At 52.0% G+C, this 287,495-nt stretch overlaps 8 protein-coding genes across 18 annotated transcripts; 2 read left to right on the forward strand and 6 right to left on the reverse strand.

Annotated features, from left to right (window-relative positions):
- Nucleotides 1-60,291: 60,291 nt before the first annotated feature.
- On the reverse strand, nucleotides 60,292-67,022 carry LOC144732928 (myc proto-oncogene protein-like). Of its 2 annotated transcripts, none has more exons than XM_078614615.1 (3): nucleotides 66,790-67,022; nucleotides 63,798-64,528; nucleotides 60,292-62,569 (listed from the first exon to the last, which is right to left on the reverse strand). In XM_078614615.1, the coding sequence occupies exons 2-3, from the start codon at nucleotides 64,465-64,467 to the stop codon at nucleotides 61,941-61,943; spliced, it is 1,299 nt and encodes a 432-aa protein (XP_078470741.1). In that variant the 5' UTR covers nucleotides 64,468-64,528; nucleotides 66,790-67,022; the 3' UTR covers nucleotides 60,292-61,940. The 2 variants fall into 2 exon arrangements, with proteins under 2 accessions (XP_078470741.1, XP_078470733.1); XM_078614607.1 differs by having other exon boundaries at nucleotides 60,292-62,635.
- Nucleotides 67,023-77,219: 10,197 nt separating this feature from the next.
- LOC144732943 (CYFIP-related Rac1 interactor A-like) lies at nucleotides 77,220-137,942 on the reverse strand. Of its 8 annotated transcripts, none has more exons than XM_078614635.1 (12): nucleotides 137,573-137,942; nucleotides 117,045-117,113; nucleotides 100,048-100,128; nucleotides 97,045-97,166; nucleotides 95,964-96,069; nucleotides 95,049-95,185; nucleotides 88,260-88,337; nucleotides 87,061-87,177; nucleotides 86,220-86,299; nucleotides 85,548-85,674; nucleotides 84,974-85,044; nucleotides 77,220-83,569 (listed from the first exon to the last, which is right to left on the reverse strand). In XM_078614635.1, exons 3-12 carry the CDS (start codon nucleotides 100,115-100,117, stop codon nucleotides 83,506-83,508), a joined length of 972 nt encoding a protein of 323 aa, XP_078470761.1. In that variant the 5' UTR covers nucleotides 100,118-100,128; nucleotides 117,045-117,113; nucleotides 137,573-137,942; the 3' UTR covers nucleotides 77,220-83,505. The 8 variants fall into 8 exon arrangements, with proteins under 8 accessions (XP_078470761.1, XP_078470746.1, XP_078470769.1 ...); XM_078614620.1 differs by having other exon boundaries at nucleotides 117,024-117,113; XM_078614643.1 differs by lacking the exons at nucleotides 117,045-117,113; nucleotides 137,573-137,942 and adding exons at nucleotides 108,504-108,585; nucleotides 108,905-109,160.
- A 3,428-nt stretch (nucleotides 137,943-141,370) lies between these two features.
- On the forward strand, nucleotides 141,371-171,877 carry SMC6 (structural maintenance of chromosomes 6). Of its 2 annotated transcripts, none has more exons than XM_078614711.1 (27): nucleotides 141,371-141,484; nucleotides 143,249-143,422; nucleotides 145,137-145,254; nucleotides 146,482-146,587; nucleotides 147,807-147,940; nucleotides 148,552-148,613; nucleotides 148,833-148,913; nucleotides 149,097-149,198; nucleotides 150,105-150,224; nucleotides 150,431-150,529; nucleotides 150,827-150,973; nucleotides 151,694-151,782; nucleotides 153,002-153,169; nucleotides 154,532-154,710; nucleotides 155,766-155,964; nucleotides 156,659-156,773; nucleotides 158,930-159,090; nucleotides 160,486-160,621; nucleotides 161,030-161,110; nucleotides 162,011-162,181; nucleotides 162,678-162,815; nucleotides 163,248-163,393; nucleotides 164,144-164,269; nucleotides 167,802-167,907; nucleotides 168,759-168,914; nucleotides 169,689-169,786; nucleotides 171,626-171,877. In XM_078614711.1, the coding sequence occupies exons 2-27, from the start codon at nucleotides 143,261-143,263 to the stop codon at nucleotides 171,741-171,743; spliced, it is 3,318 nt and encodes a 1,105-aa protein (XP_078470837.1). In that variant the 5' UTR covers nucleotides 141,371-141,484; nucleotides 143,249-143,260; the 3' UTR covers nucleotides 171,744-171,877. The 2 variants fall into 2 exon arrangements, with proteins under 2 accessions (XP_078470837.1, XP_078470829.1); XM_078614703.1 differs by lacking the exon at nucleotides 141,371-141,484 and adding an exon at nucleotides 141,979-142,203.
- A 1,831-nt stretch (nucleotides 171,878-173,708) lies between these two features.
- Nucleotides 173,709-193,930, reverse strand: SDCBP (syndecan binding protein). The gene is made up of 10 exons (XM_078614724.1): nucleotides 193,843-193,930; nucleotides 191,824-192,024; nucleotides 187,574-187,657; nucleotides 181,969-182,047; nucleotides 180,107-180,225; nucleotides 178,087-178,248; nucleotides 177,259-177,434; nucleotides 176,612-176,783; nucleotides 175,695-175,786; nucleotides 173,709-174,416 (listed from the first exon to the last, which is right to left on the reverse strand). The coding sequence occupies exons 3-10, from the start codon at nucleotides 187,622-187,624 to the stop codon at nucleotides 174,362-174,364; spliced, it is 906 nt and encodes a 301-aa protein (XP_078470850.1). The 5' UTR covers nucleotides 187,625-187,657; nucleotides 191,824-192,024; nucleotides 193,843-193,930; the 3' UTR covers nucleotides 173,709-174,361.
- Nucleotides 193,931-194,300: 370 nt separating this feature from the next.
- LOC144733031 (peptidyl-prolyl cis-trans isomerase FKBP1A) lies at nucleotides 194,301-202,933 on the forward strand. Its single transcript, XM_078614759.1, has 5 exons — nucleotides 194,301-194,461; nucleotides 194,589-194,636; nucleotides 199,261-199,373; nucleotides 200,052-200,199; nucleotides 200,732-202,933. Exons 1-4 carry the CDS (start codon nucleotides 194,425-194,427, stop codon nucleotides 200,178-200,180), a joined length of 327 nt encoding a protein of 108 aa, XP_078470885.1. The 5' UTR covers nucleotides 194,301-194,424; the 3' UTR covers nucleotides 200,181-200,199; nucleotides 200,732-202,933.
- A 65-nt stretch (nucleotides 202,934-202,998) lies between these two features.
- SMPDL3B (sphingomyelin phosphodiesterase acid like 3B) lies at nucleotides 202,999-215,548 on the reverse strand. Its single transcript, XM_078614736.1, has 8 exons — nucleotides 215,314-215,548; nucleotides 214,573-214,786; nucleotides 212,270-212,367; nucleotides 210,764-210,907; nucleotides 209,967-210,136; nucleotides 207,014-207,194; nucleotides 206,007-206,140; nucleotides 202,999-204,573 (listed from the first exon to the last, which is right to left on the reverse strand). The coding sequence occupies exons 1-8, from the start codon at nucleotides 215,381-215,383 to the stop codon at nucleotides 204,205-204,207; spliced, it is 1,380 nt and encodes a 459-aa protein (XP_078470862.1). The 5' UTR covers nucleotides 215,384-215,548; the 3' UTR covers nucleotides 202,999-204,204.
- Nucleotides 215,549-218,426: 2,878 nt separating this feature from the next.
- Nucleotides 218,427-225,520, reverse strand: ECHDC1 (ethylmalonyl-CoA decarboxylase 1). Its single transcript, XM_078614749.1, has 6 exons — nucleotides 225,302-225,520; nucleotides 223,701-223,943; nucleotides 222,347-222,489; nucleotides 221,031-221,083; nucleotides 219,863-219,943; nucleotides 218,427-219,175 (listed from the first exon to the last, which is right to left on the reverse strand). Exons 2-6 carry the CDS (start codon nucleotides 223,915-223,917, stop codon nucleotides 218,737-218,739), a joined length of 933 nt encoding a protein of 310 aa, XP_078470875.1. The 5' UTR covers nucleotides 223,918-223,943; nucleotides 225,302-225,520; the 3' UTR covers nucleotides 218,427-218,736.
- Nucleotides 225,521-227,230: 1,710 nt separating this feature from the next.
- THEMIS (thymocyte selection associated) lies at nucleotides 227,231-239,057 on the reverse strand. Of its 2 annotated transcripts, none has more exons than XM_078614688.1 (9): nucleotides 238,982-239,057; nucleotides 237,223-237,404; nucleotides 234,824-234,991; nucleotides 233,495-233,992; nucleotides 231,498-232,537; nucleotides 230,912-231,011; nucleotides 230,583-230,651; nucleotides 230,380-230,481; nucleotides 227,231-228,205 (listed from the first exon to the last, which is right to left on the reverse strand). In XM_078614688.1, the coding sequence occupies exons 1-9, from the start codon at nucleotides 239,050-239,052 to the stop codon at nucleotides 228,132-228,134; spliced, it is 2,304 nt and encodes a 767-aa protein (XP_078470814.1). In that variant the 5' UTR covers nucleotides 239,053-239,057; the 3' UTR covers nucleotides 227,231-228,131. The 2 variants fall into 2 exon arrangements, with proteins under 2 accessions (XP_078470814.1, XP_078470803.1); XM_078614677.1 differs by having other exon boundaries at nucleotides 230,583-230,654.
- Between the last annotated feature and the right edge of the window lie 48,438 nt (nucleotides 239,058-287,495).

Genomic DNA, 287,495 nt, shown 5'->3' on the forward strand with positions numbered 1-287,495 from the left:
TTTGAGAAACCAGCCTCGGTCCCCCGAGCATGAAAAACTAATTTAAAACATTGGACTCATCGTCGTCATCATACTATAATGGAGCAAGTGTGAGTTTGTTACTCCGTCCAGATCTTTTTTAAAGCCCCTTTTTCTTTTAAGCACGTAACATTTGTGAAGCAGTTATATTCAATTCGGTATTGATTTTATTTATTTTTAAATGTCAGTAAAATTTTGATTTAGTGTTTAGGAAACATTAACGCTCAGATTTACGACAGTGAGATTTGCGACACCCATTTTATAACATCACCACGGTTCGATTTACGACGCAGGTTTTTTCGTAATTTACGGCCCATCTTCCAGCACGGCGACGTCTGTACCGTGACACGTGAACGGAGCTCGCCGGCGCGGTTTTACATTTAAAAGGCCAAGCCTCTCAAGCAGAGGAAGGAAGACAGCATAAGAACATTTTTGTTACATTCATAACACTCATTTGGACAGTACGACAGCGTGTACAACCTCACACTCTTGGTCTATCAATGTTATAGCAATAGGGGACTTTTCTTCCATGGGGGCCGTCCATAAATGACGTCACGCGATTTTGTCCGATTTTTTACCCCCCTCCCCTTCTCGTCACACGGCGTCACAAAGCTCTGCCCCCCCCCCCAAACCATTTTCCATTTTGAAAATAAAACACGCTTCAAATCGCTTTAAACATTGTCATTGTAGTACGTATTTAATGTGGCGCTGCACTCTATGTTGTAGGAGAAAACATTTATTAAAAAGGAGGCATTGGAAAGATGAAATTTAGCATACAATTCACTTGAAAATATTCAACGTCTAACTACAACTGCAGATGTTCAGAATATTATATTGAAATTCTCTTATAATTATAAAATATTAAAAGTAATTATAACTACTAAAAAACACTTGTAATTTTGTAGAAGAACGAAGCAAAATGTAGAGTGCAATAATAACAATCACGTATTCATTCCACAGAATAAAAAGCCCTGGTAGAATCATTAGAATCTAAATGTTTAATAACAATCATTGAAACAAATTACAAAATGTTTGCTTCTCCATTCTCCCATGGAGAAGCAAAATTCTCCTTCATGGAATAAATAAAAGGTGACCTTCGTAAATTTAAATAATCAAATAGTTAATAATGAAAATTAATCAAAATTTGTGTTGTTATAACAATTCTATTTAATTTATATTTAATTAAAGTTGCGCATTTTTATGTGACGTCTCATTTCTCAAATCCCCCTCCCCCCCTCGTCACACATCGTCACAAATGTCTGACCCCCCTCCCCCCCCCCCCAAGGTGCGTGACGTCATTTATGGACGGCCCCATGGCACAGCGTTAAGAATGGTTTATACGGTGTTTTGTAAATAATAAAGCATTCCTTGACATGATGGTCTATTGATGGGACTAATTCTAGACTTCCGAGGCTGCAGATAAAGCCCGGAGGGCCCCCAAGAGCCGTCGAGGGTCCCCCGAGCTCGACATCCCAAGGGAATCGCCACCTTCTAGAAGAACGCACGAAGAGCGACGGGTCGCAATGGGATCGTCACTCGTCCTCTTGAGCATCGAACATTTGTTTCAATTTCGTCTGAATCGACTTTGGCCGTTTCGTGCTCGCGCCCTAAGTGTGTGTGCGGGGAGCGGTGGTGCAGCGGTTAGCATGCTGCGCTGCGAACTCGGCACCGAGTTCGATTCCCGATCACGGTCAACACCAGTGACAATTATCTCAACCGGTCCCGGGCCTCGCCTAGGTCTGCTCAGCCTCAATTGAGTACCTGGTGCGGTATGTACACATCGCCACCAGGGAGGCAAAGGCTGCCGGGCGGGGTGCTGGCCACCCACCCCCTCGTGTACGGTTCCAGCCTTCAAAGGTGCTCGCTAACAGCACTTCCCCCAACAATCTGGTAAGGTTACGGGGGAGGGGGGGGAAATCTTTGTCTGCTCAGGTAAACAACGCCACCGCGACGCGGCTGGCGGGCAGCACGCCGGCGGCGGCGCGTGAAGTGGAAACGGCGTGGCCACCCGAGGTGCCGTGCGTGGCCGTAACGCCACGGCACCTCCTTCGGAACCTGTAGGGGGACGCGATTCGGCGCGTTATTTCCGTGTGGTCGTGACAGGTTTCCACTCTCAGTGACGTGAGCGGCCACACTCGTCCAGGGGAAGAGGAAGCCTGGGGCCATGCCTCGCAATGTTCCTGCCCGGGTCAACGTGGCTCCCGATGGAGCAGTGGTCACCTACAATTTGTGGTTGTGGGTCAGTGGTGGAAATCCCACACGGTAGGAGGGAGCTAAGACCGCCCTTGCAAAGATCACTGACGCTCTGTCCTACTAAGTGGCATTCGAGAGAGTAGCCAAGGGGTTGTCATCATCATCATCAGCCATGATCAGTGCACTGCTGGATGAAGGCCCCCTCAACCTGCCGAATTACCTCAGAGACCTACAATGCAGCATCTGCACATGATTTCATTTCATGGCTCCATCTCCACACTGCGCATCTCATCGGACGCATCATTTACTCTTTTTGAGGAAGGATCCTGCCAAGTTTTGCTATGTATACTCCTAATTGAGAAATGTTTCAACAGTGACATGTTTTGCCATTGCCAGTTACACTAAATGGGGGGGGAGGGTTTAGTTATGGGAAGAAAGCAGAGAACCCGGAGGAAATCGATGCAGAACAGGGGGGGGGGGGGGGGACATGCAGACGACACTGAGGAAGACGCCCGCGTAAGGGATGAACGTCGGGCCCCTGTGGCCGCGAGGCCCTCGTGTCGCGCTGTGCGGCCCTGCCCCCCACGTGCCCCCCACGTGCCCCCCACGTGCCCCCCACGTGCCCCCCACGTGCCCCCCACGAGCCCCCCACGAGCCCTGCCGCCCACGTGCCCCCCACGTGCCCCCCACGAGCCCTGCCGCCCACGTGCTCGGCCTTGGCTGCCACTCGTGTCGCTATTCTCCACCACCATTAACCCCTCCTCGCGATGTGTCGTGCCGATTTTTTCATATCACTCGGTAACGTCTCACGCAAACTCGCTCATCCGTGTACTCATCTGTCTGTCCCTCGATGTAATTGAAGGGCTTACAGGGACTTTGTTTGTACAATCTGTTGTGTCTTGTTAAATTGCAAAATACCAATTTGTTACAATAAGCAGCTCACCTGGTCATACAGGTTTCTGACATATCTAAAGCTCATTTATTAAGTGATTAATGGTGCTGGAATGCATTTATTTACCGGAATGGAGGTGGCGGCACAGTGGTGAGCATGTTGCGCCATACACCTGGAGACTCGAGTTCAAAACACGTTCCATGACCGAAACAGTATGGGAAGGGTTTTACCCAGTAGCGGATTGACAAAGAGCTGTAATTATATAATGCACGTATTTGTTTACCTGTCTGACAGTAATTTCTCCTTTTAGTTAAGTCCTGCATTTAATATTGCATTAGAAAATTACACAGGGTAAAGCCCACTGAGCTATATAGATATTTTTCAGAAGCGACCTGGCCACAAATGACAACTCAACGAGATGGAATATCGCGTGGAACTTTTAGCAGCAAAAACTCTAAACGCGTGTTCCTAAATGTGGATGCAATAACTGGAGGACTCGAAGAGAAACAAATCCACTGAGCAGTCAAGACAGCAGTCGGTCACATATTCACTTTAAGATGTTTTTTTGTTCATGTTTTTGTGTGTTGCGGTTGCACCCGATCCAAGAGCCGAATGGCTCACAGGGCTAAACCTAATAAATGAACTTGAACTTGATGGGCAGGACACGTGGCGGTGTCACAAAGCGCGGCTCATCGGGCAACCACGACCACGACGCGTAGCCAAGTGACCCTCCCAGAGAGAATCTCTCGAGGTCCCGCTACGGGACGCCCTTGTGCCAGCATCTTGTTTTACTTTCATTGTTTTCTTGAGTTCATTGAGTCAATGCTTGGCTGATGTTTAGCAGCTCCCTTGTAAACAACATCTATTCGAATATAAAATAGTCTGAAACCAAAAACAATGTGTATTTTAACAGCTCTCCTTGCAAAAAATATGAAACCTCTCTGCACGGCGGTGTTTTTCCACCTTTTCCTCCCTCTGTTTAACCATTAAAGCTGCCCCGCACCTCAAATGTGGCTATTTTTATCCACATCCTTTCAGTCTGCTTTGTCCTTTCCAATGCAGAAGCAATTTACAGTCGCGCCCACGACTAAGCCCGTCTGGCCAAGTAACTTGAACATAAATAACCTGCCGTGGTACAGCATCTCTGCCTCAGCCTCGGTGGCAGCGATCCAGCACGGTGGAGCTCAAACAACGCTCGTCCCAGGGGTCTCTGTCGCGAGAGGCGCGCACTTAGCAGGCAGGCCTGGTCAGAGATCACATCAGCCCAAGGTGAGGGACGCGCTAATGCTGCGTGGGCGTTTTCGGCTGTGCCGTCCAGCTCACGGACCTGTGTATTTTTGGCTCGTGTTGTTGTTCGCCGCACGTGACGGGGAGCGTTTTCAGGAACTGAGTTCAGTTCCTGAGTTATCAATACATTTTCCGAATGAAGGGTCCAGCGCGTGGAGCGGAACACCGGACGTCGTGTTGAACAACACGCAGCCCGGCCCGAAGTGCTTTGTGTGTTTAGTTTGTTGTCGTTTGTTGTCGTTCACCCCACATCTGCGATTAGCGTGGTTGGATACGTATGGTGCGAAAGAAGTTCAACATACATACAAAACACATCGGAGAGAGAGACATGGTCATGAGATTTGAACATATTTTTATTACACAGGACAACCAGTTTTATGATCTACACTCTTTGTCTGGCCTTGTTGGTGAATGTATTAATGCCACTATCTGCACATTCTTCCATTGTGGGGCGAGCAGACTGAATGCTATGGTGGGTAGGATCGACACAAAGTGCTTCTTCAGTACTGTAATGGAAAAAGGTAAAGGTGCGGCCCTGAAATGCCCTGCTCATGCCACTGCCGGTGAAAGTGCCTCCAACTAGAAGTGCCTCTCGAGGGCTCTCCAAGAGGTTACTTCACAGACTCTTTGACGACGTCCAGGCGTCTCGGGAGAAGTGGGAGTGCCCGCACTTTATCCCACTAGGCCCGTCTTGCTGATGGACCAGCTGTTGCGTGCCCATTCGTACTCCTGCGTGGACAGAGGGCATTTAAGGACCTACCATTGCTTCAGCTGCCGCTCCGGGAGATTGAACGAGCGGCCTTTGGATTTCAAGTCCAGCGCGCTGCTCACCGTCACACAGTTTCCTGCCTCCTGGACGCTGGGAGAAGTCGCGGGTTCTCCGGATCAATTCTAAAAGTTTCTCATGGAACCACGCAGGAATGTGTTACTCTTGCTGAGCAGCAGCCGCTGCGGGGTCCTTTCTCGCGGTGGAACTGAAATGGTCCAAAATTTGTGTTTTAAGGGCCGAGCGCTGCCTGAGCAGCGTTCCGTGAGTCGTGTGTCAACCCACGGTTGGAAAAACCCCACTCACACGTTACTCAGGCTTCTTGTAACTGCAACATTTGTGATGCGCTGCGAATTTTTATCCAATTACTCACCACCGCTTAGGTGAGTAATAGAAAATTAAAATCATCAAAATTTGGAAGGCACGTGACCAATAATTTCACTGCGCTGGTCGGTACGGGTTGACAAAGATGTTCACCTGACATGGGGACGGCACGCGAATTGCGTTGACGTGGCGCCGGCCACGTGACCCTTAGCCAGGTACACGGTGAGCACCCTGCATGGAACACAGCCTACCTCGTTATGGTTATGCAATAATATGTAATATTTTTGTTAACTAAATGTACATAGGAAAAACTGTCTTTTGCCTTAAGACCATTATCAATCAAGTTGCATTGGCTTAAACGAGCAATCCCTGAACCATTTTCGACATTCTGAGTCTCATCAGCAGAGTGAGGCTTGTTAACATGCCACTGCCACTTATTTACATACATGTAAATGGCAGCACCATGTTCGAGTTTGGCAGCACAGACTCGCATGCTCTGACATGATCAGGATTTGTACAATGTGGAGTGATATGTAATAAACTTACGTAAAACAATAACTCGTGCCAACAGGTTTCTAACGGCAACATATACACGGACCCTCCAAAATAAGCATATAATTCCTGGTATAGATTGCATAGTTTTTGCGGCAAACCGTACATTACAGATTCATGCAGACTGTGAAAATAGATTATCTTCACTCATATACAGTGTACAAAAATGTGACGTACATTTGTGTGTCTATTCCAAACACTTTTTTTAAATAATTATCATTGCTGCATATGTGCATCGCATCAGATGTCGATTATTAAATAGTAAAAAAGAAAAAATGCAATAATCTGCAACATAGTTAATTTAAAAAGTATCTCACCACATCGACCGACCATGAACGAAGGTAAAGGGGCAGCCCTGCAATCGCTCTCTCGCACCACGAATGGCGGGAAGGCCTCCACTAGAGGGCGCTTTGCAGAGCCCCTCCAGGCGGTAGTTGGTCAGACGACTTGGAGGAGGTGGGAGTGCCGACACTTTACCCCGACACACGCTACCCACAGACCCACTGGCCGTGGTGAACCCGTGTATGTGGCGTACACAAATAGCGTGCCACTCACTGCTGGGTGGACATCGGCGACAGTGGGATTACAAAATAACGTGCCCATTACATTACAGCGCAAAGTACGTTTATTACAGACACCAGTAAATGCACTTTTCTTCCAGAAATGTCATTGTATGTCTATATTGTGAGTGCAATTCGCCTTCTTAGCTAAGCCTCGTCCAAATGCGTATTTAATCATTGTAAAATCTAGTATAGATTTGTTGAATCCTAAACGTCATTAAATATTTCGTGGGTTCAAAATAACTCGATGTAACCGAGGTCATCCTTGCACAAAAGGCACGCGTCTTATGTCTCAGTGGGCCAGTGTTTCATATCCTGGTTCAATAAAGGACACGGTGACGACGGAGCAAACTGCAGCCTGGCTCAGGAGGAACACGTGATCTCCAGTCCCGGTGGCACAGGGGCGCAGAACTCATCTCGGCGTTCTTGTGATCAATTCGGCGACGCGTCACTTTATTGTCCCGCGCACGCGATGATCAATGGTGATCGATCGTGGAGCGAGGCAACCCCTTGCTCATCGCGTCCCGGCCAGGAAACATCTCGACTCCCGGGGGCTCCAACTGGAAGATTTCTGCCCCACGCGCTCAGAAAGGGGCCCCATTGTCCCCACATGCACGCAGCTGTTTCCAGCGGTCATGGATGTTACGCCAGCTCCCCTTCGCACCAAGCCAGTGTTACGCAATCGCGCATTACACCATCGCTCAAGGCACTTGCATTGTAAATGGAATGTGTACAGAGCTCCCCTTTTATTCGTGGCGGCATGGCGAATCCATAAGCGGATCCGACTGTTTTCCAGTTATCAGTAACTCAATTTGTTCTGCCTCTTGGCTTCTTTCCCAACATACTTCCAGAACTTCATTCATCGAGAGCTTTCACCTCTCAGAATGTGCTCACGTCATATCCTTTGCTGGATTATTCTAATTAGACATCTCTCCCCGCAGACGTAGGAAGAATAGGGCCCCGGATAATGGGAGATTTCATGATCCCAATGGTGCCTGCGGATTATAATACGGGCATTAGGGTGGTGGATAAGATACATTTGCCTGTAACTCTTTTCATTATCTAGTTATTCAGAAGAATACTTAATCACAACTAGTTGCTGAACATAATTATATAACTAAATTGTGTCATGATACCTATTAAAATAAATTATGTCTCGAGTTTCCTGGCTGTTTGCTGGCTGGACTCTTCACGTCAACCTTGACTCGATTGTGAGTGGCCGCTGCGGGCTGTTGCCACCGAAGCTAGCTGGGTAACTGGCTGCACGGGAATTTCCGTGTGACAAACATTGCGCTGGAAAGACGGCAGAAGTTTGGAAGACAGACAACAACAACAAAGAGGTAGGAGTAACAACTACAAAAGGCTGGCACGGTTCATGTTAAATTGCTCTGACTTTTCAATTTGTGCAGAATATTCTTTAAATCCTGGAGAATAAAAAAAACACTATACATATCTTAGCATTTCATTTTATTATTACATAAAGCGGATTACTTGTAGTGCTCCGGGTACAGGAGGCTTGTGAGAACAGCTTGAAAGATGACAGCTGCTGAGCCTTGCTTTACAGTGCAGAGCAATGGCTTCTCGACTCGTTATGATAACAATAATAATTGTTATCCTTTGCCAATCTTCTGGATGAAGGCTTCCCCAACCTCGGTCAGACATGGGGGTTGTTTTGACCATACTTCACCCACGCTGGTTGCTGATGATGATGTTGAGCGATTGTTGTTCAATTGCATCGCGTTAAATATGCGTTTGTAAACGGTCCCCCAGCGAAAGGTTCCCAGCCGTTGTTCGTGGCATCGATTGTCCCCGAGCGAGTACCCTTTTTGTCGCCTCTACCATTTCCCTTTCCTGTGGCTTAACTGTTGCACCCAAAAAAAACCCTACACAGTCTGAACCCATGTATACATGTCTCGTTTTCTGAAAGCCGTTTCACCAAATGAGTCAGCAACACACACACACACATTTTCTAGAAGTGTGAATATCCTCCAATGGGCAAATCACACAGCGCGTGTATTTGGAGGCCATCGGGGCAATAAAAAATATAATCTTTGCACAACGGGAGCCACCCCTGGAATTTGGGGGCATTGATCCATTTTTATTGCATTTCCGTTCCAGAGTACGTTTATTGCATCCTCACCGCCAGCGTAAGCTAAGTGATGTTTAACCCCCGACTCCCCGTGATAAACCAGCTTCATTCATAATCGCGCACTTTGCCCTATCCCATGCCGACAGCCGTTGTGGAAGGGCACAGGTGCGGGAGATTGGCTGTGAACGGGCGCACTTGTGCAAGGAGAGGACCCTGTGCCACTTACCCACTTACGGCCAGAGTCAGTTTTTGTGTAAACAAAATAAAAAAACGACATTAAGGTTTGTCATGTAAAAAAAACATCCCTCCAATACGTTTAATTTTAATTGTAATGCAATTTCAATGGATGCAAGCATTATATTCAAACACATTTGGTGATGCTACTGCTGCTACTGCTGCTACTGCTGCTGCTGCGTTGGCATTGGTGCACAAGGACAGATAACAAAACTCAACACGCTCGTCAATAACACTGTGCCCTTAAGATGACGTTTCAGGCAATGGCCCTTCTTCATTGCACGTAAATCGAAAGGCTAAATGAGAGATAAAATGGATAAGAGTTGGAGGCAGTGTTTACATCATGGGACCTGATAAGAATGTTTTTATACGTTTAACAATTCAGTTTTTTTTATTTGCACGTGAATAGTTACCTATAGACGTCTATTGTTCACTCTCTTAGGGTTTCTTTGATAATCAATGTGTAGAAATTGTGAACCACGTATAAACAAAGGGACAGCCCCGTCATCCCTTGCACTGCTGCTCGAAAGGCCTCCACTGGAGGGAAATCTCGAGGCTTTTTGATGGTAACTGACCTCTTTCACGCTGGCCAGATATTTCACTAGGTGGGTATAACCACACTTTACCCCACTACTTGTGACTTGCCGATCGAATAACTTTGGTTGCACCGATTTATCCTGCTGGGTAGACAGAGGTGGCAGTGGGTGGGAGGGGGAGAGACTTCATAAACTTGCTCCAGTTTCAACTGTCGCACTGGCAGATCGAACCGGCCACGTCTGGAATGCAAGTGAAGTGATCATTATTACACTAGGGCAGCATCACAGGTGGCATGAAACATTGCATGAAACGTTCCACCTGTTCTCAATTCGAACCGGAACAGTCCAGTGATGATACAAGTAGGAAGTAAAGTATTGATCGTTTACTTGTTCCATTATTACACCTCAGATTAGCACGGTTGGCTACGTGCGGTGCGAGAGAAGTTCAACATACATACACCGCGTGTATTTAGGGTATTTATGTGTTTTTAAACCCTTCACCCCAATCAGCCTTGCACGCATATCCCGTGTTGTCCGGATTCCAAGACGCTCCTGAAAGTAAGACGAATCCAAAACCTGGGCATCGAAGTCAGACAAATCCGGCCACGCACGCACGCAACTACCAGATTATAAGACGCACCTCCAACTTCATCTTTAAAATATATTTCGTGGAAAAAAAGCGTGTCGTCTAATCCGGATAAGATGGTAAAATGTAATATTCCCAACAACACAAAGCCCCAATGCACCACAACCATCCCCACCGCGCTGCTCAAAGGCACTGCGCCTCCCGCGGGAGGCTCTTCAATGCGTCTCTGTGACCGAGTCCACGCGCGGCGTGTTCGCGAGCGCGATGGCGCCGAGCGCGAGAGCGCATGGGGCCCGCCCGTCGCTCTCTAACGAGCATCTCGCGCGGCAATGCTGGACAACGCCTGGAGCCGCCGCGACCCCAGCGACAGGCAAAAGGGCCACAGGGAAGGGCCAGAGGAAGTTGGCGGAGACTTCCAGACGACGCTGCCGCGGTGTAACGCTGAGCACGCTGGGCTTGCAGTGCGGAGACCGCCAGTTGGATTCGATCTCCCGACGTGGCAGTTGAAACGACTGTGCACGCTTCTCAAATATACCCATCGGTGTCCAACCGGCCGTAAGAATGGGCACACCGCAGTTGGTCAATGGGCAGATCGTGTGCGGTGGGGTAAAGTGTGGGTAAACCAACCTCTCCTGAGACATCCGCCCCAGCGTGGTGGGGTTGTCCAGCATGGCCTGCCTAGAAGGGCTCTCTAAAGCTGCCTTGAGTGGAGGCCCTTCCGCCAGCAGTAGCGCGAGCGAGCAATTGCAGGGCTGCACCTTTACCGTTACGTAGTTTTTCTTCCACCGTCTCGGTGGCGTCTGCGACCGAGTGACCGCAACGAGACGGCGCCTGATAACGCGACGGCGAGACGAGCGGACGGGAGCTACCGCAGCGCTCTTGATCACGTGCGCCGACCAACAAAGTCTCAGGTCAAAAACTCACATTTGGTTTTCAGTATTTGCATCGCGAGGTCTGGATACAATTTGTACGAAAACAAATATATCAACCCGTCGAACGCGATAAACAATTCAGTTGGCCGCATGTCATCTAACCCGGTGTCTAGGGTTCAAATACGAAAATGTTTTTTCGGTGAATTATTTTTTTGCCTTCAACAAATTTGATCGCGCTTGTGCTGTCGGTATCGCGACGTCACGAGAGGAAGGATCCATTGGGCTCCCTCGCAGACACATTTGTACCTTCATGTTAAGGAACGGCCCAGGGAAGCGGATATTGTAGAGCTACCTTTGAGATTGCCTTCAAGGGACGTCTAGTCTGCACAGTGGAGCACAGCACTTTTATACAGAGTGTAATAAAACAATGTATTAACATTATTAACTACTTTACCGTCTTCTTTGGATAACATAACGCACCTTTTCCCTGTGTGTGAAAGCAGAGGTTGGGGGTGGGGGGTGCATCTTATATTCTGACATGCGTGCGTGTGCGCGGGACCAGATTGGTATCACATTGACACCGGGCGCAAGTTTTGGGTGCGTTTTATAGTCCAGAGAATACGGTAAAAGCTGTGGCTTTAAATTCCTGTCATGAGACCTTGAGGGTTTTTCCTCACCCACGCAGCAGAGGCCCACGTCGCATTGTGTGCCGAGCCCCAACTCTAGACCTCAGCAGTTTGGTTTCCACGAATGCACCGTGATGCAAAATCCAGAAAAATACAAAATTATTCGTGAGTTAATCCATTTTCATTTTTGTGCGGGAGAGCAAATAATGAATAAATAAATATAGGCTACGACTCAACCAGCAGCCGTGACAAGCAGCCACCGTGGCTCATGGGACAGGACAGGCTGCAGAGTCAACGGGAGCTGTGTGACTGGGGAGAGGCACGGGGGGTGAGGGGAGAGACACGGGGGTGAGGGGAGAGACACGGGGGTGAGGGGAGAGGCACGGGGGGTGAGGGGAGAGACACGGGGGGTGAGGGGAGAGACACGGGGGGTGAGGGGAGAGACACGGAGGTGAGGGGAGAGGCACGGGGGTGAGGGGAGAGACACGGGGGTGAGGGCAGAGACACGGGGGTGAGGGGAGAGACACGGGGGTGAGGGGAGAGACACGGGGGTGAGGGGAGAGACACGGGGGGTGAGGGGAGAGACACGGGGGTGAGGGGAGAGGCACGGGGGGTGAGGGGAGAGACACGGGGGTGAGGGGAGAGACACGGGGGTGAGGGGAGAGGCACGGGGGTGAGGGGAGAGGCACGGGGGGTGAGGGGAGAGACACGGGGGGTGAGGGGAGAGACACGGGGGTGAGGGGAGAGGCACGGGGGGTGAGGGGAGAGACACGGGGGTGAGGGGAGAGACACGGGGGTGAGGGGAGAGACACGCGGGGTGAGGGGAGAGGCACGGGGGGTGAGGGGAGAGACACGAGGTGTGAGGGGAGAGACACGGGGGTGAGGGGAGAGGCACGGGGGGTGAGGGGAGAGACACGGGGGTGAGGGGAGAGACACGGGGGGTGAGGGGAGAGGCACGGGTGGTGAGGGGAGAGACACGGGGGGTAAGGGGAGAGACACGGGGGTGAGGAGAGAGACACGGGGGGTGAGGGGAGAGGCACGGGGGGGCGTGAGGGGAGAGACACGGGGGTGAGGGGAGAGGCACGGGGGGTGAGGGGAGAGACACGGGGGGTGAGGGGAGAGACACGGGGGTGAGGGGAGAGGCACGGGGGGTGAGAGGAGAGACACGGGGGGTGAGGGGAGAGACACGGGGGGTGAGGGGAGAGACACGGGGGTGAGGGGAGAGGCACGGGGGGTGAGGGGAGAGACACGGGGGGTGAGGGGAGAGACACGGGGGTGAGGGGAGAGGCACGGGGGGTGAGGGGAAAGACACGGGGGTGAGGGGAGAGGCACGGGGGGTGAGGGGAGAGGCACGGGGGGTGAGGGGAGAGACACGGGGGGTGAGGGGAGAGACACGGGGGGTGAGGGGAGAGACACGGGGGGTGAGGGGAGAGACACGGGGGGTGAGGGGAGAGACACGGGGGTGAGGGGAGAGACACGGGGAGTGAGGGGAGAGACACGGGGATGAGGGGAGAGACACGGGGGTGAGGGGAGAGACACGGGGATGAGGGGAGAGACACGGGAGTGAGGAGAGAGACACGGGGGGTAAGAGGAGAGACACGGGGGTGAGGGGAGAGACACGGGGGGGGGGGTGAGGGGAGAGACACGGGGGTGAGGGGAGAGACAAGGGGGGGGCGGTGAGGGGAGAGACACGGGGGTGAGGGGAGAGCCACGGGGGGGGGGGGGTGAGGGGGAGAGACACGGGAGTGAGGGGAGAGACACGGGGGGGGGGGGGGTGAGGGGAGAGACACGGGGGTGAGGGGAGAGACACGGGGGTGAGGGGAGAGGCACGGGGGGTGAGGGGAGAGACACGGGGGTGAGGGGAGAGGCACGGGGGGTGAGGGGAGAGGCACGGGGGGTAAGGGGAGAGACACGGGAGTGAGGGGAGAGACACGGGAGTGAGGGGAGAGACACGGGGAAGAGGGTGAGGGGAGAGACACGGTGGTGAGGGGAGAGACACGGGGGGGAGGGTGAGGGGAGAGACACGGTGGTGAGGGGAGAGACACGGGGGGTGAGGGGAGAGGCACGGGGGGTGAGGGGAGAGACACGGGGGGGAGGGGTGAGGGGAGAGACACGGTGGTGAGGGGAGAGACACGGGGGGGAGGGTGAGGGGAGAGACACGGTGGTGAGGGGAGAGACACGGGGGGCAGGGTGAGGGGAGAGACACGGTGGTGAGGGGAGAGACACGGGGGGTAAGGGGAGAGACACGGGAGTGAGGGGAGAGACACGGGAGTGAGGGGAGAGACACGGGGGGGAGGGTGAGGGGAGAGACACGGTGGTGAGGGGAGAGACACGGGGGGGAGGGTGAGGGGAGAGACACGGGGGTGAGGGGAGAGGCACGGGGGGTGAGGGGAGAGACACGGGGGTGAGGGGAGAGACACGGGGGTGAGGGGAGAGGCACGGGGGTGAGGGGAGAGGCACGGGGGGTGAGGGGAGAGACACGGGGGGTGAGGGGAGAGACACGGGGATGAGGGGAGAGGCACGGGGGGTGAGGGGAGAGACACGGGGGTGAGGGGAGAGACACGGGGGTGAGGGGAGAGACACGCGGGGTGAGGGGAGAGGCACGGGGGGTGAGGGGAGAGACTTGGGGGTGAGGGGAGAGACACGGGGGGTGAGGGGAGAGGCACGGGTGGTGAGGGGAGAGACACGGGGGGTAAGGGGAGAGACACGGGGGTGAGGGGAGAGACACGGGGGTGAGGGGAGAGGCACGGGGGGTGAGGGGAGAGACACGGGGGGTGAGGGGAGAGGCACGGGGGGTGAGGGGAGAGACACGGGGTTGAGGGGAGAGACACGGGGGTGAGGGGAGAGGCACGGGGGGTGAGGGGAGAGACACGGGGGGTGAGGGGAGAGACACGGGGGTGAGGGGAGAGGCACGGGGGTGAGGGGAGAGACACGGGGGTGAGGGGAGAGACACGGGGGTGAGGGGAGAGGCACGGGGGGTGAGGGAAAAGACACGGGGGTGAGGGGAGAGGCACGGGGGGTGAGGGGAGAGGCACGGGGGGTGAGGGGAGAGACACGGGGGGTGAGGGGAGAGACACGGGGGGTGAGGGGAGAGACACGGGGGGTGAGGGGAGAGACACGGGGGGTGAGGGGAGAGACACGGGGGTGAGGGGAGAGACACGGGGAGTGAGGGGAGAGACACGGGGATGAGGGGAGAGACACGGGGGTGAGGGGAGAGACACGGGGATGAGGGGAGAGACACGGGGGGTGAGGGGAGAGACACGGGGGGTAAGGGGAGAGACACGGGGGTGAGGGGAGAGACACGGGGGGGGGGGGTGAGGGGAGAGACACGGGGGTGAGGGGAGAGACAAGGGGGGGCGGTGAGGGGAGAGACACGGGGGTGAGGGGAGAGACACGGGGGGGGGGGGGTGAGGGGAGAGACACGGGAGTGAGGGGAGAGACACGGGGGGGGGGGTGAGGGGAGAGACACGGGGGTGAGGGGAGAGACACGGGGGTGAGGGGAGAGGCACTGGGGGTGAGGGGAGAGGCACGGGGGGTGAGGGGAGAGACACGGGGGTGAGGGGAGAAGCACGGGGGGGTAAGGGGAGAGACACGGGAGTGAGGGGAGAGACACGGGAGTGAGGGGAGAGACACGGGGGGGAGGGTGAGGGGAGAGACACGGTGGTGAGGGGAGAGACACGGGGGGGAGGGTGAGGGGAGAGACACGGTGGTGAGGGGGAGAGACACGGGGGGTGAGGGGAGAGGCACGGGAGTGAGGGGAGAGACACGGGAGTGAGGGGAGAGACACGGGGGGGAGGGTGAGGGGAGAGGCACGGGGGGTAAGGGGAGAGACACGGGAGTGAGGGGAGAGACACGGGAGTGAGGGGAGAGACACGGGGGGGAGGGTGAGGGGAGAGACACGGTGGTGAGGGGAGAGACACTGGGGGGAGGGTGAGGGGAGAGACACGGTGGTGAGGGGAGAGACACGGGGGGTGAGGGGAGAGGCACGGGGGGTGAGGGGAGAGACACGGGGGGGAGGGTGAGGGGAGAGACACGGTGGTGAGGGGAGAGACACGGGGGGGAGGGTGAGGGGAGAGACACGGTGGTGAGGGGAGAGACACGGGGGGGTGAGGGGAGAGGCACGGGGGGTGAGGGGAGAGACACGGGGGGGAGGGTGAGGGGAGAGACACGGTGGTGAGGAAAGAGACACGGGGGGGAGGGTGAGGGGAGAGACACGGTGGTGAGGGGAGAGACACGGGGGGTAAGGGGAGAGACACGGGAGTGAGGGGAGAGACACGGGAGTGAGGGGAGAGACACGGGGGGGAGGGTGAGGGGAGAGACACGGTGGTGAGGGGAGAGACACGGGGGGGAGGGTGAGGGGAGAGACACGGTGGTGAGGGGAGAGACACGGGGGTGAGGGGAGAGACACGGGGGGTGAGGGGAGAGGCACGGGGGTGAGGGGAGAGACACGGGGGGAGGGTGAGGGGAGAGACACGGTGGTGAGGGGAGAGACACGGGGGGGAGGGTGAGGGGAGAGACACGGTGGTGAGGGGAGAGACACGGGGGGTAAGGGGAGAGACACGGGAGTGAGGGGAGAGACACGGGAGTGAGGGGAGAGACACGGGGGGGAGGGTGAGGGGAGAGACACGGTGGTGAGGGGAGAGACACGGAGGGTGAGGGTGAGGGGAGAGACACGGTGGTGAGGGGAGAGACACGGGGGGGAGGGTGAGGGGAGAGACACGGTGGTGAGGGGAGAGACACGGGGGGGAGGGTGAGGGGAGAGACACGGTGGTGAGGGGAGAGACACGGGGGGTGAGGGGAGAGACACGGTGGTGAGGGGAGAGATACGGGGGGTGAGGGGAGAGACACGGTGGTGAGGGGAGAGACACCGGGGGTGAGGGGAGAGACACGGGGGTAAGGGGAGAGACACGGGGGGTGAGGGGAGAGACACGGGGGTGAGGGGAGAGACACGGGGGGTAAGGGGAGAGACACGGGAGTGAGGGGAGAGACACGGGGGGGAGGGTGAGGGGAGAGACACGGTGGTGAGGGGAGAGACACGGGGGGTGAGGGGAGAGACACGGTGGTGAGGGGAGAGACACGGGGGGTGAGGGGAGAGACACGGTGGTGAGGGGAGAGACACGGGGGTTGAGGGGAGAGACACGGGGGTAAGGGGAGAGACACGGGGGGTGAGGGGAGAGACACGGGGGTGAGGGGAGAGGCACGGGGGTGAAGGGAGAGACACGGAGGGTGAAGAGAGAGACACGGGGGTGAGGGGAGAGATACGGGGGTGAGGGGAGAGACACGGGGGTGAGGGGAGAGACACGGGGGTGAAGGGAGAGACAAGTGGGGTGAAGAGAGAGACACGGGGGTGAGGGGAGAGACACGCGGGTGAGGGGAGAGACACGGGGGGTGAAGGGAGAGACACGGGGGGTGAAGAGAGAGACACGGGGGTGAGGGGAGAGACACGGGGGTGAGGGGAGAGACACGGGGGTGAGACACGGGGGTGAGGGGAGAGACACGGGGATGAGGGGAGAGACACGGGGATGAGGGGAGAGACACGGGGGTGAGGGAAGAGACACGGGGATGAGGGGAGAGACACGGGGGGTGAGGGAAGAGACACGGGGGGTGAGGGGAGAGACACGGGGGGTGAGGGGAGAGACACGGGGGGTGAGGGGAGAGACACGGGGATGAGGGGAGAGACACGGGGGTGAGGGGAGAGACACGGGGATGAGGGGAGAGACACGGGGGGTGAGGGGAGAGACACGGGGGGTGAGGGGAGAGACACGGGGGGTGAGGGGAGAGACACGGGGGGTGAGGGGAGAGACACGGGGGGTGAGGGGAGAGACACGGGGGTGAGGAGAGAGACACGGGGGGGGGGGTGAGGGGAGAGACTTGGGGTGAGGGGAGAGACACGGGGGTGAGGGGAGAGACACGGGGGGTGAGGGGAGAGACACGGGGATGAGGGGAGAGACACGGGGGGTGAGGGGAGAGACACGGGGGGTGAGGGGAGAGACACGGGGGGTGAGGGGAGAGACACGGGGGTGAGGGGAGAGACACGGGGGTGAGGGGAGAGACACGGGGGGTGAGGGGAGAGACACGGGGGGTGAGGGGAGAGACACGGGGGGTGAGGGGAGAGACACGGGGGGTGAGGGGAGAGACACGGGGGGTGAGGGGAGAGACACGGGGGGTGAGGGGAGAGACACGGGGGGTGAGGGGAGAGACACGGGGGTGAGGGGAGAGACACGGGAGTGAGGGGAGAGGCACGGGGGGCTAAGGGGACCCCGTTTTTCTCAAAGATGGACCCTCCCTTTCCATCCCCGTCACTAACGACCACACGACTCCCTATCATCGGCCGTTGTGCAATACATTAACCACTCCTATCGAGTTTTACGAACAATATTTGTATCTTTGTGTTCTTTTACATTTTATTGCAAACATTGATTAATCCCGAGTGTGCTAACCCCTCTGATCTGTCGCAGACCAAAGCCCCGTGGTCGCCACGTCAAGGGGCAAGCACCCCCCCCCCCCACCGACCTTGCCACCGAGTTCATCTCATGATGTTGATAATTCAAGTGCAGTGTTCATCTTTTATCTTGGAAAGCAAACCCTACACGTCTCCAAATACGCTTTATCTATAGGACCCTGCTTGCTGTGTGCGTGGTTAATTCCTTTAATTTATAGACTATTTAAAAGTACCAATAAAAACACAAGCCAGTATTATTCAGCCCTTATTTATTCTTAGGCTTTTTTTCACGGTTTAAAGGAGCTTTGGGCTTAGCCTGGAATAAACGAAGCCAGCGAGCCGGCTTTAGTGGAGACAGTGAAAGCATTTCTAGTAAACAGTCGGCGCCCTTCTCTCACGGCAGACTGGTAGAACATTTCAAAATAAATCAACTCATTTGCCGTGGCTCACGGGCCTGATTCGCCTAATTGGTGACTCATGTTTCCATTGGAAGGCAGAAGGCCACGCACGTCGCTCCTGCTGGGAAACTCTGACATGCTGGGTGGAAAAATGGGGCACGTTACCTCGGCCCTCATACAGTCACGTGATATGTTACCCCGGCCCTCACACAGCCACGTGACAGGTTACCCCACACTCAAGAGGCCCCACAACGGGTATGGCCTCTTCCCGTCGCTCACGAACACCGTGCCTCGGGCCTGCAGGCACCTGCGGGCAGCCCGGCCGACTCCACCACGCGAACAAATATCACTTCGCTCTGCGAAGGCAATCGGCTGATGGACTAAACATAATGTATTTGTAGAAACACCGCAGTCCTGCTTATATATGAGTGCGTCCATAATGTCCACGGCAATGCGTAATGAGTTGTTTTGAGTATTGTTTTTTGCGTTTCATGTGTTCCCATTTTTTTAATGGAGTGCTCTTGCCAATGAAATCAGCTAAACCAGCGGAATTTGTTTCACAAGCCTGACTGCCGACGACAACCACACCACACGCGTGCGCCGTGCTGGCCTTCATAGGTGCTCAATAACATCACTTTCCCCAGCAGCTTGAAGAGGCTATGGGGAGGATCTTTTTCTGTATATATTAATATCTACTCACTCAAGTAACTATAAGTCAAGCACTTAAGGGCATGATGACTTTTTATGAAGGTTATGTAATCAGAGAAAATAAATTCATCCCATCACTTCACGCCGCTTAGAATCATAAAAGTGGATTCACCTACCTCATTCCCTACGACACTAAAATTGGCACGCAACTCATCAGTAAACATATCTCCCTCTACGCAGAGCAAACGCACCGACACACAACCTCTCCCCAGCGTCTCAACTGTACTCTCGCTATGCCCACATTGACCGCTGCATTCAATGGCTAATACTGCACCGCCACGCTTTTACATAATCGCCTGCATGCATTACAAACTGCGATACGATTTCCAGCCGGTCGCAGAATGTAATGTTCGTAAGCCATAAATAAATAAAAATCAATTAAACTGCTGCATAATTTAATGAGAAGAGTTATCGTAGCACGGTAACATATTCCGCACGATATTAAATTAGAGGGGAAAATACCCCCACGTAGAATTCTGTCTCTCCACGGGAATATGAGCAGGCTTCAGTCTCTTGTCGGGCGATTACCTTCCCAGACCAATACCATCCAGCAGCATTTGGTTAAACGAGCAAACGCCGGAACCGGATTCGACCTTCTGGGTCTCATCAGCAAGAGTCGGACTTGTCAAACAAATGCTGCTGGGCTACCAGATGGTATTGGCAAGAGCACTCCATCTAAACAAGCGTTCACTCGGCCACCCATCCCCCCTCCCCTCCCCCTCCCCTCCCCCACCGCGTTCATTGATTCACATGGGAACGGAGACAGGTTGGTGAGCCACGCCAAACCTGACTAAGATTTACGAGCAATGCGTCTCGGGCGCTCTGCACCAACAGGAGGTGGGGGGGAGAAAACCCCGAGAGCGTTCCTGGAGGCGGCGGCCGCAGCCCGCGGCACCCCCCCCCGGCCCCCGCCCACTCCACGCGGACGCCGACTGCGAATCGGCCTCCTGCGCCGCCACGCCCGCGCCGTGCCCGCCACGCCGCGGGAAATTCCACAGTCGCACGCTCCTCGGGATCGTTCCCACCGGTGGCTTTGTGTAACGCCGGTGGCTGGCATTGAGTCATTTTTTTTTTACAATTAAAGCATTCAAGGAAATGCTATTTCAGCCGGCAAGGCTAATTAATAAACATTCATTATTTATTACCAACATTGTGGTTTAGGATTTTTCATTGAGACTGCAAGGGGTGGAACGGTGGCAAAGTGGTTAGCAGATTGCGCTATGAGCCCGGTCACACGAGTTCAATTCCCGGCCACGGCGAACAACAATTAGTGGGCGAGCGATATCTGAATTGGCCGCCCCCGCTTCACAAACCCCGGCTTATCGGTGTGGTGAAGTACGTGGATGGTAAAAATAATAACTCGCGCACCCAGCCTTCATCAAACAGTGGATGGACACAGTTCTATAAATACTACTTATTGTTACGTAATTGATCTACACAATATGACTGTTGTTATATATCATTGCTGCTGCTTGTAAATAATACAAGTTTTAATTACTAATTACTACAAGAGCATTGACAGCAAATGCATAAATCAAACGAAGATTGCTTATTGACGACAACACTCCGTCAAAACTGTAACGGGTCACCAGGTGCTTGCCTCCGATCATTGGATTAGGAGAGGCGGGGGTAGAGGGAGGCAGCGATGAGATTGGGAAGAGCGAGCGTTAAAATGCATGAGCGAGGCAGCGATGAGATTGTGCAGTTCCCGTGGGGAAGGAGGGGATGGCGCTGATGGGGCGACTCTCGCTTGGCATGAGCTCACGATGTGGAAATGCGCAACGGCACGAGACACAAAAGGGCTCGTGCATTGCACACCCAGGGCCTCACTCGTTATTGATTGGTAAAGGTAATGAGCGAATACGATCTCCATTCCCCCATTGGAAGGAAGCGCCTGTGGGGCGTCTCGAGTGGTCTTGAAAGTCCCGTCACTTAGATCGCAGCTGCTTTGTCCACGTCTGAGCGAGCAGTTGCGCGACAGCGGGAATTAAACAGCGCAACCCAATCACAGTCCTCAAACGTGCATCCCGTGGTGATTAAACGCGTCGCGATGCTTGAGAGCAGTCCGTTCTCGACTGATCGCAACCGCTTGCGCAACTGGTTGGAGAGACGTCAACATAGAAATAATTCAGTTGCATGCAACCGTATCGCCGCATGCAACCTCTATTCTCCGGTGCGGAGCCGCCTTCGCAGGCTCCATCCAATTCCTGCCCCCCCCCCCCCCCCCGCAAGGTCACAGCGGTGTAATTAACTCGTGCACGGACTCCCAGTGACAGCTACCCCCACCCCTCAACAGAGAAGTAATCTGCCCTCTCGCTGGGGATTCTAATCCTTCTGCTAATCTGTCATGAAGTGAAACGGAGAACGTTGAAGAGCCAATCGGCGCTAAACACGCACGGTGCCTCCGAATCGATGTGCGGCCACTTGCCAGCGCCGGGCTCGCGGTGTGGCAGAGACGGAAGCCGTCGACCAGCGGAGCTTCGCCCACGATGTCGCCTGCTGCTGCTGCTGATGATGATGATGAGAGCTGTCATCTTGATCAACGTTCAAGGCTGCCCCCCTCCCCCCGTGTAATCGTCAACCCGCAGTTGGTGCGGATGCACCGATCGTGAATCCAGCGCGTTGTACGAATGCGTTCACGGAGGAAATTTATTTATTTAACACCGACCGCAATCAGATGCAACCAGTCAAACAGTTGGCAAAGGGATGAAAAATAACAATCAAAATAATAGTTCTGCAATAATGAACAAGCAGTGAGCTTTTGAAAGAGGGTCAAAAAATACCAAAGCTCCTAACAGCCTTGGTTGTTTGCTTAGCCGTTAACAAATCTACTAGATGTGTGCAGTCCCAGCATGCAACTCTTCGTGCATCTTGTGCACTCTTCAGATGTCGTTCCATGTGCTCTGTCAACCATTGTGTTTCCGCTCCATATGCCTCTCATGCATTAGAGAACAAACGCAAGTGAGGCACATCCCGTCGGCTCTCAAGACAAGCACAGTGCGCCTGTGCAGCACACGGCGCCCGAGACGACATCCACCATGCAGCCTGCGAGCGGTGGTGACGCCGTTCATTGATCACGACTGATGATGATGATGAGGAATATATATACGCTGTCTTGCTATGTTCTAATTTCCATTCGCTTTAATTTGCATAACATTTCCGACCTATCGGGCTACATTCCTCCAGAGGCGAGAGTGCGGAATGTGCGCACAGCTCACAGCTAAGGCTCGCAGAGCGAACAGAGAGATGTTAATCATCGAGCTGGGTTGGGCACGAGGCTTTCGTGCAGCGCGAGAGATGAGTTGCACAATCGCGGGAACATTTTTTATTGTTGTTGCCACTTTTATTGGCCGTGGCACGCATCGCACATCCGCTTCGCAGGCCCCACGTGCGGCACGGCCGCCGAGAAGTGTGCGTGACGGGGCGACACACTGTGAGGGCTACAATAGAAGCCCGCTGCAGATAATACAACAACGCCGCTGTTGTTGAAACGGCAACATTTTCTTTAGTGAGGCCACCGAAGAAAAAACAAGAAGCAAAAGAGAATGTATCTCTGTTTGTAGGGAACTGCAGCAGCAACAGCGACGCAAAGGGCCCCTCTAATCTCAGCAAAGGGCACCGCTAATCCACGGTGCCTCGCGTGGATCGTGATGTCGCCCGGCAGTGCAGAGAGGGAGCGCTGGGAGGGAGCCGGCGTGTGAACGCAAGTCGGTATCTTGCCATGGATGCAGTTACACGCTACAGCGCACGCGGAATTGTGACATTTCGCAATGGATATGTTTCCGACTCTAGAAAAACACAACTAATCGTCCTCTTTATCGGCAGTACTCATGACTGAGAGGATGTTTAAGTTTAGTCGTAATCTTAGTGAGCTCCACTGCCGAGCCTGTGAATTCCACAAAGCCATTCTCTACGTGAGCAGCGGACATTATAGAGCAGTGGACCGTGGACTTCATAGACATTGTAGTCCACTCCTTTGTTAAATGTTTGTGTGAGTGGCACGCAATTTTGCACCCCTGCCAACCCAAAAAAAACATGATCGGCCCAGCCAGTGAATGGACTCAGTGAATCTCTACACAACATTTGCACGTCGAACCAATTCCCATGTCCGGTCTCCCACGCTGCACTGCGGTCTCTAATGACGCGTCTTCGTTTAGACTCCGTCGCCTCGTCACGGTCACGCTCGGCTCTCTGGAGTAGCAAGGAGAGCCTTCGTCGCCCGCGAGGATTGTCATCCTCTCAGTCATTGTGGGCTAAAATAAAAACGCTGTGTTCATGAACAGTTTTCGAAGCTGATTTCAATAACAATATGAACACCCCGCTAGCAGGGATTCTTATTTATGCTCTATATTATGGGTTTTACAGTCCCATTACCTCCTCTGCTCCCTATCGCTCTTGCTCTAGTGGTAGATGGGAAGGCTTGGTCGCACCTTTTATATTCGTAGATGATCAGACTCCTTACTCGTCACGTCTAGTTCTTCCTCTCTTTTCTCATCTTCCTACATCACCTCTGGTGAACACGCTGCAGTTCTAACAGTACTTGGGTCATTATGATAACCGTTCCATACTGTTTTGTTAATCTCTGTATTGTTTAAAATCAGAAACGAATCCTACATGTTCAAATCTATCTCTGTCTCTCCCTTGCCCAATCTGGCAAATGCACTTAACACCCACCCCAGACCTCCCCAGCACGCTGTCCATTTGCCTCAACACGTGACCTCTAATTGGTGACCCGCGCCGTCACGGCGTAGCAGCGTGTCCTCTCGCCGCCGGGGAGGGACGCAGAGAGAGAGAGAGCGGCAAACACAACACAAAACAAACACGAGGAGCAGCACCTGCTGTTTTCAACCCTCTACACGACACTGCGTGGTTGGAGGAGGAGGGGGGGTGGCGGTAGTGACTGACGACATAATAATTCTACTCTCCCTGGCCGTCACTCCCCCGATAGTGCGGAGCCGCAATGCGCCTGCAGCTGAGCGCGTGCGCGCAGCACGCAGAGCGTGGCTGCCGGTGCTGCCACTGCGCACCCAGCAGCAGCAGCAGCCGCAGCAGCAGCCGCAGCAGCAACAGCCGCAGCGGCAGCAACAGCCGCAGCGGCAGCAGCAGCAGCAGCCGCAGCCGCAGCAGCAGCAGCCGCAGCAGCAGCAGCAGCCGCAGCAGCCGCAGCAGCCGCAGCAGCAGCAGCCGCAGCAGCCGCAGCAGCCGCAGCAGCAGCAGCCGCAGCAGCCGCAGCAGCAGCAGCAGCCGCAGCAGCAGCAGCCGCAGCAGCCGCAGCAGCAGCCGCAGCAGCAGCAGCAGCCGCAGCAGCAGCAGCAGCCGCAGCAGCAGCAGCCGCAGCAGCCGCAGCAGCAGCCGCAGCAGCAGCCGCAGCAGCAGCAGCAGCCGCAGCAGCAGCCGCAGCAGCAGCAGCCGCAGCAGCCGCAGCAGCAGCAGCACGCGCGAGAGGCGCGCAGCTCTTATCAAGGCTGCGTGGCGCGCTCCCAGTCACGCGCTTCGTCAAACACAGGCCTCCGGGTGACGGCTGAAGCAAATGTTCCAACGTTTTAAACACAGGGGGAAAATAACCGTCCGATGCTATGGAGGAGAGATGCTGCCACGGTGGTGTGTAATGGTCAGCACGCTGGACTTTGAATCCAGAGGTCCGGTTCAATTCCATCTCCAGCACCTCAGTTGTAACGACGGTGCAGGTTGTTCCCCCCCCCCCCCCCCCACCATCGCCTCCGTCCACCCCAGTTGTATAAATGGGTGCAGCACATTTAGTCGATTGACAGGTCGTGTGTGGTGGGGTAGAGTGTGGGTATTAACGCCTCTTCCAAGATGACTGGCCAGCATGGAAGAGTAGGCCACATACCCTCTGGAAGGGATATAGAGCCCTCTCCAGTTCCACATGCAGTGGCGCGAGTGAGCAATTGCAGGGCTGCACCTTTGCCTTTTTTCCGTTTATTGACGCGGGCAGTTGGAGGCTCGTTGCTCGTGTCCACCCGCAGAAGAGCGCGAGCAGCAGCAACGGGTTGGCTTTCGGGGACCTGTTTGTCAATTCCCATGAGCCGCGCCATATTCACACAGCAGGTTGTGGTCGTCCCAGAATTGCTCGCGCAGGGCAGGGAGCCAGCCCTCTTCACGTGGCCACCACAAACCAGCTTTGATGAGCAATAAGAGACTGGGACATCACATTAATGCACAGCGGCAGTTGAAACGAGTTCGGAACGTGTGCGAGTGTTCAGCCGCAGGGGCTATAAGAAAGCTCATTGAACGGTGAATACATTAACTGGTCCTGGCCACCCCCTCCCCTTAGGTAGACTCAGCCTTAAATGAGTACCTGATGGTGTTTGTAAACATCAGCACGGGGTGGAGGCGTCCAGGCATGGTGCGAGCGTTACATTGTCCCCGCCACAGGAATGTGGAATGTCCTCCACGTGATCTGCACCACCACTACTCGGAGGTGATCACTGCTCCAGTCCCATCGGAATCGAGTGGCACGCTGACCTTTCTTTCCGTTCGTCCAGTGAAATGAAAATTGCAAAGCTCCCAGCTGCTTTGTAACACTCGCCTAACACTGTGTTGTGACAATGTCCACGACTGAATAGGGAACGGGACATTCCTCCATATGAAAGCTGTGTCCTTTACAAAGGCAGCAATGTAGAATGCCCTTGTTATTCAGTGGCTACAGTGGCCGTGATTGCTCACAGAGAAAGAGCGAGTGATTATTATGGCCTCACATGAGAAAAACTCAACGGACAAAGGCTGCAGCATAACTTCCCACCTCTCACGCAGTACAACGCCCCGCGCATTCCAAAAGTAAATCATCAACAGGGGAACCGAGTTACACTTTTTTTTATTTAAACAAAATAAATATGCAAAATGTGCCATGGCAATCCTATCCCAAGCACAGTCACACACGTCCCTAGGGCACGGTGAACCGGGGCGATTGCCCCGGGCTCCGCGATTTGGGGGGCCCCGCGCTTAGACGTCACGGTGTCCGATGTAATACTTGCGGTGTCGTTTGAAGCTGTCGGGGGGCCCACGCGGCGTGATATTATCCGGGCCCCACCCCCTATGGACGGCCCTGAACACAGTACACAATACAATGTCACATATCGGCCCGTCGCATATCTGCCCCGACCAATTAACCTTTCACACCCAGTGCAGCATTTGTGCATGATGGCAAAACTGACATTTTACGTATTTCTTGTTCACATATCCGACCATTTCAAATATCCGCCTATGTCTCACAAGGAACAATCACGGAGCGTGGAGCTTCGATTTCAAGTCAATCGTGCACCACGTGGACGGTGCCGGGCGATAGAGCAGGACAGGTGAGATGTCACGTGGCCCTCGTGGCCTCTGTGAGGTGCAGCGAGAGAGGAATTACCCCTCAAGCCCCAACACCCCACCACGCGCTCTGGAACCGGCGAAGTTCCGCATTGGATGACCACATCAGCGCCATCAGAAGCCAAGGTCTCAGCCATTAGGTATTTTCTACTTCCACATGTGGAAAAAATTTGTCCAGAAAGTATCATCAGATCACGTTCTTTTAAATCACCGGGATGTGAGTCTCTTGCAACGGGCGGACAATGTCTGGATGCTCCAGACCCTCACGCACAGCAAGTGTTCTCGGCTCCTCTGTGAAGGCATGAAGTGTGCGTAATTCAGAGTGGGATGCATCGATCACAGGCCCGAGTCACGTCCAATCCCAGTCCAATATTGTTTCCAAATTGGACGCCTTCTGCAAATAAAACTGCCAACATATTGTGGAGGACGGTGTGGACGTGATGAGGCCACACTCATCAGATGTGTTGATGCTGCTGCCTATTCGTAGCTGCATCCGTGTTTTTCTCGCTCATATTAATCCCTATTATTGTTCCTCAATGTTGACATTTTAATGAATCAGCCCCTGGGGCCATGAGGGCCACGTGATATATCACCAGTCCCGTTCTATCACCGCGTACCGTCCAGTGCACACATTGAAGGTGAAATCGGAAAGTCACTTTCAGTGGATGTTCCTCGCCAATCGCCAGCGAGCCGGACGTGTGACGACACGCTTTCTTCTTCATTCATCCCACGCAAAACAAAACAACCGCCACCACCTGCTTGGCTGAGCTTCGGTGCCAATCTTAAATAAACAGCCCGTGTCTCTGGGTATCCGGAGCCATCGATGATGTCAGAGAATGTTGCCAATGGCAGGAGGCCAGGACCAGCCTTTTGCAATGCATGTAAGATGAGAGCTCCAGGGACTCATCACCTCCTATGCAATCTCACTTCACAATTCCACAGGTTAGAGTTGAGGTGATTGGGAGGGGGGGGGGCGATTTTCATAAAAATATATCAGAAATTGCATTTGCAAATGTCCTCGCCATTGGAACACCCTAATCACCATCACCATCGTCATCAGGCCTCGCTGCCTGCATCGTGTTGGATTAGAGGCCACACGTACAGAGCCACCCACGCCCGGCTGCAAAGTGCGCGCTCGCGTAAATGCGCAGACGCGTAGGCACGCCGTGGCGCGGCTCACGCGTTGGCGTCACCTGACCGTGAGGTCCCAACCCACCCGTCGCCTCTTCAGCGCGACGGCGTCGACGCCGCGTTCAGCAGCTGATGCCGATGCGCGCTGCTGCGGCGACCGCAAGCGTCACTACCGGGCGCGTGCGACAAAAAAAACCACAACAACCCTTTGTTCACCGATGAATATTTGCGTCGATTACGGGAGCAGCTGCGAATATATCGGCGCACCGCAAAGACGTGGGTCGCCAGGGCGCACACCTGCTGCCGGATCGCAGCCAAGTTTCAGCGGCGCGATCGCGCGTGCGGACGCGCGACGCAGATTTTCGCGGCCGTTCTCGGCCAAGTGCTCTCTTGTTTACGGTGCCGCGCGCCAAGCTGCTGCGCGTGTGGCCCCGGATAGGAATGAGTTTATCCTCTGATTTGAATGAATTAACCACCGTGCACAATGGCGGCAGAATTCTGCGTCGGGTACATCTTTGAATTTTTATATCTTCTCCAAAATATGCCCCCCCCCCCACTCTGTTCGACAGGGGCAGGTTGCGTGTTCATGACATGGAAATACAGACCCCCCCCAGCTGGCCGCTCCATCTACATCGTCGCCACATCGGCCCGAAGGAAACTGAATTTTCCCACTGGGCAGTTCCACGATTTGGGACGTCGGTTTCAGACACGATCGACGTGTGGGCGACTGCCGGTGAAGGTGACCACGAAGCGGTGTTTCTGCACCTTGGCATCTACTTATGCATTCAAGCCCCCCCCCCTGCCCCGGTTAGCAGAAGACACACGCGCACGACCGCGTGTGTCTTCTGCTAAAAGAGTGATAAAAGTAGCTCGTGTGCAGGTGCGAGTGGAGAACTGTGCTACAGCGCAGGGTCGTGAAAGGTGGTGATTTGTGGAGGCCTTCATGATGATGAAGATGGGGCAACCTCATTGATGCATTCCCTGAATGAGCGTCCTTCGTTCGAAGCCGCCCACACACGCTGAGCCGCCCCACCTAAACCTACCCACCCCACCACCCCACCAACATTTTGAGCAGAAAGTGAGTCACTCAGTGCTATTATCCGTACATGCGAAAGTGTCAAATTCCAACAGTAATAGTTCACTGCGCAAGAGTGATTCTATTCGCGTGTGCAGTCGTGCTCGCACCGGGACTCGCCTGCATTAATTATCACAAGGAGGGTGATGGGCTTCACAGACGAGTATAGACTTCCAGCAAGGGGTCGATGTTGCTATGTGGGTTTTACTTAATGATATAATTTGCTATCAATATAAAAATGTTGACAATTGTACCCGTGATGTCAGCACGCGTGGTCTACTCTTTCGAATCGATGTGGTAAACGAGAGCTGTAACGTCCGCCGTGAAAATGTCGGCTCGTAGTAGCTTACGGTTGACGCGTCCGTACGCAGCATTAACCAGGGCGGCCGCGGGACTCGCATCCCGCAAAACTCCGGTAACGAGCGACGGAGCGAGGCGTCGATTAGCCGCTACGATGCCCCGGTAACGACTCGCGTAATCTCGACACCTTCGCGGCATCGCTCCCCGTTTCACGGAAATTCGTTCCTCCGTGTGGATCGAAAAACAAAAAAATGGCAACAGGCCTGCGAGTGCAGAGAGCGGGCACCCGGCACGCCCGGTATGTCGGGGTGCCGTGCCAAGGTTGAATTCAGCAGTTGGCGTCGCGGTGTGGAACTTTGTGCTTGTGTGGCGAGTCCACTTGCACTGCCAAGGGCTCTGCTCCGTCAAGTCCAAAGTTTTAGTCAACATCAGTGGAAATGAAAGTGAATTGAAAAAAAGCAAATCTAATGGCCCTTTGTTGCGTAATTCAAGCCCAGCGTGCAGCCTTCACTGAATAGCAGCCATCGCGATTAAACGCAGCGGCTTGTAACGTCCACCGATTTTTCCTAAAACAGTGGAAGCGAGAATGATCACACCTTGTAAAAGCACAGTTCTGGTATAAGCAACACGTGCTCGATGGCACTGGTGGAGAAAGCAAATAACAGATCTCATCGAAGCACGCGACTACTTCAGAAAATAACACAGCAGAGCCTGTTGCCAAGGGCTCTGCTCGGCTTCTGCTGCACCAAGACTATGAGCAGTCTTGGTTTAAAAAAACACAGCCATTCAACAACAATGGTGGTGATAATGAGTGGCGGTCTGTCCATCAATCATGACATCAGTGACGATTTGTCCCTTGCGTGACTCTTTCACGCCAGTCAAACATCTTGGAAGAGGCGGGCGTACCCACACTTGACCCCACCACACGCCACCTGCCCATTGGCTCACTGCGGTGAACTCGATGTGGACGGCTCGGTGGGCAGAGGCGGCTGGGGGAGATCTTAGCAATGCCCCCCCCACCCCCCCATCGTCTTAACGAGTATTGCCCAACCATTACGCAACGGCACCACACTGTTACCATTGGCCTCGCAGTAAAACACACACGTGCTGCATGTGATAGGCGAATGCACTGAACGGCAACCCCGTGACACAACAAGCAAGAGAGCAGCGAGGATTGACCGACAGACGTTTCGACCGTCACGCCGGGGTGGTCGGATCGAGCCCGGCGCCCTCGACATCGCAGGTCCGGCTGCTGCGCCGACTTGGCTGCTGCGCCGACTTGGCTGCTGCGCCGTTCGTCTCGCGCCGCGGCTCAGGGAGCGGCCGCGCTCGTCGGATCCGACACGCGGCTCAGGGAGGGCGGCTCAAGTCGTCGCACGCCGCCACGGCGTGGGAAGCCGCTCCCAGCTCCCTGCCAGATTTTGCGGAATGCCACAGCCCCGCAGGGGTCGGAGGGGGGGTAGAGAGGTCCCTGCCACCCCTGTTGAAAGCTCAACCCCCCCCCCTCCTGAATGTGATGCTGTAGTGGTCACAAGCGTTTGAAAACGTTGATGGGGGAGGGATTGGGGGTGCGTGGGGGCTCTTCTTTCGAACCGCTAGTGGTGGGAGGGGGGAGTGTTGGCTGTTTCACGATCCTTGTGGAACCTGACGCCGGCTTGAGTTCACCTCGTGTCACACTTTCCGGAGCGTTCTACAATCTAGAGACCGCCGAGCATCAGATGTGAGCGATCTTCACAATATGTGTGGAGCAGTAATTTTTCGTCTGTTCCATCTCATCCACACGGTTGCATCACCACACTGCAGGTCACAATGCAGTACTTGATTTTTTGTTTCTTTCCTCGCACTGCTCCGCTTTGGAATTCCCTGCCATCACAGTCTCTTTTTGAAAGTTCGTTTAACCTTGCTCAATTTAAGAAACGTACAATCTATGATAACTTGGATGAAGTAGTGCTGTCTATTTCTGCCCGCTTGACGCTTTAGGCATCTGGGGCTGTGCTCAGCAAGAGCGGTGAAATAAAAGAAGAAAAAAGAGTCAGGCTGCAGGGCTTGCCGGGTCCCACGACAGCAGAATTGGAGCGGCAGGCTTCAATGAAAAAGCACGTGGGTGGGACTGGCAGAGTTTCATTACACGTCGTCGACGTTTGCGGTGGCGGGTGCGTTCTTTGCGACCGTTTCGCACGTCGCACAGATAATTGCGCACCCAATTGAGGGATTTTCATTCTTATTATTTTATGAACTTCTCGAATTACCGCGCGACATCGTTGCGCCATGCCAAGTGAAGTGGCGGTGGCAATCACGCGCGCCCACCGCACACGCGGCGCGCAGGAAACACCTCCCACCGCCCCCGCCCCACTCGGCACCGAGGCCACCGAGCGATCGCGCTGCCCCCCCCCACCCCCGGCTCTCGTTCCCAGGCGCCGATCCCCCCCCCCTCTTCCCTCCATCCCCCCCTCCCCTCTTCACCCTCCCCCGAGGTCGCAGCGAACACGGTTCACGTTCGCTCCACCAAATTGCGCCGACTTATCTTTACCAACCGCACGGCTAGATAAACATTCCTATTTAACCCACCTTAATAATCATCATCATCATCATCATAATTAACGGTTTGCAAAGCACATTTTATCCAAAGATCCGGGATAAACAGCCAGAACTAGGGGGTAAATTACAGTTTAAAGAGGTGAGTTTTCACGACAGACCTAATTATAACCAACAATTCCGATTATTTATCTTATAAGCAAAGGCAAAGTGTTCCAAAACTTGGGATCTGCACGGGCAAAAGGCCATCATTCCGGCATGGAATTAGTACTTAGCAGAAGGCGATCCGAAGAAGATCTCTGGGACATCCTGTCAAGTTAAAGAACGATGACTTACTGAAAAAGAGAAAGCGTAAAAACAAACATATGCTCCTCCTAAAATGGCTTCAAGACAGTAAAGAGGGGACATTTGGAAACGTAAAAGAAGTCACATTCTCGCCCCGCCCACGTTGTTTATAGCCCTTGGACTACACCCATTTTCCCCATTTTAAACCTTTAACAGTCTCATGCCTTCAGCAGCTTTCCCCATTTTTTTTCCTCCTGATGACGACCGCTTATGTTGTGATCGAAACCTCGTAGTTTTTTTATTTTATTTTTTATTAATTTGAACCTATCTACGTGACTTTACCGAAAGAATTATTAATTCCTGCAGTCACGAAAACTTTAAGTCAAGATAAAATAAGTCCTCTTTGGCCATTGTGTGCCGGAAACGTATTTAGTTTGGTAGAACCACAAGGCAACATCGCGCCCCTGCTGGAAGTCGAGGCTGGTCTGTGAAGCACAGCGCCTTTGCTCTGAGGGCGAGGCGAAGGCCGAACGAACTCCGCTGTGGTTCTGAAGTCAGGTGGGAAATGAGCGCTCGTCGGAGTCCCGATGTGAGCACACGGGCTCAGGGTAGCTCCCGCGAGTGGATTGCCATTCGCACTGGGACAGATGTTTGTACACCTCTGGAAGTGACCTGTTTCTGCCTGAGCAGCCCGATGGCTGCACCGCTGACTGGGAATTCGAATCCCGGTTTTAGCCGCCTGCAGGGAGCGGATGCGGCCATCGGGGACTCACACCGAGACCCGTAACTACAGCTCGTGATTCAAACATCCAAAATTACTCTGCAAACAAATGTTGTCATATTACGTTGGGTTATGCAATGAGAATTAGGAATGTCACTTTTATTATCATCATGCAACAAATACTACTCTCTGCGGCAGCACAGCTGGGAAAGTGCTGTCCCATATAGTGCATGGACCAGAGTCACTTTGAAGGCTCTTCTGCGAAAGATCAGAATGGGACCGTGCGTCTCATGACGCGGCGTCGAATTTGAATGGGAGGGGGGGGGAAACAAAGCGAAGTGATCGTTTTGCTGACGCCCATCTTAGACGATGGCTCTGAAACAAGTCCCCACGGGGCTGGGCCCAATTAGCACTCGACAGGGCGTGTGTGCAGAGCTCGTGATTAACGGGAAGGAATCAATGAGGTGCGGCGACGAGATTTGATGACACAACAACAAGGGCAGAGTGGCACAGGGGACCTTCTCTCGGAGCTAAATCGTTAACCCAAAGAGCGGCACACCCGTGGCGCCTCACAGATGGCTCTGCCGACAGACAACTGCGTCCTTTTGCGCGACAGTTTAACCTCCACGTGCACGTGCCCCGACACGTGGACAGCATGCGGCAGTTCTCACATCCTCTTCAACATTCGCCTTTTAGCAATTCTCGGGCAAAGCGACTTCCTGCTCCAATGGACATTGAGGTTGGTGCTCATCCCCTATTAATGGCCAGTGGGGGGCATTTCACGTTCCTATGGCAGAAGTGAGCCGCTCCATAGAACATCCACTGTTGACTTCTCCACAAAATTGTACTAATTATATTGGCCCCAGTAGGATGATGTGCCGAAGCATTTCCCCAATCAGGATTTCAACTCGTAAAGCTTCTGATTGCGAGCCGCGTGCTCGACCGCTGACCCAGCGGGCCAGGTGTCTTTAACGTTCGTGCCGGGAAGGAAATCGAGTGAGATATGTCCACGCGTGCTCATGGTCTGGGGGTTATTTGTGAGACTGATCTCAGTTTCACCTCCCCAGTTCTCCCGATCTTCTCAGCTCACCGCTTTCTCTTGCCACACTTACTTCCTAACCGCTAAGTGCCAGTGCAATACGGTTCTAAGTTGAACCTAATTGTGAGTAATGTTGTAACGGGGTTACTTTCTCTCCAAAACTCTTGCCTCGCATTCAATATTTAGTGGCTGCATGCGTGTACTAAACGTGTACACACGCGCGCACACACATCCATTATATTATTCATCATACTAAGCAGCCATTATCAATCAGCTGCTGGGAAAAAAGAGTGATTTGATCATACCCAGCAGTCAAGTAATTACTAAAAAAATATTTTCAAATCGCTTAATCACTTCATTAAACCCAATTACTCATTTTCATGCGTATTCCCCTACCCTTAATTACGCATGCGCCATCTGCCGCAAGCGGCCACCATGCCCCACCCCCACCACACGTGGGGCATCGCCAGGAGCCACCGGGGGAGCTTGCTGAGCACTGCCCAGGGTCGAGCTGCTTGCTGTCGTGTCATGCTCTGCCACTGCTGGGCTGGACAGGAGCGCGGGCAGCCGTGGAGCAGGGTAGGGCCGAAGCGTTAGAAAAGTCCGCACGCAGCTCTGAGTGAGTCCCACACTCGGGTGGGGGTGGGGGGTTGGGGGGGGTGGGGGGTTGGGGGGTGGGGGGTTGGGGGGTGGGGGGGGGGTGGGGGGTTGGGGGGGTGGGGGGGGTGGGGGGGGTGGGTGGGGTGGGGGGGGTGGGGGGGGTGTTGGAGAGTTCCGATGAGCAATGAAGCTCTTTTTGTCGCAGATGTCCATCAGGTTCACAGATGTCGAGTCGGGCTCGCCGGGGAGAGAAGGGGCTCGCGGCACTGGCGCTCAAATAAAAATGAGGAGGGAGGGGAGGGGGTGGGGAGGAATGGAGGTGGTGACACACACACGAAAAATCCCCCTCCAGCACACGAACCACACTCAAATATCCCGCGCAGATCAAATGCCCCAATAATTGTGATCGTCAGGGCTTATTTTTAACAGACTCGCACTATAATAATAACACTGGAATGTTGGTTTGTCAGTGTACAAGTTAGATTGTGACTAGATGCTTCTGTCCTTCATTCTCCCACTCCCATTGCTTCTTTGGATGTTATAGTTTAAATAATTAGTTTAAATAATTAGTTTAACTAATTAGTTTAATTAATTAGTTTACATAATTAGTTTAATTTATTAGTTTAAATAATTAGCTTGTTGTCGTACTTCATTCTTCTCAGCTCGTTGAGTCAAAACACAAAAACTCACGCCCAGGAAACCGGCGGTGCACAAACGCCAGCCGAATGGGAAACCGGGCGCTCAGGAGACGAAACGCACAGGGACCCAACTTTGTCGCGAGACGCGGGGCGACGCACACACGCACAGAGTCTCGCTGACCGAGGACCCGCGCAGCGACGGTGGTGTTTGCCTGTTTGAGTTTGGGGGTTGCCAGCTAAAGCAACTTGGGGGCTTTGTTGCACAGTCGTCGGCTTTATCACGGAGCCCTTCCCACACTGTGGGCAGATTCGCGTGCCGAGTGCGCGCCGTGCGTGAGGGTGTAAAGTATGTATTATGTACGTAGAGTATGTTGAATTTCTTTCGCACCGTACGTAGACAACCGTGCTCATCGGAGACACCCACAACATTTTAAGCGGCGCACAAGTAATAAAAAACCCAACACGTTCATCAATAACACTCTGGCCCTAAAATGAATTATATATATAAAATATGGGCCACGTTTAGGGCAATTGGCGTTCTTCATAGGAGAGATGAGGCTGGGAGACGCCCACAACATTTTGAAGTCTCCTTTATTTTTCCTTCAACAAGGCAACATAAATGCTGATTATGCCGATGGACATAATATTTAAATACACAGTAGCTCACGATCAGTGGCAGGCTACGTACCGAGTCAGTAGCAACCGTTGCGTAGAAAAAACACATCTCACAAATAGTTTTTATGGCAATTACAGTTGCTGAGCACAGGCCCAGAATACCGAGCGGCCAGCAACAAGCAGCACTTTTGCAGGTATAATAAACACTAGTCCACGTGTTTCTAGTTGAACAGTGTTGTAGGAACTTGGGGGCAAGAGGGGCTGGAAGGGAATCCAAAGTGGAGCGGCGCAAGAGGAAGAAGCAAAGCGAGAGGTGTCGTGATGTGCAATTCGGTGGTTGAACTCAAAATGTAAACGACAGCACAGCCCAGGACACGTGGAATCAATGAGTGAAGTGTACAACAGTAGCCGTGGTGGAAGTAGCGATGCGAGAGTGATGGGGTCATATTTGTGGACGACAGGAGGCGCGACCTCGCACCGTGCCTTCACGCAGCGCCACGCGGATCGGTGCACTTCGGTCAAACGTCAAAGGTGATGCCGCACGCTCGGCGTCGGAACCCGGGGTGAAGCGAGAGCCGAAATGTGCAGCGCCCGTGGCTCAGACGGCCCGTGAATGGGGAAGAGGGGAACAGGCCGCTGCGGTTACGCGCACCTCCCCCGGCGCTTATCACATCCGATCAGACAGGCCGGATGCGCAGATGGAGATGATGGGATAGCGCAACACTCATTCACAAATCCAACGGCCAGTAACGTCTCGCCCCGACTAACGCTTTCCGCATTAAACCAAAATAACCCGTGCCGGGCTTTGCAATCGTGGCCCAAAGCCAGAAAGCCCCGCGGGTATTTGACTTGGCGCAGGATTTGCACGGTGAAGGTAATGAGGATGACATGGGCACAGCGATTTCTACAAGCCACAACACGTCGACGCTTCACAGCACATTCCGTGTTTTGCCCTCCGAGCGTGCGTATCGAAGGATGCAATTTTTGATCTTGCTTCGCTGTACTTTCACATTCTCAAGCCTGGTCGTTGGTTCCGCTCAAGTTGTGCTCTGTCACAATGGAAAAAAGTCACGATTCTGGCAATGGCACATGGCCAGGTTCTCTTTATGAATGCCTTTAATTGTTTGGCTAAATCTATTTTTGGTCGACAATATATTCATTATTTCTTACTAACGTATACATTACTGCTCTGAGATTCTATATCATGCAGGACATGGTGCATATTTCTAAAACGCACGGGATGTGAAATGACAATTTTCAGATGTGTTGGAAATATTTAAATCTCCTGCCCAAAAGAATGTGGAATTTTCACCTCGGGCCTGGGGCCATTGAAAGAGAGAGACACATGCACACACCTGGGCCGTGAAGACTCATGTAAAAAGGGTAGACAATGAAACGTCTAATTTGCTACCCAATCTCTGACAAGAAATCTCACGCACGCGCATCATGTGACGCTTCCTAACATTGTGTTCAGCTGTTTGTGTTTAGTTTGTTGTCCTTCCTCCGCAACTCCAATTAGCACGGTTGGCTACGTACGGCGCGAAATAAGTTCAACATAGTACATACATACAACATAGTACGTACATACAACATAGTACGTACATACAATATAGTACGTACATACAACATAGTACATACATACAACATAGTACGTACATACAACATAGTACGTACATACAACATAGTACGTACATACAACATAGTACGTACATACAACATAGTACATACATACAACATAGTACGTACATACAACATAGTACGTACATACAACATAGTACGTACATACAACATAGTACGTACATACAACATAGTACGTACATACAACATGCGTGTTCGTCCACTGCGTGTTTAATTCGCGACTTGAAAGCGAGCGCTCGCGCAGAGCGCACGAAAAGCTGCAGGGACGCGACGAGGCCACGGGCGCAGGGCGGCCGTACCCGGGAGGGCCCAGCTGGCCCTGCTGGGCCCCTCTCGACCAGCAGAGCCGACGTGCCCAGGCGCAGGGCCTTTTACCACTGATTCTTTCTCTCCAGATTTGAGGAAGATCTTTGATTAATTCGGATGGTTTTCCAAAAGGGTACGTTTACAATGGCAACACAACTTTACATGAAAATTGCCTTCATATTGCATGCGAGGAGATAGAGGGAGCAAAGCGTTTGATGTACAAGCGAAAGGTGGATTATGAAATCTTAGGATCGTGAGAGGTGGTGGCAGCTGGGGGAGACTTCATCCAGAATTGGATTGGCCACGGCTCGTGATGATGATTGGAACATAGCTACCAGAGTTCGCGTGCCCTCCCTGCTACGGAGACGGACAGAGCTGAAGCGTGGACGCCTTCAAACTTTGTCGCCAAACGTTTAAACATGACGATTAACAACACTGTGGCGCAATCCACAAGCTGCGAAATCGAATCACAAACCGCACACAGAATCGCCGTGCCGCCCTTCAAGTCCGCACGCTATCGACGCAGACCGTATCGAGGAGAGGCCGAAACCCACTTTCATCGCAACGAGCCGAGGCACCACAATGAGTCACCCCCCGTCGGCCCCGGCCATTAGCGATGGCCACGTTCGATTCGCGCTTTCCAAAAGACGCCCGCGGCGACGCGGGGACGTGCGGCGGCAAGTGCGGGCCTGGCGGGGCCGCTCCCGCCGCGGCACCGCATCACCTGGCAGAGGCTCTGCGGCCGCAAAGGCAAAGATCCCCCCCCCCCGTATAGCCTCAGCAGACTGTTGGGGCAAGTGCTGTTAGCGAGCACCTGCGAAGGCCGGCAAAGCACGCGAGGGGTGGATGGCCAGCACCACACCCGGCCGCCTTTATCTTCCGAGTAGCGATGTTTACACATCACACCGGGTACTCATTTAGGGCTGAGTCGACCTAGGGGAGACCCTGGACTGGTTCAGATAAGACACACACACACAACTGCATTTTTTATTTAGTTTTTATAAAAATAACAATCCTGCCACAGGTAACTCTGCCACAGGTAACCCTGCCACAGCTAACCCTGCCACAGGTAGCTCTGCGCTGCGAGCGTGGGCACAATCAGCTGATCCACGTTCGCGTTCCTGCCATTTCTGTCGCCCCCCTCCGGCAATTCGCCCGACCCTGGCCGGGCGCAAACCCCGGGCAGCGAGCGCCGCGTGCCCGCCCACGGGCCTCCGCTGATTTGCGGCACGGCGCGATTTATGACCAAATATTATGCGGGTCGCACAGTAGAAGCGGCAGACCGAGAAGGTGGCACTTGCCTAGTAGTAGCCACAGCCACCGAGAGAGGAATACCAGATGCGGTGTGCCGGGTTTAGAAAAAATGTTTCCGGCTTGCCGACCGATCCGGACGAACCCGGATGAAACGCGGCCCCGATTAACCGACCGCCGAGGGTAACATCAGTCCGATTACAACAAAAACTGAGGTCCGTTTCACCGCGTAGTCCGGATCACTCGCACGCGGCCTCCATCCAGGTCGCCCATCGCCTGCGGGGTCATCACTGGGCGGCATTGAGACCGTTCGTTAACTCCCTACAAGGCGAAAACTTCCCCGGAACAAACGGAACGGGACGCATCTCAGCTGGAGCTCTTGATAAAGGAACCGACTCGACCGGCTCCGTGCTGGCGATGACACTGCGTGAACGCTTGTGCAAGCGAGAGAGATTGATGATTTCGATTGCCTGCAGGCACCTCTGTCTACTTGGCATTCCGCGTCAAGCAGAAGCAACAGTTCAAACAAACGTTCGGCGTCTCTCGGGGTCGTGGGCCGCGTGTTGTTCGGCACGATGTCCGACGTTTCTCTCCACGTGCTGGGAGCTCCACGGCCCAAATAACCATGTCGGAGAACTACAGAGCACGAGGGCAGGAACATTTTGCGGTGACAACTGAATGTGGCTCGGCACGTGTCAAAAAGAGAATTGATCAGTGAACCCTGACAACGCTTGAAGGAGAAGCTGCGGAGTTTCGTGAGGATGCGTGGTGAGCAAAAAAGAGGCCGTCGTCGTGCGCTGCCACCACGTCGCGTTAGCGGCCGGCCCTCAATAGCCTCAGCCTCGTTGGTAGTTTGTAGCAGCGCCATGTTGACAGAGTTCGAATGTGTTGTTCCCGTTGTCTGCAACTTACAACTCCTGGGGAAACGGCCTCCCACAGTTCCCAACATTCCTTCGTTTCCCCGGTTGCTCCTTGTCCAGCAGCGGTCTCCGAAATCGTTCATTTCATCTCCCCGTCTCTCTTCCTTTGCGTCTCTTCCTTTCTCTTCCGGTCTCCACTCCGCTGTTCTCACGACGCGTCCTCCCCACTGCCGCTTGACTCGTTTTACGTTTAATGACGCCATCGGCGGTGACCCCTGCTCTGGTCCCTCTTTCATTATGCATTGACCTGTCTCTTCGACGCACCCCTAAAACACTTCTTTCCACGGCTTTTCATTTCGAGCCGACACAAACTTGAACCTCTCACATCCGCCTCACTTTTTAATCCTCCGACGTCGGGGGCAAGTCCCGACAGCAGGCCCGACAGAACATCGCACACCAGCGTGGGGCCGCCTCCTGCCCCCCCCACCTCGTCACCCGGGGAGGAACACCAAGCCCCAGCGGCGTCCCCTTTCTCTTCCTTAGAAGCCATCGTGGGGAGTGAGAGCGAGGGAGGGCGGGGAGAGAGTGGGAGGGTGGGGGGGCGGTGCAAGGCCCCGGCAAATGGAACAAGCGTCCCATTGTGAGAGATTCCTCGGCGCGGCGCAACAGCACGCGTGTGTGTGCTGTGCCGCGTGCTGCTGCTGCTACTCCTGCCGTCGTTTTGCATACAGCTGACGCGAGCTGTCAACGACGGTCCTCACTCGTAGCGCACGCCCGAGGGGGGGGGGGTAGCCACTGCCGCCGTCACTGCGGCTGCCAAGACGATCGCGGCATCTGAGACCGCTCGCTACGCAGCCGGGCGGCAGCGCGTTTGCGGTTCGTGCCCAGCGGCGGGCCCGGGTTAACGCCTTGGGCGTCGTACGGACTGCGACGTTGTTCAATCGCGAGGGGGAGGAGGGGGACTTAGACGAACTTAGCGAGGCTCTAGCGTCGTCCCCCTCGGGGACAGCGGCAGGCCCGTACGATGTTCCGCTAGATCTGTACAATCGCGAGCACGACACGTGTGCCGCCGTCACGGACAACTTTTGCCAAATTAATTTTAAAAAATCCTCTAAGAATGGTAAAGATCTGTTTAGCAGTTGAGGTTTAAGGGACGGCGTTGGTGGTGGTACACACGCACGGCCTGACCAAGCCCACCTCCCACGTGATTAACAGTGCCTTCTAACAGCAAAACTAAATGCAAATAATCCATGTGGCAAAGGCTCTAGTAGGGTTGTTTGCTGTTCAATATTTGACAACAGTAAACTGCTAATGGGCCCGCTCGACTACACATTTTCCAGCATTTTACAGCACCACATTGCACATATAATTACGTGTGTAACTACGTGCATCATAATTTACAAGCCTTTGTCAATGCACTGCTGGATGAACGCTGTGTCAGTCGTGGAAGTTGTTTGGCCATACTTGGCCGCGCTCGTTGGCGAAGTGGGGGGAGGGCTCAGAACAGGTTCAGATTTCGCTCACCTCTGCATGTTAGCCGTGGCCTCAGGTCGCAGAGTTCACAAATCGGCGTGCAAACCACTCCGCCACCGCTCCCAAACCACGACCCGACTGGATGTGAAATCCGTTCAGTTATAATGCGGTCGGGCTAATGAGGAAGAGCGCGAGGTTTTTGTCCAGTTTACATTTTTGTTCGTGGCGCAACTTCTAAAACGAGAGGGTCGATCGGCAGCGCCCCACGCCGCCGTGCCGGCATCGATGGCCTCCGTGCCACCCTCGCGGCCACCGCGACGCTCGTCGCGTCCGCCCACGTGCCGGACCTCGCGGCGCCGACGCGCACAGCAGGTGAGAGTCGCAGCAGGTGTGAGCGATCACAGCGGTGGCCGCCTCCTCGCCTCCAGGGCGCGACGGCGTGGTGGAGCGGGGGCGGCGGCAGGCAGGTGGCCTCATTCATGCCTTGAGCCAGCCAGCTGCATCCAGACGGGCGAGTTCAATCCACTCGTGTGCCACGACACCTCAAGGCAGTGGTCCTCCTCAACCTTTATGACACGGCCCCCCCCCCCCCCCACTAATCAAGACAGCTGGTCCCCACGACCCCCTCCCCCAGCCCTTGCCAACCCCCTCCGCCCACCCCACGCTTGTGTTTCATGTTGTGTATTGGGGCGCTTCGCCGCCTCATACATTGCAACGCTTCTCCTGCACGGTATTGATGCTAGAGCCTGCGCCTGCCCAGCGGTGCCACCCGTAAGTCGAGAAGGGCCGTCCGTGATTGTGCTGTTGCGCAGCGCTCAGGTGCGCTTGCACGTGTTGTGTCACGTGTTGTGTCACGTGTTGTTCGGCGGGAATGTCCGAAGTTTCGCCCCACGTGCTGGGGAGCTTCTTCAGCAACCGACTTAAAGAAGAAGCTCCGAGCACGTGGAGCGAAACGTCGGACATTCCCGCCGAACAACGAGCGGCACGACCCAAAGACACAGCGGGGAGAAAGACGCCTCGGGGCACCTGGCCAGAAACGTTCCCCCGTGTGATGTCAGCGGCTTTCTCCATCATGCGGTCGTCATTCCTGCAGTGTTGACTCGCGATACCCACTCGCGAGAAGATGCAGAGCCCCTGGCATGTGCCGACGTTACCCGCAGCGCGGCTATACGCTGCCACATGGCAAAACATACCGTGCCTACTGTACGCCCACTGGAGACACATCTCCGTTGTTTGGATTCGCGAAGCCTTATGTAAGATGCAGCGGCACGCTCGTAAGCACCAAAGCACACAGCTGCGCAGCGCTGCGTCAGTTGCGCCCGAGGCCATCGTCGATGGCTCCCCAAGGAGTCGCGTCATCGACGCAAATCGACATCGAGACGTCAACGCGGACAAAGCTGTTGATGCCACCACCAATGCCACCACCACCATCGCCGCCGCCACCGCCGCCGTTGCGACTCATCGCTACCAACGCTCTCCACCCTCCGCCGCGCCTGACCAGCAGTGGCCTCCACGATCTGCTCCCAGCAGTCGTCTCGGCGTGAACTGTCCTTGTGGTTCCTGGTGATTCGTCGTCTCGTTCTGCAAGAGAAAGCGGGGTTGCATCTTCACGACAGCGGCGTGGTGTATCGAGTGTGCAGGCGGTTCAACTGCACCGTGGCTCATGGGCTAAAGGGCCTCAGGCGCCGCGCTTCAAAGCGGGGGGTAGAAATTGGACAGGGATAGGAGGGGGGGCAGTGCCGTGCAACCAGGGCCCTTGCCAACCACGCGACTAGAATGATAGCAATATAATTTTAAATGTAGTACGTCAGTTTCTGTTTCATTTATGAGGTGTGGCCCTGTGAGCCACGCAGCTCTTGACTCGGATGCAGCCGCAACAAACAAAAACATGAACAAAGAATATCTTAAAGTGACGACACGCACCAGAAAAATCCAGGAAAAAACAGCAAAGTCTTCCAGAAAAAAGCACCGTATATCAACGCAGTGTGAAAAAATCCCAGTGGGATGCAAGTCAAACAATAACAACCATAAGACAATTTATATGAAAGTTGCGGGAATTCCGCAACGCCGCGCGCATTCACGGCGCAGCTGCACGGATCGAGTGGTGACCTCCACGGCGCGTGGCGAGTTGGCGACCGCGAGGCCACCTGGGTCCCCAGCGAACGTCCCTCGAAAGCCCCCACCCCCTCCCTCCGCCCTCTTACCCACCCCTGCGCCTCCGCACCACGAGGCCCCAAGCGGGCACCTGCACCGGGGTGGAGGAGGAGGGCCCAGCGGGGCCACACGCGCAGCCAACGGACTTCCCCTGGGATTTTAATGATCGCACGGTTTGGGGAAAATACCTCCATGCATAGCACCGAGAGAGCTTCCCGTTTTCAGTCACTGTAATCACAATTTATAATGAAGACATTTTCACGTATTTATCCACGAGTCGTAGGGCTTTTTCAGGAGGATCCTGACTTTTATATAATTTTAAGAGATGAATGATGCTAGATTTGAAGCTTTCGTGACTGCAAGGATTCATATTCTTAGGTTTTTTCGGTAAAGTCACGTAGGTAAAACATCAAAAATTAATAATATTTTTACGTAAAACATCAAAAATTAATAATATTTGTATTAATTTTGATGTTTTACCTACGGGACTTTACAGAAAAAACCTAAGAAGATGAATGATGATTTGTGTTTATTATCTGCGTAGGAGGAAACCGGGGCACGAGGAGAAAACCCCACACGTGCAAGGGGCCAATACTCCATCCCTGTACAGATGGAAGAAGATGGTGATTCGTCCACTTGTTGAACTGCCTTCGCCATAGACGAATACAACCTCCCAACTAAATTAAAGACAATGTAACGATGTTGCATTTTTTTTTTTAATTTGTAAATGTTTCCCACACATACTCTTTCATCCACACGGTTGATACCTGTGTTCATTATGTATATTTCACATGTCACGCGCAAGCCCTTGTGCGTAACGGATTTGAAACGAAAGATCATTACAAGCTTTTAAAAGGGCGAATGACAGCTGCAATCATGTCGCCTTACTCCGTTTCAAGTCTCAGAAGACGGAGCGCAATTGCTACAGTAAACGCACGTGTTCCAGTTGTACGAACGCAGTCAGCTGCTGCTAATTGAGCCGAAGAGGCTGTTTTAATGACAGGGTTTTGCAAGCGACGGCAAACCGGAGCCGCCCGGGTCTGGGCTTGTTTAAGGCGCGTCAGTTTCTTAATTTTGAGGTGTAATTATGCATCAATGACGCATCCATCTGCGGTCCCGTGCGCTACCTCCGGCCACCGCTGTTCGTTCTCGTGTCAAGCGACCAACCCAATGTCAGTCACACGCCCAACCAGCCTGGCCCAAGCCTACCGCAGCGCAGGATCGCGAATTAAGATGACAGCAGCAGTGGCGAGAAGCCTTCATCTGGCAGTGCATTGACCAAGGCTGCTGCTGCTGCTGATGATGATGATAACGACGACGACACGAGTTATAAAATGAAGGGGTTTCAGAAACCAATTTGAAAGCGGTGCAGTAGTTAGCGCACTCTATTGTGGATCCGGCGAACCCGAGTTCAATTCGTGAGTGGCGAGTGACCTGAAAACCGGCCCTGAGCCTCCACCTCCTGCAGCCAGCAGCGATCCGTGTGGCTGTCGCACCAACAACCGCCACAACTGACAGGGCGAGGGAAGCCCTTCACCCAGTAAATAATCGACAAAGGACTGCATGCAATAATTATTATAATGCAGCTGTAATGAACATAACAAAACAATATAGCAAAGCACTAATTATACAAATTCACGTATTAAATCATACGTAACATTATGTACATCCCTTGCGCTGTTTTTCTGTCCACCCTTTAATCACTGAATGCGGTTGAGGACATTAAATATAAACGCATACGAACTGAGCGGCAACAAGATGTAACCGGCACCAGGATTTACAGCCCATCCCTCTTCCCTCCAGGGGATATCATTTGCTGAAAGTGCATTTGCTTTGGCATAACCAAGACGTGTCCTTCCACAAGACAGCTCCTCTCAAATATTGGCACATCTGCTTACGCAAGATCGAGTCAACAGAGGATTAAATCTTCACCCACATTTGTTGTCTTTAACCTCCTTTGCAAGTCGCTTTAGGTTTAGGTTTTAAGGTGATGCACGCTGTGAAATCCCGCTTTCAGCAAAGTAAGATAGCAAGCCTTCCAGACAACACACAGTAGTAGTGCCTGCAAGTGTCGCATTCAGACAACCCTCCCTGCAATGCAACATCATGCTTGAGTAAAAGTCAAATCTGGTGGAAAAAGTTTAAGTTTTTAAAGTTTGCCTGCAGCTTTTCCAGATGATTGCCCTTGCTTTTCAGCAAACGTTTTTATGCCTGTTGAATATTTGTTTCGCACACACAGACCGCAGGAGGCCACCCTTGACCCTAAGCAATGAATTCTGCCTCCACAGCCCGACGAAAAGGGTTTTACGCATTTGCTGATTGTAACAGTTTACAAAACAATTAGGGCCATTTCAATGTCGAGGTAGACACTAGGAGGACTCGGTCTTTGGCCTTGGTCTGCAAGACTTTGTCGCAGGACTCGCTGTTTTGTCTCACTCCCACCGCCTGTGTGCAACTGCCACAGCACTGCAGGTCGGAACAACGACAAGCCGTCATCCATAACTAAGTGGTGGTTACGTCGCCACAACGCTTGTACCAGGCTAGGTGCACTTTGAGGTCACGTGAAGTTTTAAAGGCTCATTTGTAGGAGGTCACGGGACAAACCCAGGTGTTATGGGTTGACTTACCGAGGTTACCAGCACTACCTGTGCTCCCAACCTGCTGTGTTTAGCTGCCCAGCACTCCACTCGTCATTTTGAGCATCTCTGCTCCGCCCTCCGTAGTTGCTTGAGGGCGACTGTCTCCAACTGCCCAGGAACCTCCTTCACACACCTCCTCCACACACTCACCAACCCACTCGCCACGCTGCAGGTCACCACACTTCTCTTTCTGTTTCGTCACTCGCACTGCTCCACTTTGGAATTCTTAAAATAACCTCGCTCAACTCAAGCAACGCATTGAAGCTCATCTGTGACACCGTAATGGGGTGTCTTTGATGCTGGTCGCCTGGCATTTCGGACCTGAACTCAGCAACCGTGAAATACTCAAATAAACTCAAACATCCCAGTGTCACAAGGCAGAGGCTCACTCTGCCAAACAAATAAACGATTGTTCATTTTCATAACATGCCAACGCGCATCCTCTATTAATTGTGCAATGTGTTTGTGCCTCATTGTGCTCTGCCGCTATGTTTAGTATCGCCGTGAGCAGTGTGCGCCCTGAGTAGCTGAACAAGCACGCGCCTCCATGTGTCGGTGACACTGGGCACGCGCCTGACAGCATGATCATCGCGGGGTTCACTGTCTTGCTGCGCCAAAGCACCAATTGTAGCACCGCATTATTAGCATTATGCCATTAGAATTCTCATCATGTGCTTTCAATAAACATTGGCGTCTGCCCGCACATGCCAAGGGCCCTTTGTGCTCGGGTAAAACAAATACGGCTCTATATGAAATCTTGGAAAACAGCATGCATGTGCACAATTGTAATATGCTAAACAAAATCATTTCGCCATTTCGCACGTGATGGCAGGGTTATGTAACAATTGGCTCTCACTCTTTTAGCATTTCTCTTGTAATGGGAAAACAATAAACAAATGTTCGTATTGCAACCAATACTGTTTTGTTTTTGCCAACAACAACGACCGCTGCGACAAGCAAAATAAGAAGATATATTATCATTGAAACATTTTTACCCGGCTGTAAAATGTATCATAAGAATAACTATTCGATTATGCCTTGGTGTGATGGTTATCGCCATGGACTCAGAGGCTACCCGTTTGTTTTCCCATCACGGCAGTTGAGACGAAGGCACCACATTTATTGATCAAATTCTCCCACCTCTGTCCACCCAGCGGGGTAGATGGGTCCGCCACAGTCAACCAATCGGCAGGTCGTGTGCGATGGGAGCAAAATGCGGATGCTCCTACCTCTCCTAAGACGTCTGGCCAGCGTGAAAAAGGAGGCCACAATACTTGGGCTTTCCAGAGCTCCCCTCTAGTGGAGGCCCTACTGCCCGTAGTTGCGTGGGTAAGAAATTGCAGGGCTGCACCTTTACCATTCATCACGACAACAAAAACATATTCAATGCATTATTACGCGCACTTCAATCTGACAATCTGAAACCGTGTATTGGCAATTTAGCGTACGAATAGAATTCCTAAAGCGATTGTAAAATTGTTCTCAGCTGGCACCTGGAAGCCGCTGCCCTTTAAAGAGCAGGGGAAGTCGAGTCAGGTGTCGTGGCAATGTGCCTCTCTTACCACAAGGACCGCTACATCACAGGTGAGCTCAGCCCGGCGCGCATGCGTTGGGGGGGGGGCAGTGTAGGCCCCACCACGAACCATGACCCCCCCCCCCAGCCTTTAGCTGCACCTCCCTTCACTGCCCCTTCTCCCCAGAAGCCCACGAACAATGCAACTTCCGCAAAGCTCGTTCCACCCACGTTCGGCTTCACACGCGGCGCATTTCGTAGAATTTTGCAGCCCTTCGCAGAACAGACCACCGGAAACTAATTTTCCAAGATGATTATCCTGTTTCTGCTTTTTTTGCACTTGCCACTGGGTTCACATAAACTCTAAATGGCCTTTTAAAGATGCCAGCTTCCATAAATCAAAAACGTTTAATTCGTGAAGTCTTCGTCGTGCAAAGAGTGCCATCAATTTTTGATGCCCCCCTCTCTTCTCCCCGCCAAAGCGAGATCTCAGCGTTGCGGTTCCTGCCGGCGTCTGTCAACGCCGTTCCGCGCCGCCTCAAAGGCCCATTCAGGCCAGAGCAACGGTGGCGTCTCGCCCGTCACGCGTGCTTACTTGCTGCTCTCCCGTCGACCGTTGTGCAATCGGAGGTGGCGGGAAGGCGAGGGGGCAGCGATTGGCACGCAAAGTCAAACCGCCACTGCTGCTGCAGATAGGGTTTCACTCGGGGCCGATTTCCAATAAAATAAAACCAACATGCAGGTCACGTGTGAAATAATATGACAAAGTACAGTGCGGTATTGCTTGCAGTGCCAAGTCTCAGATAACTTTTGCTTCTCTCGTCACGTCGACCAGCTCAACGTGGATGCATCAAGCCCCAGCGTGACGTCTCGCTCAAGATTCAAATCAATAACTCTAGCTGGGACAATCTAAACAATTTGATTAATCGACAAAACATAATCTACTTTTTAGGGTACATTACTCTTGGCCCTTTCAATACGGTGGCCACGCTTACATGGCGCCTCGTGAAGGCAGGAAACCCCCTACAGGCCACGCCCAGAGTGACTTGGCCAATGAAGCCGATGATGTCGCCAAGCCCCGCCCATCACCTCCCGTCCAGCGACACACGTGAGAATTGTAGTGAGACTCTTTTCAAACGGTTTCCGTATTATCCGATTCGTTGAGTACTCGAACTGATAATTGTGAAAGTAATTAAGTACTTAAATAATCATATATCTCAGCTCTACTCATAACCTCCCACTTATGAAACACTACATTTCTATATATACACAGAAATTACCCAGCAGAGTAAACAGAGTCAAGAAAAAACTTTCTGCGGTCATATATTTCCATCTGTGCGTAAATATATCTCCAAACAGCTGTCTGCTTTCTAACAAATTGCCTTGGCGATCAACACAAACAGCACGGCTTGAAAAGCAGAAATCCCACAACGGGACCTGCAGCTGGGTTTGGGATTTTCATCGTCATCGTCATCATCAGTTTAGCAAGTGCTCACGCCGAAATTAAAATGTTAGAATGCGTGCACCGCGGGGAGCTTTAATCTTCCAGTGAAGAAAAAGAGGAAAATAAGTCCCAGAAGAAAAGCGTCGAACCTCGGGGTACACACTTCCGATTATGCACAGGATTGTGCACAGTGCCACCGAGACACCCGATCCCCTCCCGAGCCCAACATCTGCACATCACATTGGCAACGCGACTCTGCGTGGGCCAAGCACCCAAAAGTGAAAACGTTTAAGAAGCGGGGCAGGGCGGCGGGGGGGGGGCACAGCGCAGTCTCACCCAGGAAAGGGATGGATGTGAAATCTCGCCAACGATCCTTGGCAGCTTTGTGCGCGTCGATACGCCACTCGCGACAAGTCGGCATGACAAGAAGATTGTTTTGTTGTCGACGCGAGCGATCCATCATCCACGCGAGACCTGCTCCCGCGCGGCCAGGGGAGGTGGGCCAAATGGTTGTGTCCAGCGAACCGCCACCCACGCCGACGTCGCGTGTTCTCTCTGTTTGCTCTGCAACCGACATTGAAATCCGTTGGCACCTTTGACATCAGACACGCGGCTTCCGTGAGGCATACACACTCAGCAGTGGATTCATCACATCTGATGATAATAATAATAACTAATGATTAATTATCATCAAGGACTTTCTCAGCAGAGTCCTGCATTTGAATGTTTGACCAATTCCATTCATGGGGATCTCCACACGGATGGAATCAAGAATCCACTTTCTAAAGTGTCCTCTCCCGGCCACTTCACATCCCAGCGAGGTTGTGGGTTTCACAGATGCGCGTCGTCCACCAACTCCCCTGACCCCCCAGGGGTGACGTCAACGTGGGCCTCTGGAGACAGCGTTGCCGCTGTGCGCGTGTGTGCGCGTCTAACGATACAGTCAGACTTACAAGGACCACACTCCCCTTACCACAGTGGCAAGGTCTGAGGTCACAGACGAACATGGCTTGTTTTATCTAATGTTACACCCAAGTATGTACTGTACCCTATAAAGTTTACACTATCGCTTGGTTTCATGTAAAACACTCTGGAGTGCAATCCACGCTGCGCATATCACAGATGGCAGTGTTTACAAGGCCTGTATAAATACAGTACCACATACCAGCCACATATACACATCTTGTGTGTGGATTCACAGCAGTGACAAATCCTGGTTTATAAACATCTGGCCTGGGTCGCTCGTAGATTGACTTAGCCAAATATTATTATCTGGTGCAGTGTTTAAAAACCGAACCGGAGAAACAAAGGCGGCAGTCCGTTATTTATTGCCCCGGCTCCCCCCCCCCCCCGCGTGCTCAGAGTGCTGCTCACCGCCCAAGGTTCCTGCTCGCAGACAGACCCCCCCCTCACCTCCACTGCATCTCTGCCACTGGCTGTGGGATCGCTGTGTTGGTGTGCCTGGCCTGCCGCGTGGGCAGCGGTGGCTTTGTAGTTGAGCGCACCGAGATAATCATCCGGCGACAAGAGTTCAACTCCGCGGCCACGGCTAACATCAGTGGCGAGCGATAACCGCACAGGTCCTGGGCTACACTGAAGTCTCCCACGCAGGGCACGCGGGATGTGCGTTGCCCTGCGTGGGAGAGATACATGCATGCGCGAGAGATCGACCCAGCGGTGATAAACGAACGCTGCAGGGGCATTCCTGGCCGTCTCGACCCAACCAATGACAACAGCCTCTACCCCTTGGCTGGCATCGCACCCCGGGACATCAGATGAATGGTGGCGCTCGTGCCAGACCACAGGTCCCAGCCCTCCATGTACCTACGGCCAGGAGAGTTTCACCACCAGGGAACCTTTCAACTAATCTCCTGGGAGCACGGCTCCAACTGTGCAACGCACGACTGCGAGCGGCATCAGCCGCTGCTGAGAGCTCGAAGAGCGGAGACTCTTCCCTCGGGGTCAGGAGAACCACGGGCGATCTGCAGGCCAGGCGTGAGCCGCCTGCAGACGGCAGTGTCGGCTGATGCGAGTGGAGCCCTCCCGGCCACGCCAGAAGACGAGAGCTGTGTCTACGGTGAGCAGCGGACGGTGTCTCGCTCATCCACGGTGGCTAGGATATGTTAACTACCTCGCCTGGTATACAGGCGGTCGCAGGTTCAACCCCAACCCTGACGCCCGTATATTTGCAGTTTGCATGTTCTCCTCGTGGTCACGTGCATTTTTCTCCGGGCCCTACTGATGTCCCCTCCACATTTAGAGTCAACACGCGTTTAGAGTATTCGGCTGCTATACATTGCCACGTGATAAGTCACTTGGATGATTTCTCATTGGTGGCCAGGTCGCTTCTGGAAAAGAGCCGCATAGCTCAGTGGGGCCTAACCTGGTCAAGTGAAACAATGAAATAGTGGGAATAGCCATCCGCTCCAGAGGGGGCGTCTTCTGCAGGAGGGGACCGTGCACGGCTGATGGCTCAAGCGCCGTCCCTAATGGCCCTGCCATCCTCCCCACCCCGAATGCCCCTTTAATACGACACGAATTAACATTTATCGCATTGCTTTCAATTGTGTTAGGGTGTAGCATGCATCATCCACAGGGGGTGTTTCACGGTACAGGACATACATTCATGAATGTTATTTCAGCTCGCGACACACGCGTCGGCTGGCGTGATAATCTATGTTCAATAACAGAACACAAGAAGTGAAATCAATCTTAAGACAAAACGCAGATCTCAATAGAAACAATCCATCAACACGCCGTGGAGGTGGGGGCAGTGAGGGGTTATTCCCCTGATAGTAAAACGATCCCTTAACACGGCATTATCATCACCATTCTCGTCATCGTACCTGCCAACGCTACCGATTAAAGCGGAAGGCTGTTGATTAAAACACGCATATATATAACTGCTAAACTTTTTTTAAAAAAGTGTTTACGATCCTATCTTTTGCTCCAACAAAATGTCTCAAGTCCAATAACGAACTTTGAATATTCGCTTGCGGTACCGAGGGTTTAAACGAAACGTGGCAACACTCCACTTTTACCGCTGAGTTTGACGACACTGCATAATCTTCATCATCATTCTCCATTCCTTGAGTTCATCATCACAATCCTCGATAAGAGTGGTAACACCATCATTTGTATTCATCTCCGTTTGGTTACGTATGCTGAAAACTAAGTTCAGCATACATCAACATATAATGTTTGTTGCATTACAAACGGCACAAGTCACAGGATAGGGAACCGACAAATGAACACTCATGCAGTGCATGACGATCATAGAACGTCATAAATAACAATCGTAGCAATAAGTTATCTATATCTACAAATCTGAGTGCTTAATGAGTATCGAAAGTGCGATTATACTGCAAGAGACATTCACTGTCCAGTAACTACCAAGGGCGAAATCGTGGCTTTGGAGATGTTACATAGATCGCGAGCTGTTCTTGTAGAGGTGTGCGAAGGTTTAGCATTGTCATCTCTTAGTGCACAGGGTACTTGCCAAGAAATCCTGACAATCTACCAAAATATTTCTGAAAATACGAGAGGCAATGCAACAATTGTAAACATGTCCACGTTAGGATTCAAAACGGTCGGTCTTCGGGCTCTGCATAACCAAGAACACAAACCTCGTATTTACGATACAGCGCACAATAAAGTGCGCGTGTATATATCCTCGAGATACAAGAACGCCTTCAGGTGCCCTTCAAACGGCAGTGACAATGCCCGCCATGTCGGCGGTTAACACACCCAGCATTCTCGGGAGAAGATTCCGTTTTTATACGGCGTCTTGGCACCTAATTTAATTCGAGAGAATGCATAAAGTTCATATCAAATTACTCGGCCTCAACATCTCTGCAGGAGCCGTAGCAATGCGTGCACGTTGCTGCGAGCTTCAACAAAACAGAAACAAACAACTCCAGTCCACTTCACTGGGCCACTTCTCTCCGCAGCGAGGGTTCAATGAGTTCTGGGCCGCTGGCCCCGGGTCTGTAACACACCGCAGGAAAACAACGCCAGCCGGCTTGGCCGTGCACAAGCGATGCCTGAAGCGACAACTCCACCAGACTCCCCCATCGCTGAGTGCGAGACACAGATTATAACTCTTGTGGTGCGCAGCTGGCGAGCGGCTTCATCAGGGCAAGCCAGCAGTTGCGGCTTGCCGAGCTCACGTCGCGAATGGGAACGGCAGCCACGAAACGCGCTGGAGGAGAAGGAGGAGAAGTGGGAGAAGGCCCCCGTTGCCACACCACTGTTGGGACAAGAGCCTCGGCCCACGTTCACTCACTTGCCAATTAAGTTTGTTTGTTTTGTTTAAAGAGAGTGAGACGTGTGACGTGAAGGCAACCGGGTGCTGGACACTCAGCGCGGGTGACTGTATTTGTATTAAATACACAAAGGGCCGGACAGCTGCTCCTCCGTCTGACGAGCGCAGCAAGTCACGTCAATCCGCCTCTTCTGGCAGGGCCACGTTAATTAACGACGCGACCATCAGGCCAATCCTTCGATGGATGTTTATTTGAAGCTTTCGTGACTGCAGGGATCCATACTCTTTGGTTCTTTCGGTAAAGTCACGTAGGTAGAACAAATTATAGTTCACGACGTTTCGATCGCAATGCAAGCAATCGTCATCAGGCGGAAGAAAGAAGAGGGAAGCTGCTGATGCAGGCTGCTGATGCAGGCTGCTGATGCAGGCTGCTGCTTGTAAAGGTTAGAGATGTACACAGCCCCAGATTCATAAACAAAGTGGGGGGGGGGGGGGGGCTAGTGATGTTAAAGTGAGAAATTTGCATGTAAATGTCCAGTGTAAATGTGATTAGCATGTCAATGTAAGCTCGCAGCGAGGACTGCATGTAAATGTTCGTTCGCAAAAAGCTCGGAAAGAACCACGGCCACATCGGAGCAAGCACACGACGGTCGCTGTGTTCGTGAATGTAACTCAGAGAGTCGCAAATAACTACTAACATAGGCAGGTAGGAAGGGAACATCACAGCCAGTTATGACCTAAACTGGTTGATAACGTCCTGCCAATGATTTCTCAGTTTGTACCCATCTTCTCGGTTGAAATTGTGTCTGTGTTTATATATCTGGATGGCTTCATGAACGAATCTTTGATGGTAGCGCGAAGGTTTGCAGAGTACCTTGGTCTCGGGAAAAAACAATGTCGTGTGATTCCACCGCGTATTGGTTCTGCCGTGTTTCAAATCTGCCTTGTGTTCGCGAACACAGTCCGAGACATGTCGTTTCGTTTCCCCAATGTAACTGCTACCGCAGACACAACTTAGTTTGTAGACATCAGGGTATTGCATGTTAGGGATCACATCTTTCACAGATGGGATCAGGTCACGAATTTTGTGTACTGTGTTGAATCGAACCTGAATCTTGTGTTTGTTCAAGATTTTGGAATTATTTTTTGGTAACCCCTGCTATGTATGGCAAGGTGATGGTTTTGATTGGGTCCTCAGATGGTTCTCTACCCATGGTTGGGGCTACAGCTTTGCGGATTGTGCGGTCCAAATATCCATTCATCTTGAGGGCTTGGTGTACGTGCTCCAGTTCACTGGATAGGTGGTGCTGGTCGGATATGCAATTGGCCCTATGGTGTAGTGTTTTGATGAGGGAATTCTTCTGGGCTGGATGATGAATAATCACGCATTTAATTTGCTAACGGACCAGTGAATAAAAAACATATAATCTGGAAACCTTTAACCTTGCGCACAGAGCGTCTGTCTGTCGACATCCCCAATGTTTTCCCCGCTGCGTCCAACGTGCGCTACACGTGAACTAAAAGCACCCATCTCGCTATCGATCGCCGCGTTGTTTTTGAGTCTCGCCGATTATAGCCACATCGCCCGCATCATCATTGTACACGGCCACATGGAGAGTGACTGGGACCGCAGACCTCAGATTACGACGCAACGACTAATCAGCCGTTGCTCTGAATGCGCACATTCGCCTATCGGTGGCAACAACACGAACATGAACAAGCAGGAACACGGTGGTAACAACAGGAAGCACCGGCCGAGCGCGTCAATAGAGCACGGACTCACGAGGCGCGCTGCCGCTTGTGCCGCTGGTGCGGGTCGCGGTGACAGAACGCGCGGCGCTTTAATCGGCGACCTGGAGGTGGGGGATGTCCCCTGGCACCAGCGCTTTAAATGCCACCGCGTCGCCGTTTTATTTTATTTTAAAACTGCCCACGCCAAATGATGCGACAGGTTTTCATTCATTGCTATTTCGACGTGTGCGAAAACCCAGCAATGAAAATGCAGTGTTTGTATTGAATTATAAAATGCCGGTCAATGTGTACCCTAACGATAGGAATCATTTTCAAGGTGTTGGTGAGGAATGCGAGAGAATAATCTAAGAATCGTGATGATTTGTTTTCTGATTGGGAGCCCTTCACACCGCAGTGTCTCGGAGCCCTTCACACGCGATAGCCACCCGAGTTGCAGGGCTGTCCGCCTCACTTCCTGGGTCTCTTCTTTTCGCCGATGTATTCTAATTTGCCTTATCTGTGTCATGTCATGAGACGCACAATCTATATTTGGAAATCTCACAGAGCTGTTCAGAGGCTATGGAAGAGAATGTTCACAGCACTTCTGAACAATGCTTCAATGGGCCTTGTTATCCTCCACACACGCAGGGCGGCACTTTCCCACACACGCTGCTGTGAAATTGCTTGTCACATGGCAGTCAAACAGACATATATATGTGTATTGTTATATCAGCTGGAAATTAGCCAAATAAAGTGCCAAACCAAATGTAACGTGATTGTTTCCGTTAGTCGTCGGTGACTGGGCTGAAATGCCACCCGGTTCCGTCAGGGGTGATTTGCAAGGTTGGCTACGAACGGTGCGAAAGAGGTTCAACGTACGTCCACACAATACCCGTGATCTCAGTGGTGCTGGCTCAATGCTCTCACCACGTGACCACCTCTGCTGGCTGCTTCATTTACTGAAGAGATTCATTGATCCGCAGTAGTGTTGCAGGTGCACTGCTTGTATACTCTGTAGCCACCCCACAGGCAAACACCAAATGTTTACGATACCTGAATAAAATAATAATCCTCCTCTTGGTGAGGCCAATTGAGTCTCAGAGGGTAGGTTGCCTGGCCTGCTGTATTGCCACACGAATCCAGCGGGCAGTGTTATGCTCACTGACTATTCATATTTTCTTTTACACGAATGGTACAAAAAATAAACATTTATTGGAAGTCAGTGTAAAACGCGAGGTTTTAGTGTGTGAATAAATACATTTTTTCCGTTAGATATGAATGTGATTAAAAATGTTTGCACGCGTGAAGATAAATACACATGTATGTGTGCTTATAAAGACGTGTCGTTAAATATACATGGATTACAGATTTCAAATACGTACATGGAAATTAAAGCAAAGGTCAACTCTGCACATGATGAGGTGTAGGGTGTCCCACGTGTGTCCGTGCTGCAGGTTACATTCACAGAATCTTCATGTTGTTTGTTTGTTTTTCTCCTCGAACTGTGCGCCATTTGTCCTGTCGGTGACTTGTCAAGAAATGAAGACAACTCCTCCCGCAGCTGTCACAGTGAGCAGTGAGATGTCCACCACAGGCAGCGTCCACCACGGACAGTGTCCACCACGGACAGGGTTCACAGTGTTCACCATGGGCAGTGTTCACCATGAGCAGTGTTCACCATGAGCAGTGTTCACCATGAGCAGTGTTCACCATGAGCGGTGTTCACCATGAGCAGTGTTCACCATGAGCAGTGTTCACCATGAGCAGTGTTCACCATGAGCGGTGTTCACCATGAGCGGTGTTCACCATGAGCAGTGTTCACCATGAGCAGTGTTCACCATGAGCAGTGTTCACCATGAGCGGTGTTCACCATGAGCGGTGTTCACCATGAGCAGTGTTCACCATGAGCAGTGTTCACCATGAGCAGTGTTCACCATGAGCGGTGTTCACCATGAGCAGTGTTCACCATGAGCAGTGTTCACCATGAGCAGTGTTCACCATGAGCGGTGTTCACCATGAGCAGTGTTCACCATGAGCGGTGTTCACCATGAGCAGTGTTCACCATGAGCGGTGTTCACCATGAGCAGTGTTCACCATGAGCGGTGTTCACCATGGGCAGTGTTCACCATGAGCGGTGTTCACCATGAGCAGTGTTCACCATGAGCAGTGTTCACCATGAGCAGTGTTCACCATGAGCAGTGTTCACCATGAGCAGTGTTCACCATGAGCAGTGTTCACCATGAGCGGTGTTCACCATGGGCAGTGTTCACCATGAGCAGTGTTCACCATGAGCGGTGTTCACCATGACCAGTGTCCACCATGGGCAGTGTTCACCATGAGCGGTGTTCACCATGAGCAGTGTTCACCATGAGCAGTGTTCACCATGAGCAGTGTTCACCATGAGCAGTGTTCACCATGAGCAGTGTTCACCATGAGCGGTGTTCACCATGACCAGTGTTCACCATGAGCAGTGTTCACCATGGGCAGTGTTCACCATGAGCAGTGTTCACCATGAGCAGTGTTCACCATGAGCGGTGTTCACCATGAGCAGTGTTCACCATGAGCAGTGTTCACCATGGGCAGAAATATTCGCTGTATTATAGGCGCGCTTCCTCTTTCTTGGCATGTGCTGGAGATGTTTCATTTCACATAAAACATTTCGAAACCAATGTTTCTCTCTCCCAAGTGCACAGTGCTGCGGTACCCTTTTTAACTCGCATTTTCTCAGAAAAGGCGACGACGGTGACCACCGTTTGTCATCTAGAAAAATAACGTTTCAAGAAAACAATTGTGAGCCATCATGTGAGCGTGTAACGTGGCGCGCAGTGTTCGCTCGCTCTCGCAGAGGGAGAACCGCAAAGTGGAAAAGGCAGCGGCCATGTTGTGAGCGAGCACCAATTTCCCGGCAAAGCTCTGCGGTCCTCGACATGTAAAGCTGTTCTTGGCCGATTAATGAGTCTTTACATGCGGGTGGAAACGGAGCGCCCGGAGAATAGCCACACGTGCCAATGGGGCAACACTCGCTCGTTGAGATGGACCAGACGGACTTGACGTTTGCTGTACCGCCTTCTGCTGGCAAGCGCCCCGGAAGTCCAAGCAGCTTCGGTGCGGCGGGGCCGCCCCGCCACCGTGGGGCGGGAACCCCGAGAGGGAACTTTGGGAGCCGACGGCTCAAGGGGCCGCGCGTCCCTGCCGAGCGACGCGTGGACGACACCCTCGGCCAAGGCGCCGCCACGCAGCTCAAGAAAACGCAGCGTTCGGGCGGGAAATACGGCGATGATCGTTTGGGTTCTTTTAATAAAGGCAGGTCTCTGTTCAAGCTTGCTCGCGCAAGTTCCCGTTTTGAACGATTACGCAATGCAAATCTTTCCCAAAACTCGGCTATGCCGCGCGCGGTTCGAGCGGGCGCAGTGGTTCACGTTTGGAGTTCAATGTTCGAGTGACGATCGCGGCAATCGTTGAAATTAGTAAATCGCTTCGTGAAAAGGAAATGGGCTTGGGGACGATGTCTCGAGTGCTGTGGTTGTTCTTCACCTGGGATGCGGGCACGCCTGCGAGATGTCCTTTGGGGGGGTGCGAGACATGCCAGATTTCTTTAGAAAGTAAATAATGGAAAATACAAATTAAGCACGGGCACTCAAGTACAACTACTTTGTTGCGTCAATCCCTATGCATGTGTTAATATTATACTTTTTTTTTACAATTGAGAACCAAAGGGGTGCAGGCTACAGTGAAGATGAAGAATCAGTGGCCTCGTGGACGACACGGGGAGGCAGAAAGCGTCCGGGCGGGCGGCGACCGCGGAGATGGAGCGACGATTCGCTTTGTGTGTGTGCGGGTGCGAGGGGGGCGGCAGTGGCAGCAGCGGGCCGCTGGGAGGGCTTTGTGGCTGTCGCTCATCCAGAAGAATCGAATTTTCTGCGCTGTTGCAGACAAAGTGCACGGGATGTCCAAAAGTAATGTCGTAAAATAATAAGACCAATAATTCGCTGAATGTAGACAAACGGCAACGTTTCGTGTGCACGGTAGACGTGCAGTTTCGCAATGCGGGAGGGAGTGCAGTTATTTAACTTTCAGTAATGACCGATGTGAAACAGCAAACAAGGGAAGCAGAACACGAACCATCGGGGCACAACGCTCCTCCTCAGTCACGAGCCACCCGCCCTCCACGTCTTGGCACAGCACACACGGCACACGAGTGAACGGGTGTGTAAGAAATAACAAAAAGAATGCACGACGCCTTCACTGCGGTGCCGCTGCCGGTGTGTCTGGTCTCTCCCATTGGAGGCCACCTCGGGCTGACGCTCACAGCGGTGCAAGCTTCAGCAGGCGCACACCACAGGAGGAGAATTAAAAAAAGAGAGCCCCACCTGTTATCAGAAAACGGTGGGTGGCACGGTTTGACAACGGAAGTGCATCCCAGGCATGTGGCACCACCCGTTAACCACTTGAATAATAATAACTCTCGTCGTCTCCCTCCCTCTGTGTGGGCGCCCTCTGTACCAGCGTGGACGGCACCCTCGTGTTCACCTTCTGAAGCGCTCGCTCGTCACCGTGGCGTGCGCCATGACCACTACCACCACGTGACTTTTATTTCGTGTTGTGCGCGGTGCATTTATGCGCCATAGCGCGTGGATTTATAGCGTTTGTTTATTTGTTTGCTGGTGGCTGTGTATTTTATATCGGAATCGCCTCCAGTGCTGTTGCTGCTGGCGGCAATAAAGTTGTTTAAAAGTCTGTGTGGCCGCCAAGAGACATTACCCCCCCCCCCCCCCCCCGTGTGACATTCATTTGATTGAACGTTGGGGGCGAGCGCAAGTGGGGGTGGTGTTAACAGCGACCGTCACTTTCGTCTCAGTGGTGCTCGTGGTTTTGCAGACTGCACCAGGTAATCATTCAAGGCCAAGTCGACGTAAAGGACCGCTCCACATAGGACTCGCGGTCAGCCGGCTCCGTGAAGAAGCAGTGGTGGTAACCAGTGTCGCCGTGTCCGCCCTCCGGTGCTATAGCGCTCACTGGATATTTCCCGGGTCGCTTCTCGACTTGAGTGTCATAGAACTAGTAGCCACCGCCGTATCGAGAGGTCGACTGGATGTGGTGTTCTGGCCATGCGGTCCACACCTGCCCTCTCTACGCAGAGGGCTCCTGTCCCGCAACACCACGCGTGCTGCCGGGGGAGGAATGATAAAGGTGGCGCATGGGATCATAGTCTTTTCCAAACACACGCACGCTTCGATTAGCACCTGTCAAGCCTGTGATGGAGTGGACATCAACGACATCTGCATCTTTAGTGGTTCCTCTTATAGACCACACGAAATAAGAACTGTGATTCTTATCTCAACAAGGGGCTCATTGTGCATGAATTATTGAAAAAATAAAAACCAACCGAGACGTGGCCCGACCTGCAGCAGTCGACGTCACGGCTCACGAAGCCGTGCTGCTCAAGCAGCACGACTCCCGTCAAGCCTTGCGTGCCACGTGATCTCCGCGTTGTACGACTTGGGCACAAGTACTGTAGTAGTGTGCGACGATTATGCGGATCCTTTCAACGCTGAACTTAAAAAGGGAATGAGGCGGGAAGGACGTGGCTGCGTGGAAACGGAAATGGTCGTGCAGTTTCCGCGTTTCGCTCTCAAACTGCAAACCGACACGGGGGCACGGTCATCACGCCACAAGAAAAAAGACTTTTATTATTGAAGCAAATTGTGAATGAACAGACAACTAAAACTGTGCGTTTGCTCAAATTCATCTAACGACGATTTGAAGGTTTATTCAAATAAAACTGCAAACATAATACGTTCTTAATAAAATAATATGTTCTTAAAATAAGCCCTTGCATCTATAGTATTGGCCCTGAGTATTCGCACGAAGCCACACGTCTTAACAACGCACCCACCGATTATTCAGCTCACTTTTGTTTTGCGGACGAGTGACCTTCACACAACCAGTTAGTGTTCCCTGCAGTCGGGTCAAGGTGCCAACACGCGACCAACGAGCTTGCTCGGCTCTCTCTCTCTCTCTGCGCCCTCTCGTTCCACCACGGCGTGCACAAGCCGCCACAAAGGGAGGAGCAGCAGCTGATCTCATGAGAAAGCAATGTGCGGTTGCCACAGCAGCTGGCGATCGAAGCAAGGCCGCCCAGGGGTTCCCAGAAGCCTGGGGTAGGACACCGCGTTGCGAGGCCCCCTTGTGCGCGAGGCTTCGGGGCTGATTGCCCCTATTTAGCCCAGCCTCTCGGGGGTCATGGGGGGGGGGGGGGTCAAAGCAGCACTGTGGTGTTTAGTGGATTTGAGCATCGCTCGTCTCCTCTCGGGTTGCCTTTGGATTTGAGCAAATGTCTTATTGTTGTTGTGTTCCGCTGTAAAATGTACATGGCAGTGTCCGTGTGGTAGTGGCGATTGATACGCAGTGTACATAGCACACACGAGACAGGCCCAATGCGACGCCACATACCTCACTTCGGGGGGGGGGGTTCATTCATCAAAAACTGCAGCCCGTCATTTTAAAAAAAAAAGCTGTTTTCTAAAGAAAAAAACATCCTCAAAATCTTTTTTAACTTGTGAACTATAAAAATGGTACATTTCTCAGGTTTTTCTTATATATAAAAACAAATGAAGTATACAGGGAGCATACAACATTTGATACATTGTTTTAAATATACAAAGCATTTTTAAATACCCCTAACAATGTGTGAAAAAAAGCAACCGGAAATGTAAAATTGTGGGCTGATTTTCCCGTCCGGGGTTGGCGGCCCGGCCGGGTCGAGGCAGTAACAGTCCCTGATGGTCCACTGCGCTGGCTGCGCCGCGGGGTAGTGAGGAGGAAACCGATGATTGTCGTTTATTTTAAAAAAAAAAGTGTAAAGTGACAGTTGTGCAGAGGTAAAAAAACAACGGCGAGCAGGGCATCTGTACCGGATTTGGTTTGCCGGAGGTGAGGGCACGGCGCTCGGCGTGTGCAGGGCAGCCTGCCGGGGTCGCGACGGCGCCGTAGCGGTGTGCGCGTGCCCGACTGGGTGGGCGCCCTCTTCTCTTGACCGGTGAAAAATGTAATGTCAGGCAACCTCACGGCTGCCGACGAAAATGTATCCTGCATGCAATCAGTGTGCAGCAGCAGCTTCCAATAGAAAGTGCAAGATACATTATAAAAAAATAACTCGGCCTTATTGAAACTCACAGCGGTACACACACCCTGCAAATAGTCACCTTAGGTCAAGTAAATTAAAATGCACGCGCGCCTCAAGGCGTCGCAGAATTGAGGATTTTTTTGCAGAGTTCATCCCATTCATCTGTCCGACCGTCCGTGCGCCACGATCACGAGGAGAGCTTCTTCAACTTGTCGAGCGCAGAGAGCAGGTGCCTCCGCCTCGCCTCCTGCCGGCACTTCTCCACCTCCAGCCGCCGCTCGTCCGTGCCGAGCGAGCGCGCCAGCTCGGCCGCCTTGCGCAGGATGAGCACCTTGGCGGCGCGCTCGTTGGCGCGCAGCTCGGGCACGGAGTCCCGCAGCGCGACGAAGCTCGAGCGCAGGCCGTCGCGCCGCTGCCGCTCCAGGATGTTGTGCGTGCGCCGCCGCTCGCTCTCCTCCGTGTCGGAGCCGCCGCTGGTGCTGCTGCTGCTGCTGCTGGCGCTGCTCGGCCCTCGGCTGCCCCACCGCTCCGCCGACGGCCAGGGCTTCGCCACGAACCGCGACGCGGCGGCCGTCGCCGTTGCCGAGGCCCCTAAGCGGGGTCGCTTGACGGGCGGAGGGCTCGGCGGGCTGGGCGCGGCGTAGTTGTGCTGCTGGTGGATGGGGATGTGGCAGCCGTGCCGCACGGCGCCCCACGGCTCGCGGCGGGGCGGCCGCGTGCCGGCCGTGTTGGTGTTGACGGCGACGCCGCACGGCGCGCGCCGTCTCGACGGCGCGGGCTGCCTCTTGTCGACCGTCACCACGTCGATCTCTTCCTCTGCGCCACGGAGAGAGGGAGGTTGAGGCCGGCGCGCGATCACGCGTGGCGGTAAAGCGGCCTGTCCTGCGCGTGTAAAAAGGGCGCCGCCAAAACGGTTATAGAGCCTCGTGACACAAGCGTTCGTGTAGCTGGCGCCCCAGCTCGCGTCTGGCAAGTGCAGCGGCAACATTTATAATCCAGAATGGAAAAATCTACGTTAATTTTATGGAATTTTTTTTTACCATTCGCAAGCTGAGAATTGTGATTTCTAACGGTACAATTTTAGCTGTAAACAATGCTGCACGGTATTTGGCCCAACTTTTAAAAGACTTTAATGCTGGCAGATTATCCCAGGCACCTCACACCAATTAGAATCTCTAAATATCTCATGGAAATATTTTTTTCCAACATTCATCTTTAGTGTTTATTCGAGATTCAACAGCAGCCAGGAGATCCACTCGGCACATCCAAAACCAATGCCCTTGTTTGCCCCACCAAGCCGTGCCAGGCCTTGCTTTCTAAGAATTGCCGGGTCCGTGACGTCCGCGAGAGGACGGCGAGCAAGCCGCTGAACCCTCGGCGCACCCCGCTCCCCGCCGGGCCCTCTGGCTGCCATCCAGTCTCGAACGCGCACCACATTTAATCTGCCGCAGGGCTGGCATAAAGCGCTGCACTGCGCGTGACCTCAACGCGTGGCGGCGACCCGAGGTAAAAGGGCTGCTGCGCGCTTTTGTCCTCCACCGCGGCGGCAGAATTAACGACGTCAGCAGTTTACGGGGGGGGGGGCTCAAGGGACGGCAAACCTCCAAAGCCAACTTCAAAGGAATTATTTCAGCCGGTTTGGTATTGCCGAGATAATAGCCGAGTGGATAACGGGAGCCAGTTAATAACAAAACTGTCGGGCAAAGTCTCTGACCGCAGAGCATTGCCGCTTCTACCACAACAACATTCACGTTAATTTGAGCGGTTAATCCACTGCACTAACATCGGTGATGAGTGATACCCGAACTATCCCCGCCTTACCCATCCTCCCCCCCGCTTTAGCAACCCAGACTGGCCACCGTGGGGTGAAAGTAACATTACGACCGACACCACCTTAATTATCGCCAGATTGGGAATGGCTGGAACTTGTTATCTTTAAAACATTTTTGCGTTACCGCAGACTCCGTGTACTCTACGCAGCCACCAACTTTGGCGCCGCCGCCGCCTCGTTCAGGCAACCCGCGCGCACCCCGTCGGCACTCACCTGAGTCCGTGGGGGGTTCCGTCTCCGTCTGGCTTGGGCAGGGGCTGAACCTCGACGGCGTCGACGGCTCCATCACGTGGGGGCTCAACGGCTCGGGGAAGCACGGCTCGGAGCCGCTCGGCGTCGTCGGCGTGGCCGGAGTCGCCGGCGCGGCCAGGCCGGCGTCGGGCGGCGGGACGGCCGGCTCCTCGCGCACCGGGCCGGGCGGCCGCGTCGCCTCCGACCGCCGCCGCTGTTCGACGGCCGCGGCCGCCGCCCGCTCCACCTGCTCCCTGGCGTCGAACGCGCTCCACATGCAGTCCTGCCGCAGGCCCGGCACCACGGTGGACCCTTCCGCGAGCAGGTCGTTGATGAAGTCCTCGGCGCTCTCCTGCTCCTCCTGCTCCCTCAGGAACTCGGAGACGAGCTCCAGCGTGTCGGAGCCGGGCAGCAGGTCGGAGCCCGGGTCCCAGCCGTCCGTGGACAGGAAGCCGAGCTCGTGCTCAAAGTCGGTGCAGCCCGGCGAGAGCGGCGGCGTGGGCAGCAGCTCGAACCGCTTCCACGTGTCGATGGTGTCGCTGGGCTCCATGAAGGGATACAGGCTGCAGTCCTCCTGCTCCACGCCGTCGCCGTTGAGGAGCTTCTGGACCTCCAGCGCACGGTCCAGAGCGCCGACGTGCTCCGAGCCCATGGCGGCGGAAAATCCGTGCGGGGCGAGGATTCAGGGCCCGGGGGTGGCGACGGATGCGGAGCTGCAACGACGGTCGTGAAAGAAACAACAGTTACGTTAGGGATGAACGCAATGCGGAAATGAGAGCCAAGTGAAAGTGCATCCATGAATCTCCTTGCTCTCAATGCCGCTGCTGGCAGGGGCATTGATAGAAAGGGGATATTCCATAGACAGCATCCAGACGAAATTTCTCGCGGCTTTTTTAAGCGAATTACTTTTCATTTTTAAATCCCACACCCTTAATTTAAACAAGATTTTGACCACCCAGATGACTCGTGAATTAATATTGCATACAATAAATGTTTACGTTTTACAAGAGTGAAACAAAAGCTCTTAAATAAATACCTACAACTTGTATCAGGCACCCATAGTAGATTGGTGCAGTCTCCAACTATTATCAACTCAAAAGTTTCAAACCTCTCATCCCGACTGATATTTAATGAAGCGAAGGCTCCGTGAAGGGAGCGCTGCCCAGTTCCGTAGAAGCGAGTGGAGGAGAGAGACACGCTCCAGGAGGTGGCGCTGGAGGCCTCTGGGCGCAGGGCCAAGTAGCGCAAAGGGTGACCGAGGCCCCGCCGCGGCATTCGGGGCTCGTCACGCAATCAGGCGGACACAGTGGCCGCTCCGGTAGATTCGAGTTCACCGGAGACTTTAAATTGCACAAGATCCCTCCTGGTCGCCGGATTTAAAGTGTCACCCGCTAGCCGGTGTTTCTACTCCCAATGTACTTGCACGCCGAGAAAAGTGGGCGCTTGGTGGACAGCATCGCCACGCGTTGCCACTGAATAACGCATGCCAGCGGCTTTGGCAGAGATTGCTCTCATTCGTCACGCCGAGGGTACGCATCGATGTATACATCTAGAATTACATAAAGTAATGCACTGGAATGTAATTTTTCTATATGTTTTGGTGTCATATTCTGCAAGTTCGAGGCGTCGTATTGTGAGAACAAGTGGAGCGTGTTTGGGGCAAGATGTCCCCCACCCCGTGGTCAAGACCAAGCGCGGGGTGGCAGCTAACGGAGCCACCGCGCGGCGACCGCGGAGATGGAGCGACGAAATCCGCGCGTGCGCAGGAGCAAGATGGATCGTTGCCTTGCGAGGCCGCGAGATATATAGGACGTGCAACATTCCGCAGCATGCCTCGAGCCACACGTTGACAACTCACGGTTGATGTTACGTAACTATACAGCATGCGTGCAAACAGCCACCTCTCACGGCCCTGCGATAACCCACCCAGCACCTACACGTGATCCAATGTCATTGCTCCATCTCCTTAGCGGACGTACTATAGGACGCGTTCCATGTATTTACAGTTTGACAAAACGTTATTTTCAAACGCGCCTTAATAGCAGCAACCACCCACTAATAATTTGCAGCCTTCATCAATCCACTGCTGGATGAATAGTTAAGTCTTTCCCACCCCGTGTTGGCCACTCTCGCGCGTTACGGAGGCGAGATGTCAACTACCTCGCCTGTTTAAACACTTAGTAGGCTTTCGCGAACAATATTATTCATAATAAAAGGTTTTTGGGTTAGATCGCGTTTTTTATAAATGTGTCGTAACCCTCCACCACCCGACACGACCAAACAGTAAAAATGCGTCACGTTTACAAAAGACAAATATCTCTCTGCCCGTGGTCGCGTGGATTTATTCTCCGCGTTCTCCGCTTTTTTTCCCTCCTCATTTAGAATGAGCATGCTTTTAGAGTATGTGGCTGCTACGATACATTTCAACATGACAAGCCACTTCGTTGAACTATCATTTGTGGCCATGTCGCTGCTGAAAAAGAGCGATTTCGCCGAGTGAGCTTTATCTGGTAATAAAGTAAAAAAAAAAATCATATTTTGACCATACTTCACCACGCTGGTCAGTGCGTAGTTGAAGGCCCGTGGGTGCGGTGGGGGACCTTTGGACCGATCGCTCGCCAGTGATGTTAACCGTGGCCGGGAATCGATCATCTGTCCGAACTCATAGCGCGATGCGCTAACTACTGTGCCACCACTCCACCCCGCAGACCGACACACATCGTCAACTGCTGTCGGGACGCGTTGCAAGACGCGACGAGGCAGCGAGCGACTGGGAGGGGGGAGGTCCCCGTCCCCCGACGCACCGGCAGCAGGCGAGGCCGACGTTTAAACTGCGGGGCTTTCACTCTCACCGTGGACACAGCCTGCCGCTTCCACTGCAGACATGTGGCCAGCGCGTCAAGTATGTTTAACAATCACTCGGCTCAGAAGGAGACATCAAACCCTCGGTAGAGTCGCCCGCGACATCACTTACCGGCGAGTGCAGCAGCAGCAGCAGCGAGCCACGAATTCTCCAAAAAGAATCTCCCACGGCAAGCTGACGATGCTCCTAGTTTGGTTTTCGAAGAATGCTGGCCCGATCCAATGCGATCAGATCCGATTCCACGGGGTCGCGCCGAGACCAAGATCACAGAAAGATGCAGTTGGCATGTAGAGTCGACTACAGTGGTGCTGGTGGTGGTCGAGCGTAAATGCGCGACGCGTGCGTCCGGCGTGCGGGATTTAACCAGGGTGTGGAGGCGCGCCCCTCCCCCCCTTCGCTCGTGAATATTCATCAGCGCGCGCGCGCGCGCGCAGGAGGAGCAGGAGGAGGGGCGGCAGAAAGCAGCGGAGCGATTGTGGCCGGGAATTGTATTATGAATGCTATTGTAAGTGGGATTTAAGTTAATCTCCCTTGTTGCCAATTGGATTAAAATAATAACATGTTATATATATACTGTATATCGATTTTTGGAAATGCTTTTACCCAGTTATGAATTAACTATGGCTTACTGATGCTTGAGTTGTGTTTTAATTTGTTAGATGGGTGAGTCTGTGTCGTCAGTTCCACGGCAACTTCACACGCGGGAGATCCGAGCGCAGCAACAACAGAATGAGGACAATCACTTAATCATGTTGTCTGTTTATCTTCCAAAGTGGCTAATTTGGTCCAGTGCGAAAGAAGTTCAACACACGTGCAGGTTGTGAACCTATCTACGTGAATTTACCGAAAACCCCAAAGAATAAAATTTTACTTGTGCACTTGTGCACGACTGCCAGTACCCTATTCATTTAAATAAGTGTTCAAATGTAATTATGTATTACCCCCACCCCCGCGGTTGATTTCAAACCTGCGCGGCGACGTCACGGAACGGGCTCGCTGCTGCTGCTGCTCTCTCGCCGCGTTAGCATCTCAACACACCATGCGTCGAGGGCGCTGCGAGCAATTCACATGCACATACGCCGATTTCCATTGCATGTGCACCGCGGGTGGGGGCATCAGTCCCGTTCAGGCAGTACCACGCGGGTGGGGGGCACCAGTCCCGTTCAGGCAGTACCACGCGGGTGGGGGGGCACCAGTCCCGTTCAGGCTGTACCACGCGGGTGGGGGGCACCAGTCCCGTTCAGGCTGTACCACGCGAGTGGGGGGCATCAGTCCCGTTCAGGCTGTACCACGCGGGTGGGGGGCACCAGTCCCGTTCAGGCTGTACCACGCGAGTGGGGGGCACCAGTCCCGTTCAGGCAGTACCACGCGGGTGGGGGGCACCAGTCCCGTTCAGGCTGTACCACGCGAGTGGGGGGCATCAGTCCCGTTCAGGCTATACCACGCGAGTGGGGGGCATCAGTCCCGTTCAGGCTGTACCACGCGGGTGGGGGGCACCAGTCCCGTTCAGGCTGTACCACGCGAGTGGGGGGCACCAGTCCCGTTCAGGCTGTACCACGCGAGTGGGGGGCATCAGTCCCGTTCAGGCTGTACCACGCGAGTGGGGGGCACCAGTCCCGTTCAGGCTGTACCACGCGAGTGGGGGGCACCAGTCCCGTTCAGGCAGTACCACGCGGGTGGGGGCACCAGTCCCGTTCAGGCTGTACCACTTGAGTGGGGGGCACCAGTCCCGTTCAGGCTGTACCACGCGAGTGGGGGGCACCAGTCCCGTTCAGGCTGTACCACGCAGGTGGGGGCACCAGTCCCGTTCAGGCTGTACCACGCGAGTGGGGGGCACCAGTCCCGTTCAGGCTGTACCACGCGGGTGGGGGGCATCAGTCTCGTTCAGGCTGTACCACGCGAGTGGGGGGCATCAGTCCCGTTCAGGCTGTACCACGCGAGTGGGGGGCACCAGTCCCGTTCAGGCTGTACCACGCAGGTGGGGGCACCAGTCCCGTTCAGGCTGTACCACGCAGGTGGGGGCACCAGTCCCGTTCAGGCTGTACCACGCGGGTGGGGGGCACCAGTCCCGTTCAGGCTGTACCACGCGAGTGGGGGGCACCAGTCCCGTTCAGGCTGTACCACGCGGGTGGGGGGCACCAGTCCCGTTCAGGCAGTACCAGCACGGTGGGGGCACCAGTATCGTTCAGGCCGCACCGCCGCGGTGGGGGCACAATGGGGGGTAAGGGGGTGGTTTGGGAGGAGGCGGGGTCAACCCACCAAATTTCCCAGTCCTGGAAATTCAAGTCTCCTTCTCTTACTCGAAAGCAAAACGAGGAATATCTGTGGAGGTTTCATTGGCCATGCCCTAATCCATGCCCTAATCCATGCCCTAATATGGTCCGCGCCCGGTTCCGCTCGGGGTTTTTTGCTTTCCCGAAGCCATGGAGATTGGATCGCTCCGCCAGATTCCGGCATCACGCCGCCGCCTGGCGCAGCAGCAGCAACCGCGCTGCTGCTGCTGGGCTCGCGTGCCAAGTTGGGGAGTCGCCACGCACGCAAACGAGTCGCTAGATGTCGCGCTCGGTTGACCTTCCAAAGTTGCCAAATGTGTCACTACGTCTACCAACGAGTACAACAATGTGCATCCATGTAGACGCATAAGTATGGCGATGCATTCATGTGTTTATTTTTTTTATTCCAACTCCCTCGCCTGGTATGCAGGAGGTCCGAGGTTCGATCCCGACCCTGACGCCTGCTGCTGCTGCTGTATATTTGGAGTTTGTGGTGTCTCTCTCCCCGTGATCGCGTGGATTTTTCTCCGGGTCCCCCGATTTTTCCTTCCACACTTAGAAACATGCGCAGAATTGTAATAACATCTCACCATTTGGGTTCAGATTGGGGGGGGGGGCATTCTTCCCAATCACGCCTCTCCAGGTATCTCCATCGATTCCCACGTGAGCATTGAAGTCGCCCAGTCAAACTGTGGAGTCGGTCGTCGTAATTCTGCCAAGCACTGCGCCCACTGTCTCCAAGAAGGCCGACTACTCTAAACTGCTGTTTGGTGCATAAGCACAGACAACAGTCAGAGCTTCCCCTCCTGAGACGCGAAGTCTCATTGAGGCGACCCTCTCATCCACTGGGACAATCTCCAGCTGAACAGCACCCAGCCGGGGGCTTGTGAGTATCCCCACACCCGCCTGGGGCCTCTTACCAGGGGTCACTCCGGAATAGGAGAGAGACCGAGAAGTTTGGTTCCAGTGACGATGCTGTGCGTGGAGGTGAGACCAACTGTATCTAGTCGGTACCTTCCCACCTCCACCAACTAATTTATCTAGAACGTATTTCTGTGCTTAGTATTGTTATCCTTCACCCGCACCTCTGATTAGCACGGTTGGCTACTTACGGTGCGAAGGAAGGACAACAAACAAACATACGCGTGGCGAGAGGGCCTTTGTTCGGCAGTAGATTAACAAAATACATATTCACAACGCGGGGGGGGGGGGGCTGCTGCCTCCTCTCCCCCAGAATGCGGCGATGACTCAAGGGCGGCGTTGCGAGCAGCAGCACTGTGCGGAACTGACCACTTCGGGGCTGACTTCCCGATGCAAAAAAAAAACCTGAAACACAAAACACGCGCCGCAGTTGCTTTGGGTTTGGGGGGTGCTTTCACCCTCGCGGTGCCGGTGGTGGGATGGGTGGGCGAGCGAGTGGAGCAACGCGCGCGTCCCACGAACTCGGAATCCAATCGATGACTCACAAACCCCGGGTCCCCGTTTCCCTACGCCGAGCGGTGACCGCGCTTGCATTTGATGGACACGGTTAGGAAATTCCACGTGTTTACGAGGGACGTTTTGTGAACCGGAAGCCGGGAATTCCGCTGTACAGAAATGTCTCACCCGTGAATGCTCGTTATTTTACGCATGCCATGCATCGTGCAGGCCATCTGATAACCATATTTCTCTCTCCATAAACAGCCCCTTGATTTCAACCGGGAAAAGTCCAGTACAATGTTCCGGGAATTATTATGGCACGCCACATCCAATCTTCATCTCTCCATAGGATTGCATGAATACTGCGCATATGATTACATGAATATTAGGGTATAATAATATAGGATTACTATGGATAGGCGTACCGAGTACTCGTAGTGGTAGTGCCTTTTCGCTGATAATTCATACTCAAAGCCTGCCTATAAGCCTTGAGAAAAGAATACGCGTGTTAATGAGTTTGGTCGGCCAGAAGTGAACTTAGCTGAGATTAACAGGCCTTGGCCCAAAACGAAATGCGTCTGCTGTGTCTGTAGTTGCGTTTGCGCTCGTGGAGATTGGTAACCGTGGGAGATGGAGACAGCTCGTGAATGACTTCATCGAGCAGTGGGTTGCTCATGGCTGATGATGATGTATGGACATACAGTACTAATCATTGTGCAGATGCCGATAATTATCAGTATGTTGCACACGGCCTGATCAGTGTATTGCTGGCTGAGACGAGTGACTTCCTTGCACACACACAAGCCGTGCAGGCCGTGGGGGTTTTATCTGACCATACTTCACCACGCTGGTCAGTGAAGCTTGGGGAGTACAGGGAGACAATGGGCTTTGTTGGACGGCCTCCTGCTCCACCATCCGCAGTGCTCACCCAGTCGACAATTATCTAGGCGCAATCTGCGTAGCTTCCAACGCAGTCAGAAACTATGGTTCAGAAAAGTGTAGTATGTTGTTTATTTTAATACTGGAATTAAATAATTTGAATTGTTTACTCTTTAACTAAATGTTGTATCAATGATTCAATAATTTTCTTCTTCCTTTTCAGATGGCATTTTAAAATGTAAAGAAAATTTAATGATTTGAGACGAAACCAAGTTGATCTTAATCTTAAAAAAGTCCAAAATTCATTTCAATAGAGAATTCATGACTCACGCTTTGCTGCCAATGGAAGCCAGAGTTTGGACATTTGTGAAAACAAATGGAACACCCCGTTGTGCGATACGTTAACATAAATAACATTAATATATATAACATTACAAATATATAAACATAATAATCCGCTGTGTCTCCTGACTTTTGGACCACCTTGTATGACCTTACCAAGTTAAATGTGAAAACATATATCAACACATTCATCAATACCATTGCCTTTACATGTATATAATTGGAGACGTTTCGGACAAGGGCCCTTCTTTATAGCACGTGTAGTTCGTTTTTTTATACATCTCTTTCGGCAGTGTGATTGCATAATGTGTGGAGGTTGTCTTTGTTAATCATGCGTATGCACCCTGCCAGCGCAGCAGCAGCAGCAGGCGGCGCCCCACGCGCCTTTTAAACCTGACGTCACATCACGATGATGCCTCCGATGAACATGCGCCGCTGTAAGGACGTTCATGAAGCGTAGCACGTCGGAGCCTTTCGCGACCAATATCATCCATAATAGAGGTTTTTAATTTGGTGTAGTAACTGTGTAGTAAATGTTATGTTCTAATTGCTTATGCCTCAGAAGTACTGAAATGGCTATTGTTATTCCCCACAAACTTTGCTTTTGTGACCAGGACAGTGACATTTTGAATGTAACTATTTTCAATGAGAAAACGTGGTGTGCATTTGTGTCTTTCCTTCACATAAAGTCCTGGTCACAAAATAAACGTTTGTGTGGAATAATAATAGACATTTTCTATTCGTTTTGGGCATAAGCAATTAGAAAATAGTACTTACTACCCAGGAACAAAGATCGTGTTACATAGTCGCCGTTTACTCAGAACGCTTCCTAATCCGCGTGCTCGACACGGGCTGTGCCTGGTGGTGGCTACCCTTGGTATAATTGCCCCACTGGCTTTGATGTCTGCGCCGTGGTTGCCACTTTATCGAGGGATTTAATTTGAAAGTCAAATGCGGAGCGCAGGTTAACAATGAGCAGCCCAACGTGTTCGCAATCGACCATTAAACAAAAACCCAACGCATCTGTGAGTAACATTGCGGCCGAAAATGAAATAAATCTAAACAAATATAGGATGTATAATATTCGTTATTAAATATAGAATTTGTGTCTATATATGTATTGCTCTTTGAAGACCCCAGTGTAACGAACGAACGTGTCGAGTTATTTGTATCATTGCCGAGCTTGTGCTCGCACCAATGCCAACGCAGCTTCCAGTGCTGCTGCTGCTACTGCTGCTGCTGCCGCTGCTGCTGCTGCTACTGCTGCTACTACTGCTGCTACTGCTGCTGCTACTGCTGCTGCTGCTACTGCTGCTGCCGCTGCTGCTGCTACTGCTACTGCTGCTACTGCTGCTGCTGCTGCCGCTGCCGCTGCTGCTGCTGCTGCTACTGCTGCTGCTGCTACTGCTGCTACTGCTGCTGCTACTGCTGCTACTACTGCTGCTGCTGCCGCTGCTGCTGCTACTGCTACTGCTGCTACTGCTGCTGCCGCTGCTGCTGCTGCTACTGCTGCTGCTGCTACTGCTGCTGCCGCTGCTGCTGCTGCCGCTGCTGCTGCTACTGCTACTGCTGCTACTGCTGCTGCTGCTACTGCTGCCGCTGCCGCTGCTGCTGCTACTGCTGCTGCTGCTGCGTCTCAGCCGTTCGCGACGATATTCACGAGCCACGCCGCTTGTCAGGGAAAAGAGCCGTGGCCCTTGGACAATGCCGCTCCTCTCGAGCGCGCGGGGCGCCACCTCCACCTCCTCCCCACACATATGTAAACACGCTTCCCTTTGCATAATCAAATGAAATGCGTGCTCAATTTGAGGGCCTTGGACAAAGTGTATGCATTTGTTAAACTGCAAGCAGAAACAAATGCATTAACTTTCAATGAAATGCGGCTGTTTGAGGTAAAAGCCGCGGTGATTGTTACGTTTGTTATTCAAATTCGTGATGAATCACGAAGCCTTTTGATTTGTTTGGGTATTGATCGACGACGATGGCTCCAGAGAGCCGAGCGTGACCGTGACGAGGTGACCGTGACGAGGTGACCGTGACGAGGTGACCGAGTCTGAACGAAGACGCGCACCGCCAAACTCGAGTCGCGTCATTAGAGACCGCAGTGCACCCAGGGAGACCGGATCATATTTTATTGGATGGGTGTGGTACAAAATTTTGCGTGCCACTCACACGAAATTTTAACAAAGGCGTGGACTACAATGTCTATAAAGTCAACTCCTCTATAATGTGCACTGCTTTGGTGGAGGAGACGAAGAAAATAACTGCTTGACAATCCACAGACTCGGACTCGAATAAACCTCCGCAGGTCAACCACATTAAGGCTTTGACTCAAGCAATAAAAATAAAAGTTCTGGCTACATTGACACCGACGAAGCGAGTCATGCTGCCGCTGCTGCTGCTGCTGTAGGAGGAGGCGGCTTGTCGTTGGTGGATGGCGCCGCGGTGACGAGCTCGAGACGACGCAGAGAAGGCGCCGTGAGTCCGTGCAGCGACCCGCTGTCGGTGAAGGGCGTCACGAGCGGCTCATCACGACGGCTGCTCGAGCCACGGGCACGTTCGAGCGGCGGTCTGCGTCTCTGATGCGGCCACGTAGCCTGCCCGTCAATTGCGCCATGTGTAAGACATGTAAATATTCGTATATCCCTACACAGTGGCCCTACCGTAAACTCTCTTTCAGTCAAATATACGCAATAAAAATAGTGCAAAGGGCAAACAAAACGCGGAAATACAATCCTGAATGTTACAGCGCTTTGAGATACTTCAATATGAAAGGAGAGGTTATTATTGTTATCTCTGGGCTGATACTGGCCTTGGGGAGCCCTTCATCCAGCAGTGGATTGCTCCTGGCAGGTGATTTCGTACCCAATGTGCTTTCCACTCTTGTCTTGTCGTGCGGATGCAATGCTCGCGTGTACACGCAGCGGGGATGTGGACAACCACGCAGAGTGAACTCCTGTAAACTGTGGACACGACGCAGGGGTGACGCCGCCGTCTTAGGGAGCGCAATCTGCGCCTCAGCCCCCTTCAACAGCCTCATCGGGATTCACGAGGCCTCGTCAAAGGCTGATATCAATTGTCCGGTCACGAAAATGCAAAAGTGCAGCCCTGCAATTGCTCATTGACGCCACTGCTGATAGAAGGGCCTCTGCGAAGGGATTTCCAGAGAGCCCCTCCACATTGTATTGTGTGCCAAGTCTACCACACTGGCAGTGGGGTGCTCCAGGGCGTGCACAGAGGGGCTCACGGGCCCACTCGCTGCACTCTCCCTTTCCAGCACCTCGCAGCCCACCGGGGCTGGGAGCTGGATACATCGCTACGTCATCCACCAACCACCGTCTCATGAACGACGAATCACGCGCACTGTTCATCTTCGAGTAAATATTCTGCATAACCAACCTTCTCGGCGATATTCTCTACAGCTGACGTTTCAGGTGACGGGACTTCATCAGCAGAGCACACTTGTCCCCGTTCACTCAATTTGTCAACTACTGAGTTCATCGCGTGCAGCACAGACAATCTAAAACGCAACTCTGCAATGCACTGCTCTGGTGGTGAGACACTGGTAGTGAGAATGGTGGTGGTGAGACACTGGTGGTGGTGAGACACTGGTGGTGGTGAGACACTGGTGGTGGTGAGACACTGGTGGTGGTGAGACACTGGTGGTGGTGAGACACTGGTGGTGGTGAGACACTGGTGGTGGTGAGACACTGGTGGTGGTGAGACACTGGTGGTGGTGAGACACTGGTGGTGGTGAGACACTGGTGGTGGTGAGACACTGGTGGTAGTGAGACACTGGTGGTGGTGGTGAGACACTGGTGGTGAGACACTGGTGGTGGTGAGACACTGGTGGTGGTGAGACACTGGTGGTAGTGAGACACTGGTGGCGGTGAGACACTGGTGGTGGTGAGACACTGGTGGTGAGACACTGGTGGTGGTGGTGAGACACTGGTGGTGGTGGTGAGACACTGGTGGTGAGACACTGGTGGTGAGACACTGGTGGTGGTGAGACACTGGTGGTGGTGGTGAGACACTGGTGGTGGTGAGACACTGGTGGTGGTGAGACACTGGTGGTGATGAGACACTGGTGGTAGTGAGACACTGGTGGTAGTGAGACACTGGTAGTGGTGAGACACTGGTGGTGGTGAGACACTGGTGGTGGTGAGACACTGGTGGTGATGAGACACTGGTGGTGATGAGACACTGGTGGTGATGAGACACTGGTGGTGGTGAGACACTGGTGGTGGTGAGACACTGGTGGTGGTGAGACACTGGTGGTGGTGAGACACTGGTGGTGGTGAAACACTGGTGATGGTGAGACACTAGTGGTGGTGGTGAGACACTGGTGGTGGTGAGACACTGGTGGTGGTGAGACACTGGTGGTGGTGAGACACTGGTGGTGGTGAGACACTGGTGGTGGTGAGACACTGGTGGTAGTGAGACACTGGTGGTAGTGAGACACTGGTGGTGGTGAGACACTGGTGGTGATGAGACACTGGTGGTGAGACACTGGTGGTGGTGAGACACTGGTGGTAGTGAGACACTGGTGGTGGTGAGACACTGGTGGTGAGACACTGGTGGTGGTGAGACACTGGTGGTTAGACACTGGTGGTTAGACACTGGTGGTGAGACACTGGTGGTGGTGAGACACTGGTGGTTAGACACTGGTGGTTAGACACTGGTGGTGAGACAAGGCTGTCTCTGGTGTAGGCGAATCCGTTTCAAAGGCAATGCGAACAGTACCAAAGCATATTTATTTGCATGTTTTTTACCGCAAAGCATGTGTAGTTAACGTCCGCTTGACGCCTTGCAATATGTGTCTATTTGGTGTTTGTACATCTTAAGACCTCCTGTAATTGTTGCCGGGAGGGGTAAAGCCTCTCCGTGTCGCACGAGTTCTAGCTTGGACGCTTCAGCGAGTCCTCGCAATGGCAGCAGCGCCCCCGCGTGGCGATGAGCGGGTGAAGCGATTGCAGCCTGACGACTTGCCGATCGAAACAACGGAGAAGGCACCGCGCACACCGCCCGCCCGCCCGCGTGTGTCCATAATCCCCTGCTGGATGAGGGCCTCCGAGGCCGTGTGGACCGTGAGGGATATATTGAGCAGACTTCACCACGCTGGTCAGTGTGTGGTTGGTGGTGGGAGGAGTGCCCACATCACCCGTCCCACAGGGTGCAGTCGTGCAATATCCGGCTCACGTCACTGCTGGCAGAAAGGTCTCCACCAGAGAACGCCCCTCTAGATGGTGCTTTGGCCTACTCTTCCACACTGACCAGTCAAAAACCAACACCTCTTGTGCGGTCCCAGCACGCCCACGAAATGTGTGTAGATATGTTGAACTTCTTTCGCTCAATACATAAATAAGCCAAATGTGCTAATCGGAGGTGCTCATCGAATTAAAAGCCGAAACAGCTCATTGGGCCCCCCAAAGCGTGGGGCCCGGGGTGGTCGCCCCGATTTGCCGTGTCCACCACTGTTTCAAGTGCCGCGCCGGGCGATGCAAGAGACCACAGCGACCTCCATCGCCGGGCCCGTGTGGTGCTCGGCGCGACCCCACCGACACGGCACGCCGCAATTGGGCCTCGCAGGAACGGAGCATTTGCAAAAAGAGTGGCATCCGACAGAGGTTAAAATGTGGGTTACAACGGCCAACATTTATTTTAGAAAGGTCAATAATACGTTCAGCACACGTCCACGGTTCACATTGCAGGGTGGAGTTTAAAAAAAAAAGTAGCCCGTGTCATTATCAAGGACTAAGGATTGATTTGTTGGTAGAAAGAAAATGGTTAATCAGATTTACAAAAAGAAACAAGAAAACCCTCCATCACTGGCACATTCAGGGGCTTTAAAACGGAAACTAATCTCCGTGCATGGAGCACACAGCACACGCCGCTTGAAATATTCACAACCAACACGTACGCACGGGTACATCCAGTTATTTTGTGCTTCCAGAAGAAGTTAGTTTGATGCAGCTTTACAACACACATTTACAAAAAAAAAGGTAATATGCACATTCACGGTATTTTTTTTATTCGTTTAAAAAGGGATTATGTAAAGTTTAAATTGTTTGCTCACCGTAACAAAACTTGTTTTGCGGTCACGGCGACTCCACTGCACATCGACTCGAGGGGCCGCACGCCGCCACACAATTTAAAGAGTACAAAACAGGGAATGAAACTACCACTTTGTTTTTTTTTGCTGGTTGATAAAAAAAAAATATACACCTCGGCGATGGACACGACGAGAAGTACAAGGACGGAGCGCGGTGGCGGCGGCGGTGACGGTGACGACGATTCGACGAGGGGTGGCCAAGCGCCAAGCCGCGAGCGCCGCCGACACGCGGCGCCTCTCGCCAGAATCGCGAGTCGGCAGGGTCGAGGTCGAGCGCGGTGCCAACGCCGCTCCCCCACCCCGCGATCGCGGCACGAGGGAGACGCTGGACTCGCCGTTGTTTTAGGCGCCTCCGCTAAGCACGCCGCAGAGACCAAAAGTTCATCACTCGAGAGGCCACCGTGGCCAAAGCCGTCGACGCCACCGCACCACGCCAACGCGTTCTCCCCTCCGCCAAAATCCCGCCGCTGCTGCTGCAGTCGACATGCAGCGACTCGCCCTGACGGCATCCCACCACCATCTACTCTGAGGCTTTCCATCAGGTGCGGCCGAACGCTGAACACTTGAGATATCAGGCCCCCGCCACAAAACCTTGGCAAGGTGCGTTGCCGACAAATGCGGTCACCAAACTCTTGGTGACAATTGAAAACTGGGGCAAGGTGGGTCAGTAGTGACCAACAGTCACAAGCCCCCACAGCGGCCCTATGGGTCTCAAGAGGTCAAAACACTTTGACCTCAGCAACTGGTACACTGTGGGGTTGACTCGAGAATACATTCAGAGGACATGCTTGCTGCTACTTCAGTAACCTCAGTAGCACCCTGTGCTGGGATTCAACTCTCACGGCAAACGTCCGGATGAGCCGCGTCACCTCTCTGGACTTGTGGACCAGGTGCAGGGTGCGAGCGGTGGCCCCCACACCGCCCGGAGGCAGCAGGCGAAGCCGGGGCCGGATCAATGAGAGGTCAAAGGGCAGCGCTGCAATTTCCTCGCTCAACGCCACTGCTGGCAGCAGAGCCTCCGCTCGAGGTGAGCTCTGGAGACTCCCCTCCAGAGGTTAACTTGGCTAGGTGTCTCGGGTGAGGTCGCAGTACCGACACTTTGCCCCACCACAAGGGTCCGCCAATCGACTGCGTTGTAGACAGAGGCAGTGGTGGGCCGGGGGGCAGAGGGGAAAGGAGATTCGAGAAACTTGTACCACTGTTTCAACTGCCACGCCCGGAGATCGAATCGAACCGGTGGCCTCTGGGTTACCATTTCGATGTGGTTACCATTGCGCCCCACGGCAATAGGGCAGTTGAACTTGACCTCTTTTACCGCCAATGAGTTGGCTGGCGCGCCAGCACGGGGTCGACAAGCCCGAGGAGAAGACGTCCATCACAAGCACAACCGGGGGGAGTGGGGAACCTCAGGGGGAGTGGGGACACCCGCCGCCGAGAGTCAGTGAGCCCAGAAAATTCAGCGGCCGTGGCGCTGCGCGGTTGGCGCGACGGCGACGTTTCACTCTCCCATGATCACGTCTCTCTCCTCTCTCGCGTGGCGTCGTCGGGCGGCACCACGCGCACCAAACGTGGAGGGCTCGGTGAACAACGTCGGCCGGGCCCACACGCCCCAGCAGCGGCCGGCAGCGGAATATTAAACCAGCGAGAACGTGGGCTGCTCGCTTCAGTTCCTGGAGAAGTTTCAAGCATGTGGAGCGAAACGTCGGACGTCGCGCCAAATGGCACACGGCACGACCAAAAAACGCATCGGGGAGATGCACAGCCACAGCCGCGAAAACAAACACAGTCAAGTTTCACATCCACCACCCTCCCCAGCCACTGGGACCGGAGCTCACAACACTCTGAACACAAAATACTGAAGCGCGTCGACACAACATGCAAACGTTCACTGCCCGCTAATCACGACGAACCACACGACCACCGCCACCACCACCACCACCATCATCAACCACAATCGACCGATGTAGGAAACTGCAAATCGTTCGCCGACGGATCCGGCGATCGAGCCGGCGGGCACCACGTGCCGACCCGCCACGGTGAGGGCAGTGCCACACGCAGCCTCAACGTGCACAGTGCTCGGCTTCCCCCACCGTTGGTGGCCGTGACTCACGTGGGCCACGAGTGTCTTCGTGTGTCCCACGTGACTCACGTGGGTCACGAGTGTCTTCGTGTGTCCCACGTGACTCACGTGACTCACGTGGGACACACGAGTGTCTTCGTGTATCCCACGTGACTCACGTGACTCACGTGGGCCACGAGTGTCTTCGTGTATCCCACGTGACTCACGTGGGCCACGAGTGTCTTCGTGTATCCCACGTGACTCACGTGGGTCACGAGTGTCTTCGTGTGTCCCACGTGACTCACGTGACTCACGTGGGCCACGAGTGTCTTCGTGTGTCCCACGTGACCCACGTGACACTCGTGGGTCACGTGGGACACGAGTGTCTTCGTGTATCCCACGTGACTCACGTGGGCCACGAGTGTCTTCGTATGTCCCACGTGACCCACGTGACACTCGTGGGTCACGTGGGCCACGAGTGTCTTCGTGTATCCCACGTGACTCACGTGGGCCACGAGTGTCTTCGTGTGTCCCACGTGACTCACGTGACTCACGTGGGACACACGAGTGTCTTCGTGTGTCCCACGCACGAAGACACTCGCAGGACACACTCGGACACCGCCGGGGCTCCAGCTCTCGTGTGTTTGGTCTCTCTCGGAGCTGCCGCACGTTTCACTATACATACTGCCGCGGCTCGGCTCAATTAATTGTGGCGGCCGGACCATCCGGAGACGAGCGCCGCACATCCGCGGCACGCCTGCCGGTGGCAGCGCGACACGTCCGCTGGGAAGCAGCGGCCGGCTTGCGTTGTGAACACCCTCCTCCAACACCCCCCCCGCCCCCAATCTCTGCCGACCGTAATCCCAAGCAAGTCGTCGGTGCAATTCGGGATAAATCGCACGCACACTCCGATCTAGCCCAGAGACATTCAGCCAGCAACAGCAGCAGCGGCGGTGGAACAAGCAGAGGGCTCGCGTGCAATCACACCGCTCGCGACGTCCTCCCCGAAGATCGCAGGGGGCAGAATTAATAAAAGGTACAAATTAATGAATGCACAAGTAAAAGCCAAGGTATTGTCTCGATTAGATTTTTTTTGTAAATAAACTACTGTAATATTAATGATGCAGGACTGTTTGTTGTGTCGGAAATGCATACATTTTAATATTTAGTTTCAACGATGCCTTCTTAGGCAGGGCCGGGTTTAGGGACCTGTGCCCCCCAGGACACGAGCAAAAAAGAGCACCCCCCCTCCTCACATACACACACACATAGACACACACATAGACACACACACATACACACACATACACACACATACATAGACACACACACATAGACACACACACATAGACACACACACATAGACACAAACACATAGACACAAACACATAGACACACACAAAGGTCAGGGGAGGCAGGGGAGGCAGAGCCTCACCTGTCATGCTCTAATGAAAATAGCTGTTACGAAAAGTAAAAAAAAAAGAAATAATCAAACAAAAGAAATATCAAGATTTTTCCACTGATCTGTTATAAATGTAATTTCTGTACGATTCCAATAATTTTTATAGTCAAAATCGCCAAATTTGTGGAGCTCCGCTGCAAATACAGGAAGAGACGAGAGGTGAGGCAGCGACGAGCTCAGCCTCCCCTCTGATTGCGCAACCCCTCAGTAACTGGATGGAGCGCGGGCAATAAGTGCGTGCCTATTACTATCTCAGTATGTCACCAATGTAATGTTTGTAGACCCCCTCATTTCACGTCCTCGCCTTCCATACTCCAGGTAACTTATTTCACGTGTGTGTCTCGTCATGAAACTGCAATGAAAAAGCACCAGGGGAGGCAGCTATCACATCTGCCTCACCGAGGGTGACGTGTCTAACACGCCCCCCTCAGTGAGGACACGCCCCCTCAGTGTGTGAATCTGGCTCTGACACGAGCCAGTGCCTCCCCAGCCATTGACCTCACCGCACGTCACTGACACACACATACATACACACATACATACATACACACATACATACACATACATACACACATACATACACACATACGTAGACATGCATATACACAAACATACGTAAACATGCACACACACATACGCACATACATAGACATGCACATACACATGCACACACCCATCTAAATATGTACATACAGCATTCCGTCATTATTCATAAACTTGTTATTCATGATTTTGGCTAAGAATCGTATTTGGAACTCTACACGACTACATCGAGAGAGAGAGAAAGAAAATGACGAGATATATTATTATAATTTACTCATTCAATAGCTTATGTATGTATTTATTTAAGGTAATTCAATTAAATGGTAGGTTTTACCAGGCCCATGTCACTACCCATGAGCATGGATCCCTCGCGAATAACGAGGGAATACTGCACAGCAAAGATCCACCTCATCGCCTTCACAGGCTTTTGGGGAAGGTTCTGTGAGCGAGCTGTTAGCGAGCCGCCTTTGCCTCTATAGTTTACACACAACAGACACTGATTTGAGGCCGAGTCGACCTAGGGGAGACCCAGGACCGGTTCAGATAATTATCACTGGTGTTGTCCATGAGCAGGAATTGAACTCGGGTCGCCGGGTTCATAGCGCAGCGTAGAGCTAACCGCTACACTACCGCTCTCCACACACTCATGTACGACAATCACACCCAGACACACATACAGACACATGCACACACACACAGAGAAAGGAACACACACTCCTACAAAAACACATACATATACACGTAGATAAAGACACACAGACAAAAAGACAAAGACACATACATGCACACAGAGACATACAAACACACAAAGACACACAGATAGACAAAGACACACACACTCAAAGACACACACACAGAGGCAAAGACACATACACACACATAGACATAGACACACACACAGGGACAAAATCCACAACCCCCACTATGGGGGGAGAGGGGGCTGCGCGTGACACGGCAGGGTTGGGGACACTGATGACATCAAAACCGAACTGGAAAGCTCTTAGCAAGGGCAGGTTTATTGACTTATATCATTCTCGTATCAGAACAGTCTGACTTTGCTCGATTCAAACAAATATTCCCCCCCCCTCCCCTCCGATGGGGTCCCCTGGAGTTTTGGACCCTGAAAAAAAATGTCCCCGAATGGTTTCCTAAATCCGGCCCCGTTGGCACGACTGGAGGGTTACGCTGCGTCCTGGTCGCTGGGCCCAGCGGAAACTGCCGAATCCTCTAATTCTGGAGAAGACGCTTCCGCCACCCTCCCTGGGGAGCGCTGGATCGGAGGGATGAGCGACGATTAATGGGGCGCGCGTGCACCCGGCGACGGAGCGACGGAGCGACGGAGCGAGATAGTGCATTCACTAATTGGGCCCTCCACGCCAATATTTACACCGACCAATTAAAACTGCCTTCCCTCCGCCATCCGATCGTGTTCCGTTACTCGTACAAGGGGGCGGAGGCTGTCACGGGGAAACATGAATATTTACGAGGCCATGCAACGGGGCTCAGCATCTCGGAGGCGGCGGTGGCGGCAGCGTTGTACGTGCGGCACCACGACCGGGCCGCCCGGTCCGGTGAGGCCTCTGCAGGGACGGTATGACGTGGACGACTTGGACGACTCGGACGACGCGGACGACGCGGGCGACGTGGACGATGTGGACGACGCGCCGCCCTCACCGCCACCGATGGTCGCGCCGTCCGGGCGGAGCGGCGTTCGTCCGTGCGCGCCCCCCCCGCCCCCCTACTGGAGCATGCTCTTCACCTGCTTGGACGTGTTCTCGTCGTTCAGGTGTCGCGTCGTGTACCTGCGGAGCGAGGAGGGAGGGGTTCACGATTGACGACTCGCGCTCGCTCGCCCGGGAGAGGCTTGCCAAGTCGCAGGAACCTTTTTGGGGAGGGGGCGATGTTATTATGAGTGGACCCCACGGATGTAGGGGCGATGTTGTTGTGAGTGGTCCCCACGGATGTAGGGGCGATGTTGTTATGAGTGATCTCCATGGATGTAGGGGCGATGTTGTTGTGAGTGGTCCCCACGGATGTAGGGGCGTTGTTGTTGTGAGTGATCCCCATGGATGTAGGGGCGATGTTGTTGTGAGTGGTCCCCACGGATGTAGGGGCGTTGTTGTTGTGAGTGGTCCCCATGGATGTAGGGGCGTTGTTGTTGTGAGTGGTCCTCATGGATGTAGGGGCGATGTTGTTGTGAGTGGTCCTCATGGATGTAGGGGCGTTGTTGTTGTGAGTGATCCCCATGGATGTAGGGGCGATGTTGTTGTGAGTGATCCCCACGGATGTAGGGGCGATGTTGTTGTGAGTGGTCCTCATGGATGTAGGGGCGATGTTGTTGTGAGTGGTCCCCACGGATGTAGGGGCGATGTTGTTGTGAGTGGTCCTCATGGATGTAGGGGCGATGTTGTTGTGAGTGGTCCCCACGGATGTAGGGGCGTTGTTGTTGTGAGTGGTCCCCACGGATGTAGGGGCGTTGTTGTTGTGAGTGGTCCCCACGGATGTAGGGGCGATGTTGTTGTGAGTGGTCCCCACGGATGTAGGGGCGTTGTTGTTGTGAGTGGTCCTCATGGATGTAGGGGCGTTGTTGTTGTGAGTGGTCCCCACGGATGTAGGGGTGATGTTGTTATGTGTGGTCCTCATGGATGTAGGGGCGATGTTGTTGTGAGTGGTCCCCACGGAGCGGTGCGAGAGAAGGATTCAATTGCTTTAAAAAATCCCAGCCATTCTCAAGCGACCAATAGATGAAGGCGTCCCCGTACCATTTTGTTTATGGGGATTTATTTACCGTACTTGACCACTGGTCGGTTGCATGTTGGTGAAGGGGGACACATCGGGACTGGTTCCGATTGCTCTTGCCGCTGATGTTAGCCATGGCCAGGAATCGAACTCAGGTCACCCAGTTCACAGCTCAAGAAGTATTCAGTTCGCGTACCACTTTTTGGTCGAGTACCCAGCCCACCAGGGAACATAGCTGGCAATGACAATGGTGGAGTGGCAGCCAAGGGATGGGACGCATCCATGCAGAGATGGAGCGATGAAATATGTTCACGATGGTGGTGGATTGGGGAGGCCTTAATCCAGCAGGGGATTTATCATTGCTGATGATGACTTGTAATTAATCATAACAATACCTTGGAGCAATCACACAATTGCGTTTCCCTACCGGTCAATGTAAGTGTCCATGTGGCGTACGTCCTCTGTACCTGAGTGCGTTTAGCAGACCTTCCACGCTGTTCGGAGGCTGTTCTTTGAGCACCTTTATACAACCTTTCATCTGCAAAAAACCCACACAGATCCGCGCGGTGATCGTGACATCACGGGTTAATCCATGCTCGCGAATCCTGCATTCAAACCCAGTGCACAGAGCCTTCCAACTCAGGATGAACAAAGTATGGTTACCTCTCAGTTTCAGTGCCCTGAGCAGACTCCAGAGGGCACCGGCGTTGAAGCCGTTAGCGCAGCGCGCTACCAACCGCGACACCGAAATTCAATGCCGACCGTGGCTCACATTGTTGGAGAGTAAAAACGCTGCTCCCTACCGTGTGGTACGGAGGTCACGTGTAGTGATCTCAGAGGTAGCTCTGCGATATCCACTTCCGTGGGCCGATCTCTAAGATGGCTGCACCATATATCGGAGCGGATTCTTCATCTGACGATTCTTAATCGCACACTCGGGATTCTATTTGGGGATAAACGATCGACGGCGTTGATGCCACCAGGCGGCATGGCGATGTCCCGTCGAGGGCGTGGGTGTCCGAATGTCGGTGGCGAGCTCACGTCGATCTTGGAGCTGCGAGCGAACGCGCCCACCGGGTGCACGTGGTCGTAGAGGATGATGACGCCCACCATGACCCGCAGGCAGAAGGACACCGTCTCCTCGTTGGTGAACCGACTCCGGTACTCCCTGCGCACACCGCCACCACCAGTGCCGCCGTTAGCGCCGCGCAAACACCGAGCCTCTCCACCATCGCCGCCACGTGGCCACGTGGCCACGAATGCCACGCACACGCCGCTCGTCACGTGCCGCCAACTCGGCCAACGAACCGGAAAATATTCTAACATCGATACGCAACAGAAGCAATTAGAACCACTGCTATTCATGATAAATAATAATGCACTTTATTTTTTCACGGACCTTTCATATCGAAATATCTCAAAGTGCATTACTGCCAAAAAGCTAGATCAGTCCATTCGAAATCCAGTAAAAGCCGATAATCACAACAACAACAATGACAACAACATTCCCAATCGAGATAGAATTAAGAATTACGACAAAAGCCAGCTGTAATAATTGCAGCCGTTACAGTGTAGGTAACATCCAATCAGACTACGGGACGAGGCAACGAATCTGGATTAATAGAGTTCCAAATCCTGATGTCGACAGGCATGGCAGCTTTGTTCCACAGGCGGTGCGTGGCAGCAGAGAGAGAGAGAGAAGGGGCCACTCACGGAGTCTCCAGCATGACCTTGCAGACGCTGGCCATGGTGCTGAGGCAGTCGGTGGTGTTCTCGATGGGGAGCGTCTTGTTCTGCACGAGGAGACACACACGGCGCGCAAGCACGCGTTGAGAGGACAAGTCTGGCACCTTCACCTCGCGCAGCCTTCACAGAGACGCCAGCGCCCGCGAGTCCCGTCTGTCGTCGTCCAGTCGAGCGGCACTTCCTTCCCAGGCCCGTGTCTCCTAATCGTCAGCGCCATGTCTCAGATGCGTGTTCTGCCCACGCAGACACGGAAGCCACGAGCGCGCTCGCGCCCGCCAAGCGCTGCCGCGTGACGTCTTCACGTCGCCACGACGGCAACGAGTGCCGATCAGTGCCGGAATGGCATCGTGTAAAAGTAACACAAGGTGCGAGGTGAACCCAGGTGCCATTACCGAGCGGCTTCCAAGGCGACAGAACGGCGCACTTCTCTCTCCGCCGTCACTCCCGTCGAACGGCAACGCGGCACGTCGCATGAACGTCGCACGGCGGCCAGTAACGGCGCCGTCAGGAGGGAAGCCCGAGAGCCATCACCCACCGTCCGTCCCATCGGCGCTCCGCCGCGAGCGGGTCTAGCGGCACGCCGAAGGTCAGCGGCGCTTCGCCGAACGATTCATTGCGGCGGGCAAAACTCGCGCTAATTACGGTGACCTCGGCCGACCCCGAGACGTTTGCGACCGCGGCGCGGTAGGAGCGCCGGGGCAGGGCGCCCAGGCCACGTGTTCCGAGCACCGCATCACGGCATCGGGCCACGCTCACTCTGCCGGCTGCCATTCTCGGGGTGGGAGGTGGGGGGGGTGTGGCGACCTACTTCAGAGACGAACTTCGTGGTGACGTCGCTGAGGGTCTTGAGCATCGGGGTGGCCTCGGCGTAGAACAAGGACATCCGGTTCGCCATCTCGTTGTTGACTTCGTTCTCCGCGATTTGCTGTGGATCGTCCGGTAAAGGTTAAAGGCGCAGCCCTGCAATTGCTTGCTCGTGCTACTATTCGAGGAAGGGCCTCCCTAGAGGGGCATACGGACGGCGTTGTAACCAACTCGTCCACGTTGGTGAAGCGTCTGGGAAGAGTGTCTTTTTATTTAACCAGCAGATGAATGCAGACCCTTCGAAGCACGTGAACATCGCCTCTTTGGCAAGGTCGAGTACCCACACTTTACCCCACCAAGGGGGGACCTGTCGATTGGCTAACTGCGGGAAATTCAATCACGCTGCCGGGTGGACACAGGCGGGGAAACCTTCCGCGTTGCATCCACTGCCGTGCCCTCCAGGAGACCAAATCGAACCGGCGACCTCTGGGCTGCCAGTGCAGCACGCTGCCGGCCACGACACCGGCACATTCACACAAACACGCGCGGAGAGAGACGCGTCGCCGCGCGCGTCTCTTTACGTGCCTACGTTACCGCCTGCTCTCGCGGCGAAGCCGTAACTCGTGAGTGTGTTCACGAGACGCAGCACGCGCCGGTCACATTGTCCCCAAAGGTCAGAGGAAATGAGGTGCAAGAGCAGGTACAATAATACTACGTGGCTCGCCAAGAGCCAGCCGCAGTAGAGCCCCCCAATTGAATGGCCTCGAGTAAAGACGCTCGTCTCATGTGTGTGGCGAGATTAAAAGTTGTCTTTCAAAATGAAGCGGTTTTTTTACGGCTTGGCGAGATTATTACGCTCCTCATAAAGCTCGAGCCACGCACATCCGCAGCATCAGCGCGGAGGGGTCGCGACTCCGTGCGAACCCCAAACCGCTTGCCGCAGCACGCTCTTGCCGCAGCATGCTCTTGCCGCAGCACGCTCTTGCCGCAGCATGCTCTTGCCGCAGCACGCTCTTGCTGTTTACTCGAGGGTTATCAACGCGGGGCGATTTTTCCAACTCGCGAACTATAAACGGCGGAGGCGTCCCGCGATCGCCGTACCTAACGAGCCGCGCGTGTTTGCGATTCGGGCCGTGCTGATGGGGAGGGGGAGGGGGGCGGGGGGGCGTGGGGGGGGGGGCTGGCCGTGTGTGTGACACGCACGTAGGTGTTGTTTATCCTGTTGCGGCTGAGCGTGCGTCTGTAGTAGCTGAAGTCGTTCTGAATCGCTGGGTTCGTCATCTGCACACAGAGCGGCAGCAGCAATGGCGTCATCAGGCAAACGCTCTCGGGTGGGAGATGGAGAGAGACAGAAACTCGTCTGCCGGAGCGAGCGCGCGTGGCGGCGTACGACACACTCGGCACGATTTCACGACATTCACGAACCACCGTGGACCAGGACTGTCGCATGACGTGCAGTACGATGACGACGATGAACCACATATAAAAGCAGAGATAGCATACTGCTGATAATGCACACCGACGGTGATGATGATGATATCAGATGGTGTGTGTGTGATTGGCTTGTTGCAGAGGCTTGCAGTTAGAATCCGGCAGGTTGCCCTTGTTAACCATACAATACACACTGTCTGTTTCATAGCGGACATTAGAAAACAGTAGGCTATTGCGAGCTGGCGTCACGATCCAATTTTACCTAATTTTAAAAGTTTCCTGCAAATGACTTCATTGGGAAACACAAAGCCACATCGCCTCCTCGCGCGGAACGGCGGCAGCCCGTGTCCGTGAAACACAGCGGCACCTTGCTTCACGGCATCCACAGCGAGCGCACTCAGTGATTGTTACATCAGAGTGCGTGGAGGGGAGTGGAGTGAGATGAGAGGGGGGAGGTAGGAGAGTGCGTGGAGGGGAGTGGAGTGAGATGAGACGGGAGAGGTAGGAGAGTGCGTGGAGGGGAGTGGAGTGAGATGAGAGGGGGGAGGTAGGAGAGTGCGTGGAGGGGAGTGGAGTGAGATGAGAGGGGGGAGGTAGGAGAGTGCGTGGAGGGGAGTGGAGTGAGATGAGAGGGGGGAGGTAGGAGAGTGCGTGGAGGGGAGTGGAGTGAGATGAGAGGGGGGAGGTAGGGGAGTGCGTGGAGGGGAGTGGAGTGAGATGAGAGGGGGGAGGTAGGGGAGTGCGTGGAGGGGAGTGGAGTGAGATGAGAGGGGGGAGGTAGGGGAGTGCGTGGAGGGGAGTGGAGTGAGATGAGAGGGGGGAGGTAGGAGAGTGCGTGGAGGGGAGTGGAGTGAGATGAGAGGGGGGAGGTAGGGGAGTGCGTGGAGGGGAGTGGAGTGAGATGAGACGGGAGAGGTAGGAGAGTGCGTGGAGGGGAGTGGAGTGAGATGAGAGGGGGGAGGTAGGAGAGTGCGTGGAGGGGAGTGGAGTGAGATGAGAGGGGGGAGGTAGGAGAGTGCGTGGAGGGGAGTGGAGTGAGATGAGAGGGGGGAGGTAGGAGAGTGCGTGGAGGGGAGTGGAGTGAGATGAGACGGGAGAGGTAGGAGAGTGCGTGGAGGGGAGTGGAGTGAGATGAGAGGGGGGAGGTAGGAGAGTGCGTGGAGGGGAGTGGAGTGAGATGAGAGGGGGGAGGTAGGAGAGTGCGTGGAGGGGAGTGGAGTGAGATGAGAGGGGGGAGGTAGGAGAGTGCGTGGAGGGGAGTGGAGTGAGATGAGAGGGGGGAGGTAGGGGAGTGCGTGGAGGGGAGTGGAGTGAGATGAGAGGGGAGAGGTAGGAGAGTGCGTGGAGGGGAGTGGAGTGAGATGAGAGGGGGGAGGTAGGAGAGTGCGTGGAGGGGAGTGGAGTGAGATGAGAGGGGGGAGGTAGGGGAGTGCGTGGAGGGGAGTGGAGTGAGATGAGACGGGAGAGGTAGGAGAGTGCGTGGAGGGGAGTGGAGTGAGATGAGAGGGGAGAGGTAGGGGAGTGCGTGGAGGGGAGTGGAGTGAGATGAGAGGGGAGAGGTAGGAGAGTGCGTGGAGGGGAGTGGAGTGAGATGAGAGGGGGGAGGTAGGGGAGTGCGTGGAGGGGAGTGGAGTGAGATGAGAGGGGGGAGGTAGGGGAGTGCGTGGAGGGGAGTGGAGTGAGATGAGAGGGGGGAGGTAGGAGAGTGCGTGGAGGGGAGTGGAGTGAGATGAGAGGGGGGAGGTAGGGGAGTGCGTGGAGGGGAGTGGAGTGAGATGAGAGGGGGGAGGTAGGAGAGTGCGTGGAGGGGAGTGGAGTGAGATGAGACGGGAGAGGTAGGAGAGTGCGTGGAGGGGAGTGGAGTGAGATGAGAGGGGGGAGGTAGGAGAGTGCGTGGAGGGGAGTGGAGTGAGATGAGAGGGGGGAGGTAGGAGAGTGCGTGGAGGGGAGTGGAGTGAGATGAGAGGGGGGAGGTAGGAGAGTGCGTGGAGGGGAGTGGAGTGAGATGAGAGGGGGGAGGTAGGGGAGTGCGTGGAGGGGAGTGGAGTGAGATGAGAGGGGAGAGGTAGGGGAGTGCGTGGAGGGGAGTGGAGTGAGATGAGAGGGGGGAGGTAGGGGAGTGCGTGGAGGGGAGTGGAGTGAGATGAGAGGGGGGAGGTAGGGGAGTGCGTGGAGGGGAGTGGAGTGAGATGAGAGGGGGGAGGTAGGGGAGTGCGTGGAGGGGAGTGGAGTGAGATGAGAGGGGGGAGGTAGGAGAGTGCGTGGAGGGGAGTGGAGTGAGATGAGAGGGGGGAGGTAGGGGAGTGCGTGGAGGGGAGTGGAGTGAGATGAGAGGGGGGAGGTAGGAGAGTGCGTGGAGGGGAGTGGAGTGAGATGAGACGGGAGAGGTAGGAGAGTGCGTGGAGGGGAGTGGAGTGAGATGAGAGGGGGGAGGTAGGAGAGTGCGTGGAGGGGAGTGGAGTGAGATGAGAGGGGGGAGGTAGGAGAGTGCGTGGAGGGGAGTGGAGTGAGATGAGAGGGGGGAGGTAGGAGAGTGCGTGGAGGGGAGTGGAGTGAGATGAGAGGGGGGAGGTAGGGGAGTGCGTGGAGGGGAGTGGAGTGAGATGAGAGGGGAGAGGTAGGGGAGTGCGTGGAGGGGAGTGGAGTGAGATGAGAGGGGGGAGGTAGGGGAGTGCGTGGAGGGGAGTGGAGTGAGATGAGAGGGGGGAGGTAGGAGAGTGCGTGGAGGGGAGTGGAGTGAGATGAGACGGGAGAGGTAGGAGAGTGCGTGGAGGGGAGTGGAGTGAGATGAGAGGGGGGAGGTAGGAGAGTGCGTGGAGGGGAGTGGAGTGAGATGAGAGGGGGGAGGTAGGAGAGTGCGTGGAGGGGAGTGGAGTGAGATGAGACGGGAGAGGTAGGAGAGTGCGTGGAGGGGAGTGGAGTGAGATGAGAGGGGGGAGGTAGGAGAGTGCGTGGAGGGGAGTGGAGTGAGATGAGAGGGGGGAGGTAGGGGAGTGCGTGGAGGGGAGTGGAGTGAGATGAGAGGGGGGAGGTAGGGGAGTGCGTGGAGGGGAGTGGAGTGAGATGAGAGGGGAGAGGTAGGGGAGTGCGTGGAGGGGAGTGGAGTGAGATGAGAGGGGGGAGGTAGGGGAGTGCGTGGAGGGGAGTGGAGTGAGATGAGAGGGGGGAGGTAGGAGAGTGCGTGGAGGGGAGTGGAGTGAGATGAGAGGGGGGAGGTAGGAGAGTGCGTGGAGGGGAGTGGAGTGAGATGAGAGGGGGGAGGTAGGGGAGTGCGTGGAGGGGAGTGGAGTGAGATGAGAGGGGAGAGGTAGGGGAGTGCGTGGAGGGGAGTGGAGTGAGATGAGAGGGGGGAGGTAGGGGAGTGCGTGGAGGGGAGTGGAGTGAGATGAGAGGGGGGAGGTAGGAGAGTGCGTGGAGGGGAGTGGAGTGAGATGAGAGGGGGGAGGTAGGAGAGTGCGTGGAGGGGAGTGGAGTGAGATGAGAGGGGGGAGGTAGGAGAGTGCGTGGAGGGGAGTGGAGTGAGATGAGAGGGGAGAGGTAGGGGAGTGCGTGGAGGGGAGTGGAGTGAGATGAGAGGAGGGAGGTAGGAGAGTGCGTGGAGGGGAGTGGAGTGAGATGAGACGGGAGAGGTAGGAGAGTGCGTGGAGGGGAGTGGAGTGAGATGAGAGGGGGGAGGTAGGAGAGTGCGTGGAGGGGAGTGGAGTGAGATGAGACGGGAGAGGTAGGAGAGTGCGTGGAGGGGAGTGGAGTGAGATGAGACGGGAGAGGTAGGAGAGTGCGTGGAGGGGAGTGGAGTGAGATGAGAGGGGGGAGGTAGGAGAGTGCGTGGAGGGGAGTGGAGTGAGATGAGAGGGGGGAGGTAGGAGAGTGCGTGGAGGGGAGTGGAGTGAGATGAGAGGGGAGAGGTAGGGGAGTGCGTGGAGGGGAGTGGAGTGAGATGAGAGGGGAGAGGTAGGGGAGTGCGTGGAGGGGAGTGGAGTGAGATGAGAGGGGGGAGGTAGGAGAGTGCGTGGAGGGGAGTAAAGTGAGATAAGAGGAGAGAGGTAGGAGAGAGGTAGGAGAGTGCGTGGAGGGGAGTGGAGTGAGATGAGAGGGGAGAGGTAGGGGAGTGCGTGGAGGGGAGTGGAGTGAGATGAGAGGGGGGAGGTAGGGGAGTGCGTGGAGGGGAGTGGAGTGAGATGAGACGGGAGAGGTAGGGGAGTGCGTGGAGGGGAGTGGAGTGAGATGAGAGGGGGGAGGTAGGAGAGTGCGTGGAGGGGAGTGGAGTGAGATGAGACGGGAGAGGTAGGAGAGTGCGTGGAGGGGAGTGGAGTGAGATGAGAGGGGAGAGGTAGGAGAGTACGTGGAGGGGAGTGGAGTGAGATGAGAGGGGGGAGGTAGGAGAGTGCGTGGAGGGGAGTGGAGTGAGATGAGACGGGAGAGGTAGGAGAGTGCGTGGAGGGGAGTGGAGTGAGATGAGACGGGAGAGGTAGGAGAGTGCGTGGAGGGGAGTGGAGTGAGATGAGAGGGGGGAGGTAGGAGAGTGCGTGGAGGGGAGTGGAGTGAGATGAGAGGGGGGAGGTAGGAGAGTGCGTGGAGGGGAGTGGAGTGAGATGAGAGGGGAGAGGTAGGAGAGTGCGTGGAGGGGAGTGGAGTGAGATGAGAGGGGGGAGGTAGGAGAGTGCGTGGAGGGGAGTGGAGTGAGATGAGACGGGAGAGGTAGGAGAGTGCGTGGAGGGGAGTGGAGTGAGATGAGAGGGGAGAGGTAGGAGAGTGCGTGGAGGGGAGTGGAGTGAGATGAGACGGGAGAGGTAGGAGAGTACGTGGAGGGGAGTGGAGTGAGATGAGACAGGAGAGGTAGGGGAGTGCGTGGAGGGGAGTGGAGTGAGATGAGAGGGGGGAGGTAGGAGAGTGCGTGGAGGGGAGTGGAGTGAGATGAGAGGGGGGAGGTAGGAGAGTGCGTGGAGGGGAATGGAGTGAGATGAGAGGGGGGAGGTAGGAGAGTGCGTGGAGGGGAGTGGAGTGAGATGAGACGGGAGAGGTAGGAGAGTGCGTGGAGGGGAGTGGAGTGAGATGAGAGGGGAGAGGTAGGAGAGTGCGTGGAGGGGAGTGGAGTGAGATGAGACGGGAGAGGTAGGAGAGTACGTGGAGGGGAGTGGAGTGAGATGAGAGGGGGGAGGTAGGAGAGTGCGTGGAGGGGAGTGGAGTGAGATGAGACAGGAGAGGTAGGAGAGTACGTGGAGGGGAGTGGAGTGAGATGAGAGGGGGGAGGTAGGAGAGTGCGTGGAGGGGAGTGGAGTGAGATGAGACAGGAGAGGTAGGGGAGTGCGTGGAGGGGAGTGGAGTGAGATGAGAGGGGGGAGGTAGGAGAGTGCGTGGAGGGGAATGGAGTGAGATGAGAGGGGAGAGGTAGGGGAGTGCGTGGAGGGGAGTGGAGTGAGATGAGAGGGGAGAGGTAGGGGAGTGCGTGGAGGGGAGTGGAGTGAGATGAGAGGGGAGAGGTAGGGGAGTGCGTGGAGGGGAGTGGAGTGAGATGAGAGGGGAGAGGTAGGAGAGTGCGTGGAGGGGAGTGGAGTGAGATGAGAGGGGAGAGGTAGGGGAGTGCGTGGAGGGGAGTGGAGTGAGATGAGATGGGAGAGGTAGGGAAGTGCGTGGAGGGGAGTGGAGTGAGATGAGACGGGAGAGGTAGGGGAGTGCGTGGAGGGGAGTGGAGTGAGATGAGACGGGAGAGGTAGGGGAGTGCGTGGAGGGGAGTGGAGTGAGATGAGAGGGGAGAGGTAGGGGAGTGCGTGGAGGGGAGTGGAGTGAGATGAGAGGGGAGAGGTAGGGGAGTGCGTGGAGGGGAGTGGAGTGAGATGAGAGGGGGGAGGTAGGAGAGTGTGTGGAGGGGAGTAGAGTGAGATGAGAGGGGAGAGGTAGGAGAGTGCGTAGAGGGGAGTGGAGTGAGATGAGACGGGAGAGGTAGGGGAGTGCGTGGAGGGGAGTAGAGTGAGATGAGAGGAGAGAGGTAGGAGAGTGCGTGGAGGGGAGTAAAGTGAGATAAGAGGAGAGAGGTAGGAGAGAGGTAGGGGAGTGCGTGGAGGGGAGTGGAGTGAGATGAGAGGGGAGAGGTAGGAGAGTGCGTGGAGGGGAGTGGAGTGAGATGAGAGGGGAGAGGTAGGGGAGTGCGTGGAGGGGAGTGGAGTGAGATGAGACGGGAGAGGTAGGGGAGTGCGTGGAGGGGAGTGGAGTGAGATGAGAGGGGAGAGGCAGGGGAGTGCGTGGAGGGGAGTAGAGTGACATGAGAGGGGGGAGGTAGGAGAGTGTGTGGAGGGGAGTGGAGTGAGATGAGAGGGGAGAGGCAGGGGAGTGCGTGGAGGGGAGTGGAGTGAGATGAGAGGGGAGAGGTAGGGGAGTGCGTGGAGGGGAGTAGAGTGAGATGAGAGGGGAGAGGCAGGAGAGTGCGTGGAGGGTCCCATAGACGCTCAGCGGGCGATCGTCGAGGACCATTCCTCGCGTGCGATTCATCGCTGGAGTCGTCGTCACGCCCCCCTCCCCCCCCGCCCCCCTCCCCCCCGTGCCCCCTGCCCCGGCGGCGGGCACCTTGAGCTCGTCGAAGCGCAGCGTGAAGTGGAGGATCTCGGCGAACTGCTTAGCGAGCGCCTGCTCTCGCTCCAGGTGCTGCGTGGGCGTGCAGGGCGGGCACGTGAGCGCCGTGAGCAGGCTGCGCAGCGCCTCCGCTGCACGGACCCCGCACACACCGTCACCACCACCGTCACCGCCACCGTCACCGCCACCGTCACCGCCACCGTCACCGCCACCGTCACCGCCACCGCCACCGTCACCGCCACCGTCACCGCCACCGTCACAACCACCGTCACAACCACCGTCACCGTCACCACCACCGTCACCACCACCGTCACCACCACCGCCACAGCCACAGTCACCACCACCGTCACAGCCACCGTCACCGCTACCGTCACCACCACCGTCACCACCACCATCACCACCGTCACCGTCACCACCACCGTCACCGTCACCACCACCGTCACCGTCACCATCACAGCCACAGTCACAGCCACAGTCACCGCCACAGTCACCACCACCATCACAGCCATCACCGTCACCACCACCGTCACCACCACCACCACAGCCACCGTCTCCGTCACCACCACCGTCACAACCACCGTCACCGTCACCGCCACCGTCACCGCCACCGTCATCATCACCATCGTCACCGCCACCGTCATCATCACCATCGTCACCACCACCATCATCATCACCACCATCACCAACGCTACCATCGTCTCCATCGTTATCAATATCATCGTCACCATCATCATCGTCACCATCGTCATCAATATCATCGTCATCATCATCATCACCATCGTCACCATCAACATCATCTTCATCATCATCATCAGGTCCTTGCTGCTGCTGCGAGGTATAAATGTCACCGCTGGGCGGCCGTGCCCTGCGGTAGGCAAGAGCTGGGAGAGTCGGAGGCTGGCCTCTTACCCAGGCAGAGGGAGAACTCATAATAGCGCTTGAGCTTGGCCACGAGTGGACACACGGCCTTCCACGCCTTCTCCTGCAGCTCGACGTCGTTGGAGTTGGAGATCGCCTGCGGGCCCGGCATCACCGCCGCCACCACAACCACCACGCACAACAAAAAGGAAATCGTTTTAGATGTCATGAGCGTTGTCGGCTCCACTGAGCCACCACGTCGCGTGGCAATAACGCCGTGAAAAACGTGCCCAGTGGCACCGCGGAGTGACCGCTGCCACCTGCCATTCGTATCGCGCACACACCTGTGTGTGTGTGTGTGGGGGAACGCTGTGTATGTCGCGTGCTATGCGCATGACTGCAACCGCGAGTGCCGATTATGCCGTGCATCTCCCCCACTCTAGGGCGGTCCTGGGAGTGCAGCTTGCGTGCGTGTGTGCGCGTGTGCATGTGTGTGCGCATGTTTGCGTGTGCATGCACACGTGTGTGCGCATGCGTGCATGCACAAACGGTCATTACAAACTCGTCAGGTTTGCTCTGACGCTGACTGTAATGAAAAACATGCAACAGCATTTGGGCGACGGTTCCTCAGAGTGGAGAAGGCAGAGATCGACCGCGCATAGACAGACAGACGAGAACGTGTCCCCCGCATCCCTGATGCCCCCCGCTGCTCCCGTGTGACACCGTGTCCCCCGAACCCCCACCCCCCCGCGTGTGGCTCCATGTGACCCCCGTGCCCCCCCCATTCCACGTGCTCCCCCCTCCACCCGCCCCGTGCCCCCCACGTGTCCCCGTGCCCCCCGTGCGAGGAGCCCTGCAGGCTCAACATGGCCGGCCAGGCCTCCGCTGCCGCCGTGGGCCGGGCGGTAAGTGGCGAGCGGTGAGTGGCGAGCGGTGAGCGGCGAGCGGCGAGCGGCGAGCGGTGAGCGGTGAGCGGCGAGCGGCGAGCGGCGAGCGGCGAGCGGCGAGCGGCGAGCGGCGAGCGGTGAGCGGTGAGCGGCGAGCGGCGAGTGGCGAGCGGCGAGCGGCGAGCGGCGAGCGGCGAGCGGCGAGCGGCGAGCGGTGAGCGGTGAGCGGCGAGCGGTGAGCGCACCTCTCGGATCTCCTGGCCGGCCCCGCGGTAGGCCTGCAGCTCGGTGAGGATGCCCTCGCTCTGCTGCAGCACGCCGTTCACCTGCTGCCACGAGTCCCGCTCCGCCTCGGTGGGCTGCGCATCTTGGGGTACGCGCCGAAACCACCAACGCCAATTACCATCGACCGGCACCGGCCCGACAACCACCGCCACGATAATTAACCACCACCACCAGACACCACCAGCCACCACCAGCCACCACAGCCATGCCACAGGGAAGGAAATGCGCTTGATAAATGTGTTGTTGTGGAGATGGACGCTGCCGTGCACGGCTCCCATGCATGTTTCCTCGTGGCGTTTAGCGAATGACAACCGCTGACTTCGGGCGACACTGCACGCAAACACAGCCTCAGTCTGAAATTTATAAAACAAATTAACGTAACTGACTTATGACAACGACGACGATGTTGATGATGAAGATGACGATGATGACAACGATAACGGCGATGATGATGCCGATGATGACGACGGTGACGTCTACGACGATTATGACGACGATGATGAGAACGGATCTTTGCAGAGCGCCATGCGATATTCCGCCGTGTTCCCCAGCCGTGGTCAGGCCCAGGCTGCGAGCAGCCCCCACCTTCGGGGAATCTCACTTTGATCCACAAATGGATGAACGTACAGGCGGTTCTCGTGCGTGAGTGCATGCGCTTCTGCGAGTGCTATCACATGCGTGTGTGTGCGATGATCGGCATGCGTGACAACCGGACGACCAAAAACAAAAGTAAAACTCGGAACAGCGACACGCACGACGGCATTCGACAACACTGCAGAAGTAACATTGTACATAGGCTGGCTCCGATTTTATATTTGAAGTCTTATACAATTGGTTTATTTTGGCAAAATGCATGCATCTCCGCAGCATTTGTCAGGACGATAACAAAGGGATGCAGTGCACGTTTCCTTTCCGAGCACTGCTGGATGGCGCCAGGCCTATGGACAACGTCGCACGGCAAGCGCAGAGAAACCGAGTGGAGGACATCATGGAGCGGACAGAACAAGCAAACGCGTCACACCGACGACGACGGCTCTCACTTTCAAAGTCAAGGAAAAAGTTTGGCCCCTGTTCAAGGTCTGTGCAAGTGAGCACTTTTAACAGGTTCCCCATATCAGGCACCTGTAGGCACAGAGAGAGAGAGGAGGAGGAGGAGGGAGACCAGCACAGATAGCGAGAGGGCGAGAGAGAGAAACCAGAAGAGGGAGAAGAGGAAGAGAGGGGGGGGATAGAGAGGGGCGCAGAGAGCAGACACAGCGGCGCGTTTAGTGCAGTCCGGCAAAGCGAGGCACGGCAGCGTTGATTCTCAACCTTGGGCTCGGGGAACGGCGGCGAGGGGGCGTGGGGGGCACGGAGGGCATGGGGGGAGATGCCAGCCAAGCCACTCAACTGTGGCGATCTCGCTCGCATGCTCTCTTGGGATTTTTGGGGAAACGCCGCGGTTCACGGGGTCCATGTTGACAATCTCCGCCCACCCCCGACAGACGACGGAAGCGGTGCCAAGGAGGGGGCCGCGAGCGCGCGACGCCGGACATCGCTACGTATGGCACAAAGGCAACTGGATGACGTCCAAAGCAGCAGCTTATTTTGTCGTTTATGAGGACATCTGCTGCATTGTGTGCAGAAGAGTAGGCCAAATACCACCCTAGAGGGGACCTCTAGAGCTCCCCCTAGCGGAGGCGCTTCTGCCAGCAGTGGCGTGAACGGGAAATTGCAGGGCTGCACCTTTTCCCATTTATCTGCTGCGTCGCGCGCCAAATTCCGGAAAGCGTTTTTAACCGCGCGGCGAAAGCGCACGCGCGGCCGCTTCCGAATCGGGGACGCGAGCTGAATTTTTAAAATGCGAGCGATTGACATCAAGGGCGCGCCGTCGGCGGAGGCCGCTGCTGCAGGAGGCGCAATCCGCGTGGCCGCTGTGCAAACCGGCGCAGGCGTGACGCACGGCGGAGAGGACGGCTCGGCCGCTCTGGCCGATCGGATCGTTGTCGATCGCACAACCCCGAGCCCGGGACCCACTGCAGGCGCCGAGGCCTGCACCGCTCAAGGTGCTGCTAATCCCAGAGAGAGCAAAACCTGATTGCGTGATCGTTAGCCGGATGCCCCGTCGCAAAATCTACGGTCCCTGTGAATGCGCGACTACGACCCAAATACGTGCTACCCTGGCGGTGTGCGCGCATCGGTGTTGGACGCACCGTGTGGGGCTACGGGCTGTGAGAGCGCTGCGCTGTCAAACTAGCGACCCGAGTTTGATTCTGGGCAGCGGTTAATATCAGTGGCATGTGATATTCAAAACTGATCCTGCCCTTCTCCTCCCCTCCCCCCCCCTTCACCAGCCCGCACTGCCCAGCGTGAAGTAGAGTGGAAAAAACATCCATGACTGACATCGAGAGTTGCTGCCATTGATTTTATTTTGTGTTGTATAAGAGGGGGGGGTGGCGCACCCTCCAGAGATCCCCTGAGTAGGGGGGGGGGGCACCTGAACCTCTTGGCGACGCGAGCGTTACGCCACGATATCGGGCGCTGGAGGAACGCAGACCAATTCGGCCGCTCGTCATTAAGTTGGGCAGTGCCGCTAAAACAACGCACGGGGGCCCGCAAGTGCCGTCTCCACCGTCCACTCGTCGCTAATTCATCAGCCGCACGACCGGCGCGCAGTAGAATTGATGCAGTGCAAGAGACCTGCCTTGGTTTGACTGTGCGTGTGGTTTGACCTGCGTGTGGTTTGGCCTGCGTGTGGTTTTACCGTGCCAGTGAATGACTCTCAAGCGCTCGTAAATTTCTGTGGTTCTGCTCAATCTGTAAATTTGCCGACACCCCGGTGGTCTCACGTCGTTAACATCGGGCCCTGGCATGGGCCCCCTCTTTCCCCGACCGGCACCGTCCTCTGCGCACGCGACGCACAATCCCCCCCCCCCCCACCCGCGCGATCGTTCTCTCGTTTCCGGGCGCAAAAAAAAACTTACTTTCAAAATCCAAGAAAAAGCGTGGAATATTCTCAATATCCTTGGATAGGACCTTTAGCAGATTACCCATTCCACAACAACCTATGCAAAAGAAAACATTCACCGATTAGCGCAATTCGGCGGGGGGTTAGAGCAAGTCACGGTGCGTCATTCAACACAACATCGCATGTCGTTCAACCGAGGCAGCGCGACGCAAACGGCACAAGACGACCGCACTCGCCCCGTCTTGTTCTCTTTCAAATCGCGCGTGTGGAGCGGAGCGGCCGTGCCCGCTTCCCGCGCTGCGTCGCACGGTGCTTCCCGCTACAAACCACCGCAGCCGGGGAAGCCACGAAGCACCGTCGCACGCGCTGCCCGCGACTCGGTTACCACCAAGCCAGGCGTGGGCATCCCACGGCCCGTGGGTAGCGCCAAGCCCGTGGCTTCGTTTCGCAGGGCGCGTGGTCAGACGAGGTCTGCCGCGTGTCCACGGTCCGCACGACGACCAGTCCGTATCGGTCACCGCGAGCGTCAAAGGCGCACTGATAGGGTGCTAGAGGGAAATAAGTTCGACCCGACAGCCACCGCGTGTTTCTAACTTGAGCGTCGCCACCTCTGCCACTGCAGTGAACACAAGAGGCTGTGGGGCGAGCGTGTTAACAGCGTGTGGTCTAGCTAAAGGCGTTTGTAAATCCTCAGTAAGCAAATGCACCTCTGTACTGGACTCCGTAGTACGGTCAACGTCAACCAGTCCGCGTGCCCAAGCGTTGAGGAATGCTTTCTCGGTGGTGATGCGCAGCTACTGCTTAAAATCCTTCATTTAAAGCTGCTTATGTGGAACGACCGATATTCGCTTTCCACTAAGCAGTATGGATGTTATCTACTCTACAGAAACTCTGGCCCAAGTTGACCTTAAACTCGCAACATTGTGATTGCGAGTTTGCCACTCCGACCTTTACTGCCACCTGGCCGCCAAATGCATTGAACCCAGCGCCAAGCTGTTATAAGCGCACCGGTCAGAAGGCTGTGCTCGGAATGGATGGGGCAACGTGCACGGCACCCCGAGGCGCCACGTCCAAATGCTGAATAACGCCATGCAAATCCTGATCCTTCATACTGCACTTGCAATGTGAAACATGCAGGAGGCGGGAAGGAAACAAATTAAAACATATTAAAAAAATATGTAAACGCCTTCCAACTAAGGTTGAAAGCGTGGATGCAAGAACTCTGTTTGTCAGGGGGAGGCACGATAACCCTCATCAGGATGATCACAACTCCAGGGACTCGCTCGAGGGAAAACCGGCCACGTTGATCAAAGAGATTCCCGCGCCCTCTCCGGCAGATCCGCCGTTATCCGAGCGCCGTGCGGCTTCCTACGCGCCCGGCACGAGCGCTGCCGCTACCGTCGCTAATTAAACTCCCCCGAGGAGGACAAACGCGCAGTGGCAAGAAAGGGGAAATCAAGTCGACAAAACCCTCGCGTGCTCATTCCCAACTCTTAGCGTGTTTTGGTTCCATCCCTGGCAGCCGGTTGAAACTGGCCGCTCGCACTCGGGGCTGTTCCCTTCCCCTGCGCGCCGTGAGCACAGCGACCCGGGCACGTCTTCGCACGCTGGGCTACAACAAACGCTCTCCCAGTCGGCACTTTCCATTCACGGTTTGTGGCGCAGCTTCGACCGCTTGTCCATTTATGGTAAAGTAAGCGAAATTTAATTATAACGGGGTCAACCGCACGACAGCCGACATGAGGCGATAGGCCTTCGGACGCGTTCGCGGGTTTTTGTCACGAGTCGTTCCGCACAAAGTCCAACGTTTTCTCCACGTGTTTGGGGGCTTCGAGAAGCGAAGCGTCGGACATCGCGCCGAACGACACGCGGCGTGACCCGAGAACGCCTCGGAGAGCCGCACAGTAGCGCGACTGCAAGATGACACTGGTGACAAGTCTGCTGTAGTTTAACACGTGAGCTTTCACGACCAATATTATTCACCGTAAAATTACAGTGAAGAGGGTGAGCGATGAAGCCGCGTGACCTCGGTGGGGTCAACGCCGCCCGCCCTTCCCAAAGGCCCGCCAGCCGAGTTCGTCCATTATGTAACGTCACCCAGAGGCACCCACAGAGCACATTGTGGACGTGCAGCGTCGCCAGGCACGGGATCGCGAGCGCACTTCTATAAACTGCACTTATGGGTGTTTTTTTAAAGGAAAAATAACGTCTTAGAAAACGGTCGTACTTCAGCAAGAGAAGGCGATGCGATAAGCGCTCGTTTTGTAGATTTGAAAGAGGAGTTGCGAGCGGCGAATCGCAAGCGGCGGAAAGGGCGGAGGTGAACGGAGGGGAGCGGAGGGGAGCGGAGTGTCACCCCGGGGTGTGCGGGCAGCACTAGCGGGGCGTGCGGCGTGACAGCGTGGCACTGCCTCCACACGCGCTCGCCACTCCTGCGCACCGGACACAATACACGCGGCGCGCCATCAGGCAGCGAGAACCTGGAGCGAGCCCTCGTCATCGGCACCGGTAACGCTGACCTTCTGCTTTGCGGGACTCGGATTAAGCCGGCGCAGTTTAATTCCCGAAGCCACGGAATAAACTCCGGTGCACACGATGCCGTGAAGCGTGCGCGACCGTGCACCTCCGCTTTGTAACGCGCCGACACACCGATGGGCGCGAGTCTCCTCCCACGTGGCGCGCCCGTGTCATTCCTGGCCACGCCCGGCGGCGCGGCCCCCGTGACGGCGGCGGAGTGGGGGTCTCTGCCGTGCGTTCCTTCCCTCGAACAAACTCCAGTCGCACGACGCGTTTTCCGACACGACGTCAAATATTTCGCTCCACGTGCCGGGAGCCGCTTGAGCGAAACGTCGGACGTCGCGCCGAACAGCTACGGTAGAACCTGGACACGCGTCAGAGAGTAGTACGGCACAACCACGAAATCCTGCGCAGCAGTAATGTAGACCGCCTGCAATGTTGCGGTGAAATGGGCCCCTTTGTGTAGATGGAGCATCGGTGCAAATAACAAACTATGCGCCCACTGGGACAGCTGCCACTGGGGGTGCCCTTTCAAATGTGTTGAGATGAGATGCGACGTAAAGTGATCCGATACGCCCCAGTGTAGCGGGGGGCGCTTGATCAAAGACAAATCTTTATAATTAACCCCGCAACATTTGCTTTATTCTGAAGCCGAGACACAGAAGGCCGAAACTGGTTCAAAGTTTGCTTAATTAAACAAATGCTGCTGGCAATATTGGTTCAAAAAGACAATTGGCAGAATGACTAAGATATTTGTGTTCACGTGCAGACACAGAATGGGGTTCTGCTCATGCAGAGTGGCGGTTCCACCTGTGTCCAGGCTGAACGCCGTGATGCAAGGTTTGCCGCTTGGGAGAGATTTCCCATGACAACCTCCTGGTGGTGTTAACCTCTGTCAAGGGAAATCTGTAAGTCTTTCCAGGGCATTAAAAGTCCCAGTTTTTTGTACGTTGTCTAATAATGCACTTCCACTAGAGAATGCAGCTCTCTCCTCTGCTGGTGCTGTGACATATTCTTCTTTCCATGAGATGTCCTCGTTTTTTGTACTCAGTACGGGGGTCGGTTAAATGGAGACACCTCTGACGCCGATCGTGTTCCTTGCGACCGCCCTCTGGACAACTCCGCCAAATGTGGGCAACTTCACGAGATGTGGGCAACTTCACCAGATGTGGGCAACTTCACCAGATGTGGGCAACTTCACCAGATGTGGGCAACTCCACCAGATGTGGGCAACTCCACCAGATGTGGGCAACTTCACCAGATGTGGGCAACTCCACCAGATGTGGGAAACTCCGCCAGATGTGGGAAACTCCGCCAGATGTGGGCAACTCCGCCAGGTGTGGGCAACTCCGCCAGATGTGGGCAACTCCACCAGATGTGGGCAACTCCACCAGATGTGGGCAACTCCACCAGATGTGGGCAACTTCACCAGATGTGGGCAACTCCACCAGATGTGGGCAACTCCACCAGATGTGGGCAACTCCACCAGATGTGGGCAACTCCGCCAGATGTGGGCAACTCCGCCAGATGTGGGCAACTCCGCCAGGTGTGGGCAACTCCGCCAGATGTGGGCAACTCCACCAGATGTGGGCAACTCCACCAGATGTGGGCAACTCCACCAGATGTGGGCAACTCCACCAGATGTGGGCAACTCCACCAGATGTGGGCAACTCCACCAGATGTGGGCAACTTCACCAGATGTGGGCAACTCCGCCAGATGTGGGCAACTTCACCAGATGTGGGCAACTCCACCAGATGTGGGCAACTCCACCAGATGTGGGCAACTTCACCAGATATGGGCAACTCCACCAGATGTGGACAACTTCACCAGATGTGGGCAACTCCGTCAGATGTGGGCAACTCCGCCAGGTGTGGGCAACTCCACAGGATATCAGTAACTCCACCAGATGGCGTAGGCTCCACGGAGGAGGCGACGCAGGGGGCGGCAGGCGGGCCCGTGGCGACCTCGCGGGGCAGCGCCCACCCCCCCCTGTACGCTTTGCGCTCCGCGAGAGAGAGAAAGGTGAGGAGAGTGCCGCCAATTGAAAAGCACGCGAGGTCTCGCTAGCAGGCGGCAGAGGTGCCCCCCGTAAAACCTTGAGTGGGCCGCACCCGCAGTCCCCATCAATCTCAAGGACAGCAGGTCTCGCGGCGGCCGTTAAAATATTAACGCGGGATAATGATGCGCGTTGATTTACCACAGCTCGGGGACGTCGCGACATCGTGCACCGCCACTTCAAAGCCACCTTGCTGGTGCCGCGCCACAGTGGAGAAGCGAACGCCTACCCCACCCCGCCCCCCGCCCCCCACCACGATTCTCATCAACGTCGGCGCTGCGGCACGACAGCGCAGACTTCCATTGCTGCTGGCCTCTCCCCGCCGGTTCTATCAATTGTGCACTCTCGCTGTCACGTGACGTGATTCTGGGGTATCTCGTGACGTGGGGTTGGTGATCAAAACGTTGTATTTTCATTGCTTCTGCACTAGATTTGGCTAAATTCCTGCTCTGAGAATTAAGAAGCCAGCTTGGCTGCCGTGCGTCGAACATCACTCTCATGCACAGGGCGGGTGGGACAGCGATGCCCTCCACGGTGTGCGCACCACTGGCAGCGGTCTCAGAGGTAGCTCTGCAAGATCCACTTCCACAGGCCGTTTTCCGACGTGAACGGTTGCGCCACTCAGCGAGGTTTACCGCGCGCACGCTTCGTCTCGCGACGTGAGGCCGGCGGCACGTGGGGGGCAGGGGGTAGGGGTGAATAACAATCAAAAGAGGAACCTTCAGCCGCTCGCTGGCATCACGCTCTACTTTGGCAATGCCTCCATTTCGTAACATCATCAAAGACCGACTCATCGCCAAGCCGACCACACGCACGTAATGCCAAAACCGTCGGCGAGCTCGCTGGCCGGGCACCCCACGTGCCATGTGGACGCGCGGAGTGTAAACTCACCGCCCCGCAGCGCGGAGAGTTACAACACGACGGAGGCAGCGCGCGATAAGCGGTTGGGAAACAACGGACGTCCCTCGTCGGGTCGATACCAACGCTTGCGGGTGACGCGACAACCCTGGCGGGATCGTGACCGCGGGCTGGGAGATGCGACGTGGGGGGTGGAGGTGAGGGCAGGCCACGGGGCGAGCGGAACGGCGTGGAGAGGGCATCGGGGGGGGGGAGTGCACGCGAGAGAGCGAAGCCGCGCCGAGATCCACGGTGACCTCCGACAAAGGTTTCAGTGACCAGCTCGGTGAAGTATGGGGAGTTCATTAAGAAAAGCAGCTGTGGACAAGCCACGCCGGTTGTCCAGTTAGGATCGCTGCCCCTGGAATGCAGGGGGCAGACACAAAAGAGTGAAATGTCTCGCACTGACATTATAACCCAGCGTGGTGAGAACAATTTCATCCAAGTGCCATGCCGCAATGTAGCGACAAAACTGGTTCAGCATGGGCACAGGCGTTCGGCTTGAGGCGCTGATGACAATGCCCAAGTCCCACATCGCCGCAGGCTAAATGGCTGGCGCAACCGGCACAATGAAAAACAAAGGCAGGCAAGAAAACACCTGTGAATAATGCAGAATAAAGGCGGCGTGAATTACAGGAGTGGGGTGGAGAGGCCAGGTATGAAGGAGGACGGGCACACGCTCACACCCACACCCCGCGGCACGCGCATTCACGAGCGCACGCAGACACTGCCACATTCAAATGCGCCGTGGTGGTGGTGGGGAACAATCACACTGCAAAAGAAGTTCAACATACATACATCCTTCAACACGTACACACACAGCGCTGCTGCAGGGCATCTGCTGTTAGCGAGCATCAATCAAGCCTAGAAAGGCCTTACAAGTGGGCGGAGTGTGGCAAACGCCACGCCTTGCCGCCTTTGTATCCCTAGTGAAGACATCGACGTAGGAGGCCCAGGACCGGTTCAGATATTCGTCACTGGGAACTGAACTCGGGTCGCCGGGCTCGGAGTGCAGCGCGCAAACCGCTCCACTACTTCTCACAAAAGATAAAGATCCTTTTTACTATATCCTTGATCGACTTTTGGGGGTAAGTGCTGTTAACAGGCACCTTATAAAGGCCGGGACGGCACACGAGAGCGTAGATTGCCAGCATCACGCCCGGCCGCCTTTCTCTCCTGAGTAGCAATGTTTACACACTGCACCAGGTACTCATTTGAGGCCGAGTCGATCTAGGAGAGGCCCAGACCCGGTTCAGAAGTATGTATGTTGAACTTATTTCACACCGTACACGTAGCCAATCGTGCTAATCAGAGGTGCCATGAGCGGGAATTGTTGTTGGCCATGAGCGGGAATCGAACTGGGGTCGCCAGTTTCATGGCGCAGCGCGCAAAATACCACTCCCCGCAATACACACACGCACGCACACGTGAATGCGCGCGCACGCACACATGTGTGAATGCACACGCACGCACGTGTGAATGCACACGCACGCACGTGTGAATGCACACACACTGAGAGGGGACTGTGGGTGCGGGCCGCTCGCAGCACCCCGAAGTGGACGGAGCGCATTCCAACGCGCGCCGCAACACGCCGGGTGTGCTGCGGCCGTCTGCCGAAAATGCAACGGCAACCCTGCACGGTTTCATCGATCCATCTCCTCTGCGGCCGTGCTCTCTCCTACACGTTTCCTGTCTTGGCTGAACATGCAGAAGTTACAATAAATTGTTCAAATCACAACAAATTATCCGGACTCTTGGCGCTGTAGATTCTGCGTCTGCTAAAACTGTCTTGCCTGGAGTAGATCGCCGCATTCCTACGGAGTGGATCAGCACATCCCTACTCATCCCACTTCCAGGGGTTCATTGTGACCGGCATGTCATCTTGTCACACAAGATCAAATATAATTCCAAATAAATTTGACCAAAACATTGCATTTTTGTTTGTGACAGGCAGCACTCATACGAGGGGTAGAGAGAGCAGTGCCACCGTGCATCCGGTGACCACATCAGTGGGCGAGTGATATCAGAACCAGTCCCAAGCCCTCTAACCCCCTTCACCAACCTCGCACTGATCAGCGTGGTGAAGTATGGTAAAAAAAAATCCCCATGACTGGCACGGTGTGGGGAGGCCTTCATCCAATGGTGTATTGAGAGTGGCTGTAATTGACGTTAAGAGGAAAGTCAAACCGCAGCGCACATGTTTGTGTGTGCGGCTGTCTGCTTCCTCGTGATACAGCCCTCTCGATCGACCAAGATTAGGGCAGCAACATTTCCCAAGTTGCCGTTCAGGGCCGGCCCTCCACACGAAATGGCGGGAATAAAAAAAATACATGTCCAGTTCGGAAGTATTGCAGAAACGTAGCCGTTGACAACAACATACTTTTAGATGCTCAGCTTCTTTAAAAAAAATGGGCAGGTGTGGTTTTGTTATTTCAAACGAAGCGCTTGCCACATCATGGCATATACCAGCAGATCTACATTATACGGGGCCACATTTACATCCATCAGCCTATTGACTCTTTACAGACAATTTTTGCCCAGCGGTGTCGGTTTGCGCAGATCACGCTCTGAACCAGGTCAGGCTTATTTAGCAAATGCTATTGACACGTGCACTCCATATCAGTGATGGAGCCCTGTCAAAAGAGAAACACTGTTCGTGCGTTCTGTACAACTTCACGTAGCTAAACACGTTTGTTCCGTTTCGGAACACATTCACGGACAGATAAGATTTGAAGGAATGTTTGCATCTTAACCACGTTTGCTCGCTCCCGCCCAGCTCACATTCCTCCACAGCTCACCGAGAGAGCTTCACTCCTTCGCACGTTGCACCGGCGGCGCTCTGCGTGACCGATTTCAGGCCCAACCGAGGCCTCCTATCAACACAAATCCCGGCGAAAATCCCCAAAAACAACCGCGACACCCAGCAGGTCAGGCGCTTCACCACGCCGCCACCGCTAAAATGATTCCGGGCGCCGACCGCTCTCCGACCTCGTGACCTCACCTCCGAGGTGCCGTGGACGTGCACCTGTCACGGGGTCTTGCACGTAAAACTGAGATGTCACGCAAGGCGGAGAGTGAAGACCCTGAGACCAACCAGAGCGACGTTAGATGTCATCTCTCTTTCTTTTATTAATCACAGTGGCAGAGCACAGGGCCCAAAGGCCAAACACATCAAGCGGTCAGCAATAAACAGCGTTATCAGAGATGTAACAGATAAGGAGTCAACGTATTTCTTCAATTGACCAAATGTTATTACGAGAGCTATGAAAGAGACGATGGGAGGGAATTACAGAGTGGAGCCGTGCGAGATAAGAAGTGGAGAGAGAAGCCTGTGACCAGCAGTGTGGGTGAGTGGGTGTTTGAATGAGCGGGCGAGTGAATGAGTGCGTGCGTTGGTGTGACCTGCAGTGCGGTGGCTGAACAGTGCAGATGAGACGAAGCGCCCTGCCTGGTCGGTAGACCGAGTCCTCAACACGGGTGGATGAACCAATGAGCGATGTTCACGCGAAGAGTAACCACGGCAGTGGCAGCCATAGAAGAGTGATAGGGAGGCGACTGACCGCTGGCAAGGCGACGGCTGCCACACCCAGCAAGCAGCACTTGTCGTCTGAGACGAGGGCACACGCAGGCGGTCGGCAGGGTCACATGGGCGCCAAGTCCACGAGCTGACATGGAAGCCGCGAGATTGCTCGATTTCCTGAACACCCGTCGCGCCGCTTGCGGTCGCGCGTGCGAGCGCATGTGCCGATGTGCGCATGTGCGCGTGACGCCCGATAGGATTTTTTCAACGAACACCGAGCAGCGCTTGCTGCATTCGCTGCCGTTAAGAGAACCCTCTCTTCGTCAAGGGCTACACGCGAGTCGGTAAACATCACCGACACCACCGCCGTACGTCACCACGCTGGTCGGTGCGGGCGCGGGTTTGTGAAGGGAGCACGTGCTGCCTCGTCTCTCGCCGAGCACGCGACCGGCACCGCGTGCCCCCGCGAAGTCCGACAGCGATCGCCGCCGCTCGCCGGCCTCAACGCAACCCGAGCCATGGAGACCTCCGGGCCAGGCGGCGCTGCCTCGCTCACGAGTCGGGAGGCTGCGTGCGTTCATGAGAGGGCGGCTACCGGCCAGGTGGCTTGGCCGTAGAGCTCGCCATCGGAAGGTCGCGAGTTCATACCCCGGTTGGGGGGGGGGGATTTTACTCGGCTCATCATCCGTCCGGGGTCGACTAAGGTAGCGCCGCCTATTTGCGGTAAAATCAACAGCGGTTGTCCTTTGGATAAACTTTAATTTCCACGCCGCGTGAAATTTCCACCGTGGCCTCAGGAGCTGGCTGGGAACAGGAGATGAGCGCCGGTGGCCTCAGTGCTCATTGCGCAGGAGATCACTCGGTTCGCGTTCTCTGCTCCCGCGTGCAGGAATGTGAATCGTTTCGGAAATCCGGATGGATTTGTTCGAGGCAACGGTGAGCACGACTTGGGGCTTCATGAAAGGAGCTTGCAGAGCCACCCTCCACCCCCGCGGCTCACACGGAAGGGCCACAGTCCCACTCAGCCGGCGGCGATCGACTGCCCTCCGCGGAGACTCGCAGATAGCAGAGTGTGCAGAACTTGCGCCTTTCATCTCCCACGCTAGGCCCGGGTGCAGTGCAGACTGCGTGCCCAGCACAGCAGCTCTCGCTAAAGGTCAATGCAATGATGCAAAATCAATACACACACCACACACGCACTCGTATACATACCTACATTCAGACATTAACACACACACACACTCCCATGCAGTGCACAACAACAAAGATCCCCCGTATGGCCTTAACAGACTGTTGGGGCAAGTGCTGTTAACGAGCACCTATGAAGGCCGGCACATGAAACGAGGGGGTTGGTGATGATGTTAACACACCGCATCAGGTACTCATTTGAGGCTGAGTCGACGTAGGGAAGGCCCAGTACCGGTTCAAACAAATTTCACTGGTGTTGGTCGTGAGCGGGAATCTAATTCGGGTCATATGGTTCACAGGGCAGCGTGCTAACCGCTCCCCACACACTCACACATGACAGTCTCACACACATAAATACGCAAAAAAGACAAAGAGCCCCCGTATAGCCTTAACAGACTGTTGGGGCAAGTGCTGTTAGCCAGCACCTATGAAGGCCGGCACAGCTCACGAGGGGGTGGGTGGCCAACACCACGCCGGCGGCCTTTGTCTCCCAAGTGGCGATGTTTACACATCGCACCAGGTACTCATTTGAGGCCGAGTCGACCTAGGGGAGGCCCAGGACCGATTCAAATAATCGTCACAGGTGTTGGCGGTGAGTAGGAATCGAACCCAGGTGGCCAGGTACGTCGGGCAGCGCGCTAACCGCTACACCACCGCTCCCCACATACACACATAATCACACATACTGTACACACACATAATCACACATCCACACACACATAAATACTTCCATTAATATTCATGGCAATAGGTTTGAAGCTCGAAGGGCAAGAAGCAGCCCTAATTAGTAACTTCCCGTGGAAGCTATTCATTAGGCATGTCACGACCCCCCCCCAACGCACCCCCACCCCACAGTGATTTAATTCTCACAATCCAAGGTCGCCAATCGATTCGAGATTCAAGAATCAAATGTCTCATTTGCAGTCTTTGTTTGACCCATTTAGCCAAAATGTAACATCAGTGAAATAATTTTCGTATCGAAGTTCAGCAACGGTGAATGATCGACTCTTAACCATCCAATCCGACGCATGCATCAAGGGCATAAGGATCGATGTCGCTCAAGGAATCGATGCATTGCTACATCAGATGGATACGTCGCAGCCCTCTATCACCCCACTGCTGCATGGAGACTGCCCCTCCGCACACCATGCCGGCCATGTGGATTGCTTGACCATACCGCGCCATGCTGGCCAATGCGGGTTGGTGAACGCGGGGATATTCCAGAAACCGTTCAGACATCGCTCGCTGCCGACGTTAGCTACGGCCGGGAGTCAAACCGAGGTCGCCGGGTTCAGAGGTCGGTGCTCCATCCACCGCGCCCGCATCGTTACGTGCCGCCTATTGATTGCAGGGGCGGTCCTGTGGCTTCATCTTCCCCCTGCGTCACCACGCCCCCCCCCCACGAGACGGCAGTGGAAGTGGCGAGTGAGCGCGGGGCACCGAGGAAGGGAACGGTGACGTTCACGCGCCCTCACCCGAGGCTCAATTTCTCACCAAATATTTTCCGGGTGGCTGGGAGACCCGAGTAGGTGGTGACACGTGGCCGGCCGCGGCCAGGGACGGAGTGAAGGGGAGACCAAAAAATATGTCCTGCGCAGCGCCCGGAAAATCCCCCTCATCGCGCAACAGCATTACCGGCAGATTAGCGCCGGGCACAGACCGAGTCTCGTGCCGGATTTGTACCAAAGTTCGTGTCACATTGTGGCATGCTTTATCCACCACCACCACCATCATCACCAACATCGTACTCCATGGTCCATCCACTCCTAGGTAGAGGCTTGCCCATGCAATTATCCTTTTTAATTAAAAATGTGGATTTAGGTCAATGCCTGATATGAATTTTCAACGTTTTATTTTTACTTACGTGACTTATGTAGCAATTATAATTGAATCATAATTAATAAAACACTTTTGTTTAACCAGGTTTGAGCATATTTTTATTTTACCATATCTCGCGGAAAAAAATTTACCCGGCTCAGCATCGTTACCGGTGGACATTTTGATGCAACTGCGTGCATCATGGGAGCGCTGTCCGTGCCACCCACTCGTGGCGTGAGCACACAAAGAGGAAGCAAAGCCACGACGCCCTGCCTCAAACAAACAGAGACCTCATTTAGAACCTCCTAGTGGTCACAAGTCTGGGTGGTGGCAAGCAGGCGCAGTGGTAACACTCGTGGCCTCACAGCTAGAATCGCCTGAGTTTGATTCGCAATGCAGGTGCCTTTGTATGTTCTCTCTCTCCCAATGTTCTCCATGGATTTCCTCCTGCTTCTCTGTTTTCCTCCTTTAGCGAAAAGACACGTACAATGTCACGGGTATTGGCATAAATCCCAACGCTAAAACTTTACCTGAAACTTACTCAATTGGGATCACGCACTGCAACATCGCCCCCTACTGTGAAAACTCGGTGAGGCTTTTATGGATAAACAAGGGATAACAATAAGAACAATATGGAACTTCCTAAGAGAGTAATCGGCAATTCTTACAAATCAGCTGTCGCAAGACATCCGTGGGGCTGCTTGAGGAACAGGTGAGGACAGAGGGACTGGGAGGGTCTCGGAATGGGAAAGCGATTCATGTCGACACGAAGCTGCGGGGCAGAGGCATCCCTACGGCCGGGTCCCCGAAACTTGGCCCGGGCTCGCTCGTCCACTCAGCAAAGCGCAAGTCTGGAGGAGAACGTGGCAGGTAAGTGTTGTAAACATAAAAGTCAAACTGATCTCCGGCGCCAATGAGCCTTGAGGCGGTGCTCATCTCCTGTTTACAGTTCTGAGCCAGTGGTGGAAATTCCACATTCCTATACCAGGGGCAAGTCCCTCTAAAGGGCAACCATCGTCGACTTCCCCACAAAGCGGTGCAGACAGGATCGGGCAAGAGACTATTGCGCTGGGCGGAGCGTATGGGGGATGGCGGAAGGCCGGTTGGTGGGACGGGCATCGGATCCATCTTGACGCGTGCGGAAACCCAGCGGGAAGACCCCCGGGGTGGACGACGGGGGACTGAGCGCGTGTCGACTGCGCAGAGGGTGGAAGGCCTTGGCGAGGTGCGGTCGCCACGATCACATCTCGATTTCGATCATCCGCTCACAGGAAGAGGTTTACGCTCGACAGACGACGCCGAGGGGTTTCAGAAACACCGAAACGCGTGGGGTGGGCCGCCAGATGAACCGCGTCGGCGCACATCACGCACGCTTCGTCGCTCAAACGAGCCACGGCGTTTAGCGTCTTTTCAGCAAATGTCAACGCGGGGCGGGGAGAAAGCGCACTCGGGGCGCGGCGAGAATCGCCCCCACCGCCGCACATTGCAGCACATTGCAGCACACAGCGGTGGAATTGAGAAATCTTCACGACGTTTCCTTTTACAATCTCAATAACCACATGCAGCTTCACGGAGGTTCTTTCATTACGCAAAACATAGCCATGAGATGGCCTCAGTCATTTCGCTTGTGGGCCCTAATGTAAGCATGCAATTAAAAACCACACTTCATGATATATGCTTTATATATATAAAAGTATTTTATGAAGTAACTCACTTCCTGTGCGGCGAGATGATAGGCGCAGGGGAACTATAAAGACAACTGACGCCGCTGCAGCTACCGGCCTCCCACGCACCACTCAGCCCCCGTCACGCGCGCACGCCCCCCAGGATAGCTCACGGCAAAGGTGCAGTCCTGCAATTCTTTTCTCACGCCACTGCTGGCAGAAGGGCATTCATCAGGGCGACCTCTTGGAAGAGGTTGAAACACCCCACCGCACGCGACCTGGCGATAACCGCGGTGCATCGATCAATACCGCCGGGTAGACGGAGGCGGACATTTGAGAAGCTCGCACCTTCGTTACAACTGCCGCGCCGGGAGATCGAATCGAGCACAGACGCGAGCACAGACGTGCTAACCACGACACCGCTGTGGCAGCGTGCAGGGTACAGTTACTCCGCTTGTCGGCCACGGGAGCGCCGCGCCGGTCCGTCAACGTGCGACAGCTGCTCGCGCTCGTGCAGAGCAAGGGGACACGGGGGCCCAGAGGCCCCGTCCGCCACCGAGCCGGGCACCGCAATACCGATTGCAGCGTGGCATTCAACGCCTCCGCCACGCGATAGCCGCTCATCGCCTCGAACGGCGCACGTTTTGAATCGTCAAAGTCAACAGCCAGACAGCGATCTACTGCTCTATGACCATGGAGGTGGTGGCCATCTCACGGTTACAGTCCTGAGCAAGTGCTGGGGAATTCCACATTCCTGTAGCAGGAACGAGTCAGTGCTCCCTAACAGCACTTTCTCTAACGCTAAACGGCGGCTATCTCTGTCTCGGGAACAAGTGTTGTGAACACCTCGACAGGACAGCCGTCTCACGGCGATGACTGTGCGTGACGATGGCGCCAGCTCTCTCCTAATGAGCACGGGAAAATCACGGCCGATAATGTCCCTAATTAATTATTGAGGCGGAGATCCAAGCCGCGGTGTTTCCTGCGTCGTGCAGCTCCGTGAGCCCCGACTTCCCAGCAAACAAAAATAGCACGGGGACAGTGGCGACTCGCTCGCGATGGATCGTGGAGACGAGCGGGCATTCCACTTGAGGATCAGCAATGGCAAATTAATTAAACTATAAAATATTCAAACATTAAAAAAAAAATAACCAGGTAAGGCCCACTGAGCTATATAGCTCTTTTTTGGAAGTGATCTGGCCCCAAATGATAGCTCAACGAAGTGGCTTATCACGTGGAAATGTACAGCAGGATTAATACTCTTAAACGCATGTTTCTAAACAGTGTTATGAGAATTGTCAGAGGCAAGAGCGTGACATATTTGTGGAATCGAGCAAGGCTAAGATAAGAACCTGGGAAGAGAGACGACGGGAGGGAATTAAACCACGGGGCGGAACGCGTGGCGCTGCGCAGGCTTCGTGTGATGGTATTGTTGCCGCCCGACTCATTAATGGCACAGAATGGTATGCGCTTGCTAGCAATTAACATTCAACGATTTGACCTCTTAGAGATCCAAAGATTTGCAACGATGCGAGGTTGCAATTCAATACATTTTTAGTAATTTCTACAGTTTCTCCTCTGTATTGTTGCCTGCCTCGTTTGTCAAATCTCTTTCGCTCCACGAGCCTCAACGTAGTGTGGGCATGTCGTTTGCATGAACAGGCAGTCGCCAATTCTCAAGCTGACGCAGAGGCTTTCACGACCAAAGTCATGATTCACATTTCACGATCACTTTGCATGGATCGCCGCGCAGGTCTCATGCCGGTCTTCATCTCTGCCCTCTGACGCCCAACAGCGCCAATCAAATAAAATTGTCGTGTGGGTAAAACATTGATTTGGTTCTTCAGCGAACCAGAGGAGGAATGTTTAAATCTCAAGCGCAGCGCTCGCGAGTGCCGGGCGGCTGGGTGCCGTCTCCAGCGGAACCTCGAACACAATCGTCAACATGTTGCTTGCCTACAGCGCTTAAAATGATGTTGCCAATCGCAGTGGCTCCACGTAAAATTACAAAATGTGTTGCCATTTTTTCATCTCTCGTTGCCGCTAAAAGCATTTGCAGTGCACTTTTAGTTGAACAGAATAACGCAACGAGCAAGTGATGTATGTTCACATACACAATGCACATTGTGTGTATGTACACACACACAATGCCCATTGTGTAAAACACATTTCACATCTCGTAATTTTTCTGGAAGACCTCCAACAAGTGAACGAGCGACCAAATTAAACATGAACAATATTTAACATCACAGTTATAATTGCACCGCCTGATTTAACCCTCTCCTACTAAGCAGAGGAATCTTTAATGCCGGAATTAATCACGTAAATTTTTTTTATTTTAATTCGGTCTTGCCCGAGTGCAAATAACATGACGTCTGAGCCGCGGTGTGTTCCTCTTCCCGCATTGTAGCGATATTCCACCGTCGTGGTGGCCACCCTAACCACCTCCATTTAATTAACAGCCCTGAGCAACACACTGCTGGATTTAGACCTTCCCAAAGGCGACTCGCCTAAACCATTTTATTAGTCCCATCGTTTTGTTTTTGTATGTTGTATTCTCCTGCAAGATGTGGGCGAGGAAGGTTCCCCGTGCGCCGCGTGGCACGCGACTGTCCCACCGTCTACGGAAGATGCCGGCAGCAGGGAGGGCGGCAGTCGCTTTGGCTTCCCCGCACCGCCCCCGCGCTCTCCTCCCCACGAGGCTGCAAACACTCCGCGTTGTGTGTGCGCAGCGAGCGCGATGCCTTCATTGTGCATTAAAGCGCGCCGATGGAACAGGAATGCATCAAGCGGCCTCTTGTGCGATGACTCAGACAGAGCCGCTATTAAATAATCCAGCGGCAAGCCGCTGCGGCTTAGCTTGCTAATACCCGGCCCTAATCGCTAATGGTGCAAGTTTATAAAACGTGCAATTAGTACCGCGTTTAGTCTATGAGAAGCTTTATTGGAATGGCCGAATCATCTACCATTGTGCTACCGGTTCTGTAGCCAGCGAGGGCGCAGGCGGTGTAGCTGCACCGGGGCACATGGGCCGGAGGGGAATTGTACGTTTTGGGCCCCGTTTGATCGCTTGCAGCAGGACCCACGCTACGGGACCTGTACCAGGGACTCGACTTGGTTCCATAGGTGGACGCAGTTCATTCCGGACGTCCCCAACAACGGAGCTGCTTCCAAGGGAAGGAAAATGTTATCAGCATCACAAAAGAGGACCCCCTCCTCCTCCTTGCAGAGTGCAATGTCACAACTCCCGACGAATCCGAAGCAGAGGAGGAAACTTGGCGCGCATCTCCACACGACATACGGAGCGACCCAAGCGATGCGACGCGGTTACCCGTGGCCACGTTCCACGCACGTTTCCACCGTCTCCACGCCTTCCTCGCCCCGCGCCAATCGCTCGCTCCCCCGCACGGCACTCGGGAGGCTGTGAAGACACGTGCAGGTCTGATGAGTGGACACGTCTCGCAGGGTTTCCAATTCGTGCACAGCTGACATTTTTTACAACAAAACACCGCAAGTTCGTATGCAAATGGTCAAAAAGAAACATGAATTAATAGCAAGTAAGTGTTTAAATCATTGTTAGACTTGCAAGAATTATTATTATTTGGTTTATCCAGAAACAAACGCCTCGCTGATTATCAGCACTACGTTGAGATGTTTGCACAATTCCATTAATCATCGTTTGGAATGTGGGAGGAAACCGGAGCATCCAGAGAAACCGTGAAGGGATAATGCTCAAAGCCCCAGGGATTCACAAAGAATCCACATCTCGGCTACTGCACAGCGCACACCTACAACGCGTGGCACTGCCAGACAGTACTAACCAGGCTCAACCCGACTCAGCGGCAGACATCTCACGAGACCGGGCGTGCTCAGGGTAATTTTGTAATTTCAAAACAACCTTCGGGTCAGTGTCCACAATGCATGCGGGGCCACGGCAGGCGGATAAACCTCACTGGCACCAGAGCTCACAGGCACACACGCCGTTTTATGCAACGTGGACGGCCGTATTGATTGATTGACTGGTTTCTATCGTGACGCACGACGCAGTGAGTCGCAACTTTGAGACTAAACTATTTTTATTTTAGCAGGTAGGGCCCATTGAGCTATGTAGTTCTTTTTCAGAAGCGACCTGGCCACAAATGATAGCTCAACGAAGTGGCTTATCATCATGTGGAAATTTATAGTAGCCAAATACTACAAACGAACGTTGATTCTAAATGTGGAGGGAAAAACCGCAGGACCTGGCGGAAAATCCACGTGGCCACGGGCAGAGAGACACGCAAACTCAAAATATACAAATCGGCGTCGGGGTCGAGATCGAACCCACGACCTCCTGCATACCAGGCGAGGGAGTTAACATCTCATAGCCACCGCGGTGCCCCTTTGGTCTCGTCGCATCTCCGAGCGCCCACTTCCAGCGCAGTCAGCGAGCAGCCGCTTCCGCCTCTCTCCCCAGCAGCGGCACGGAGGAGCGGCGCACGCGGCGACTCATTCTCTCCTTCGACGCCGCGCGGAACAAAAATGAAAAGTGGCACTCCTGCGCGGTGCACATAAGGCGGGTGCCGTGCCACGCTGCCACCGACACATCCGCGGGGCGGTTCGACATAGCCAATTTATAATTTCATTCCTAATTTAATTTTTTATTTCATTCACACCGATGCCATAGCGAGGAGCCATTACGTGTGGATGTGAACGCTAAAATCAACTTACTACCCCAAAAGAGAAACTTCAAACAGAGATAGCACGCCGTGCAGGACCATAAGGCAAATTCCCGCAGCTTACAGCGGGAGTTTGTCAATGCGTCCAACCACACAGCGGCACAGGTGTGAAGTGTACAGGGGGTGCGACTGCACGGGGGCCCATGTGCTGGAGTGGCCGAGGCGCCGGGCTACGTAGACGGGGTCTATTGGACGGGGCGGCCCATTTCGTTTACTGTATCAAATGTACGGATGTTTAACTTCCTTCGCACCGTACGTAGCCGACCGTGCTAATCGGCATGTGAAGCGAAACGCCACCACAACCACCACCACCGTCAACAGTTTCCACTCGCCGCGGTTGGGCAGCTTGCCGGGTTGGGGTCACAGCTGGCGGTGCCGCTGGCTCCACGGGCGACCCAGCGGAGGGTCGCCGGGGGCCTTCCGTCCGGATCCCGCTGCTCCTGGTGGCGCTCGCTGGGCGGCTCGGCCCACGAGCAATGGGCGCAGTTGCACTGCCTGCACGCTCGGTAGCTACTGCATGCTAGTCGATTATGTATGTAGTGCGAAAGAAGTTCAACGTACATGTGGGCAACGTTACTGCGATAGCAGCCACACTTGACCGCAGAGATCACCTCCCGCAGCACCCGACGGTTCACCTCCGACTGCGTGATGCATCCAGTCCCAACCACTTTGGTCTCTCTCCCTCGTCTGGGCTCGTGGACGCCGCTGAGACGGTCGACCCCGCGCTCATAAGAATCGTCAGCAGCAAAGAATTTGCCTCCGTAATTATCGTTGAGAGCGAGGAGCTGACACGTACCATATAAATCACGCGCACGCCACCTGTTTTATTAACAGTGAGCAATGAGAGTCACCATCGTAGCCCCCCGAATCAGCTGCACGCAACGACATTTACTTAACCTTGTACGGACACAAACAGATACAATCTCTCCCGCGCGCGAAGGCCGTTCAAGGAAGGGACTGTCAATGTACATATTCACGTATTATCTCGAAGTAAAGGATTGATCATTTTTAAATTACGTTACGTCTAGGACACTGCATCACTGGCCTGTCATCCTACGCTTATCAATCATAATCAGCACGCTTTAGCACCCAACGTTTCCTGACAATGTCGCTTCACATCTCCAGAAATTCACCGAGCGGCTCCACCTTGAAGCCGTCCGCCGGCTCGCTCAGCAGCCTCGACGAACGGATAAACGTCACCGATCCACTCCGCGCAACAGAAGTACGGCAGAAGACGATTTCATAACATTCAGAGCCACGGCCACGCTCCGACCGTCACGGCCACGGCGCTCCGCCCCGCAGCTCCCCGCAGTCTCCGGCGAACGCCGCGGGTCGCGCCGACGCCGACTAAATTATCCGCTACGGAACGCCCTCTCGGCGAAACAACCGGGCCTCTGGCATTGACGGCTCCTCCGCTACGGCGCGGGAAGAAGGGTCGCGACCTCATCCCCGCGCTCCCCCAGCTCCGCTCCGCGACCTCCAAAGCCATCGGCGCCTCGCACCGACATCACGGCGCAGGGCGCGTGGATCAGTTCTATCGGGCCCCGTCGAATTCTTTGAGCGCGCGACGCTTTGATGCGTAAAAAAAACGTTCAAGACAACAAAACGCACGTATTCCCCAGCCCCACGCTAAGCCCCAGACACTTATATCAAACCGCACGCAAAATTGCATTGTCGTCTACATTATTCACTCTGCATGCTCACTCCCAGTAGCAGAGGGAGTTGTGCAATTTGTGGGGTCGAACTGCAGCGCATCGCCTGTGAAGCGGCCCCGGCCATGCCCCCTTCACCAACACGCATTGACTGGTACGGCGAAGTATGGTCCAACAACCCCCATTGGACGACAGGAGTGGGAAGGCCTTCATACAGCAGTGGATTGACAAGGATTTGTAAAAAAGTATTTCTAATCGTAGTGCAATTGTACGTCACATATGTATTTGCGAGTATTCATCATCATCATCAAAATCAGCTGTGACCAATCGACTGCTGGATGAAGGTCTACCCAAGCCGCTGCCATCTCTCCGGGTCCTGTGATGTAACGATCCACTTGGCATCGGCACACGAGCCAATCTCTTCGCTGCATCTCACCGTTTTGTTTAACCTGGGACGCAGCATTTCTTACCATTCGCATGACAGAATAGAAACAACTTCTCTTGGCTGTGCAGTGTTGACGATGGGGAAGAAGGAAGCATGGACGTGAGGAGTTGCCGGATCCCTCATCCTCCACGTCGCCTCTCCGGGCGCCCAGGGGAAGGAACCGAGACGCCGGTGCCCAGCTTCACACAGCTGCTGCCATCGCTGATGCTCTTCTGCTGTCATCGCTGCTGCTGCTGCTGCAGCCAGCGTTTGATGTCGGCAGCAATGAACCCGGAGCGCGTCGCGCACACCCAGGCCCGGACACGGTCCGCTCACCCCGCTGTGAGAGGCTGCTCGAATAAAGGGGGCGCGACGCTCCGTGCACTCCGTGCGTGCCGGTACCGGTCTGGCGAGCGGCACCCGAGAATGGGACCCGGACAAAGGGCTCTCTCATCATCAGCGGGCTGCGGGGTCTTTGAGGGGACCTGTAAAATGCCCCGTGACAAATGCTAAACTGCTGACATTTCTATTGTGCGGGATTTTGGCGGTTTGAGCCGTACACAGCTCTCGATGTGCTCAGAGTTGTGCTGCTATGTGCTGTTTGTCAAACGTTTCGCTCAACGTGCCAGGAGCATGTGGAGCTGGAATGGAACTGCGGCTGTTTCTGTATCGGCGGATGACGGAGTGTATCGCAAAGCCCTCCGATCATCAATCAAGGGATGCTCCTGTGGTGTAACGTTTGATACACTGGACTTGCAATCCAGAGGTCGTCGGTTTGATTCCATCTCCCAGCACGGCAGTTGAAGCAATGGTGCAGGTTTCTCAAACCCCCCCCCATCCCCTCTGTCCACCCAGCAGCAGTGAAACAAATGGGTTCACTGCAGTTAGGTCTATCATCAGGTCGCGCGTGGTGGGGTAAAGTGTGGGTATTCTAGAGTGGAGGAGTATGCCAAAACACCCTCTAGAGGGGCCCTCTCAAGCTTCCGCTCATGGAGCGTACTATGATGATGGTACTATGATGGTACTCTGGGATTACACGCCACAGTGGCCCAAGCTGTACAGTATAATCATTTTTATTTCACCTGAAATGGAATTAAAATATGGATTTTCAATTACATATTCCAGTCCCCTCTGGAAGTGCAAATTGCTTGAGAGTGGAGAAGTTTAATTGCGTAATATAATGACAGCTCTGCAAAGCGGTAGCAGACCGCACCGCGTCTTGTCTGGCATGATGCCCGACGTTTCGCTCCACATGCTGGTGGCTTATTCAACACATCGAAGAGCTACACAGCACAACCGTGAAACCCCACGCAGTGGCATCACAAGCTGGCCAGGGCTGCGAGCTCCCAGTCAATGGGCAGCACAGCCAAGGATGCGGTCTACAGATAGATTCGGTCCACTAAATGCATAGAGACTGTCTGTGGAGTCCCTATGTCCGTATGCTATCTGCCCCGTGCGGGTGGGTTTTCTCCGGGTCCTCCACTTTCCTCCGTTCATTCATGGAATTGGCCGAATGTCCCGATCCAGGACCCTCCTGACAAAGTCTTCTGAATAAATAACTGACATCAGTAATTGGCACGCAGCAGATGTTTAAGGACCGTGCTATCTATTTAACTTTGGCATTTAAATACAGACACATTTCATATGCAGGTTCTGCTCTTCGCACCAACCCAGGGCACGTGATTTAGTGCCCGATGCTGTCCAGCACGTTTGCACACTTAAAAGCCTTTCTGATAAGATTGTAGGAATCAATCAACGTGCAGCCCTCTAACAGGTCGCTCACGCTGAAAATGCCTCCACTGGGAGGGAGCTCGAGAGCACCCCCGCACATATTATTGGGCCGACTCTTTCACGCCGGCTAGACATCTCAGAAGAGGTATTGTGTAGGCTGCGAGAAACACCCCCGATCGTGGCGTTAGAGGTCACGTCCCAGCGTCTGCATGCCCTTGAGCGTGCAGGCATCACACACCGCAGGCATCACACACCGCGCTGCAGGCATCACACACCGCAGGCATCACACACCGCGCTGCAGGCATCACACACCGCAGCGGCGGTGTCCCACAAGCGCTGGGTCCTGGCCCCCTTCCCCCGTGCATACAGTGAGCAGAGGCTGTACGCTGTGACATTATTATGCTGCGGCTGTATGGCGATGTAGTCATGTAGCCTAGCAACCACGCACACTGTTGACTCTCTTGCCATTTCCCTAAAGCAATGCGCACGCCGACATCTGCTAATACAAATGGCTGGGCGGCTCACGGCCACTCTAGTGGTCTAACTGACATGTGTGTGTGTGTGCGTATGACCTACCGAGGCCTCTAATGGACCAACACCTCCCTCCGTCCAATTCCTCAGAGCTTCGACACCAAACGCTCACCGCCGCCGCTGCTTTACCAGCGTCGGGCTGCGACGCCGAAACGTGCACGCGGGCGCGTGCACGTGGCCCCGCTGCCAAATCCACTGCTGGATGAGGACCTCCCCGCGCTGCGTGGATCCCGGCGGCAATTTGACCGCGCTGCACCGCGCAGGTTAAGACGACGCGGGGACGCTTTGTCGAACGAAAGAGAAATGGTTGTGGCTAAAGAGCGAGCCGTATCAAGCGAGACGTGCAAGCGCTGCGGTTTGCCTCTCTTCGCGTCTCCACGTACGAGCCATTTTTTATTATTATAGAAATAGCACACGACCCTCACTGGAAATGGGGATCGTTTGCAATGACTCAGGAGCCATGTGATCCAGGAGAGGCGATGCTCGTAACGCGAAGCGGTGCGACGGCCAACCTCCGAGATCTCTTCCAGTGACCATGGCCCACACATCAGGGGGTAGCACTGTCCCACTCCCACTGCCACTCAGAGCAATGTCCATCGCATGACAGTCAAGCCGATACTTTTCATTCTCAGCGCTGGCATTCAGTCAGAGTAAATTCAGAACCTAACTAAATATTGTATAATAATGTGTTTTATTATTGATGACCAGGCAGTGACCATCCACTTGCTACACCTGGTTTACACTCACAGGCAGCCGAAACCTGGGTTCGAACCCAGGACCTCAGCGGTGCCGGCTTAGCGTCCCGGCCACCTCGCGGGTAACGGCGAGGAGAGCGCGGCGCGTCACGTGACACGCTGCGTCTTTATAGGGCCCAACAGCGTCGGCAGAGACGAACAGTGTTCTCGTTCCGTCCCCGCAGTCCAATTCGCGGAAACGTTTTGCGTAAGCAGGGAGAGACAAATCACGGCGCGGTGGCGCTGGGCTGCTTTATTGACGAGCCTCAGCTGCCGGTGGGAGCTCTAATTGCAATCGCGCACGGAGAGAGCAACCTTTGCTTTTGTTTTCAATTGTGCACCACGCATGTTCCGATAAGTAGGGGTGCGAACCGACCTCCGTGGCTGTTGCCTGTGCGTACAAGTGCCCACCTACGAGTGCCCACCTGCGGGTGCTCTGTGGTCTGGAAAGTGCCTCTTCGGTGGAAGTTTACGATGGGATCGGACGGCAGTTGGACATTGATCAGTCTCGTGTTTTATGTTCCTGCTCAGACACAGCGTATTTGGAACTGCCAACGACGTGGATGAGACGCAAGGCCATGACGCGTTGCTCAGAGTTCAGTCGATGCTCATTGTCAATTGCTCGAGACACGCGGCTTGTGGGAGTTTTTAATAAGCACGAGGACCTTCCGAGTGCCGTGGCCACGTGTTCTCGTTACGGAGAAGCAAAGTCCCCCCTCCCCACCTCTTGCACCTCGGTGTGAACTGCATCGCAGCACCACTGGGTGTCAGGAACATCACACTGTGCTAAAATAAGTGCCACGGGGCACACTAAAGACGCACTCTCGCAATCCTTCTCTCACGCTATACAGTTACAATGCACTCCACTATGCTACAAGATCACAATGTCCATTAAATCAGTGCGTATGCACAATAAGAAGTAGTGATATGAACAACAGAAAGTAAGAAAATCCACATGGCCAAATGTCGCCCTTGCGAACCCTGCTGACCAAAGCAGTCAGCTGCCTATCTTCGAACAATTACCGTGTACCGATATTCCAAGTAAAAGAGCAAGTCAAATAATTTTCTCTTCATTGTACAAAGCGGTGCACCATAATTAAGGTTTGAAAATCCGCACGTGGTCAAAGGATTTTAATATTGGCACACGCCTACTGATGGTAAATTGTGACAGCCCACAAGAGTTGCCGAGCATACAATGTAACGTTCTGCTAATTTCACACGGAAGCGTCCCCGCTGACCGCGACAATGACGAGGTCGGAGCGACATGGGAAGCGGGGCTGGGCGAGGCTGCGTCTCTACGGCTCGTTTGCAAAGTTGGCCGTCGGCGGGCCACGTGCAGCTGCCGAGGCATGCGGCGGGCGGTGGAGGGGCGGCACACCCAGTCATCGGCACACCCACCCCCTCTCTCTCGCACACGAGCGCAGCGATGCGGCAAAAGGGCACGGCCGCCCCCCACCGGCCCGCACTTCCTCATTCCACTTGCGGGGCGGTAATCGTCGCGAGAGCGCCGCGGGCCCGCTCCTCGATCCCCGTGTCGCCGTGTCGGTGGCCACGTTTCGACGCTTTCGATCGTCAGACGACCGGCGCGACCGCTCGCCGTCCACTTCCACAACCGGTGGTTTGACGAGGAGGTGGCCACGGACGGCCCAGAGGTCAGGGACCCTGAGCTGCCACCGCTGAGATCCCAGGTTCCACTCGGTGATTCAGCCACCACCCGTGATTAAACAAAGTTTTTCAAGTGTAGAGAGTTGGTAGTCACAGCCCCGGTCACGAATCGACCGCCCAGGAAAAAATAAAGCCGTCACATTAAGTTTGGTCATGCACTCAATTTGGCTAAACTCCAGCTCAGAGAATTAAACATTGGTTTGGCCATCATGCGACGAGGATGACTCTCTGTGGTATGGCGGATTTCACCCACGAGGTTTACCACATCTGCCGAAAACATCACGAGCAGTACCGCTACAACACAAACGCATTTACAACCATTCTCAATACACCCCCCCCCCATGCCATGTTGGTCATGGCGTGGTTTTCTTTACCATACTTCACCACATTGGTCAGTGCGGGTCATTGGGGTGGATGACAGGACCGGTTCTGACATCGCTTGCCGCTGATGTCAGACGTGGCAGGGAATCCAACTCGGGTCGCCGGGTAATTGGCGAAGTGCGGCAACTACTGCTCCACCCCACAATGTAGATGCCCGATGCAAACGGAGCAATGGCATTGCTCTGCCGACCTACAGGTCCCCCCTTGGTGATGTTGGCAACGTGGGCCTAGGAACAGCCTTGGCTGTTTGGCTGAGAGCCTCTTCATTGTTTAAATAGCTCCGTAATGAAACAGTGGAGCGGCGGTTCGTACATTGTGGTCTGAACCCAGCGACCTGAGTTCCATTCCCAACCATAGCCAACATGAGCGGTGAGTCAGCCTCAACTAGGCCTGCACCCACCACCTCTGCCTGCTTCACCAACTGGCCCCGACCAGCGTGGTGAAGTATGGTCAAACAAACCCCATGACCAACACAGCATGGAGATGCCTTCATCCAGCAGTGAACTTAGATGGTCTGGAATGTACTATTCAATGTATAGTAATATATGTATACATAATGGACAGATGCATATATATTATACACACGTACATACTAAGAATTAATTAAATAATGTATTCACACACAAGTACATTATGCACCTCTTTTCAAATATAGTACCATACACAAGGACAGGACTTCATTCAGCAAGGCTGCTAAATGATGATGATGATGACGATGCCTCCAGCAGAAGGAGAGCTATCGCAAGCCTAACTTACTCAGCTGGCCATATCACCTCGCCGAGTGTCACAAGAGACGAGATGTGCAGGGGTTCAGGAGAAGCTGAAATAGCATTTGATGACAGTTGAAAATGCCTCAACTAATTAGCCATTAATCTTGGCTTTTAATTGGCAAACGAGGGAATACCGGAGGAAACTATTAGCGGAGCGATGTCGCCGTCTTCTCCGCGTAAATAAAACACGAGGCCGTTACGCGTATCGCGCCGTCCCCATTAATTTGCCACGGAAGCCCGCAGACGAATCGCGTACGGGTTCGCACCCCCGTCCGTGTCTCTGCATTTAGACTCCTGCGTCTCAGAGCACGCCCGCCTCAGTGCGGCCATCCCGCGGCGAGTCCGCGGGAGCTCGTGGGCGCTCCTCCGCCCCCCGCGACAACGCAGCGATACGCAGGCAACGTGAAACCCTCCGACTTGAAAGGCTGCACAATGATGGATGTGCAGGGATGCCCAGAGGTAGAGGTGGTGGGGGAGGGCAAAAGGAGGAATTGTCCCCTCTCCTCACATAAATAGGACCCAAGAACAGGCCTGGCTTTTGTCACTCGTGAGTCAGGCCCCCCCACCCCGCCCCTCACGTGCAACGTGCAATTCCACCAGAGTCACCAGGTATCTCTGTGGCAGCTCTGGCTGTGTCCACGGATTCCGTTCCAATTTGACTTTCGTTGTTTTTTTCAGCCCCCACCAGCTGAGGGTGTGCGGGCAATGTTTATTTCTGCGTCACGACTCGTTCGCGGCGTCTGGGTGAGAAAAATTACGAAGCGTTATGACCACGGGCAGCGCATAAATGACTGCCGCCGGGTTCAAAAGTGCCCCGTCACAGTCGGACCTTTCATTTCAAGGACGGCATGAAAGCGCCCGATCCCTCCCGCTGCATCGAGCGAGCAACGGGCGAGGAAAGACCCTCGCCATTCAGGCCCCGTCGCTGGAGCACGAGATGAAACGCACGCGGCCTCTAAGAGAAACACGTCGAATTTTTCCGCCGACAGACGGCCCCCAGATGGAACGGTTCCATATTTTTTTGTATTTTCTGCGCTTCGCGACGGCGAAGCACCATTTGCGCATGACAATTACGGCGTGCCGTCGCAGGCGCTCGAGGAAAAATAATCTGCAGCATCATGCCCGAGAGGGGGGAGGCCGCCGCCGCAGCAGCAGCAGCGCTATCGCTCTGCAACAAGTGCAGCGGACCGCAGGGCCCCCGTCGCCACAACGGCCGAGGAGTGGCTCAGTCACCTGGCCGTCGGTCAGCGCCGCACTCCCGTGATCCTCCGCAAAATCCGACAGCGAGGAGCCCCCCCCCACCCAACACACCTGCATCATCGTCAACGCCCCCCACACTCATCCCTCGTCCCCGTGAAAGCCCAGGCCGGCGGACGTGCCGACAAGCGTGCCGATTATTTATTTGCCTTCCTCTTGCATTCCTTCTGATCTTCAGTGCCAAGGGTGATGGAGACCTCGCCCGACCAATGAAGAAAGGCGGCGCGAGTATGAAGAGCTAATGGCCTTAAAAGCTGAGAGGTGGCTGTGTGGATCAGAGGTCAGTGCGCTGAGCTGGCAAGACTGAGATCCTGGGCTTGAATGTGTTTCGGCTGCCTGAGATTAAACCGGGTTACCAAGTGTAGCGAGTTGAGGGTCTCAGCTCGGTCACGAAGGACTGCACACAAAAACCATGGCATGAAATTAGTGTCTGCACTTAATTTGGGTAAATACGGGCTCTGAAAATTAAATATATCGGGTCACTCTCAGTAGCAGAGCGGTGGGAGAGTGCAGCCCTCCACTCTATTGGCCAGAGGTCACCTGAAGGGATTTGAGGGGTAGCTCTGTGACATCCACTTCTGCGAGTCGTCCTCTAACATTAAGGGTCGCACTGCACTGTGAGAGATCCGAACGGATTCGTCGTCTCGTGGCGTGATGACTCCAACAGCACGACGAGGATGAAACTGTAGAAAAGGATTAAAATAAATGAAAGGGACTAATTCAAAATAGACTCAAACCTCAAAAGCTGAGCTATGCGATTGTTCCTAGTGTCCTGTGCCTTACGAAGCGAATGGATCACCACCCGCATGAGGCATCAATTTGACAAGCAGGAGAGGCAACGAGTGAGTGAATGAGTGAATTAATAAGTGAGTGAGTGAATGAGTGAGTGAATGATCGAGCCCACTCTTGGCCACGTGTGAAGTGTATGGTGGTGACAGAGAGCAGGGTACTAGGATGTGCCCACAGTTCTACGGCGCAGTCCAGGGCCACAAATCGATCACGGGAATGTCACCGAGGTGACAGGCACTGCATCAACCGTGAGGGGTTTTGAGATTTCCTTGTTTCAGCTTCCTGTCCATTGCTGTTGCTGCCTGTGGCAAAAAAAACAAAAACGTGAGGAAAAAAAAACCACGCCCGTGGCTACAACCTTCAACGGCCAGAAACTGGAAACCGATATCCGTTGCTTGAAAGCGTCGCAGTAAAAATAATGTTTGCAGGGAAAACAAGTGGGGAAAGCTGCCCTGCCGCCACGCTGCTGCTGCTGCTGCAGTCAGAGTGTACACAGGCCGGAGGGGGGGGGCCCGTGAGTGTGCACAGCTGCACAGGGCAGACGCGGCGCGACGGAGCCGCTGCCGTCGCCGCCTTCGACGCAGCAGCGATGGCCTCCGATTCACGGCAGCAGTGGAGCGGCGTACAGCAAAGGAGCCCGCGGAGGGCACGCGCTGACATTGTGTGAAACGGCGGTGGCTGCATTACGCGGGGCTGTGCAGTGCTCCGATCTTGTTGGAACCGCTTGGCATGAATTGGAATCGCACACTTGTCTCCCGCTTCACAGTTAATTCCTGCGAATGCGGATTATTTGTCTCTGGCATTTTCTCACTCGGATAATAAGAGGGACTTCTTACTGTTCGTAAATGGCCAGCAATTTATAACCTGCCAGCAATTTTAGAAGAAGTGGGTTGTCAAATCTAGGCCACGGCACAGAGTCCACGGGGGTTGCGTTGCGCTTGCCGAGCACCTGCACATGCACAGTTTGGTCTGTGATAGCAGGAGCTAATTACCAATGTGTATCCTTGCTTGAACGCGTGATTTTGAAATGTGGCATTGGGGCAAGACACCGTCACACAATCGGCTACTCCTGTAAACAGTGCAATAGCATCTGTAACATCCACATCGCAACATGGAGCAAACGTTGGTAGTTGCCTGCCAAAATTATCAGGAAGCTGCTGGAGTCACCACGCACTCGATACAAACGTGGCCCAGTGGCGAGCATGCTTACTTAACAGCATTGTCGTGAGCAACCCCAAAATACCCAACGTACACAATACAATACACCGACTGTGCATCTAGTTGCTATCTCACTGTACTCGACAGGATTCAACGTTCGGCAGTCGCGTTAATTGATGGTCCAGCACTCACCGAGTCACTCGAGTGACTTGCTCACTGGCAGTCAGTCGAATCCTTCTCACTCTTCTATTGCTGTTACCATGGTTACCGTTCCCATGACATTCACGAATTAAATGCCTCCTCCCAATGTTGAGGACTCGGACTCATTGTTGTACTGCTCTTCATTGCTTAACATCTGTTTCCCACCTTAACCGACCGGCACTCACCAACGTGGCGATGTATGGTCAAACAACTCCAATGACCCACACAGCGTGGTGTGCGGAGGCCCTCATCCAGCAGTAGATTAGCAAAAGGGCTGTGCATGTGTGCGCACACACACATCCAGGACTAGTCGTCTGTCCATACGGTGCCTACTGCGGATGTCCCACAGAACAGTGATACTTTGAATGACCTGGTAGCAAGATGGGTTGACTTGTACCATGACCAGGATTTGAACTTGTGACCTTAAGCTTATGAGTAACGTGCAATAACCACAGCACCACGAGGCCGGATGCTTACACTCATACACAGAAATAAATCACGGCCACCTTTGCTCGCCTAGAACGCTCAATATGTAAAGATAACATAGGTTCACTTTGCGAGCAAGACGCGGAGGAATTCCATAAACTCTGAAAAGCGGGAGTATTTTTAGAATTACAGTAACGTAGATACAGCATTACAACAAAAACCTCTAAACAATGAGGCCATTGTTTTCAAGCCGAATTTTTGTGTATTCGCATTGCACTATTATATAATTACAGTACGTCGTAGATCCGACCTTCACATCCGTCATGACCAATTAACCGCCCACATCTATTCCAGTATCTGTGCACGTTTCAGCCGTCATTTATGTAAAGATGTCCACAAATCCATCCTATTTCACACACAGCCATGTATCCGTAATCCCACTCACACGTTCTGCCCGACTCTAAAGCACAGCCACGCACTTCCCATATTTAAGGCAGTGGTCGCTTTATTAGTGCCCGGCAGCCTGTTTGTGCACAACAGCGTAACCGTCATGTTTTAAAAGTGTTCCCATATCCGGGCCTTGTCACGCATGCACCTGAGTTTCTGAGCACCGTGGGATGGTCTCGCTGTCATCAGCCACAGGGCAAGTGCCGCAGCGTCATGCCGCAGCGCGATGTCTCACCGCTCAAAAAAAGCTTTCGACCGCCGCCAGCCGCCCGGCCTTCAAGGCTGCGATGTGCGTGCGTTATCTCCGTGCCCCACACATCCCCGTTGGGAACTGGCCAAAACGCGCAAAATATAAGACGCCACTCATTCTGTGAAAAATGAGGAAGAGCCTGCCGCAGGATGAGTGTGTCAGCTGCAACCAAAAAAACGTGGATAAATGGCAATCTCCCTTATTAATGAATGTCTCAGAGTGTAAACTACATGTTTCATTTTGGCCATGTTCTGCCGAGGGAAGCAATGCATATTTCATGCCTGCTGAATTTTAGTTGGTGAGCGACCCTCCCTGTAATAATCTCCTCCATGTGGTCTGCTTTCCTATAATCCTAAAAGGGGACGGGAGTTGATCAGCAGCATCTTTAAGATCATGTCGAGGTTCGTGAGCAAGACAGTGAACAGCTTCAGGGGTATCCTCATGGTGACCGTCTGGAACGCTGCCAACGAATGGTTGAAGTTGGCAGTGGCGTTACTGTTTGGTCTGTGATTTGAGATATAGATTCACGCAGAGGTTAATAGCCTTCCACAAAGACCCAAATACTCATGCAGACACCCAAAGACTCACATACACACTCGTAGACTCAAAAAGAGGCTCAAAGACTCATATCAACACTATTTTGTAGAGCGTGGAGATGAGCAAAGTTTTCTATGTTAGTTTGGAGGTTGGTGAGCGAGCCAGTGGATGGCTTCAGAGGTAGCCTCGTGAATAGCTGAAACGCTGCCAGCGAATGACTGATGTGGGCAGAAGTGGGCAGTGGCATTGCTCTGTGGTTCATGGTTTGAGACTGGTGGACACTGTCACAGTGTGGGCAATTATTCTCAATTAGTGTAGAGCATAGCCACTACTGTCATGTGCCATCAGTGCACACTCGACAGGTAGACACTATAATGTGGCAGGCATCATTTGTTAAGTGCTAGACAGAGGACAGGTAGACACGTGGAGACCAGACACAGACGCACGAGGACAGTATGAACTGGACCAGCGTGCACTCGACTGGCAGTCACTGGGCAGTGGCGTAGCACGGCCGGCATGAGGCCTCGTGCAAGGAATGACATTGCCTCCCCACCGCCACCCCCCGTGTCCAATTTCGTTCTTCGTCTGGGACCCTTTGGCCTGTGGGCCCCAGTGCAGTTGCCCCGCCTGCACACTCAAAGGCTGCGCCATTGGGCACCAGACACAGACACTTTACTGGGGAACACCGAGCAAGGGATAGGCCACACACTCAGTAGGTAGATTCTCAGACACATCAGGGGTGGCACACTGCACTTACGAACCCAACAACGTGGATTTAAATACTGGCCATGGCTAACATCAGAGGTGAGTCATATATGAACCAATACTTGGCTTCCCCTAGGTTGGCTCAGCCTTAAATGAGCAGCTGGTGCAACGAGTAAACAAATTGCACTGTGGAGGCAAAGGTGGGTGAGCTTGCGTTGGCCAGCATCACAAACAGGTATAAATGCTCATTAAATATGCAGATGCTAACCAGGTGAACGCGAGGCAGGGAGGTGCTGAACAGGTAAGCACTGAACAGGTAAGCAGGTTAATCATTTACCTTTGCAAACACTTCCCCCCCACGTGTCTAAATAGTCTGCAAGGTTTCCAATCACCACTGCTGTAGCAAACACTGCAATGCCATGCAAAGGTCATTCCCCATAAAAACACAAGAAACTTGCAAATGTGCAAATGTGCAGATGTATACTTGCCTTTACTGATAACGGCATGTTCATGTACAAGTCACGATTAAATGAGTCCAATGCCAATTCACACACCGAGAATTCGCCTTGCTTCCATATACCACATAGAGCAGGTAAAGCTAATAAATGTAAGATGAGTAGACAAGTGAGATACAGGAAAATGCACGCGTAGATTAGAGAACGTACGCAGATTAATAACATTCAGACGGTTATAGGAGAGGGGGAGGGAGTGGTGCGTGGGGGGGAGTGGTGCGTTGGGGGGGAGTGGTGCGTGGGGGGGGAGTGGTGCGTGGGGGGGGGAGTGGTGCGTGGGGGGGGAGTGGTGCGTGGGGGGGGAGTGGTGCGTGGGGGGGGAGTGGTGCGTGAGGGTGGAGTGGTGCGTGGGGGGGGGAGTGGTGCGTGGGGGGGGGAGTGGTGCGTGGGGGGAGTGGTGCGTGGGGGGGGAGTGGAGGTGCGTGGGGGGGGAGTGGTGCGTGGGGGGGGGGAGTGGTGCGTGGGGGGGGAGTGGTGCGTGGGGGGGAGTGGTGCGTGGGCGGGAGTGGTGCGTGGGGGGGGGAGTGGTGCGTGGGGGGGGGGGGTGCGTGGGGAGGGAGTGGTGCGTGGGGGGGGAGTGGTGCGTGGGGGGGAGTGGTGCGTGGGGGGGGAGTGGTGCGTGGGGAGGGAGTGGTGCGTGGGGGGGGGAGTGGTGCGTGGGGGGGAGTGGTGCGTGGGGGGGGGGAGTGGTGCGTGGGGGGAGTGGTGCGTGGGGGGGGAGTGGTGCGTGGGGGGGGAGTGGTGGTGCGTGGGGGGGGGGGAGTGGTGCGTGGGGGGGGAGTGGTGCGTGGGGGGGAGTGGTGCGTGGGCGGGAGTGGTGCGTGGGGGGGGGGGGAGTGGTGCGTGGGGGGGGGGGTGCGTGGGGAGGGAGTGGTGCGTGGGGGGAGTGGTGCGTGGGGGGGAGTGGTGCGTGGGGGGGAGTGGTGCGTGGGGGGAAGTGGTGCGTGGGGGGGAGTGGTGCGTGGGGGGGGGGGGAGTGATGCGTGGGGGGAGGGGAGTGGTGCGTGGGGAGGGAGTGGTGCGTGGGGGGGAGTGGTGCGTGGGGGGGAGTGGTGCATGGGGGGGAGTGGTGCGTGGTGGGGAGTGGTGCGTGGGAGGGAGTGGTGCGTAGGGGGGAGTGGTGCGTGGGGGGGGGAGTGGTGCGTGGGGGGGAGTGGTGCGTGGGGGGGAGTGGTGCGTGGGGGGGGAGTGGTGCGTGGGGGGGGAGAGTGGTGCGTGGGGGGGAGAGTGGTGCGTGGGGGGGAGAGTGGTGCGTGGGGGGGGGGGGTGGTGCGTGGGGAGGGAGGGAGTGGTGCGTGGGGGGGGAGTGGTGCGTGGTGGGGAGTGGTGCGTGGGGGGGAGTGGTGCGTGGGGGGGGAAGTGGTGCATGGGGGGGGGGAGTGGTGCGTGGGGAGGGAGTGGTGCGTGGGGGGGAGTGGTGCGTGGGGGGGAGTGGTGCGTGGTGGGGAGTGGTGCGTGGGGGGGAGTGGTGCATGTAGGGGAGTGGTGCGTGGGGGGGGGGGTGCGTGGGGAGGGAGTGGTGCGTGGGGGGGAGTGGTGCGTGGTGGGGAGTGGTGCGTGGGGGGGAGTGGTGCGTGGGGGGGAGTGGTGCGTGTAGGGGAGTGGTGCGTGGGGGGGGGGGGTGCGTGGGGAGGGAGTGGTGCGTGGGGGGGAGTGGTGCGTGGGGGGGAGTGGTGCGTGGGGGGGAATGGTGCGTGGGGGGGGGGGTGCGTGGGGAGGGAGTGGTGCGTGGGGGGGAGTGGTGCGTGGGGGGGAGTGGTGCGTTGGGGGGAGTGGTGCGTGGGGGGGAGTGGTGCGTGGTGGGGAGTGGTGCGTGGGGGGGGAGAGGTGCGTGGGGGGGGGTGGTGCGTGGAGGGGGACACGTCGCTGGCAGGCGCGATGGCTCAGCGTCAGCAATGCTGGAATAACGGAGTGGCAGCCGAGGGAGGGACGTCGACCACGGAGACGGAACGATTAAGTCAACTCGTGCGCCGGTGCTAGCCAGGTGGATTATTACATCGCAGGAACATGACATGGCAATGGCTTTGGCCTTCATCCAGCAGTAGATTAATCATGGCTGATGAAATTGATGATGATGACAGGTGTTGCCTAGGTGTTGCATGTGCAATATGCTAAACATGTACGGTCCTCTTATCGAGTGCGATTGATGTGCGTTGCTCAGCGCAGTGCACGCGGTGTCAGATGAACGACGGCTGTACCGCAGTGTGCATGAAAACATGTTCTAGCAGAGCTAAACATTCCCGTGAAATGTCACGGATTAAGTCCCCCATGAAGACCCCGTTTCCCACAGAGATTTAGACGCGACCAAGGATCCCCCTTCCAGCGTACAGAGGCTGTTGAGGCAAGTGCTGTTAGCGAGCACCTGTTAAGGTAGACACGGCGCATGTGGATGTGGTGTGCCGTGCATCACACCCTTCCGCCTTTGTCTCTCCAGTGCGATGTTTACATACTGCACCCAGGTACAGATTGAGGGCATAGTACGCCAACGACTGTTACTAGCGCTTCTCACATTGACTGGTGTACACAAATGCATACAGAAAGACCCCTGTAGAGCCCCAACAGACCGTTGGGGAAAGATCTTTTTGCGTGCACCGATGAACGCCGAAACGTCACACGAGGTGATGAGTGGCCGGAACTATGTTCGGCCGCCTTTGTCTCCCCAATTCTAATGTTTACACTCATTCACTCGTTTTAAGGCTGAGTCGACCAAGAGGAGACTACAGGAGCAGTTCAAACTTGAACTGTTACTGTGATTGGTCGCGAGCGGGAATCCAACTCGGGTAGCTGGGTTCATAGCGAAGTGCGCTTACGAATGCACTACCGCAAATACACACACACACAGGTATACATAAAGTACAGAACACACGAGATCTCATGTGAGGTGGCTAGGAATGTTTTAGTACATAACTGGATTATTGTGTTTATCTGTGCTACGCTACGCGTTATTGCTTTGCAGGCGTTGGGTTTCTCGCGGCTATACAGTTTCCTCCCATATGGAGCCAAACTCTCATTGGTGGAATTAGACAAACATCCCAATGCAACAGCAGCACCGTCCTGAAGAAAAAAATCCTTGAGACTCAGTAAGGCTTTCCTGGCTAAATAAAGGGCATTATAATTATTATTGCTCTTACATACATGAAGTAATATTATTACGCATAAACAGAGCTTATACATGGAGCTGCACCATGAATCCGGAGACATGAACATTTTGCATCTTCGTCAATTACACTGCCTTTTAAATAAAATATATATAATAGGCGAGGATTCGGGCAATTTGTTATGAATGTGCGCCGAATAAAGGGGCTGAAATGTCTCCTTTTATATATTTTCTTTTAAGGTCAGGGTGTTATTATTAATAGCGCTTGTGCACCACTGCTAACACAGCAGCAGTAGCAGCAGCAGCATCAAAACGTGTTTCATTCCAGACACATGAGTTACATTCCCGGCCATGGTTGAGGAGGAAGTGAAACGCAGGTCATTGTTTTTCATCAGCAATTTTTTCAAAAAAATCTACCCGGAATCAGGCCAGTTGACTAAAACGTCGATTCCTTCTCCTCTGCTAAAAAAACACCCAACATTTGACCAGCGCTGGATCGATAAGCCACGTCTTAGACACGATAAGCCACGTCTTAGACACGTGGTATACACACGCATAAGTGCAACTCCTTGTCAATCCACTGCTAGATGAGGGCCTCACCATGATGTGCGGATGCGCGGGGGTTATTTGACTATACTTCACCAGGCTGGTCAGTGTGGGTTTGTGGAGGCGGGGAGCATAATAGGCATGGGGCGCACACAGTAGTACAGTACAACAATTGATTTTGCTGCAAAGCCCTCTGCCGACCACAACCCCTTCCCAGCGGCCTATAGCGCCTGTCGTATGCTGCTGCACAGTGGTCGCCAATCCAAGCACGATCCAGGCGAAACGCCTGCTTGGCTTGCGGGAATCGAGGAACCTTCTCCCGAGAGGAGGCGCCTTGCGGGTGATTTCGTCCCAGGCGACCGCGTGGGTCACCCCGCCCCTCCACAGAGACGAGCGGCTGCTCTCGAGGGCTCCCTCTAGTGGAGGCCCCTTGCACCAGCAGTGGCGTGAACGAGCCATTGCAGGGCTGCACCTTCACCTTTTGCTCATGTTGGTATGAGCATGCGATTATATTAAATTTAAATGATGGCAAGCGTAAGGCATCAGAAAGGCTGCCAAGCTAACGTGCATAAGGAATACCGTCAGAGGTGCGGGTAGGCGGTCTGGTGATTACGCAACGTGTCAGTGTGAGCGTGTGCCGTACCACAACGCTGTGTGTAAGGCGTTGTCGGAAAGCATCAATAATTACAGCGATGATCGTTACGAGAGTGAGCCTAACCACACGGCGCCAAGGTGAATGGGTTGTCAACACACACAGGAATGCACACACATTGTGTTCACTCAACACACACACACCGTACATACACCCGTCATAAATGCATAAGCCTGAACACGTATACGCACACTCATCGATGCGTATACAATCAACACGAACGCGCATATTCATGAACACATACGTTCAACACACGCATGTACACATATACCACACACACGCGCACATTGAACACAATTTTCGCATTGCACCCAGCACACACACACACACGAACTTATTTGAATACACACACGCGCGGCAACAGCCTCCCTTTCCCCCCAGCTATGCAGCATCACCGCCATTCACAGAGCCTCTACTTTTAGCTATAGGCGGCACCACCACCACCAACCATCACCTGTCCATGCATAAGCCCTCCACCACGAAAATCATCGGCATCATCAGCCGCAGCAGCCGCTGCAGCATCACGGGCGTGTGAAGCCACAGCAGCCGCAGTGAGCGCTCGACGAGGGCTGCCGTGGTCATCACGTTTGGCGACGCGTGAAACACGCTCGCCTCGCTGCTCCCTCTAAAAAACAACCATCACCATCACCACCACCTCTACCACCACCACCATCGACGTGACTCCACACGCGCTCACCTCGCTCAGCCCGTGCTGCGCCGTCGTCCGTGCAGCTGCGTGCTGCTCGCTGCCGCTAGCGCAGAAGCAACGAGCGGCGCGCCGCGTCCCTCTCTCAGCGGCAGCAGCAGCAGCGAACCGACGTGACGACCTCTGTTCTACGTCGCGTCGTCTCTTGCACGTCCGACTACTGCCGCCACTGACACGGCGCGTCTAATCGCAACCCTCCTCCCTCGTACGCTCGGCGGCTACGCGTGTTGTGATGATGTGTGTCACTGGTGATATTCCTGCCTCGCTCCTCTGCGCTCCCGCGCCCTCTTCTCTTCTCTCGGCGGCTCCAATTGCACAGGAGCTTGCATCTCTCGGGGGCACATCGAGGCGGCGCGAGCTTCCTCCTCCTCCCTCCAGCGCCCCCTCCTCCTGCCTATCCCCCGCGCGTGCCATTGGCTCTCGCCGATCTGCGGTGCTGTGTGGATATGGGAGGGGTGGGTGGGATGTGTTGCTGCTGCTTCTACTGCTGCCTATGCCATCTGTGAAATCCAGAGCCACGATGCACCGCCCGTTAGTGTGTAACGGGCGGGACGAGCACGCGTGAGTTGTAATTCCTACTGCACGTCGGACATCGAGTGGTGGTGGTGTTGTTGTTTATCTGGATAATGCGCTCTAGGGGACTGGGAGACGGGTGGGAAGATGCACTCAGAGGGTGATACATGTTATGTAATATTCTATTTTTGTCATTAAACATTACACCTGGATAATCCCTTGAGATGGGAAATATCGTTTACAAGGGTATGAAGTGACATTGCCGCACACAAGGAATGACGCCTATATAAAGATACATAAACATCTATCATTTATACAGTGTACGGTTATAGAAAGAAACGTACGTAATAGTGCATTTACTATATTGTGAGTGTATGAACAAGGCTTAACGGTTGCCTTCATTTAAATTGGAGTCGTCTGGGGCCAAGCACCGGAAAATATTCCACACTTTGACTTACAAAATAAAACTTGTTGTCAAGGGGTAGATCAGATGGTTAACAAAAAAGAAACTGGCAGAATTGACGAAAAGGGGACCCAAAACCTGAACACAAAAACCAGCGCTAAAAAGCAGCGGGACACCGTGTCCCGTCTGGCGTCATCTCGCGACGTCGCCACTCCACTCCTCTCGTTCCACCGCAGGGGAACAGAGGACAGCGCTAATTAAAAAAAAATACATTTTAAACCATGGCATCAGCAAAGTCCGGTCCACGGAATATTATAAGGAAGGCAGATGGTCAAGCATCTTGATCTACCCAAGAGGAAGTCAGTTGCTAGCGGAAGCACAAAACAGTCGCCGGCCACGACCTGCCCAGACTTGGGTCAACAGCCATCGAGCGACTACGCAATGGAAAAGCTGCCGGGCTGGGTCCCATCTTGTCGGAGTTCCTGAAATGTGGCGTGAAGGGGGTTAGCATCACGTTGCTTCATTTGTTCACACTCATCTGGACCTCTGGCTCGAGTTCCCAGCTGACTGGAGAGATGGTTCGATTGCCTCTCTTTCTAAATGAGAAGGTTCGCCAGCTGATTGTAGCAGCTTCCGTCCTATCACCCTTCTCTCTGTCCCGGCAAAAAAGTATTTGCCAATGTGCTACTGGCTCGCTTGTCTCCATTTCTGCACCACATCTGGCACCCTTGACAATGAGGCTTCACAGTGCGTCACCCCACGGAGGATGCTGTCCATGTACTCTGCCCGCTCTCTGAACTACACCTGAGAGAGTCCATCCAACACCGCTCACGTGGACTTCACGGTGGTGGTCGACTCGGTGGCCTGGGCAGCACCTGGAAGGCTCTTTGAGGAAGTGGAGCGCTGGAGCCACCAACGCGCCTGACAGCTGCTGACCTGCACGGTGATTCATCCACCAAGGTGAGGCTCTAAGATGAGCCAGCAGGTCTGGAGTCTGCCAGGGGTGCGTGTGTCAGTGTCATCGTCATCCTGCCAGGCTGTGGGCTGGTTGATGGGTCGAGTTGAAGTCCACCGTGGACTGTCCGACTGCGACTGCACCCACGATGTCGCACTTCTCCCCTGCGACCCATTGGATCTCTAATCCTGCTATTGACCACACAGAAGGGGAGGCCTTCCAGATCCATCTCTCGACGGCCAAGACCGAGGTGCACCACATACCAACACAAAGGACAGACCGTGGCCATGTGGACAGATCCATTTGTCTCGGCAGTATGTTTTGCTCCTGCAGTCGATGTGATGCAGATATCCAGCAAATAATCGTCATGGCCTCCTCCAGCTCCACCCCTTGCATCAACATCTGGCGACAGGGCAGAGTCAGCCTCGAACCAAGCTTGGGATCGAAAGTGGCCTCACTTCGTCACAAATGTCGCTGGGCTCTCCGACGTCGACGACCTCAACTCGTCTTCAGTGAGAGGTTCCGGCTGGCATTGCCCTGCGGCGCAGTGTCGGCAATAGATCCCGGGTCGCCCATGCTCGAGCTGGTGCTCACCGATTGTACTCCATGCCCGTGGGAGCATTCCAAACGGCCCATTGATGGAATAACGACGATTAGGACAGCTCGTCATGTCACTCACGTCTATTGCGGAGTTGTATCGGGCTGTGTGGATGCAAGGAATGAATGGCATACGCGATACAGGCGCGTGTATGCTAACTTCACGGCGTTGGAACGTGTAAAAGCGGAAGACTGCAGCCGATTTAAACAGAGGGTAGGAGAGTGGAGACACCCTGCAGCTAGGCCTCGGCAAAGTAAGGTAAAAGTTAAAAGGTAAAAACAACGAAGCCTACCTTTACCCTAAAATTTACCTTACCAAAATACAATCACTCTACCCTACCTTTTACCCTTTAGCAGGGAAGGTAAAAAGCAACGAGCCTACCTTTACCCTACATTTTACCCTTACCCCATACAAATTACCCGATTACAGGGTAATTACTGGGGTACTATTACACATGAACAAGGTTTATAACAGGTAAGTGCTAGGTAGAGCGCTTTATTCATATAGAATACTCTCGATGATTCCAATTTTACACGCTTGTAACTCAATTTTAACCCACTTCCCAATGTGGTATTGACTGAAAACTTGGTATACTTATATCATACTGATGACAATACATTCTATCATAAAAATATATATTTTTAAACATTATTTTTTATATGTTATGTTTCGGCTTGGGTCTAATTGTCCACGCTCAACTGATGTTGGCTGTAATTGGCCACGGCCCCTTACGTTGTGGCAAGCTTCGGGGCCACTTCCTGGAGTCGTGGAGTTCTGCTATTACCAGTTCATTTAATTAAAGCGTGTTTTAAAATAAGTTTGTTTTTATATTAGTTATTAAATGGAGGCCACGGACTGCTCCACGGAGCTTTTAGTGGTAAACAAGGCACCGTATTTACCGGGTAATACTTCGCGCTACCTTTACCCTACCGGGTAATTCTTCCGAGCTACCTTTACCCTACCCTTTACATGTCGACACCTTTACCCTTTACCTTTACCCTTTTACCCGGTAAAAAGGGTGAATTACATTACCTTACCGAGGCCTACCTGCAGCACAGGGCGAGTTAACGAGGACATCTCATTCACCATTCCTGCTCGTGCCACCTCGTGGCCAACACTGTCTATTGCCAATTCACCCTCAACTCCAACTCGGCAAATTTGAGAGATTCGACTCTGGGTTGCGAGCGTTCACAATCTTAGCAACTGAGAAGCTGAGAGTTTGGAGACTGAGGAGGCTGCCGAAACGTGCATTGCTGTGCGAAGACGATTGCCCACAAGACCACCCCAGCCACGGCGTCTCGGTGTGACGTGGGGCCCCTCGCCCTCACCGCCAACACCTCCACAAGGCGAGGAAGAGGAAGAAGAGGGCTCAACAACAACAACCACAACAACGCAGTGGCGGCACAACATCATCCGCGAGCGACTACCAAGCAGGTGGTGCCAGCTGGGGGGGGGGGGGCTGTGTCTGTGGGTCGCCATCCGGGCGCTTGGATGCTCTCCGGTCGACTATTGTACAGCCAGCAATACTCAACTGAACGCTGTCAAGTGATTAATATAGAATTAGTGATCGATATCGTACCGCCTTGAGGGATTATATCGCGATAAGTGGTTAATATCGTATCGCCATGAGGGACGATATCGCGATAAGTGATGATATCGCGATAAGTGATAATATCGCGATAAGTGATTAATATCGTATCGCGGCGACGATGATACACATTGGGGCGATGATTTGCCGTGACAGCCAATAGCGCGCCACATCTCTACCCACGTGACCAAAACTTCCACTTCCCGATTCCCCGACTCTCCGCTTTATTAGATTATTTATTCGATTCTTCGCGCGAGGCCGTTTTAGCGATTCCCCACCGGCTCAGCGCAATGCGGAATCGAATCGATGTTAATTTAGCAACCGGAATCGCTGCCATCGATTGTGGGCGAAGAACGGTCTCGGGTTTGAATACGCGGCCGCGTGAGGCTGAGGGAACGCGAAGTGGCCTCGGGGTTTTCCTTTCCCGCCCTTTTTTCGTTCGTCACAATTCACCTTAATTATTAGAGGTTGTATTCTGTAGAACTTCTTTCAGGCCTCGTACGTCGCCAGCCGTGCTAATCTGGTGTCCGGGTAAAGTTTCACCGCCTGAGTGTGGACGCGCGTGGTAAGTGCGTGTTGTTGTGGTGGTGGTGAGTGCCGTAGCAAGTAGGGAGACAAAGGCGGTCGTGGTGCTGGCCACCCACCGCCTCGTGTACCGTTTCGGCCGTCATAGGTGCTCACTGACAGCACTTGCCGCTGCAGCCTGTTAACTACTATAGGGGGGGGGGGTGTTGAGTCCGATGGAGGCGACGCGCAACCCCAGTTAGTCTGCTTCCTCATTCGCGCGCATTTATCTCTTGTTATACAGTACTTAGTGATATATTAACAGAACAACACTTTAAATTTCATGGTTTGTAAGAGGCAAACCCGCGTTGTCTAGTACGGCACATATCAAAGATCCCCCGTATAGCCTTAACAGACTGTTGGGACAAGTGCTGTTAGCGAGCGCCAATGACGGTGGGGTGGCCAGAACCACGCCCGACCGCCTTTGTCTCCCCCAGTGGCGATGTTTACACACCAGGTACTCAAGGTACTCAGGACCGGTTCGGATACTCGTCACTGGTATTGACCGTCAGCGGGAATCGAACTGTTCGCAGCGCGCGACCCGCTACGCGTGTATTGCTCAGGTCTCCAGTTACGTACTATTGTACATATTGATGAGTATCGTCCGCTATAATCCTTTTAAGAACAGCAATATCATGTATTAACCTGGAAAGCTTCACGGAGTCTTAAGAGGGTGATGTGTAACGTGCAGTGAGCGCACGACTAACATCAGTGGCGAGTTATATCTGAAACGGCCCTGGGTTTTCCGCTTCACAATCCCGCACTGACCAGCATAGTGATGTATGATTTAAACAAAAAAACAACCTCCATGACTGACACAGCTTGAGGAGATCGTCATCTGGCAGCTGATTCACAAAGGGCTGTAAATTACACCTGTCCTGGGCCCTCTCCTATCAATCGACTCACCATTTACCAAGTGCGCTGTAAAGACCAGCGCTGGGGAGACAAAGGCGGCCGAGCACTGGCCACACCACATGCATGTGCTCCGTGACAGAATTCGTTTGCGTGACTCCATGTAATGTCCTGGTCGTTGCTGTTGGCCGTAGGTGTGACGGGCGATGTCTCAGAAACGGAAGGCGAGCAGCGACCGTCAGACAGATGGGGCCAGAAAGGTCCGCCGTGTGCTGGAGGAAGACGACGATGAAGACGACGTCGAGCGGGTGGTCAGCCACGGAAAGTCAGCCGAGCCGCGTGGACCCTCCTCCCACATTGAGACGCAGGTGTGGGACAAGAGCTGTTCTCGGCACCACTGGCCTTAGACCCTCATCCCGTAACTTCAAGTATAACCCCTAAACCAGGAGTGGCCAATATGTGGATTGCAAAATATAAATGTTTATCTAGTTACATATTTCAAGTAGCTTCTTCCCTCATAACAAAAAAATGCTTGGGAATTACAGGGTTAAATCTGGGTAATTGATGGTAATTTATTAGGAAGCCACTGGAGCGATGCACTTTTAAATCTGGATTGAAAACTAATTTCTTTAGAACTGCTTTGTGTTTAGTTTGTTCTTCCCCCGCACCTCCAATTAGCACGGTTGGCTATGTATGGTGCAAAAGAAGTTTAACATACACACATAAATCAGGTGGATCGCGGAGCCAGTAGAGATCTACAGCAATGAATCCGTGCTTGGTGTATTGGCCACCACTACCTGAAACTCTAACCCAAAGATTAATCTCTCAGCCATAAACCATAACTCTTCTGAAGCTTATTCGCTTAGCATAATCCCTAAACTATAACCGAAGCCTTCCACTAAACCATAACCTCTGATTCTGAACAGTCACTCCCAAACCTGGCGACCTAAACCAGTGGTTCCCAAGTTTTGTTGACTCGCGCGCTACTGTCAACCCTCCATTTATTTTCCTTGGCCGCCATCCAATAACATTCCTTTGATTAAAACAATCGTATCTGCAACAGTTCCTCGGCCACTTCCCACAGCGTTGTGCAACTACCAGTGGTCTGCAAACCATAGGTTTGGAACCATTGCCCTAAATGCTATGTTATACTTGCATATGGCAATATGTACAGGAGCTAAATGCCAATATTGATCGGTTTCTAGCCCTTAAGGCCTTTTTCGGCATTTAGCTCATCTGATTATATCTGGATCCAATTTAATAACGTCCATTTCACCTGATGGTATTAATGATGTTTAAGGTAATATGAAACGTGACAGGTGGGCTGCGAAAAGTTATTGGTATAAAGCCTATTTCTTAACTTTCGATCAAACCCTCAACATCACATCACTAGCCCTTAATCTATGACCATAAAGCCTAAGCTATGAGAATAGGTTTTCCCCTTTTTTCTGGCAACAAAACAGGTGTTGTAATGTTAAAACACCAAGCTGAAACCTTTTTACAAGGAATCATGTCTGCATTAACCACAATACTTGTGGGCAGAATGCATTTAACATCTCAACACCTGTTTTGTTGCCAGAAAATAGGGGGAAACCTATTCTCATATTTTGGTACTTGCAAAGGGAGGTCCCATGATAAAGCCTAAATTGTAAACCTGTCATGGCATGGAGAGGCCTTTATTCAATGGTGGATTGGGAATGACAGGGATATATGAACTTGTAATAGTGTTAGTTTTTTGAGTATGCCAGACATCCCCCATAAAAAGAAAGGCTCTTCCTGAAATAAGTCCACCTTTGAGGGCTTTTATTGTACTGAAAAATAATGTGATGTGTCCAACACCATTCACAATGAGCAGAAGTCTGATGTTTACTGTGTTGTTAAACTCTTTATTATTCATAGCCTTGAAGTGTCTGCACAACTGCAAGTCTAAAAATGTGATTTGCAAAATTACACACTAAACTGTCGACTATTTGCTAAAAGGGAGTTGTAATGATCATAAGTAAGAATAGATGCTTGTGTCAAGAGTGTAAAAAATTGTGCCATTTTGTGTCCAACTAATAACGAAGGCGATCTTGTTTTCAGGTGAAGCCAGACTGTGGTGTCATTGAATCATTAACGCTGAAGAACTTCATGTGCCATTCATTGCTTGGTCCATTCAAATTTGGACCCAATTTAAATTTTATCACTGGTAATAATGGCAGTAAGTATTTTCACACATTCAGTGAATCTGTATCATGTAATTTTTTTTATTTCCAGCAGATATATTATCAGGCTATATCAGCTGGTAAAGTCCATTAAGTTCAGCAGCTCTTTCACAAGGATGACCGCAGCCCTAGACCGTCAGTAGTGGTGGCAGTTACAGGACATTGTAGGGAGAAATTTGCTAACAAACAAGAGTAAAAAACCTATTATTTACATGAAACAAATGCCAAAACTTACAGCAAATGGAATAAATATTAAATTGTGCTCAAATACAAATCAAAAACTAAAAAACCCTGCCAGATGTATGTATATAATCTTTATATACTGCCTTGGACATAATTTCGCTGTAGCATTTGTAATTGTGGCTGAGGTAATCCAGCAGCATGGCCTATTATATTATAGAACGTACATTTGGAATATAAACAATTATTAGTATCAATGTGTCGAAATACAAGTGATAGAGGACAAGTGCTTCAGTCAATAGTTCACTAAATTCAAGCTGAAATTTTTATTTTGAAATATCAGTTTAAGCTTAGCATCTTTAAATGAACAAATATATACTGTATTCTCCGCATTAAATACATCACTTTTTTCCAGTATTGTAAAACATAAGTGGGAGTCTGTTAAAATCTGGTTGGGGCGTGTGACCAGATTTGTATAACGTGACGCCTTGCACATGTTTCAAGTGTATCTTGCTGCAATGTTCTCTACATTGCAGGATTTTGTGTTAACACTGTTGCTAATCACAGGTCCAAAGGCCCAATAATATCAAGCAGCCAGCAACAAACAGCACTATCAAAGTTGTCATAGATAAGAGTTAACACATTTTTTAATTGAGGGAAGAAGCATAAATAAAAGTGTCTCGAGTTTTATGGTGGTTGAACACAGCAGTGCATGAGATTAAACAGTCTTTTCGACCAAGGATCCAGTACGGGTGGAGCAATCAGCGAGTGAAATTCATGGGAGCAGAAACCATGGTAGTCGTGATATACGAATCGTAAGGAGGTGACTGGCCGATGGTGAGAGTCACTAGAGTGATTTAATGAGCCCTGGATCATCAATCACCCTCACTGCATTATGTCAAAATCTATAGAATAGAGTGAGTTAAGAAATTATATTACTGGTGTGATTTTCTTCCCAATAAGAATCATTACTGTAAGTCAAAGTGGTTTGAAGTAGCGTGAGTGCTGATAAGACGTGCTCTCTGTGACTTCTACATCCATAGGTGGTAAGAGTGCTGTTCTTACAGCACTTATCGTGGGGCTGGGAGGCAAAGCGCTCCTCACTAGCAGAGGCTCCTCCATGAAAACCTTCATAAAGCATGGACAGAGGTACCTATACATCATCTCTTGCACCACTGGCATGCCCCCTCAATAAAATGGAAATACATGGTTCTTAACCCATAATAAAACCTTGATTTCACAATTGTACTGTGTAACGTAGTCTTCAACAATTAGTCAAATACATTAGACCTCGCTTAGTGCACAAGATGTGTTCCTGGAGAAGTTAGCGCTCATCAAATCGGTGTTAAAAGGAGTCCTTATACTATTGTCTATATGGGGATGCGTTCCTGGCGTCATTATTTCTTACATATGAGCAATATATGAGGGCTTCGGTGGGGTATCAGTAAGCAAGTTCTGCCTGTATTTCGGTATTCCAGCCAAGCATTTGAATGTTTAGCATTAATTTCTGATTACGCTTTTTCCAACAATTTGTTCAATCGTCAATAAACACAGGAGACATGAGTATGGACTAGGGTGCAAAGTAGTAACAGGGGAGGGGAATCGCTGACAACGCATAAAAGGTGCACAGCAATGTGCCAAGTTTCAAGAATATTAGTTTAACCAGGTGAGAACTCAAAAGACCAACCTAAGCCTCGTTTGCAAGGGTGACTGGGGTCTCCAAAGTGACGAAAGTCCAGTAAGAAAGCAAATAGAAATGAGACCCAAAATATTGCACACCAAAATTAGAGTTGAATAATACCTTGCAGTGTAATTTGGCTTGGGCAAAATCTTTTAAGACTGGTCATAGTACAATTACAATTAAGTTTCAGAAACATAAAATAGTAATAGAGTGACTTGTATGAATAGCTAAACAGATGAGTATATACAAGTGAAATGCAATTGCAAATGAAGTTATAAAGAAGTGAAAATTTAGCATACAATCGTGATTTATCTGAGAGTAACTGAGGATATTTTTTTAAGCACTGGAATTCCAGGTTATGGAGCATAAACGGAATGGGTGGGAACCATTTGAGGTTTATTGCCTTGATGCAATGCACTTTGGGTGTTGTGGGGTGTCTTAAGATTTTGGTCCTGAATAAACACTGAATAGGCAAGGAACTGAATTATGTACGTGCGTGCAATAAAGATAAACTTGTTTAAATGTGTCTCCCTCTGAGTTGAAATTGGGTGAAATCCGGCCTTTAGTTAAGCTCACAATGATGAGTGGAATAGTTTATTTGTAAGATAATGCGATGAGTCCAACCAGTTATATTATACAGTGGATTGACGTGTTCATGTTGAGCTGTGTTTTTTCTTTGTTAAACAGTTCTGCAGACATCTCCATAACACTGCGGAATGTTGGGGATGACCCGTATAAGCATGACCAGTATGGAGACTCCATCATCATTGACAATCACATAAGTTGTGACGGACAGCGGTACAAACTGAAGAACAAATCTGGTACGCTCCTCACATCATGCATTTCTTCTGTCTGCAGTGTCTTTAGCAAGCTGTCTCACTCCATCGAGCAGACTTGAATCCTGTCCTTTGGGAAGGATGCATATTAATAATTAATCCTCTGGATAAGAATTGGGCATATTTTTTTAATACTCTTTGGCTCTTTCGGTAAAGTCACGTAGGTAGAAATAAAACAAAATAAATCACGACGTTTCGAACGCAACACAAGCGCCCGTCTTCAGGTGAAAATCGCGATAGCCACGATGTCTGCTGTGAGCAGCACGATGTCTGCTGCCTTGTGCTGTGAGCAGCAGACAACGCGGCTATCGTGATTTTCACCTGAAGACGGGCGCTTGCGTTGCGTTCGAAACGTGATTTATTTTGTTTTATTTATACCTACGTAACTTTACCGAAAGAACCAAAGAGTATGGATGCCTGTAGTCACGAAAGCTTCAAACCATATTTTTTTACTTTGCTGGCATGTATTTTCTACTCTACATTATAACGTCATGAGAAACCCCATTAACTTGATGAAACTTGATTTAATACTGACATCATTGAACATGTTTCAGAACCTCCAAAATATGTATTTTACTTTTGATTATTTTTTGCAGGAAGAATTGTGAGCACAAAAAAAGAAGAACTTAACACTATTTTGGATCATTTCAATATTCAGGTTTGTCAGTAAAATGAACAAAATAAAATTTGTTAACAGTAAATGCATGTATTATTCTGTCACTGTTCCCATTACAAAGAGCGGCTGTGGGATATTATCGTCTTAGGACAAGAGCCGGACCAGATTTTCAAATTCTAATAGCTTGTGAATAATTTATTGGCATTAAATGTTTGGTGTCTAGTTTGTCTGTGACAATAAAAAAAAATCTGTTTTATTTAGGTGGATAATCCTGTTTCCATACTCAACCAAGAAATGAGCAAGCAATTTCTTCATTCAAAGGATGAACATGATAAGTACAAGGTAATTTGTGTGTTTGAAGTCTACCTGCGGGATATTTTTGGCACCAAAAGTTTTTCTTTACTGGAAAACATGTCTCGTGTTACACATGGGTAAAACCGTGGTTGCATTCAACCACATTTTTTATTTCGAGGAGTTGCTAATTGCTGTAATTGGTTTAATACATCTTGTAAATTATATTTTCAGTTTTTCATGAAGGCCACTCATTTGGAGCAGATGCAAAATGACTATCAGCAGATAATGGAAACGAAGAAAATCACCGAAGAAAAACTGTGTCGGCAGGAAGGCGTATGTAACCATTAAACCCATGCGTAAAAATACGTTTACCGACACATAAACACAGTTATACAAATGCCCTCATTTACCTATTAACATGTACAAATGTGCACACAATAACAGGTTACGTGGTGTGGAGATAAATGCTTTATTTAGTTTTTCTAAATGATATTCCAATTGTGTTATCAATTTTAAGTCCTGATATTAAGACATTTTCATTCACAATGTTAGTAGTAAACTGTAATGGCACTCAAGTGAATGCCAAACTTTTTATAGTTCTGAGTAGTCATCCAATATCAGAGGGGCAACGGCTTCTAGAACTAGCTCCCTACCTCTGGAACTATTTTCTGTGTTATGTAAAGGAATGTTGGAAAAATCAAATGTTTATAATAACAATTGAAAAGTATTTTAGTTAGTTTATTTTTCAATTTGAGTTTTTATTGTAAAGTCCCCTGCGATGCTCCGCATGCATAGCGCTACATAAAAGCAAACGGTATTATTTGAGAAAATTACCATTGGAAAACGACATTACAGAACTAATTATGACGTTTCTTAATATTTATCTTATCCAAACAGGTGGTGGTGCACCTTTAAACATAGTTTGCTACAGAAGTGTTCATCCCATGGCAATCAAACCAAATATGTACTTCATAAGGCGGAATATTCCAAATTCAGTGAATAGCGATATTTAATATGGTGCTTTGTACATTCGGAAGTGACCAGGCTGAGAAGATTAACTCGCTACACTTAAGATTCCAATTTGATTACAGATTTGACTTCAGGATCTCTGCAGTGGTGGCTCTGTGCTCTTAACACAGTATTAGCCCCCTGAGCCAGTTTTCAACATTAATGTCCTTAGCTATACAGTTATTTTTTTCTTATCTGCTGACATGTTTCCGACTGCTGTGTGGTGTCTAGAGCTTACGTGACCTATCAAAGGTGGTCAAGGAGAAGCAGAAGAAGTTTCAGAGAATTGCCAACATGCAGGATCTCGAGCGTTACATCATGGAACTGCAGAATCAACTTGCCTGGGCTGAGGCCAGTCCTGCAAATTATTGTTATTTGTACCCACTCATTGCATATTTTTTAATGCAGTGCATGAAGCAGGCCTGTTACAAGCGGACCTTGAGTTACACCTTATAAGTGCGTTTAGACACATGTTAATTTGAATTGATCCATTGTAAACAACCTACACAATCTATTATGTCTAAGGTACACACTCTCTTTATCACTCTGACTTGCAGGTTCGGGACAAAGAGGTTACCCTGAAGACTCTGCAGGATCAGCTGAGGGCGGAGGAGAATCGAACCGTAAAATTTGACCAGAATGTGGAAGAACACCAGGTAACTGGCACTGGTTGACGGTGCAGCAATCATTAATCCTTCACGTGTAAACTTCTAAATGTGAATTAATGTGCTACAAAAGTACATAATTGTACTCCGTGTGAAAATGATTGGACATTGTCAGTATTCCCAGTGTGCTTGTGTACAGAATCCACATTTTGTGTACTGCCTAAAGAGTCAGAAAGGTAATGGATTCTTTATGTGATCCAGCTGTGGCTCCAAGTAGACAATAGGCCACGTGGCATGCCCTCACTTCACTCTCAATTTTGTTTTGTTTGCCCATTCATGTGGCAACAGAAAAAGCTTCAAGCAGCCGAGTTAAAGTACAAAAGCTTGGAAGATCAGCTAAATCAGCTGAAAAACGATCTTGAACTGTTCATGGAGCAGAATGTGGTAGGCAAACGCAACCTGGATGCAAAGAAGAGCGCTGTGAAAACAAAGAAGGTGAATGGGCATCTACCCTTTGCATACCATCCCATTTAAAACCATAACAATCAAAGTTTTTGTGTGTACATGCTCATAGATTAATTGGATAATTACTTATGGTATAAACAAAACCTTGACTTAAAGCTTTCGTGACTGCAGGAATTCATACTCGGGCTCTCCGATCTTACATTTACATGCAAATTCTATCTCTAGCCCCGCCCACTTACCCTTGGGTTGCACCCATCTCAAACCTTTATAACCTCTTGCTGCAGCAGCTCTCCCGCTATATTTCTCCTGCCTCAGCAGTTCGCCTGCTGTATTTTTTCACCTGAAGACGATTGCTTGTGTTGCGATCGAAACGCCGTGATTTTTAAAATAATTTTTCTATCTGCGTGACTTTACCGAAAGACCCAAAGAGTATAAACAAAACACTTATTTCAATTTTCATCACTGCTGGATGAAGGATTCCCCAAGCTGTTCCCATCTTTTATGATCCTCCGATGTAATAATCCAGCTCATATCTACGCACCAACTGATTCATTGCTCCTCTTGAACATATTCCATTCCTTAGCAGCCACTCCATCACTGTCCTTGACCATCGGCCATCATGCCTTGTGATGTGCCTTGCCGAAGCTGTTTTTCTTAACTGTTTGATTGATGTGATGTTGCCTGCATATGTTCAAAAATCAATGTGCTAAGAATCATGTGTTTAACCCAGAGAAATCATATATGTTTCAGGCATTGGTGGACTCTTTTCAGAACCAGCTAAGGGTTATTGAAAAGGATTGTGACAAACTGGCCAAGCACATCGATGAGCTCAAAAACAGGTGGCCATGTGTTGCTTGCACCCCACTCAACAACGTCTCGCTTTGAAACACGACCTAGCAAACACGCATGTGTATGCAGATGTTAAACCACTAAGTGGTGCACACCTACGATAATCAACCAGGAATGTTCTTAATGATCGTGACGTCACTCCACATCGACCAGCCCCTCTCATTAATAATCATGAACAGGTTACGTCCTCCACATGGACCCCCTCCATTATTATTAGCTACTATAATGAACCAAGAATGTCACGCCGCGGTCTGATTTTCGTTTGCAAATTTGAGATTTACTGCAATACACCCGTCCTTGGATGGGCAAAAGGCTAGTATGTTAGAAACACGCATGTGTTAAAAGTATGCTTTACGACTGCCATCGGAATTTTTCCAGATCTGAAGTACAGTGGATCATCGATTATAACCGGGGGTGAAGGGGGCGCCAGGTTTTCCAAAACGGCGAATAATCACATCATTATTTAAAATATCTTATTTTTGCGCATTACTGTATCATATGTTTGTAGGTGTTGTGTATGTTTTTTCGTGTTTCACATTTGTTTACTATATGAAATTGGCATAAATAAACATACAAATAGACAAAAAATTAATATATTGAAAAAGTTACTGTGTTTACTGTACGTACCACTCCATTTCTCGAAGACTGCATGGGGTGATGTACGTACGCTCTTGTTTCAACAACATGTGTTTGATAATCGCCGGACTGATGCAGCCTTCAGACCGGTGCGCCAGCGAATGCCGAATGACACTTTTTGGCGGATCGCACTGTATATTTTCAGTTTTTATTACTGTAGTTATTAGTCATCAAAAATGTATGTACGTGCACTATTTTCATCATTTAAGTTGTTTGTAGTGTATAATGTACTATGGAAAATATTTGACACTAAAATCAAGCATTGCTACTTTTTTTGTCATGCACATGGTGGCAATCGCCGGACTGGTAAAGCCTTTGGAGTGGTTTTGCCGGTTTCGCCGAATCAGCCCAGGGCCGCCGGATCATGTTGGAAGCCGTATAATCACGCGCCAGATAATCGATGATCAACTGCACTTACAAAACAGTGACTTTGTTGTGTTCAACGTCATTGTCTGGAAATGGTAATTCATATCAGCACCTGTCTTGTAAGACTAACAGAATTGTGCAGACGGCACAGTGCTAGCACACCTTGTCGAGACATGGCTGTTAGACGTGCATGTCTCTCTCTGCCAGTACGGAGCAGCAGTTGACGGAAGCGGAGCGAGCGGAAAGGGCCCGGAGTGTGCTATCACTCAAGGAGGAGCTGACAGACTTGAAGGCCCAGGATGACACGCTGATCCAGCAAATCGAGCACTTTAAGCAGGCCATCAACAAGCAGAAGGAGGACTCGTACAAGCTCCGGTGAGTGCTGTGGTTTTTCGGTGGTGACCGTTGTGTTTGCAGGATTATTACAATAGCGTGCATGACACAACGGGAGTGGATTCTTACTCGCTGCATTTTCTCCTGCTTAGCTGAATAATTACCATTGGTGTTGTTGTATGTGTCGGTGCATTGGTGTTATTTTATCAGTTTGTTTCTGTTTTTGCTTTAGTAATTATATCAAGAATTAATCAGCATCTCAGTTGATGCCATATATGGATACTTTATCACAATTTGGCTCATGGTACAGGTTCTAGTTGGATTGTTACATTGCAGGATCTTGCGAGATGGGAATGGCTCATGTGCAGCTTTGCATTGTTTATAGATTGTATGTTGGAGAAGTTAACATCGATGTGTCTCGACAGAAATTCATTTTTTAAGAACTCAGATTTTCTGATGACAAAGTCATTGTAACACCTTGTGGGCACAACCTACAGAGAATGTTGGAGGAACTTAATTCTAGATTTGAAGCTTTCGTGACTGCAATGATTCATATTCTCAGGTTTTTTCGGTAAAGTCACGTAGGTAAAAACATTAAAATTAATGAAAGTAAAATAAAACAAAATAAAATTCACGACGTTTCGGAGGCAACACAAGTCTCCGTCATCAGGTGGGACCGTCACAGCGGCTACTGCAAAATTGAGCTCAAAATAGAAATGAAAAAAACAAATGAGAATAGGTTTTCCCCTTTTTTCTGGCAACAAAACAGGTGTTAAGATGTTAAAAACACCAAACTGAAATATTTTACAAGCAATCATGTCTGCATTAACTACAATACTTGTGGTCAGAATGCAAAAAAAACATACTCTGATGATATATGCAATGTCTTTGAAACTGATTGGTCCACACTAGAGACGACTTTATTTTGAGCGAAGTCTCAAAACGGTGTTAGACCAGAGGACGCCAAAAGGCGTGGCAAACGAATGTTAACGTTGAACACGTTTGCTAAACAAAATGAGAAATCTGTTGAAGGGACGTGACTGGAATACGTAGAAGAGTTTGTATACCAAGGACTGCTATTGAAAGTGACCAGGACCACAGTAATGCCATTACATGATGGTCAAATCTATATTATTAATTTCCAAAGCTAGGATTTAGCCATATTAAGTGCCAAACCAATTTCGATACTATGTTTTTTTCGTAAGTTCATAGTTTAATCAGGTGTGGTTTCCTGAATATGAACCCAAGATCTCAGGGCTGGCAGCTCAGCATTCTGACCACTGAGCCACCTGGTTACCTCTGTACTGTACGAGCCTTAATAGGTGCTTGCATACAGCACTTGCCCCGAACATTCTATGTAGGCTGCAAAAGGGATTGTCTGAATATTTTTGCGTGCATTTACAGACGAGAGCACCAGGACATAAAGCGTAGCTTTGACGCTGCAGAAAAGCGGCTGCAGCAGCTGGCCGCCAGTCGCACAGAGAACCTCAGTCGCTTCAACACGAAGTTCCCAGAGCTGCTACAGAAGATCGAGAATGCATATCAGGCTGGGAAGTTCAAACATAAACCCATTGGCCCCATCGGTAAGCAACATACAACTGATCCTCACATTGCCTGTCACTAGACCACTCCTAGCAGAATGCATTCATACATGATGGAGAGTTAATCATCATGAGGCGCAAATGCCTTGGGGCATAGCGACCCCCATGAGATACTACCAGGTTATCCTACCCTGCGTTCGCCACCACGCTGAGTGCAGGCCAAGGCCTTGGTGGTGAAAATCAACCTCAGGAGTTTGTGTCCGTGTCAACCGGGGGTCGTCTTCAATTCCGTGGTGGGCCGTCGCCAATTCCGTGGTGGGCCGTCGATGATCGTGCGCAGGTCTCTGGTGTGAACTGCAGAGGCATCTGCCCGTTGAGTGTGTCTGAAGAACCAAAGTCTTCTGGGTTTGACCGTGTCAGATACTGATGGGCACCATGTGGAAAGGCAGACCTCGGCGTTGGTGATGTGCTCGCTGAAGTGAATGCGGAGTATCTGTCGCTGGGATCACAGGTCGAAGGGGCCCAGTTTCTAGCTCATGGATGCTGTCGTTGACCACGTCTCTGAGCCACAGAGTAGTGCGGGAAGGATGTACACATTGTAGAGGTGGATCGTTGTTGATGCTGTTGTAATGCTGAAGCACCAGATGTATTTTGTTGAGCTGTTTTATACACTCGGGTGTAATTGACTCGCATTTATATTTCTGCCTCACTACTTCCAGTATGTTGCAAATTACAACCGAGATAAATTAACGAATTTACTACTACAATTGTTGCTTGCTATTTGCACTTCAGTTAATTTGAGTGGCTGCTCATCAGGAACAATTATCTGTTCATGTCGATGCATTTAAAGAAAAAAATAATATGTGGAAATTTGCAATCCTGCCCATAATGATCAAGTTTTAAAATTAAACTGTCCTATATTGATGTTGGAAATTGGTTAATTTCTACAGCTTAGCTAATTTACCCCTGACATTCTTGAAATCTCACTACTCATTGTGCCAAAGCATTTCTCCCCCATTCCTGTCAGCCACTGCTGCCTGAGAGAGGTGAGAGTACAGTGCCTGATACACTATTTTGTTTTTCCTGACACGGGACAGGTGCGCATATTAAGGCTCGAGACCCGGAGCTGGCACTGGCCTTGGAGAGCTGCCTCAAGGGGTTACTGTTGGCCTTCTGTTGCGGGCACTCATCTGACGTGGTCATTTTGGAGAAGCTCATGCAAGGCCTTTTCCGGGGTTGGCGACCACAAATCATCTGCGTGAAATTCCAAGACCAGCTCCATGACATCAGAGCCAGGTGCCGTTCCACCATTCTCACAAATGCTCTGGCAGATGAGCTTCGTGGTGCTTGCTTGCCACTAGGATTGCCGCAACTTAACTTTTTATGGCACGGTGCGTTATCCATTTTCACAATATAGCAATTATTTCTCTATCTTTATCAGAATAAGAATATTGTTTTAGACTGGAGGAATCTGATGAGCTCTGAAGCTCTTTTCACAAATATCTGTTTCACATAACCATGTAATTGTATTCCATATTTTATTGTTGTTGTGCATTGCTGTACTTCTAATACAAATAGACGACTTAAAACTACGCAACTGCAGTTCACTGAACGTATACCTGCCATTATTATTTATAATCGTTATCATATATAATGCTTTTAACACATACTGTCAGTTATACTAACATGTGAAAATGATGAAATTTACTGTGTCAATGCCGTTCATTGCTCCAAAATATGTTTAGCAAAGCACTAACTTTGAATTGTAGAGTTTGATAGTTCATGAATATTTTACTCAGCAATAACTTATTTAGGACATTAAATGAGCATAAATCACCATTTAACAATATTTAACAAAATGGATGATACAATTATCATGGATTTGATATTGTACGATATTTTGTATCGCTATACTGCAGCAAACTATCCTTGCCAGCGATATGCAGTTGTGGTTTTAATGCAATGCCCATGTGGTGGGGTTTTACCGCAGGGCTGTGAGGCATCCCATCTACCCTTCTGTGTTGGAGAGCCTGGAAATAGAGAAACCAGTCGTGGCAAACATCCTGATAGACAATCGTGGAATCGAGTCCATTCTACTCATAAAGGTCAGAGGCCTGCATTTTAAAATGTGGAGAATGGTCACTTAAAAGTTTTTGCCTTTGCTCAAAATTGTCCTGTTGTAGAGTCAAATAAAGCTGGGGCAATAGAATTTAGATACCTGCCAAACACATTCCTGCGGAGGGAGCTGGTAGTAACGTTGGGTTGCTCGGTCAATGGCCAGGGTCAACGGCGGCGTGGTGTATTCTGCAAATATGCCCGACTGAGGGCGGGCACAAGCCGGCGTGAGTAGGTTAAACGTTGATAAGGGCACCACGGGGTGAGCAGCCCCTCCACACCCAGCCCCACCCCTCACCCAGCCCCACCCAGCCCCACCCTCCCCACCCAGCCCCTCCCCACCCTCCCGACCCAGCCCCTCCCCACCCTCCCTACCCTCCCCACCAAGCCTCACCTTCCGCACCCAGCCCCTCCCTCCCCACCCAGCTCCTCCCTGCATGACATACGGACAAAATAATCCGCTGTGGGCTGGTGTAACCAGGAGGTTACTACCAGTATAAATAATTATTTAAGTGAGTTAATGTCAATGTATAAAGTATGTTTATTATACAGTCACTCCTGGCTTAACATTTCGGTTGCATTCCTGGAAAATGCGACTTTAAGTGATCAACGTTAAGCGAAACTGATTTCCCCATAAGAAACAATAGGGGAGGTTATGTTCCTGAGAAATTTCCTATCACACGTAACATAATAAACTTTCTTCACGTACATATTTAATAGAAAATGTAATAATAACACTGCTGATTAACTGTAGCTATATGTCTGGAAAAGGTTAGTTTAGGTTAACCCTCACCAGTGTGTGCTATGAAAAAGTTCTATTACCCGAAGCATCTCTGATATAGTTTTCTTTTCGGGCCACACACGGTTTGTATCATTAACAAATGCGTTGAGTTTAAACTTGTTTGAGAATTCATCTCAGGTCAGCCCGGTTTGTAGCGCAGTGCGCTAACCACTGCACCAAAGACAAAGATCCCCCTGCAGCCTTTAACTAGGGGCAAGTGCAGTTCGCAAGTAGCATCTATAAAGGCCGGCACTGCCTTTTTTACCATCGCTTTTTTCACACCTTTGGGGAGTGTGTTGCAGTCCCATTTTCTCACTTAAAATATGTGAGCCCCTTTTGATGAGTACATTATTATACACCAGTTCTTTTAAGTATTTTAACATGTAGGCTTTCACGACCAATATCCATAATAGAGGTTTTTTTTGTTTAGAACGCATAAATATATAAATGTGTCGTTATAATCCGCCACCACCCGACACAGCCAACTAGTAAGGGTTGTCACCTAAACAGAACAAGCCAATTCGTCACTAGTACAGCACACCGGTTGTGTGTTGGAGAGCCAAGCCACAACATTTACAATCTGAGTACGACATTTCGCCAGTAATTACAACTAGCTTCATCAGGCGACAGCTAGATTTGTGGAGAAGTCCACCTGTTTCGTTCCTTATATAGAGATGTAGATATGGTGATCAAAGGGCTTGTATTTGTCTTTTGAAGATATTAATCTTTTGTACACGTCAGTTTTGGAACAGAATGAACACATCGTCATCCCTTTATTAAATTAAGGAGACAAGCTAACCAATTCCAAAATGCTTCAAGGTTAAAATGCAATGTGTGAGTAATATTTAATCCACCTAAGCTTTGTAGTTTAGTTTATTTGAAAAATGCCTCATTAAAATAAATAGGCTGCATTCTCGACTTTATCACTGTTTGTAGAATGTATTGGACTTCAAACATGTTTTACACCTTATTACATTTTTCCGATTTCTTGGAAGTGTTTGGCTGAATGTAGGCTTAGACTTAGCACAGAGCCGATGTGCAATGCAGCATGAAGTGATCATGCATACGTGAAGATTGCTGAAACATATTTCATAACTTGCTTCCACTTGAAAGCCCACTGGCTGTCAGGTGGCCATTAGGTGGCAGTACATTAAGTGGCTTTGTGATCCTTTCATTATGGACTTTTGAGTGTCATTCCCTCGTATTTGTGGATTTTATCCGGTTGCTCCGTTACTTCCCCTGTGCCACACATTTATAGAAAGGAACCAATATCCTGAAAATGGTATTGAGACTCAGTGAAGCTTACCTGAGTGAATGACATAATTAACAGCAATATCAGTTAGAGTCACATGCTCCACTTTGCAGGAAAACGCCACCGCCCGCCAAGTGATGCAACGTGAAGTGCCACCCAAGAATTGCCGGGAAGCCTTCGCCAAGAACGGTGACCAGGTGTTCGTCGACCGATACTACTCGTGCGCTTTTTTTCATCCAAAATACCTCCACGAAGACATTGAAGAGGAGGTCAGGTACGTGTGCTTGCGGTCGGGGTATTGTTTCCCAAGTGTCACTTCATTGCTTGCAGAGTGCACAGTGGCACCAAGTATGCTAGGCGTAAATCTTGACTTAAAGCTTTCGTGACTGCAGGAATTCATGTTCTTTGGGTCTTTCGGTAAAGTCACTTAGACAGGTTGAAAAAAAATAACAAAAAACTACGACGTTTCGATCGCAACACAAGCGATTGTCATCAGGACAAAAGACCCAAAGAATATGCTAGGCTTCTTTGAAATATTTAAACTAGCCTGTGTATTTGTTTATCCTTGAAATGCATTACAGTAAAACCTTGGATTGCGAGTAACTTGGTCTGCGAGTGTTTTGCAAGACGAACACATTTTTTAAATAAATATTACTTTGATAAACGAGCGAGGTCTTGCAATACGAGTAGTATGTGTATACCCTTTTTCTGCCGAGCGTCACGTGTTCACAACTGATATACGAGTGCTTTGATATATGAGTGCTTTGGATTACAAACACGTTTCCGGAACGAATTATGCTTGCAATCCAAGGTTTTACTGTATTTGTGCTTACACAACACCATCTATAAAGGGTTTCCACTAGGGTTGCTACGATATCACCTCTCACCATATGCTATATTAATTTTGTATCATATTTTTCCCATAACTTAGTTACATTTTAATTTTTTATGTATTTTTGCTGTTTTCTTCCAGAATAAATATTTACTTAAAAGTTCAACTGCAGTTTACTCATGATACAGGGGTTTTGGGTTAGATCGCGTAAATATATAAAGGTGTCGTTAAACCCGCCACCATCTGACACAGCCAATTAGTAAGGTTTGTCACGAAAACAACATGCGAATTCCTTATTAGTACAGCACACCGGTGTGTTGGAGAGCAAAGCCACAACATTTACAATCTGAGTACGACGTTTCGCCAGTAATTACAACTGTAGTGTCTTCAAAAATTACTCACACCGACACGCTAAATAATTGTGCAATCTTGTCACGTACATGCTGCTCATTACATAATAATTGATTAATTATATCACTAAAATAGTCTTCAACCTTAATATTTGTGATGCAAGAAAACGAGCATGTATAATGAGTAATATAGCATGAATTAACAAATATTTAATCAGGAAATAGGATAAAAAATGACAACTATATAACTATATTTTGCTCAACAGACAATACGGTTATCGTGGACTGTATATCGTGCAATATATTTTTGTCTAGCTATGTTGCAACAACCATAGTTTACACTTGGTATTTGACTTTGTCGATGTATGTTCTGTTTTATAGAGATTACTTTGGATGCTTCGAGTGGTCTCTATGTTGTAACGCATGCCGTTGGTATGCTGCTGTGTCACATGCTTACTTGTTTCTTTAATCCTTCTTGTGCTCAAAGGCAGCTTCAGACGGAGAAAGTGCACAGACAAGTGCAGCTCCAGAACGCATTGGAGAGTATCAAGTTAAACCAGGAAGAGAACCGCAAAAATGAGAGTCAGCTGACCAATAAAGTTCAACAACAAATGATAATTCAGGTAATGTATATCAGCTTACATTTATGTATGTACATCCAGTTGTAAAGGTGGCACATTTGCTATCAACGGTTAAAGGAAAGTACGGTCCTTCAATTGCTTGCTCATGCCACTGCTGGTAAAAGGGCCTTCATGAGCAGCTGTCAAGACCCCCCTCTAGAAGGTATTTGGCCTACTCTTCCACGATCAACAAATGTGACCTCCTGGTCGACTAACTGGTTGCTGTACCCATTTATACTGCTGGTTGGACAGGCGGAAGGATTAAATAAACTTGCCCATTTTTCAGAACTGCCACACCAGGAGATTTGAGTTGAGCCAGCAACCTTTGGATTGCAAGTCCAGCGTGTGCTAACCGCTACACCACGGCAGTGTCAAGTTTGCCATATTTGAAATGTGTGTGTGTTTCTACAGGGAAATATAAATAAACTCAATGTGCAGATCGTGCAAATAGAAAACATGGAAGAGCCTCCTCCCTTGGATATCAGTGCCTTGGTAAGATTTCGTTACATCTCAGTGGAATAAATACTCCATTGTTTCTAGACACATTACATGCACCTCTCTCTACCTTCCTTTATCAGAGGTACTCCTTCACTGGATGTTTTTAAATACAGTTTAAACACATAAAATAGCCTATTAGAATTTCTATGTTTAATGTTTTTCTTTTGTTCAATTATTTTTGTTGTTTAAAAAATATAGCTTTGCATCTGTAGTTTGGTTATTACTTCCCGATATAATGTTTTTTGTATTTATGTATGTTTAGCACTTTGGGGTGTTTTGCATGAATGGTGCTGTAAATGTAACGTTTATTATATTATTACACACGCATGTTCACTATTCGGTGAGAATTCTCGTCTCACTTTCTTTTTATGATACAAAAACAAACATTCATGTAATATATATACAGTAGTAGTTTCCCCATGGCATTCAATAAGGACCAGACCTGCATTTTTCCATATCCAGGGGAAGAAATACTGTCTATTAAAGCATCTCCACATTCTCAGTAGGATGTCTTAATAATTTAGTACATTTGGTATTCACGCCATTCTAAAAGCACAAGTTGATCACAAAGGCACTATGTTTCAGAGATGTCAGTAGTTTCACAGTAGGTGTTAATGTTACCGTGTGCAATCCAATGAAATAATCTGCAGGTAATTTTTCAAATTTTGACCATGACACCAATATACGATGTCCTATTGTTTGAATGACATCAGGGGATGTTTCATATCCACTGTGAAGCAGATTCCGCTTGCTTTATGGTTAATACACCCGCAACAATAACCAAGGCGGTCTGCCAGATTAGAACCGTGAACCTCTGCAACAAGCTGAGGATGCACTACTGCTGAGCCATGTCACCACTTAATTAGGGCACTGCATTGTATGATGGGACATCAGGAGGAGGAGATGCGGGAGTATTCTGAACGCAAGGAGAGCGTGGAGGCATCGCTGAAAGAGGCTTTGGTTCGGAACCAGGAGGCCACCTCCGAGCTGCAGACTGCGAACAGTGCCTACAAAGACATCAGAGACAAAATGGATGCAATGAGGGACAAGGCTGGACCCATAAAGGTATCTTGAGAATTCTGTTAAACATTTTGCAACTGAACTGGTTGTGCTTTTTATATTCTTTGGGTCTTTCGGTAAAGTCATGTAAATAGATGATTGTGCTTTCGCTGGTTTATTTACTGGGTGAGTGCATTTGCACTGTATTTTTTTTATTTGCGTTTTTATGTCACAGACTAAACTATAGAGCTTACTTTAACCTGTATCTAACTTTTTCAGGCACCTCTTGCTAATTTATTTGCACTTATGATTTGCGTGTATTTAATTTACGACCATTAAATAGTTGGTTTCTCGTACAATATTCCTTAAGGACCCTGCGCTCATTCTCTGCAATGTTGTTTCTGTTGCTGCTGTGCTCATGCACCAAGGAGATCTCTCTAGCAAGGCAACTGGCTAAATGGGATCATCCATGTAACAAAATAAACTCAAATACATTTTTGCAACTTCTCATTCTGTAGCAGTGATGTCACTGACTGCTAGTGCTATGCTTCTACCTCTTTAGCATAATTTGACTCCAGCCAGCAATGACGTGGAAGAGCACAGTCACAACCTAAGGCACTATGAGGGCAAGCGCATGGAGCACCTGAGGAAGATTGCAGAAAAGAAGACAGAGCTGGACAAAGTTGAGAAAACCATTACTGTGAGTCACACATGGGACAAGACCAAAAAATGTATTAATAAGGGAGCCCTTTGTAGTTATAATTACAGTGCATTTAATTGGTTTCTAATCTAGACCACAGATAATTGCATAGTTGATTTTATGTAAAATGTTGACTTTGCATATGAAGTATGGGTGGTGTGGAAAGAGGTGGGGCAGCCTTCCAGAGAAGAAAGACTGGACACCCAGGTAATATACCTGTCAGCTACAGCTGGATTCTGCACAATACATTTTTACAAAATAACATTTTACATTTAGAAGATGAATTACATCCCAGATATCTGTATCATTCATCAGGCATTATTTTGTATAATGCACATTCCCAACACACATACCTAATTTTAGACTTGTTCAGGTGAGATATTGTTGTCCTGTACGTGTTAATGAAGCTGGATCTGTCTTCCTGTGAGCCAGGAGGTCGTGGAGATGGCACAGAGGATTTGCCCGCAACGTGTGAAAGTGACGAAAACCACAAAAGCCATCGTCCTGGAGTTGAAGACCAAGCAGGACATGGTTAATCAGGAGCTGGATGTGATTGAAGACGCTGAGGCCGTCACTCAGTGCGTCAGGCAGCATACAGCACACACCTTCAAAGTTGGCTAACCTTGGCTCGTGGCGCTCAATGCGTGTGTCAAGCCAACATAGACATGACCACAACTATCACTCTCTGCAAGAAGTCCTTGCTTCGCATTGCACCATTTGTTTTAATATGCATCTGCAATTTTGGATTGTCCTTTAATTTTAACTCCCAATTCTTTTCAATCATGTCAAACCAGTATTCCACTTCCATACAGTTTACTGAGAATGTTACAAAAATATGAGTACATGTTTTTATTCTTTTTGTGAGGATTTTACTTGTGCAAACACACTATTCCACAACAAGCAAAATGTTCGATAGGTGAAATGTGGAGTGTGTTCTTCACTGTTACTCAATAACAATGTTTCTGTCTTGTTGCTGTAATAGTTCAACAGGTATGCCTGAAGATTGGGCAGCCATGTCAAGTTCTTGCATTAGTTGAAGATGTTCCCAAATACAATTCTAGAAAATCCTAAGCACAATAGTTTCACATCCCTGTAATGTTAAATGCACTTAATTTCATGCATTTTTTTAGAAGAACCTCCAACATATCAAATGTGTTTTGCTGCATCGAGTATCATTTCGTTTTTTTAGGATGCATTTTCTCAGACCATGTACTGATTCATAAGGAACAATTTGTCTTGTTATAAGCCTTTGAAAGTGAGCCCTGAATAGATTGATGATGAGTGGTGAACTCCTATTTAATTAGATGTTGCTTCTCTCGTTTTCACAGGGAGTACCACGATGCTGTTAAAAAATATGAAAATTCCAAAAAGCAGTTGAAGACAATTCGGTATTTTGTTAATATCTTAGATAAAATTATGGATGAGAGACAACATAACTACAGTCAGTTCATGAGGTGAGTGGCATCTCCAGCAGCAGTGTTTTCCAGATGTAAGCGGTTTCAGGTTCGAGTTTGTTCTGTTTAACCAGGTGAGAACTCCAGTGACCAGAATAGTCTCATTTGCCATAGTGACCTGGGTTTAATTGCAATGAAAATGTAATTCAAATGGCACAGCTATATATCTCCCATTCACAAAAACAAACTTGTTAAAACACTGATGTGCTAATCTGCAAATATAACTGCCATCCGTAAAACATAGCGATTGAAGATCAGCATCTTGGCTCTGTACTGGGCTGTCTAACACCACTTTGAATGATGTTGAGCAAAAAGATTTTAAAGTCCTGGTCAGGTATACAATTGTAGCACTGGAGTGTTAATACAGTGGGATCTCTAGCCCTCTGACAGCACACCTGTTATTGATTTAAAAATATATTTTTTTCGTGAGCAAAAAACCTTTCGGACATTTCAAAGCCTGGAAAACAGCCAAGGTGTTTTATCTGCACGAGAAGAGCTATTTTCTGGATTGTATATTTTATACATAAGATTAAGATGCCCCTTACTATATTTTTGAGTACATTACATTTAATTGTGTTGGATTAAACAGATTCCACATGAAAAAAATGTATCGGCCTATACACCTGGACAAATGTTAGTCAGCAGTATTTGTTAAACCATGAAAACTCTAAACCGGTTTTAACACGACTGCATATAGATTTTTTTGGTTTAACACGTCGGCTTTTGCGACCAATGTCCTGAAGACAGTGTTTTGGGTTAGATTGTTTTCTAACCCACAAAAGTGTATTATGGTTGATTTTTTTTGTTGTTGACGAAAAATTGTGTACTTAATACCAGGCTAAATATATAATAACTAGCAGAAGTACCCGGCGTTGCCCGGGTGAAAAATATATTTCTTAATAACCTTACATATATACACAGATGGGCTGCTACCCCTGCCCACCCCCCCAGCCACGATCTCCTCGGCCGCTGTGCAGTAATATGTACGGCCTATAGTGTGGTGGGGTGTCGAGGCCTAGTACCGTGCAGAGCCTCCGGCCTCGCCTAAATTGCCCACCCGGCTGAGGCTGGGTACTGGGGCCGTTACCCCCCCCCCCCCCCCGCGCTACAATAATACTGTCTAATCGCTATAATTGTACACTATGGGAACCTCATTTGCCAGTAAAAATATGATAATTGGTTCTTTACCCTTCTATCTGGCAACAAAACTGACACCTTGTTTACAAGGAGTCATGTTTGCATAGACCGCAATACCTGCAGTCATAATACAAACAAAAGAACATAACTCTGATAATGTGCACTGTCCTTCAAGTTGATTGATCCACACCCGAGACAGCTTTCCTTAGAGCCTAGTCTCATATGGGTTGGACCAGATGACGCCAAAAGGCGCACAACTCAAAGACAATGCACCATCAGAGTATGAGAGCTCGGGGCAAGCATCTACACTATGGGAACCTCATTTGCCAGTAAAAATATGATAATTGGTTCTTTACCCTTCTATCTGGCAACAAAACTGACACCTTGTTTACAAGGAGTCATGTTTGCATAGACCGCAATACCTGCAGTCATAATACAAACAAAAGAACATAACTCTGATAATGTGCACTGTCCTTAAAGTTGATTGATCCACACCCGAGACAGCTTTCCTTAGAGCCTAGTCTCATATGGGTTGGACCAGATGACGCCAAAAGGCGCACAACTCAAAGACAATGCACCATCAGAGTATGAGAGCTCGGGGCAAGCATCTACACTATGGGAACCTCATTTGCCAGTAAAAATATGATAATTGGTTCTTTACCCTTCTATCTGGCAACAAAACTGACACCTTGTTTACAAGGAGTCATGTTTGCATAGACCGCAATACCTGCAGTCATAATACAAACAAAAGAACATAACTCTGATAATGTGCACTGTCCTTAAAGTTGATTGATCCACACCCGAGACAGCTTTCCTTAGAGCCTAGTCTCATATGGGTTGGACCAGATGACGCCAAAAGGCGCACAACTCAAAGACAATGCACCATCAGAGTATGAGAGCTCGGGGCAAGCATCTACACTATGGGAACCTCATTTGCCAGTAAAAATATGATAATTGGTTCTTTACCCTTCTATCTGGCAACAAAACTGACACCTTGTTTACAAGGAGTCATGTTTGCATAGACCGCAATACCTGCAGTCATAATACAAACAAAAGAACATAACTCTGATAATGTGCACTGTCCTTACAGATAGAAGGGTAAAGAACCAATTATCACTATAATTGTATTATCTACCGACCCTATAATAGTAATTGCACACATTGGGGTGGGGGGGGAGTGAAGAGGACGTGAAACTTTGATGAATTTACCTCAGAGTCGCGTGGCAATGCGTGCGCATATTTTTAACGGGAATTAAAAATGGCGTCCACCCTGCAGCGAATGCGTCGCTACCCGTTGCCAGGGGCAACCGCCGTGGAAAACCAAACGGACCAATCGTGTCTCGCAAATCCGTCACATTTCGTCCAATGAAACTGCGTATGGTCCGGCGACACACAGACAGACAGACACACACACAGACAGACAGATTTCCGATTTTATATATATAGATTAGCAGAAGTACCCGGCGTTGCCCGGGTGAAAAATATATTTCTTAATAACCTTACATATATACACAGATGGGCTGCTACCCCCCCCCCCCCCAGCCACGATCTCCTCGGCCGCTGTGCAGTAATATGTACGGCCTATAGTGTGGTGGGGTGTCGAGGCCTAGTACCGTGCAGAGCCTCTGGCCTCGCCTAAATTGCCCACCCGGCTGAGGCTGGGTACTGGGGCCGTTACCCCCCCCCCCGCGCTACAATAATACTGTCTAATCGCTATAATTTTATTATCTACCGACCCTATAATAGTAATTGCACACATTGGGGTGGGGGGGGGGAGTGAAGAGGACGTGAAACTTTGATGAATTTACCTCAGAGTCGCGTGTTAATGCGTGTGCATATTTTTAACGGGAATTAAAAATGGCGTCCACCCCGCAGCGAATGCGTTGCTACCCGTTGCCAGGGGCAACCGCCGTGGAAAACCAAACGGACCAATCGTGTCTCGCAAATCCCTCACATTTCGTCCAATGAAACTGCGTATGGTCCGGCGACACACAGACAGACAAACAGACACACAGACAGATTTGCGATTTTATATATATAGATGTATTATAAAAATAGAAAGAGCAATACAAAATATTAGGTTATTGAACTTCACTGAAATCACAAGCCAATTCTGGAATGCAAAATCCAGTGCTATCATCGTATAGTTTTACAGTGGGACACCCTGTTGTGTGATGTTTATGTGCGTCAAGTTAGCTTTTAGAAGCCGTTACATTTTTGAGCTTCATGAATTCAACTTTACAGTTGCAACACTTTTTTTCTGACATTTTTATTCTCCCCCACCCCAAAGAAAGCTTTTGTTACGTGCGGGACACTGTATTTGCACTCACATATTTTTGGAGGGCCCATTGCAGTTTTCAGCTTTTGATGGTATTTTGTATTGTCGCTTCCATAGATATATTTCGTGCCGGTGTAAGTACAACTTTGACATGATGCTCGCCAAGTTGATGTACCGGGGGAAGATGACGTTCGACCATGAGAAAAAGACGTTGCAAATCACGGTGAGTAAGGCCGAGCCATCGGGAGGCTCTCACTTCTCCCCCAAGCAGTGGGCTACCTTAACTCCTATCCAACCTGGCTACGGCAGTAGAAATTAAAGGCATAGTCCAAAATGCCAGTGAGGCGCACCGCAGTCAACAGTGCAATGTATCGTGAACTTACATCCACTACGAGCATTTTCCGAGCCCACTTGATGTCTTCTGAAGCCAGTAGCTAGGATTCACAACTTTTATATCAATCTATTGTTCATATATTCCCATACGAAAGAACAAATACAGCACGAGCAGCAACAGTGGGCACTGTTTCTCAGTTTTTCTTGGCTCATTAACCCAGCCAAGCCGGCGATGGGATTCCTCTTTCTCCTCAGTAAGACAGCATCATTAGTGGCTCATTTGTGAGGATGGGGTGGATAATTAACTTGGATGGTGGGCTTGGATTGATCTTCCATCCCATTTTTGTCAACTGGATTATTTCTGGAGGATTGTTGAAGTTGGGCTCCAGTCGATGTGGATGTGTGCCGGCTTGTTCTTGGGGTTTTTCCTGCATTTTCCCCGTAAAAAAACATCAGACATTGTGCTGAACAACATGCAGCACAACCATAAATACATGGGAGAACTATAAAACAGTATTAGCACAACTACAAAAACATATGCAATGATGTACATGGGTAAGACTCTGAGCCTTCAGGCTCACGGTTGTGTTGTAAAAAACTAAGAAAATTTCCTTGGCACCTATATCGGTGTGAACGAAGGGATTTTTCAGCTAATGTGATTCATGCAACTGGCCACGGGGATTTAGCTGCAGTGGATGGGAGGAGTACCGAGCTGATGGTGGCATGGGTGCGCGCGTGCAGGTGCAAACGTCGCGAGACGACGGAGATGCAGCTGCAGATGACATGCGCTTGCTGTCCGGCGGGGAGAGGTCCTTCTCTACGGTGTGCTTCCTCCTCTCGCTCTGGAATGCCATGGAGTCACCCTTTCGCTGCCTCGACGAGTTCGACGTGTTTATGGTGGGTGCCCGCTGCAGCGTACACTGCCTTGCAGTGTAAACCACAGAATTTCGTTTCATTTTGAATATCTAATTGTTAATTAAATTGCGCACCTCAGAAAGAGTTAATGATTTCCTGCTCAAATGAGCATTGAGGTGGTGCTCTTTAGTTTACATACTTGAGCCAGTGGTGGGCATTACACATTCCTATGGTAGGGTTAAAGTCTATCCATAAGATGACCTTTGTTGACACCGCCACAAAGTCATTCTTATCGAGCCTAGAGGGATGATGTGCCAAGTCAACCGCCAACCAATAATTTAATTCACAACATTCCGATTGCGAGCCGCTCGTTCTGTTGAGGCTCAATATATGATCTGTAATTGGTACCAAATTACAGACTTCAGAGTATTAATCGCAGGTTGCTGCACACCTGGATATCTCGTGGACACCAAGCAAGAAAACCACATTTTAATTCGCTGGACCCATGGCCCGGAACTTGCAGCTGTAGGAACAGAAGGACAAAGACATCTCTCTCAAAATTTTTACTTGAACTAAAAACTCACCTTTTACGTCGCAGCTATGCAGCATGCTTGAGATGTTTTGACATGACAGCGCATTCTTTAAAATTTTTATTATCAAATTGATAATTTGTTTTTTAATTGCACAATAAATAGTTAATTGGTCATTTGAATCTGCATTATATTTCCTCCTTTTGTCATTTAAATGTATTTGCCCATCTTTTCGAGTGACTCAAGAACCGACGATCAAAGCACTGAGTTGTATTTGACTGTGCAGGACATGGTGAACAGGCGCATATCCATGGACATGATGCTGAAAGTCGCCAAAACCCAGCAGTACCGCCAGTTCATCTTCCTCACCCCGCAGAAAATGAGGTGAGGCACACTGCACACTAAAATCCTCACATGACAAGGAAACAATGTGTCTTTGTACATGTGTAGTGCCGTAGAACCACGCAGAGATGAGGAATTCTATAAGGGCTGTTGCTGTTTAATAAAACACTGTCACACTCGACATCCTACGCTCACACCAGTGTAGGTGCACTCTGTCTCGGTCCTTTACCCCGGACACTGAATACTATTTGGGTCCTAACCTCGGGGTTCTCACACTCGTCTGCCCGGAGCGGGGGTTAAGCCAACACCGCTCCGCAACGAGGAGAGAGAGACCCTCTTCCAGCCGATCCTTACCCTGGCTCCCGACGACGACCTCGCCTCCGTCATGGGGGGGGGGCCCCCCCCCCTTAAGAACCCTTTGGGTGGCTCCACCCCCGGCTCGGCTCCGCCCATGTTCCCGAACGTGCTCTCCAAAGCCCCTTGCGTAACCCGTGACAACATTCTTGACTGTCAACCCGCTCGCACCTCCTCCTGGCCGCCACCTCATTGGTTACTCACACTACTCCTCTACACACACACACATTACATATTGAAATATTGTAAACATGTAGTCATAAAAGGCACAAATGTTAGCTGTGTATTTTTATAGTTTACTGCAATGCTCGATTGATGAAGAGAGGTGGTGAGGTGGACTAATTGGATGAATGTTCGACATGCGTGATTTATCTTCCCACCCACCCCCTAATGGTTCGGTGAATCGTCCTGTTTTGGAGGACGCATATTGATTAATGAATCACATTTTTGGTATAATTTGTACTTTGTAATTTGTTCAGTCTCATGATCTTGTTAATTTCAGTAGTTCAAGATAACATTTTCATGTAAACTGCGTAAGTTTTAGTAATTTCTTCAACGTGTAGTTTTTTTACACGTCGTAAGAGTCGTATTTACTCAATACATCTTTTCACGCCAATGTGGCTGCCACCTCCAAATTGCCCATTTCGGAGACGAGGGGGCCTGCAGTCAACGTTGCCGTCCTATTGAGGCTACGTTCATCTTAACCAGTGTGCCGTGAACTACTTATGTTCATAGTGAGTTTTACACTTTGAGTTGTTACAAATATTTTACCTGGAAAAGCCATTGAAGTGGAACATCTAATTTTCAAGGGTTTCCTGGGTGTAAAGTGATAATCTACAGCTTATGCAGTATACATTTGTCGTGTCAACGATTCGGAGACGAGGTTTGTAGGAGGCATCTTTTATTTAGAACATTCAGTCTCGCCTGCACACTCTCTACAGTCGCTTAGTCTAGCCGATACATAACACTAGCCGTCTCAAACTGACGGCGCTGACTGAGAAAGCCAACAACTATCTAGCAGCGCGCTATCGAGCGAAGGTGGCAGCCACGACGGCGACGAGACGACAGCAATGACGAGACGAACCAATCCCAGAACCAGCAGCCTTGAGCTCCCGCTCTCAGCTCCTTTTATCCTGCCAGTGCGGCCTAACTCTGCCCTGGCTGCACCTCCCTTCTCAAACCCACTAGCATGTTCCAGGAGCTTCCAGATGGCATCCTCCATGACCCTTGCCCCTGTTCCTCCACCCTGCCGACACACCCGTGCACACGCTCACCTGCCTGTGTACTGTCTGTCCACCACAGTTACCACTGCTGCCCACCAGCCGGTGCTATTACACTACACATAGGATGTCGGATACATTCATTGAGAATTAAGAAAAGGAACAAGATAGCTGAGGAAGCCCATATGAGCATCACACCGCAAATCAAACACAAATAAAATAGTGCACAATGTTGAATGTTCTCTGGTTGTAACATGAAATCGTAGAGCAACTGAGCTGCTGCTGTTCTGACTCTGCCATCCAGCAGCAGCCTACCAGTGAACCGGCTCGTAAAGATCCTCAAGCTGGACGACCCCCTGCGGGGCCAGACAACCCTGCCATTCAAAGCTGTGCATCAGGCGAGTGACGAAATAGAGCACAGATGACGAGAGCTGAATGTAGCGCACGTGCCAGCGTCACACACTGGGGCTGCCTGGTGACGGTGACTGAAGTGATGATGCTCATGCATAGCCATCGCCAGCGGAGAATCCACATCAAAATGTTAATTCTAGGTTTGAAGTTTTCGTGACTGCAAGGATTCATACTCTTTGGCTTTTTTTTCGGTAAAGTCACGTAGGTAAAAAATTAAAATAAATTAAATCACGTTTCGGAGGCAACACAAGCTGTGACGGTTCCACCTGAAGACGGAAGCTTGTGTTGCCTCCGAAACGTCGTGATTTATTTAAAAATGTACCTACGTGACTTTACCGAAAAAACCAAAGAGTACACATCAAAATGTGTTGTGCACACAACTGACTGTATGGAACATCCGTGTGCAAGACTTCCTTAAGCCACTTGTAATTTTGGAGCTTGTTTCACTTTTCAATAACTACAACAATATTAAATGCACTTTGCGATCCTGTGCAAAATGGATTTAAAATAATGAGACTTCACTTTGAGCTATTGTTTTTGTGTAGAAGACCCTGCACTAGGCCATTGCATTGCTCTTATTTTTCCAGTTTAAAAATGTTCTCTTCATGGCCAGGCAAGTGTTACCACGGCAAAGCAACTTTTTACGAAAATGGCAAAGAAGATGTACCACGTGTTTGCCACTTGAGTGGTGACGATGCATAGTTACCTGGAGCTTCAAATGATTGTAAAGTGCATCTCAGGTAGCGACTGGCCACAAATGTGTTAGACTCAATTAAAATTGCAGTCCCTGGATTAAACGCGTTTAGCAAAATGAGATGGTAGGCATAGTGTAGTTTTAAGTGTACAGACACGTGTAATCGACAGGCTTGACAGTTGGCCCTTGGGAAATGTCTGTCTCGTCAAGAAGTATAAATGAAACAAAAAAAATACTTTTAACTGCAAACATTTTTTTAGATATTTGCAGTGCTTTCTGAAAGCATAATTTTTTACATTTATTTATGTGCTCAAGGACATGCTTACACATTTTAAATACGAATTGGTTTATAAACTATTTTTATAATAAGAAATGTATATCTAACCGGTTTGCTACATTTTTACTAGCATTTTTTATTTGCACAATGTACAAAGCAAAAAGTATTTCCTGGTGTATAAAAAAAGCTTTGCTGGCTGGTGCACAGCGCAGGTAAGGGGGTGGTGGCGGCGGCGGCGATGTCACCCTCTTGTCAGTGTCACTTGTGCTTGTTGAGGTCACACCACCCCCCACCCACCCTTCACCTCTACAGCAATGGTTGTACATTACTAAATCCGAAAAATGTCAATTGTAAAAATAACACAAATTCTAATCCATTCTGCAGAGGTTTATTACCTGCGATTATGTCATGGTCACTGGAGAGTTTCTGCCAGCTATGATCCAGCATCTTTCATTTGACGGACTTTCTTGGAGGGACATAAACATACCAAATTGCACTCAAAGCTTGCAACTTCGTTTGCAAAGCAATGCAGATTAATTAAGCACACCACAATTGTCTGCACCTATAAACAAAGTCCCATTAGCCAGACCAATATCCAAAACAGTACTGTATTGGTATGTGTTATGTGCACAATCGTATGCTTGTTTGTGTTTACCCACAATTCTGCACAACGGACGAGTTTGCCGTGTCCTGCTTTTATTGTACCGTATGGCAACTACAGTTCACGCATCCACGATCGGCTTGTGTTCTGCTCTTTATCTTCCTTTTTATTGATTAAACTTGTTTACACTAAAGAACATTGCAAGCTGTAAAGCGGGAAATAATTTGGTTTGCACGATTAGCATAGTTAATAAAGCGTATATACTGGGGCAGCCCACCCTTTGCCTCGGTATGAGTACTATGCTGTATAATGCAATTCAGAAGTTTAAAAACGAAGCTGCCTGTGTGTGATCTGATGTTTTCCGCTCAAGTATTGTTTGTTCTCCAATAAACTCGGTCTAATGGGAGTTTCTTTCGAGCAGGTCAAAACAACTTTTATTAAATGTGTAAGTTTATTTCACACTGACCGGCGATGCAAAATACAAGCATTCCTGAAACTGTAAACACCACCAAGCCATTCTACCTTTTGATTGCCTCTGGCATAAGCCGACGTTCATTTTCTCATGCAAATTTTTCATCATAAGTTGTATAAAATAAACCAAAGTTGGAATGCACAGGTCATGTCTTCCTGCAGTAGAAATCCCTATGGATAGTCTTGCTAGTTATGCAATAAGCGAATTACAATACAGTATAAGCAACAGGCAATGTTTAACTTTCAACAAAACTGCAAAAAAAACATGAAAATTAACAAGTTTAATTTAGCCTTTGAACAAGAAGTGTCAGGCAAGGAAAACATGTATTTGGTGCTAGATTACATTAGGATATTTTTAATTGAGCGTTGAAAATCAAATAATACTATTTAAACAAACGGACTAAATACAAAGAATAAAATTAACACTAAATAGGGTAGGAATGAATAGCTAGCCTGTTAATAGGTTATGTTATATAGCACGACAATTGGCATGTTCACATGCATACGGCCGAGAAATTAGTAAATGGTGGATGCAAAGTTCAAAGTCAAATGAGGCGTTTCTTCTTCTTCCTGGAAACGACTCCCAGTTTCACACTTCTGGGATGGAATGATCCATCTGGTTCTTGAGAACGCTGGAAGCCATCCTACAGGACATGGAAACGCCACGTGTGAGTGATGCCCAATAGCACGGACACTGCCAGCCCAAAATAACTTTTTTTTATTACAGCCACAACTATCGACTTGAAATAATCTTTATCATTGTAACATTTCTTATTTACCCAGAAAAGCTTCATCAGTTTCAAGACTTTCAGAAAGGTCATAAGTTTGTTTAACATTAGAGGGTGATATTTCCAACTGAGTAATTTGCAGATTTTTTAAATTTGGTAAATTTGACCCATGACGATGGCACATGCGGCTTACTCTTTTTAAAATAAAGCACGTAGACCTTTAATGTCCATTGTGAGGTGGACAGTGTGTTTTTGCACGATTAATACACCCGGCGGTATTAACCAGGGCGGCCATGGGTCTTGATCTGAAAATTTGCAACAAGAGACATGCGCTACTGCTCGGCCTTCTTGGCGATCCATCTTGACGATCAAATTGAATAAATGGCACACAACTTAAATAAAGCATCTGACTGCGATGTTTACATCTTGGTTGCCATGAATAAATCTGTAAGCTTGTCAGACAGCCTGTGACACAGTCTGGATAGGTTTCTGCATAATTAGAGACGCTTGGTTTTTGGTTTTGCGTCTTCCTTTAAGGTGTCCTACTCCCACGCAGCATTAAGCAAAGCACTAAATTTTGCATTAAGATATGTGCACATGTGTGACGTGTTACAGTGGGGACGGTGACGTGGCCACACGTTCAGGTTTTATTGCAGAGGTTCACGGTTCAAATCAAGTGGCCACCCTGATGACAACTCTGTGTAGTAACCGTGAAAACATTACACGCCGTCTACTTCAGTGGACGTTAAAAGATCCCCTGACATCATACTCTGGTTCTTTCGGTAAAGTCACGTAGGTATAAAATAAATAAAAGATATCAGCTGAACACGTAGGCTTTCGCGTCCAATATCATCCATAATAGTTAATTTTTGGGTTAGATATCGTAAATATATAAATGTGTCGTTAAACCCGCCACCACCCCACAACACAAATTAGTAAGGTTTGTCACGTAAACAGAATCTAACCCAAAAAACCTTGGATCCCCTGATATAATTTCCAAAAGTAGGCCATTGTGTGTTAGGGTCTAGATTCGCCAAAATAAAAATTACTCTTAAATTACTCAATTGGGACTATACATTGCAAACTAAAGCCCCAAGGTCACTTGCAAATGTCACTATCCTGGTCTCTTGAGTTCTCACCTGGTTTAACAAAATAAACTTAAAACTACATATGCTGAGCCTTGCCATGAATCACCTTTTGATGATGTGGTCATAGATGAAGGAGGGCATGATGGTCAGGGTGATGGTTGAGCCAGAAGCTGTCAGAATTTCGCTGACTTGCGAGTCCTGAAAGAAAGAGAAAACAATGAAATGTGTACTCAGCTTCCTGCGTTTGAAATTAGTGGAGTTTTTTTCTGCAGTCCTGCTATCGACACTGCTAAAATACATACCTTCACAGGTAAAAACATCATGAATTAAGGTTGGATGATGTGAAAATTAAATAACACTCATCCACAAGCTAATGGATCTTCAGGACCAAAGCTTTCCAGCATGATATGCTCAAGCCGTCAAGATTCTGGACCTTGATTAGAGGTGGAGTTGCGGTTTTAAAGTATGGATGTTTCCGTAGTGTTAACATGGGTTTACTATGGACTAGATTGGAGATATCTGAATATTGAAATAATCGATGACTACCAATTATCGGTAAAATTTTACTCGACTAAATCGGATAACATGGAAATTGTTAGAAGAAAAGTCTCGCCTGTTTCCACGTGTGCTACTGGACGGGAGGTGATGGATGGATTTTTTTTGTGACATCGGCATTGTCGACCGCATCACAAAGGATACGGATTGTAGGGGGTTTCCCACCTTCGGGAGACACGATGTGGGGCGGCCACCATTTTTAAAGGCGTCCGAGTAATCGACCATAAAAAGTAGTCAATGACAAATTGAATCGGTTGATCGACTTCATTGATTAATGGCCCCGACTCTACTTTGGAGTATCAACAAGCAGCTGGTGTCCTTCATTAGTGGTTACTACTGAATTCCCAAAAACCCTCGACACCACGACCACCACATCTGCTCGTCCCAATCCCCACTCAAAATCTTGCCGACCTCTCCTTGATCAGATCCCGCAAACCCACGTGTGCACCCACAGCGGGCATGCCTCACCTTGAGGCCCACGACGTTCTGCCCGTTGAGCTCGCACACATTGTGCTCCGTGAGCAGGCCATTGCGCGCGGCCGAGCTATCCTTGGTGATGGACACGATGCGGCCGTTTTTGAACACGAAGCCCACGTAGCCCAGGCTGTCCTTGTGCATGGTGATGGTGCGCTCAAACGGCCTGACGGGAAGAAACGCGGCACATCAACGACACAGACAAGTAGAACTCTATTGTGCGCCTACAATTAAAACGTCAAATATTTGTTCGGCCGTCAGCCTGGCCTACTGGCTTTCAAGAGCAGTATTATGCAGCAGTATTTCACTTATCGACGACATGAACCGAGAAATCCTTTCAGTGTCTGCCTATTGGCTTTCTAGAAGTAAAAATATTCAGCAGCATTAAGCAAGCAAACTGTTAGTTTCGATACCGTTCAATTGACATTATTATTGTGAATGCCCTATAGCTATCGAGCAGCAGGCAGTGCAACTGCACTGTGGCTCACGGCCGGAGGCGCCCAGGTGCCGAGAGATTAAGAGGGTTGAGAGAAACTGGATAGGATGAGGTGGGAGGACATTTAACTCCATGCACCAGGGCCCTTGCCAACCGCCCTACCTCAAATAGAAAACGGAATGTCACCAGGCGCCAGCCGACTCACCTGTCACGCACGGCCATCACGATCCTTTCCGGCGCCGCCTTCTTCAGCACTTTGTGTGCCTTGTCCGTGTCCCACGCGGCGCAGTTCTCGCCGTTGATCTGCAGCACCTGGTCGCCGAAGCGAAGCCCGGCCAATGAGGCCGGCGAGCCCCCCTGCACCAGCTGCACAAAGATGCCCTGCGCGAGCGGTGCGGCGCAGCCATCGGAAAAAAACAGTCAACTGTGGCGCCAGCGGCCGATTCCTCTTCGTTAAAGTCGGCGCAATCACGATGTGGGTTTGTCAAGCATCTGGACGAGACCGCGGTGCGGAAACGGGCGTGTTTACGTCGTCATATACGTACTCGTGGAGCGGAACTTGTGTGTAATAAAGCACGACACAAGGTCTCGTAAGAATGTGACCACCGACGCAGGTTTTGCAACTTGCTCATCCTTCAATTCACCTAACATCGAAGTTGTGCCCAAGTACACAGGCGCATTGCCAGGGTTTTAACCATGATGTGGTCTCATGATTTAATCACGAACCACACATCACTGTTAAAAAATGCGTGAATATCAAATCATATTTATGTCCCGTCACCTCATGAGGTTATGCACAAATGTTTTCCAACGGCATTTTTTCAAGCATGCATCCTCTGGATTGGTCTCTACTTTCTGAGTTTCATCACCAGATAGAAATAGATTTTACCTCTATTGCAGTAAATGTGTGTGCTACCAACTGACCCCTTTGCAGCTTTCCAGTGAGGCTTTGGGTCGTAGCACGTGTTGCTCGGCACGATGGCCGCGCAACACGCGGAGAAGTGAGCGTACCCCCCCCCCCCCTTCACCTTACCTTGTCAACGGCCTTGAGGCGCAGGCCTAGCTTCCCGTCCTGGTCTTTGCACAGGATGACCTCGCGGACGCCCTGCTTCACCTCGGCGCGCCGCACGCCCACGTCGGAGCCCGTCACGGGCCCCAAGGCCATGCTGGAGCCGGACGGCCGAGCCACCAGGGCCTACGGGACAACCCGCCCGGTCAGCATCTCTACGCGCGCCGGCGGCGTCGTGACCCACGGCAGCCACCTTACACGGCGCAATGTGAAGCATTCGGGGCGATTGCTGCTCGGGCACTCGTTGCCACTCGCTTACCGGCGGTCAATCACCTCCTTATCACTCTGTCACCACTACCATGGGTTACCATTCCTGTGAAATCCACTTAGTCAGTCCTCCGCCCATGTTGAGGACCTGGTCTACCATGCTGTTTTGTCTGATCCACACTGTGTTCAACCACCGCTCAACCACTCACCCAGTCACCACTTTTCAAACCACTTTTCCTTCTGCTTCTTCTCTCACACTGCATGGCTTTGAAATGCCCTCCCATCATCTCTTCGCAAACAATTGCAACCTTGCTCAATTCAAGAAACGCGTTAACTCTCATATTTTACAATCTTGACAGGGCTGTTTGTTGCTGGCCGTTTGACATTTTGGGCCTTTGGGCACCGTGCTCAGCAATTGTGTTCAACAAAAACTCGGCCATCTCGATCACAACAACACCATGACGTCATGAAACTATCGACAGTTTACATCCCGTGCAAAACCGAGATAACGATCAACACGGCAGGATCCACGACACTGGAAAAAACTTTATCGAGCACCACCGGGAAAATATTATTCAGCTCCAATAAGTTACCAGGATGGCATTGCTCTCGGCTGATACAGAGCTCAATGTGCCGCCGCCGTCTGCAGAGGGTCGCCGTCAAAACGCTTTTGTCGTCCACCAAGTCCAACACGTTGACGGGGGATTACACTTTGTACAGCACGCTGCCAGGCTGCGTGAACCAAGGGGTATGAGACCGCCCTAGTCGTCACTCGGCATTGCGGATGCGTCTTGCTGGGGGCTGAGTAGGACTTTCAAGTAGCTTGGGCGGGCAACAACACATTACCACACACCTCAGCGATATCCACTCACACCGGAATTCATATTTAGGGCTCACCTTTAAAGGTGACTAAGCCTGCTAAAATGACAAATGGTGTGGTTGGTAGATTAAAAATATTCCACTCCCTCTAGTACCCGATGAGTGTGCATAAGAAGGCAGCAGTAATCGACCTTGTTTGGCTGTGGCCACGTGTTCTCCTGTACAGCCACAGGGAACAACTGCTGACTTACGCACCACAGTTAGTCACCGCAGACCAGGGTCTCTCACCTGCGCTCATCCCTCTAACAGTGGCGCAAGCAATCCACGACAACAGGAGGAACTTGTTTGCACTTACACCATGAGTGACACTCAACAGTAAACATCTTTAAGGATGTACACGGTCTTTAAATATAATAAGCTACAATCCCAACCTCGAATCTGAAGTAGAGCCATAGTTTGAAACAACCACTTGTCTCACACATTTCAGTTCCTGGGACTCCCCCCCCCTCTTCACCAACCCCCACTGAGCAGCGTGGTCAAAGATGGCCAAACAATCCCCATGACCGATATGGCCCAGGGAAGCTTGCATCTAGCAAAGAATTTAAATAAGGCTGTCAACTATTGTTATGGTTTTCAGCAAAGGTCCTGCAGGGGCCTTGTACACCACTGCCATTGCACGCAAACCAATATTTATCACGTATTATTTTTAGTCTAATGATATTTAATATATTTTATAACCTCCAATTGTGTTATTAGATGCACTCATATTCACAGAGAGCCATAACAAAAATCTAAGGAAGAAAAATAATGCACATGCACGGATACTGAAATCCTTTATGACTTGCGTTATTCTTGAAAGTATTCTATTAGCGATGATAACCATGTAGTTGGATATAGTTAGAGAGGAAGTAAACAAGGGAAATGGATGCATGTGAAAAGCTATCATTGGCCAACATACCCCGGAGGAAGCTGAGGCCGCCACCATGGGCATGTTGAGGCGGATCTCCTCGTCAGAGAGGCTGAGGCCCATGTACTCGCGCAGCTCGGGGTAGAGGCTTGGCGTCGGGTACAGGGCACCTGCACACGCACACAGGCACGCAGGTACACACACACGCACACAGGCACGCAGGTACACACACGCACACAGGCACGCACAGGCATGCACGCGCACAGGCATGCACGCGCACAGGCACGCACGCACACACGAACGCAAACGGGCAAACATTAGCCTAGTATTCCCGAGCACCCGAAACCACATTCACAAAATCAGCATCACTGACGTCCCTTTCAGTGCCTTGAGATAGATGGAAGTGCTCAAAGGGTTAATAAATCGCTCTGCTCACAAAACTGCTGGCAGAAGTGTCTCCCCACTCGAGTGAGTTCTACAGAGCCCCGCCAGAGGGTGTTTACACCGACTTCTACACACTGGCCAGGCGCCTTGGAGAAGGTCGGCGATTCGCGACTTGACCCGACTGGTACAATTTTGTCAACTTTAGCCATTCGGTAAGCCTAGGCCACGCTCTCACTCGAGCATTAACCATCCGCTAATAGGTGTTGGAGGTGTAGAGGCTGTTGTGTGTATTAGGGCACCAATGATGAATGTGAAAAATTACCAGTGCCTTAAGGGTATGAACATATTATGAAACCGGTTCCCTAGACTCTGTTGAAAAATATGCAATTAATGAGACTCAATATAGGTGCCATGAGCAGCTCTATAGAGTCAACATGTGCAGTCGCCTGCCTGTCAAATGAACCTCAGCAGCACTGCCTAGAAAACAGAAACCACAGGCAGCGACAACCATCCTGCGCCATCCCTACCTCGGCACCGACTACACATTCACGAGCAAAACAATGAGAAAATGAAACAAACTAAGAGAACACATTTGCAGACAGGAAATTGCATGGCGAGGCTGCCTCTGTAACGCAAAACAAGGTCAACGCCAATTACATCAGTGCACAGCATTGCGTTCCATCCCACAGGGTCAGAGTGAGCGCGTGTTGCAACAACTGGATTTAAAATTTCGGCGTAAATGACATCACATGGTCCCCTTGTTTTTCTGCAGCATTCTGGGAGGCTAAGTTATACAAATACATTTAAGGTAAGGTTAGAGTTTGCACAAGCATACTGTTACAGACTGGGCTTGTGATTGGAAGATGTTGTTTTTTAACTGTCATCGCATTTCAAGGGTGCACAAATGTGGGTGGATGTTGTTGGGACTGTAGTTATGGTTTAGCATTTGCTTGTGGTGGTGGTTGGGTCCGTGGCTGTGGTTATGACTGTCCCTACAACAAGCTCGTTGTTTAAAACTGTATTTGTAAATATCAGTGTGATATTCATGACAATCATCATCAGACTTTATCAATACACTGCTGGATGAAGCCATCACCATCTCACACAATTCATAAAACTGAAATCTGCAAAATCGAGCCATGAGCCACTGATTTTAGCCAATTCATGCAATTTACTAGACTACTCCTTTTCCACTGCCACATCTGTGCCGAGCCAGCAAGGGACCCAAACCGTGATACTCTCGCGTCTCACAAGATGTGGAATTGGCTCGGGGTCAAGCAGGTCCAGGGGCAGGATTGATATATTTTTTGTCAATTGTTGCATAAGCAGACGCCGATGTCACACGCGAGTTGCGTGTAAGGTCGGCGGCACGGCTCAGTTTCCTGTTGTGGAACAACAACCCGGGCACCTCCCGAGCCGTGCTCAGGACGGCCTCGGCGCGGCAGAGGAAAAGCGGCAGCGCGCTGCGTGTTGGACGGAGTTTGGAGTGGTGGTGACCGCGAGAGGGAAGCTGCCCGAGCGTTTCGTACCGCTGGCCATGGGGTCCGTTGACGCGGCGATGGCCACCGCCCCAATGTAGCCCTGCTGCTCTGCCAGCTGAGTCTGAGCCTGCACGCACGCATACACGCACACAAAAACAAAGATCCCCCGTATAGCTTTAACAGACTGCTGGGGCAAGGTCTGTTAGTGAGCATCTATGAAGCCCGGCACGGCATACAAGGGGGTGGGTTGCCAGCATCAAGCCCGACTGCCTTTGTCTTCCGAGTGGAAACGTTTACACACCGCACTAGGTACTCATTTGCAGCTGGGACAACCTAGGGTAAGCCCAAGACCAGTTCAGATAATCATCACTGGTGTTGACCGTGAGCAGGAATCAAACTCGGGTTGCTGGGTTCGTAGCGAAGCACGCTAACCATTACACTACCGCTATCCACGCACACATGCACACATGCTCACACGCACACATGCACACACGCACGCAGAGTCTCGATAACGCACGCAGAGCCTCGATAACACACGCAACCCGTGACCGGCTGTCGTCCTGGCAATGAGCTTCTTGTCTTGTGTGCACAATACGGGAAAGTTCGTTACACACCAACCCCAATCCAGGGGGCTGGCCCCCAGAATAGGGTGATGCATTGCCAGCTTCAGAAGTGACTGGTTACATTCGGTAGAGTCCTGGTTAATCTTTAACCTAGCCATGCACCATTTGGCAGCTCCCAGCACTCACATGCTGCTCAGCACTCTGGGGGTCATCATGTTGTAGAATCATGTGGCCTCTTGTAAATCTGTGTTTTTGACTCCAATTTTATCTTGATAGTTCTGTGGGTGTCATGTCATTCGACGAAGTTAGAGAATGGCTCTCAGAAGCAGATATCACAGAACTACTTCTGAGACCCCTTCAAGTGACCTCTGGTTTGTGCAGAACTTTCCTGCATACCCCAGTGACAGATTAATGTTCATTGCATCATAGCCAAACCGATATCTTTAATTCATAGAGCTCACATTCATCTATTCTATTAACTGTGCAGGCTGACACCGTCAATTCACTGCAGTTGACATCTGACTTAATGACACGTGGCTGCTTAGATTTGAGACCAGGATCTCAGCAGGGTCAATTTAGCAATCCGAGCAACATGACCAACCATTGTTTAAATTGTTTTCAAAATATCATTTAATTTTTTTCAACGTGAACCTATTATCAGTACAGGAAAATCTCGTGCCATCATAACAGCATATGATGACAATAGTTGATCTTCTTGGTTCTTTCGGTAAAGTCACGTAGAAGGGAAGTAATAAAATAATAAAAATAAAACATAATAAAACAATTCTCACGACGTTTCGGCCACAACGCAAGCAGCCATCCTCAGGCGAAGAATGAAACACCCCAAGCTTGGAGCGTATATTTAAGCTGGGTTAGAGGGGGGGGAGGTGGGAAGAAGAGCGCCTAAACAAAATAATTTGCATATCAAGAGGAATTCAGCATATGGAAAATGCGTAGGAGGTGGGCGGGGGGGGTTCCAAATCAATACTATGCCCGTGCATTATGCAGGATTAGCAGCATCAAAGGGGGGGGGGAAGTGGGGGAGCATTAACAAAGGAAAGGAATGTTAATAGTATGTAGCTGTAGTTACTAAACAACCACGTAAAAAACTACAGTATAAACTGCATGACAAACTAAAGTATAAACTACATAGCATCATCAGTAAACTTACTATACTCTACAATAAGCTGAGTTACTAACAGTAAGTAATACATGAAAAATTCTACGTTGTAAAAAATTATATAATATGCTTCCATCTAAACTTTATTCTCTTACATCACACGCGTCTATACCGTACTATATACTTCCATAGGCAAAACCAACATTAAATTACATACTGTATTGCTATAAACCACCCTATACCTTATACATTTTTAATATAACACTATGTATTATTCTACCCACCCTAATGTGTATCAAAATGGTTTATTACGTCCTTCCAGTGATTGCTAAGCCAGAATCCATCTTCTCGGTTAAAATTGTCTCTGTGTTTGTAAATGTGGATCGCCTCATGTACGAATCTCTCATGATAGCCAGATGGCTTGCAGAGAACCTCTGTCTTGGAGAAGTCAATGTCATGTGAGCCCACTGAGTTGTAACAGTGATCTGCCACGGCTGAGGTGTTTGTCCTACAGTGTTTCAGGTCAGCTTTATGTTCACGGATGCGGTCCGAGACATGTCGTTTGGTTTCCCCAATGTAACTGCTACCACAGAGGCAACTTAGTTTGTAGACACCAGGGTACTGTATGTCTGGAACCACATCTTTTACAGACGGTACCAGATCACGGATTTTATGTACTGTGTTGAATCGGACCTGGATCTTGTGTTTAATCAGGATTTTGGAGATCTTTTTTGTGACCCCAGCAATGTAGGGTAAGGTGATGGTCTTGAAAGGCTCCTCAACAGGATCCTTCTTGGTGGTTGGAGTGATGGCTTTGCGGATTGTGTAGTCGGAGTAACCATTAGCCAAGCTCTTAAGGCTAATGGTTACTCCGACTACACAATCTAATGGTTACTCCGACTACACAATCTCCAAAATCCTGATTAAACACAAGATCCAGGTCCGATTCAACACAGTACATAAAATCCGTGATCTGGTACCGTCTGTAAAAGATGTGGTTCCAGACATACAGTACCCTGGTGTCTACAAACTAAGTTGCCTCTGTGGTAGCAGTTACATTGGGGAAACCAAACGACATGTCTCGGACCGCATCCGTGAACATAAAGCTGACCTGAAACACTGTAGGACAAACACCTCAGCCGTGGCAGATCACTGTTACAACTCAGTGGGCTCACATGACATTGACTTCTCCAAGACAGAGGTTCTCTGCAAGCCATCTGGCTATCATGAGAGATTCGTACATGAGGCGATCCACATTTACAAACACAGAGACAATTTTAACCGAGAAGATGGATTCTGGCTTAGCAATCACTGGAAGGACGTAATAAACCATTTTGATACACATTAGGGTGGGTAGAATAATACATAGTGTTATATTAAAAATGTATAAGGTATAGGGTGGTTTATAGCAATACAGTATGTAATTTAATGTTGGTTTTGCCTATGGAAGTATATAGTATGGTATAGACGCGTGTGATGTAAGAGAATAAAGTTTAGATGGAAGCATATTATATAATTTTTTACAACGTAGAATTTTTCATGTATTACTTACTGTTAGTAACTCAGCTTATTGTAGAGTATAGTAAGTTTACTGATGATGCTATGTAGTTTATACTTTAGTTTGTCATGCAGTTTATACTGTAGTTTTTTACGTGGTTGTTTAGTAACTACAGCTACATACTATTAACATTCCTTTCCTTTGTTAATGCTCCCCCACTTCCCCCCCCCTTTGATGCTGCTAATCCTGCATAATGCACGGGCATAGTATTGATTTGGAACCCCCCCCGCCCACCTCCTACGCATTTTCCATATGCTGAATTCCTCTTGATATGCAAATTATTTTGTTTAGGCGCTCTTCTTCCCACCTCCCCCCCCTCTAACCCAGCTTAAATATACGCTCCAAGCTTGGGGTGTTTCATTCTTCGCCTGAGGATGGCTGCTTGCGTTGTGGCCGAAACGTCGTGAGAATTGTTTTATTATGTTTTATTTTTATTATTTTATTACTTCCCTTCTACGTGACTTTACCGAAAGAACCAAGAAGATGAATCCCTGCAGTCACGAAAGCTTTAAATCGAAAGACAATAGTTGAATTACATCCACCAAACGTGGTGAACGATGGATTCGATGCAAGCGGTACCACGGGATGACTTCAGGGAACGCCGCCGCTACTCAGAGGGAACTTTAATAATTTAGACTGAGCAGGATGTGTCTGTGTAGGCTCTGAATGCGAGAACAATGTCTACTACGTGTGCGCACTACGCCCAGAGTTATTAAGCCTTCAGGCTGGTTCAGAGCACTGTTGTGGGTACACAAAGCCACCGCTTGTGTTTACACAGCAGTGCACGTGACCATTGTGTTAACATGCATCGTGTCTCGCACAACTGGGCCAAATGCCGCAAATGTGCACTGCGTCTGCTCTTCAAGTTGGGGGGCATCCTGAAATATTGATGGCGGTGGCCGCCCCTGTTCACGGTCGCGGAAAGCCGCGGCCGTTTCATCTCTCCTATGCGTATTCTGCTCAAGCCACTTGCTGTTCGGCACAGTGTCCGACGTTTCGCTCCACGCACAGACAAGCTTCTTCAGAAACCAAATGGTTCCCGAACTGAACTGTTTTCTGAAGCTCCGAGGAAATTATAACGGAAATGTCGGACATCGTGCCGAAAAGCACACGGAGAAAACCGAAAGGACGACCTGCTGGGGAGCTTCTTTAGCAACTGAGTGTTTCTTGCACCGAACCATTCCCTCAAGTAGGTCGCAAGATGCGGAGTGAAACGTCGGGCATAACGGTGAACTTCGCGCCGCACCAACCGAAAATGCACCGCAGCACTGTGCAAAACAAGCGCAAAGATCGAGGCAGCAGTCGGTGGCTGCCTTGCACGGCGCTGCAGAGCACGTGATGTGTGTGTTGTGTGTGCGGTGTGTGCGTTGTGTGCAGTGTGCGTTGTGTGCAGTGTGTGTGGGCGATGTGTGTGTTTGTGTGCGGTGTGTGCGTGTGCGGTGTGTGCGTGTGCGGTGTGTGCGTGTGCGGTGTGTGCGTGTGCGGTGTGTGCGTGTGCGGTGTGTGTGTGCGGTGTGTGTGTGTGCGGTGTGTGTGGTGTGCGGTGTGTGTGCGGTGTGTGTGGTGTGCGGTGTGCGTACGGTGTGTGTGTGTGCAGTGAGTGTGTGGTGAGTGTGTGCGGTGAGTGTGTGTGTGTGCGCGCGTTTGTTCGCACGCACAGCACTCCGAGCAGTAAAACCTGCTCCTCAGGAAACCGGAGGAACACGCCCATGAGTCACAGTGCGACCTCGTGACGGCAACATCACGCACGCAACAGGAGCACGTGATAGGGCCCCTTGTCTGATTTGGTTCCCGACTTGTGGTCAAGTGCTGACGTCACTTAGGATCGAGTTGTCGCTCCGAACAAAACAACATTCCGAGAAGCTCAATCCGTGGGTGTGTGTTTAATTTGTGCACTTAATAAAAAAAATCCACACCCAATAATAAATAAACAAGTGAGGTGTCTGTTATTATTTTGTACCGAGTTATGATTATTTTTATATGTCGGGTTCTCTACAGCATTCGTGATACAATTCAAGAATTAACGTCACTATCCCCCACTGACGAGGGCTGGCTGATTGATTGTGACGCATTTAGTTGGAACACATTGTAGGGATAAAGCAACGTTCTTCGATGCAGTGTTCTATGAACGCTTCTTTTCCCTCAAATCGTACTGTACCCACAAAACCCACACACAGGTCAAGTTTGCCTTGACTCAGCTCAACCCGTGTAAAGATTCACGAAAGGAATTTCCTGTTTAATTTTTTTTTCCTATTCTCAAATGCCAACATTGGCAAGAGTCGGGGGTCTACATAAAACACACCAAAGCTGTCTCATGGAATGAAGTGCGCCTACATGAGAACAGAACACCGCTAAACCGCAAGTGTGAAGACGGGACAGCGACCAGCGTTGGTGGAACGTGGAGGAACGTACCTGGATCACCTTGTCCACCTTCATGTCCTCCAGAGATGGGTAGAGAGACATTTTGGCTTCTTTTTAACTCCACGAGCAGACGACCTGCGCACGAGATACGGCATTATCACTGCACTACATCACCACCGGTGGCTCAGCGGTAGAGCGGTTGGCTCGCAATCGGAAGGTCGCGAGTTCAAATCCTGGCTGGGAGTTGATTCAGTCCCATCATCCCTCTGTCCAGCGTCGATAAAATAGTACCACATTCTGGGGAAGTGAACAGTGGTTTTCCTATGGATAGACTCATCCCTGTCATAGGAAGGAGGAATGTCCAGCACTGGCTCAGTGTTGTATACAGGAGACAAGCATTGGCTCAATGCTTGTTGGAGCAGGAAATCGCTTTGACTGCGCTACCTTCTGCTGCCATCAGAAAGCCCAGTAACCTATAGCACCTGTTATGCACCATGGCGGTCATCCATCCAAAGCACGATCTAGGCTCAAATCTGCTCAGCTTCCGAGCTCGCGCGCATTCCGGGTGATGGGCCATCGGCTTCGTCACATGATTAATGTATGCAGTGGACTAAGTCTTTACTAAGAACATTCTTTGGCAGGGATACAAAGCAAGCAGGAGTGACGCATATGGTAAGCTTTGCAAGGTGTGCCTTGCTGTTTTGGCGGGCTTGTGTATGAATACACACGAATATAAATACCCAATGCAAATACTGTAATAGTGCCACTCTGCAGACCTAAGTCCCTATAGGTGTTTGTGTTGGCAACGTTGGCCTAGGAACGGATATGACTGAGTTGAGAGCCTCTTCATTAGTTTTTCTATTCATTGCTCAGTAATTGTCTTCTTGGGTTGGAGCAGTGGCGAGCGCAGTAGGTCACACGCTGTCTAGCGACCTGAGCGTAGCTTCCCGGCCATGGCTAACATCAGCAGCGAGTTCATTCTCAGCCAGTCCACCCTTCACCAACCCGTGTTGACCCGCGGGAAGTATGGCCAAACAACTTCCACGACCAACGCAACATGGGGAGGCCTTCTCCGGTAGTGGCTTGACAGAGGGACACAATGACCATCACCATTTAAACTGTTACCATGCGAAGTCTGGAAATGAAAGCAGCGTTGTTTTAATGGCTATACTTCAGATCAGCGATAAGCCACTTTAAATACAAATTCCACTGGCTCATTTGCCTTGGCTATGTTCATACTTGACCTCACCGACTTAGTCGCAAGAAGCACATGACCACGTCATTGCAGGAGTGTACATAGTTCTCAGAAGTGTTTTAGGTTTGTGCCACGTGTCGTTCCGCGTGATGTCCGACGTTTCGCTCCACGTGCTAGGAACTTGTTGAGGAACTGCTCCCAGCACACGGGGGGAAACGTTGGGCATGACGCCGAACGCGCGCTCCAAGCCAAAGATGCGTCAGAATGCTCATGTATAATCAGCGCAACTGTGAAAAACCTACGCATTAGTATTGTATACATAGTGATGCAGATCAGCATCGGAAGCAAAAAAGATCCCCGTAGCTGTTATCGAAGAGCAACAGAAGGGCACGAGGCAAATAATCTGTACATAATGCACCATTAGTTCAGAGGAAGCACAATGCCGCATTTTCACCAAGGGGCCATTTAAAATAGACTGCATATTTAATAACGATGGCATCAGAACCCACTGTAGCCTCAACATGCAGAAGGGATCGCCCTGTTAGCAAGCTTCGGTCAGGGACTCTTGAGAACCAGGTGACAACCAATAAGACAAAATATATAGTTTTTAGATTTGGTATGCTGGAACTTTTTTTCAATACAATTTGAATGTATGTAGCATCTTAACATAATTGCACCTCAAGACACTGTACACAGTGTGACGTGCATCATGTAAAAGGTAACGCATGAAATTTACATATTGTATCCTGTACAGTATGTTCTTTTCCCGATGACTGTCAGAAGAGAAGAGAGGCATGTGCCTAGACTTCAGCATCAGGATATTTATTTATACTGCTGCAGGAGGAATCCGCGGAGTGATAAAGCTCCTTTTCACAGAGGTCTAGTCGGGGTGGCTAAGAATGTTACAACAAACAGCACAACAACACGATCGTAGCAGAAAGTACAAAAAAGGTAAACAAATCACCCAAACACATACAAATAAAATGAAACCATCCCCATCCCACCAGGCAAAGCCCACTGAGGTATTCACTTATATTTCAGAAGCGACCTGACCACAAATGATAGGGGCAGGGAGTCAACAGTCTGGCTGATTGGGTGAAAGGAGTTCCATATTGCAGGTGACATTTAACCAGGTGACAGCCAATTTAAATCATCATTACTATTCACATGGTCACAAATAAAGGTCATGCATCTAACTGGCAGAACATTGTCTAATTGTCACATTTACCCAAAGACGTACCATAAACGTTGTCATCAATTGTGGGCGCAAGGGTCATGGAACTTGCGCCACTTGCAATAAAGACTCCACTATGGTCAGGTCGAGTCAAGCGTTGTGAAATCATGGGGCGTGTACGCCAACCCCAGATGCCGTGGGTCTCGTCACCCACTCACGTGATCATGTGACCGGGCTAATATTAGAGTGCAGTTGTTCAAGCGTCGTGACATCACGAATTGGTCTGAATACATCTACATTGTACAGGATTGTATTATCGTGCAATTATACAAACTAGTTTGTTATAGTTCGGTGTTGCGGTGGTTATCGTTGTGCACTACCCACGACCCCAGTTTGTATCCTTACCACGGCGCACATCAGTGGCCATTGATATCTGAACTCGTCCTGGGTGACCACCCATCAACTTCAGCAACGGGTAAAAATGGTCCAAACAACCCCCATCACAGCTCACACGCCCGTGGTTGGAGAAGGTATCAAACACAACCGTGGAGGCACCATAGGGCAGCTCAGCGGCAGGTGATGATGCTGCACCGTCCTCTGCTGACCCTGGCACCCCACAGCTCCGAGGCCGCCCATGGCAACCCAGCGGGCACGGTGGTCACCCATGCAGCCACCATCCAGGCTCGACTCTGCTTCGCTTCCCCGACGTGACGAGGTCGCGCGTGAACTCCGGGAATTTGGCCATGCCCACCCGAGAGGGCATTTCCACAATTGAGCAAACCCGACACAGTCCACATAGCAAGCACATGCTCGTCGCACATACTGGGGGTGCCGTTTTAATGTTAATACCGATCGTTTCAAAACATATTGGTAATTGGAACCTCATTTGCCAGTAAAAAATATGAGAATTGTTTTTTACCCTTTTATCTGGCAACAAAACTGACACCTTTTTTACGAGGAGTCATGTTTGCATAGACCACAATACCTGCAGTCATAATGCAAACAAAAAACATAACTCTGATAATGTGCACTGTCCTTAAAGTTGATTGGTCCACACCTGAGACAGCTTTCCTTAGAGTCTAGTCTCACATGGTGTTGGACCAGATGACGTCAAAAGGCGTCATCTGACTGCAGGTATTGTGGTCTATGCAAACATGACTCCTCGTAAAAAAGGTGTCAGTTTTGTTGCCAGATAAAAGGGTAAAAACCCAATTATCAACATATGGGTCATTTATGGAATAGGTCAACGGTTTGACATGCACGCGTCCCGCCGTGGATGAAAGTTCGCTTTGTCACACCACAGTAGCGAACTTTAATATCTCTCCCGTATCAAGCCAAGCGGACAAATTGTTTCTCTCCAAATAACAAGGCGTCAGTGATTGGTTTGACACACTATACCCATGGCAAACAGCTCCTCATTGATTACACGAATTATCACCCACATCTTTCAAAGTTATTGACTGAAATCATCATCAGCTCTGGTCAATGCACTGCTAAATAAAAATGCCACCATGTAATAATCCACCTGGCACCTACAACCGAGCTGATTTAATCACTCCATCTCCATTGGGCGGTCTTAATTCCATCCTTTGCCTGCCGCTCCGTCACCATTCTTGAACCACTGGCCATCACCAAGCCTCTCTAGCTGCGTGTCCCAGCCCCAAGCCCGCTTCTCGGTCATCGCAGAACCGGCAAAACAACCCTCGTCGTACACTGAAACACCGAGACATCTGGGACGAAGCCAGTCTCTTCGTCAGGCAGGGTCACACTCGAAAAACACAACGCCACGGCTTGGCCATTTTGGGGCCATTTCTCTTCCTCCCTCTCGCGTATCTTGGGAGACATTTGGGGAGAGCTGCGACGTAGCAGGCTAAGCGTGAACACTTTGGCGAGACGGAGTAAAACACGTGTGCGTGGTGAAATCACTCTCACCTTCAAATCGCGCTTGGCAAGTGTCTCGAAACTGGAGCAGAATGGGGGGGACGGGACGGCAGCGGCAGGAGGTCGGTGATGTTCAGCGGCCGCTTGTAACGACGCAGCGTCCAAAGCAAGGAGCGGATGCGGACAGGAGCTCGCAGACGAAGTGAGGAAGCCGAGAGAGTTCCGGAGGCGAGGCTCGTCTTTCCCATTGGCCTGGGAGGAGGCACGTCACACACTCAGGGGGTAGAAACACCGACTTCTGCCTGACTCTGGGTTGCCTCTGCCACTGCTGCTGACGCACGGTCATGCGCCTTCGTGATTGTGCCGCTGACGTCTTGGAGATGGCGATTGCAGGAATGCACTTGTGGGCAGCTATTCATTTGTTAAACATACTTCACCACGCTGGTCATTGTGGATATACGTCTACTACTACACCCGTACTCTTAGGTTTTTCGGTAAAGTCACGTAGGTAAAAAATAAACATTATTATATTTTATTTCTATTATTATTTTTTACCTACGTGACTATACCGAAAAACCTAAGAGTATGAATCCTCGCAGTCACGAAAGCTTCAAATCTAGAATTACTACACCCGTCTTTAGCGCATGCTGCTGTCCACGTCGCCAGTCTCGTCCATTGCCCTGATAGCCATGACGTGCCCTGCCCAAGTTCACGACTCCCAAGTCAACACGTCCAATGAGATGTTCCCCCCTGACTCGAGCATGCACCTCTCCATGTCTTTCCACCACACAAGCTCTGTCGTGACGTGCCCGCACACACGCAGTCATGAACGCGGTGGTGAGGGTGTTCTTACGTGTGTGCTATTTGATGAATTTGATCAATTTCACGTTGAAAACGAAACAAAATCTGTTTTGGAGGCCATGTATTCATAATCAACGATTTTTGGGTTTAGATCGCGTTATTTATAAATGTGTCGTAACCCTCCACCACCCGACACGGCCAATCAGTAAAAAAGGCCATGTATTGTTGAAACGCTGGACTTGCAGATCTCCCAGCGCGGCACATTAAAACGATAACGTGTCCTGAATTCCGTCATGTGCCCACTCATCATCAGCAGTATAAACGTGTGCGACAGTGAGCTGATCGGCAGGTGGCTTGTCAGAATATTGATTTATATTGGAGGAATCCGATGAGCTTTAAATATATTTTTGCACAGATGTCCAGCAGTTGCACTAATGTCCAGTAGATTGGGTTAAGAGTGGCTACTCCCACCTCTTCTTCCAAGGGGCTCTCACCCAAATATGGAGGACATCTTCAATTGTTCAGCAAACTTGTGGTACCCATAGTAAAGGTTTTTTTTGGGTCAGATCGCGTAAATACGTGTTAAAGAAACTTGTGGCGCATTACCTGTTTTGCTCAAATGTATATTTAGCCCAAGCTTGCGGCCTAAAGTTATTCAATCATGGCCCTGGAATTAATTTCTACAGATTGTAAATAATAACCGTCATCAGCTCATCCGATGAGGTGGTTGATATTCTCTACATCGACCTTGACGTCTTTGTTTCCCCCAATGCCAAAGTTCGATTGGATGACGTTGGTGAGAACCGCGTCTTCGTCTATAGATGTGTTATACGGAGTTGCACACACAGCGTGTGGCCTCGTTTCCCTGCAACTGAAGTGCATCGTCGTCACCCTCGTGTATATTCTATTCTGCCCCTTGGAATCTGTTTGCAGCTTTGGGCATTTCAGCACTCATTCAGCATGAAAGGGGAGAAACCATGCAGCACGGTTTTTTCAAAAGCCGGTTGACAACAGCTGCTGTCTTGTATGGACATACTTCATTTCAGGTATGCATTTTCTTGTTCATGTGGTAAGATATCCCTGCTGGAGCGGGGTTATATTCCTGTGTTACCTGGGGCCAGTCGTGCGTCAGTTGAATGTTTCTTTCCCTGAATGCTACTCAGCGTCTGCAACGTTATGCTTATTACGTTGTAACTTTCTTTCTTTTTTACACCAACGAACTCAGCGGGTCATTCTTGGAAAACTACTTTCAGGCGCAATGTTTCTTACCCGGGCGTCAACAAATACAATCAGTCGACGAACCTCCTCCACCGAGACAGGGCACAACCACCCAGAGCCATCTTGCCGCGCTGGGGTGGAGGCGACGGCCGTTGACGCGCCGCCACGAGGTGGGTGGAGAAATTTAAACCGGTGGCCGAGTTCCGCCTGTTGATTGGCTGTTGGGTTGACGGGGGCGATGTGGATTGGCTGGTGGAGTGAGAAGGGTGGGTGGGGGTCGAGACAGCTCGCGCCCGCGTCGCGCGCCCCAAGCGGAACTACGTATCTGGGGCGCGTGGGTGGGAGGGAGGGAGTTACGGGGAGGAGGCGGGGTTCATATCCACATCACTTGCTGATTGGTCGGCTAAATCACAGGGTGGGCGTGAACCACGCTTCTCGTGAATTGTCTTCAGCGGAGTGGCCGCGGGAGATGGGCGCGCTGCCCTGTTGCTGCTGATTGGCTACTACGTGGAATAAAGGCGGGTCCCCGCCCCCGGAAGGCGTGGCTTGCAGCAGGAGGGGGCGTGGTCACGTGGCGCCCCTCCCTCTCCCCCGTCGCGAGTCTCGAGGCGGAGGCCGAGGCGCGCGGCTGCCATGGGCGTTCAAGTGGAGACCATCACCCCTGGCGACGGTCAGCGACAGGCATTTTATAAAGCATTCACCTCGGATTTATATACAATCACGGTGGGCGAGCTTTGATTTAGGCGGTGGTGTTGTGTGGTGCAATGACGATGGTTGTTGTCGGTGTCCGCCCACAGGCCAGACGTTTCCCAAGAAAGGGCAGACCGTGGTGGTGCACTATACGGGTGAGCGGCTCGGGTTCCATTGCGGTTTATCTTGCGGAGTTTTAACGCCGTCGGTATAATTGTAACATGCGCATTCAAAGACTCGCTTTGCGTTCGGCGATAATGGCGGTGTTATCGTTGCCGTGTTTTCGTGGCGTAGTGAATGTGCCGTTGATTTGTGCGGATATACTGGCGGCTAGTCGGGCCGTGTGATGGTGGTGGTAGTGATGGTGGTGGTAGTGATGGTGGTGATGATGGTGGTGGTGGTGATGATGGTGGGCGTGATGGTGGTGGTGATGATGGTGGTGGTGATGATGGTGGTAGTGATGGTGGTGGGCGTGATGGTGGTGATGATGGTGGTGGTAGTGATGGTGGTGGGCGTGATGGTGGTGATGATGGTGGTGGGCGTGAGGAGCGGGGCGCGGTGCCTCCCCGATTAAAATGGAGCGGAGCCGCGCCTCGTGGGCTCGGGCGCGGCGGCGGTGGTCGTTGTGGTCGTGGCTGTGTTGAGGACGTTTGCGGTGGGGAGTGGTAACGATGGCGGTGGTGAGAGTGGGGGTGGTTGTTTTGGTGGTGACGGTGATCGTGATGGCGGCGGTAGTGGTTACGATAGTTGTCGTGAATGGCGGTGTTTATGGTAGTGCTGTGATGTCGATGCTGGTGGCCATGGTGGTAACCGTGGTGGTGATTGTGCCGCTGCTGATCACGATTCATCGGTTGCCTTGAAGTCACCAACGCCCGGCTGTGGCGACTTCGCGTGACTTCTGCTTTCGCTGCTGCTTTCACGACGCTCGCACCCATTAAATGGACCTATAGCGGTGAAGGGGTATAGGGAATTGTTTCCCGATACATCAACGTGTGCTCCGCAAACCATTCCACCATCTCGCCGACCATCAACCCCCGTCTGCTTCACGACCCAAGAGGCTTTTGCAGCAGCTGCTGCCCCCCCCACCCTGAGCGGTCGGGAGGGCAGGGTGGGCAGTCAGGGATGGCAGGGAGGGTAGGTGGGCAGGCAGGGTGGGCGGGCAGGGTGGGCAGGGCAGGTGTCGGCAGGGCCACGGGGAAGGGAGGGGGAGGGCGGTCGTTGCGTGGTTGCGCACAGACCGACATGGCCGCATTGCAGGCAGCATCCGCCCACCAAGCCTTGGGAGGTGGGGGCGGTGATGGGAGGGATGGTGGATATGTGATGTAGAATGGGGGGTAGAATGGTGGTGGTGGTTATAACTCTAGTGGATGTTGCGCCTGGCTGCAGCGCGCAGCACTGAGTAACGCACGTTCATAAAAAGCCTCAAGGAATTCATCTCAACAGAGGTCATGCATTTGACACCCCCAGTAATGGCCGGCTCTGAAGCAATCGAGCCGGCATCGCTGACCCGGTTGTGGGGGCGTGTGTGGTTCAATAATGCACACATCACTCCACTGCTGGATGAAGGCCTCTTCACTCCCGTATCAGTCATATGGGTTGCTATCTGGACTGCCCGGCTTTGCCCCGGGACTTGGATCCACCACGCCCGGCCGCCTTTGTCTCCCCAGTGGCAATGTTCACAGCACAGCAGTTACTAGTTGTGGCTGAGTCGACCTAGGGGAGGCCCAGGACCGGTTGAAATCATTGTCACCAGTGGTGGCCGTGAGCGGGAATCGAACACGGGTCGCGGGGTTCGTAGCGCGGTGCGCTACCTGCTACACTACAATGCGTTACGCTTCCACATGCACGGGTCACGTGACAGATTTGGCGTCACAGCTCACTTGCCGTGCAAAAAATCTCTGCATTATTGCCCCCCCCCCTCCCCAAAAAAAAACAAGTGTATTTTTATTATTTTTGCATGGTGTACAGTCTGGAAAGTACCCACATGGCAAATTTCAAGTTTGTTGCATGTCGGGAAGTACGCTAAACATTTTGAACAGACACATTCACAACTTTTCCTTTTATACATATGGAGATTTGACCATACTGTACCACTATTCTTTATGGGTGGTGAATGGTGGGCCAGCATCGGTTCAGATGTCATTGATGTGATGTTTGCCTCCAGATATGTGTGCCATTTAGCAACAGCAAGTGTGGCCGTCGGTGTGGGGTGATGACGCCGGCATGCCGGCAATTACTGGGCGACATAACGATGCATCAATTACAATCACTGATTGCATTTATGATATTCTTGCGAGCGGGAATGTTATGTCATCTCTGAGCACATTAAATAATAATATACAGTTGTCCTGATAGAATGAGCAAGTCAATAAATTACGTGGTGCAGACTAGACGGACAATACAAATGAGATAGAATTACTAGACGGTCATACAAATCAAACGGTTTAAAATAAATGGATGCGTGAAACGAATTTATACGCTGAATCATGACAATTCATCTCGTTGCAGGATAAGTGCACGCATGGTTGGTAACATACATATTAGCCATACTAATACACATGTAAGGAAATCCTTTTATATATATAAACTATAATCTCTGCATCGTAATGCTCAAGTTAACCAACTGTAGTGGTAACATGTGAAGCTAAAAAAATACCAATGGCAATCCATGAGCGTGCATCCAACGGAACGCATGGAAAACTGACGAAGGCATCGGTTTGACGAGGGATGGCCGCGTGGGTCGGCTATAAATAGTCACGTGGGGAAGTGGTGAAGAGCAGTCGATAGTGTGTGCCTCCCAGTTGGCAATCGTGATCACACACGGGGCTTAACAAGGAGATGTCGTGGGTGATGCTGCTGTTAGTCGTAAGGTCCAGTTCACCCTTGATTGACTGCTTGTCCGGCGACAACGGGGGAAGATGGTGAGATGGTGTTAGAGCAGTTCTTGGTGGGCGTCTCTACTAAGCAACAGATGGCAAAGGGTACACAGCGTTGGCGAGGTGTGGCTGCGTCTAAACTTGGTCTCGACATCTTGATCATAAACTGTTCAATGCTAGCAAATGGCTAATTCAAGCAGACTACTGTTTGTTTTTCACACCCACCAGTTATTTTTCTTGAAATGTAAACATTTTATCTTAAGCATAAATGCTAATCGAGCCTAAATATGAAGGCCATTGTGGTCTAAAAATGGGGGTAACCTGCCAGAAATTGAAGCATGCTGCTGTGAGTCCCCGTTATAATTACATGTTCTTGCTCGGCACAGTGTAAATGGCTTTATTATTAGTCCTGTTTGGCTCAATTTCTCACAAATATTTTAATATTTCATTGGAGCTGCATATTGAAATGTACTGTTGACAGAGAGAAAAGAAAAGTGTGGGTGTTTCATGTTCATAAGTTACCGAGTTTAACCAATGTGTTTTTTATAAGGGAATGCAGAGCTAGCCACTCGGTGCTTCTCATACGAGTGATGAGCCTCGAACAGCATGTGATGGTTGTCAAGATGTCCAGACTGTACATGAACCTGTTATACATTACAAATGAATAGAAACGTAAAATTGAAAATTTTGGCTACACAGTGTTCTTGATTATCCATATCTCGGCCTTGGATACATGTATAACACATTCCTGCGGAGGGAGCTGGTAGTAACGTTGGGTTGCTCGGTCAATGGCCAGGGTCAACGGCGGCGTGGTATATTCCGCAAGTATGCCCGACTGTGAGGGCGGGCACAAGCCGGCGTGAGTAGGTTAAACGTTGAGTTTTATAAGGGCACCACGGAGTGACCAGCCCTTCCCCACCGAGCCCCTCCCCACCCAGCCCCTCCCCACCCTCCCTGCCCCATCCTCCCCACCCAGCCCCTCCCTGCACGACGGACACAATAATCCCCTGTGGGCTGGTGTGACCAGGAGGTTCCTACCAGTATTATTTTTAACATGTCCTGATGTGAATGCTTTTGGTACCAGTGGCTGGCAATGTATTATTGTTGCTTTTATAATCCTGTGTATGGTGTTTTAGCACTCGCATGGTTAAATAATTTGCAAAATTGTCATCAATAACTTACTAGGATTGTGACAGTGCTTCGGTTAATTGATAATAGAATAATTTCTTGCGCTCAGGATAAATTACTCAAATTGTGCATCTACGATATTTTATTTGTTTACCTTGTGTGTAATGGGTTCACGTGACATCTGCTGATGGAGGCCACTATTCATCGCAGTTGTGCCTAGAATCATACCCACTGCTGTGGCAGACAGTACTTGTAATGCAATATGTGGAATGTCTAAAACATTTGTAAATGGATTGCTGCATGCTTTTAATAATGGAGTGCTCTTATTCTCTTAGATCCTATCAGCTTTCCGACATGCTCATAATTTTAACTGAAGTATTTTAATAAAATAATATTTCAAGTGCCCTTTTGGAGGGAAGTTTGGAAATTCAAAGATGACAAATATTACAAAACATTCACATAAATGTGTATGGAGTGCGGTAGAATGAACCTTTTTAATCCAGAGCATTGGAAACAAAGGTTTGTGGAATTGCCAAACATGCTCGACTGCGAGGTGGCCAGGAGATTGTAGTAAACCAGATGGGTTCATCAATTTGTTCATGCACCTAAATGTGCAAGCAAACGATAATCGCTTGTTAATTTAAAGGCCTTGCTCTTATTATATTGCAAATACTAATCTTACCAGTGATTGTCATTGTATACCACATGCAACACACTCATTTTATTGGATTGGTAATTTACATTTGTAATTCTACACTGTGCTTTGCTTTCCCAGGCACTCTTGAGGATGGCAAGAAGTTTGACTCGTCTCGTGACCGAGATAAGCCATTCAAGTTTAAGATCGGCAAGCAGGAAGTGATTCGTGGCTGGGAGGAAGGCGTGGCCCAGGTAAACAAGTATGCAGAAAAGAAACCATTTTAAGCATGGAGGCAAACACCCACAACATTTAGAAAGTGCCAGTTAATACATTAACAAACACTTTTAGCCTCGAGTTTCGTTAAGAATTATGCTTTCCTTTTAATGGTTTGAATGTGGCCACTCGCACAAAGGGGGTGGTGGGTGTCACACTGGAGTAGGCCTGGCTGCTCGGTGAAGTGGGTGAGGCTTTGAATGCCGATACAGCCAGATACCTAACTACGTGTTCATTATTTGGCAGGATCGTAAAAGATGCTATTTGGTGCACCCCTGTTTCACCACCGTGTTTTTTAGGCAAGCGCTAAAGAAAAAAACCTTCTTAAACATTTAAATAAATGCTATTAAACATTGAAGATTGTTAAACAAATCCATTGAGTAACCAAAATGTTGGAACAAATAAAATGTTGACTTTTGGTTGTCACTGTTGTAACTCACTAATTCAGTCAACATTTTGTAGCATTTGCAGATTAGATGGCTAAATGTTTTTTTTAATCAAATACATACTTTTAGCTTCATGGTAAAAAAAAAAATGTGTGTGTCTGGTTTTGTCAAACTATGAATGTGAATCTTAATGAGAAGTTGCATTGACTTTGGCCACGTTGGATTGCCGCAATGCAGAAATTGAATGCTGTGTTCTCTCTCTTTGCCTAGATGAGCGTTGGGCAGCGAGCACGACTCACGTGCTCGCCTGATTTTGCGTACGGTGCCATTGGGCATCCTGGAGTGATCCCACCCAATGCCACACTCTTGTTTGATGTGGAGCTTCTCAGGCTGGAGTAGGATGGTCACCCGCTCCCTGGTAAATCATTTGATACAACCACCCTTGGGGTTTATAAAATGTTTTTATTTCATTCATGAGACAAAAAAAAACTAGGTCAATCTGCAGCCCTGCAAATGTCTTGCTCATGCCACTCAATAGAACTCTCCACTAGAGTGTATTTTGACATGTACTCCCACATTCACCGCACTTCTTGGCCAGGTATCTTTAATGTTGACTAGACACCGCACAGACCTGCCGCTTGGCTAGCTGAGGTGTACCCATTTTTACTGCTGGGCGGACAGGGGTATTTAATAAATGTGCCATTTTATTAAACTGATAAAAACTATGCTGTTCATTCCAAAAGCCAAATTATAACTATTGACTTAAGATCGCATGTGTTCAGGGTGGTTTGGGAATCATGGATAGGTAGAACTTTCTGTAATAAAATTAAAGTTTGCTATGTGGGGTAAGTTACATGCTTTTCGAATGTAATGATGTACAACATGGCAATGTGTCATTTTGTGTAACGCTTTTTGATGAAGTTGGTAAAATTGTTTTTTGTGTGTTGCAGAGCTGAAGCCAGAGAAAGCAATGCCTGTCATGATGTCTATGAAGGAAAGGCATGGATAGCACCTAGCTTGTTACCATGATAGTTATTAAAGCCCATTGCATTATTTAGCTTCTGTTAAACTGTCCTTAACACTTAAATCCCATTGTTTTTGCTATGTAATGATCACAGTATGTATTCTCTTCAGATGAGTGTATGTACCTATTATGAGGTTGGTGTTTGAGTAGCATGTGTCCTGTGGTGCGATTGATAATCTAGAAAACAGGATGCTGGAGATCTTGAGATGTAGTCTCAGGTCACCAGCTGGTTTCTCTGGATGTTTTTGTATCCTGTATAATGAAACTTTTCGGGACAGATTTATACAATCATAAACACAACTATAATAAAGCCTTTCTGGAACACATTTTTGGCTAATCATTTTATAATACTGTGCCGATGTTAACATTTGAATCACATTTTAAGTAAGCGCATCGTGTCAAATTGCAGTAGCTCACTCGAGCCTATAGCATGCATCAATATACTTGTAGTAATAAGTACTTTAACTTTCTCAATTCTAATTAAAATATTTAATTTGATGGCTAGTAAATGGTAACTATTTTATGCATGTTTGTGGTATTTGTTTTGCTATCTTTTCAAGACAAATGGACAATTTCAATGATTGGGGTCCAATATTTTACATCCTCAGTTTGCCGGTCTCTACTGTGTCTGCCTTGTGGAGACCAAGAGTGTTGCTGTGCCCTTTATGCCCAGTACACATGGGTTCCACATCGAGCCAATTTAAAGTGTTATTTCCCAAACTGATGCAGTTAAACTTCGGAAGCGTAACTCTTATAACGTATATATTTACAGTAACGAATGAACACAAATTTGGGTCTCAGCAGTGTACAACACATGTATGCCAATGTGTTACTAATAGCTACAGACGGTCTGGACTAATTTTATCTTCAAACCTGAGCATGATCTGTTCCACCACTGCATCTGCCATGCTGGCTGTTAAAGTTATTTGAGGACAGTGCGTGGCGTGCATCGAATGTAAACCGCGTTTGGAGAGGGGGCGCCTGTGTTGTGGACCAAGCAGCGCCTTTGCATTGTTTCCTTGGCCTGCACCCGGTCGTCTCGGCTGCTCAGTACATTTCACATTTTGGTGGCTATCGATAAATTGCTCTTATTTACTAACATAGTGATACCGTTTAACTCCTTTTGGTGTGATGCTAATACTGTGCTTTCTAGAGTTCATTATTAATGTATTCATTTGCTGCTTAGGGAAATGTTGATAACATTCTTGATTGAACTTATGTGGGTGGATTTGAGTATTTTGCATGGCGAGGGTGATCGACTGGTTTCACTTTGTGTGACTGTTTGGAACTAACCAAAAGTTTATCTTTATAAAATCGAGCACGCGTGAAAATGGATACATTGTTCCTCTTGCTTTGCAGAGCATTCTATATAAATTGATTATTGAATATTCGTACATTTTGCAGTTTTTGACTTTTTATTCAGTTGCTAATCACATGACTAACGGAATTTGCGAACTGTCAGCAGCTCGCTACATTTTTAAATGGCTCTCGAGTTACAAGCTCACGTGTCATACATTCATATCGGGCAGATGCACTAGCCGTAATAGCATTTCTGAAGTGCAGATTTGCTGTCCTGACATCTGTGTAATTGCAGCTGTGTGGATTGGACTTATTTTTTAACAAGCCGTTGTAGTATTCAATGGTGACAATCCCACACAGCTGTTTGGATGATTGGGTTTTGGAAATACTGTTGTGCTGAAAGGTGTTCCATCTTGAAGCAAACCTTCGTACGGATGCTTACCATATACAGGAGTACATCGTAACACCATCTAACTGGCATTTCGGATAAGCGAGTTTCACCAAATTATATTTATACATCTGAACTAATTTGGCCAGCTAAAATGTATAGCTGTGACCAGTATACGAGATGAGAATCTATATCTGAATACAATACTGGAGAGACTTGAATATCAGATCCCACCTTGTGTTGTAGGTTGAAGCAGTTTTAGCCACTCATGAAGCCATTTGCTTTTGATCGAGTTTCCCTAAACTCAGTCTCTTGCTTCTGTAACTGGGTGGGCCGCATGGTGCTGTGTTGTTTTCGATGCAGTGTAGTTCATTTTTGCATTTGTTCTGTATGCCAATCCACTCACATTTTTCCAATAAAGCCAAAACCTGCTTGTCTTTACACTGTTCCATGCGTTCAGAAAGCTTGTCAAGTCTGAACATTAAGTTGCAGTCACGCAAAGAAAATAACACTTCGTGTGCCTTTATTGACCATGTGCTGTGGAAAAGTAGCTCATTAAAATGTCTTACGTGTTTTGTATTCATATTATTCCCTTAATTACATTCAAGTGTTGGTTAGCGATGACAGGCATGGGCAAATATTTTATGCCCACTTATAACCAGAAATGGATTTGGTACACTGTCAATGTTAAGTTTAGCCCATTATAATTATAGAAGGTAAGCATTTCCTGGGTTATAAAGTTGCTTTGTAAGATGCTACAAACAACCCAATAGTGAAACTATGCAAATCAACGTTTGCTCTGGAAACCGACGACTTAAATTCTGAAGAATCAAGTTACATTTACAAGGCATTTCATATTTAAATAAAAAACAATTTAAGACCTTGCATAGGCAGCGGTGTACAACTATATTTATAAAAACTCGCTACCTTCATTAACCTTGCGGGCAATGGCACTGAAGTTAATTCTTCAAAAGCACCGATCTGGCGTGTTGTGCACACAGCACATCACACATCCGCCGAACCAATTATCCACCCACACCCAGTCATTTTGTGGTGCAACTCTTAGATGTTAAAGATAATTTTTTTTTTATAATTTTATAATCTCACAAACATTCGCTTCTAAACTGCATCTTGCTTCAAGCATTTTTTTTCTTTGGCCAGTAGCCTACACCGTGACGGTTAATGTACGTTCGCACATCTATCGATACCTTGGGCTGCGAGTCCGATATTCAATGTACTGTTTTATGTTTGGCGGCAGTGTGCAGCCTCTAATATAAATGTTTCATACGGCGGTGTCACTGGCAAAGATTTGGGCCACTTCACCGGAACCACAAACAATGGGAGATGCTGTAAACATATGTATATGGTGAAACCAGTTTCCCGTGGAAGTTACTCATTGCCCAATGGGTTTTACCAGTGCCAATAAAACAAAAACCTGATGCACGAGTGGCAAATCGAACACGTCCTGCGTGCGACTGCTGCTTCGGACTCCAACCCATGAACCACAACACCTCCCAGTACCCCAAACAGACGGCGAAGCAGTGGGCGGTTGCATCGAGAATTCACCCAGTCAACGTGATTGGTTCGCTAAATCGCTTTCATCTGAATCCCCAAATAGTTGCCCTTCATAGGCCATACGAAAGAAGAGTTCTACCGGTGGTGAGGGTTTTAATCCTAGCATTTCAATCACGTGCACCGGTTCTCTGAGTTGACTAACCCAGGGTGGTGAGAGACAGCACGAGGAGCGTGATCGCGGGGCCGAGGGGCGCGCGAGGAGGCGCGGCGCTCCGGAGGTCAAAGCACCTCTCGTAGGCATCAAAGTCCACCTCCCCGATGGCGCAGTAGTGGTCGTCCCGGCACGCCGCGTCGCACGCCCTCTTGTCGTAGCTCACCGAGTTCAAGTCGTAGTACTTTTGGAACAAGTCCGGGTCTGCGTTCATCTTCTGCAGCAGGGAGTCGAGCGCGGCCGTGGACGCGTCCGGCACCGAGAAGTTCAGGCGAAGGCTGTACTCCCGGCTCCACGCGGGATCCGAGTTGCCGCTGTTTACCGTCTGCAGGTCGATGTAGTGCGTGAGCATATCCTGCACGCACATTGCACACCGTCAGATTAGACTAACGCCACCTGCGTTCGCTTCACAATCAAGGTTTTGTGGGTCAGATCGCGTAAATAACAATGCGTCGTTAACCCATCAGCCGATAGCCAATCAGTAAGGGTTGGCACATAAATAAAACGTGCCAATTACTGCTTCAGCACACCGCTGTGTTGGACAGTATTACGAATATGGGTCGCGAAAGTCTTCGTGTTCAACTGCTTTTTTATGCTTGTACAGTATTCTGGAATATGTATGGGCTCACTGACACACTTTTTTACATCAAATTTGCTTAGCAAAAGCTCAATAAGCTAAGTGGCCAGCAACCAAAAAAAAAATCAGTATTTAATGTGTAACTTTAAAGTGTGAATACGCTTCTTGAATTGAGAGAGGGGTAATCATGAACTTGGGATAAGAAACGGCGGGAGGGAGTTCCAAGGGGCGAGCAGTGCGACTGGGCACGTGACGGGCAGCCGTCCGTGTTTCACTGGAGGTGTGTGGACATGTGGCCTGGGTTGCTGGCCCGGATGAAATTAGGCACTGCTCTTGCATCCAGCCGATAGTATCTAAGATTGCACCACTTTGGTAGCAAGTCACCAGCGGCTGTCCGACGGGCAAGGCTTGGTTCCTGGCACCGGAGCGTGGGGCAGTCGAGCGCATCTGAAGTTTCGTTTCACAATGCTCGTTCATGCGCCAAGGTACAAACCGGTTTAACACGCAGGAGGCTTTCGCGACCAATATCATCCATCATAGAGGTTTTTTTTGGGTTCGATCGCGTAAATATATAAATGTGTCCTTAAACTCGCCACCACTCGACACAGCCAACTAGTAAGGGTTGTCACGTAAACAGAACGTGCCAATTACTCAATTAGTCACTAGTACAGCACTAACCGGTGTGTTGGAGAGCCAAGCCGCAACATTTACAATCTGAGTACGACGTTTCGCCAGTAATTACAACTAGCTTCATCAGGCGACAGCCAGGTTTGTGGAGAAGTCCACCCGTTTCGTTCCTTATGTAGAGGCGTAGATTGGTGACCACACTTCTGCGCTCTTGCGCAAAGTGGGGGAGGTGGGGGGATTAATGAGTGAACGTATATTATGCATTCGCATTATGCAAGCCCATTGATCTTGTACTCCCTGTTCATTGTGTGTACTAAAATGCATGTAAAGGCATGCATTTAAACAATGTTATATCAATTCTCATGGCCAATAACAGTCATGTGGTATAATTTTCAAACGAATAGAGTATTGGTGTTATTGGGAAGGCCTTTATCCTGCAGTAGTTTGATCATTGTGATTGTTTGTCAACAAATGTTTATTATATTTTGCCAGCTCGGGTGATACCGACAAGTGAAATATTTGCGCGCGCGCTGTCGAGTTTGTGCGGCAGGAACGATGCCCCTGGCCGTCGTGAGTCGCTCCACCTGGAGCTGCAGAGTGGCTTTGTCGTATTCGAACACTCGGATGCCGGGGTTGTTGGCACCATCGTCCACGCCAGGCAGCGTGGTCTTCCAGGGCGTTATTCCCGGGGCGATGAGCATGGAGCTCACGGCGTTGCCTGCACCCCTCACAAGCCACACGGCACGCACGCTGACGGGTCGCCGGGCCGACTGACGCTCGTCACGCCATCCCTGCCTCTCACCGCACGCCCCTCGAATGTCCCTTCGCACTCAGTTCGCCCCTTTTTTGCCCCCCCCCCCCCCCCCGAGTGTATCCCAATTGTGCGCTCGTTGTCACGCGATGAGGCCACGCATCTAGACGGATCTCTCGCGCAGCGACGCAACCCCGTCACGTTTGAGAACGGCCCAGGGAAGCGGATTTCACAGAGCCACGTCTGAGATCCCTTCAAGTGACCTTTGTTGGTAGGCAGGAGGTGGCAGCACCTTCCCACCAGCCGTGCCACGGAGTCGTGTTTGTCACAATAACAACCAAATCGAGTGCGGGACTACATTTAATGCGATCGGAGATTTGTTAGCAGTCATTGGTGGCCGGGCTGAATCCAACTTCACTACGCTTGAGAAGCCGGTTTAATCACAGGCGCCTATCTGCATCTAAACCCATGCCTCCTTGACGCGAGTATTTATCTGAAAGTGTACACAGTGTATATGGTATGCGACGTTTCAGGTAAGAGTGACTCTACCCCTCTGGCCTCTCTACATGCCGTGAAGGCCATTGCCAGAAAAGTCTCCTATTATATACCTTTTATTTATTTATTAAAATCCACGGTGTTCTTGACAAATGTGTTGGATTTTTCTCATACAGGGAGGGCGGTTTTGGGGCCATATCTGAAGTTCCTCCTCCAACCCACCCCCAGTGCTGCGACCGGCCGCGTCTCTGACCCCTCCAGCATTTCACTGACCCCGCGTCTCCCCGACCCCTCCCGCGTCTCACTGACCCCGCGTCTCCCCGACCCCTCCAGCGTCTCACTGACCCCGCTCGTCCCGGAAAAGGCGGAAGCTGTCCGTGTGGTGGTGCCCGAAGAACTGCCCGGCGATCACGGCGTGGTGCTTGAGCACCAGCTGCACGTAGCGCCGGTTGGACTCCTCGGTGAACCACGCCTTGCCGCGGAGTTTCTCAAACATGCCGGGGGGCACGTGGCCGATGATGAACACCTGGCGGCGAGTCGGTGCACACGGTCCGCTCGGTGGGAGAGGATCTCAGCCTCTGGATTGGTGGGGCGCTGACATGCCTCTGCACACCCCAAAACGCCTCTCGGTAACATCTCGTCTCAACCGCTGCGAGGCGGATCCAAGGTGGGGGGATGGAGGTAATCACCCTCCTCCCTCACTTTGAGAGCCCGAAACTCGGTACTGTATTGATATTTACCAGATAAAGTACATTGAACGTTTGCATTATTCACGTCGGGCCCTTTTTAAGATGCTCTGTATTTTGGAAGCCTCTCCTCGGGGACTTTCTAGATCCGCCCCTGGCAGGGGCTGCCATTGTTACGCTGTTTCGCGACGATCATTTGAAGGTTGTTTCCCCTGGTTCACTCTGTCTGAAAATACAAATAAAATAAATATAGATATACCGTACTGTTGCTGCTGTATAGAGAAAGTTCATGACTACAGAGGTGAATTAAAGTGTTGCTCAGCTTGCTGTAATGTATTGATGGAATCTCTTAACTCGCTGTGTTCAATAATTATGACATCACTGCAAGGGAGTGTCGTTTGCAGATGTAGAGTCTCTCTGATGAATGCCTCCCAATGCCGTGTCAGTCGTGGGGGTTGTTGACCATACTTCACCACGCTGGTCAGTGCGGGTGAGTGAAGGGGGGTGAGCACCCAGAACCGGTTCCAATATCACTCCCCACTGACGCGTGCTGTGGCCAGAAATGTAACTCGGGCCTCCGGGTGCATGGCACCGCTTCGCCACCGCTCCACCCAAGCTCGTACTGTACCGCGTTTAGCCCCAGAGCAATCGTCTTTATTATGCGACGTCTGGGCTTGACACGACACCTCCTTCTTCCTGAACAAACCTCTGCCTGGCTCCCTGGCTGCCTGCCCTCACCCAGTTTGCACCACCGCCGCTGCCCGTGCGTGCTACGTCTCGCTGTGGCTTCGTGTTGTGTGGCCAGGGTGTGCGGGCGCCACAGTAGCGAGATGTTAACTACCTCGCCTGGTATACAGCAGGTCATGGGTTCGATCCCGAACCTGACGCCTGCTGTATACTTGGAGTCTGTGTGTTCTCCCTGTGGTTGCGTGCATTTTTCTCCGGGCCCTCTGGTTTTTCCCTCCACATTTAGAAACACGTGTTTCTAGTATTTGGCTGCTATACATTTTCACATGATAAGCCACTTCGTTGAGCTATCGTTTGAGTCATATAGCTTAGTGGGGCCTTACCTGGTAAAATAAAATAAAAGTTATCGTGTGTCTCTTGTGCGTTTCATCAGCGAGCTCCATCACAACGCGTTAGTCAACCACGCTTAGCCCATGATTGTGGGTTTTCCACCGCCCCTGTGCTAAATTTAAAGGCTCATGACCATCTGGCAGAGGCTGCCCCCCTTCTTGATGATATGTCTAACATAATGACATCCTTTGGGGGTGGGTGCCCCCTGGCGTGACATTGAGACCCGCGTCAGGATTGAGTGCGTGGGCTGGGTCCTGGCTGTTATGCCTGGCAGTTGGGATGAAGGCTGTCAAAGTGATTGCTGCCTTGAAAGCTTTGTTGTTCGGGAGTTATAACCTGCTAAAAATAAAGGAATGCAATTGCTAATGACCCCGTTATGCAGACGTATTCTTAAACATTGGATGGATCATTAACCACTGCGTGCCAAAACAGGTACATGAAGCAATTTGCCGTAACCAAATGACAAACTTAATCTGCATGTCCAGTGCTAAATTTCCCGTGGTTCTCGCACTGCACTGCGAATCTGGCGACCTGAGTACGATTCCTGGCCACAGCTCACATCAGTGGCGAGTGGTATCTGATTCGGTCCCGGCCCCCCCCCCTTCACCAGGGTGGTGAAGCACGACAGCCGACATGACAGACACGGCCTGGGGTGGACTTCATTCCAGCAGTGGATTGAGAAAGGGCTGTAAATTCATGTTTGACACCATTATTCAGATTAGTCTGTAATTGTTCATGGATTTGCAATCCAGAATTTAATTGGTTTTAATTTCGTGATATATATATATTTTAAAAAATCTCTTTTAACCCACTTGGCAGTTGTTGCATTGTTTTTATTTTGATGTGAAACGCTTTGAGACGCTGTGACATTTAAGCCTCCACCACATGCCAAGCCTTGTCATGAGCACGGCTTCAACGCGGAGTTCAGAGCCTATGTCCCTGTGCCCTCTACGGACAGAACCCGGCGTAGCATGCCGAAGCGTTGGATAACGCGACGTCGCGCGAGTATCGTGGCCATCAACAAGATTGGCGTTTCCAATGGTGGACAACACAGGGCCTGTGTGAGTGTGAACGTGTGCCAGGGAAGCGGGTCACTATGACTCCTTCAGTGGCGGCCCCAGGCACAAGTAAACGGAGCAAAGGCTCATGGCCCCAATGAGTACAAGGGACCCTGAATTCGTTAAAATATCAGCTCACATTCAGATACTAATAAACATTCAAACATAATGAACATAAAACATGTGACTTCATATCTCGCAACTCTATATTGGCTCCATGTCTCCATCTTTGTTGTCAACATTACTATAATTGTACTACATCTAGACAATCTGTATCTCACCACAAGTACATGTGTGGTTAATGCAGACAGGATTCCTTGAATAAGAATTCTGTTTGGTGTTTTAACACATTGACACCTGTTTTATTGCCAGAAAGGATACAACCTATTGGTATATATGTTGAGCTTATTCCACACCGTATGTAGCCAACCGTGCTAATGGTAGTAATGTGTTGCGCAGTGCTGTTTGGACCACTACCTTCTCCTTGTTGGCGCTGGCGTTGGTCAAGACTTTGTCGAGCCACTCGAACTGCCCGGCAGGATCGGCGAGGCCGGCGGTCTGCGCGTTGCTGGCGTAGTACAAGTTCGTGTTCAGCACCACGATGCGCTGGCCCGCCCTGCCCACCAGTTTCTCGGAGTAGTAGGCTCCTGTAAAACATCAACAGAAATAACCGCAGCAGTAGCTTGCCTTCTCTATACTCAAAGCTAAACACACGTTTAACACGTAGTAGGGCTTTGCAGCCAATATTATGATTCCTAATAGATTTGAGTCAAAATCCTGGATTTTAAGCTGACTTTGTGGAATTTTCTGAAGATGCCCGGCATAGTTGCAAGCGAAATGTCGTACCCAATTGCTGCTAAATGTGGCTGAGAGGATTGTCTTCAGCTCAGAGGTGAGCGAGCTGGCACAACAGTAGCCGTCGCGTTAAATGCTTGAACACCGATGGACATTTTAATTCCTTTGGCTGTGTCAGGTGGTGGAGGGTCTTACGATAAAAAAACTCGTTAGGAAACAATAAATATTTTGTTGGTGTTGCCAGCGTCCACAGGATGGTGTCATTCGGTACATTTAGCATGATCTTTGTGGGCACCGCCACTCGGCGACTGTCCCCAAAAAGCTTTCTCTGCATCAGCGCAGGGCCTGAGCACCCCCCCCCATGCCAGCCCGTGGGCCTGCGATGCGGTCGCTCCACGCGGCAGCAGCGCCTCCACTGGCGCGTCTCCGTGTGGCTGGTGCGTGGTTGCTGCGGGATGGTTGTGCTGCTGCGCCGCTACCCTTGTGGAAGGTGCCCAGGGACTCCGGCGCCATCCAGTGCTGCCACATGCTTCCCACTCGGGAGTAGATGCTGTTGTTGTTCGGAGGCAGCTGGTTCTTTGGGTGGAAGTCGTGGTTGCCCAGGGCGGAGTACACGGTCACGCCTGCGTGGCAACACGGCGACACGGCCCCGCGCTTACAACAGGCTGCGGCATGGATACCGTGGAGGAGACGTTGGGAACGTTTTACGTCGAACGTCAGGAATGCTAATTACACAACGTGACGCAAATGCCTCGCAAACACCGCAATGACCAAGAGGCGTGGACAAGTGATCTCTCTGTGCCCCTGTGGCCTTAGAACCTGGAGCGGCATGGGGACCCAGGGAGGGGTTGGGGGCCACCCCATTGCCAACATGTTGGAACCCACTGGCTCGCAGAGGTGGCACCACACGGGGGCAGGCAGCTCGCCCTCACGCCACCTGGGAGACTTTGGGTCGGGTGCAAGCAACGAATTTTAGTCCCCTGCTAAAGTGTGTCCTGACGGGGAGCTAGGAGCCATCCTCATCAGCCATGGTCATTCCACTGCCAGCTGAAGGCCTCGCTAAGCGAACAGTTGGCTTACATGTAACACTATAAAGTAGTAGGTGTTGTATAAATAGTCATGCATATATTTACTGTAAAACGATCCATCTAAATAGTTGTATAGTAGCACAGGTTTTGCCAAAAAAATTATTACCGTTTTTTTTTTACTCGCCCCACAGCTGTGGGTATGCAGCACTCGACTGCATGACAATAGACTAAACACCATAGGTGAGGTGAAGGCGCAGCTCTGCAAGTGCCCTCTAGAGGGTGCTAGGCCTGCGACAGAGTCAAGTCAAAATTGATATTTTCTGAAAATGTTATCCTGTGCACGGTGGCGTATTTGGCGTGGTCTGAATGGACCTTGGTGCAAGGAATGGGCCCTGGTGGTGCAAGGAATGAAATGGGCCCCTCTGTCCAGTTTTCTCTGTCTTCCTAGCCCAGAACCCGTGCCTCTCTGGCCCTTGGGCCCCGTGCAGCTGCACCGCCTTCACACTCCGTAGCTACGCCACTGCCCTGGCAGTGGCCCTAAGCCGCTGGTAGAGGAAATTCCACAGGCTTTGAAAATATGGATTTAATTTCTGGCGTTTGAACATTCTTGAAATTACACTCATTGCTGACCTTAATTATCCGGCCCGGTGGCTCACCAGGAGAGCCAGCGACTCTCAATTGTAGGATTATGAGGCCAACTCATGTTTGGGGGTTCACTCAGCCTATCATTCCTCTGGAGTCGATAAAATAGTACCCCTTTGCGGGGAAGTCAACGGTGGTCGTCCTATGGATAGACTCGCCTCCACCATCGAAGCGAGTGATTCCCACCACTGGCTCAGGGCTGTAAACAGAAAATTTGCACCGCCTCGATGCTCATTTGAGTGGCAGGATATCACTCGACTTTTGAGTTGTATTGAGTTGAACTCGGACGTGAAAGTGGCGGTGTCGATCACTCACCAGGGAAGGCTGCCGTGATGACGTCGGTTAAGTTTTTGATAATTTCCAGGACGGCTTCTTCTCCCAGTGCACTGTCAGGCACGTGTGGAGTGTCATCTCTGAAATTCAGACAAACGAAACAAATGGGAGAATGAAAGCCAGGTTCGTGGGTGCCTCTCGTAGAATGCGGATTAAAGATCAAGGTGCAGCCCTGCAATCTCTCACTTGTGACACTACTGCTAGAAGGGCCTCCACTCGAGGCAGCTCTAGAGAGCCCCTCTGGACGGTATTTGGCCTGCTCTTCCATGCTGGCCAGACATTTTGGAAGAGGTGGGAGTGACCCACAATTCACCCCACCACATGTTACCTGCCAATCAACTGTGACGAACCCATGTGCACTGCGCAGTGCACAGAGGGAAGGTTTTTAAGATATTTGCACCATCGTTTAAACTTACGCGCCAGTGTTCTGACCATCAAGGTAAGATTCAATAATATTCCACGGAATCTATTTTAGACAGAGTACTTGACGGCTCCATCTTCTTCACTAACCCACAGTGACCCAGCGTGGTGAAGTATTGTCAAAATAATACAAAATGGCCGAGGAAATTAAATACTTTATTTCTGGGACACTATTTTTTCCAGGAGTGTACTTAACTCCGCGACCGGGGTACAAATCAGTTCGAAATCAGTGCCACTCCGCGATGTCGAAACGCAGCGAGGACGATTGCGCTGAAACCCAGAACACTCGCGGTACGCACCGTAGTGGTGCATCATCGTGTCCAGCTCGTCGAGATGAGTCGATTGCCCCATCGCCGACCATCAACAGACATAAAATGACTGCATCGCGGACATGATGCGAGAGCCGGGGTACTATGGTACCCCGGGGTACCGCCATAAGGTTCAAATGCCAAAAAAACATAAAACGTAAAAAATTTGAGTTGTTTTCACGTCGATGGCTGTCTGATCAACACGATAAGAAAGTAATTAAATAAACGCTGACATTACAAACTTGCGTCATCCATTGAGTTTGTGAGCTTAACTATCTCCTTTGTTGTCTAAAATAGGCACACACCCTGTAGGTTTATGGCTTCTGCTGTGTGAGATTGCCCCTCAAATTCCGCCTGGTGGAGGAAGCGGGCAGTGCACGCCCAGCGGTTCCCAGCGAGCCTCCTCCCCTTCGCCGCCAGATAAGAGCCCCAGCAGGTGACGTGAATGCGTCGCTGTGGAGTTACTGGCAGTCGCGCACCCGTGACATTAACTGCATCGTGCTGAAGCGTGTTCTCAACTCCAGTCAACTCACTCCATCGCGTTTGTTTTGGGTTGTACCGCATAGTTAAAGTTTCAAGTTTATTTCATTAAACCCAGGCGAGAACTGAAGATAATGGGATAGAGCCTCGCTTGCAAGAGCGACCGGGGGGGGGGCATTGGTCCATCAGCAGGGGTGATGATTGGTGCTGCTGCTGCTGTGTGTAATAGCCCCAGTGAAGTAACTTGCGGGGTCATTTTCGAATTTCGCAAATTTGGACCCTGAAGCCAGCACACAACAGCCTACTCTTGTGAATGACGTCAGGGGATCTTTAACGACCGCTCTGAAGCAGGTGGTGCGTAGTGTGATTACGTTTACTACACACCGCCGCCGTATTAACCAGGGCGGCCGCTGGAGTCGAACCGTGAATTTCTGCAACGAACGGCGCTACCGCTGGGCCCCGTCACCGCCCGAGTGTTGTTTGGCACGAAGTCCGGCGAAGGAAGAGGCTGCCGGCACGTGGCACGGAACGTCGGACATCGTGCCGAACAACACGCAATACGACTAAAAAAGCTCATTGAAGAGCGGCACAGCAGCACAACCTCCACTCTCACTCAACTCTACAGCTACGAATTCTACAGAAGATACTGAAAGCTACAGCTTGCAGCTCACCTCACCCCTAACAGTGCCACAAGTCTGACGTCGGCCTCGTGGCTGTACCCAATAGGGAAACAGCTCAAGCCCTGCCTCTTGCTGAAGCGTCCAGGATGCAGTTGACATTTATCTTGTTGAAAATTTATGGCGTGCCTCAGATCAAGGCGCTTTGCATAGACTAAAAAGCGTAAACAAAAATTCAGTGATTTAGATGGCAGGAGCCATCTAAATCCAAACTCCACCCGGAGTTTTGAGACAACAAGCCCCACCGCCTCAGACTCGAGCTCTCCTCGAGACCCTCCACCCTGGTTGGACACCTGCTTGAGGTTGCTGGTCAGTGCTTGACCCAGTACGTGTCTAGCCGTAGTCGGCGTGACCTCTTGTGTCAGGTGGCAGGCGTCGGTGAGCAATGGCCGAGGCGTACCCGGTCCACAGGATGAAGTCGGGATTTTTGAGGATCCTCTTCATGTTGTTGAGCGCCGAACGGATGAGGGCCCATGGCGCGTCACATTGGTAGTGGCCCAGTGGGCCAGGGTTGAGCACGGGATCGCGGGACGAGGGGCACACGGCCGTCGGGTTATCTGTCACTTGGTACGCCGGGTCCACGTGCAGGTCCGTGATGTGCCAGAACTTACCGGCTACAGACGCACGCACACGCACGGTAAGCAAAGACACCTCGTTTATATAAACGGTGACATCCCTCCCCACCAACCGGGCTTAATGCTGCTTCCCGTCCGGGACGTGATGACGTCGCAGCGTATTCGAGACGACTTGGTCGTCCGCTACCTCCGTGGACCTGACCCAGCAATGGGAGCCTCCGGACGCGGCCCACCGCCTCACTTCACGTTGCTTGCGGGGCCACTGGAGGCCTACCGCACCTCCGATTAGCAGTTGCGGAAGAAATTAATCCTACCACTTTGAAACGGCCAACAAATATTTACCAAGGACTGCAAGCAATATTGACCACACTAATGTTCACCGCAATAATCACCGTGTTTCTATTTGTAGCAGGCCAAAAGCAGTTCTCAGCACACGGTCAATGGGCACAATCCGAGTGCAATCAAAGATTAGTATCAAGTCACGTGTGGTTTCCCACCAAGAGTATCTGAAGGTCCTATTCGATGCCCATTAAGGAGAGAGCTCCCACCGCTGCCTGAACTTGTACCTGTCTGAAGGTGAACTCCAGGGATGACTGCAGTCAGCAGGAGGACGAGAGAGATCCCCGCAGATCGCATTTTTCTCTGTTGGTTCGGACGCCGGCCGCCCCGATGTGCCGAGCAAGCGGGTTTCAATCACCCCCTGGTCACGGTGCCAGCCGCTCAGCGATGCCGACGGGTTGCGTCACAAGGGGCGCCCGACCCGCTCGGTGAACGTCCCCGCTTCCTCTCGACTGTACAGCGCTTGCCAAAAAATGGATGAGATCAAAAAAAGAAGTGAATTTTTTTTACGTGAGTCTATGAGTCACTATGCGAGTCAACGAGTGTCTGTATGGGCCTCTGATGACCAGGCTGAAACCATCAACTCCATTGTACTGGATAAACCTCGATGGCATTCTGGGCAGCTGAAACCCGGATTCGAACCCAGCCTCTCAAGCGGTGCTTCAGGCTCAGCGCCCGGACCTTTGAACTGCCCGGGGTCACCTCCGCCAACGTGAGCCACCGCGGCTGCACACGGATGGGATGACCGTAGAGTGCGGTGGTTACATCTTCTCGCGAAACAACTGAGGTACAGCGGAGCATCCACATCAGCCTGCGTCATCCAGTCGCCCGCAAATACAAGACGCTGTGCGTTCACACGGCAAGACGCCGAACACCGCGCGAACACCTCGTCTCACAGGGCGAGCCAGCAGTCTCGTACTAAACACTGCACGCGCACCTACTACTGCTCCAGCATCGACGGCCCGACACTGATCGACTGCCAAGCTACGGAGAGTACAAACTCAGAGCCGCATCAGAGCGCACGTGTTCGTCCTGCAACGTAAACGCCTCGGACCCAGTGTGATTTGCTAAAATAAATATATAATGACCCTACGCCGCCAGACCGCTGGGCCACATGTCCGCCTCTTATATATTTACTTTAAAGGCGGTGTTGACCACTGTGTTGAGTTTTATGTATGAACGGTGTTAAAATCGGCGTGCCACATTGTAAGTGGAGCCGCTTACCGGGCGCCGAGAGCTCCTCCGCCTCCTCTGCCGCCAGCGGCGCCTCGACTGGAGTCGAACTGCGACCACCGCACCTGAGGGCACGCGGTGGGGGCTGAGGGGGGGGGCTCAGAGCCGTCGCCACGAGCCACGCGATTGGCTCCGGCAGCTGGTCTGTCCAACCGCAAGGCGCACGCGGTCTGCCTCGTGGGGTGGGTGGGTGGGGGTGGTTCTCTTGAATCATTATTCTTATTAAAGCCTCATTGAGTCTCAAGACTCTTGTTCAAGGGGGCCCTGATGAGTTTTCAAACTAGGGGGGCGATGCGAGGGATGTTGAACTTCTTTCGCACCGTACGTAGCCGACCGTGCTAATCGGAGGCGCGATGTTGCTGTGTGCGATCTCAATCGAAAAACTTGCAGGTATTTGTTTTTTTGCACTGGGAAATTTGGCCAATACGCGTTATATTGTACATATATATACATTTTTGTTATTGGAGGAAACTGGAGAACCCAGAGGAAACCCGTTCAGAATATGGGGGGGGGGGGGGCATGCAAGCGTCATCCAGAAAGACACCCGAGTCGGGTCTCCAACCCAGGCGCTCTTTGCTGAGGCACGAAGGTGAATCACTGTGCTGCCACCCTGCTACCATCGGGGCGAACACCACCCCCTTCTCAAGACACGCTGTCCATCGGTATTTCATCGATATCACCTGAGGCAAACATTGATTTAGTTTGTATGACTAGGGCCCGATTTAAGATGCTTGAAATGTTGTGACCCTCCCCCGCCCCTTTGCGGTGTGTCTCGACCCCCTGCTGCCTGCCTGCTGCAAACAGCCTGCCTCGAGGCAAAGTCCGATGCAAAAGAACAACATATCGTAATGGGTAGATAGGTGCACAGTATAGTGCGGTCCTTGAACGCAAAAGAGGCCTGTTCAGATCCATAAAGTGTTACAAATTAACTTCAGAAAGATAACGTGGACGTCATGTACGGTGCGTTGCACTTGAAATCGATTTTCGTTAACCAGCTGAGAACTCAACAAGACCAGCAGTGACCCGGGTCACCAACATGACTCTCGCAAAAGTCTGTCCCTGTGGCTCAACCTGCCTTCATCCTGAACCACTCAACTCCACGACTCTCCACCCAGACCCACACACTCCTCACACGGGACCCCACGCCACGTAGAGACGATGTCGGAAGGTCATGCATGGTACCAGCCGAATCAAAACCGGATTTAAACGGCTCATGGTGTCAAATCCCTCGAGTCCCTTACCCAGTGGTGGGCCTTTAGCTCAAGTGGCCTCCATCCTCTCCGCTCTCGAGTTCTCTCCGATTCTCCGCATGCCCCTTTTGCTTCCCCGAGCAGCATCGTCCGTGTCCTGCCTCTTGGCCTCTTTCCCAACGTCTCTCGCCTTTCCAGAACGTCCTTCGAGCTCTCGCCTCCAACGATGTCTGATCCACATCTATTGCCTTTTTGTTGAGATGATTTTACTTTTCTCTTCCTTAACCTGCTCTACAGCTCATCTCTCCTCCCTAACCTGCTCAACAGCTCATCTCTCTCTATCCATCTCTCTCCAATCGATGCCAAACCCCACTCTTCAAGGCTTTCAAGTCCTCTTACGTCTTCCTCACTCAGTTTCTACCGCACACGTTGCACTTCTAGCCGTTTTCCCAGTTATATCTGAGTCCAAATGACACGGGTGGTCAATATAAACGATAACACGTGGACAAAGTCCGCTCATTCTTACTCAACTGTGACCAAAACTCTGCATATCAAGGGCAGCTAATTTGTGAACTTTACCGATTTGTGCGTGACTTACTTATGATGGCATCTGCACCGATAAAGGTTACATTACCACCGAGTATCGATTTATTCGGTGTGAAATCATTCTGAATATTTAGTTCCTGAAAGAAGCTCCCAGCACGTAGAGTGAAACGTCGGACATCATGTTGAACGACAAGCGGCCCAACCCGAAAATACGTCCGAGAGCTACGCAGCACAACCGCGAAAACGTAGTCCATGGTGTTGTGAAATGACGATGGTGTTTCCTTGACTGTTATTGTAGTTCTGTGTGTTGGCCAGCGTGAGTCGAACAAGCAGCTCATCTGGTGAAAATAAACCACGATCTCGACAAGTGATTGGCAGTTTGATTCCTTGCTTTTATTTAGCAAATGCCACGGCTCGCGTGTAATAAATCACAGGACACGCACGTCGCGGTTCATGGGCATCACAGTTGATTTGAGTCAGCCACAGTCTCACGGGTAAACATGGCACGGGCGACGCGCGCATCATCACCGGCAACTCCCGATTTCATTAAAGCCTTGCGCTCGCAATTCCAATTCGACCGATTTCACTTTTTCTGAAATTTGTAAAAAAATCAACGTCAATCGTCAAACGCGTCCATCAAGCGGAGCGGCGCGTCCGTGGCTCGTGCCGTCGCGCCTGCCCTCACTTGTGCTTGGCGCTCCGCGCCAGCGCCCGACGGTTCGCCGGCGCGCCCCACAACGTGCCGAAAACGTCCCTCTCGGCGCGCAGCGCCTCCTCCAGGGGAAGCTCGGCGCCGGACAACGCCACCTTCTTGGCTGCTCGCACCACCTCGGGGGCGCCGGCCACCCGGGGCTCCAGCCAATTAAGGGCGGCGCGCAGCGCGGCCCTGCCGCCGTCGTCGTCGGACGGCGAGGATGACGGCGAGGAGACCGGTTCCAAGAGGGCATCGGCGAGACCCAGCGCCAGCGCTTCCTGCGGCCCGGCGGCCTCCGCGCCGCTCAGCAGCCGCAGCGCGTGGCGGTAGCCCACGAGGCGCACGAGGCGAGCGGCGCCTCCCCAGCCCGGCACCAGCCCCATGTGCCGGTGCACGAAGCGGATCTGGCTCCCCGGCACCATCAGCCTGGGGAGACGCCGGAGTCGCGATCGCCGCTGTCGTGTGTGCGACTCGCCACCGATTGGGCGTTTGGTAGGGGGAGCGAACGTACCGAGTGCTGCTCGGTATGATGTTCGACGTTTCGCTCCACGTGCTTGGAGCTTTAAAAAAAACTTAATATTTAGTTCTGAAAATACATCAGAGAACTGTCGAGCAGAATCACGAGTGCTCATGCAGTAGTTTCAATAAAGTATGCCCTACCGTGTTTGTGAATACTACAAACTACCACTATTTTATGTTACCAGGTAAAGCCCACTGAGCTATGAGCTCTTTTCCAGATGCGACCTGCCGATACCTGATATCTCATTGAAGTGCCTCATATCATGTGGGAATATATATGAGTAACCAAATAATCTAAACGCATATTTCTAAACGTGGAGGGAAAAACCAGAGAACCCGGAGAAATGGAAGCCACAACCTCCCGTGTACCAGGCAAGGGAGATGACATCTCACCACCGCGGCGCCGTGGTTTCTTTTGTCCACTTATTAAGTTTTACAACTGTAGTCAGTTTAGTTTATTGGTTGCATCTTACTTAAAGCAAATAAGGCAGCCTTTGATGTTTTGTTCTCTGGAATTTAGCGATCACCATTCAATGCCTGTACGGACCCCGCTATTAACATCGCATGGTTTCTTTTACTCACCAAGAGCCTCACCTGAAATCACAGGCAGTGGTCAGTTCAGCGCCCCCTCCCAAGGCCTTCCCTTCCACCAGCGCCACGCTGATCAGGGGCAGCCTGCGGAGCGAAGGGTCGGAGGTGAGCAGTGCTGTCAAGGTGGCGCCATTTCAGCAGGTGGTCCTCACCCAGTGAAGCTGCTTTGGCAAGGTCACTCGTGTGTGTGCGTCTCACCAGGCGAGAACCCAACAGACAAGGTTGTTCTAGTTTGTTTGAGTAACATCACGTTAGTTCAGTGGTTCTCAACGTTTTGCTAAGACGGTCTCCCAATCAAAACCACGGGTCTCCACTCCCCCATGCCTCCCCCAACTCCTCCGCCAGGTTACCAAGGCCGCAAGATAGGGAGATCACAAGTCCACGCCTCAAGTGAACGTCGTGTTGGGAAGGTATGCGTTTCACGTTGTTGTGCAATCCATGACACAGCCTGCGCCCTCCCTGAAAGGCTTTGTCGGTGAAATGTAAAGAGAATTTTATACAAAAATGAAAAGGGTTGGCACCTCCCACAGAGAGATATTTGTGCCGAGAGACACACGGTATGGAGCGCAGAACCCAGTCATGTGAAGTCGTCTCATCAAACAAGGGTTCCAACTGAGATTCGAAATGAGGGCGTGAGCACATGCAGAGGAATCGCATTTTGTCTGTACGTGCGCACGTGGCAAAGCCTCCCGAGTGCCTGGTGAACACAACTCGATTCCTCAGTCTGGGCCACCAGCAAGGAGATGGTGGCTGAGGTCAGAGGTTAGAACTGGCACAGCTGAGATGATGGGTTCGAATCCAAGCAGCTGCCTGTGGTTAACCAGGTCAAGTAAAGAGAGCTGATGATATCAGCCCAGTCACCAGTGATCGTACAAAAAAAAACACGTTAAAATTGGTTCTGCACTTAACTTGGCTGCATTAAAAATATTAACTCGACTGTCGTGTGAAGAACCTCACTCTAACATGGCACCTCACTCTAACGTTGCACTATACTGTATGGACCAGAGGGCACTTGAATGAATCTCAGAGGTAGCTCTGTGACATCCACTTCAGTGGGCAATTCTGCTCAGTGAGAGATCCGGAGTCTTCGTCTCGTGATCCGACGCCGATAGCGGAACCGGGATAACATTTTGGGGAAAGATCAAAACAAAAATCGTGGGCCAGCACTCACCTCATCAGCCTCGTCAGAGTGTTCTGCATGTACATGCACATCTTTAGCCCATCCTACAAGGGTGGAACAAAGTTTTACATGTTGACTTTCGCGATCAATATCATCCAAAATACAGTTTTTTATGGGTTAGATCGCGTAAATATAAATGTGTCGTTAAACCCGCCACCACCGAACACAGCCAATTAGTAAGGTTTGTCACGTAAACAGAACGTGCCAATTCGTTACTAGTACAGCACACCGGTGTGTTGGAGAGCAAAGCCACAACATTTACAATCTGAGTATGACATATCGCCAATAATTACAACTAGCTTCGTCAGGCAACAGCCAGTTTGAAACAAAATTGTTAAACAATAGAAAAATCACCAGTACATTGAGTACTGAGTGGGCCCGTTGCCTAGTGTGGTCCCTACGGCCCACTGCATTTGGCAGCACCACAATTCCCCGGGATTCAAATATTTTTTTGCAGGTACCACTGACGACATACTGGAGGCTCAGCTGCCTTTGGTAATTCCAGGGCTTAATTTTTCATTCAATATTTGCCGGGTCGCTGATAGACTGGCGTAAGTGGCACGTAACTGGCAGTAGCCACGGTCGTAGTAACGAGAGCTATACTGGGTGCGGTGTGCCATGTGTGGAAACATCTTCTGAGCCGCCGACTGGGCGGCTCAGACACGGCTGAAATTAATCGCTGGGTCACGTGATGATAGCGCAGTGCCTTGCTCTGGCTGTCAATGCCACTACAGTACCAGAGGCCCCAGTGTTGTGGCAGTTGTACTGCACTTGGGGTTGCATCACTCCAGATGCCTTCCCGTTTGTGGAGGAGCATGTTTGTCAATCCACGACTGGATGAGGGCATCCCCAAGCCGTGCGGGGCATGTGTTGGTTATCCGACCATACTTCACCACACTGGTCAGTGTCGGTTGGTGAAGGTGGAGAGCGTAGACACGTGAGCATAGAAGTACAGTACAATAATGGATGTTACTGCACTGCCCTCTGCTGCCCACCATGTGGCCGCTCGTATCACCGAGCTCAAACTGACCGCACACTGCGAGCTCTAATTCTGGATGGGGTTGAATCAGCCCATCATCCCAATGGGGTCCATAAAATGAACACCACTTTTCTGAATAGCCAACAGTGGTGGTCCTATGAATAGACTCGCCCTCACCATGGGAACGTGGAATTTCATCCGAGCAGGAAATCACTCTGACTGTTTGACTTAAGCACAAGGAGACGAACGTGCGAGGGTGCGTGAGGGTCAACCCGAGCTGCGTTCACAGCGAGGGATGAAGAGGCCCTGGGGGCCGGGGGCGCCGTGCCTGCGACGACTCGAGGGCCCGCACGGCGTTGAGGTCGGAGCCCGAGCAGAATGTGGAGTTGGCTCCGTACAGGAGCAGCCCCTTCCCCTCGGGCCAGCGCTCCAGCTGCTGCACAGCGTCGTGCAGATCCACCATCATGGAGCCTGCACCCACGCGCGCGAGTACAGACGCGCGAACACACGCACACGGAACTGGATGCACAAACGAAGTGTGCTTATGCAGACAGGTATACATCCGCGGGCACGTAAACGCAAGCACGCGTGCACACACATACATGCACGCACGCATGTTGAGACACACACACACGCCCTGCTACAGAGAAATGTTCGTCACATCTTCCCCTGCACCTCCGATTAGCAAGGTTGGCTACGTATAATGCAAAAAAAGTTCAACATACATACACATACTGATATTCTCAAATCTCGGAGCTAGAACTTGGCCAACTTACATGAAAAGGTGACCAGGCAATGACCAACAACTCACTTCACTTGAGGACCAGGTTTCATCACGAGCGTCTGAAACCCGGACTGGAACTCAGGCTCTCGGCAATGCCGGCTGAGGCTTCTGACCCCCGCGGCCACTCGGCCAGCTCATGAGCACGCTGACAAGCACCGTGTTCGCACGAGAGGAGGCGATGTCTCCGTGTACCAGAGACTCAACGTTCCCACGGACCACCGAGTTTCAATCAAAGTTTTCACAAATTTACAGCGGCGTAAAACTACGTGAATTATTATAATTTTCATCCCGCAGTGGATTGACCACGAGTGAAGGTGGTGAAACGATGCAAAGTGAAAGGCGGAGTGTGCACCGTTGGCTCAATGTATATTCTGCAAATGAGTTCCAACGACTGTGTTCGGTTAATGTATGTTAATGTATTAACGAGGCAACTACGAACACGATGCTGGAACCCTGATGTAAGCAGACGTTTCACTACAGGCAGAGGCCACAACAGCAGAGGGCAAAGGTCGTGGACGCTGTTTCAGCCACACTGGAACGGAGGGGGCAACCAAGGATAGAAAATGAGAGAGGGGGGGGGGTGTACCACGTCTCAGGTGTATGGATGCAATGTTGACTGATTTGTTATGTTCACTCTTCGACTGTATACAGCACAGACATACGGTGTACAGCTGGCAATGTATTCAGCGCGAGACTTGCAATCTGTAAGTTGCGAGTTCAAATCCGGTCAGGAGTCGACTCGGCTCACTATCTTTACCTTCTCCGCGGTTGATAAATCCGCAGAATTAACCAGGGCGGCCGGTGTTTGAACCGCGAACGCCGCCCGCGTCGGCGCAGGATCCTGCGGTCCGCAGCTGCGTAGCGGCAGTGGCCGCGCTCCCCCCCTCGCCCCGCGTACCCGTGAAGGCGTTCATGCGGCCCGGGTTGTTGACGGTCACGACGGCGATGCCGCCCTCCTCCTCCTTGCGCAAGTCCACGGATCCCCCGGGGAAGCGCAGCAGCTGGTCGCGGATCTCCGCCTCGTGGAACCCGTGCGCCGCGTCGTGCACGCCGCGGACCGCGGCCGACAACCGCCTCGTGGCGAGCGGCACCGCGGCGGAGAGCCGGAGCGCCATCCCGCGCGGGCCCGCAGCGGGGCCTCCTGCCACGGCACGGCCACAGGACGCATCGTCACCCCATGCCCAGCGGAGACTCACGGCTACATTCTTGTTAGCGCTCTCCAACTCAGTCAAAAAACGTGAATGCATCAGCGCTGTCCATTGTGTAACGGGGGGGGGGGGGGCATGATAACCCTTGTAAATATTAATATTTTTTTTATAAAGTTATGTTGCTATCAGGGACACTACAGGAAATCCTACATACAAATTGCGCCGTGCCATGAGCACAACTGGTAAAGACAAAGGGTCAAATAATATTTAAATGCAATATGAATCCAGGCCTGAAAAAGTCAGAGTTTAACATTGACAAACCAACATGTTCCATTATGCCCCCACCCCCTCCCTTAAAAACAATGACCGGGATGCAGAAGACATCAGAGCAGGACTCCTGAGTGCTGGAGTCAGGTTTGCTGGAATCAGGACATTTTCCATTTTGACTCCACAAAAGTGCGAGGGCAAACATTTTGACCGATTCGCTTTTGAGCTCAGGCCGACTAAATTCCCGCGTGAAGGCTTTAATAAAGGTGTGATAGATCCCAATAACATCACACTCTCAAGAACACATCGCCTTTGTGTTATTGGAAGCGTCGCTCTCATAGGTCAACGGATCCGAGTATCCTGCGTGTCTCCACTAGGGGGTGCCTGGGGCTCGTTGTTGTTGTTGGTGGTGGCCAGGCTGTCGCTGGGGCTCGTTGTTGTTGTTGCTGTGCCGCAACAACAACATTGAGTTGTTCAGGCGTACAGCGTTTTGAGATGCCACGGCAGATTGGGAACTGTACACAAATCTATGATTGTGTTACACAATAGAAGTGTGTTGGAACCCACGTCCTTGCCCATAACATCTGACCGTTCACCAGCGTTGGTTCAAGCGAGCCTGCTGATGAGACGCTGATGTGTCGAAACCAGTCCAGAGTTTGCTCGTACTGAATCAACGCTGCTGAAATGATACTCTCACAGAAGGCCGTGGGGCCGACGGGCTGAGTCAGACAAAGTCTGCTTCATCTATTCTGCCATGTACACTTTCCACAGCGGCGCTCGTGAGCAATGTCTGTGAGTAGAGGGAGACCCCGCTGGTCTGCCACGGAAGCAAGCGGCGGTGAGGGTCATCGTCTTCCCACGCGTGGAGCGCGACAAGGCGGGGGGGGGGGGCTCTCTCCTGCTCCCTCTAGGAGGCCGGCAGGGGCCATGGCAGAGCACCTTCACCTCTCGTCTAGAGTGTGCACGTGGTGGTGGACGTGGTGATGGACGTGGTGGTGGACGTGCACCGATAGGGGGGGGGGGGGCAGTGGCCCCGGGGCCCTGGCGGCCACACGCGCAGGAAGCGCCTGGGGGCCGAGCTTACTTCTGCGTGGGGGTCGACGCACGCGGCCTCGGTGCGGTCGTCGTGGGGACGGCCGCGCGAAGGGGACGGGAACTCGGGGCCCTGAGCTGCGTGGGTAGCGGGACAGGAGGAGGAGGCGTGAGGGGGCAGGAGGAGGCGTGGGGCAGGAGGAGGAGGCGTCGTGGAGTCGTGGGCCTTGCGCGAGTGGAGAGGCAGCCGCACCCGCGCACTGAGCCGACCTTGAGCCGCGTCATATCCGGGGGGCGGTGCCGTCCGGACCCGGCGGCTGCCGCTGCCAATCAGAGGCCCGGGCCCCCCCCCCCCAGGGCCCCCCTCCCCCCCGTGCGTGGCGCTCTGGGGGGGGGGGGCGGCTCTGAGCGAGCCCCCCCCCCAGCACCACGCCCGGCCGCCTTTGTCTCCCCAGCAGGGACGTGCGGTCAGGGGAGGCAGAGCCTCACCTATCATACTACACTGAAAATAGCTGTTACGAAAAAAGAATAATAAAATAAAATAAATATTAAGATATTTCCACTTATCTGTGTTATAAATGTAATTTCTGTACGATTCCAATAATTTTTATAGTCAAAATCGCCAAATTTGTGGAGCTCCGCTGCAAATACAGGAAGAGACGAGAGGCGAGGCAGCGACGAGCTCAGCCTCCCCTCTGATTGCGCAACCCCTCAGTAACTGGATGGAGCGCGGGCAATAAGCGCGTACCTGTTACTATCTCAGTATGTCACCAATGTAATGTTTGTATACCCCTTCATTTCATGTCCTCGCCTTCCATACTCCAGGTAACTCATTTCACGTATGTGTATAAATATATTTAGGCTCGCTGGTCTCGTCATGAAACTGCAATGAAAAAGCACCAGGGGAGGCAGCTATCACATCTGCCTCACTGAGGGTGACGTGTCTAACACGCCCCCCTCAGTGAGGCCACGCCCCTCAGTGTGTGAACCTGGCTCTGACATGAGCCAGTGCCCCCCAGCCATCGCCTTCACCGCACGTCACTGCTCCCCAGTGGTGCACTTTAGCGGTAGGGGGCACACATGGACACATTTAATTACCCACTGTTGTCTGCGTGCGTATTGTCGATAGCCATGGTCAATCCACTGCTGGATGAAATCATCCCCAAGCCGTCGACATCCGCGATACAACAATCATCGATCCGTCTCCCGGGCGGCTGTCCACAGTAGTCTACGTGCTCATCTCTCTCTATGTACACATGCATCTCCTTCGCACCGTACGTAGCCACGCGTGTTAATCGGAGGTGTTACTGAGACGTAATTCCAAGCATAAACCTCTGTCCGGCTTTTTTGCAGTCTTTGTTTTCCATGTGTTCATATAAGTTACAATATATATTGCATTACTAAACATTGTAGAAATTAACCAATCGCATCTGTTGACGTTTAACATTCGCATGAAATGTCATAAATTGTAAATCTAAAAGCTTCGAATCCTGGCAGGAGATTCAATCCGTCGGGCGCAGCTGTAGCGAGGCACGGCGCACGGTAAAGGCGCAGCCCTGCAATGCCGGCTCACACCACCGCTAGCGGAAAGAGACCCTCAGATCGTGGACTCTCGAGGGCCCGTGTAACTTGGCCTACTCGTCCACGCCGGTAGGGAGCGCCCGCACTTGACCCCACCACGCGAGACTGCGATCGGCTGCGGTGGACTGCCGGGGAGGACGCCGACGAGGGCTGGTTGGTGACCCTGCCCATTGTGTCACTCACAGCCCCATTGTGTCACTCACAGCCCCATTGTGTCACTCAGCCCCGGGAGGTCGAATCTTCCCGGCGACCTCTGGGAACGACCTCGGTGTCATTGCGATTTGACTTGCGCCTCCACTGGGCCGTCTGTGCCACTCTTGTCCAGAGGGAGCGTGCGTCCATCACAGGCTCCAGGACACGCATCTTCGTCGTCACGGTGAAACAGACGAAGTTCGCTCGGTTCCGAGTTGTTCACCCGTCGGTGGCGTTTATTCACACGGCCACAGACCACGCCATTTAATTGATAACTATATACCTTCTATGAGTTGTATAATTTCAGTACTGTCTTGACGTATATTGATCTTTCAGCCCTGCAGCTTCGTGAATGGGTAGACTAACGTCGCTAGCCAGACATCACCTACGTTTCGGCACACACAACAATAATAATACTGTATAACCACTGAGAGGCGTTGTGGAGAATGTTAATACACGAGAAAGAATGCCTTTAGACTTTAATCAGTTACGTTCAAGCAAACACTTGGCCAATTGGGTATATTGGGTATCATCAGCGGAGTGGGGCTTCCAGCAGCCGCCTGCAGGAGGCGCTGTAGCACAGGTGAGAGACGGTGCCCGACGGGCATGGAGCATCTGGGGGGCTCCCCACTCTCCACAACTTCGCGTGCCGCGTCCTCGAGACCGTCACACGATTCGGAAAGTAAGACGCACCCTTGGCCTGGCGTCAATGAACTTAAACAAATCTGGTCCAGCACACGCAACAGTGGATTATAAGACGCAACCACAACTATTGCTTTGCAATGCAGGCACAGAAAGTGCGTCTTATAATCCGGAAAGCGAGTAACTGGTGGTAGTGGTGTGGAGGCTCCCAATTGGAATGGCGAAAGAGCGAATCGGTGGCCTGCCGGGGACCCACGCACTCCCTCCGCGTGCTGCGCGAAGTTCCCTGGACTGTTTCTTTGGGTCTTTCGGTAAAGCCACGTGGAATGAAAAAATAATCCAAATAATAACAATATCACGACGTTCCGATCGCAACACAAGCAATCGCCTTCTGTTGTTCCTTTGAGCCGGATCGGATGAGCCGCGCTGTGGTCGCTAGCGATGAGCGGCTGTCAAGCGGCAGGTCGCTACTTGCACGGCCCTTTCTTGCCGCCGATCGTCACGATGTTGGTGTAGATGTTTTTGCCGTCTTCGCGAGAATCTGAAATGGAGAGAAGTAGGTAGGTTGAACTTCGATCGCGCCGTACGTCACCAACCGTGCTGATCGGCGGTGCGAGAAGATCGTGAGCAGTGCTCCCAGCACAGATGACGATGGCAGCAGTTCATGCGCTAGTTCTCCAGGGCAGACTTAATATCTGCCAGAAAAAAAAAAATCTTGCTAAAAACTCATTTGCATTCGTTTTTGCAAATCGGTGTCTGATTGGAAATGAAGACGCATGCAAAACTGTGCAACTCTTTATCCATTATCTGCCTGTCCTCGAGATGGCCTCTGTGCCGAATTGCAACAGTGGGGGACTCACACTGATATATAACGATGACCTTGCTGTCGTAGAATCTTTTGTTTAAATCGGCTGGTGTGCTGCAGCTCGCCACGAGAAAAAATAAATATTCACTGACAGCCAACGTTGAGCTGTACGGTGCTTAAATGTGCTCCAAAACCCTCAAGCCTGCCGCATCCAATAACAGATTCAACAAGCAGGATTGTGAACCTACATCAATATATTAAAATAATATATTTTTTTATTTTATTATTTCCTTTCTACGTGACTTTACCGAAAGAACCAAGAAGATGCCTTTGGATTGTTCAACGTGTGTGTTGAGCGGCTTTGAAATGGCACGTGGCGACCACATTGGCACCACCATCTGCTACGCTGTTGCCCAATGGCAGCACAATGGGGCGTTGGGGCAGCGCCCCACCTATTATTTCAAATATATATTTCTAGATTTGAAGCTTTCGTGACTGCAAGGAATCATATTCTTAGGTTTTGCCGGTAAAGTCACGTAGGTAAAACATCAAAATTAATTAAAATAAAAAAATCACGACGTTTCGGAGGCAACACAAGTCTCCGTCATCAGGTGGGACCATCACAGCCGGATTAGCTGCATCAAGTGAGGCAATGATTCAAGATGTAATCCCTTAAAAGCAAGTTGAGGGGGGGAGGAGAGGGGGGGGGAGCTCATCAGAATGTGGTAGCCAATGAATGGAACGTATCGGGAGGGAGGGGGGCGGGGCTCAAAGACGGCACGGAGTGCCACGTACAACGCATCGGGAGGGGGAGGGGGGCGGGGCCAAAAGGATGGACGACGGCTTGGACGCGGTTTCTGCTGCACACGCCAACGCATTGGACAGAGAGGGGGAGGGGAGGCCTGATACACATGATAGAAAAAGAACGAAAATGCCCATGTTTATACCAATGAAGAGAGTACTGTTAAACACTGGGGATGTTAACACTCGGTAAAGTAAAGTAAAATAGTGCCTGTCAGATAAGATGGTCCAAAAAAGTGTAATTAAGTCTTTTTTGCGTGGTTGATAACATCTTTCCAATGATTACTAAGTTTGTACCCATCATCACGGTTGAAATTATGTCTGTGTTTGTATATTTGTATGGCTTCGTGTACAAACCTTTGATGGTAGCCGGGAGGTTTGCAGAGAACCTTGGTCTCGGAAAACACAATTTCATGAGAGCCCACCGAGTTGTAGCAATGATCGGCAACGGCCGAAAAATCAGTTCTGCCGGGATTACATCTTGAATCATTGCCTCACTTGATGCAGCTAATCCGGCTGTGACGGTCCCACCTGATGACGGAGACTTGTGTTGCCTCCGAAACGTCGTGATTTTTTATTTTATTTTTATTAATTTAGATGTTTTACCTACGTGACTTTACCGAAAAAACCTAAGAATATGATTCAAATATATACTTCTATAATTTAATATAAGAAAAATAAAAGTTAATAAAAGTTCGTTTATAATAAGTGGCTAGTTTGAGTTCTCATTTTTGGAGGGCATCTACGAGGAAATGCGAGATGTTGATGTAACATTATGAAAAACAATTCTTACGGGAGAAAATGAAATTGATTTTTATGACCTGCTGACAGAACCGAGTACAAAAGAATCGACATTTGGGAGCCCGGTTTGTCCGCTCCAATGAGATGTATATTCTGCAATCTTATTGGCCGAATCAATTTACTCCCACTTAGTGCTGCCACCCCTTGAAGAAAATGAAGCAGAGAGGGCCCAAATAATTCTGCCCCTGGCCAATGACAAGGCTATCTTCACGGGGACAGCCACCCCAGCGCCTCGTCATCATGGCGCCGACATTGTCCCACCGCATACTTGGGCCCACAGCAGCTCCTGTTGAGCCATTCCACCTCACCTTCTTGTGCTCTGCTGGCCGTTTCCTGGGCAATAATGAACTCCGTCGTCTCCGACGGCAGGCCAACGTCGGTGTAACTGTCGTCACTGTCCCGAGATGCTTCTGCAAAAAACAAAATTCATTACACTACCGGCAGAAGTTCCTCCGCACTGCGAATGCTCCTGCTGAAACTTGGGTGGTGCGTGTCGGTGTGGCGTCTGTACCTGACTGAGAGGGCTCCTCCACATAGACATCTTCGTAGTCGTTGTCATCATCATCGCTGCCCGAGGCGTCTGCTATAAAAAAAACCCGTGTCATCGTTTATTTAAAGTTTATTAAAATCTTTCTCCTGAAATATTCAGCATGCCCACATTCACGAGCTGATGACGACGTGCAGGTTTAAATTGATGGCAATAACACGACTCTTACAGGCTGAAATATGAAAATCGCTCTGCAATATTTATAAAACAATGACACAGGACGACGCTCAAGGAATGACGAAGACCGCGCAGAAGTTTCAGAATGCTAATTCGCGTCGGCGAAACGGCCGTACCTCTCCCCATGTCTTCCCCTGCCGTGGTCGGGATTTGCAGGCTGCACGACCGCTCAGCAATATTCGGCGTCGGCAATTCCATGGGAGACGATTGGCCATCCTGGTTTGGGGAAGAAGAAAAAACTACATTTATGGATGGCTCATTTGGGGGCACAATTGTGTGGTTGTTTTTTTGACACTCATGCATGTTTAATCCTAACTGCCAGATGCGAGCGGTGAGCACTTGCTCTGTTTCAGCTGCACGCTCGTGCATGTACACACGTGTCGTGGTGATGTTGTACTCACGTGTGGCTAGTCTACTCAAGTTGACCCGAGTCCGACTGTAGATCACGAAGGAGTTGAGGATTTAAAAAAATTATCATCGCGTCATCAGATGCCTCATGACGCCACTGTTGGCGGACGAAGCACGAACGTGACGACATCGCATCACTCGCTGCGATCTCATGGAATTGACGTCATTGCTGTGACATTTTCAGATAACACAACACCTTATATCAAGAGCTGATTTTCAGATGTGCAGATTTTTTTCGGATTCGTATCAAAATGGGGGAGGGGGGGGGGTCATTCGAATTCCCGGCGTAGTCACCTTTCCTGACGTCGCTGGCCCTCTCTTCATCGAAACGGCGTTGTCTCTGGTGAACCTCATGGGCACCGCCGGGCAGCCCTTGCTCGCAGAATTGATTCCCCTGAGGTTGCTCAGGAAATACGACGGCACCTTTTCCAGGATCATCTGCGGCGGGGGCACGGGCCACGTGCTGCCCTTCTCCAACACTTGCACCTTCATGTGCACCCTGTTGATGGGGATCTCGAAGCAGCCGGCGGCGATCTCCCCGCTCACGATCAAGCAGGGGTCCTCGAAGCGCCCCTCCACCGTGATGGAGGAGGATGCGAGCGGATCGTCGGGCAGGAGCGGGTCGCCCGCCACCACCTTGACGTTGACGGGGATGGGGCCCCGCTCCACCACCTGCGCCAGCGATAATCGCCGTTGCTCCTTCACCACCTCCACGAAGCTGCCCTGCACGTAGAGGGGCAGGTGGACGACGGCGGCAGCGGCGGCGGCGTGGGGGGCGCCCGAGGGGGCGCTGCGCAGGCACCGCAGGGTCTCCAGCTCCTCGTAACGGTCGTTGCTTTTGATGCGGAGCAACTCCCGGCCCCGGACGATCAGCCGGTCCCCTTGCGCCAGCGAACCGAGCTCCTCGTGGTCGGCCTGGTAGTCCATCGTAGCCCGCACCTCCAGATCCTCGTCGCCTTTGGCCCACGCGACGTCGATGTCGAACGTCGAGCAGAAGACCCGGGGACGCTTGGTCACCAGGCCGCGGTAGAACAGCGGCACGAGGAAGTTCTGCGGCGGCAGGGCGAGGCGCTCGCGCGTCACCAGCACCTTGCACACCTCCTTGGCCCGGTGGACCGTGAACTGAGCGCCGACCTCGAACTTGACCTTCGGGCAGGACGAGTAGCACCGCTGCGCCTCCAGCACAAGCACGGACAGCGGGAAGCGGTCGGCCGGGTATTTGAAGATCTCCACCAGCGTGACTGGCGTGACGAATGTCTTCTGCCTGTACTCTTCGGTGACATCTCTGACCTCGACGTCCAGGTTGGATGGAATGATGACCTCTCCCATGGCATCTGATGAACAGGGTGCACAGAATAGAGGAGCGGTGCTTCGTTAGAACAGAGGGTGTGGAGCGAAACGTCGGACATCATACCAAACGACATCCGGTACAAACCGAGAACGCATCGGAGAGAGACGCAGCGTGATCGTGGCTGTTTCTTGATGCACCCCTGCCGTTTCCACCAGGGTTCATTAGGTTGTTCATTGTCAATCATCCTAGAGCTCGCCGCTATTCAACAAGTCCCATTCCCAGATGAGACCTGGCCTGAATGAGCGTAGCTTAGCAGCAGTAGGCAAAGAGATTAATCATTCTGATAACGCTGCTCGGATAATATGAAACCTTGGCCGGGGCGTTATCATCGTGCGTCTCAAAATAAGCAGCACAAACACCGCGTGGTTTACAGGTCTTTTAATTATCCTAATAAGATTGTTTCCCCGAGTTCAGCCCTGTTAGGGACATCAGATGGTTTATTTCTCAGTGGCTTTCACCTAAAAAACTTCACTCACTGACAATTACATTCTCTACTTGCGTGGCGATACAAAAGGAAAAGGTGCAGCACTGCAATTTCTAGCTCACGCCACTGTCGATGGAAGGGCCTCCACGATAGGGAAGATACTCTGGAGGGTATTTTGTCCTTCTCCTTCGTGCTGATCAGACGTCTTAGAAGAGGTAGGAGTTCCCACTCTGTACCCCACCACACGCGGCCTGCTGATCAATGAACTGTGATTTAAGCCACGTGTACTGCTGTGTGTAAGAAACCTGCACCGTTGCTTCAGTAACAAATCAAACCAGCGACCAGTGAACTGCAAGTCGACCGCGGCAGCACTCCTTGTCAAAGTGTTTGGTCTACGATTGTTCCATCGTCCCCAGTCTCACCCCAACGGCGCTGTTCACCCCAATTGCCGCGAAGCGACCGCGGCAGTGTTTGACGGCAGCTCGAGACCGAGACGGCGGAGAGCGGCGAACTGACCGTTGACAAAGCCCACGATGGAGCTTCTGGCCGTGAGCTTGAGCACGCCCTGGAAGCCGCTGGGCAGGTGCTGCACTCCCTGCGTGGACGTGAGCGGCCGCACCATCCGCGTGCCGTCCTGCAGCAGCCGCCAGTGCACCACCTCGAGCAGCGTGTAGTGGCCGTTGTCCCGCGCCTCGTAGAAGTCGCCCTTGAAACGCAGCGGCAGCAGCAGCGTCGCCCCCGCGCCGCCGCCGCGGCCCTTGCGCTCGCAGCGCCAGCGGACGCACGGGGGGTCGGCGTCGTCGTGGTCGTCGCGGTGCCCCCCCTCGCCCTGCCGCTCCTCCAGCGCCAGCGGCACTAGCCGCTCCCCGGCCTTGATGGTGACGTCGCCGGCGCGGATCTCCACGGAGGCGTGGAACGCCAGGTGCCAGCCGCCGCGCCGGGCCAGCTTGTAGCACTCGGCGATGTCCTCGAAGGTGGCGTACTTGCGCTGGCTCGGCTGGATCTGGAAGAGGCCTGCGACGGCCGCCGCGTCACATCAAAGCAAAAGCACGCGGGCACAGTGACTGGAGTTGTTGCATTTTCTCCCCTCACGCCCAACCGCGTCCCACTCCCAGCCGTGGTGTGTGATTTACAGCGATGTAGGTTTGACCGAGATTGTGTACGAGTTCGCTAAGCAGTTGGGCGACGTAGGGCGTGGTGGATCTTTGCCCTTTATTTTGCTTGCCGGGTACAGATCCAAAGCCCCAAAATGTGAAGCAGCCAGCAACAAACTGCACTTTGAAAGCGTCAAATGATTATCGTATTGAACAGAGAATTTAGCAAGGCTGCAAGGCCTGTTTTGCACGGCTTGCATGGAGAACTTTAAACGTGATAATTGGTTCTTTACCCTTCTATCTGGCAACAAAACTGACACCTTTTTTTACAAGGAGTCATGTTTGCATAGACCGCAATACCTGCAGTCATAATACAAACAAAAGAACATAACTCTGATAATGTGCACTGTCCTTAAAGTTGATTGATCCACACCCGAGACAGCTTTCCTTAGAGCCTAGTCTCATATGGGTTGGACCAGATGACGCCAAAAGGCGCACAACTCAAAGACAATGCACCATCAGAGTATGAGAGCTCGGGGCAAGCATCTACACTATGGGAACCTCATTTGCCAGTAAAAATATGATAATTGGTTCTTTACCCTTCTATCTGGCAACAAAACATGACTCCTTGTAAAAAAAGGTGTCAGTTTTGTTGCCATATAGAAGGGTAAAGAACCAATTATCATATTTTTACTGGCAAATGAGGTTCCCATAACTTTAAACGTGTTTTAACAGAAGTTGAAATCCATACCTGTGTAATCGATTGGGATTTCCATGATGATGCCGCGAGGGATGATGCACTCTTTGCCGTCGTTGGCCACCACTTTCGCCAGAATCTTATCGAGTTTGATCTTGGTGATCCTTATCACGTCGCCGTTGGACAGAGTGATTTCGCTGCCTCCCATGTCGTAGATGGATCCTTGGAACGGAGCACGCGGGGGAGGGGCGAGGGGTATCAGCGGCGTTTCTATCTTGCCCTGCCAGGGCTCCCACACCCCTTCTCCACTGGCACATCCGAGCCGAGCCAGCCCGAAGGCTTCACGGCCGAGCCGGAACAAAACCGTGATACGATGGCCTCGCGAAGCACCTGCTCCTGGCTCTCAGCGCCATGCAGGCGCAGGGCTCACGACGCGTTGGTCGTGAGAGCCGCGTCTCGACACCGTGACGCAACATGGCGTCACCCCGCCTGTGACGTCAGTGGCACGGCTTCTGCGGTGGAAAAACAACCCTGGAGCACGGTTCGGTTGTGCAGTGGAAAAGAGGTACAAGAGCGTGGCTCTGAGCGCGACCGCGTCCGCAGTTCGACGTTTAATAATGCAGCACTCGGATCTACCGCTGCCAAAAGTTTGCTGCGATTTTTGCTATTTGTAGTGTGAACAGCATAGTCCATACGAACTTAAGCTGGAGCTCGCAACATTCTCCGAATTGTTTGTTGTTACTCTGCAGCATATTAAACCTAATTATTTAAAGAATGATAAAAATGTATTTCATATTGATGCAGTCAAGTGGCTTGCTAAATACATCGTGTGCGTTTCCTCTGCATTTCGTGACTCCTCGTCCCCTCCCCCCTCGTACGGCGTGTTCCCATCAGAATGCGAGATCGCTTTCAAATGTAAAGTACGATATCAATATAGAATGCAATGGTTATACACCGTGCTACAAACCTGGTGCCCGAACCCGGTGAGTTCAGTTCCCGGCCACGGCTAACATCAGTGGCGAGTAACACCTGAGCCAGTGAGGGTCACCTTCGCCGACCCGCACCGACGAGTTTGTTTCCGCCGTGCTCCCACACCCCCCGTGAGAGACGCTACTTAGGGAGGCCATCGTTCAGCAGTAGGTTCTCAAACGGCTTTAAGAATTTACATTTTTCTGAATAGTTTGTCAAAGTCTGGCTTTCGTGATCTCATTTAATTTGTTATGGATTTTTACGGAAGGTTGTTTGAAGGGATCTGAATTTACCGAACGCGAAAACCCGCTCGGGCCTCACGTTACGATGGCTGCGTGAAAATGAATCTCCGCGAGTTCCAGCTCCGCAGGTTTCCTCTATGAACGCGCGGCCGCCGCCGTGAATCCCTCTCGCCCGTCGACGTAGCGCGCCGCTCTGTTACCTCAAATAAACATTCCCCAAATCCGATTGAAAACGTGCGAGTCTGTGAATTGCGCAGCGTGCTCTGGGCATTAATTTTACATCAAGACGACATCGGACTCGTCGCAGCATCGACGAGGCGTTCGTTTGCCGCATTGGAGCGATTGATTGCAACAGAGATGAATTTCCAAGGGAGCCCAACATTTTTCTAAAACTATTTCGGCGATGCTCTCGTGAGCCGCAAAGTAAATTGCTAAACCTGAATTGGAAAAGTTGTTACCTACTCCACTTTGATTTGTTTACGTGTGAGAAAAACATCACATTCCATGAGTCTACAACGCTGTCCCCTAGAGCGCTCGTGAAACGCCATCACCACGAGCGTGGAGCGGTCCCACCAGCCTCGAGGTGATGCCGCAGTGCTCATAGCCAGGGGTGGTGGCGCACGGATCCAGCGAGATTGTGAAGCTTCTGAAGCCGCGGGGTGGCGAGATGTCCCACCACGGATGGCAGTACAACAAGTGGGCACATACAGCCGTCTGTGCGGACCTCTGAGTGTTTTGTCCTTGTATGCGCCGTAGGTTTGGTGGCCAAATACGAGGCAAGTTGGCGAAACACCCCAACCCGGATGACAGGGAAAGGTGCAGCGCTACAATTGCTCGCTCACACCATTGCTGGCGGGAGGGCCTCCACGAGGGGAAGCTCTAAAGAGCCCCTCTAGAGTGTATTTGGCCTACTCTTCCACGCTGGTCTAATGTCTTGGAAGAGATTGGCGTACCCATACTATACCCCACCACCTGTGGCCTGCCGATCGGCTGTGGTGACCCCATTAATATTGCTGTTGGGGAAGGGGGTCAGGGGAATGTTGCCCATTTTTTCTCCGCTGCACCGGTAGATGGAACCCGTGACGTCTGGATTGCAAGTCTACGTGCTGACCGTGACACCACAACAGCGTCCCTGCCACGACAGCACAATCCGTGACACTCGGTGAGTCTTTTCTGGGTAAATAATTAGCATGAGTTAATGAATGTAAGATGACGACAGGTGATGGCGTTCCGTGACGGTACCTCCGATGTACACGCCCGACGTGACTTCGGCGAAGCGCGGCAGGGCGTCCCACGGCACCGTGTGCGCGTAGGCGAGCAGCGGCATGGGCCGCGAGGGCGCCGAGCCTGTCATGCTGCCGCAGAGCGGTCCCGGCCGCGAGTCGTCGGGTCGCTGGGTCGTGGGTCGCTGTGTCAGCACGCTCCTGTGTGTCAGCACGCAGGTTACACGCCTCGAGTGAGGGACACGCTTAAAATGCTCGCTTCCGGCAGTAACCCACAAGGAAATACCCAACGCGCACTGTTGCCCGCCGTGTGTTTGGCCAATTGCACGATCTTTACCGACACCCCAAATGGTCACAATAAATTTCCCGAAAAGTGCAAATTTTGTAACTTTTTTTGCCTCCTGTTTTAGGCCGAAAGTTCCGCGCCAGGCCGATACTTAGCCCGGCGGAGATGGTGATCGAGAGGTTGCGTGTGATGGGGCAAAGTGTGGCCATCGTGGAAGAGTAGGCCAAATACCCACTCGAGGGGAGCTCAAGAGATCCCCTCGAGTGGAAGCCCTCCCGCCATCAGTATCACAAGCATGACATTCTAGGGCTTTATCATTGGCGAATGTTAAAGAGGAATATTAAAAAAAAATACATTTTTGTCTTGTCTTTTCCTCCCGCTGTTACCCTAAGAATCCATTGAGATACGCTTACAGAGAGAGAATGGCATCAGTTCATGTTAGCAGAGAAATTACAGAGTTGCTCGTAAAATATCTTCAAATGGCCTATTTCCATACGACAGCCACTCTACTTACTCATACACCCTGCTACAGAGAGAAATACCAATTGCATGACCGTCAGATCGATATTTTTTAATTCTCAGAACTCGCTACACTTGAGAACCTGGTGTAATCACGGGCGCCTGTTGGATTTCAACCCACGACTTCGGCAGTGCGGGCCCAGCGCTCTGACCTCTTGAGCGCCTCTTGAATATTTCAGAATCTAATATCTCTAATGTTGGAAACACAATGGCAGGGGCTTTTGAGAAATATGAAAAACTAAGTCTTGACATTTCAAAATTGTACCTTTGTGAAAATGTTGCTAAAATTGGCTGAGTATCAAGGCTCTGCCCAAGCAGGGGAAACGAATGTACCGCACGATGTGTGCTTCGAGCGACACAACACTAGTCTAGTCATTAATGTAGTCATTAAGTTTTAGAAACTTCTAGTTTGGCAATGGGCACGTAAACACTATATCACCTTCATCGAGTAGACAATCGTCATTGTTTACGATCTTCTCCAGGTGGATAATCGTCGGCCACGTAGTTCGACTAAATCATTAAATTTACTCTGCGCTTAGGCTCTTTACTCGCAGTATAATCCATCTCTTGAGCAGCCAATATAATTTACAAACAATTCTAATCACTTCCATGCTGCCGCGGTACAGCAGTAGTCAGTGCACCGGATTTGCAATTCAGAGGTCGCCGCTCCGATTCCATCTCCTGGCGCGACACTTCGGTGCCAGGGATTCAATGCCCCCCGCCCCCACCACCTCTGTCCACCTGGCGCCATTGCATCATGAATGGGTCCAGCACAGTCAGTGGGCAGGTCGCGTGCGGTGGGGTCAAGCGTGGGAGCTCCCAACTCTCTCAAGTTATCCAGTCAGCATGGAGGAAGAGTCAAAGCTCAAATTCCCCGTGTGGGGGGGGGGGGCTCTCTCCCTACTTGGCAGTGGTGGCTGCGCGCGCCTCTAGCCCGGCACTGTGGAGGCAGCATCGAGGGTAGGTCCCTCACCGTAGGCGTCGAGGTGCCACATACCCTGGCTCGCCAGGAGAAGGCGGTACAGCAAGTGGACTAATCACCATCGGTTTCCATCTGTACGAGGATAGAGCGTTGCCCCCCCCCCCCCCCCCCCCCAGTGTGCGTGAGTTTTGTCTGCGTCCTCCGGTTTCGTCCCACTCGCATAATAAACATTCATCATTAATTGGCTGAAAACGCCTTAACATGAAAACCGAATGCTCGACCGCCCTGAAAACGAGTCAGGCGACTCAGCGTGGCTCTCCTGGATAGACAAGTGACACGTTTAGTGGACGCGCCTTTCTCAGGGCTGCACCTTTAGCTTTGCACAGAATCTCTTTACAATGAGCACAGCTGCAGGTGTTGAATCGATAAACGTTCTCACGTGTACACAAATCAAACCCAAATGGAAAGAAAACCTGGTCTCGTTCCCGCAACGGTGTTGTGGGAAGGTGTGGGGAGATGCAATCTGGGGCTGCCTTCGTGGTGCCCGCAGGAAGCACGCGGCCTTTTTCTGCGCCAGCCACGTGGCGCGATGCACACTCTGACGCACAGCGGAGCCCAAGCTATTGCGGTTTCCGCAACAGCTCCGTGTGGTCAATCGTGGTGCCTATGCGTGCCAGGTGCACGGATGTCGAACTTACCTCGTTACGATCGTCACGTAACAACGCGGGCCGATTTAAGGGCTCGCGGAGGTCCCAGACGACGAGCACCTCAAAGGGAAGATGTCTCGCCTGCGCCTGTAACCCGGTGTGCTGCTCCAGTATACGGCACGCGTGTCTCATTGTGATTCTTACGAGCCACGCTGGCCTGGCCAAGAGTGAACGCGTGCTTCATCGTCTCTCGCCACGCAAGGGTCCGTAATGGACGAAGTGTGCAGAACCAAACAGACGTCCGATGCAGCTCCCACGTCGACTCACCACGGAGGTGGTCGCACCTTCGCTGAGGGCTTTAGCCACGTGGCGTGCGCAGCCTGGCCCCAATCTCCAGCTTCGTGACCACCGCCACCGCCACAGCTTGTGGGCGGTGAGTGCTCCGTGCGAGGTTCCGTTGATTCGTATCTTCGTGGCTTCATGGTCGTCGCCTTAGTTTGGCAGGCTGCTGTCGATTGCCTCTTCAGCTTTGGCCATTTCAGTTGCCAATGTTTAAAGAGGCACCACTTTCACGGTATTTGGTTGATCGGTTTGAAGATGAGCCCCAATCAGCGTCGAGGTGGCCTTATGGTTCGCGGGTCAGACACGTTGAACCAGCACCGGTTAAGGATCTTGGATTTGACTCTCAGGCTGGTCACCGATGACGCCACCAAAAAAATCCCATCGCATTAAATTTGGTTTTGCGCTTAACTTGTTTAAATTCCAACTCTGACAGTTAAAATATCGGGTTCAAGGTCACGCGACGCGGGTGCTTTAGTGCAGCCCTCTAATATGCAAGGACCAGACGCCATTTGGAGGGACCTCGGAGGTAGCTCTGGGATATCGACTTCCGTGGGCCATTCTTTAACACGCCGCAGCACAATTGGAATAAAACTGGTAGAAAAAATAGAAAATGTGTACAATTAAATGGAGAACAAATGAGCGTCAGTTTTATTTAAAACGAGCTGCGTTACCGCGCCGTGCGTCTGTGTGCCGGCCAGCGGGAGCCATCAGCAGAGGCCGCACGAGAGAAAACGGCGCTCCGAACTAAAGCTGAACAATGCGAGCTGCTCGTTGTCGAGGTTAAGAGCGTGGGGAGGTCCCCCTTCTCGCCCCTTCTCCCACCGCGGCTTCCGTGCCTCCCTCCCTCCCCCACTACGTTAGCGACCGGCCGCCACTTCGCACGGGTGCAGCGCCGTCCCCCCGGCCCTGCTCGCGCCGTGCAAGCGAGCAGGCCGTGGTCAGTCCACCACTGCGGGGCGCCATGGCCACAGCGAACGAGCGCCCCGTGGTTAGTCCACCACCGCAGGGCGCCTTGGCTACAGCGAGTGAGCGGGCCGCGGTGAGTCCACCACTGCGGGGCGCCTTGGCCACAGCGAGCGAACGGGCTGCGGTGCTAGCGAGAGAGAGGATCGACTTTAACGAAAGAGCTTCGGGGTGGCGTTTGTCACTTATAATTTTTCTGACGAGGCTCACATCTGCCGAATAAAATACCGCCAAGAGCGGAGCCCCCCTTGCCGAGACGTCACGCGGGGGGCACAGAACGCGGTTTGCGTGTGCGACTCGCCGCCGTGCGCGTTCCGCTGTGTACGCCGCGCGGCTGGGGCTGCGGCTCTCCGCGCTTGAGGCCGCTTCGTCGCCGCCACGTGAAGTGACGGTGGAAACTTTCTTACGGGAAACAAAAATTCTAGATATTCCCGTCCCGATAATGCTCGATATTTCCAGTGGAACATTTACACGAAGTCTCTTTGATATTACGTGTGGCAGAGGCGGCCCGGTTGGCCCAGAGGTCAGTCAGGGCACTGAGCTGTAACTGCTGACAGCCTTTGATCGAACCCGGGTTTTCAGGTGTGGTGAGTTCATGGCCTCAGCCCGGTCACCAATGACAAATACAGGTACATTTGCTTCTGCACGTAATTTGGATACATTCCAGTTCTGGGAATTAAGTGATTATCACTTTACGCATTATGCAATGAGCATTACTCGCAGTGGCAGGGCCTGTGGAAATCGCTTTCCTCTGCTGTGTGAACCAAAGGTCACTTGGAGGAATGTCAGAGGTAGCTCTGTGATATTCATCTTTGCAGGCCATCCTCACGAACGTTTCTACTGCTGCACGCGAGATCCAAATGGGGTCTCCATCTCATGACGTGACGGCGATGACACAATCGCCATTCCATTGTGGGGAAAGACATGAACACAGCTAAGCATGCACAACAGAGAATTAAAAAGCTCGCAAATCTCCTTCGCCACGTGGGTGTAAGAGTCGTTTGTCACACACAGACTGTGCTTTGAAACATCGATCGACTCCTACCCACAAATGAAAACAAGGAGGCGCTTGTTATTTCTGGCCAGACAGACGTGAGTTCACATTTCCCTTCACCCGTTCGCGATCCCGACCAACGTGGAATCTCCCCCACTGGCCCCGCGTCACCGCCAGGGTTGAGCGCCCTCCCTGCACACCGCTCGTGTGAGCACAGACAGGGCACGCCGTGAATTGGAGTCGCAGACCACGGATTCAACAAAATCGATAGAGGACTAAAGATACATCGGTGATCAAGCGTTCCTACTTATCTGTGCAAGCGCAGGGTTTTTAATCTTGTCATTTTTATCTTGTCATTTTTATCTTATCATTCTCTCGGACAGGTACCGGCTGCAGGAGTCTCCCAGCAAAGGGCGCTGCTGCTGCTGGTGCTGGTGGTGCTGCTGGTGCTGCTGCTGGTGCTGCTGCTGGTGCTGGTGGTGCTGCGTGAGGCTTTACCCAATTGAGCCGTGACGACGACACCCTTGGCCCAGTTTGCTTCGGGTCCCCTCACGGGGTCCTTCCCTCCCCACCACCGTGACACGCACACCACGCGCAGCGGCAAATGCGGTACAGTATACATGACAGTAATACGGTACAGTATTAACCAGGGCGGCTGCTGGGCTCAAACCGCAGATCTCCCGCAACAAGTGGCAAACGCGCTCCTGCGCTCGCGGCACGGAAGTCCGTGCCGGCTGGGACGTGTCCGGCACACTCCCAGCCAGGGGTCTCTCCCGCACGCGGGCTGGCGCAGCGGTAACGATGTGCCTCGCAGCAACGCCGTCTCGGTTCCATTACTGACCCGGGCGCCTCTCCGCGTGGAGTTTGTGTGCTCTACCCCCATTGCGCATGGGCTTCCTCCGGGATTCTCCGATTCATTCTCACGTCTGGAAATAAAACCATGCCATGGAGATCGGTGTTGGACTTGGCCAAACACTGATAAATGACTTGGGATTACACGAGCAACGCGGGTACTGCGAAAACTTGGCAAGACCCTCCTGAAAACGAGCCTTGAGACTCGGCGAGGCTTTCCCGTGTGAACAAGCCGAGTTAGTAGACGTGAAACGAGCCGAGTAGTTCAACGATCGTAGCAGTAACAGTAACGACACAAGCAGAGTGATGAGCATCGAGAGAGGCCCTCCGGCAGGGGGCGCTGTCGCTCTGCTCGTCGCCTCGTGCCGGACGAGCACCGCCGCCGTCCGCCACCGCTGCTACGGCGGCTGGGGGGCGGTTGGGGGCGGTTGGGGGGCGGTTGGGGGCGGTTGGGGGGCGGTTGGGGCGGCTGGGGGGCGGTTGGGGGCGGTTGGGGGGCGGTTGGGGGCGGTTAGGGGGCGGTTGGGGGGCGGCTGGGGGGCGGTTGGGGGGCGGCTGGGGGGCGGTTGGGGGGCGGTTAGAGGGCGGTTGGGGGGCGGTTGGGGGCGGCTGGGGGGCGGTTGGGGGCGGTTGGGGGGCGGTTGGGGGCGGTTGGGGGGCGGCTGGGGGGCGGTTGGGGGCGGCTGGGGGGCGGTTGGGGGCGGCTGGGGGGCGGTTGGGGGGCGGCTGGGGGGCGGTTGGGGGGCGGTTAGGGGGCGGTTGGGGGCGGTTGGCGGCGGTTGGGGGGCGGTTGGGGGCGGTTGGGGGCGGCTGGGGGGCGGTTGGGGTCGTCTGGGAACGTCGCCCTCGACTCCTGGCGGGGCCTGCGGCCGAGCGCCGTCGTCCGCGCGCCTTCTGCGCTGGCCCAGAGCGAGCGACGATAATCGGGGGGCCTCGTTTCCTATCGAGTTTGATCCCCTCTCTTGTGAAGAAGGGGCATTTCCCGAAACGTCTCCCGCCACGTACGTTTTCCTCGTTAGAGTTGAATTATTGATGATTGCGTGTCAACACAACAAATACAACAATCAAGGAGAAGCCACTGGAACAGGTGTAGAGTTGTAATACATTGGCGCTGTAATAAGCAAAGAAAACTCCACCTCAAAAGACATCAAGTCCAGGCTAAACAAGGCGAGACGCACCTTCTTCCAACTGAGAAACATCTGGGAGTCTGGCCAATACCGTTTAAAGACACAGGTACGAATCTATACCAGCAATCAGTGTTCCTGTACAATAATGAAAGTTGTGGAACCACCACGACAGACGTGAACTCACTGTCAGCCTTCCACAACAACAGCCTGAGCACAATCTGTCGCATCTTCTGGCCAAACAAGAGCTCAAGCCGGAATCTGTATATCGATACTAATTCAAGATGCGTCACTCGGGGCACAGCAGAGAGAAGACTCAGGTGGCTTGGACACGTGCTCAGAGTGGAACCCGAGTCCGTAGCGAGAGCTGCCCGACGGTGGACAGCGCAAGGGACGAGACCACGGGGCCGGCCGTAGAGCACCTGGCGACGGCACCGTTCAAGACCCACCAGAGACCACTGGGGGGGGGGGGGCTGTCTTGGGGACAGCAGAGAAGGCTGCTGAAGGGCGTCCTGCATGGCGTGGGCTTGTCGCGGCCTGATGCTCCGCAGGGAGCGGAGAGGAGTAAGCAAGTAAGTGTTGATGATTGTGTGGTGGAAGTGATTTTTCTCAATCTGTGAAGGAGTTGTTCTACAAGACATCTATATAAATATTTAGATACATCAACGATGTCCACCGTGGAGATGGAGTGATGAAGTCAGCTCTTGCCTAGCTGATGGGTGGATTACTTTGGTACGCGGGAGATGGCGACAGATTGGGAAGGCCTTCATCCAGCAGCGGATAAATCACGGCCGATGATAATGACATCAAAGAGCTTTACAATGATGCCATTGCTACGATTGTATGGATTTCAAACTAGACTTATAAAAACATCACCAGATCCTGGCATGCCTCGTCTCTCGGTCAAACGGCCCCAGTGTGTCCCCCCCCCCTCCTCGTGTGGACGCTGCCAGCAGCTCGACTCGGCTGCGCGTGTTTACGGCTCAGCCGCGTTCAGCACACAACGCCGCGACGCGTTGCGTGCGGGAAAAATGAAGCGAGGTGCAATTACGCGGCGGCCTCTGTCGCGGCGCAATTACACGGCTCCCGAGCGGGCGTCGGCAGTCACCGGTGCTCTTTACGATTTGTAACGAGCCCGTTAATCGCGGGGAGCCCGCGGGTTGAGGCCGCGCCCCAGCAAGATGCCATCTGTGCCACTGTGCCGATCTGCGTCGTGAGCACCTGGCAGAAGACTCGCGGCCAGGGCCCGCATCTCGTGCAAGAAGAGGAGGAGGCATCCGGCTCTTCCTCCCCTTCTTCCGTGCGGTCGCGATTGCGTTCACGTGGATGGTGACGCGTGAGCCACGGGACAGCTCAGGAGCGGCCTGGTCAATATCTGCAGCGCTGCCAGCGACTGACGGGAGCTGGCAGTGGTGTGGTCTGGTGCGTGGCCCAAAGTTTGAGAGAAGTCGCAGGGGTTGCGCTGTGGGACATTCCGGCTTGTCCATCGGGGTAAGAGACCGCCACCAAACGGGCCCACGCCTCAACGGAGGGACCCACCATTCCACACCGGCCAATTCTGGCGAGAACGCGTGCAACGCTTCGCTGCCATGGAAATTCCATTAATTGTCAACATTTGCGGGTCACGGTTATATTAAATAATAATCGATTCTCATTTTGTCCCGTGTTTACTGCGTCGTTTGTATGGGGTCAGCGGGATATGGCAGCGCGGCGTGTCGCCGGCTCGTAGAATGGGCTTTCTCCGGGTCCTCTGGTTTCCTCCCACAAAAGCAAATACCCGTTAATGGTGATGATCAAACGTCCCCAATGCAGGACCCTCGTGAAAACATCTCAAGACTTGGCAGTCAGTCATATGTAAAGCCTGACCCTTGCCATGGGAATATGGAATTGCCACCCACTGGCCCAGTGGCGACAACGCGTTGCTCCTTTGCTCGTTGGAGCAGGGACACGATGTGACCTGTGTCTGCGGCGCTCGCTCCCACGAATGCTCTCAAGTGACGTCTATCGCATTCCACCGCGCGATGGTGACGAGACCTCCGCTGCTTTCCATTGAATGTTTTGTCTGACGGTGACCTTCAACTCCACACTGAGATCCGAGTCAGGGCCATTTGGGAATAAATAAATAAATACAAGGGAATGCTGGCGATGTCACTTTCAATTCACGGCTGCGAACTTCCAGTGAATGGAGGACACCTGGTTGAGTATGCGATGAATGCACCGGGTCGCTCTGTGTCCGTGTGCCGTTCGGCACGGTATCCGGCAGGACGCGGCACGACGCGAGAGGCTGCGCGGACGTCGAGAGTCGGTGGAATCCGAGCTCCTTGCAGCGGGGCCACGAGCTGTCGAGCTGTCGGGGTCGGCGGTCGCGCCGTGCGGCGGGACGAGGGAGCCCTTGCTCCGTTCACGCCGCAGCATCGGTCGGGGCAGAGGTCAGCTGACCTCGTGATTGTGCCGATCAGAGCGGCCCCTCGCTCGGTCATCCCGAACAGCCGCATCGCCGAAGACTCGATTAACCTTTTTTAGGGGTGTTTATTCATTATTTTTATTCTTGAAATGTATTGTTTTCGATGTTCTGTGTGGTTTATTTATTTATATCATGTTTAACAAAAAAAACCTATATGATCACGATGCTGTAATATCGATTCGGGTTGCATTAAAATTGAGTGGTGAAAAAAAAACCTCGTGTGAAACCGTCTTTTTGTCAAAACTAGTCAACGACAAAAACTAAAATCGAATCTGAACAAAGCCAGACAGCGCTTGGGAGAAAAGAACCGCCCACACACAACGCCACAACAAATGGCTCGCCCATGAATGGTAATCCAATATAGATTTTTTTCCTCCCTTTCTTTGACATATTCAGTCCACAGTTGTGAGCTATTCAAAGCGAGGTGAGCGGATAGATGATGCAAATGACACTGGGCATGAATGATGAATTGAATGAATCCGTGTTGTTTGGCGCGACGCTTGTGGCCCCAGCGGAGCCGATGGGGGTGGAGGCGACCTGCTCTCGGCACCTCGCCCAGGGCGCCGTCTCTTCCTTCTAAGCGCCTCCTCCGTGTGGAATCTGCCACTCCGGGGTGTCCCTTCGGATTCAGCTGCTGCCGCCACACCGCCGACTCGCTCGTCCAGGTGGACACGCGCCCTCTGTGATCTGACGTCAAAGCGCCCTACCGCCACGGGCCCACGCGACTGCGATGAGCACGTGGTCACTGCATCCACTGTGCGTGGGCACTCGGAGGGACATAATGTGACGAGTTTTCCACAGTGTTGTTTTTCATGTTGGTGTTGAGCTGCAAATACAGATTTCAACAACAAAAACAGTCCCTGGCCGTCTGGCTTCCCCTCGTCACCGACCTCTGTGTGCCTCGAGCACGCGGGCTCCTGGTGGCTCGGATGACACTCAATAGCAGCTACTTCTCTCCCAATCCCTGCGCTTCCATTGAATACGAGAGACTTCCATTGCTTTGGGTAATGCCCTTCACTCTGCTATCACTAGGACCATGGCTGCTGTCATCGTCTCAAAGCAAGTCAGTTTTGTTTTTGCTAAAACACGTGGCGCCTTTCTAGCACAAATCTGCCACTCAAAGCACCATCACTTACCGTGTCACCCACTCACAACCACACACTCACCCACTCACAACCACACACTCACCCACTCACAACACGCTCACCCACTCACAACAACACACTCACTCACTCACAACAACCCACCCACTCACAACAACACACTCATAACCACTCACAACAACACACTCACTCACTCACAACCACGCACTGACCCTCTCACGACCACACACGCACCCACTCACAACAACACACGCACCCACTCACAACCACACACTCATCCACTCACAACCACACACTCACCCACTCACAACACGCTCACCCACTCACAACAACACACTCACTCACTCACAACAACCCACCCACTCACAACAACACACTCACAACCACTCACAACAACACACTCACCCACTCACAACCACGCACTGACCCTCTCACGACCACACACGCACCCACTCACAACAACACACTCGCCCATTCACAACAACACACTCACCCATTCACAACACACTCACAACCACTCACAACAACACACTCACCCACTCACAACCACGCACTGACCCTCTCACGACCACACACGCACCCACTCACAACAACACACTCGCCCATTCACAACAACACACTCACCCATTCACAACACACTCACAACCACTCACAACAACACACTCACCCACTCACAACCACGCACTGACCCTCTCACGACCACACACGCACCCACTGACTCACGTACACACCAAATCGCCACACGTCACTTTCTGCGCCTTCCCTCGCACGGCTCTTACAATCACCTTGCTCACCTTCTTGGTTCTTTCGGTAAAGTCACGTAGAAGGGAAATAATAAAATAATAAAAATAAAACAATAATAAAATAATTCCCACGACGTAATACTTATTTTATTGTTTTCTTTTTATTATTTTATTATTTCCCTTCTACGTGACTTTACCGAAAGAACCAAGAAGATGAATCCCTGCAGTCACGAAAGCACCTTGCTCACTTCAAGCAGCGTGTTACACTCGTATCGATTACAACTTCGATCGTGCCGTTTGTTGCTGGACGCTTGGCATTTTGAGGCTCTCGACCCGCTCTTAATGACCATGATTTTAGAACAAATACATTTTATTCACCGTCTCGCTAACCATCGTCACTGCTGGAGGATCATCTATCTGCCTTCGCCGGTTGTACCGCACTCGGGGTCGCGTGACCTGAAGAGTCGGGCCCCGATAGCCGCCTCCTCTCGCCGACCCGCACTCGTGTCGCTGACGTCTCGCGGAATTCGCGCCCGAGGAGATGATTTTGTTCCGCGATTGTTCTCGCAGTATCTTGCCTCGCCAAAATGAATTCCGCTATCGTGCCCGGAATCTGCGTGGTCAATTTGTTGACAGCCGGGTGTGACAGGCACCGGCTCCAGGATAAGGCGACGCGGCTGGGTAGGCGGCGCGTGTGAGCGAGCCGCAACACGCACTCGGAGGCGCCTTGCGGGGCCCACGCGGAGCCGCGGCGCGCCGCTCCGTGGCGCCGCCGATGCCGCGCGCGCGACTCCCGCACGGGATTCACCCACGTGGGCTCCCACTGCCGATCCAAGGGCTCGTCAACATTGCAATTCCCGCGCTCGTGGATAACGTGCATCGCTATATTTTGCTAATTTTCCTGCAAAGGCCGTTTATATTGCAGCTTGCTTAACCGCGGTGCAATTAACATATTCCCAGCTGAAGCGAAAAGCAATTTTCGCAAACAGCTGCGATTTAACTGTTTTGTGCGCGGAGCCCGGCTGCAGTCGCGGCGTGCGGGCGAGCGGCGGGTGTGAGGCCACCTCTGAGCTGCAAAAAGCCGAAAACTATCACGGGAAGATGTTTTTTTTTTCCCGTGATAGTTTCCGTCTTGAAGAGGGGAGCACTGCATACACATGCGTTGCCTTGAATAGGAAAGGAATGGGAGCCTGGCGACCAAGGGGAAGAGAAGACCAAAGAGCCAACGCTGGGAGACTGAGGGTTGATCTCGGGCAGGATCTGGCGGAGGGTAAAAAACATTGGCGAGGTGCGACCGAGTCATCGACTACTTTGACATCTTGAGCACCACGTGCCGGAAAGACTGAGAGATGTTCCCCAGGACGATAAACCTCCTCGAGAAGAGAATGATCCTGGGTGAAACCAGAATAGTGGCAGTCACTCGCCAATTCCTCGCGCCAAACGCCGCCTCCGCTCCGCTTGAGAGGGTCGCTCGTGCGGCGCTAATGGATGGGAGAAGCTGTGTCTGTCGGGCCGCGATGTGCACGCGACTCCGCGGCCTGGCGGCCTGCTGCCGCTGCACGCGGCCTGCTGCCGCTGCACGCGGCCTGCTGCCGCTGCACGCGGGCATTGCGCTGGCAGTGGCGCGAGAGCCGAAACGTCCGTGCGCACGGAATCTGTGCGTCGGTTATCCTCGCGTTATGGAGTGTATCTGTCTGAGAAATTGCCGGGCCTGCCTGCATGACACCGAGGATCGAGCTCGCGGCGTTTGAAACGTTTCATGTGCTAATGCCCACTGTGTCTGTACTCTGCAAGATATTTAAAACATTCTACTTTAAGAAGCGCGGAACGTGAAGTTGGAAGGAAATACATCTCATAATGGTGCGAGCTCACATGCACACGCTCGCTGATTTGAAACGAGTTCAGCGCCGTCTGATGATGCCCGAGCGTGAGATGTCTTTCTTTTCATTCCCACGATTTGATCCGCGATGGCCCGGCGTTTGCTTTGAAGGGGGCAATGGACACACGTGAATATGCATCTTTGTTCTCCCGAAATAATTATTTTCACACAAAAACACCTTTCTCGTTATTAGCAGGGACGACTTTGACCCAAGCTGACCCCCCCCCCGTGCTAATTCCTCCCACCACTTGACCTTTTGTGCTTTTTATTTGGGCTAAATAATGCCCGCCGCAAGAGGCTCGGTTCATTACAGGGAGGCCTTCCCCCACGGAACGACCCCTGCAGGATCGTGCTGGCGTTTGTTAACCCCTTGACCTGCGAGGAGCGGAGCGAAGCAGAAATCGGATAACCAGCGGCACTGCTCACTTTCAGAAGAAAAAAACTCAGCGGCAGCAGCAGCAGCCTCGTTACCCCGAAGCTACGACACATCCACTCTCTGCATTTCAGACAACAATAAAAAAACACATTTTGCACCGCCGTAAAAAAAAGGGAGATGAAGAGACTAACTAAATAAATAAATATTCGGGTGGGCCCTCAATTTTCTTTATAGAGCCATCCGATGGAGCGGCGTGCCGGAGGCTGCGAGAAAAAATGAAATAGCGGCGCTGATGAAAAGGGTAATGAGTGAAGGCGGCAAACGCAGCTTGGGACAATGGCTGTCGGGAACGTTCGTCGTCTCCATTAGCCGGGACTCCGCCTCGCCCTCTCACGGCCGCGCCGCCCTTCTGCGACGCGGCGCTTTGACGCCACCGTCCCGCGGCGAGTGTCGTGACACCCGCGCCTCTGGGTGGCGTGGGGAGCGCGGAGGGCGGGGGGCGTAGGGCCCGGAGGGTGGCGTGGGGGGGTCAGCTTCGGACAGCCACTCTGCGCTGCCCACTCTCTCTCTCTTGCCTGCCGAATGAGCGCCATGGAAGTTCTCTGTCGGTGATGGAAATTCCATATTGCCATGACGGGAGGCGGTTCACACACAAGAAAACCGTGGTTGGCTTTTCACAAAGCCGTTCTCGTGTTGGGGTCGATACCCGCCCGGCAACCCAGTTCGATATCCATCCCTGGCTAACGCCAGTGGCTGTTGACATCGGGACTGGCCCTGGCCACTTTAACAAATCTGCTCTGGCCAGCTCGGTGAAGTAGAGCCGACCCCTTAGGGAGGACTTAACCCAGTAGTGGATTGAACAAGGAGTGTAAATAAAACCTCGGGCTATCTAGCCCAGAGGGATGGCATTTGTACGTTGCCTGTCACAGTAGAAGCATGGCCAGCTCTGGTTACTGAAACGAGTGTCCATTTAAATGGAGTCTCGTCTCGGGAAAAAAATAACTTTCAGCGGATAGAAATTAATTGCGGATATTTGTGCCGTCCCTTCACTGCAGGGAGCATTCACAGCAACTCTTTCTTGCACCATTAAAACTCTCCCAAGTTGCTAATGCGACAAAACGTTCAGCAAAAGTGAACGTGTGGGGAATACCTCGAGTTGAATGGCTCTTGTTTTTAATCAGTAATGCGAGAGGCAGCCCTAGCGAGCGACCTCCCGAGGACATTGTGGCCTCCTCTTTCATTCCGGGAAGACAATTTGTAAGAGGTGGCGGTGTACCCACACCTTATCCTACCACACGAGCACCTGCCGATCAGCTGGGGTGAGCCGATTTAATTATTTATTTATTGTCGTGCTGGGTGGATGGACGGAGGCGTCGGGGGCATTTAAGAAACTTGCCCTTTAAACACCACGCTCGGAGATGGAATCGATCATCTGGATTGCGAGTTCAGCGTGATGACCATTACACCACGGCATTCCACAATTCAGTATCAGTTCAATACAAGCTGTTGAGAGAAAATAGGAGGCATTGCTCAATGAGAAAAGTCTTGATGCCGAGCTGAATGGGGGAGGTAGAGAGCCGGATTCCTCTGGCGGCGGTCACTTGAGGCCGTGCAGGTTTGGGGGGGAATGACCCCTCCTCAGTGCGAGACAGACCTGCGTCTTGACCTTGTTTAAAGGGCACATAGAAGTACTGGACAAGGATGGTGACGGAGTGGCAGCCAATGAATTTAACGCGTCCAAGAGCACGTCCACCGAGCAATGGCAATCGGCTCGTGGGCAGGCGATGGATTATTACATCGCGGCATCACGGTGAGCGGTCATGGCTCACGGGGGTCTTTATCCAGCAGTGGATTGAACATGGCTGCTGCTGCTGATGATACAAAAGCTCACATGGGTTACCACAATGTTACAAAAGTGGAACAAGACGCGAACCACCGAAGAGCACCGATGCGTGATCGGCTCGCGCCTATCGTGCGTTCGGCCCTGGCGCTCACCCCCAGTGCGCACGAGCACTTTCAATGCCTCTTCGCCGCTGTTAATAAATATGGTGCCAACATTCATTGGCTTGGCAAATGACATCTTCTCAAGGGGTGCTGAGCCATCAGCAGTAGGGGGGGGGGGTGCTCAACCCCTTCCTAACGACGCCACAGTGCGGGTGAGAGCGACCAGCGCGCCTGGGACGTGACGGCGCTGTCATCGCTCGGCCAAATCCGCAGCGCTGTGGCACCGGTGTCGGTGTTTGGGAATCTGTCGGTCGCACTAAACAGAAATGTTTTATTGGCAATCAATCCCGCGCCTCATAGACTCTCGCTCGGTCATCGGAAATCGGTCGCTTTCTCCTCCGGCCGCGTATTCTGCATTTTTACAGCAAGTAGCCTCGATTCGAATTCGCGCTTTAATGGCACCTGGCCACCTGCGTATTCCGGGGTGGAGAAAAAAAAATCACCCCGTGATTGTGCGATCTTGTAAACGACGCAGCAATTTAAAATGAGAAAAATTAAATGTTACGGTTGCGACAGACTGCCTGCTCTCTTTACGACATTAAAGCGAGGTTGGCGGTGCGCGATGAGGTTGCCATTACGCCGCTATGCTGCATTAGCGGAGGCACGCTCGTCCATCAGCCTCTAGTGTTGAACAAATGAGACTCCCGTGACATGATGGGCTCGATATTCCCACATTAGCCCAGGAATGCCAAGCAGAGGCGAGGCGCAGCGTGGCGGCGTCAGACGGAGTAGCCACGAGAGACGGCGGAGTTATTAATTTCTGCTATTTTTGTTGCTATTTTCGTTAGGACGGCCGGATCGTTATAATTCATAACGCGACGAGAGCCCAGAGGCGATGCGTCATTTACAAGGGAGAGAGGCCTTTGAGAGGTACGGGGGAAAAACATCGGGGTAAGGTTTGTATGCACGATGCCACGCGTAAAGAAAGGTCCGTGTAGCCGATTGTTAAACGTGGCCGTGGATCGCTCTCCCGCATTACGGTGCTGCTGCTGAAGCCGAAATAAATTGGCCACGTTTGTTCCCGTGACAACTTTGTTGATTGGCTGCGTCAGGTGGAGGGCGGTGTGCGACACGCATTTTACTCTCACGCCTTCAGACCCCAACATCAATGTTGAATCGCGACGATTCGGCACGCGAAGGGCGCGCGCGGAGGCCATTGAGACGAACATTTATTTTGCAACCAAAGCTGCAACCAAAGTGCATTACAAAAATGCTCTCTCTTTTTCCGCACGAAATGCGCAGAAAACAGAGAGCATTGCAATCGTATCGACCGACGGAGCAGAGACGAGACAAAAACGTTTCCCGGTCAGAGTGAACACCGATAACAATCTGACGCCATGAGAATCGTGAGCACGGCCATCGGCTGAACGTCGCACAGATATTCACGGCGCAGCTTCAGACCTCCGACATGACAGCAGCCCCCAGCCACTCGGCGACCGCAGAACTAATCAGCAATGCGTGGAGGGTAGTACAACCCTTTGCGATACACGTCGAGTCCGTTCGTTTATTTTATTTGTCAAAGTCATCGCGGCGCTGGCAGGAGGCTGGCGTCCCCGGGCGGGGTTGTGCCCCGGATCGCGTCCGTCAGCGTCCACGGAGCGGGGCTCCCGCGTGCGGACCGCGCCACCGCCTCCTCTCGCGGGTTCAGCTGTTGACCCGCCGACCCCTGCGAGGTGCTCTGGGTGCGACTCCCGGCCGCTGGGCGCCACAGACGCACGGACGTGATCGTTTTTAGATTTGAATTTCTAAACGTGTTGACGGCTGGCGGCTGTCAAAATTCTGCGGGATAACGCCTTTTCCGAAATCGATTCTCCCCTTAGAAAGATCGCGCATCGAATGTAGCGTTTCTGGGGAGATTGGCCGTCCCCGCCTCGCGCCGTTAACGTGGCAATAAATGGGCTCTGACTTTGAGCCCGCGCTGTGGAACTCGCGGTAGCTGCGCGCGACGTGCGAGAGGACTCTGCCGATTTCTCCGCGGCTCGGTGACGTGGACAAATAGCCCCGCACCACCTCCCGGGTGCGGGAAGCAATTTTGTCCGGGCCACGCTGGACCGGACCACTTCGTTATTAATGGCCCCTGTTCTCGGTTCTCGCAGAAAATCATTGATGTCTAAATAACCCGCGGAATGCGCCCTCCCCTGCATTCGGCTGTCATGGTCAGGGGGTCTGCGCCAGCTTGACCGGGCTGCCCGCTCCGTTCCACGTTCACCTGCCTCACACGCGCCCCCCCCCCCCCCACTTCCTCCTCCTCCTCCTGCCTCATCCCCATCACGCGATGCCTCATCCCCATCACGCGGTGTCTCATCTACCCGTGGCGTTTTGTGTACGCGATGTTCAGTCGCGCGCCAGGCACGTGGGATCTCGGGCCATGTGGGATGTGTGAGACGCTGCGCTCTGTGCTGTGTGCTAAGTGTTATTGTGTGGGATTTATGTCGCGGGGTTTTTTTATTTCTGTTTTTCCAGAGAAGAGCAATATTTAGCAGCAGTTTAAATTAAAGACCTGTTTTTAATTAGAGAGATTAATATTGTAAACGTTCCTCGGCTCTCTGACAGCACCAACAACCGCGACTGTTAAAGAGGGTGTTGCATCTCAGCCGTGCGTCTGATTAAAAAATGCATCCACATGCATATGCATGAAGAGATGCACAAGCAATTTAATTATCTGATAAATGAATCACCACTTTTGGAGTTTGCGAATTAAGATCCACTCAAAGTGAGCCTCGCCCTGATTAAAGCCAGGCTCGCAGCTGCGGGCGAGGGGTTAGCGGCTCATCCCTTGACCGGGCCTGACCCCTCCCGTCTGAGAGCGTCTGCGTGGGGGCGATCTGCGGCCAGCACAGCCGCACAACCAGGCCCGAATCAGAGCCTCCTTTGCCCTTCGTGGCATCGCCTGCCCAAGACGCTCGCCCCTCAAGGACCTTTCGCTGATTTTTTCCCCCTCAACGCGAGAATCGGGGTGGAGGAAGCGGACCGATTTGTCGCACTCACAAGGTACCAGCAAGGGATTGCAATGACAACGCTCATTTCTTTAGAACTGCTTCTTGTCTTTAGTTTGTTGTCCTTTCCCTGCACCTCCCATTAGCACGGGTGTTCAACATACATACAGACGCGCTTCTGCTCCTTATTTGGCACGCTGGGAGAGTTGAGAAGCAGCGCTTCTGCGTTCGTGTGAGAGGCTGCGAGTGAGCCAGCGGTCGGCTTCAGGAGCAGCCACGCGGTGAACATCGGGAGCTCTGAAAGTGAGTGAACCAAGTGGGCAGTGGCGTTGCTGTGCAGGCCGTGGGGTGAGATGTCGACTCACGTGGAGATTCATATTTGCAGCACTGCGAGTCGTAATTATCCATCATCGCTGTAGGAGATAGTCGCATCTGTCATGTGGTTCGACACAGATCATTGTTTGCAGGGTAAATTGAAACAGAAAGATGTTTCCCAAGTCATTAGAGGGCTGCTTTAATGTGTCTACGTAAGTTTATAGAGCCCGCTCTCATGAACATTTTTTTGAGAGTTCATGGAGCTTGGTCACGATGAAGCGGATTTCAATGTTGTTCAACGCTGCCTCTTGACGGCTCCCGCACTCGACTGACGAGTGACGCCCTGGACTCGCGCCTTTCGGCTTCTCCCCATTAGGAACATTTTGCCTCAGTCGCGGTGGGGGGGGGGGGGGCGAGTCTGCGTTCTCCGCGACACCAGAGGAGTCGGAGCCCCCCGGGGCGTGAGAATAATTCGTGACGTCATTGACGACGACGCCGCGCCGGCTTTGTGACGTCCCCACGTCGAGCTGACCGGTGGGCGCGCTGGGCACGGGGCGTGGCGGCAGATGGGCATCATCAATATCATCATCATTATTATGCCAGAGTCTCCCTGAGGATAGGCACGAGTTAATGAGAAGCCGATCACAATCCACCAATCAGAGCCTGTTGAGATTTGTACCAAATTACAGTGCTCGACCCTTACTGGTTATCAACACTTTGCACGCGTTTACAAGGTTGCTGCGATGTCCTCTGATTGGCGTAGAACGCACGCGCTGTGCACACACCAGAAGCATGAACGCACCGATATAAAATAGCGGCATGCCAGGAGTGTGCGGCCCACGAGACTGAAGACGTCTGAGCGACGGTAGTTGAGAGGGAGAGACAACCGACCGAGATGAGCTGTGAGAGAGAGAGAGGGCTCTGGGTTACACGATCGGCGTGGAGAACCCTGCTCCTGCTCGCGTTGGTGTTCGCAGAACAGAGATTGTGCTGGAGTTTAGAACGAGCAGTGATTATGCTATCACGTTAGAGATGACTTAATCGGTGTACAAGTTCCACTTTCAAAAAGATGTCTTAACTGCTTGACTCTCGTTAACGATGCTTAAGCGAATCCCGAAGAGTTTGGGAGTTTCCCCAAGCGCGTTTTCTCACCGAGAGTCGTGCACGACGGAGAATCGTGGACGATCTCCATCGGAGGCGACGCTCCGCTCGTGTGCGGTGCCCAAACGTTGCCGCCGCGATCCGCGCAGTGGCGCACATCGCCCCACGCCTCCACTTTTGAAATCCCACGCGACGGAATGTCGCCCGGTGCGGTAGAGGCGTGCTACGGTTTGTGAGTTGTAAATAACGAAACATGTGCTCTGTTTAATTTTGTAACACAAAATAAAATTGGGTTCGTCTGGGGCTGGCAGAGAGTTCAGTTATTATCTGGATAAACACACCAACACGGAACTCGAACTTTAAACACGAGAGGGGCGAGAACACCGCATCTCATCTGCAGCCTCCGCAGGGCTGATGCCCGGTCCACCGGTTCACGCCTGGAAATCCCAAAATGTCACCGCCACTTTGGACAACATTGAAGCGGAGGGAGCGGTGCGCGCGCCGGTCTCAGGCCGAAGGCGGCTGGCTGGCTGTGCTCGCGCCCGCGATCCTTCAGCGGATTGCCCCTCTCCGACGCCGCTCTTCTCTAACGAGGCGGCCTTGCGTCACGTACTTGATGCTGCGCCAGAGATGAGTTTGGGGGTGAAATTGTTTTAATTATCGGATTTTTAAAAATGCAATTTGTGATCGCTTTCATATTTTCGCATCATATCCACGATTCGTAGTCCGTATCTTGTGACATCACACTGGGGAAACAGCGGAAGTGACGTCACACTGGAGCTGTTATTGTCATGGAAAACACAAATTCGGACCCAACCTTTAATCTTAAATTTGGAGCTTTCGTGACTGCAGGAATTACTCTTTGGTTCTTTCGGTAAAGTCACGTATAAAGATAAAATAATAAATTAAATAATAGCATACGACGTTTCGATTGCAACACAAGCAATCATCATCAGGTATAAATGAAATAGCAACAAACATCTATCCAGAAAACTATAGACAGACATATAAGCAGACAGATATCACCAAGATACATAGAGAGAGTAACACAGGCACAGAGAGGGAGATCGTCTCTGTGGCGAGGCCTTAAATAGACAGAGGGGGGCGGGGTCGGAGAGAGGGAGGGGTTAGAGAAAAAACTAACATGTCAATGAGTGCGGCGACGCGTGGTCAATTACGCAAGACCAACATTTAATGTCGAGATCTGATTTTCAGATTTTTTGAAAGTCCGAAAATCATGAACACATTCCTAAGCTGCACGATGACGCGAGTCTTCACGGTTATGCTGTTTAACTGTCCGATTAGTTATCTGCTTGGCATGTACGACGTTTCACTCCACGTGCTGGGAGCTTCTTCAGGAAAGGAAAAGCAGCGCACGGCGCGATCCCCGACATCAATGCGAGAGCTATGCTGCACGGACCCAGCGTCGGCACGGCCATGGAATGACAGGCACGGCATGCAGGAGCATCCGCCTGCTTTCAATGTTGTGATTGCAGAAGTTGGATATGAGCAAGGCTCTTAGTAGCAGGTCCACCTGTGCTTCTTATCCGCAGTAACCGGCCTGTGATCAGAAGCTGCGCTCTGCCTTTCCCCCTCAGTGTCACGTGCTGCTTATACCAGTAATGTGCTAATACAGGAGGGTGTCCTTGTATCCGGCTTGTGTCCCATACTGCAATTCCATCAGCGTGGAACTGACCGTGACGATCTGCTCTGTGGGGTGTCCACAACAGAGCGATTTGTTCAGCAAACGTTTCCCGTTGGGGAGGGAAGAGTCAATACCGACCCTTTGCGGGGTGAAAGGTGAGGCACGGGTCTGGGTCCCGTCCCTGAGGGAGGCTGCGGCCCGGCCTCGCGGCTGCAGGCTTCTCCGTGAGGAGTCTGCAGTCGGTGAACGCGCGAGCCCGAGGGCATTTAGAGCATAAACGACGCTGGGGAAACTGCGGCACTGACCCCAAGCCCCGAGCCTCGCAGACAGCCGCCGTCAGGGCGAACGATGCCCGGACTCGTCGCGTGCACGCGCACAATCACGCGCACAATCACGCGCGCCCGTGCCCCCCCTGCGAGGCGACACGCCGCGCGTGCCACGGCCGCTGCGCCCTCGGCGTCGCCGGATGGACGGGGACTTGACGAACCCGCCGGGGGGGGGGGTCTGCACGCCGAGCTGCCCGAGCGGGAGTTTGGCTCCATGTCGCCGTCCGAGTGTGACGCTGCGGCGTTAATTAGACGGCGTCGTCGTCTTTAATTAACGTCATTCGCGCTCTCGTTTCGTGAACAAAGAGAGAAAGCGATGCGCGCGCCTATTCTATCTGCCCGGTGTCGTCCCCTTAGGTGCGAGTTGACGTCCGTGACAGGCGCGTTCTATCTTCAGCTATCTTCAGCGTCTCGCCGTCCCGCCATGCGCCCCGCACCGTGCCACCAACTCATCCGTTTCCTCCCTCTTCCTCGCTTCCCCTCTTCTCGAGGAATCCTCTTCCTGACGGAGATTGCCCGTGTGTCTAACTCGTCTCGTCCCCCCGTGGCGACGCGTCACGCACCTCGCCCACCCTCACCCCGCCCACACCCCACCTCGCCCACCCTCACCTCGCCCACCCTCACCTCCCCCACTCCCACCTCGCCCACTCTCACCTCCCCCACTCCCACCTCCCCCACCCTCACCTCGCCCACTCCCACCTCGCCCACTCTCACCTCCCCCACCCCCACCCCCACCTCCCCCACACTCACCTCCCCCACTCCCACCTCGCCCACTCTCACCTCCCCCACTCCCACCTCCCCCACTCCCACCTCCCCCACCCTCACCTCCCCCACCCCCACCTCGCCCACTCTCACCTCCCCCACTCCCACCTCCCCCACCCCCACCTCCCCCACTCCCACCTCCCCCACCCTCACCTCCCCCACTCCCACCTCGCCCACTCTCACCTCCCCCACCTCCCCCACCTCCCCCACCCCCACCTCCCCCACCCCCACCTCGCCAGGTGGGAGTGGGCGAGGCTGGCGAGCGAGCGAGCTAGTGGAACACAGCCAGTGCGAATTGTCCTCCACGGCTAAAGTTCATCGCAGCCTTCACCGCAGGTGTGATTAATGGAGTTAATTGCAAGAATGATGGCCTACGCGCGCAATTCCACAGCCCCCGTGTCTGATTAAAGGGCTCTGGGCAAAACAGGTCACTAGCCAACCTACGGAATCTGCTCCAGGACCTTTAGCTGTGGACAGAGCGGCGTAAATCATTTTTAATTGTATTCATGCGATCTCATTAGCTAATTCAATTTCAATATGCTCCATCTAGCTGCAAAATTGTGCGGAAAAAATGTAGACTTAGTAACGACTGATGATTGCGGGAATTTGCATTTATTTCAGATCGGAAACCTAAGGGGAAATGGTGAAAGGTCTATGATGTCTGCGGTTTATTACCAAACGAATTCCACAGATGTTAATCCATTTCGGTGAAATAGAAAAGACATTAATTCAAATCAATCCCACAGGCTGAAATTGGAATTAAAAGCAGAAAATAGCAACAGCCCTTCGCTTAATGCTCGTATTGCTTTCGCATCAATATTCAGCCGAGTGCGCGGCGGCGAGCGCCGTCCCTGCGTCAAACTCCACCGCTAGCGCCGCCACCAGGCGATCGCTACGATCCGCGGGACTCCCGCGGCTCTTCGCTGTGGGTGCCTTTGTCGCTCAGATGCTCAGCCGCTCGGCATCTCCCCGCCGTTGCTCCCCGGGAGGGGAGTTCTCGCGACGAACCGATTGGCGCTGCTGTCATCGGCTGTGTCTCGGAAGCTGCCCCAGCGGTGTGTCGGCAGCGCTCTGGACTTGCGACCCAGAGGGCTGCGGTTCGATTCCATCTACCGGCGCGGCAGTAGAAAGGACGGGGCGAGTTTCTCAAATCCCTCCACCGCCTCTGTGCACCCTCCGGTGTCGATCAGTCCACCGCAGTCGATCAGCAGGTCGTGTGTGGTGGGGTTGAATGTGACTACTCCCACCTCCAAGACATCTGGCCAGCGTGAAAGAGTAGACCAAATACCCTTTCTATTTCGCCCTACTGGAGCAATGCCGTGAGCAAGCAATTGCAGACGTGCATTTTTCTCTTTTCCATACTTCCTCGTCCAAGTGTGCCATCATCATCATCATCGCCGCCATCACCATCATCAGCCATGAGCTATCCAATGCCAAACTTTAGCAACTTTACAAGCTAAACGCACAGGGAGCTGGGCTGCCCAGCTGCGTGGTTTTTACGTGTGGGAAGTATTTTATTTTGACTCACAAATTATTTGTTGTATTAAATCTGGCCATGAGAATGCAGAATGTCTACTAACGACTCGGGGCTGTGAACAGGAGACGACCACTGCCTCGATGCTCGTTTGAGCAGGAAGCCACTTTGACGTTTAGACTTTAAAACACAGTACGCATAAGTCGCATAAGTGAAACATTTTCAAAATGTGGACACAACTCGAGTCGCCATTCGTCTGGCAAATTATCAAGCCATCGTGAAGTCTACAGGGGTTAATGGCTCTTGTAAACGAAAGGGGTTATTTTTGTGAAGTAATCTGTTTCTTTGACAAAGTAATCTTGGGCAGGCATTGGAGTCATGCCCTGCATGCAAGAACACCGTGGCCCACTTTATCATTATTCTCGGTTTATCCACTCGATGTGAATTAGCGTCAATTGTCGGAAGCGGCCCTGGCACATTGGACAAATAAGTGTGAAATTCATCACTGGAACATTTATTTAATCCAAGCGTGTTGTTGCCGGCCCCAAAACGTGCCAGATACGGTCCGCGGGGGATTGTGCGCTAAACGCACCGTGGCTTCTCGCGCCGGTGTCTGTGGGCAAGAGATAAGAGAACAATTTCTGTGCAAAGGGCAGCTGCTCATCGCCTGCCGTGTTTACAGCGGTGTCTGAAAGGAAAATATTGACCACCTGCCCCGCCAACGGCGTGCGCTCAACTTTTATCCGTTTGGTAAATCCTAACGGGCTTAGGAAAGCCTGGATATCTGGCAGCTCAGGGTGGCAGGGCTGGCTGATGGGTGGTGAACCTGCCCTTGCAATCGTGGGCAGGGCTTGGTAATGGTGTTGGAAACGTTTAGATCCATAAAAGAGGTTTTTTTTTAGTACAGATTGTTAATGTTGTGGCTTGGCTCTTCAACACACCGGTGTGCTGTACGAGTGACGAATTGGCAGGTTCTGTTTACGTGACAACCCCTACTAGTTGTCCGTGTCGGGTGGTGGCGGGTTTAATGACACATTTGTATATTTACGCGATCTAACCCAAAAAAAAACTCTATTGTGAATCACATTGGTCGCGAAAGCCTTCGTAGTAAACTGAAGGCTGAGACTCGAGCCTTTACCGGGGACCTCCAGGGTGGGTCTGCTGCTGCCACAGTGGTGTCATGATTCACGGCACTGGACTTGCAATCCAGAGGTCGCCGGTTCGATCGCTCATCGCGGCAGTTGAAACGACGGGGCAGGTTTCCTAATTTTCGCCACCTCTGTCTCCCCAGCGGTATAATTGGGTGCGCCGTAGTTAGTCGCGTGTGGTGGGGTAGAGTGTGAGGGCTTCCACCTCGTTCAAGGTGTCTGTGCCACGTGTAAGAGGAGGTAAAATCACTTCTCGAGGGGCTCTCTACAGCTTCCGGCAGCAGCGGTGTGAGCAAGCAATTGCAGGCCTCCACCTTTGCCTTGAATCGCAAAGAGGAGCACATAGCAAGACGCTTGTTCCTGCTAACTGCGGCAACTCTCAGACCTGGCTAATCACGACTCCATTGCACTTGTGACGCGGCATGGATGCGTCACCAGTTCCCTTCCACCTCTGCCGGCTGTCGTCTCTCCGAGTATTCTTCAGTTTGGCCGTGCACACCGGCCTCACGATCATCCCCTTGCTGCTTGTCCATTGTATGAGCGCTTCTCAATGACCCATCACATCTGCTGCTCAAATCCTCCTTTGCAACTGGCCGGCTGGGTCAGAGGTCAAAGTGCTTGAACCCAAGTTTCACAATCTGCGATTCAACCGGGTTCTCAACTGTCACGAGTTGATGGTCTCAGCTCAGTCACCTTTGCTTAACCCACCGTGAAACATTTGTTTCTACGTTCAATTTGGCTGAATTCAAGTTACAACAATTAAACATTCCTATTTTACCGTCATGTGACGAATATTTCTCTATCTAGCAGGATGAATGCGAAAGCACTGCCCCATAATATGGATAAGAGGTCACCCGAAGCATCTGAGCTGTAGCTTTGTGATATCTGCTTCTGCGGACCATTTTCCGACATGGGTTGGCGCACACCTCTAGGAGAGTTTTGAACGGATTCTCTGTCTCTTGATATGACGGCGACAGAACAATTGGGATTCAAACAATTGGGGTAAAAAAAAAACTCACGTCCCCTGCCGAGCGAGGCGGTGATGCACGGTGTGGACCACGTGACGACGCGTCACCCAACACTGGGTGACGCGCGGACCACGTGACGACGCGTCACCCAGCACTGGGTGACGCGAGGCCACGAGCCGTGGGGGTCGCGCTCGGGTTTCCACCCGTCCCGGATATCCGAGGGTCGTCCCCTTGTGGAGGCAGCCGCTGTCCTGAAACATCTCCCAGGTCTTCATGGGGCGCTAAAAGGGCGGAAGGGTGGTGCAGTAGTAGCGCTTGCGCATCACAGCAACTAGCACCTGGGTTCAATTCCTGAGCACAGTGCCATGTACTGTGCGGAGATTGTATGTTCTCTCTCCCCAGGTAAAACATGTTCTCCGGTTTCCTCCCATAGCTAAATATATATATATAAATATATACTTGTATATATATATGCAATGTAACCAGTCTTGGGCGAACATCCCAACGCTGAAAGATTACCTGCAAACGTACTCAATTGGGATTACACACACAGCAGCGGCAACATCACCCCTTGACAGGACCCTCATGAAAAGGAGTCTTGAGACCCAGTGAGGCTTTCCTGGGTAAACAATCATAGTAGATGTATATAATCATAATAAAATAAAAATTCCCGTTTCTATGTCAGTGGCAGAATAATTCACCACTCACGAGAGTGCACTTACAGCACTCCCCTCCCTCCGCCATCGTGATATATCCCTCTGACCACGACACGCACCGGCGGTGGGTGAGTGGATGCGCCATGGGAACCCTTCGCTCTGGGAGACATTTTGACACTTTCTGGAGCTCCGGCAAATCTCTTCCGCGACGCCGCGCGCGTTCGACGGCGATGCTCGCCGCTCGCTCGCGTTGGGCCCTGGCCGGCCACGCTCACGTACGGACGCGGCCGCCAGACAGCCTTCATCGCGGCCGCCCCGTGCCCAGGGCCGCTGCGACGGCGTGGAGAGCGCTGTCTGGAAATGGACGGCGACAAATCGTGCGCAGATCGTCACGATATTGATTTTCCACGAGGGATGGCCAGCTGCTTGATTAACTCTTCGTGCGCCGAGACCCTTGCAGGAGAGAGACATTTTTAAATGTCCGACTTGGCTAAATGAAGCTGTCCTCTGGGAGCACCCATCATCTGCAGGATTTAATTCTAAGTGTCTTGATGCTGGCAGGGTTGAACACGCTAATAATTCAAAAGGCTTTAAAATTCCCGGTGAAAATAGCTATTCTCCTTTAGCCACGCTCTTCACGGAACTGACACACATCATCAGCCGTAAGCCCCCCTTCAAATCGCGCGGGGGCTAGACGCGCGCGTGTGTGTGGCGGCTACACGCGTGTGTGTGTGTGTGGCGGGCTTGAGCTGAAGGCTGATCGTCTCTCAGTAGAACGGCGAAGGGGTCCCCGGACGCGGCCGGATGGCGCCGGCAGCGAGCGAGTCGGGCGAGCCCGCGGCGTCTTCTCCCGGGACCGCCGTGGCCCCGACTGGAGACCACCGACCATTAACCTGCCACACGAGGCCCCCCCCCCCCCCCCCCCCCGTAGCAGCAGCGACACAATTATTTTCAGATCCAATTGATATCGGACCAAAAATTGACAATCCAATTTGAACACAAGCGAGCGATGATTGGGGCGCCATTTCCTCCACTAGCCCCCACCCCTCCCGGTGGAGGGAGGGAGGCGGGTGCCCGCTCGCCCCCCTCCTCCCCACATCTTCTCACCCCACGTCCTCCACCTCCTCCCACCGCTGTCTCCCCCTCTCGCTCTCTCCCTCTCGCCGCTTACTCACCTTTCACACCGCTGCACTCGGGCTGACGAGGGTCATTTGTTGAGTGGCGTGGGGCCCGCGGGGGGTTAACCAGTCCCAAATCATGATCTGCGCTGCAGGCGGATGATGCATTTCGCGGGCAGGAAGAAAAATGAGGGGGACTGTAACAAATCTAAGCGGCAGAGATAGAATCGACCCGCGGCGGCCGGGCCCATCGCGGGCCGCTCGGCAGCGCCGCCGTTATTGAAAGCGCGGTCGTGATTTAAAAAGGAGCCGAGGATCTGATCGGTTATATTTACCGCAGGCCCCTTCCGCTGAAGGCCTTTTGATTCACAAATCAAAGTGAGGGCGTGGGAGGCGGGGTGGGTGGGGGGGTGGGGAGGTGCAACTCGATGCGGTGCACGCCACAAGCGAGCCGGCTCGCCGACTGACTCGCGAGTTATGGACATGAAAGCGAATGCCTCCTGTGTGGCAGTGCCAGCCTGCTCTGTGTATTCAGCTGCACGCACGCGTGAGTGGGGATAATGCGAACTGCATTAAAAATGCATGACTGCAAGTTCAGTTATATTTAAGTCGCTGATTTCTAAGTGAGCTATTGTTGCGTGGAAGGGAGGATGAATCTGCCCGGAATTTTTTTTCTGTGGATGCAGCAAGTTTAGTGGTGGCGTGGGTGTGCGAGCGAGACGAACGGAAATCCAAAACAATCAAAACACGGTCACATTGTCTCGAGTCATCCAGTTGCCTCTGAATCAGCAGTGTTCAACTTGAGAAGGCCTCATCTAGAAGTGGACAGGGCAGTGTTCAGCTGGATGCCTGCCCGTATCTCCCGGCTTTTGGCTGGCCATTGAACAACGTCGGTCAGATGCGCTTCTGTGGCCGTCTGGAACGATCTTCCTTCCGATATTAAGAAGCCACAGGAGCTATGCGCTGTTAAATCTAGATTGAAAACTAGTTTCTTGAGAACTGCTTTTTGTTCTAGATTTGAAGCTTTCGTGACTGCAAGGATTCATATTCTTAGGTTTTTTTCGGTAAAGTCACGTAGGTAAATTTTTTAAATAAAAATTAATAAAAGTAAAATAAAAAATTACATTAAAATAACAAAAATTAATCAAAGTTAAATAAAATAAAAATCACGACGCTTCCGTCTTGTGTTGCGTCCGTCTTCACCTGAAGACGGAAGCTTGTGTTGCCTCCGAAACGTCGTGATTTTTATTTTATTTTTATTTTACTTGTATTTATTTTTATTTTTTACCTACGTGACTTTACCGAAAAAACCTAAGACTATGAATAACTGCTTTTTGTGTTTGCTTTGTTGTCCTTCCCCCCGCACCTGTGATCGGCACGCTTGGCTAGGGACTGTGCGAACGAAGTCCAACGTACACACACACACGCACGTGGGTGGTATCGCATTGTCAGTGTTGTTGGGCGGCTCTCGAGAAAACTGTCAGGACCGGACGGGCAGGAGCGGCATACGAATGCAACGCCGAACACGAGGCGAGGCGCAGGCACAACAACGCAGGCGCGCCGAGACGGCAATTACCGCGGTAATGATGACGATTACGCGGGGGTTTTCATTAGAACCGCGCTCCTGGGAACAAATCCCCGTTCCGTGTGCGGTCTTCACACCCCTTTCACGCTACGTGCAACAGCTAATCACGCGCAGTCGCCCAGGTGGTGAATTAGAACCCACAGACACGCCAGCGCTGCTCTCGCAAACCGAGCGCGAGTGCTCGGAGCGCCGGTCGGGAAGTGCGACGAGAGCCCGGTTACACACTCCTCTCTCAGTTACACACTCCCCTAGTTACACACTCCCCTAGTTACACACTCCCTTAGTTACACACTCCCCTCGTTACACACTCCCCTAGTTACACACTCCCCTAGTTACACACTCCCTTAGTTACACACTCCCCTAGTTACACACTCCCCTAGTTATACACTCCCCTAGTTATACACTCCCCTAGTTACACACTCCCCTGGTTACACACTCCCAGTTACACACTCCTCCCTAGTTACACACTCCCCTCCTCGTTACACACTCCCCTAGTTACACACTCCTAGTTACACACTCCCCTAGTTACACACTCCCCTATTTAGACACTCCCCTAGTTACACACTCCCCTAGTTACACACTCCTGGTTACACACTCCCCCCTAGTTACACACTCCCAGTTACACACTCCTAGTTACACACTCCCCCCTAGTTACACACTCCCCTAGTTACACACTCCTAGTTACACACTCCCCCCTAGTTACACACTCCTAGTTACACACTCCTAGTTACAGACTCCCCTCCTAGTTACACACTCCCCTAGTTACACACTCCTAGTTACACACTCCCCCCTAGTTACACACTCCTAGTTACACACTCCTAGTTACACACTCCCCCTAGTTACACACTCCCCTAGTTACACACTCCCCTAGTTACACACTCCTAGTTACACACTCCCCCCTAGTTACACACTCCTAGTTACACACTCCTAGTTACACACTCCCCTCCTAGTTACACACTCCCTCCTAGTTACACACTCTTAGTTACACACTCCCCCCTAGTTACACACTCCCCCCTAGTTACACACTCCTAGTTACACACTCCTAGTTACAGACTCCCCTCCTAGTTACACACTCCCCTAGTTACACACTCCTAGTTACACACTCCCCCCTAGTTACACACTCCTAGTTACACACTCCTAGTTACACACTCCCCCTAGTTACACACTCCCCTAGTTACACACTCCCCTAGTTACACACTCCTAGTTACACACTCCCCCCTAGTTACACACTCCTAGTTACACACTCCTAGTTACACACTCCCCTCCTAGTTACACACTCCCTCCTAGTTACACACTCCTAGTTACACACTCCCCCCTAGTTACACACTCCCCCCTAGTTACACACTCCTAGTTACACACTCCCCTCCTCGTTACACACTCCCCCCTAGTTACACACTCCTAGTTACACACTCCCCCCTAGTTACACACTCCCCCCTAGTTACACACTCCTAGTTACACACTCCCCTCCTCGTTACACACTCCCCCCTAGTTACACATTCCCCTAGTTACACACTCCTAGTTACACACTCCCCCCTAGTTACACACTCCTAGTTACACACTCCTAGTTACACACTCCCCTCCTCGTTACACACTCTCACCGTTATTCAATTTAGGATTGTGTTTCCAGTGAAGGCCGGTGCCGCGTGATCCCCACGTGTTGTTTACGGCGCTGCGCCCTGGCTGGTGCTGCGGTTGCAGTCACCGTAAGCACCGCGGCCATGTGTGCCCGTGTCATGACCCACATTTTACAAAAAGTACCCATGAATGACCGAATTACCTAAGTGGGTAAAAGCACATCGCAGCAGCGCCACGTGCTGGCAGGCTGTAGCCACCACGTGACGCGTGGCGCCTTCACGATAGCCCTGCGCCATAACAACGGCGCTGATACCAAATGCACAATGTTTTATAAAACTATTAAGTTTCCATTTACGATTTCAATGACTGAGCAAGCGGTGGGAATTCCACCTTCTCACGGCAGTGGGATACCCATAGGACAACCACTGTTTACTTCCAATAACAAAGCGGCGCTCACAATTCCAATCGCAGCGGGGGCGATCTGGCTGGGCGAACCCTGACCAGGATGTGAACTCGCGCTCTTGCGATCACGAGTCAAGCGCTCCGACCGCATGTCTCCTTGGACTGGTAAATAACGCGGCGCGAGAGGCAGCAAGTTGGCACCGTGCCTGAGGAAGGGATTGCTCAACGACTTGATGGATCGAGCGTTATGGCCTCGCATTGAAGGGTATGGATTTAAAAGCGGGGAAAAAACCCGTCGGCGTGGTCAATGCGACAAGAGCGTCGAATTCTGCGGAGAATTACAGAGACGTCACTGCCACCGCGCGTGACAGGCGCCTACGTCGCTCGGCAGTAAACTTTTGACGTGTTACGTGAATATAAATTCAAGTGAATGAAAACCAAAGGCAGGAATTAAATGATGGAAGCGCACACATATGCGCGCGGGCGCAAATCTACGCAGGGAACCTGCCATTGGAGCACGGTTGATGGGAATGCGGAGTCACGATGTGAAACTTGTTTTGAGAGGTGATTATACATTTCCATTTGCAAAGACTGAAATCGCGTAAGTGTAAGTGACGTGGATTAAAGGGCGCGCGCTCGTATTCACCGTGACATCATCTGCCACGTGCATTTGCGAGATTGCGGGTTGTAGATTTAAACCCGGAGAATGAAAATGATAATAATTCTCTTGATTATGTACGCGGTCATGCGCCCTGCTCTCTAAACGCGTCGCCTGGCAGCGGTGGCCGTTTTGCCCCCCGTCGCTTGCTCGTTTGTTTTGCCGGAGTGCCAGCCTCGCTCCCTCGTCGGCCAACGCGTCCCATAGTTAAGGGTTCGCTCGTCTCTTTGTTGAGGCTTTTTGTTGCGCAGGTGCGAGGGAGGGCGGGGGCTCAGGTGAGCGCGCGTTCCCTTCGCGTCCGCCCGCGATCTCGAGCTCCCTCGTCCGCGACGAGAAGCTCATTTTCTGCGTGGGTGCCTTGATGGCCCCTGCGGGCCCCCAGCATCGAACGAGGTGAGAAAAATGAACTCGCGTTTAACCCCCCCCCTCCCACCACCACTTTGCCACCCCCCCTCCCCGCTCCCCCACAGAATTGTTTCATTTGTTTTGAGCCCATCGTTTAATTTTCTTTAAAGTGTCATCATTACCGTTTAATAACAGAGACGGGCGCTAACCTTCGTCTTGCAGATTAATCCTCGAGATCGTTGGAGGACCGGGGCTGCCACGCGCCGTGTGACTGCGTGCCGTGCCCCACGCGGCGGGGCGAATCACAAAGTGCGAGGTGAGGGAGCTTCGCCGCGAGGCTGAGCCTCATCGAACAATCAGCGGCAGCTTCCAGACTAAAATAAGAATCGGCCAACGCACACTTTGCTTTTCTTTCTTTTACATAAAGCCCGCCTCAAAAACTCCCAATTGGTAATTCCAGCAGCATCGGTTCCCATGGGATGTGGACACCTGTGGACTCGTGTCAATTGCCTTGCGGTGAGTGCAGTGGTATTAATGTTTACTTAAGCTCATAATCGTGTTCAACTCTAATTCCTAATGGGTGGCACAGCTGCTGGGAAACAGCCAGTGGGTGGTTGATATGAGGGGTGTCTATCAGAATGGAACACGGCTCTCCGGTACATTTTCGGGTCGTACCACGTGTCGTTCGGCACGATGTCAGACCGGTCGCTCCGTGTGACGGAAGTTTGGTGGAGTCAAACGTCGGACACCGTGCTGAACAACACGCCGTGTAAACAGAAAACACATCGGAGAGCTGCACAGCACAACTGCAAAAACCTGCGCAGGAGAAAAAATGAACTGTGTCTGACTGAGACCCATAGACAGCTGATGGAGCAGCACCGTTCAACGGCGCTTAACTATGAAATGTCTCTTACGAATACATTTCCAGTCCGTGCCATTTCTCCCTCTGGTTACGTTCCCCAAGAGCAAAAACGTATCTTTGCCTTATTCCCATTTATAATTCCTCTTGTGCTGTCAGAAATAAAGACATGAAATACAATGGATCACCCGTGTTAGAGAACTGCCAGTGAAAGTTATTACAGCATTACTTCAGAGAGCCCTTCAAGTGGCCTCTTTCATCTAAACGAGAGGGGCTCCACTTCTCCACATACCCTGCACGGACAAATTGTCATTGCACGGCAGTTAAACCAATTTATATATTTTTTTAATATCACAGCTACAATTTTGGCAAAATAAGTGAAAACTCAATTTAATTTGATGGCCTTTTTGTGCAGTCATTGGTGACCGGGCATAGACCACCATCAACTCGCTGCACCTGAGAATCGGGTTTAATCAGGGCCGGCTGAAACCCGGCTGTGGCCCAGGATCTCACCGGCACTGGCTCGGCACTCCGACCGTTCAGCAACCCGGTGACCCCTCTAGCCTGTGACCCCTCGACCAATGGCACAACCTTCGACGTTACAAATCCCACAGCCTGGCGAGTTCACCGCTTTGGAGGCAATGGGCCTCACAGCGTTCTTTGACCCAGCAGTGACAGCGGCAGTCGGAGCGCAGTAAAGGCGGCGTGGTATTTTCACGAGTAAGCAGGGAGTCCCTGCGGTCGTGCCGGATTATCCGAGGACAGAGAGGCCTCGGGGCCGTGGCGTATTTTTAATGAAGTGGCGCATGAGCTACTGACTGCTCGGCTCATCATTATTACCGGCCGCCTCGGGTGCTATTGGCTTACGGAGCTAATAGTCTTCGGACAGCTCGTGAATGCACAAGTGGCACAGGGCAGGGTAGGGGCGCTCAAGGGGGCACCCTGCGTCTGAGCCCGAAGGTCAGTCGCTCGCGCTTCGTAGCGTTGAGTGCCATCTCGCTCGGCGAGTGGGCCCATTCGGCGCCCAGCTGTCCGGTGCCCAGCGGTTTGGCGCGAGTGTCCATCGCTTGCCGGGGTTGTGGCCGACAATCCCAGCCGTGTGACACGCGCACGAAGCCCGCCCAATGGTGCCGTCGTCTCGTTTTCTGAGCTGCTTGAACGCTGGCTTCAACTAGATTCTGTCAGGAGCACACGTTGCTTGGATGACTATTCTGTGGCTCAACAGTGCTCAGCCAGTGCCGGGGTGCGGTCTTTCGATTTGTTTTTAGGTTGCACCCCATATTGTCGGTTGTAGGTTGCACCCCATATTGTCGGCTGTAGGTTACACCCCATATTGTCGGTTGTAGGTTGCACCCCATATTGTCGGCTGTAGGTTGCACCCCATATTGTCGGTTGTAGGTTGCACCCCATATTGTCGGCTGTAGGTTGCACCCCATATTGTCGGTTGTAGGTTGCACCCCATATTGTCGGTTGTAGGTTGCACCCCATATTGTGGGAATGGTGTCAAACATTTTGCTCCACGTGCTGGGAGTTTCTTCAGGAACTTTAAACCATGAGGTGTTAGTCTGCAAGTAGGGGGCGACATTGGTCTTGGTTATTCCAAGTCAGTAATTTGCGGTGTAGTCAAGCGCCTGCAGTCACGCAGAACCTCTCTGACAACAGCACGGGCACTGACCGACACTCCTGCGACCACAGGCGAGGAGATGTGGCGGAAGCCACTCGGACGCCTCGGTGCTGAGATCAGCGTGGGCATCGAGGCGAGGGGACAACTCCCCACGGGGGCAATCGCGGGGTCGACCGCGTGGACGACTCTGAACCGACTTGGCACCCAAGTCGGAGGCTCAAGGTCCAACCTGGTCACGTGGCGGTGTGCCACAAACCCAGCGAGCTGCTGCCCGGGATGCTGCAGCGAGAGGCGGGCCGCGTGCCACCTCCTCTTTGCCCACTGCTCGAGGAAGGCCCCTGCACTGTGCGCGATCTCTCAGTGGGCGAACTGCGATGTGCTGGGATGTACTCGCCACTGGAAGGACTTTTGACTTTGGTGGACGGACACGAGAATAAAGAGAAGACCAAGCAATCTCAGAGGCTCACCAAGTCGATTAAAAAATACATGCCAGACGAACGCCTGATGGCTTGGGATTTCAGTGCATTCTCAGCTTCTACAGTCTAAGATAAAAGTTCCCGGTTCTCGACCACAATGAAACAAGAATGAACCCCACGCTGTTTTTTCTCCGGTGGCGTTGTACGAAGATGAATGTTTAATATCGTTCCTCCCAGCGAAATATGTCCTGCGAGTGCCGTGCACATAAACGAAGCGCCATGCCTCCGTCAGGCCTATCCGCACATGGGCGCGAGACGGGAGAGAAATCACCAAATGTAATATTGGAAGCAAACGAGCAGCGTCGCGTGTGAAGTACGCACGGTTGTAAAGTCTGCAGAGTTGTGATATTCATTTCCCTGGGTTGTGCCGTATTGCAACTGACGAGGAATGTATTCGCACCCTCTAGAGGGGCTCGAGTCATTTCTGGGCTACACGTTTCTGTTTCCAGTAAAGGCGCGTACATTATTTACACCGTTTCCCCGCCAGACGGGCAGACAGCCGTGCGTGGCGTGCCTTTACAATGCAGGTCATTATGTAATTGGCCGTGTTTACCTTGGCGTGCCGTCCAATTTAGCGCAGCGCCCCGCGTCCGCCGAGCTCGCACCGTCCACGGCGTCTCGGTCGCCGTGAACGGCAGCAGCGAAGGTGAAATGGAAATTGGAGCGCCCAAAGTTTTGACGCCGAGCGGAGAGGGAGCCGCCGCACGGCAGCCGATGCGGCCGAATTAGTTTTCCGAAGACGTCACCAGCGGGGGCGGAATCCACAATTACTAAACAACTGCGGCGCACGGCAGGGGGCCAGGGGTGGAGGGCTGTCTGATGCCTCATTCATAACACTATCTGGCGGCGCATCTACGCGTAATGAGTTACAAGTCCGTGACAGCAGCCAACTTGCCGTCAAGATAATCGCGTTAAAGCAATTGGAGGATGTTGTTTCTGTGTTTCGATGTAAAAAGATTACAGAATGTACACATTATGTAACATTCAGGCCACGTGCAGGCACGTGGCCGGCCAGGTGTGACTGGGTTGCCAAAGCAGCGGAGCCTGCAAATGTGACATTCACGGGAGCTCAAATCCCTGCCGGGATCTGTGCATTCCCATCATTATCACCATCATTATCATCATGGTTCTTGTAATCAACTATTGATCCATTGTCATGCAAATATCCATCATCCCCCAACGCTACGTTGGTCATCATCACCATCGTCTATTGCCACGATCATAATCCATCTCTTGTCATCAAAAACGTCATCACCTTCATCATTGAATGCTATTCTTATCATCATCATCATCACCATCATCCCTCTGGCAGGAGCAAGCTGAGCACCACTTGGTGAGGCCGCACGACTTGGTGGGAAGCCAACAGCGGCTAATAATGCCATACGAACGTGGAGTTTACCGCGATGGTGCACGCGTCACCCCGCCCTGACGGGAGCGCTCAGTGCTGCGGTGTCGACCATCGGTCGCGGTAGCTCAGCAACGGGACACGTGGCGGGAACAACCAACGCGACAACGACAACAACAGTCTCGCCCGCCGTGATGGCCACGCGGGGAGCCGATTTCGAGCGTTGTTTACAAAACTCACGCCCCACAAATGATGGAGACGGCCTCGTGTGTTTTTTTTATTGAGAAATGTCAGAGAGTCAATTTGGTGCCTGTGCAATCATCCCTCGGCTTAGTTTAGCCTCGGCCTGACGCTCCCCGCGCATCACTCAGGGGCCACGGGAGTCATTACAGCGCCCCCACGCACGCGCCGTGACACGGGCAGAGAGAGAGTGAGAGACGGCGCAGCGCTTAGCACCATTCTGGTGATCGGGGTGCATTTCCCGGCCCTGCGAACAATCGCCCGAAATGAGCCTGCTGTGGTCAGATTATATAATACTAATAATATAATACTAATAGTATAATACTAATAATATAATATTAATAGTATAATACTAATAAAATACTACTAATAATATGATACTAATAGTATAATACTAATAAAATACTACTAATAATATAATACTAATAGTATAATATTAATAATATAATACTAATAGTATAATACTAATAATATAATACTAATAGTATAATACTAATAGTATAATACTAATAATATAATACTAATAGTATAATACTAATAATATAATACTAATAATATAATACTAATTATAACGTTTAGTTTTACTTCGCGTCGTCGTCGTCCATGCTCATTGCAAGCTGGGTGGCAGCCAGGCGGTGAGACGGTGCTACCCACACGCGCTAGTTCTGCGGTCCTCTATATATTCGGATATTTTTACGCAACTAATGAGTGTTTCTACATGGGGGAGTAAATGAGAGCCGCTGGAGGACACCGACGCGTGTGGGGGGTGACACCTCTACCCCGTGGGGACGGGACAGATGAGACGACCCGGCACGGTGCTGGAGTGCCGTGCCGCCATCTCCGGGCGAGCCATCGTCCGGCGATCCTCCTCGGCGCCCACGGGAAGGGAGCAGCGTCTGCGTGTGGCCCACCAACCCTCGCCTCCACGGCGCTGGGCTACAGGCATGCACCACCGCCAGATCTCGGAAGCTAAGCGGGATGGAACCTGCATAGTGCCGAGGTGGATGTTCGCCACGCACAGCAGGTGGTACAAGCTGTCGAGGCTACCTGGGGGGCAGCAGAGAGCAGTTCAAGAAATTCCATTGTACTGTACTTCTACGCTCCCATGTCTACCCTCTCCGCCTTTATCAACTGGCCCTGACCAGCGTGGTGAAGTATGGTCAAATAACCCCAGCGATCCGATTAGCCAACCGTGCTAATCGGAGGTGCGGGTAAGGAGAGCAAACTAAAGACTGACATCAGTTCTAAATAAATTAGTTTGCAATCTGGACTTGAAAAGTGTATAGCTCCAGTGGCATCCTAATGTCGCAAGGAAGAGCGTTCCAGGCGGCTACAGGAGGGCATCTGAAAGCGTGCGATGCATTGCCCGGAGTTTGCGTGATGGTGGTTTGTCTAAATCGGCAAGGTACTGTGGCTGATTTGTGTCGAGCACTTTGTGTGTAACGAGCGCGACCTTACAATGTATTCGCTCGTCAATCGGAGGCCATCGCGGTACCCGTCATGACACGAGTCGGATAAATGTTGTTCGCGCTGCAGCTTGCTCGTGTGTTTGTATGCGCAAATCGTGGAAATTTGTACTTGGCCTAAACCTTCCGCGAGGTTGGCTCAGCCTAAAATGAGCAATCGGTAGTGTGTCGGCGAACGCGAGCACCGGGAGAGTGAAGACGCCCCACGCCGGCAGCCCGTGCCCCCTCACCCAGGGGGGCCTTGCCCACCTGGGTGAGGGGGGCCTTGCCCACCTGGGTGAGGGGGGCCTTGCCCACCTGGGTGAGGGGGGCCTTGCCCACCTGGGTGAGGGTGCTCGCTCGCTCGCTCGGGTCGGCGGTGCGGGAGGCTGCGCGGGGCGGCGTTTGTCTCTGCGGGGTCCAGGGCGCCGCGCTGTTGACTCGCAGCGGGCCTGGCCACGGCGCCCTCGTCGCGCGCGGCTTATCGCTGCGCAGCGGCCAGCGAGGGAGAGGCAGATTTACAACAGTGGCTGATTTCTCATCTTCTCATCATCAAAGGCTGAATATAAACCAAATTAATTATTATTTTCTGGGGGGAGGTTAGGGGAGAGTGGGGTGGGGAGAAAGGAGAGTAACGGTAGAGGGGTGGGGGGAGAAGGGGTGGGGGGAGAGAGGGTGGGGGTAGAGAGGGGTAGAGGGGGGTGAGGGTAAAGGGGGGTGGGGGTAGAGAGGGTGGGGGTAGAGAGGGCTGGAGGGGAGGGCTGTGGAGGTAGAGGAGGGGCAGCAGAATGGAGGATCCTTGAAATATGGCGCTGCTGCTTCAGTTTTTCACGACATTGCCAAAGTGTCATCTTTGAGAATTTAATATATTGGTCTCATTAACATTCGGTGAACACTGTCTGACATGTGTTGAACACTCTTTGACACTTGGGGAACACACTTTTCCAGACACAGAGAGCGCGCGTGGCCTGGTTGTGGCTGAACAGGCCTGTTGAGGTGACTACAAAAGTCGTCGCTGTGTGACGCCTCTCCCGTGCCCTCTTTCTGGCACAGGCTGGTGCACTGCTAGCTGCGGGGGTCTGAATGGAGGCGTCTTGGTCTCGTCTCGTCGTGCTCAGCTGGAATATACTTGAGGGGTGTCCTGGGAAAAGCTGAGAACACATGTGCCATCGCACTCCGGCTTTGCCGTGTAGCTATCGAACCATCTCCGCACATGCGCAGCCGCACAAATGCACTTTACAGTTCACGTTTTTTGTTATCCACCTTTTGTTTGTTATCCACGTTTTGTTTGTTATCCACCTTTTGTTTGTTATCCACGTAATCCGACTACTCTTTGCAAAAGCCAAACACTTCCAGGGAAACGAGATGTGGTTGGTTATCAGGTTTTCCAGAACACCCCTCAATTGCGGGCGGACAAAATGTACTTAGAAAGAAAGAAAGTCTTGAGGTGTGAACATCCCGCCACTGCGTCGCGTCCCACATGCGGCTGCGGGAAAAACAGCGACCTGGGCGCTTCCCTGCTGAGGGGGGGGGGGGGGGGCGAGGCGCCAGCAGACCCAGGAGCTCAGGGCCCCAAGGAACTCGAGGGGCTCCGGATTCAAGCCACGTCTAGGGCTGCATCAACATCAGCTCAAATTGTAACATTAATAAACACAACATGGCAATGAACATACAAACGCCAATCATATATATCTGTTTCTTGTCTATATTTCTCACTTCTCGCTATATCTTATGCATTAGAACTCCCCCCCCCCCTGCCCCCCCAAAACAAAGTTTGCTCAGGGCACTCAATGGACTGGCACCACCATCGTGCGACAAACATCGGAATGCATCCACAACCATCTCGCTTGTGAACACTCTCACGCCTCTCTCGCCATCATTGTCTCGCCTACACTCCTCAAATCCCTCATTTCCATCTCACCGTTATCTCACTGCAATCACCTTTTCCTTCAACTTTCATCATCCTGCACCGCTCTCATCTCGCGACATCTCTTTGCCTTGTCTTTATCTTGTCTATATCTCTCTCTCTATTCGTCTCACTCGTAGTTTACACATCGGAAGGGGTGCCTCCAAAGACAAGTTCTGCTTTGGTCCCGCAGTGTGCCAGCACAACACCACCGTGCGAGGTCTCTGGGCAGCGGGTGGACGCGTGCTACTGGGAGCGTCAAGGAGGACGCGGCTCTCGGCCGGGCGTCACGCCCGTCCGTCATCGTGCCGTGGGCTGCCAGGTCTCTTCGCTCTCCTTGAATCTCTGACCACACCGAGCAGCGTCGTGTTCCTCGGAGCTCGTCTCAATGTCTCTTGAACGTCCCCAGAGGCGGGGCCGTGCTTGCTGAGCGGCGTTTCTCCTCTCCCGCTCGCGTCACCTGGAGCTCTCTCCCGCTCCGCACGCGGGGCGCTCAAACCCTCCCCATCTCCAGCGGCCACACGCTCGCTCTGCGTGGCACACGAGGGACCGTGACCCCTGCGATCCGTGCCTCCGAGTCCACCATCGAACAGCGGTGTGTCCTTCTAGATGAATGTGCTCGCGGTACAATTATATTTGTTATGTCATCACTAGTTTCGCGCGTGTGGCCTCGGTGGCCGTTGGCCCGTGCGTGGAGGCTTCCCTGCGCCATGTCCGCGCGGCTGATGTGCCGTGGACCGACCCCTCCATCGCGCTGTATCGCAACAAATAGCCATCGAATCCCTCCCCGCTACACGCGACGCACGGAACAAAAGGGGCCTCATTCCTGGGTCGCGAGACGAGCAATATTGTCGCAGTAATTGCTACCGTTGCGGAAAGATCTCTTGAATCGGTCTTTTGTGTTTGGGTGTTTTTGAGTTTGCAGTCAAGGAAACATGTAATTGCTCGCAGCTCGATGTGTAATTATGATTTACCTCCCTCCCCCTCTCCTGTAAATGAAGCATTGTGCAGCTCAAGGACTAGCATTATCTGTGTTTACATTGACAGGCTAGATTTAAGAGGCGTGTGATGCAGGAATGGTGGTTTTACTAGTGTGCCATCATTTATCTATCTGCGGCGGTAATCTGCTTCTGCGTGGCTTCGTACGGTGACCCGAGAAAGTCGTAAATACAATTTACATACGCATCAAAATTGGATGCACTTCATAAATTGGAATGTTAATGCCTCACTCTTATCCTCGTTCAAAGCCTCAGCCTTGAGAGATTAAAGTGGCTAATAAATATAAAATATTTCGTTGCACGGGTTCAGCACATTTCTGTGATGTGTGTAATTTTGGGGGTTTCATAAAAAGGATGCCATCGCATCAGTGAAGTTTGATTTAATTGCCCAGGACACTGACGCGAGACCGCATGATATCGTTGCGGCTTTGTCATCGATCCGTGCTGATTTACCTGGGACCGGGACGAGCGATAACCCGCCTTCTCCGAGGCCAGAGATTGCTGTTTGGTGGGGAAGCTATTTAGAAATGGATCCTCTGGCATGCTGCCAATCCAATCATGTTCAATTTTTTTGTCGGATTGATTTACAACAAAAAACTCCCGGCCAAACGATTCTCTGAAGTAAAAAAAAACGCGGCGGCTTTCATGCTCTCTGTACAATTAGCTCCGAGACACGCCGCCCGCCGAAAACTCCATCATTTTAGGCGGTAATCCATCTGTAGCGCAACAAATTGGGACGACCTCCCTCCCTGCTTCCCCCGTCCCTCCCTCCCTCCCTCGCCCCCTCCCTCGCGGGACTCGATGTCGGCGGCTGTGTGCTTACGCCCGATCTGCTTCGCTTAATTGAGCCTAAATGTGCCGCGGATGTCGCAACCACGAAAGAAGCGGCCGCGGTTCGCGTCCCTCCCTCTCCCTCTCGCCGTGTCCGCGGAGCGGACCAAAGGGGCCGCCACGCACGCCCCGCCTCGCCTAATCCTCCTCGCCGTGTCGTCGTTTTAATGTATATGAGTTGTGATTAAAATTAAATATATGTGTGTGTGTTGTTGTTGTCGTTGAGCTTGTAAACGCGACGGAGGTGCGCGGTGCAGCAGGAGAGAGACGTCCCCGCGCCGTCCTAAATCTCCAACACGCAGCGCCGACGGCGAATTGTTCGCGGGGACATTAAAAAAAACCAGCCACTTTGTTTTGGTGCAATTATGAAATGTCATCAATTTGAATAAAAACATCGTAAAAGGTTAATGCTATGAACTCATGGGTAAATAAAGCACGGATGATCTTTTGGATGTAACAAGACTGTTATTTATATGCAGGGCCGTCGGGGAGGGCGCAAGAGCGCGCTTAGCGCAAATAAAACAACAGCAGCCATGGGGTTCAGCAAATCTAATTGAACATGCAATGAGATTAGACAAGACGGGAGATCTCTTAAAAATGTGGCATCAACATTCTAAACGTAGGGATCATTTTGCATTTTTTTAATGTAAATATATATTTTTATGCAGGATTTGTGATGAGCTGAAAGCTGCAGCCCCCTTCATCAGCCCCCCTCCGCCCCACGCCGCTCCGAGGCTTCCTCCCCACTCGGGCTCGGCAGATGGGATCGCCATGCCTCACGGCTCGCAATTACTCATCCAGCAAATCGGGCAAATTCCACACCCGCCCGTCACACACACCAGCAGCAGCAGCCGCCCCGCGCCATGCTCAGCCAAATGATTAATGGCAAAATAGCTCATCAGAAAATGTTAAATATTGTCCGTGCTACGGCAGCAGGCCCACTCGGACGAGAACGCGTTGTCTTGCCTGGGCTGAAGTTGTATAAAATTCACGGCAGTTTCCCACACGGGGGAGCGGGGTGGGTGGGTCTTCATTTTAGAAGGGTCCAGCTCCCTCGTCCGTGTGTCCGTGTGTCTGTCCGTGTGGCAGTGTGTCCGTGTGGCAGTGTGACAGTGTGTCTGTCCGTGTGGCAGTGTGACAGTGTGTCCGTGTGACAGTGTGACAGTGTGTCTGTCCGTGTGATAGTGTGTCCGTGTGTCTGTCTGTGTGACAGTGTGTCCGTGTGTCTGTCCGTGTGATAGTGTGTCCGTGTGTCTGTCCGTATGGCAGTGTGTCTGTCCGTGTGGCAGTGCGACAGTGTGACAGTGTGTCCGTGTGTCTGTCCGTGTGGCAGTGTGTCCGTGTGTCAGTGTGTCCGTGTGACAGTGTGTCTGTCCGTGTGTCAGTGTGTCCGTGTGACAGTGTGTCTGTCCGTGTGTCAGTGTGTCCGTGTCACAGTGTGTCCGTGCGCGTTTGGGCGACCCTTGATGAATGGAGAGGGGGGCGCGTGGTGAGGCCTGGCTGATAACCTCATTGCAGAGCCGCTCGGTTCGTAGGTCAGACCGGCATAGAACGGTCAGAGGTAAAGCCACCATTGACCATGTTAAGAAAGAGTTTATGCATACATTTTTTTACTTTTAAAGGAGCTGTTAACAAATATCTACTGGAGGGTAACTGCGTATATACCATTATAAGACTGTTTATCTGGAAACATTAAACTTCGACTTCTATGAAGACCCACTGGTGTACATGGCGTAGAGTGCAGTCTCCAATTATTATTTGCGCAATTTCTCTCTCATTGCCCAAAACGTTGTTCACTATATATATTTTTACCTTTTATGGCCACGGTTGTATTGACACATGCTTTGGATTGTTATTGTAAACATTGATTTTTTTTTCTCTCTCCCAAGAATAGTGCAAGAGGAGACGCGAAACTCGCCTGCAGACGTGTGCCAGGTCATTGCGAGCGCCTGGCACACACGGTGGCAGACACGGTGGCACACACGGTGGCACACACGGTGGCACACACGGTGGCACACACGCTGGCACACACGGTGGCACACACGGTGGCACACACGCTGGCACACACGGTGGCACACACGGTGGCACACACGGTGGCACACACGCTGGCACACACGGTGGCACACACGGTGGCACACACGGTGGCACACACGGTAGCACACACGGTGGCACACACGGTGGCACACACGCTGGCACACACGGTGGCACACACGCTGGCAAACACGCTGGCACACACGGTGGCACACACGCTGGCACACACGGTGGCACACACGCTGGCACACACGGTGGCACACACGGTGGCACACACGCTGGCAAACACGCTGGCACACACGGTGGCACACACGCTGGCACACACGGTGGCACACACGGTGGCACACACGCTGGCACACACGGTGGCACACACGGTGGCACACACGCTGGCACACACGGTGGCACACACGGTGGCACACACGGTGGCACACACGCTGGCACACACGGTGGCACACACGCTGGCACACACGGTGGCACACACGCTGGCACACACGGTGGCACACACGGTGGCACACACGGTGGCACACACGGTGGCACACACGGTGGCACACACGGTGGCACACACGCTGGAACAGACGCTGGCACACACGGTGGCACACACACGCTCACAGCTCGCGACCCACGATTGAAAATTATGGATGCGCAGTGAGCGGTATTGCTCAAGGAAAACAAATAAATAAATAGGCAACGCATTATGACAGTGAGAAGAGAGGGGAAAAAACGCAATTTTTCTCAACTTGACAGAAAACCAATTTTTGCAAAATCCACGATGAGTGGCTTGTGCAGGCGTTCTACAATATTGCGGATTTTGAAGTGTTTGCTGCATCGCTCGCTCGATCGAACACAGTCGCACACGCGCGGCGCTTAAAGAACGCATCGCTGTGTTAACAACGTTCCCGCAAGCGCCGCATTCATCTCGTAAAACGGCGCTCGCGTTCATGTAAGGAACGCGAGCCTGGGATGTGGAAGCGTTCGTCACTGCTGTGTGGGCAACATTGCTGCTCCGTCTCCATCGAGCGAGACGGACGATCCCTCAGCTGTTAGAGACATTACGGCAATTAGCAAATCGCCTTTTTTCTCTATCCCCATTCTCCACGGGCTTGACTGCGTGCCTCTGAGTGTCCGCACTCAAATTAGCTTTACTGCTAGAACTGCCAAGTTCAGAATGGTTATCACACCGGACTTGTTACCCAGAGGTCGCCAGTTTCATTTGATCTCCGGCACGGCCGTTGGGGTGTGAGTAGGCTCAGCACAGTCACTCGGCAAGTCACGCGTGGTGTGCGCACTTACACCTTTTCCAAGATGACTCACCAGCATGGAATAGTCGGCCAAATACTAACTTGAGGGAGCTCTCCAGAGCTCTCCCTCATGAAGGCCCTTCCACCAGCAGTGGTGTCAGTCAGTCATTTCAGCGCTGCACCTTTACCTGCCATGTGCTGTCAGGATAATCTGGGGTGCACTGCTGTCACGGTGGGTAGCACTGCAATGCGCCTGTGACCCGGTGAACTGAGTTTGATTCCCAACCACGGATACGATGAGTAGCGAGTGGAGCTTGAGCCAGCCCTGCCCGCCCACTCCTCCTTCACCCAGCTGCGGTGACCAGAGTGGTGAGGTATGGTCGCTCAGTAACCCCCACAGCTTGCACGGTATGAGGAGGCCATTCGCTAGGGCCGCACGTGTCCACGTGCATGCAGAACCCTTCACCCGTTGGCCATTCGCCCGGCTGCCTCAGCTGGTTGCGGCCAGCTCAGGAAGATGTGAGCAGCTATCCACACCTCGACCCGCTAATGACGGCGCGATATCGTGACCGGCGGCGAGTAAAAATCTCGTGTTGCGCTCTCAGACCGCGGTGTTTGTAGGTGGGAATTGACAGCGTTGAGAAAGAGCTGGAGGCTTGGGTCTGACACCCTCCCCGTGGCGAACCGAATTCCCTCGCCCGTCGCTTCCCGACGGCCGCCGTGACGAGAGCCGGGCGGGCCCGTGTCCCCGCTTCCCTCCCTTGGTGATCCATTCCGTTATTGATTCTCCTACCAACATTTAAACTGGCACGGAGCTGTCGGTGTTTTGCTAATCACGCAGAGTGCACTCCGAGGGCAGTCATTAAAATTTACAAATTATTACCACTGCGCAAAGGAGCGTTTGATAGAATCAGCGGTGCCGGGTTAATAATGGTTTTCTTTGTGCAGTTTACAGTCGGTGGAAAAAAGTAGACGTGCCGCTTGTTTAATGGTTGGCGGATGAGATGCTGCGGCGTGGACAGATGGTAACGCGAACGCTAATCACATTTTACAATGTTAATAACCCTCGTGTGAGGCCACTGAAGGCAAACAAGGAGAGTTAGGAGAGAGTGGGTGTGGGGGGGGAGTAGAATACAGAAATGTATTTCATGCTAAAGCTCGCACGGCACGCCAGGTCGCACGCCAGGCCTGGCCGTACACCTCTTGTAGGCGGTACAGTTAATACACCCCTCCCCAGTATTAACCAGGGCAGCCAGCCGGAATCTAACCACGAACCTCTACAACCAGCGGAAAGATTCACTATCGCTGGGCCATTGTCGAGAACAGTTTGAGAGGAACGCCTTCCGACCCCGCCAACGGCTCCCGAGCGCTGGCGCAGTGCCCCGAGACGCCCGTGGAGACACGCGGAACGCGGCGCCGTTAGCGCCCAGCGTGGAGCGAATGGGAAAGTTTCACGGCGTTCTTCCCTCCTCCGCCTCCTCCTTCACGGCGTTCACTCGCTCCGGCCACTCGCACAGTCGGGGACCGAAGTGCCGATCGATTGAGCGGCGGGGAGAGCGGCACGAGGGGGCCGTGAACCATCGCGGCGCGACCCCACGCCGACGATCACGCCCGCGCGTGCGCGTGCACCGGCGGCACCTTCAGCGATGTCCACAAATATTTTGGGGGCTATTTCGCCGGCCGACAAATAAAAATCCATGGAATGCTGATGGTCCGTTCAGCGGGGACTTGGCAAGATGCCCCTCGAGCCGTCCATAAATTGTTTATCGCTTGGGGTGTTCTTTAGTTTGCTTTTCTTTTTTAAACAACATCAATCTGCCGAGGAGAGGTCTCCGAACTGGCACGCGCTGGAGGGAGAACTTTGAAGCAATGGGCCCGCCTTAAGCCCCAAGGCTGCGTGACTCACAAGAGGGCCCCTATTGAGATGAGCGAGCGGGGGCGTCGAATGAGAAGGTGATGGATACGGAGTGAGGCAGAGGGGAATGGGGAGGACCGCAGGAGTGGGACGGTGAGAACGCGGAGTGTTCGTGGCATTATTAGACAATGAGTCACCCCTTTCAAATTGCCTCGTTTCTAACAAACACATTGGCGGCTCAAGACGCATGGGCAGTGGACAATGGACAATGTTTTCATCTGCCGCTGTCTTTGTGCCTACCGGAAGTGATTGTGTTTTGTTTTAGCAACGTTTAATATATTTTTGGGGTTAATCAGTGCTTCCCCGTTGAATAACATTTAACATTTGTAATTTGAAACAAAAACACGCGCCTGAAGTTGACCTCGGTGAGAGATGCCGTGAAGCGAACGTCTCTTCCAAGTGGACCCTGTGACACCACGGCTGTTTCCAAGTGGGCCCCAGGATGAGTATTCATATTCTTAGGTGTTTTCGGTGAGGTCGCGCAGCCCCCTCGGCAAGGCGGGCTGCACGCCGCATGGCCCAGCGTAGAGATGGCCGGGCCTGCGAAGGCTGATGTGGAAATCTGGACCAAATCCACTCGCCAGGTTCGTCAACCTGCCGGCCCGCTTTTCAGTGATCGCAAAGTTAGCGATGCAATATTCATGGTCTCCATTCCACGGAATGCACACTGTGCGGCTTTTGGTTGAGGATGTCGTGAACGCAATTCATTTCATAGACTTGTGTGAACGGCTTTTTAGTTTGTGAAAGTTGGACGCGATGGTGAGTGCTCTGCAGAGGTCTGGCTGTGCGGCGAGGGATGCCGTGGACGCTGCACCGCCCACGAGAGAGAGCGGAGCGGCTCGTGAGCTCCGTGCAGCGTCGAGTCCAAATCAACCTCCCAGACACAAGTGCCGGAGCCTGGGGCCGGCACGATGGACGCGTCTGTCGGACGGCGTGACGCCACTCAGCCCCCCGCAGTGGCGGAGCCAAGGGGGGCTGATGGAGGCGTTCGCCCACACCCCAAACCCCCCCCCTAAACACCCCCCCCCCCCCACCTTGAGACCTCAAATATTGGCATGATATTGATATTACCAGAGAAAATATATATTTAATGTGTGTTTTTACTCGTATTATTTTATTACTTATGTAGGACCCTATGTGAAAAGCTTAACATTTCGCCTCTGCAGTGGGAATTTAAGACGGCCCGGCCGCTGGAAAGTCTGAGGATGGAGGTGGCCACGTGTTCAGCGTGCTGGCTGTGGTGGTTGGTGGGTGGGCGAGCTGATGGCTGTGGTGGTGGGTGGGTGGGTGAGCTGTTGGCTGTGGTGGTGGGTGGGTGGGTGAGCTGATGGCTGTGGTGGTGGGTGGGTGGGTGGGTGAGCTGATGGCTGTGGTGGTGGGTGGGTGGGTGAGCTGTTGGCTGTGGTGGGTGGGTGGGTGCGCTGATGGCTGAGGTGGTGGGTGGGTGAGCTGATGGCTGTGGTGGTGGGTGGGTGGGTGAGCTGATGGCTGTGGTGGTGGGTGGGTGAGCTGATGGCTGTGGTGGTGGGTGGGTGGGTGAGTGGGTGGGTGAACTGCTGGTGGTGGTGGGTGGGTGGGTGGGTGAGCTGATAGCTGTGGTGGGTGGGTGAGCAGATGGCTGTGGTGGTGGGTGGGTGAGCAGATGGCTGTGGTGGTGGGTGGGTGAGCTGATGGCTGTGGTGGTGCGTGGGTGGGTGGGTGAGCTGCTGGCTGTGGTGGTGCGTGGGTGAGCTGATGGCTGTGGTGGTGGGTGGGTGAGCTGATGGCTGTGGTGGTGGGTGGGTGGGTGAGCTGATGGCTGTGGTGGTGGGTGGGTGAGCTGATGGCTGTGGTGGTGGGTGGGTGGGTGGGTGAGTGGGTGGGTGAATTGCTGGTGGTGGTGGGTGGGTGGGTGAGCTGATAGCTGTGGTGGGTGGGTGAGCAGATGGCTGTGGTGGTGGGTGGGTGAGCTGATGGCTGTGGTGGTGCGTGGGTGGGTGGGTGAGATGCTGGCTGTGGTGGTGGGTGGGTGAGATGCTGGCTGTAGTGGTGCGTGGGTGGGTGGGTGAGATGCTGGCTGTGGTGGCTGTGGTGGCCGTGTTCGTCGTGAGTATTCTCAGCGAGGTGGGGCTGCAGCTCCTCACAGCCCGTGGAGGAGGTGGGTATTGACCGGAACGCGCACTTTAGCGAGCGGCGCGTGGCATTGATCACCTCCGCTGCGTGCGAGCAATCCTGCAAGCATCGTTATCGCTCATAATCAAACACCGTGGCCCAACACGTGGACTTTTAATGTTAGTTTCGCTTTCCTTGTTTTTGTTTTCAATAACCAATTGTATCGCCCTTTTGGGTTCGCTCTCGTCTTTGCGATTACTGCGCACAGGTGCGCGGAGCGGACGGGGGTGGTGTCCGTGGCTGTGGGGCGGTGAGCGTGGAGCCGAGCCCTGCGTGGGCATTGCGGATTACGGATCATGGCGTCGCAACCTGGCAGGAGGAAGCTTGCGCAGTCACGAGTAGGACACTCCATGTCTCGTCGTATTCGGAGGCGGAGGGGGGGGGCGAATCGATGGCGGAAAATCCCCTCCAGCTGACAGACACTGGCGCATGCTGTGTCGTCTGAGAGCAGCTGCAACAGCAGGCGGTATCACTTACCTCCTTAACAATCTAGAATGACTCCTTAACATACCAGACTCTGCTGATGACATCAAACATAGTGAAACTGCTCTATACTGCAGAGAGGGTTAAAGTCCGTCTTCCAGAAAGCAGATTAAGTTGACCCTGCAGGCACGTAGCCTTGTGCCACGTGTATATTTTGACCATCATGAAGCGTTCCGGCTTTCGACACGTTTTGATAAATGGACTTAAGATCGCGGTTGACCTCTGCCCCTGCAACAACAATGGTAGCTTCATACCATGGTGTTTTTTTTAGAAATAATTTGTAATAATTCTGTTTTGCGACCGATGCTGGCGAGTCGCGCGGTCCGTGTTGACTATCGACTCTGCAGCCTCCTGCTCTTTCATGAGTTGATTTCAATTTTACTATCAATAATGTTTCTTCACGAATAAACACATTCCCCTTTGAACACTGCTCCTTCCCCTTTACTGTCAATTTAAAAACAAACATTGACGACGTCGAACGTCGAACAACATCGACGTTTCCCTTCCGCCGTTCCGGC

Source organism: Lampetra planeri, chromosome 2, assembly GCF_965212315.1.
Source record: "Lampetra planeri chromosome 2, kcLamPlan1.2.h2, whole genome shotgun sequence".
Taxonomy (NCBI): Eukaryota; Metazoa; Chordata; class Hyperoartia; order Petromyzontiformes; family Petromyzontidae; genus Lampetra; species Lampetra planeri.

Bases quoted from the DNA above. Each gene is read 5' to 3' on its own strand.
- LOC144732928 (XM_078614607.1), bottom strand. From the start codon at position 64,467: ATGGGCTCGGAGCACGTCGGCGCTCTGGACCGTGCGCTGGAGGTCCAG. The intron at 62,636-63,797 runs GTGAGTGCCGAC...TTACACGCGCAG, and splicing joins GGAACCCCCCACGGACTCAG to GACAGGCCGCTTTACCGCCA.
- LOC144732943 (XM_078614666.1), bottom strand. From the start codon at position 98,494: ATGCGAGCGAGATCGCCACAGTTGAGTGGCTTGGCTGGCATCTCCCCC. The intron at 96,070-97,044 runs GTGCGCTCACCG...CCGGGCCCGCAG, and splicing joins CCGGCCAGGAGATCCGAGAG to GCGATCTCCAACTCCAACGA. The intron at 88,338-95,048 runs GTGCCCGCCGCC...CTCTGTGTGCAG, and splicing joins TGCGCTTCGACGAGCTCAAG to ATGACGAACCCAGCGATTCA.
- SMC6 (XM_078614711.1), top strand. From the start codon at position 143,261: ATGTCTCAGAAACGGAAGGCGAGCAGCGACCGTCAGACAGATGGGGCC. The intron at 155,965-156,658 runs GTGCCGTTCCAC...GTTTTACCGCAG, and splicing joins CTCCATGACATCAGAGCCAG to GGCTGTGAGGCATCCCATCT. The intron at 168,915-169,688 runs GTGGGTGCCCGC...TTGACTGTGCAG, and splicing joins ACGAGTTCGACGTGTTTATG to GACATGGTGAACAGGCGCAT.
- SDCBP (XM_078614724.1), bottom strand. From the start codon at position 187,624: ATGTCTCTCTACCCATCTCTGGAGGACATGAAGGTGGACAAGGTGATC. The intron at 176,784-177,258 runs GTGAGTCGGCTG...TCTTCCCGTCAG, and splicing joins GTGATGGCCGTGCGTGACAG to GCCGTTTGAGCGCACCATCA. The intron at 175,787-176,611 runs GTGAGGCATGCC...TCTTTCTTTCAG, and splicing joins AGAACGTCGTGGGCCTCAAG to GACTCGCAAGTCAGCGAAAT.
- LOC144733031 (XM_078614759.1), top strand. From the start codon at position 194,425: ATGGGCGTTCAAGTGGAGACCATCACCCCTGGCGACG. The intron at 194,462-194,588 runs GTCAGCGACAGG...GTCCGCCCACAG, and splicing joins GACCATCACCCCTGGCGACG to GCCAGACGTTTCCCAAGAAA. The intron at 194,637-199,260 runs GTGAGCGGCTCG...TTGCTTTCCCAG, and splicing joins CGTGGTGGTGCACTATACGG to GCACTCTTGAGGATGGCAAG.
- SMPDL3B (XM_078614736.1), bottom strand. From the start codon at position 215,383: ATGCGATCTGCGGGGATCTCTCTCGTCCTCCTGCTGACTGCAGTCATC. The intron at 212,368-214,572 runs GTACGCCTCGGC...TCTGAATTTCAG, and splicing joins GACTTCATCCTGTGGACCGG to AGATGACACTCCACACGTGC. The intron at 210,137-210,763 runs GTAGCGGCGCAG...GATGTTTTACAG, and splicing joins CCTGGGCACCTTCCACAAGG to GAGCCTACTACTCCGAGAAA.
- ECHDC1 (XM_078614749.1), bottom strand. From the start codon at position 223,917: ATGGCGCTCCGGCTCTCCGCCGCGGTGCCGCTCGCCACGAGGCGGTTG. The intron at 222,490-223,700 runs GTACGCGGGGCG...GCGTGGGTGCAG, and splicing joins CCGCATGAACGCCTTCACGG to GCTCCATGATGGTGGATCTG. The intron at 219,944-221,030 runs GTGAGTGCTGGC...TTCGCTCCGCAG, and splicing joins ACTCTGACGAGGCTGATGAG to GCTGCCCCTGATCAGCGTGG.
- THEMIS (XM_078614677.1), bottom strand. From the start codon at position 239,052: ATGGTGATTAGTCCACTTGCTGTACCGCCTTCTCCTGGCGAGCCAGGG. The intron at 230,482-230,582 runs GTACAGACGCCA...TGTTTTTTGCAG, and splicing joins GGAGGAGCCCTCTCAGTCAG to AAGCATCTCGGGACAGTGAC. The intron at 228,206-230,379 runs GTGAGGTGGAAT...TCTCCATTTCAG, and splicing joins GGCCAGCAGAGCACAAGAAG to ATTCTCGCGAAGACGGCAAA.